The sequence below is a fragment of the Microtus pennsylvanicus genome, chromosome 14, assembly GCF_037038515.1.
Source record: "Microtus pennsylvanicus isolate mMicPen1 chromosome 14, mMicPen1.hap1, whole genome shotgun sequence".
Lineage (NCBI taxonomy): Eukaryota > Metazoa > Chordata > Mammalia > Rodentia > Cricetidae > Microtus > Microtus pennsylvanicus.
In genome coordinates, this window is record NC_134592.1 from 10,105,358 (window position 1) to 10,382,023 (window position 276,666).

Genomic DNA, 276,666 nt, shown 5'->3' on the forward strand with positions numbered 1-276,666 from the left:
CGCACGCGGGGCGCCCCTCCTCTCGCTGAGGGGACTGCGCGCGCCGACGCCCCTCGGTCGGCAGCCGCTGAGGGGATGGGCGCGCGCGGCAGCGAAGCTCCACACAAAAGGCGCGGGGATACACGGTCCGCGCCTCTGGGAAGGCGGAGCGCAAGGGGGCGGGTCAGAGGCGTGGCCCAAGTCCAGAGGGGCGGGGTGAAGCCTTGTGGAAAGGGTAGTTGGGCAATCGGGTCTGGGGGCGGGGCAGGGGGCGGGGCCGGGACCCAAAGGCATAACTGCAATTTAGAGGAACAGGTTAACTTACTGAGTTCCAGGGCAGTCAGGGCTACATGGTGAGACCCTGTGTCCAAGAGGTGCCAACTTCAGCAGGAAAGCTTTGGGGTCTTGGGTGTAGGAGGAGGGGTAGTAGACGTGGTCTAGGACTCAGAGGGGCAGGGCTAAACTGCAAGGTGAGGATGTCTAGAGACAGGACTTGGCGATCCGGGCCTGACCAAGGAAGGGACAGAGCGGTGGGCGCAGTCGGATGGCCCCGCCGGAACAAGGAGAGACTATAGGAAGGAGTTAGTAGGGAGAAACTGGGTGGAGCTCCGCCGGAACACTGGAGGGTCATGGGCCTGGGAGCGGAGGTCGGGGTAGACCTGAAGCAAGGCGGGCCCGCAGGGACGGAGCTAGAGGGAAGGGTAGGTGGAGAAGTGTGGGACCAAGGGTGTGATTTGGGAAGCGAGGCTGAGCGGGGAGGGTGCCGAGTGGCACCTGGCGACCTATTGTACAGGCTTTCCAGGGCATTCACAGAGCACGATGAACTGGAAAACAGCAATCTAGTGGATTCCTTAACCTGCTGTACTCTTAGCAGTGCCTGAGGTTATAGCCCTCCTAACCTCATTTTTTTCGGTCTTCCTGGGGTACAGATTGGTCTGTTTGTTACAGAAGAGCCTTGTCACATCCTAAGAATGACGGATGTTCGAGCCTCAGGTCACTCAAAAGCAGCCCAGGTGTGTCCAGGGGTGCTTAGCCCTGGTTGGTGCATCCTTTGATTCCAGCCTGGCTTATTGGTGCCCTTCCTGTATTTGGTTACTGATCTCCAGATCGGGTGTCTTCCCTGCTGGCCCTGGGGTCCTGGGATCTAACAAGTTGTTGCCATGCTGTGACTTGGCAAGAAACATCAACTGGCGGGTTTGCTGCGAAGATACTCTCTGCCTTTCCACCCCACAAGGCACGTGTCATAAAATCACTGACACTGTGAAGAAACTATTTTCAAAGTTGAGGACTGGTGGCCTCCAGAAAGAAATCTTGAAGTCACGTGTTTCAAAAACGTTAACTTTTTGTAACATTTTGTATCAAAAGAGTGGAAAACACAAATTCGTCTACTTCCAAGGGATAAAGCCTTATTCCCTAGGTGAAAGCTTTGCTAAACAGACATTGGTTTCAAATGGCTGGCTGTTAGGGGAAGGAGAAGGACAGGTAGGGGCGATGAGAATTGTGGGAAAGAGCCTTTCAGAGTCTGTTTCCTACTGTAGTTGGTACCTCAACTGATCCTCCGCAGCCTGTAAGGTGGCTTTAGGATTCCCACCTATTGGATGAGGAACTGGAGGTGTTTGAGCTGCCATGGTATTAAATGTGGGGCATCTGCACTGCAGGCATCCTAGAGTTGCTTTAGACAAAGATCAGCATCCTGCCCAGGGAAGCAGGACACAGCAGAGGATGGGAGTGGCCCCTGTCTGTCCTCCCCCAGCCCTTCCTGCAGCTCATGGAGCCGGCTGATGAGAAAACAGATTGAGGAGACCTCCTTGGGACCTGAACTGCTAATTTAGTGACTTCGCTGAGTGACATGGGGGACGATCATTTTCCTTTTCCCAGAACACAGCTCTTTCCTGTGGAAGTAGTTGTACTTGCTGAGATTGGGCATGGAAGACCAACAAAGAAAGCATGCTTGTGTTCTGGTTCCGGCAAGAAGTGAAAATGACCTTTGATCCATGTTGCCCTCACAACTTGAGGCTAGCCTGGGGTTTCTGTTTTAACTCTTCCCCTCTTGAGTTCCTCCACTCCTCTGGTGACTCCTTAACATCCTGTTGCAAGCTTGAAGGGGGTGATTTCTACACCAGGGCTTTGCTGCCCGCCCTTCTTGGGAAAATACCAAGACAGGGAATACTTGAGGGGAAGCTAGACTGGGGCAGTGGGAGGGAACCTAGGGTGGCTGTCCTGCAGGAGCTGTGGGTCTTGAGGAGAAACAGAAACACATGGCGGTTGCAGTCCTGCCTGGAGTTGAGCGTTCCCACCATTCAAGAAGATAAGACCAACTACATTCCCGGAGCAGCCTGGCCAGAAGTTCTGGAGGAGCGGCACCATGGTGTTTCAGTGTGTCTTCCAAAGAGTATGTTTTGGGAACTTAGTGTCCAATGCAAGAGCATAGGATCTCAGAGGGAGTCACTGGAGCATAGGGCTCTGACCTTGTCAGTAGATTAGTGCTTAGTTTCCAAGGACTGAAGGCTGCAAGTGCAATTTCTTACTCATGTGCAGAAACTGAATGGCTTTACCCACTGAGCCATCTTGCCATCCCAAGTCAGGAAGACACCGAAGGAGAGCAATCTGAGTATAATAAATAATTCTTATGACAAAATAAGACATAATTTCAAAATTACAAGAAGTTAATAAGAAGTAGTAAAAAAAAACAGCAGAGACGCTTATCTAGGATAAAAAAAGCACACTTTTCTGTTGTCAGCTCAAAAACAAAGCTGTCATCTCAAAGGGAATGAGAAGGTTATTCTAGAGCCAAATATGAGTGAGCGTGGCCCAGGAACACAGATTCAGCTTACCCCAAACACCATGCTCCAACACGGGAACAGTTTCAAGAAGCTTTCAGAGGTGCAAAACAGGGCTAGAGAGATGGCTCTGTGGTTAAAACCACTGGTTGCTCTTCCAGAGGACCTGGGTTCAATTCCCAGCATTCATGTGGCAGCTCACAACTTTTTGTAACTCCAGTTCTAGGGGATCCAACACCCTAGCACAGACAAACATACAGGCAAAATACCAATGCACATAAAGTAAAAACAAATATTTAGAGCTGCAGAACAAAAGAAAATCATAAATGAAGGAATTTTTCAAACACAGCAGTGGGAACGTCAGGTAGGCGGATTACATACAGCATCTATGCTCAGATGCTGACTAATGGCACTCTCAGCCTTGGGATTATTGGAAGCTAGTGGACCGGAAGTGGGCAGGGCCTCAAGGTCCATCCCCAGTGACCCACTTCCTCCTGTGAGCAAGACCTCCTGCAGATTCCACAATCTTCCAATTTGGGACCAAGTGTTCAAACACATGCGCTATGACACACACAACACGGCTGGTACCTTTATTTGCACTTCCAGCCCACAGAGCTGTGGGGAAATAGGCAGCTGTTGTTTAATCACACACCCGTGGGATTTTGTTGTGGCAGCCCTAGCAAATGAGGTTTCTTTGGAGAGATGAGAAAAGCCATCTAAAATTAGTAGTGACGGTGGCACACTCTAGAATATGCTAAGCCCACTGAGTGCACACTTTCACAAGGTGAGCTTGGGAGGATGCAAATTCCAGCTTGCTAAAGTTGCAGACAAACAAAACCCAGGATTTGCCGGGTTTGGCAGAAGACAGGTACAGAAGATATACGTTTTCTTTAGAAGGGATGACCTTTGTTTTCTCTGCTCCACTAAATGGAGTCTTAGGCAGGCCTGTAGTCTTCGCTCCTCAGAGATCCCCGAGCTTCTAGCTCTAAGTCACAGTTTAAAACGCTGAAGGCCGGTCTGATTCTGTCTTCCACATTGTACATTAGTGTCTGTGGCAGACATGGCAAACAAATAATACACAGGCCTAGGCACTTCAAAACGGAGCACATCATGACTTCATGGTTGTGCAGATGTCTGAAGCAAGTGGGGTAGGTTGAGTCTTCTGGAGACTTGGAGAAACTCTGCCCCTCACCTGTCCACATCTTAGAAGCTGCCCATACACCTTGACTCAAGTAGCATATGGACCTTACTCCTGTAGTCACTTCCTCTGACCTCTTTGTTATCATCTTCCCACTGTTAGGGACCCTGTGAGTACACTGAACCAGGGATTATACGTGTCACCCCCAAACTGAAGACTGCTGCAGTTTGGATGGAGTTCATATATGCATTAGAGGCTTAAGCCTTGGTGTGGCTCATGTTGTGGGGCAGGGGAAGCTGTGAGAGATAAGGCCTCCTGGGAGGTCATTAGGTCACTGGAGATGCTACCCTTAGAAAGGATTAAAGAATTCTCCCAATATCCTAGCTAATTCTTGAAAGGCAGTTACAATAAAAGAACAAACCAGTCCCTTCTCAACCTCTGGGACCCTGGGCTCTCACTCTAGAGTCCTCAACAGAGCAGGTTTCCAGCAGTTTGGACTACCAACTTCAACACTGTTATTCTTAAAAAACGATTCCCTGGCAGGCTGTCGGAGCCCGCCATGAGAAATGCAGCTACAGCTTCCCACTAGTGGGAGGGCATGCGCCGCGCGGGCGCGCGGCTGGAGGCAGCAGGTAACAGACACATAAACACAGGAAATAGCCATAAGTATTTATTAAGGAAGAGGGAGAGAGAGAGAGAAGAGATAAAAGGAGATAAAAGAGATAAAAGGAGAGAGAGACAGAGAAAAACGCGTGAGCATGTAAAGGAAGCAGAAAAGGAAGGGCCCAAGATGGTGGCTGGCAGGTCAGAGGTAATGGGAGTGGATGTGGCTTGTCCCTTAAAGCAACAGGAAAGCACAACAAACACTGCTAAGTAAACCTCTTTATGCATTCCTCAGCCTCAGGCATTGTGTAATGACATAGAAAATAAGCCAATACAGAGACCCTCCAACTAGCAACTGCAATCCCCTTTGCTATGTAACCTGTAGCACAGGTTCTAAGGCCAGACATCTTGGGGTGGGCAAAAGGCACTTCTATATATGAGAAATGTGATGTCTTCCCCTGTTGTGCAATATTTAACTATGTAAAGATGTGTTACATTTGTTTATACTGCGGAATATTAGTTTAACGGTGTAAAGGTATGTTACATTTGTTTATGTTACATTTAAAAGGCCCCGAGGTAAAACGTGGATAAAGAGAAAAAGATTAAAATAAGAGCGAAGAGAAGACCAAGCACTCATAACTAATAAGTCTCTGTGTGGTCCAAAGGAAAAGGTCTGCTACGTTTGGTGCACCATATTGTCTCGGGGATTTTTACCTTCCTTCCTTCCTTCCTTCCTTCCTTCCTTCCTTCCTTCCTTCTTTCCTTCCTTCCTTCCTTCCTTCCGTGTGTTTATTCTATGTCTGGCTAGGTGGCTGCTGCCTGGCTTCTGACCCTGGGCATGTCCCTCTTATTCTCCCTCATTATCTTCTCCTCTCTCTTTTCTTGAGTCTAGATTTCCCCTTCTATTTATTCTCTCTGCCTGGCAGTCCCACCTGTTCCTCTCCTGCCTAGCCATTGGCTATTCAGCTTTTTATTATACCAGTCAGGTACCTTAGGCAAGCAAGGTGAAACAAATGCAACACATCTTTACATAACTAAACAAATGCAGCATAAACAAATGTAACACACCTTTCACAGTTAAAACAATATTCCACAGCATAAACCAATGTAACACATCTTTACATAGTTCAATATTTCACAACACTCCCCAGAAGTTGGAGTTTCTTATTATCCTTGAAGTTCAGAAATGTCAGGAGAGGGCTGGACAGATGACTTATCACTTAAGAATACTTGTTCTTGCAGAAGACCTAAGTTCATTTCCCAGCACCCACTTGGTGACTCACAAATACCCACCCATGACTCCAGTTTCAGGAGATCCAGTGCTCTCTTCAAACTCCACAGGTACATATGTCATATGCATACACACATAGAGGTGAAACACTCATACAAATGAAGTAAATCTTTTAAAAATCTCATGAATGTAATAAAGCTATAAATAACAACAAAATAGGATTAAAATTAGCTAATAACTAAATATATTCTTGAATAATTTTCACCTTAAGAAAAAAGTTGTTAAAAAGGAAGAAGTTGTTACAAATGAATAACAACAACAACAAAAAAACTTGTGAAAATGGGAAAACGTCATAGCAACAATTGTAGATGATGGCAAACTAAATCAAATGCATATAAATAATAAGGTATTCAACTTAACATCCAGTGTAATAGACGGAAAATGATAAAGTGTATGGTAATGGAATAATGTTAAAAACTGGAAATAATTAATTTGATAACTGAAAAATTAACATCTACTTCTGGAAGTGAGAGAATAAAAACCCTAAAAAGTTCAAGAAAGTAAAGAAAAATTAAATGCAGAAGAGGTTTTGAATCCTCTGGAGCTGGCAGGTTCTAGAACAGAATCTGGGTCCTCTCCAAGAGCAGCAAGTGCTTTTAACTGCTGAATTATCTCTTGAGCTCAACATGGAATAGTTTATTAAAAATCAGATAGCAAGGAAAGGACCCCTGGCTGGTGAAGCACAGGGAAACCAGCTTCTAGGGTCCTCCTTAGAGAAAGGAGATGACAGACACCCGAGGATTTCCTGGATTTTAGGACATTCACACAGAGAAAAGTGACCATCACCGGATCTGGGAGTCTGGGTTTCCTGTCACAGTTCAAGACAGTCTCACAGTGGTGAAGAGCAGAGAGAAGAGACTTATCAATACGGCTGCTTTGGAAGAGCAGATTAACGGGTTCAGGGCCTCCCAAGTCTGTCTTCTGACTTCCTGACACGTGCTTTATTTTAACACAGAGAGAACCGGGGTGGGAAGGGCAAGACATACGGGTAACTAAACAATCTTTTCAGAGTATCTATTTTTAGGTCTCTGCCTCAGTTCTGGCTTGGCTGGGCGGTCAGCTGCAGTCCTTATTGCTGGTTCTTAGAAGGCAATAGTTTCTACACCAGGGCAGCCTCTCCTCAGCTCATTGGTGATGTGCTTTGCATGAAGCTCGGCTGTTTGGGGTCAAAGGTCACTGCAGGTATGGCCTTGTGGGGCCTGCGTGGAGTCTGGGAGGAGACACCATACAAAGCAGACAGTAAGCTATATCCTGTGCTCTGATCTCTGTGGCTTCATACTTGAAAGGACAAGGTAGATTTGGAATTACTGCTTTCTTCTCGAGTCCTGCTCGAGTGAATAGCATGCCTACCTGAAGAGGTCAGCAGGTCATCCAGAGTACGGGAGACAGAATGCAGAATGCAGGCACAGAGTCCGGGCTTTCCTTCTGCGGTTATTTACCTTTGGGCCCAAGTGAGGAGTCAGCACTGTTTTAGCAAATGCAGCTTCTAAGTGGCTTTGGAGGAAGGATCCCAAAGAGTCAACCTGAGCTGAACTTTAAGACGGGTCATGAGGCTCTCTCTGGTTATCTGTTATCTGTTTCCTGCAGGAGTAGATTTAAGACAGTAGACCCTAGAAGAGCAGCTGGAGGCAGTCAGAGACCGGAGAGGATGGGGTACTAGCAGGACAAGTACAAGGGAGGTTTGTCCCTATGGGTTTTGGCCAAAGTTTTCTGGGTCGCTTTGCCCTTCTGGATGCTTCAGCTAGAGTAGCAGTGACCACACACATTCATGGTAGATTCTCCTGTAGGATTCTGTCTGAAGAAAGACTTTGCACTTGTGAAGGTTCCTCAGAGAACCAGGATATGGAGAGATATGGATTTGGGGGGACTGGAACCTATGATCATGGAGACTGAGAAGGCCAGGATCAGCCAGGCGGTGGTGGCACACACCTTTAATCCCAGCACTTGGGAGGCAGAGGCAGGCGTATCTCTGTGAGTTCGAGACCAACCTGGTCTGGTCTACAAGAGCTAGTTCCAGGACAGGCTCCAAAAAAAAAAAAAAAAAAAGAAGAAGAAGAAGAAGGAGGAGGAGGAGGAGGAGGAGGAGGAGGAGGAGGAGGAGGAGGAGGAGGAGGAGGAGGAGGAGGAGGAGGAGGAGGAGGAGGAGGAGGAGGAGGAGGAGGAGGAGGAGGAGGAGGAGGAGGAGGAGGAGGAGGAGGAGGAGGAGGAGGAGGAGGCCAGGATCTAATGCAAAGAAAACAGGCAAAATCCTGACCCAAATGGCAAGTTCAATCTCAAAGACCTGAGAGGGAGTGAAGATAGGGGGCGCTGCTGAGGCACAGCAGATTTGCCATCTCTCCACTGGGTTCAGGGGCTCAGCTACTGGAGGAGGCCTTATTGGGGAGGAGGGTCACTTTATTTATTGGAAATAGCCTCCTTGAAGCATCCCAAAATGGTGCGCCTCCAGCCCTCTGAGGTCCCTAAGAAGTAAAACAGACAGACTCAGGAAGCTGTGTCTTTGAGGAACATTTGAAAGTGTGATGACCCTGACTCCCACACCCACTCTGCTCTGACTTCTCCTAACATTCTCCTGCAGTTCTTTGGTTTTGATTCCTAATTTCTGAGAAATTTAAAGACGTTCACCGAAGTTGGGCATGGTGGTGCACACTTTTAATCCCAGCATTCAGGGGCAGAAGCAGACAGATCTCTGAATTCAAGGCCAGCCTGGTCTGCACAGTGAGATCCAGGACAGTGATAGCTAAGTATTGAGACCTTGACTCAAACAAACAAGCAAACAACAGAAAAGAGATGTCTGCTGCTGTTAGAAATGAGTCCAGGGTCTCAAGAAAATGTGACCACACAAGTAAGTATTTTGGAGAGGGTAAAGTTTTACTTACTTTGATCTCAGAAAAAAACAAAACAAAACATTGACAGCTGGCATTTTTACTAATTTTTCTCCTTCCTTCCTTCCTTCCTTCCTTCCTTCCTTCCTTCCTTCCTTCCTTCTTTTTCTTCCTTTATATTTTCTGTTTGTTTATTTTCCAAGACAGGGTTTCTCAGTAGCTAAGGAGCCAGTTCTGAAACTCACTCTGTAGGCCAGGCTGGCCTCGAACTCACAAAGATCCGCTGCCTCTGCCTTCTGAGTGCTGGGATTAAAGGTGTGCACCACCATCACTTGCAAATAAGACGGAGCTTCCTTTGTTATATTTAGCCCTTTGATAGAAAAGACAGCATGGGCCATTCACACTTCCCATAATACTTAGCTCCTCTCCCCAAACCACAGCTTAGTTTGGGACATAACTTACTTTTTCCGAATGGCCTAGAAATAGGTGAGGGCTCGGGGCCCAGTGGGGCCAGGGCTGGCGAGGCTGACAGACAGCTTCCTCACCCTCGCTGGCGCTGTGCTGGAGCATGAGGAGGTTTATAGCCTTTAGGTAAAAAATAGCTCTGGACACCTTCCACCAGGAAGACACTTTAAAGGGAATAAAGGAGTCATTTGCTAAAAGAGAAGAAGCCTACCACATTGCCACTGCAATTTTGGATTTTTTTTTTTCAAATTGTGTCAGAAGACATCAAGGCATTCTTGTCCTTTAACTGGGTGACTCCATCCCTGGGCATTTGTCCCCAAGAAACAAATGCTCATGATTTTTTTAGCTCAGCCCAAGGGACAAAGCTCTGACTACAGTCTTCTTGTTAGGAAGAGGGGTGCCAAGCAAGCTCCAATGCCCATTTGTGTGTTCACTGAGGCTCACCAAGCATGACGGTACTGTGCTACCAACTGTGCTAGGTGATGGCTCAGGCAGAGTGGGTGTGATGTTGACCTTACAGACAGGGTCTGGAAACCAGTCAGAGGGGTGAGGGGAATGCATTGGCAAGAGGAGAGACATAGGAGGAACCAGAAGCTAGAGCTGGCACCGAAGGCACACGTCCCTCAGAATGTGACTGTGGAGCTGGGTTATGAAAATGATGACTGGTTAGGAGTGACAAGAATGATGGGTATCTGAAGGCCTTGTGGTGACAGAGAGCATGCTGTGGTGGGAAGCGTGGTGCTGGAGAGTGACCCAGAGCTCCTGAGCAAACCGGGGCATGGTGGTGTGAGGGACTGTGAGCTGGTCAGGCTGAGAGGTAAGAAAGCTTCCTTAGCCTACCTGGAATAGCAAGGCCACGGTGGCACCAGCAGTGATAACTGCAGTCACAAGCCAGGGCGGGCATGGCACCTGGTGGAGACATATGCCATGGCTTCCTGTGAGGTGGAATCAGCTTGCCTTAGGAAGGTAGAGCCGTGAGGTTGATCTTGGAAACGTGAGTCAGGGGAGTTACAATTTTTCTTCTTTCCTGTGTGACTTTCAGAAAGGTTTTCTTGGAGGAAAGAGACAATTGTGATCACCAGTCACTTCTTCAGGTTGTTGGGGTCTAGGAGCACAGCCCCCTGTAGCGCCTGAAGTGAGTGACTGCTTGCAAGTCACTGTGATTGGCAGTTAGTGGGACAAAAAGAGGGCTGAGAGGCATGCTTTCATTCCAGATCAAGGGTAGGGAGGAAGGGCTCCAGGGCTAAGGGAGTAGATTAATTCAGTTTGGGACTTGGCGGATTGTGCCACCAGAGGGGTGAGCCCATGGGCACATCCTCAGGGTGCTAACTATTTGGGTTTGAAGAGACGAAGGCAGGTTCAGCTGAAGATGAGGATGTTGGCCTTGCCAAGGCTGAAGAAGTGCCTGGGGTTTTGGGAGCTGAGGTGATAGCCCAGGTGGGACAGCAAGAAGAGGACAGCAGAGCCCTGCAGGGGAAAATGCATTCCTCATAGTAGGGAAACTTTGCGCCTGGTGAAAGACGGTGAAAACTGCGAACGGTACTCAGTATGTGAGGCCGCTGAGTGAGTTACAGATTGTTTAATACGATGCACTCGTTCCGCTTACACACTGCACATCCAACCTGCTCAGGATTAAACGGCCTCTACTTTGGACTTCCGATGTAAGTAACGCTTACACATAACCTCAAATATACCATGATCCATGATCGCTATTTATCTTTGTTACCAATCCATGTCCCTGACTCAGAAAATTGTTTATGTGTGTGCATGCATGCCTGTGTGCATTTGTCATGAGCGGGTCTAAGGCCATGAGAGCATCAAGGAACTGAAAGCAATGCAAACACCCCACAATGTTGGAAACAACGTGTAGATAGAGTGTGTTAACATCTACTTGTGGCTTTGTGTGGCATTCTGAGTCAACAAGGCCATAAAAACAATTTTTCTCTTCTTTGAGACTACAGCAGAAGGCTGGGACAAAAGTTGCTCGTTTCTTTTCATTACACATTTGCTGTGCTGCTCAACATAGAGAGACAATGCCACTGGTCAATGTTAGGTTGGGAGCCCAGGCCCCAGTCCCTCGCATCTATCCCAGCTCCCAGGCCTGGTCTGGACTTCAAATCCCAGCAGGCCAGGTCCTGACCCCTCCCTGGGGGTGGGTCAGGACCACTCCCCAGGGTACTTAAGTGATCCCCCAAAAGAAGAACACGTGGTCTCCCTTTCTTCCTCCTGGGGGTCGCTGTGGCTTCCCAGTTTTCCCCTCGGGGCCACCCGAGAGCGCAGATCTCCCATTAAACCTGGATATTTTTTAATTTGGCTTGATTAAGAATTTTTTGCGTCGTCAGAGAGCTCGCTTAGGAAATATTCCTAACAGTCAGGACTTCTACTTCTATTTTTTATAATAGATTCTTCTTAGACGACTCTCTTAGAGTAGACTTCCTTTAGATTAGAATACAGAAGGTCAAAATTCTTCTGAATAAATTTATGTGGCATTGCCATATGCCATCACCATCACCACCATCAACATTGCCATTATCACCATCAGTGCCGTCATCATCATCATCATAGTTCTCATTACTGTCATCAGCACCACCACTCTCATCATTGTTATCACTAAGATCACCATCACCATTATCATCGGTCCTCATTGTTGTCATCATCACCATCACTACCATCATCTTATCATCACCACCATTATTATCATCAGCATCACTACCACAGCCATTAGCATCACCACCATCATCACCATCATCATTGCACCCACTGTCATCATCACTGTCAACAGCATCCTTATCACCAGGTCCATTATGTCATCACCATTACTACTGCCATCATCGCCATCACTACCATCATTTTATCATCACCACCATTATTATCATCAGCATCACTACCATAGCCATTAGCATCATCACCACCATCATCGCCATCATCATTGCACCCACTGTCATCATCACTGTCAACAGCATCCTTATCACCAGGTCCATTATGTCATCACCATTACTACTGCCATCATCGCCATCACTACTGTCATTGTCACCACCATCATCATAATCATCGTGTGAGAGTATCGCTCATCATACTATGTACACGAGTCGAGTCATTTATAACATTTATAACAAGCTATAATGGGGAAATACATATAAAATTATATAGCTTGAAACAAGCAAAAATTTCAACCAGCGAAATAGATCTAAAAATTGACTGATAGAAAATATAGGAAGAACATACACTAAAAGCAATTGTGCTATTTTGGGGTAGCAGGAGCAGCTGAGTCTCTTTTTGAGTTTGCTATAATAAGAGTGTACAATTTTATCATTTAAAGACACAGTACTTTTATAAAGAAAAGCAAACAGGGCAGTTGGTACTGCCTGAGAAGGTCTCATTGACCTTGGGTAAATTTACTTCTAATCTGTAGGAGAGGGGGCTGCAGATGCAGCACAGTGGGGGAGTGCTTGCTTAGGTTGGGGTAAATCTACTTCTAATCTGTAGGAGAGGGGGCGGCAGATGCAGCACAGTGGGGAGTGCTTGCTTAGCATTGCTATACCCTGAGTTGGAGTCCCAGATTCTCAGTATTGAAAAACAAAGAAAGAACAAATAAATAAGAAAAATAAAGCAAAACAAAAACCCTGTTGCTAGCAAAAGGGATCTGGAGGAAGCTGTCTCCCCAGGGACAGTGCTCTTGGCTCTCCAGGGCTGACTGCATAGGTAAGTACAGACTGGAGGGTTGGAATGCCCCGGGGTCTGAGGTGTCCCACAGACGACTGCAAGGCTTAGGCTTTCTTTCTGCCACTGCCCTGACAAGGTCACGCAGGTGCTAGGCTCACCTGCCTGTTCTGTCTCTGTTACCATCTCCAATCACAGTTCCCATTGCCTCCTAGCCTGAGGGTGTCCCTAACTCAGAGGAAGAAAGGCAGCAGGGAGAGAGAAAGGAAAAAAGACGGGTGGGCAGACAGACACAGCACTCACTCTGGGCTTATGGTGTAAGCTAATACAGTCTTCTGAGCGCCTTTCAAACTAGGAGTCTCCGGCATCAGTTGTCTATAGAATACTTTGGGGATACTCCTCAAGACTATCCGCCCCTCAGTTTCAGTGTAGCCATGCCAAAAGAGGTCAGGGCATCTCTAGGGTGGTAAAGCGTGTGCTGGCTGCTTGGCTAGCCTGAGTCCCACATCTTTCTATCTGACTATCCTGAGTATGCAGGGAATTCTCCCTTACCCCCCTTCAGCTTTCTGTTGATGCCTAAGTCTTGGATCTTCCCCTGCCTGGGAAGGAAGGTAAACAGGAGAGGACTCGCCAGGATGAGAGAAAACCGGTTTCTGAGGATGCTTTCATTGCCCAATGCCATGTACAAACCAGCAATGACTGGAGGTGAGGATAGAGTAACCTTCAGAGCCCAAATGTCACAAGATATGTCTGGTTTCTCCCTTGACTTGCTGCAAATGCAGACAAGGAGTAGACATGTTATTTCTAAGGCTGCCATTTCTGTGTACACTGGAGTAAGACAGACCACAGGGAAACAGAGGACCACTGTGGGAGTGACGGGGGCCCATGAGGAGTTGGGCAGCATGCTGGGCCAAGCTCACTCTCCTTTCCGGCAGCCATGATATGAGGGCCTTCTGGTAAACTCATTTGTCCAAAAATATCACAGAGCATGTGACATCACCTTCCCATGGCAGGGAGACATTCAACTTCCTAGTTCAGGTTTGGGAAGTGGGGAGTGATTGGTCTGCTATGTTATAAGCAGAAATATCACCGAATTCTTTCTAGGGTCTTCTATGTTTCCTGCCCCTCCCACTTATTGCCATAGTAACTCACCAACAAGAAGAGAGGATTGAGTCCTCTGTGGGCCCATATTTTGTAGCGAGCTGTGTGGAATCACAACTGATGGAGATGTATAATCAACTCCTATGGCTAAAGTCTGACCTATGCTATGATCACGCAATGATTATCAGCTGCCTGCATATGCGTGAACCTATGGGCAGTGCCCACCTGGCAGTTCGGGGTTGGCAGTCCATGCCTACTTAAGGGCTGGGAGAGGGTTTGCCCGGGGAGAGAAAGAGAAAGAGGAGATAGATTGCTGTGAATAAAGTCCTAAAAACTCCTGCAAGAAGAGCTCCGGGTGTTGCGTTTTTCCTTGCTGGTCGAGGGTGGACGCGACAATATTTCATATAAAGTAATTTACAGAAGGCTCACTGACCACTAGGTGGATGCAATCCTGCCAAACAAGTAAGACAGCCACCTAACAAAGGCCAGGATGTATGGCTCCTTTCTCCTATGTTAAAAATGTAGATCGCCCAGGGAGAGGTGCTTGCCAAAGCTGGTGACTAAGGTGCAGGTGTTTCCCTAGCCCCGCATCTCCCCCTCCCCCCAGAGAGAATATTAATGAGCTTCCACCTAGGTTTACCTGGGGGATAAAAGGTGTTTTGTATGATAAACACAGGTAGATCTTTAGGAGAGACGAAGCCTGAGATGTCCTTTCGTGATGACTGTGTGAACTGTGTCTGGTTATTTCTCGCACCTCCGTACTGGTCCAGTTAGGGAAAATATTTTTCTATGTTGGGGCCCACGGGCCCTGACAGTCTTCCCTTGTCCAGGAACCTGCTCCATTGCTGAAGAAGAAGTTGATGGGAACTCTCAGGAGAGCAGGAAAGCCTCACCTGCCTGTCCATTCCCAGCCAGAGCTGAAGGTGAGAATGGAATGATGGGCCCCCCGCTTCCCTTTCTCGTCTCTTTTAGGTTAGTCCTGTCTGAATGTATTTGTTACTTGTCTCGCTGCCACCAGTTAAGGAAGGGAGGGTTTATTATGACCCACTGTTCAAGGGCTCAGTTCACTATGGGCCGGAAGTCGTGGCAGGCAAGAACATGAGATGGCTCATCACACTATCTGTCGTCAGGGAGCAGAGAAGGCCACCTGCTCAGCTCCCTTGCTAAGCTCGGGATTCCCAGTCCGTGGAAAAGTCTACTCGTGGTTAAAATGAATCTTCTTACTTCAGTTAACCTAATCTAGATAATCCCTAATAAATATGACCAGAGATTTGCAATGTGGTATTCCCCTCTGTAGGGGAATCATTATCATTGGTGAAGAAGCTGCTTTGGTCTATGGCAGGGCAGAGTATAGCTAGGCAGGAAATCCAAACAGAGATACAGAGAGAAAGAAGGCAGTCGGAGAGATGCCAGCAGCCGCTGAAGGAGTCAGATGCCAGAGCATTGCTGGTAAGCCACAGAGCACATGGTGATATACAGATTAATAGAAACGGGATAATTTAAGTTGTAAGAGCTCATTAATAACAAGCCTGAGCTGATAGGCCAGTTTGCAATTAATATTAAGACTCAGAGTGGTTATCTGGGAACTGACAGACAGGAGAGAAACCTCCAGTTACAGATTTGTTTCCATGGTGATTCCAAATCCCATTAACTTGATAATCAACATTAACCATCACAATAATTAAATGTGTCCCATATGAGCACTCACCCGAATGGTATGTGCAGAGTACTGGTCCAATCATCGCTGTTGAGAGAGAAAATGTCCAGTTTTCTAGTCACATGGGTCCAGACCTAGGCTAGGTGGCTGGCACTCATTCTACACGCTGCAGACTGCACACAGAATGCAGTACTTTCTACCCTTCTCTTAGCATGGTCTCCGGTGGGGGCTGATGATAAGGCGCACATAGAACTGGAGGACATGGATTGGGAGGGTGGAGGCATCTTCCCTGATCTCTGCTCCACCAGCCGTGGAGAAACCCTGAGAAAGCATTTCTGATCTCTAACCGCCTGCTGCTTCATTTTCAGAAAAGACAGCCAGTTTACTCTTCTGGGGGTTGCTGTGCTGTTGAAACTGAATAGACATGTCTGGATGTGGTAAGGAAGTGGAACAGAGGGTACCTCTTTCTGCTGCTGGTCCATCCTGGGAGATGGGCTGGCAATACCCGTGTCCATCCAGAACACATATAATCCCATTGCACAGATGCATGCAGAATACACCTAAGGCTTGTCACAGCAGCGCTGGTGATGTAAGCAGGTGTTGAACCTTGAGTCAAGAGCTAATAGATAATGTACTTCAAAGACTCCATAGGTCAAGGTACAGGTTACAAAGGGCTCCCCTAGCCTCTTAGGCTCCCTCATGCACATTACGAACATACAAGGTCAGGAATTAGAAATTTTAAAAAGATAGGCTAGAGAGATGGCTCAGTGGACAAAGGTGCTTCCTGTCAAGCCCAACGAGCCAAGTTCGAGCCCCAGAACCCACAGGAATAAAGAGAACTGACAGGACTTTAATCCCAGCACTCGGGAGGCAGAGGCAGGCAGATCTCTGTGAGTTTGAGGCCAGCCTGGTCTACAAAGTGAGTTCCAGGTCATCCAACACTGCTAGACAGAGAAATCTTGTCTTGAAAAACCAAAGACAGACAGACAGAGAGAGAGAGAGAGAGAGAGAGAGAGAGAGAGAGAGAGAGAACTGACAAACTGGCCAGCTGTCCTTTGATATCCACATGTACACTATGGTACACACACCTGCCCTCATTCCCACTAAATAGATAACTATAATAAAAATTGTTTTTAAAATATTTTAAAAGAATTTGGAAGAGGATTTCTCAGAGTGTGTGTGTGGGATGCTCTGGTGATTACACCATCTTCCTTTTATAGGGAAGGTCAGGGGTCATTTCTGTCTTCTTCCAAGTCACATGGGGAACGTGGTATGTGTTCCCTGGATTTGTGGACCGTGACAAAAATTCCAAAGCCAAAAGAGACACACTCTCAGCCATGTGCCCAGATGAACCTAGTGTTGGCCGTGAGGCACAAACGTGTCCTTGGAATAGAAGTGACCCTCCTTAGAGCAAGAGAGCCAGAGAGCGGTGCCTAGGTTCCCGCCAACAGCACCCTCTTCAGCCTCAGAAGGGGGACCCTCAAGGGAGGAAGCCACTCCTTAAACATGAAGTCTTTTCCTGGTTCCAGAAGACTGGAGAAATGTCAGGCTCTTTCAGGAACCCTTGAAAGCTCTTCCGAGCCCTCCGCTTGTGCACACACTCCTCACAGCAGAGACCAAGCACACTGGAATGAGAGAGTGCTGTCCTCCACGGTGCTGAGGGAAAAGACGGACTGTGTTCTTCTGTCTTGCCACTAGGTGGCGGAATGCATCTGACAGAGGAGCTGTCCAGGAAGTGCTAACTAAATTTAATTCCGAGTTCAAAGTGAAGCTAAATACCGCTACAGTGTTCAACTTACGGATGCTAAGACACCTACTTGCTTTTTAAGCCTAGAAAACAAATTTGTTTTAATATCTGCGTTACAGAGAATCTTAATTACATCCTTCTCTCCAGTTTCCTGAATACGAGGAGAGACAAGTCAGCTCCTTGTCTCCAGGATGGAGTGAGCAGTGGTAAGCTGTTATTGTGTACTATATGAATAATGAACAAATACTACCTGTAAATCTAACACTGGGCCATTTAAATACAATACCACCGCGATAGTGCTATTTGATACTATTCACAAATAATTACTATATACTATGTACTTAATAATGTTGTGATGGTTGGCTTAAAATATATAAAAACTTATCATTGTCTTCATAACTAATAAAATATAGAATAATACTTTGTAAGTACACATCTTAAGTATGAGCACATGTATATACATCTTTCTTCTTGACTTATAAGCTGTTATATGTGTTTATGTGTGACATGTCACCCACAGGCTTTGAATGCATGGTCCCGGTTGACGTGCTATTGTGGGAGGTTCTGGAAACTCGAGGAGGTGCAGCATCAATAGAGGCAGTAGCTGCTGAGGGTAGGTCCTTAGATGGCTGGTATCTCTGGTCCCTTCCTTCTTGCTGTTTCCTATTATCAGACAACGAAGTTGCTTCTCCAATCTGTTCCCCTCACCATGACGTTGTCCCCAAATGCTTGGGTTCAAGTGACAGTGGCCTGCAGCCCCTGACACCATAATCTAAGCCAAGTCCTCCCTCCCTGAAGTGGTTTCTGCCAGGCCACGGTAATACCAAAGGAGCCAATATGCAACTTGTCGTGGGTCTGTTTCCCTTCCTTGATACCTAATTAGTCCTTTAACTATCAACTCAAAGTGACCATTTTGCCAGTATGTTTTAGAGTTGTCCCATCTAATGAAGGTTTCCATACTGTCCACAGAGCAGAACTCCATCTGCAAGGGACCTAGTGAGCCCTCTGTGTGGGAACACAGTGCAGTGTGGGTCATATCTAACTTTAAATACTTTAATTGATACACTTTCAGAAACATAGGTCAATAAGAAATCCACGTTTAAGATTTTATTTCATTATAGAATATATCTGATAAGGGTTCATACAAACAGCTTCATCTTGAGTCACGTTGTTTCCTGGTGCCCCGCCCTTTCACAGCAGGCTAGAGACGGCAAAGGAAATGCCTCCAAAGTTTTCCTTCATCGGTGTGGTAGAGTTCGGGTAACTCAATTCGCTTGTTTGCTTAAGTGAGTTAAAAATCTCAGCATTTGTCCTTAGCTCTTTGTGATTCTTCTGTTTAGAAATCTGAGGTGCAGTCCCCAATGTAAACAATGAATTCAATCTGTCACACAGTGGGTAAGGCTTTCTTGATGCATTTAGACCACCTATGTCCTATTCGGCAGAGCACAATCTTAGTCCATATGATGCGCGCTGTCCATGCACGAGAGTCGGGAAAGGGGGATGCCCTTAGCACCGGGAGCCCCTGAGCTGCTGCACTCCCCAGGCCGCTGCCACACTGAAGACAGTCCTTCTCAGACTTGATCTACTTGGTCGTTGGGTACAAGCGGACAATGTCCAAAGCACGCACAGTGAGGCCCAGCCTTGGGCATTTTATCGTGAGTTACTAAACCCTATACAAGGACAATACTGTATCATGCCATTAATATACAGGGCGGTGGCTAAATGTCTCACCATTAATCAGGGCACACAAACAGAGATGGGTGGCGGGGGTGAAGTTTGTGGAGGTGCTGAGAAACTGGCTGTGCCCCGGGAAGGACAGTCTGTCCAGAGTGTGGAAGCACCGATACAGCCCACTGGAGCCCAAGGGTTCTGTAGTGGAAACCGTTTATTCAGAGAGTACACATTCCCTTTCTTGCCAGCCTCCCAAAGGGAGGGGTTAGTGAGATCTTAGTTACATGACCAAGGAAAGTCTGGTATTTGCATTCCTGATTCAGTTATGTGATTTATCCTTTTAGGAGCAATTAATCAATGACCGCAGTTCGGTACTTCATTATAAATATCCGACCTAGCAAGGTGAAGCAGTGAAGACAATATACAATATTTTAAAAGGCATTCTGTGACCATTCTGAAGAGTTCATAGAAAAGTGACTATAAGGACACACCAGTCCCTTCCGTTGATGCCACTGCCATGTAAACCTTGGGAACTTTCTTTACCCAACATGCATTCTGTCCCGTCTTATATAACAAAAGCGGACACGAAACCGCTTATCTGGTGTGACACTCGCTGGCTCCCCAACTAAGGTAACCGGTAGAGGGACAATTTTCCTGAGGTTTGTAAGAGTTTGTAGACAAAACAGAAATCACAGTGACCAAGCGGAACGTGAGTCTGTCTCCTCGGGTGCCATCTGCTCCCAGAGCTCCCCTGGGGACTAAATGACCCGCCACTGCATGATGCTCGTGTCTTTCCCACCCGTGGAGATAAGGTGGCTGTCTTCACAGAGGAAGTCGACGTTGGTGACATGGCTGCTGTGTCCACCGTAGATGTGGCTTGGAGCCTGGAAAAATATGGCAAGGAGGAAAGCTTAGATGGAGGTAACGGGCATCAGGAATGCTTGCATTTGAGATCAGTCCATAACTCCCTTACTCCCCCGATTTAAGCTGCTCTTGTCTGTGCACCTGCTTCATGTGCAGGACTCAAGAATGGTGTAGAACTAATCCTCCAGGACAGAGGCAAACACATGATACACTTGAAATCAAGTAAGTCAATACCAGAGGATGCACCAGGTATAAGCCAACCCTAGGGTGGGACTAGGCAGTTGCTGGGGTGAGGGATAGGGTCTTCTGGCTGAAGGATGTTCAGATTCACCAAGGCCCAGGAAAGCAATCTAGGCACAGGCATGGTCAGTTCAGCAGGGATGGAGTGGTGTGTGTGTGTGTGTGTGTGTGTGTGTGTGTGTATGTATGTGTGTGTATGTGTGTGTGGTATGTTGGGGTTCCATATAGCTGCAGAAGTAGACATACCAGATAGAGAGAGTTTTGTGACCACATCTGGGTTGAGGTTGCTCCGAGGGCAGAGGGGAACCCCAGATGTGCTCAGGCAGCAGATTAGTTGGGTCATGCTGGCAGCCCTGACCCACAGTTCATTTCCAACAGGTCAGAGCACAGTGCCAGCCCTGAGGAAGAGTGTGAGTGGCTAAGGCCTTACCCTGAACTGTGAGCAAGGGTAGGAGAAGAGGTGCACTTTGCCAAAGTCATCGCCTGTGCACAGGAGCTTTTTCTCGTGGGCCCGGCAGATGGCGTTGATGTCTGTTCCGTCAGAGCCCTCTGGCCACACTCCTGAAACAGAGCACAGACATCACTGGAGACCCCAGACCCACAGCACACAGGACCTGGTCACCAGCACATCACAAAAAGAAAACCACCTTCAGCCTGGGCTCTAGAATCCAGGGCGAGGAGGATGCTCATTTCCAGCTCCTGCTTCTCTCTGCTTCCTGGTCCAGTCTAGCCTGGGCCAGCCTTGAGAAGCTCTGCATCCTTCCCTACAGCTTTGCTGAGCTACCTGCCTCCGTTGGGGCCCGTCTGGGCGCAATGGCAGAGTACCAACTGCCCTGGTTATGAAGAGGCGGTTTTCCATTGTAGGTTCTTGAGATTGCAGGGGTACCTGGATGGTAGGGGCACTGTTTCCAGGGAGAGACTTTTGGTTGAAAACTTTACATGTGAGGGCGCTGAGTACCAGCTTCCCAGCAAGCAGCCCTGGTGTAAACCTAGAGGGCTTGACACTCAACATCAGGAAACAGAGTAGCCGCACTGAAGGGACTTACGAAGTCTTATCAGTCTGCTGGCTTCCAGCTTCTCAGATTGTAGCGACTCATGTTAGGCTAAGATGAGCTTTGAAGGAAGTGAAAATTTTATGCTAAGGATCAAAGAATATAATAATCCTAACAAGTGGCAAATGAATCAAGTGTTACATGGTTCATATAGGTACAACATCCATGTAATCACTGTAGGAGGACCAGCCTGTGCTTTTGGGTCAATTCCTCCCTCAGCCTTCTCACATGGCCTGAGCCTGGGAGATGAGAGAGTGTGTATCATGGCCCAAAGCAGTGATAGAGAAGATGGACAAGACTGAAGGTGGTGAGGCTGGAACGATGGCTCAGTGGTTCAGGGCCTGGGTTCGATTCCCAGCACCTACATGTCCGCTAACGACTATCAGTAACTCTAGTTCCAAGGGGATCTGACGCCCTCTTCTGGCTTCCACTGGCACCGCACACACATGGTGCATAGTCATGCACGCAGACAAAACATTCATACCCATAAGCAATTAAAAATATATAAATTCTTAAAGAAAGATTTGAGGTGGTGTGATCTCATACGTTAGAACACATTTTCCATGTTCAAAGTCAATGACATCTGTGGACCCCTACCAAAGACATGGAATCCCAAGGTGCAGGTGTAGGTGGCCCACTCGATGTCCCTTGTGGTTTCCACACTCACAACTTGCTTACAGGCAGATGGGACCCCTGGAAGAAGTAAACAGCCTTGTGATTTTTCAGCCAAGGGCCCCCGCCCTCCCTGGGGCCAGGCAGGGTCCTCGGAGCCACGCCCCATCTGGGAAGAACCTCCTCCCAGCCCTGGGAGCAGTGGTGCACAGCTGTCAGTTTGCCAGGGAAGGAGCGCAAATCTGGGCTTTAGGAGAGGCTGCCTTTCAGGGTTCAGTGTCTTTCTCTGAGACACCCTCTTTTGCTCCCCACCACCAGCATGGCTTTTCCCATCTGTGGCCAGTCTCTGGTCCCCAGCCACCACATGGCAGTGTCCTCATGGCAGGCCTGAACCCTGCCTTGCTTCTAGACTGTTCAGCCCTCTTCCAGCATGTACACACACACACCACACACAGACACACACAGATACACAACACACACAGACACACAACACACACAGACACACACACACAACACACAGACACACAACACACACGCGCACATATACACATGCATGCACATGCTCATGCGCATCTCTTAGCCTCTTCAGCTCTGAGGCAGGGGTGGAAGTTCATGGAGACCAGTCTCAGCAGGTGCCAAGGCCTCCAGGCTCATCTGTCTGGGTAGGTTCTAGACTCAGGCCCATACTACAAGCAACTGCCTTCTTGTGCACCTGTGTGAGGCAGGACCCGTGGAGGAAGGGCTCCCTCCTGGAACTGGCTGCCTCTCTTCTCTGCCTTTCCCAGGCTCCTTACCAAGCAGGCAACAGGCTCAGGGGAGTAACTTCTTCCCTACCCCTGGCTGTAGGCCCCTCACCTGCATTTGAACCCTGATTTCTTTATTCATAAAAGGGGCCAAGAACTTTCAAAGTGCCAGAAATCACTGTGGATCATGAGAACGTGTGGGCAAACAGCAGTGTGCATTTGAAGGAACGTTCTACGGGTGGAGACCTGAACACTGTCATATCCCACGGCCCCCTCCATTTTGCTGAGAGCAAAGGCTGCTGTTGGCATCCTTCCTCCTCCCAGGTACTGACTAAGCACAGGGACCAGCCTAAGAAAGGAAAAGGGCCCCGGGGCTTTTATCCACCCAAGTGGGAGGGACTTCGTGGTCTCTGCCTGCTTGGGAGGGTACTTTCACCAAGGCCAGCCACACTGTGACATTCACCCACCTCCAGGACCTCCACATGGGGCTCACTTCTTCCCCAGGGTGGGGAACAAGATCCCTCCCAATCAACCCAATCCAATGTCAGGCCCCACCTCACAGAAGACACTGAGGGATGGAGAGGGCCTCGTCCCACACAGGCCTGTGGGAGTCTCAGAGCGAGTGTCCTGAGTCATCCAAACCCAGACAACCCTGCTGCCCGCTACTCACAGTAAAGGATTTCGTAGTCCCCAGAATTGGACACCAGGAACTGTGAGTTCACGGACCAGTCGAGGTGGGTGATGAAGCTGGAATGGCCCTGGGGAGAACACTGGGTAAGTCCCTCGTGCCTTTCAGAATGGGGAAGACACCACGCCACCGTCATGAAATGACCACGTAAGCACCCCCAGGAAACGGAAAAACGTACAGAGCACTTGCCGACTCTTGTGTATCTCCTCCCGTTGTCGCCAACTCCGTAAATGTAGATGCAGTTGTCGTGAGAGCCTATTGCTAAGAAATTCCCATCTGCAGAAACAGGATAGATTATGAATGTGAAGTCACTGTGTTAAAGTCACTGTGTTATTCATCACAAGAGAAAAGGGCACTTGCCACCATAGAGCTGAACCGAGCAGCCCAATTAACGAACTATCAAAGGGAGATACATTGCTTTTCTTTCTTTTTTTAAAAAAAAGATTTATTTATTTATTATGTATACAACATCCTCCCTCCATGTATGTCCACACACCAGAGGAGGGCACCAGATCTCATTACAGATGGTTGTGAGCCACCATGTAGTTGCTGGGAAGAGGAGCCAGTGCTCTTAACCACTGAGCCATCTCTCCAGCCCAACACATTGCTTTTCAATGCATCCTATAAACCTTTCAAAGTTCTTGTTTGAAAAATACCCATAGAATTAGTATATAAGTATAAGTATAGAGTCTGCTGGGTGGTGGTGGTGCACGCCTTTAATCCCAGCACTCGGGAGGCAGAGACAGGCGGATCTCTGTGAGTTCGAGGCCAGCCTGGTCTACAAGAGCTAGTTCCAGGACAGGCTCCAAAAGCTAGAGAGAAACCCTGTCTCGAACCCCTCCCCCCAAAAAAGTATAGAGTCGAGTAAAAGTTTATAAAATCCTTTTTTCAAATTTTTAAAGTAAAATTTGAAATCTTTATTTTTATTTTATGTGTATGTGTATTTTGTCCACATGAATGTAGTAGGTATGTGCCCCATGTACATGCAGTACCTGAGGAGGCCAGAAGGGAGCGTCAGAACCCTTGGAACTGGAGTTACAGGTAGTTATAAATTGCCATGTGGGTGCTGGGAACTGAACTCAGATCCTTTTTTTTTTTTTTTTTTTTGGATTTTTCGAGACAGGGTTTCTCTGTAGCTTTTTGGTTCCTGCCCTGGAACTAGCTCTTGTAGACCAGGCTGGCCTCGAACTCACAGAGATCCGCCTGCCTCTGCCTCCCGAGTGCTGGGATTAAAGGCGTGCGCCACCACCGCCCGGCTGAACTCAGATCCTTTGCAAGAGCAGCTAGTCCTCTTAAACACTGAGTTCTCTCTGGCCCCTGAAATATAATCCTATAAATTGTATATAACCCTTCCCTGGCTGTCCCCTTCCCCACCTTTGCAGGGTGGAGACCCAGTTTTTCAGCCCTGGTTGTCTGAGACTGGGCCTCTGCAGCCACAGCCTTCCTCATAGGGCCTGGGCCCTAGAAGGAGTCCTTGTATCCTCCCGAGGCTCCACCTCAGTGGGTTCACTGCCTATGTCAAGGAAGTCTAGGATGCTGGGCTGCAGGGCTGGTGCCAAGCAAGGAGCTTTCGGTAAGGGTGGCAGAGTCCTCCCTGTAGCTGGCCAACAAACAGCCAAAGTTGATGATGGGGGAGACCCTAAGACCCACCAGGAAGAAACAGGATCTAAAGACTAGTCCAGAAATGCCAGCGTGTCCTGAGCAGGGCCAGCAGGAAAGACAAGGGAACGACAGCAGAGTAGTGACCTCAAGTGGTTGAGAGGGCGCTGAGGAAGGAGTGAGGGATGATGGGTTCCTCCAGCCAGCCAGCCTGCAGGCAAGTCCTGCTCCTACTGATCATCCATCCCTGCCCACAGAGCATGCTGTCTTAGTTGGGGTTTCTGTCGCTGTGAAGAGACACCATGACCACAGCAACTCTTACAAAGGAAAACATTTAATGGGGTGGCTTATAGTTTCAGAGGTTCAGCCCATTATCATCCTGGTGGGACATGGTGCTGGCCCTGAGAGTCCTACATCTTGATTGGCAGGCAACAGGAAGTGAACTGCCTCATAAGAACTTCAAAGCCCATCCCCACAGGGAAATACTTCCTCCAATAAGGCCACACCTACTCCAACAGGCCACGCCTCCTACTAGTGCCACTCCCTTTGGGAGCCATTTTCTTACACACGTGTAGGCTGCCCTGAAGTCCTCAGTCAGGCTCACTAGGAAGTCCCTGGCACCACTGGCACACACCATCGCTTTGCCCGGAAGGTCAGTTCTCTCCCCATAGAAGGATAACACAGGGTGGCATGGACTGCGACCACCAGAAAATGGTATTTTAGGACGCTCTAGCAAAATGTGGAGGAGGGCAAGATTGAAGCAGCCTAAGCAGTCAGGAAGCCCAAAGGAGGGGGCAAGCATATTTGCTGGAGAGGGGGAAAGAAAGCATACTACAGAGGCTGGGATCCTCGACAGAGTGCCCACACTGCTGGCTCCAAATAGGGCCAGGGAACTTCAGAAGATCCAGTGTCCCTGTCCTGACACCCATCTGGTCATGACCACAGCGCTCTACGCTGACAACCACAGTAACAACCACTTTCTGAGCGGTGGCTGTGGGCCAGTGCTGTCTAAACTCTTCCCACAGGAACCCGAATAAACATTAGGAGGCAGGGGTTGCCAATCCCATATTAAAACCATAGTGGCCCAGGGTGTATGTACGTGCACGTGTGTGTGTGTGTGCATGCATACATGTGTGTGTGCACGTGCCACACTGCATGAGTAGAGATCAGAAGACAATTCATAGGGAGTTAGTTGTGGCCCAGGGTGTATGTGTGTGTGTGTGCACATGTGTGTGTATGTACACGTGTATGTGTGTGTGTGCACATGCCACACTGCATGAGTAGAGATCAGAAGACAACTCATAGGGAGTTAGTTGTGACCCAGGGTGTATTGTGTGTGTGTATGTGTGTGTATGTGTGTGTGCACATGTGTGTGTGCGTACACATGTGTGTATGTGTGTGTGCGCACACGCCACACTGCATAAGTAGAGATCAGAAGACAATTCATAGGGAGTTAGTTTGCTCCCTAGGGATCCAACTCAGATGGCCAGGCTTAGCAATAAGCACCTTCACCTGTCATGTGTTTCATGGCTGCCTGGGTTCAAATGTCAGTTCTGGTAGCTGAGGCCACTGTGGTGGTTTGAATTAAGAATGGCTCCCATAGCCGGGTGGTGGTGGCACACACTTTTAATCCCCACACTCAGGAGGCAGAAGCAGGTGGATCTCTATGAGTTTGAGGCCAGCCTGGTCTACAGAGTGAGTTCCAGGACAGTCAGGGCTACACAGAGAAACACTGTCTCAAACAAACAAACAAACAAACAAAGAATGGCTCACATCAACTCAGATTTCAAGGCTCAGTGACTAGGGTTTGACACTATTTGAAAGGATTAGGATTAGGAAGTCTGGTCTTCTTGGAGAAAGTGTGTCACTGTGGATAGTTTGAGATTTCAAAAAGCTCATGCTAGACCTAGCCAGTCAGTCTCAGTCTTTCTCTTACCTATAAATCAGGATGTGGCTCTCAGTATTGCTCCAGTGCTGCCTGCTTGCCATGCTCCCTACCGTAATGGCAATGGACTAAACCCTGGCACTGTAAGCCAGCCAATTAAATTCTTTCTCATCTAAGCAGTGCGTTGGTCATGGCGTCTCTTCACAGCAATAGCACTGACTAGGACAGCCACTCCCCAAAGCCTTTGTCCACTGCCCAGGTGCTGCTCCTGGGCTTCTCTGCGGCCTTCTAGACATTAGTGCCATCTTTTCTCTCCCACAATCCTCTGTCAGAGAACACATGGTCACCTGCTTTTAGAGCTTCTCAGTAGTGTGCTGCCTGATTTGTCAAAACCATCGGGTTGACAGGGAGCACTGACTCCAGATGGCTGGCTGGCCCAGGGCACTCACATGCAGCGGGCAGTTTGTGATGGGAGGAGGGAAGGCAGTATTACCCAGAGGAAAGCTCCAGGGACTGCCATTGGGATAATAGAGAAGAAATGGAAACACAGGCTTGCTCACATGAGCAACTTTTGAGGAAGACGGGTTGCAGGATGATACTCTCTTGTACTGACCAATCGCTGAATAGGATAGTTAGGTAGGAAAACCGAGAGTGATAGAAAAAGGAAGGGCAGAGTCAGGAGTCGCCAGCCAGATGCAGAGGGAGCAGGAGATGAATGTGCCGTGCTAATAAAGGTACTGTCACGTGGCAGAGTGTAAATTAGTGATGTAGGAGGGTCATCTGTCTATGTGTTACTTTCATTGGTTAATAAAGAAACTGCCTTGGTCTTTTGATAGGACAGCAGCTTAGATAGGCAGAGTAGACAGAACAGAATTCTGGGAGAAAGAAAGCAGAGTCAGGCAGACGCCATGCTTCTCCTACCCAAGACAGACAGTGGTTAGACTCATGCCGGTAAGCCATAGTCAAGTGGCAATACACATTAATAGAAATGGGTTAATCAAGATGTGAGAGTTAGCCAGTAAGAGGCTAGAGCTAAGGGGCCAGGCAGTGTTTACATGAATACAATTTGTGTACTGTTATTTCAGGTGTAAAACTAGCCATGCGGGAGCAGGGTGGGATGAAAAACAGACCTGCTCTCCTCATCACTACAAATAAGGAATATGGGTTAATTTAAAACGTAAGAGTTAGCTAGTAATAAGTCTGAGCTATTGGTTGAGCATATATAAGTAATATTAAGTCTGTGTTGTTTATTTGGGAAACTGCTACCAGGACAAGAAAACTCTTCCTACACTCCATGTTTGTTTGTTTGTTTTTCAAGACAAGGTCTCACTGTATAGCCCTGGATGTTCTGGAACTCTCTTTGTAGATCAGACTGGCCTTGAACTCACAGAGAACGTCCTGTCTCTACCTCCCATGTGTTGGGGTATTAAAGATGTGCACCACCATGCCCAACTCATTTTTTCTTACATTCTCCATAAATAGAAAAGCATTTGACAAATCTCAACACTTCTTATGCAGAGAGCAATCAGGACAGAAGAGAATGCTCTCCCTACAAATGGTATCTCTGTCCCTAAAGATGAAAGACTGAGAGAAAAACAAGAGACCACCCTGGCTACTCTGGTCAATATTTTACTGGAGGAACCAGCTATGCAGTGAAGGAGAAGTAAAGCATCTAGATCCAAAGAGAAGGCAAACTTATTCACAGATGATATCACACTGTATAAGAAAAATCCTGAAGAATTATACACACACACACATACATAAATCAAACATACATACATAGACCACACATGTGCATACACACACATTCCACACACAAACACAACACATACACACACACTATCCATACACACATACACATATATACAAACCACACACATGTACATAGACACACATACATATATGACACACAAACTACACACACCACACATATATACACAAACCATGCACACAAATACATACAAGCCACACATGTATATATAGAAAGCACACATACATACGTATACATATGATACCCCACCTCTTTAAAACTCATTAGAGAGTTTAGTAAAGGGAACCTATATAAAAGAGCCATATGCAAAATTCAATTTTATTTCAATATACTAGTAACCATCTGAAAATAAAATTCAGAAAAATTTCATCCACAATCATAATATCTAGAAGAATAAATACCAGACAGGTCTGGGAAATTGACCATCTGGACTCATGCTTGCATGGCCCATGCTTTATGGACCGAGCCATCTCCCCAGCCCCCATGAACCTCTGAACTACACATCTGTACTGGGTAAATGGCACGCATCTTGGAAGGACGTGAAGGCAAGAGAGTGATCACTTCAAAACCTGCTGATAGGGTGGAGGGGGGTCTCACCCTGACACACTGTTTAATTCTGTTTAAGATTTTCTGTAACATAAGCCAGGAGGTGGTGGCACACACCTTTAATCCCAGCACTTGGGAGGCAGAGGCAGGAGGATTTCTGTGAGTTCAAGGTCAGCCTGGTCTACAAAGTGAGTTCCAGGACAAATAAGGCTACACAGAAAAACCCTGTCTCAAAAAATTAAAGGTGGGTGGGAAGAGAGTGAGGGGAGAGGGGAAGAGATAGAGAGAGATTTTTTTCATACAAAATTAAAACACAGTTGCCCCGTGACCCGAGGGAGGGCAGCGAACGCTACAAACACAGCTATGTTACGCATGCTTAAGCTGAGTCCCCCTTGGAGGAGTTGTCCTCTTGTCCCGTGTGCAGAGCGGCACTCTTTGTGGAAAGTGAGAGTTGTATCTGACCTGGTGAATAACGCATCACGGACAGCTGCTCGTTTCCGTCGGTGTGGACGGTGACCAAGTCCTTTGTTTCCGTGTCGAACACAAACCACCTGTGGTAAACGTGAGACACACAGTGAGGCATCCGTAAAAACACAAGGCTGTCCCAAACGCACTCAGCTCTTACTCGAGGAAATTCCCTCCCTCCATGCCAGCCTTCCCTTGGGAAAGGAGCAACACCCTGACAACCACCAGAAACCCTTCAGAACTTAGCACAGAAGCCTCTCTCGAGATCTTGTTTGCTCTGCCTTGGGCAGGAAGTCCAGCAAAAGCTGGCACCAGGGCCTGTGGTCAGAGGTGCAGCAGAGAGTCACGAGCATGAGGTGGCTGCCCCAGAGCTCCAGCCCAGGATGAGGATGAGGAGGAGGACCCCAGAGTGTGGGTAGAGAGTTGAGGGGTACAACAGTTCGACCCCCGATGCTCCCCACTATGCCAGGATTAATTAGTGCTTCTCCTAAGGCCAGGGAGCAAGGTGCGTTAAGCATCAGAGTGATGGAGTTCCCAGGCCCTTGGCTGTGGTCTGGCTGCTGTGGTTTCAGACCTGGATGACAGATGCAGAGATCCTGCCGTCCTGTCTATGTTCGGGATCTAACTATCTGGGTACCCAGGGGGCCTTCAGGAAACCTGTACGTTGCTTTTAGCTGAGTATTTGGTCCTGGGACCAAAGATGTGGGAGGAGGAGACAGAGTGTAGGATTAGGTCGCAGGTGTCATCTATTTCATCCTAGGATACTTCAATTCTGAATGTTGTCACCTCCCTGTCAGTAGGTAAGTGATGGCGATGTCTGCCGGGTGGCCAGCCAGTCAGAGGGAAGGGTCTACTGAATTAAAACTCTGATGTCTCAAAGAGGGTCCCTGTGTGTGTGTGTGGGGGGGGGGGGTATACACATGTAGTACCAGGAATGGCCAGCAGAGGGTGCCAGACTCCCCCTGGAGATGGAGTTACAGATGGCCGTGAGCTGCCTGATGTGGGTTTTAACTGTTGAACCATCTCTCCAGTCCCTTCCCTGCAAGCATTCTGCAGAAGGACTCTTAAGACACCTTTGCTATGACGTGTGAGTAGTTTTCTTTATAAACCCACAGGTATAAAAACAAAATCAGAGTAGTATGCTTTTAGGAAAGGATGATGGGCGGGAACATCTAAGACTATACAGCTGGGGCTATAACAGACTCAGCCTTCCTCATGCAGGGTTTTACTCTCGATGATTTTATTGTCCTTTTCAACCCCAGGCTTGAAAACATTGAATGGAAAATTTCGGAAAAAGAATCGTAAGTTTTACATTGTATCTGTTCTGAGGACACTATTTGCTTCATTTCTTCTCTGTGAGGAACCGAATCATTTTATTCCATCATTGGGGGAGGGTGAGTTCATCACAACTAGACCCTTTGAGACAAAACCATGTGCACAGAACCTCTACAGTCTCAACAGACCCATCTGATTATTGGTCACTGTCATTCACCGCTCACGTGAGCCACATTACGCCGTGAAGTATTATCACGGGAGTGGATGAGAGGAAAGAGCTAGGTTATACGAGGTTCTGTAACAACATCTTTAGACATCCAGCAGGGGTCTTGGACCACATCCCTGAGGGCAGACTGCTCTACTGAGTCAAACAAAACGGAAACACAGCCAAACCCTGCCAAACAATAATACCAGCCACTGCCATCACCGGCTAGCCAGCTCAGCAGATGTCCCTGTGTACACGGTTCTTTCAGTCACCGGTGTTGGTGGCTTTACCATAACGTACAGATCAAAAAGACAGTCAGAGAGTTTATACAAGTGGCCCATAGATGCACTGCTGCTTATGGGGAAGCCAGGGAGTGAGCACAGATCTACTGCCTAGAGTGTCAGAGGAGCTGGGAGAGGAAGCTGAGTTGGACGCGAGGCCCAGGATCTGGGCACTTTCTACAGAGTTGAAAGCTTCTCTAGCTGGGAAAGCAGGCTTCGCTCCTCAGTTTTCTTGCCCATTTCTGCCACAGGCTCTGGATCAGTGGTTCTCAAGCTTCCTAATGCTGTGATCCTTTAGTACAGTTCCTCAGGTTGTGGCGATCCCAACCATAAAATTATTCTGTTGCTACTTTATAAGTGCAATATTGCTGCTGTTATGAGTAATAATGTAAATATCTGTATCTTCCAAAGAGTTCAGGGGTCGCGACCCCCAAGTTGAGAACCACTACTCTCGGGCAGGCTCCCAGGAGCTCTCCAGAGTTAGAGGCAGATGGAGTAGGGTGAGGGGTGGAGCTGGGGAAGAAACACGCAAACAGACCCATGGCTTTCCTCAAGGTTTCAAATGGGAAGGGCTCGGTTTCACTTTTTGAGTCTTGACTTAATTCTCAGTAAATGACCGGAACAGAAAAGATGCTGCCAAAGCTGGCCTGCACCTGCCAGGCCTCTGGGGAGGCTGAGACTTCTAGCTGCTCTCCCGGACTCTGACAGCACAGGCTGTGCGAGGGGTGGGGTGGGGTGGGGTGGGGGCGGGGCTTACCTCCCAGTCAGTGTCCCGACCGCAACCACAGACCCTGAAGGATGAAAACCAGAAGACTGAGCTGGATCCTAAAATATTTTAAAGGAAGTGTAAATAGACAGCCAGACACAGCAGGTCAGCACAAAACCCACCCGTGCAGTTCGCTTCCCGGGCTACCCTGCTCTGTAAAGCCTCCTTGCTCCCCAGAGGAAATGCGCTGGGATTTAGACTGCAACCGCAGTGCAGGCCTGTCCTGGCCGAATCTCTCTGTGGTCTTATAGTCTGTCCTATCCACAGGAGTCTCAAAAGGCAGACAGATAAATGCTCTTCTTCTGGGCCATAGCTGGTGTGTCTCACTGACCCCCCGGGCTCAGTGGAAAGTTGGTCAAATAGTGGGTGCCATCTGTCTGGGAACACCACCACCACCACCACCAGGGCAGGAGTGGACATCGGAGGCACAGAGGTGCTACCAGATCAACTGAAACCACAGAGCAGACAGACTCGATACCAGTCACACCATCTTCAGCTGATTCCAAAAGCAGCCATCCTCATTAAACTGGTGCTGCTGACACTGCAAACAGAACTCGGGGTCCCTTGACCTGCTCCCCGACAAGCTGTTTCTATAAAACAGCTCTCCTGAACCACACAACTCTTTTCATAAGGAGGTGGAGAGGCTAAGGGTTCTTTATCCATCGGGGATGGTGGGCAGAGGGTCGAGGACACTGCAGGGCTGTGGGTTCCAGCCCTGCTCCAAAAGTTATGTTAGGCCAGAGCAATTAGTTAACTGCCTGGTGAGGGCAGAGTGGTGGGGTGTCAGGGTTTTCAGTTGGTGGCCACGCTCACGGGACTGCAGGAGGGCTGCCCTCCCTCGATGCAGTGGGAATGCTTACCCTTCAGACCCTCAACCCTGGGGCTCAGCTGGGGCAGTGAGCAGCACCCTGTGACAGTCCAGACCCAGGCCCAGGCCCTTGCAAATACCAGCAGCTTTGCAGGAATAAATGCACAATCCCGGGCACTGCAAGAAGGCCGGTTCCTTATATGGGTGTGTGAGTTACCAGGAGACAAGTAACCAATGGAGTGTTTCACTACAGTGTTTCACTACAGTGTGATAGAACACAGGCTGGGTTTAGGAGTCAGTCAGAGCTGGGCAACTTGCCACTTATTATTATTGTTGTTGTTGTTGTAAGTGTTTTGTCTGCATGTATATAAGTGCACCCTGATGCCCCCAGAGGCCAGATCAAGGCGTTAAATCCCCTGGCACTGGAGTTCCAGATGGTTGTGAGTGGGCCTGTGGGGGCTGGGAACTGAACACAGTCCTCTGCAGAACAGGATGCACACTTAAACACGGAGCCATCCCCCACTTACTAACTTAGTGACCTTGACAAGCAACTCAGCCTCTCTGTTCCCCACTTTCCTGGTGAACAGTCAGAGCAAAACTAAAATTCTTCAACCGGCAGAAGAGCTGTAAGAAGGAAGGATGATACGACACATTCACAGCCTGACGAGCCAGCAGCACAGGCATGCCAGTCTGGTCTCCGCTGGGGAAGGGACGGGAGACTCTGATAGGAAATCTGTGTTTCCCCTGCAAAGTTCAATACAAGTGCTTTATCTCGGCCACCAAACTCCACAGAGGGGTAAGTGACACCGTGTCCTCAGTGTAGCTCACAGCTCTGTTAGATATGTCATCACAGAACACGGGCTCTTCGCCAGGCTTCCTCAGCACCTGGGTCAGCTAAAGCCCCTCTCAGGAATTCTGATCACCTGCTTGGAAACTCTAACTTGCTGTTGAGGAAGCTCAATGGTGAAGCAGAACGATATGAGTGAGAACACTGGAGGCATCCTTAAAAAGAAGGTGATTATTAAAAGGTAAAACATTGCTCTTAAACAACTCCTTATCACTGTTAATTTCATGCACAAATCCATCCCAGGTAAGTTTTATAAGGAAACCAGGAAGGGAGCGTGCACGTTTACCTCTATGATTTTGTCCCAGACAGGCCGGTGACCCACAGCATCCCAGAGAGTGGCATGCTTGTCATGTCCACAGGTCAAGAACTGAGGTTTGGAGGCATGGATGGCCAGCCCCCAGAGTTCATCAGTGTGACCCTACAAAAGAGCCAAGACACAGGGACTCTGAGATCCCACGGACACAGAGGAGCCAACATCAGGTCTGAAAGATGGTCTCATCAGCTTCTTCCTCCCCAGCTTAATCATGACAAAATGTAGCTCTGAAGTAGGTCATCCCACTGGGAAACTCCGGGGCCAGCCGCCCTTCCCATGCTCACAGACATCTGCATTAATGGCAGGGTGTAAGAGTTTGGCATTTGCCAAGCTGACAATACCTGAGTGATGGGTGTGAAGTCCCCTGACAAAGTGCCTTGCAGGACAAAGTTTCTAGTTGTGCCTATCAAGATGACATTGCCCTTGCCCTCAGCCACTGTCCGTATGGGGCCAAACTGCTCAGGAATCTGTATGGTAAAAAGTAACATGGAAACAAAGATTTAAGATTTCATACAATTGACTTTTTTTTTTCCCTTGAGAGGTTTCACTGTGTAGTTCAGGCTGGCCTTGAATTTATTATGCAACCCAGACTGGCCTCAAACTCAAGGTGATCTTCCTGATTCAGTCTCTCCCAAGAGCCAGGATTATAGACGTGCACCAGCATTTATCTCAGGCATTAAAAATATTTGTAATGCTGGGCAGTCGTAGCGCACACCTTTAATCCCAGCACTCAGGAGGCAGAGGCAGGCAGGTCTCTGTGAGTCTGAGGTCAGCCTGGTCTCTGTAGAGTTCCAGGACAGGCTCCAAAAAGCTACAGAGAAACCCTGTCTCTAAAAGCAAAAAGACAAACAAACAAACAAAAAAAATATTTGTGATGCCCAGTAGTAGTGGCGACACATGCCTTTAATCCCAGCACTCAGGGAATCAGAGGCAAGAGGATCTCTGAGTTCGAATCCAGCCTAGTCTACAGAGTGAGTTCCAGGACAGCCAAAACTCCATAGAGAAAGTCTGTCTCAAAAACAAACAAACAAAAATTGTGTTGCATGTTAACTTTTAATGACAGTTTTATATATATGTGCCCAGAAGAGAAACTCAGTTGTATAGATATCACAGCTAGCTGTTGAGCAAGTGATCAAAACTCTAAACCTGTGTGTTTGTGTGTGTGTGTGAGAGAGAGAGAATATGCACACATACGTGTGTGTGTGTGTGTGTGTGTGTGTCAGAGAGAGAGAGAGAGAGAGAGAGCACATGTGTGTTTGCCTATTAGTGGTGTCGGAGGTGGACCTGGGACTTCTTGTATTTAGGCAAGTACTTTACTTTTTAAACTATAAACATTTTAACTATCTTAAATGAATCAGCAAAGATACAGTCTTAGCAGGGCATCAGGGCACCAAGACCTTTAATACAACCCTGGGGAGGCAGAGGCAAACAGATCTCTGCGGGTTTGAAACCAGCTTGGTCTAGATAGTGAGTTCTAGGCCAGCCAGGGCTACATAGAAAGACTCTGTTTCAAAAACAGAGTAGGCGAGAGGGGATATGATTGGCTAATCTATTCTTTACTAGTTAGGCCTCCTGCTTCAGAAGCTGATAAAACTAGAGACTTGTAAGAGTTCCAAAAACCTCCTTTAACTTCAAAATGGCCCTAGAGGAGTGTCATTGTGCATGCTGGTAAGTATACAGGGGGACAGGGAGACATTCGGGATGCACCTGCTAAGAACAGTTCACTCTGCTAAAGTGAAGGGTGTTCTCTCACTATAGTAAGAATGCGGGGGTAGCTGGGCCCAGGGGCTGTCATGAGGCACCCAGGCCTGGTGTTGTGAGGAGCAGACTGCCCAGCACACAGTCTCTACCTGTGGGCTGTATCTGCAGAGGCCTAAGGCAATGGCTGAGCTGGTGGAGTGGAGTGTGCCTGGACTCCTGGCGCATGAGAGGCTGAGAAGGGACAGCTAGGGGTCAGAGGCTAGCCTGGCCTACAGAGTGAGATTCTATGTCAAAGAAGCTTGGGAGACAGCTCAGCTGGTTCTCAGGGACCAGAGTTTGTTTCTGTAGCCCAGGTAAAAGCCAGCTGTGATAGCAAGGAATCCCAGCACTGAGAAGATAGAAGTAGATAAATCCCAGATGAGTGGGCAAGCGCCACAGCTCGGTGAGATGCTGTCTCAAAGAATAAAGTGGATGGCTCTTGAGGAATGGCACCAAAAGTTGACACCTAGCCTCCCCATTCTCACACACACACACACACACACACACACACACACACACACACTTCAAATCTAAAGCTTTTTTTTTTTTAAGAAAAGTTATAAAGAAGAGAAGGGATGACATTCTGTGAAGTGGAAGAGCTGCCTGGTGAGAGATGTCTTCTGAGATGTCGGAATTGGTTCCAGTACCTTCTTTACAGTTTAAAATAAGAACGCCCAGAATGTCCATGACTAGCAATGCACGGCACATCCCCTCAAATGCTGATCAAATCTTACTACAAACAACTCATGCTTTTATTTTTGGTGCGGGTGCTATCGGATTGAACTCAGCATGTGTGATGTCTTGTCCTGGTGCCTCAGCTTTACTGTCCTCTGAGATGGGACAGCATGAGTGTGAGCAAGAACTTCATGACAGAAGATGGTGGTAACTTAACTACACTGAGGCACAGTGACGATCGAAGGGAAAGAAAGCAGGAACAGAAAAACCAATGTCAAGGAAAGCGACCCCCAATGAAGAACCTGAAACAAAGAATTTGAAGGAAAGACCTAGAAAGGCAGTGTCTAACTCAGACACATAGTGACGTCTGTGCAGAACTGGTCTTCACAAACTGGGTTGCTGAAGATTTTTTAGGCATATCTAAACTCCTTTGTCCAGAAGACTTGGAGTCTAGAACATGCTGGTGACTGTCAAGCATGGTTCTTTAATGGTGAACACTGACAGAGTAACACTGAGGATGGAACCACACCCAACCGTTCAGTAAGACAGACAAGCACAGAGCTTCTCAGAATAATGTGGTGACCCTGTTCCCACAGGTCTCAGTCTGATCCCAGGACTCAGAGTTCTGTAAAACTTTAGGGCACTGCTCAACTAAGGAACAGGAATTAAACTAGATGACTTACCCAGGTCTTCTTGTAATGGTATGTCTTGTCCCTCCCCCTGATCTTCAGCATCCAGCCTGAGTCCCTTCCTTCTTTCTTTCTCTCTCTCTCTCTCTCTCTCTCTCTCTCTCTCTCTCTCTCTCTCTCTCAGCTTCTGTCTCTCCCTTCTCCCCACTTCTCCCCTTCCCCCTCTGTCTCTGACTCTGTCTCTCTCTGCCTTTCTCTCTGCTCTTCTCCCCTTCCCTTCCATAACCCACTAAATAAATAACCAACCTCACTCTGCTCACTCTGCATGGTGTGCCTATCTGTCTCTGTCTCTCATCATCTATGCAACTTCCTGCCTGGGACCTGGTTGTCTTCGTGGCCTGCCTTGATCTTGGGACTCGCTGCCTGCTGCCCACTGCCCGCCGCAGCTCGGGGACCTGCGGTGTGGTCTCATGGCCCGCTGCCCACTGCCTCCACTTGAGGACCTGCAGCATTTTACTTAAACCATTACACTTTTAAATTTCCTTGCAGTGATAAGTTGGGCAAGCCTGTCCAAAGATGTGTTCTTAGATCTTAGCAAATCTCCAAATGAATTAGTTGTTGTGGGAAATGCTCTTGTACACTGTAAAGATTTGTCACTTGTATTGGTTTAATGAAATGCTGACTTGCCAACAGTCAGGCAGGAAGTTTAGGCAGGGCAACCAGACTAAGAGAATTCTGGGAAGAGAATAGGTACAGATGCAGTCATCAGCCAGATGCAGAGGAAGCAAGATAAGAATGCTGTACTGAGGAAAGGTACCAAGCCACATGGCTAAACACAGACAAGAATTATATGTTATTTTAAGTTGTAAGAGCTAGTTAATAATAAGCCTGAGCTAATAGACCAAACAGTTTATAATTAAAATAAGCCTTTGTGTGTTTCAATGGGACTAAATAGCTGTAGGACCAGGCAGGACAGAAACTTCTACAAACAGCCACCAAACATTTGGCAAGAATTTCCACATAAAGCCTGAGAAAGCTTTAAGAAAAAAGGATTCTAGACAGACAAGAACAGAGTTAAGCTGTAACCATCTTTTCTCTGGTAGGCTCTGTTTGCTGGCAGCAAGCAGAGGTATGGCTCCTTTAAGAAGGACCTCCTGACTCAGCAATAGCAGCAAAAACCTTGCAGCTCCTTTAACAGCCTCTGCCACCAAACACTTAAATGCTGTTTCTGTGCAGCCAGCATCAGGCTTCTTGGTAATAGCATGAACCTAGAAACTCTACAGAGTTGTGGCAAAAAATATGGCTACTGCCAGTACCCCTGCCATGAAGCTAGATTCTCTAAAAGCTAAGGAATGAGGTAGAGCCAGCCACCAAAGCCACAGCTTTAACCCTAGCCATATTGCTTAGCAGATTAAAGACTCATGTGATCAGAAAAAGAAAGAGATACAGTAAAGACAGATTCAGATTTTTAAAAAACCTCTAAATAGTTTAATGTTTTTAAAAATATATGTAGGCTTAGAAGAGAAAAGAAAAAGGATAAAGTCCTTTTAAAAACAATAGAGTAGTTGGGTGTGGTGGTGCACACCTTTAATCCCAGCATGGGAGGCAAAGGCATTATAACATAATGAGTAACTTGCCAGTTGACAACACACAGTCTCGCCTCATTTGTTATTTACAAAATGCTTTCTCACATAATAATATACCTATTCACATATTCTTTCTTTCCTTTCATTCAAAGATTTGCTTAGTTTATTATATATATGAATGTTTGTCTGCCTGTATGCATGTGTACCACATGTGTGTAGCGCCCATGGAAGCCAAAAGAGGATGCCAGATTCTCTCGATTCTCTCAGACTAGAGCTACCGATGGTTGTGAGTGGCCACGCAGGTATTGAGAATTTAACCTGGGTCCTCTGCAAGAGTAGTAAGTGCTCTTAACCTCTGAGCCATCTGTCCAGTCCTCTTCATTTCTCCACCTCCTTTTTGTTTTGTTTTGTTGTTGTATGTTTTGAGGCAGGGTCTTTCTACATAGTCCTGGCTGTCCTGGAACTCTCTATGTAGATCATCAGGTTGGCCTCAAACTCACAGAAGTTTGCCTCTGCATTTGGAGTGTTGAGTCTTACTGAGATATACTGTGAGAGACCACAGTTTTGACTCTGTTCCATCTTGACAAAAGGTCAGAGAGTTCAAACCCTTTCTTGTTTCACAAGAACAAATAACAGGATGTTTGGACAAAGGTGTGGCCACTGGGCGCTTTGCTCCTCAAAGGCCAGATGTGCTGTTTGACTTAGGGTGTGGTTACGAGGTTATTTTTGAGATGTAAGGAAGTAATTAAGCTTGCTTGTTCCTTGTATCATGGTAAGGAAGTCTTTTGCTCCCCCCTTTTGCTAGGGGTATATAGGGTCTATGAGAAATAAATATGGGCTGTTACAGTGTTCACTGGAAGCCCTCCCGACTCTATCTTCTGTCTCTTGTCTATTTCTTTCCTCCATCCTCACTCCCCTTTTCAGGTACGTGTGAACAGGTCGGGCAGTCCTGACAATATACATGGCAAATAAAAACTATACATCTTTAAAGTATTCCATGATGTTTTGACATATATATCCAAACTCAGAAGGCTGAAACAAGAATATCCCTGAGTTTGAGGCTAGCCTATGCTACACATGAGCTTAAGGTTATCCTATCCTAGACTATGTAGCAAGACTCTGTATATATATATATATATATATATATATATAAAAACCCACCAAGGTCAAGTCCTTCATGAGCATCTGGAGATACCAGCTGGGAAACAGACATAAGCTAGAACCCTGAATGCAGATCTCCAACACCCATATAAAAAGCCAGGCACAGCTGTGCACACCTATGGCTCCAGCACTGGGTACAGGTGGAGGCAGGAGGATGGCTGGGGCTTGCTGGCTGCCAACCTGGCTCCATTGAGAGAGCCTGTCTCAAGGGCTTAAGGCGGAGAGTTATAGAGCACACACCTGACACTGGTTGGCTTCAGCAATTATGTGCATGGGCGTGCATTCACATATGCACACATATCATATTATATATATATATATATATATATATATATATATATATATATAATATATACACATCACACACACTCTTTCACATAAAAATATATAAATAGAAGTATACTATCAAATAATCATATATATATATATATATATATATATACACACACACACATCACACACACTCTTTCACATAAAAATATATAAATAGAGGTATACTATCAAATAATCACAGAAAGGGAATGTGGTGACAGTTTGTCTGTGCTGTAGCAAATGAAGCTTGCCTGAAGATAAGAGTGCTGAGCTAGCCACGCTACTTAGTCACAAAGGCCAGGGCCAGGCGGTGGTGGCACACACCTCTAATCTCAGCACTCAGGGAGACAGAGGCAGATGGACAAGTTCAAGGCCACCCTGGGCTACACAAGATTGAATCAGTATAAAAGAGAAACGGAGCCAAGCGGTGGATCACACATTTAATCCCAGCACTAGGCAGGTGGAGATGAGAAGTGATATGGTTGGATGGAGAAAGGAATATAAGGCAGGAGGAAACAGGAGCTCAGGATTCAGTCTGAGGTTTTGTAGAGACAGAATACCCTATTCCGTCTGAGGAGTTTGTAGCAGTAAGAACTCGTGGTGGCTGCTCTGCTTCTCTGACCTTTCAGCTTTCACCCCCTAATATCTGACTCCAGGTTTTTATTATTAAGACCAATTAGAATTCACGCTCCAAGGGAAGGGACTGTTAATGAAAGCCTTTCTCTACCAAGTAACCATGAACCACAACTTCTGACTACCCCAAACAGTGCCACAGACATGGCGAGTGTGACTCAGAAGCTGGAGAAATCGACAAGCCTTCGCATGCTAGGAATGGAGTGCTGCCCTTCACACTGATACCAATTTTGCAGCCCGCCTGCTCCTAACCTGAACTAGAGGGAGAAACCTCAGCGGGGCTGAGGATGCCAGGGGTCTCGCTTTGGCTCCCATGGGAAGACAGTCTGCTTTCTGGTTCTTAGGTGGTGAAATGAACTGCAAAGGACCGGAAATGTGGGAAAGTGTGCGGGCCCTCAGCTGAGAGCCATGGACAAATCAGGTGCCAATGTACCTGGTTCACAGTGATGCTATATGCAAGCAGCATATGGGGACTGGAAAAAAGAGAAAGGGTCCCTTGGAAAATGAAGATTGTTTCTATTAAAACAATGTTCAAAACAGGAAGCATTGAGTAGCCAGAAGTTTTATGTGTACATAAACTGCCTCTATAATTTTCCTAAGATTGTCCCCCCACCCATAAAATTGATCTAATTTATTTTTTCAAAGCACTGAGTTGAAGATTCCAAACCATAAGCAGATGCATCAGGTGAACAGGTCCAGGGTCCACACTGGGGTTTACCTCCGTCTTGTGAAGTTTTTGATAGTTTCCATTCCAGGAAATGAGCTTCCGGTCTTTCCCTCCTCCTGACACCAGCGTGCCATCTCTCAACATACAAAGTGCAAAAATGCCACCCTCATGGGCCCCTTGAACTGCATAGCTTATCCGATTTGTACCTAAACACACCAGGAAAAGCACCATTAATGGGGAGCGTATCAAAAGGCTAGCCTCTGGCCATTGCTAGTTCATTTCAGTTTGTTTTAAAGGTCTTATGATAGGTTATGGCGTTATGTTAATACATTTCTAGCAACGACTCAGAGTTTTGACCTTCTCGGAGTCCAGCATGCGTGAACCGGATCGCCTGTAACTGAGGAAAGCACGTGTGGCCGGGAACATGGCCTCTGCATGTGTTCTCTCGTTTCTCCCTAGTGGGCTGTTTCCTTCACGCCCACTTATAGAATGGGGTTACGGCTTACCCTGCAGGGCTGTTCTAAGGGTCAAAAGAGCACTGTCTACAGTAGATACCAAAAAAAAATCACCTTGCCATTTTGAAATTATATTGGGAGGCATATCTTCCCCTTCATTTCCAGGCCCAACTCTGAGAACCTGGAGGAAGTGGGGGTGTCTTCCTGAATCTAGAAAACACTTGTGAATTCTCAAGTGTTTAGCTGGCACCTCTTCTCCCTTCTCTAACTGTAAGTGACGCTCTCCTTTCTCTAACTGCAGGGATTCAGATCTGACCTGTGCACAAGTGTCTCGCTTATATTGGTGTCTACAGCACTCCAGCAACGTCTGTCAGGTGCTCTGTGGATCAGAAAAGTTACCCACGTAGGTCACAGCTCTATAGCTGTTAATAACGTCTGGGTTATATTTGCTGTTAGCTCTCTCAGCAACGTGATTAACTCCACATAGTATCCTGACCTTAAAAAGTCTTTTACAACAGTATATGCAAAGCCAACAACTCTTAGTGTTCCCCAGTTTTCTTCCATCCTAACTTTATAGTTTCACTAAAACCACACACACGAACACACCTATGTAACTTGGAACTTAGTGGTCATCCTGTATGTCACAACAACAGCTCCTTTCTATGAACATCACCTCCAATGCCTTAGTTACAGCATCACTGAACCATCCAATGGCTTTAGGAGAACTGCTTGTTACCTTTTCCCCACACCAAGATGTTGCCACTTGAATCTCCAGTAATGGTGTCCCCATTTTCGGAAAATGTCACGCAAAGGACAAACTTTGGCTTCTCTTGTTTCTGTGGAATGTAGCAAGCATGCACAGACATATCATTTACTGAAGACATCCTTTTATTTGTGCTAATAAAGCTAGGACCCCATCAAGCCCATCTGGATGGTGCCAGCCAGATTATTGCTCTAAGAGAAAGGAGTTTCTGGCAACCCTAAATGTCTGTGGAATCCTAAAGCTGCAGACAGTTCAAGCACGGTGGCAGTAAGGGGGGCATGAGGGATGGGGGACAGAGCACAGACAGTCCCCAACACCATTAGCAAAGCCAGGGTGCTGGTCCCTGGGAACAGGTGTTTGTCTCAGGCTCACTGGAGCTAGCTGCCCCATCTGGAGGTCCTGACTTCTCTTCCCATTTTATAACCAGGGAGCTTCTCAAGACACAGAGGATTTCCCAGAAGACTGGGGAACACCAAGGGAGCATAGCTTTCTCTACACTCATATCTGTCACTAAAACAAACACTAAGGTACTTTCTCGATGCTCCCTTTAACACCCACCCAGTCCCTCTCACGTGTCATGCAGGAAAATTGAGAGAAAAAGTACAGTTTACCTCAAACAACCCTTGCTTCTTGTTAAGGGAGTTTCCTTCTAGGGTCCAAAAGTACAGATGTGACTTCCCACAGGTGACTATGATGTTGGTGTCTGTGGGGTGGAAATCCGCAGCAAAGACGGCTTCATTCGAACACTTTAAGAAAAAAGAACACAGAGAATCAAACACCACCAGCCTCGAGCAGGGTACTGGGCCTCTCAAGCCCCACTGACTTCACTTCGCATGGTTATTCTGGCTGGTGCCTCTTTCCCCCTTTGTCTTCTGCCCTATGGCTGGGAGCCCCAGGGAGTGCTGGGAAGGCTGAGCAGGGGTATGTCCCCTTGGGTGGTGACATACAGATGTACCACCCCTTCCCTCTCCTCAGTGACTGGGACCCAGGACTCCACACAGCCTATGGCTGCCTTATCCTGGCTCACTATGGCTGCCGTGATTCCCCAGGAGTTCCTCAGTTTGGGGTCTCCTGAGGTGGCTCTCCGACAGCCACATCAGCCCCTCTCAACCCTACTCCTACTTCCAGGACAGGCGTCCCAGTCCACAGTGTCTGGCCCTGACTGTTGCTTCTATGTAAAATTGTTCAGTTCTATGGGCATGATCCAGTGCCCCTGGCTGCTCCTAACCTGGCACACAGGACAAACACCACACATCCCTGCTGCAACAGTGGATGACAGGGAAGGTCAGGTCTGGACACACATCTGGTTAGAATACAGGTCTGCACCCCAGACATAAGGCAGGGAGCTCGGTAGCTAACGGTGTCTGAGAGCAACTTCCCATAAGGTACTGAGGCAGCCTGAGCAAGCCTACCGCTGTCCAATGAGGGCTGAATGATGTTTTCTCTAGGGTTAGGTTAGCTGAGGCACAGATGCCAAGAGGAGAAACGAGAAGTCTGTTCTGTAAAAATAGGAGTCGAGGGGTGCTCTTGACAGAAGAAAAACTTGAGAGCTCAGAAAGGTCAACTCAACATTCTGGGCAGTTGATTAGAGTCCTGACTTTCGGGGTGCTGGCACCCTTCTTTCCTGTAGCCCTAGAGCCTGGCAGGGACTGAGCACACCCCAGTCCTCATCCACCTCACAGGGGCAGCCCGGCACACACTGGGCACTCAAGCTTGTTGAATGAACGAAAGTGAGCAAACAGTGGCTGAATGAATTGAAATTAGGGTTCTCACTAGGAAATAAGTATGAAAAAAAAATCTATAGACCCTGGAAGGCAGGACATGCCCTGGTGGATCTGCAGCGGGGCCTCATGAGAGAAGAGAGACAGAAGCAAAGAGAGCTGAAGGAAAGGACTGTCCCTGAGAGTGGGCGGGGCCGTCATGGAGCCTGCTGGCTGTGCAGGCAGTGCCCTGCGGGAAGTGGCTTAGCTGCAATGAATGGCTTAGTGAGACCTTTACATCCGCCAGTCTCTCTTCTTTCTGCCAGTCCCACACCGATAGCACGTGGTCATTGGAGTCGTCCACGGCACAGAGATGACTTCCTCCGTTCTGCCAGAAAAAGTATACACAGGGAGACGGCACGTGAGAATTAAGTGGGACGAACATGATTTCTAAAAATCAACTCTTTTGTTTTTTGCTTTTTGTTTTTCAAGACAGGGTTTCTCTGTGTAGCTTTGGAGCCTGTTCTGGAACTCACTCTGTAGACCAGGCTGGCTTCAAATTCAACAGAGATCTGCCTGTCTCTGCCTCCCCAGTGCTGGGATTAAAGGCGTGTGCCACCACCACCCAGCTATTAATTTTACTTTTAATAGAGTTCGTTGCTGAGGTGGGTAATGGGATCGGAAGGTAAAAGCTAACTGCACAAACACGAGGAGCCAAGTTTGATCCCCAGTACCCAAAGCTGGGTTGTGATGGCATGTGCACTTGTAATGGCAACATTGGGGGAGGCAGAGGCAGGTGGATCCTTAGAGCTTGCTGCTAGCCACCCTGGCTGAACCAGAGAGCCCCCCGGTCTCCGTGAGAGACGCTGCCTCAAAAACAAGGTGGGCAGCAAGTGAGGAACACCAGGTGAGGCTGACTTCTGGCCCCTGCATGCACACGTCTGCACGCTTGCCCCCACCATGTACAGCTGCACACACATCACCCCCAACACACAGAAAGGGTCCACTATATCCCCGATGAAGACGGCATACTCACTGTCTCTGAGGCCTGCTTTCCTGGCTAGACACATGGCTGCTGTAGGATAAAATGCAGGGCAAAACACGAGGGGGCTAAACAAACAGGAGTGTTTGATGTGTGTGGACGATGGATGTGATTGCAAGCCTCCAAACTGAAGTACATCAAGTACGGGTCTGCTGGACCAGCATGCCTCAAGAAAGGCGAGAAGCCATGCGGATAAAGACGCTTGCTTAGAAACACGCCCTGTATACTTTTATACTTACAGATTTTGAGAACGCGATGCAGGTGACAGCCCGGTCAAAGAAGCCTATGCCAATGACATGCAGAGTGTTCAGTGTCACAGAATCCCAGATGCGTACGTGTGGTGGCAGTTGCTGTTGGAAACGAGACAGTCATCGTTTGTGATTATCAGTTAATTTCTCTATCTTGGAACCCTAAAATTATTTTGGCAGTGACTTCAACTTTGTCAAACAAAAAGTCTTTTTCTACATTTGAGGAGTGCACCTGGGAACTGAAGTATTCCCCCTGGCTGAAGGAGGCGCTGGGTTGTGTGGGCAGCTGAGGCGTCAGGAGAAGGCTACCAAGCTTTAAACTTCGACTAAGCCAGCCTCTGGCAACCGTACCAGAGTAACTGACGCCCCCTTTGTATATTTGCATTTCTCTAAATTTTAGAAATGACATTTCACCAAAGATAGCATCATAGTGCAACCAGCAGATTCGTCATCATGAAAGGGTACGGGAATCGTGCTTAACGCCTAGGCAGGTTTTAGGTGAGCCCTGTTCTAGTTCAGCCTTGTCTCCAGGTAGTTGGGCACCATGTACCATTGTGTGATTTATCTGGGTTTCCCTGCAGGTCGAAAATCAGCTCAGATAACTGTAACTTTCTCTCTGGTTCTACAGTCCAGATTCAACTCCGATGACAGAAATGGAAATAAACTTCCGTGCCACTAGAGGGCAGAATAAAGAGCTTGTTTCTTTTCTTTTTCTTTTTTATAACGTGAAGGACTGCTCCATTTTTGTGAGTTGACATAAAAGTCTGGCTTCTGTTACTTCGCTCTTCACGAGTGTAGGATGCTGATGAAAACCAGCCAGAAATGGATGGCTAAAACTCGCTATTATGAAAACATCTCAGATGAGGTTACGTTCATGGTTTCTGGTCGAATGTATGTTGATAAAGCTGAAGCTTCCCATTGTGATTGATTTTAGGCAATATGTCACACCAGGACAAGGTGTACAAACAGGGGCTGAAGAAGCTGCAAGAGTTTTGAATAAAACATGACAAACCCACATGGAAGCCAGCTTGGAAGTGTCTGAGCTGCCTGGCCCCACTCACTCCCTCAACTCCTTCTAGCAGCTTCTATAATGAGCACAAGGCACCAACTCTGCCTGCGGAGGAAATGATCGGTGGGCGCTGGCTCACAGCCAAGAGCTTCCCATAACACATGGTTACTTACATATGGGATTTTAACTCTGCTTATTGGATTAATTCTTTTCACGCTTATCACGTATGCAGATAAGAATTTAAAGAACTGATTCTTTGGCAAGACAATGCTGTTTTTAACATGTTGTTGGTATTGTTTGTTCTCTCTCTCTCTTTCTCTTTTTTTTTCTCTCTCTCTGTTTGATTTTTTTGAGACAGGGTTTCTTTGGGTTAACTGCCCTGGCTGTCCTGGAACTTGCTCTGTAGACCAGGCTGGCCTCAAACTCACAAAGATCTGCCTGCCTCTGCCTCCCAAGTGCTGGGATTAAAGGTATATGCCACCATAACCAGTGATAATGCTATTTAAAAATCTGTTGAAATTAAGGTGAGCTCAGGGGTAAGGGGCTTAAGGTCACGATGACACATTCAATTTGCATAAGGAGGACCCAGAAGTTCCCAGATGCTGTAACTACATGTAACCAGATAGATTCATCAGCAAAAATGTTTCTGGGAGGTTGTTGCTGGGTCCTCACACAAACCAGGAAGACAATGAAAAAAACCTCACCTTTCCATCCTTAGACGTGCCTGCAACTTGTCCTGTTGCTATGGTGACCCTGTCGGGATGGACTGCTAGGCTAAAACAAAGATATTTATCAGACACCTCCACCACAAAGTTGAGTTTTACTTCTCTTTCATTAACTACAATCTTCCAAAAGTTTAAACACAAGAACCCATACTGCCCCCCTTCCTACAGACTTACCAGAATTCCCCAAACAGTCCAACAACCTTAGACAGGAGGGGCTGTTTTATTATTTATCAGAATCCTCTTATTTCCTCTCGGGAACTTCCAAACTTAAGGAAAGGCAGCCTTTGTCGGGAAAATACCACTTCAGTCTCAGAACAACTGCCTTAGGCCACACCCTTTCTTACAACGCATTTCTGAGTGTGTTCATTTCTATCAATAAGGTATTTGATCACTAGCCAGGGATCCAGAATGAGCACAGATCCATCTACCCATCCAATTGCTCCAAGGTCTTCCCTAAGCTATAAAATGAACTATAGGCATATCAGACTGAGCCTAATGTACACAACAAAGTACACTTTCCTTTATCTAAAACTAAAGACCCAATTTGAAGCCCTTTACATTTGATATGCTAGGAAAGCTTCCTGGAGATTTTTTTCCCCTCTGATATCTGGTCAGGCGGAAGTGCAGTGAGGACAGAGAGCAGCAGGAATCTGGCAGCAGAGCCAGGGAGCCCAACGTGGAGAACAGAAAGAATAGCTACACACACTTTGCCCAGTCTGGTCTCAGAGCCCCCACCCCCTTTCGGCTAAGGCTAGCTCACCTCTGCTCTGACAGCCTGTTTGTGAGGACTCACCACTTGACGTCATCGTTGTGGCCCGCGTAGTGCCTCTGCAGCTGCTCCTCCACGTTGTAAAGCACCACCACCGATGCGATGAAGTACACTGTCTCCCCCGTCGGGAGCAAGTACAGGTTATTGCGACAGTCTCGCCCCCGGTACCCATAGCTTAGTGGAAGTCAAGGTGAAAGCAGCTTGCCTTTAAGAGCTGGTAAGCCAGCGCTTTATCCCACAGGCATATAAATGCTGCATAATGATTCCTGCCAGTTTCGCCAACTTAAACAAGATCGGACGGGAAATGTGCAGAGCGTGGGAGTGCACGCTTTCAATTCTAATTGGATCTCTGTGAGTTCCAGGCCAGCTGGGGCTGCAGAGTGAGACCCTGTCTCAAACAGAACAAAACGAAATACACTCTGTACCTAGTAGACCTTCATACCTATGTGCCTGAACTTAAGTTGACAGTGGTCAGTAATAATATGAACACATCATCTTGCAGTGCTGGGGACTGAACCCAGGCCCTTTCCTGTGCTAGGTAAATGCTCTACTAATACACTTGAGACATGTGACCACTGTGTAGCCCAGGCTGGCTTCAACTCTGATCTTCTTGCCTCAGCTTCCCTGGCTCTGGGATTACTGATATATCTTGTCTTGCTACATGGCACGCCTGGTGAAAACACGTAGTTTTTACAGCATGAAGATTTGTTTGATTTTTAGAAGCTATAAATCTTAGTCTGCTTATACTGTCTGTAATCTAGGAGCTAAATCTTTTCATTAAAAATGACTTTAAGCCGGGCGGTGGTGGCACACGCCTTTAATCCCAGCACTCAGGAGGCAGAGGCAGGTGGATCTCTGTGAGTTGGAGACCAGCCTGGTCTACAAGAGCTTGTTCTGGGACAGGCTCCAAAAGCTACAGAGAAATCTTGTCTCAAAAATAAAAAAACCAAATAAAACAAAACAAAAAACAAAAACAAAACCCAAACAAACAAACAAACAAGGAAAGATTCTTTGAGTAGCGTTTTCTGGATTAAATTTAATAAACTGATTTACTTAAAGAAGAGGCAGATCTCACACATGACATGCGCCAAAACAGATTGCCAAGCAACATCTAATCCTTTGAGTTCCATGAATGTGATTCCATAATCTCAACTACTAAGTTCTTGTCAATGAAGGCTGGGCAGCATCAACTGACATCAAGAATCTGTCTTCAGAGTGTGACATTAGTCAGTCAGCAGATAATCATCATGTATTTGAGTGTAAGGCCTTTGCAGGGGGCGAGCGGCTGCTGCAGCCTTCCCCCAGTGAAAATGAGTCGACCACACTGAGTGGTAGAAACAGATCAGCAGCTCTTGTGGGCAGTGGTAACACATGCCCACAACCCCAGCATTCAGGAGAGTGAGGCAGAAGGATTGCTGTGAGTTAAAGGCTAGGCTCCTTAGTAAGACACTGTCTCAAAAATCAAGAGCAACAAATGGTCTCATCATGATCACTAGAGTCCTAAATTTTACCTAATTTTGATTATTTTCACAAAGCTCGTTTCTCTGTGTCTATCTAACTAACTGTTCTTTTAGACTGACAGGCAGGCCATGAACATGCGGTATCCCCTGGCCCCCAAACCATTCATCTATACAATGATCATTTCCATACTGTCTTTTCAGGAAGACAGTGGGTGAGCATTTGAACAGGAACCACGATTGTGAGAACTTGCTCAGGAATTGCTTCTCCTACGTGGCCACATTTAAAAACTTGATTTTTTTTTAACTGTAAAATATTTAACTTTTATGAATCTTCTACCACTAGACTTCCCGAAGTCACCCACGACAATCTGGTCAGCAAATAAAGGATACACCCATTCCAGCTTCAGCCGCTTCGTTGGCAGCTCGGCTTTTGCTTCCAAACTGTAAGAATCCACTTGGTCTTTGGGCATGTACATGGTGACGGGGCGGCCTCGGAGAAACATTTTTACATATCCCTCTTCTACAAAAACAATGAAGTGTCAGTGACATATCTCGGCCCCTGAAAGCAAATGCCACACACTGGCTAGTCTGTCAATGCACAAGGGACAATTTCCCTTTTGCACCTTAAAAGGTTTTTTTTTTTTTTTAAAAATGCATTTACTTATTTAACGTGTTGGGGGTGGGGTGGGGTCACATGGCACATGTGAACAACTCTGGAAGTCTGTTTTCTCCTTCCATTGTCTCCTTCCATCGCAGAAGACCCAGGGAATCAAACTCCGGTGGTCAGGCTGTGGTAAGCAGCTTTATGTGCTGAGCCCTCTCACTGGTCCCAGAGTCCCCATCCACCACCACCCCCAGCATCCCCCCCCCATGCCAAGTCCTTTTCAGTTACTGTCCATAGGACATAAAAGTGAACACACAGGGGCTGGAGTAATGGCTCACTGGTTAAGAGCACCTACTACTCTTCCAGAGGACCCAAGTTAGGTCCCAGTATCCGCATGGGATGACTGACAACACTTGGAGGGATCTATTTTCTGCCCTCTTCTGGCCTCCTTGGGTACTTGCATACATATGTCCATACCCCAACACAGAGACACATACACATGTAAATAAAAATTAAATTAAAGGTCTAACACAAAATTAAGTGTCCTGAAACAAAAGTTTGTGTCATTGTTATTTCTAAGCTTCTCTTTCAAGTTCACACCATAGATAAGGATTTATAATAGATATGAACTAGATTCTCACAATTATTTCTTGAGACATCTTGACGCAGATATGTTTCTATCATCCGAAAAAAATGTACAGCCCAGAATCACAACTAACTCAAGAAACCCACTTAGTCTGTCATGGAGTCCAATGTATATACAATCTCAGCATCAAACTTTAAGAACTATCCTTTGGTCAGGCACTGGTGGCACATGCCTTTAATGGAGGCAGAGGCAGGTGGATCTCTGTGAGTTCGAGACCAGCCTGATCTACAGAGTGAATTCCAGGACAGGGTCCAAAGCTACAGAGAAACCCTGTCTCAAAAATCCAAAAAAAATATCCTTTGATATTTAAATTGATTTGTTATAGTAGAGTGTAAAATAAAATAGACTTCTATGTGTCTTTTACACTGTACAGTTTTCAAATTGCCAAGAATGCTGAGTTAGCAGAATGCTCAGTGCATGCAAGGGTTCAATAAAAAAGAAAATGCTAAATTTAAAAAAGTTATTTGAAACAGAGTTTCTCTGTGTATCCCTGTGTAGACCAGGCTGGCTTCGAACTCACCAAGATCCACCTGCCTCTGCCTTTCGAGTGCTGAGGTTAACTAAAGGTGTCTGCCACCACTACCCAGCTAAATAAAAAAATCTTAAAAGCAAAGTTTTAAAATAAAAAAATTGCTTAAAGAGAAACTAGAAATGGAAAATAAAAAGGGAAGACCAAACGAAGAGGGAGGGAGGAAGAGGGACAGAGAGGGAGGGAGGGAGGAAGAGGGACAGAGAGGGAGGGGGGGGATCAAGATGGGGAGAGTTCTCTAGAATGACATCTCTATTAAAATAACTGTTTTATATTGGAAAATTTATTATTTTTATGTATTAGTATATCCACCATGTTTATTCCTGCTGTCTGTGGAGGCCAGAAGAGAGCACCAGGTACCGTAGGACTGTAGATGTGAGCCACCATGTGGATGCTGGAACCTGAACCTGGGTCCTCTGCAAGAGGAGCAACTGTTCTTAACTGCTCAACCATCTCCCTAGGCCCCTAAAATAACCTCTGGTATTCTAATAAGTAGAAGGTCCATGGTAAAAAATAACAGAACAAACAGAATCAAACCCACGTTGGGTACTCTAACTAAAGTTTCAAGGCTCTGATGCGAGCAGAGAGAACATCTGGGCTCCTGCTGAGTTCAGAGTCAGACCCTCCGTTCTGATGCTCCTGCAGACTGGAGAACTCAGAACCAATGGAACTAAAATAGGCAGGGGTGAACAGCGATACCCGCACAAACCCCACAAAAAATCACCCTGGAGAGGACACTGATGAGGAGAAGTTGAGAGGCAATCACAGTACTTCAATGGCTAAGGACTTTCAAACAAGGCTGCATGCAACACCGTTTGTTCCCAAGGGCATGCGCTGCAGATCCCAATGCATGTGCCACTTCGTTTTGGGTTTAATGAAGCTTGACTTTCAGGTAAGAACCATGAATGCGCTCATCCCCGCAGCACACACTGTCCCAGCCACTGCTCCAGGGATGGTTGGGATGTTTCTTACATGGGGACCCATCCTCCCTCCAGCCACTGCTCCAGGGATGTTGGGATGTTTCTTACATGGGGACCCATCCTCCCTGGCTGCATCTGCAGCAGTGCTCCCTCGAGTCACCTTGCAGCCCGTTGCCAATCGCAGCCAGCCCAGACTGCCCTTCATCTGATGCTTCGCCCATGATGGTCACTGCCTACTCACGTACTGGCTCTCTTTATCTGACCGCATCTTCTACATCCACCCCATGAGGATTCTGCTCTCAGGCCAGCAGTGTCTCTCGGTACCCACCTTGTCTTCCCGCTGAGCCTTGGCTACAACTCTTCCCTTCTCTTCTGATCCTCTTCCCTATCTAACCTCTCACCCAAGGTGTTGCTCTTCCATTGGTGACCACAAATGGAGACTTAAAAAGCAACCACCAGCCCCACCTTAGAGAGCAGGGAAGCAGGGATGCCGGAGTTGAAAGTGAAATGGGAAGAGATTCCGCTAACTCTCTGTCAGATGTGCATCAGCCCAGCCGGGTGGAGGGCTAAGGCCCATATGACGTCATTTCCAAAAGATGGAGAGCCAGTTGTGGGCGCAGACAGTGCACAGTCTACTGGGCAGTCTGTTGAAATCACGTGGTGGTTAGGTTCCAGTGAAGAACGCCCGTGACTGAGGTTTCCTTACCTGACCAGAAAAAAATCACTTCCTAGGCCAAAACAATGTTTAGCTGTGTGCTGCTGTGTACTAGAAACTCAGAGGGCCTACGTCTACAGTCAACACCGACATGGGAAAGCAATGCTGTTTTCAGACATGTTAGGAGCACAACACGCAATCACCAAACCCAGAGGTGCTAGTGGGGGGAGAGGTCAGCAGTGCAGAGCTTCATGCCAAACAGTGGACACTCAAGGGGCTGCCTTCTAGCTCCCTCAGGATCCTTCCAGACCGCCTATGGTCAGCCAATGATGAATGGCAGTCCAAACCACAGCCACGTGTCGAAGCCCATCCCAGTGAATGTCCAGAGGTGCGCTGAACTTAAGACAAATTACAGAAACGTCATGCGAGGAGGGCTCTGCCTGTATGAAAACAGCCTCTGGACTGGGGCAGCAGCCTCGTGCAGAGAGCTGTGGGCCAGGAAGCTCTGCCTACCTTTGCAGTGTGTCACCCGGCGCTTCCCTTGGGGTTTCGGAGACTGAAGGGCTAGACAAAGAGATGGCTGGTACCGCAAGTGTGGTTGGCCTGTCTGGGGTGGGGTGCTCACTGGCCAGCTGCTGGCTGGTGCTACCCTGCCCCCCAGAGGACAATGGAACAAGGGGACATTTCATGTATCCTGACATGTATGTTCAGTTGCACGCCTGTGGGTTTATGGTGATTACATTTTCAGGGATTAATCTTTATTTTGTATGGAAAGGGGAAACCGGAAAAAATAAAATCAATTACACACTCATAATTTTCGCATGTTTAACTATATCTTAAAATACAGTTAATACACTAAAAAAGAGAATGTAGCATCCACTTTCTTATAAAGTGTGATTTAGAGAGATTGATGGACAGCTATCTACGAAGTACTGGTTTGTAACTAAGGAAATTGGAGGCAGAAAGGGAGCAGGTATTTTGAACAGCTTTATGAGGGAGAGCCTTTCCCTTGAGGAGAGGCCGGAGGAGCAGGGCAGAGAGACGGGAATCTTTACTATAGGAGTTCTCACTCTAACCCTTACTGGCCTGTGTGGGTCTGACAAGGGGCGGGGAGGGGTCTAGTCTCAATGCCTGTTTCCTGGCAACCCTGCTGTTGGCTGAGCTGCCAATGGCTGTCGTGTTGCACTCACAAACACAGCGCTGTTTCCTGAGGTACCTGAGGCCTGGCTCTGAGGCCACCACTTCCTATTTGCCATTCAGCCGAGGTCTAAGTTTCAGCCCTCCCCCTACTCAAGAAAGAAATCAGAACTTACCTGGGCTGAATGTGGGCTCCTTGGGTTTGCTGTGAAAATAAACAAAAAAAATGAGTGGAGGTCCAAGGACACATCATGTTTTTCCTTGGTAATTCTCCACCTCACAGATGGAGGCGGGGTCTCCCACTGGACCCAGAACTCTGTGGCTGGCCAGCTTGCTCCTGAGGATCTCCGCCTCCCCCTCCCTCATACCCACTCTTTATTGGGCCGTTGGGGATTCAAACTCCAGTCCTCATCCCTGCACTGCCAGTGTTCTACCTGCTGAGCCACCTCCCCAGCCTCCAAACACTTTTTTGTAGAGCACCTGGGTGTTCCCTCTCACCACTCCCCAGCCACACGCTACAGCCATTTTCCACACGCATGGTGTGGAAATTATGTACGAATTAGGAAAACAAGGCCAAATCTACCGCAGAAGAAACATATATATATAAAAATGTTCAAAATTAAGTGAATGAGATAGCAACCCTGTTTTTCACCAAAGCTGTGCTCAAGGAGAGCAGATACAGGCTAGGGGACAGTTGGCTACTCAAGGTGAGAGTGGCCCTGATGAATGTGTAAGGTTTAAAACTTCCTGCTCTCCCTCTCTCAGACGCAAGGAACTTGTTTAAAATGAGCAGGAATGTCTATTTCCTGCCAAAGAGATATCCACACATTCATGCTTATGGCTGCACTATTCGCAACAGAAGGGATGGGACCAGCTGCCTGTCCATCCACAGAGGGATGGAACTAGCTAGATGTCTACCAACAAAGGGGATAGAACCACCTGTATGTCACTCACAGAGCAATGGAACCAGCTGTCTGTCCATCCACAGAGGGATGGAACTAGCCAGATGTCCACCAACAGAAGGGATGAAACCAGCTGTCTGTCCACCCACAGAAGTAATTGAACCAGCTGTCTGTCCATCCACAGAAGCGATGGAACCAGTCAGATGTCAACCCACAGAATAAAATGTGGTGTAGGCATGCAATGGAGTTTTATGCAGCTGCAAAGAGAAATGAAATTTACAGGAGATGGATGGATCTGGAATATTATATTAACTGAGATAACACAGACTCAGAAGGACAAACATCACAGAATGGTGTAGTAACCTAGTTGGGTTACTATTGCCGTGATGAAACACCATGATGAAAGCAACTTGGGGAGGAAAGGGCTTATTTCAGCTCACACTTCCAGGTAACAATCCATGAATGAGGAAAGTCAGGACAGGAACTCAATCGGGGCAGGAACCTGAAGGCAGGAGCTGGTCCAGAGGCCATGGAGAGGTACTGCTTACTGGCTTGCTCCTCATAGCTTGCGCAGCCTGCTTTCTTATAGAACTCAGGACCACCAGCCCAGGGGTGATCCCACCTACAATGCACTGGTCCCTCTGCCATCAGTCAGTAACTAAGAAAATGCCCTATGGGCTTGCCCACAGCCCGATCTTATAGAGGCGTTTTCTTAATTGAGGTGCCCTCCTCTCTGATAACTTGAGCTTGTGTCAAGTTGACTCAGAACTAGCCAGCATGCATGCAGGTCCTTTTATCAGAGTCCTGCTTCCATCGTCTGCCTGCATGTGTGCATGCAGTGGGGAGTGGGTGTAGGCTCCGACATTTCATATGAGACCCCAGAGGGAAAGAGGAGTGGGGAAGGGATAGGAGGGGAGGGAGGGCAATAAAGCATATGCAACTTGAAAGTGGAAAGAAGGCTGTGGGAAGTCAGGGATACGTGGGGGACCAAGAAAAGGGGAGGACAAAAGGGAGAAAAACTAATAAAACACATTTTAGGTAGGCTGGAGAGATGGCGCAGCAGTCAAGAGCACTATCTGTTCTATCAGAGGACCCGGGTTCAGTTCCCAGCACCCACATGGCAGGTCAAGCAAACCATTTGTAACCCCAGCTCCGCGGGATCCAACAGCCCTTTCTCAATGGAGGTTCCTCTTCCCAAATGACTCCAGCTTGTGTCAAGTGGACACAAAACTAACTAGCACATCACCTTGCATGGCGGGCATTCTAATGGAGCCATTTCTCCTACAATCCTAAGGTTACATTTTGTCTCCTTAGTTCCTATTTGAAATACAATGAAAAATACTTTAACTAGAAGTCACCCTTTAGACCACACTGTATCAATGGTATTACCCATCACCACCCTTGATTTCCAGGTCACTGCACGCATGTGTGGTGTGGGTGGTAAGGCTACTGCTTGCACGGTGGCTCACACCTGGCTCAGACTTAAGCACCAGAATTTACTGTTGGAGAAGCTTTCTAGACTCTGAACTGTGGTCATCAAAATCAGGGCTGTAGAAGCCCTGTTTGGCCTTTCCATCTAAATACCTGGGTTTCCCTTGGGGCTCTATGGCCCTAGGCAAGCCACACTCCTTGACTAAGTAGCCCTGGCCTGTCTCCAGCCTGTAGCTGCTGTCCTGTGTGCTTGCCTGGTGCACTCCAGCATGCAGCACTGGCTCCAACCTTCCTCCTGGACATCAGCTTGCAAATGGCACACAGCTGCTGCTTGTGTCTATACTTGTGGCCACTTCCTGTTGAGGCCTTCTTGGATGTCCAGCCAACACCGCAGTAAGTCTAGTATACCACCTCAGCTCTGTATCAGACTTAGGATAGCTGTCTTCCTGTGGCCCACCTGGCTTGTCCCCACTATCAGGGCAAGAGACTGGTGATCTGTCCAGAGTTCTGATTCCATGTCACTTATGTATTAGCCTCACAGGCAGAGTGAGGACAGGAGAGGGGAGGCTAAGAAAAAGGCAGCAAGGCGAATCACCCGAGGTTATAGAAACAGGATCAAGACAGCCAGATAGGAGATCAAAAGACAAGGAAAGAACTCTTTTCCTCATGATGCTGATCACACAGGTAAAAAGAGGCAGAAGCCTTGGATACTGGTATCAGGGATCCTGGGCAGTTTCCAGAAACAGGAAAATGCAGTTACGGGAGCTGGAGAGGGGACTCTGGCAACAAAGTACCTGCTGCAAAGTATGAGGACCTGGGTTCGGATCCCCAGCGCCCACACATAGAGGCTGGTGCTGGTGGGGGAGGGGCCCAAGGGGATAGAGACAGAAGGATCTCCAGGATGCACTGGCTAGCCAGCACAGCCAGTCAGTGAACTCCAGGTTCAGTGAGAGAGTCATCGCAATAAAGGTGGAGAGTGATTGAGCATTACCCTCTGGCTTACTCATATGTACATATAGGTGAACGCAAAGGCACGCACATGTGCACACGAAGCACACACGCACATACACACACACACACCATGCACATGCACACACGTATACATAGCTATAGACAAGAGGAATCTGAACCCTGAAGGGTGCTCAGGTCTCTAGGACTCTGAGAAGAGGGAAGAACTTCTAGGAGCAGTTGATACAAGGTGGGTACCAAAGGTCATGGAAGAGGCACCAAGGGGTACTGGAGGGTTTTGTTCCTTTAAATCAAAGCTGTGCAGCACACTGGGGAAACACAGCCAGCCTCCCTTCAGTAAGCTTTGCTCCTTCATCCACAAGACGAACAGAACCACCTCTGAGTGAGATAGGACAGAGTGCCCACACACTGGTGCTAATTACTTCTCGGTCAGTTTCACCCACGAGAACCCACATTTTCTCTATCTCTGGGGCCCTCTGCTGATGCTCACAACAACTAAAGAAAGCTAGCACCAATTATCTTATACCTTGAAAGAGGTAAATGGCCCCAGGGCTTGAAGAGTGCCATGATTCTTTAAGGGACCAAAACACAAAACAACGCTAAGGCTAAAGCACGGTGTCAATAATCAACCTCTAGATGGCGCTCTTTACCAGTTTCTTAAACGGTTCTAGGTTTTTATGTAATTTCACTCATTCAAGGAATGCATACTGGGCAGTTTTTTTTTTTATTCCCTGCACTTTGCAAAGTGCTGCAGGATCAGAGACCGAGAAAGGACAATTTCTCTGCCCTCCTAGAGCTCAAGGGAGGTCATGGGTGGGACTGGAGGGGGGCACAGAGGAGGGTAGCAAACCCTCAACCACAGACACAGGCTCTCTGCAAAACACTACCTTAGATGGTGCCTAAAGAAGGGCTGAGCCCTGCAGGGTGAGTTGAAGTCCGTCCAAACATAGCCCCTCCACCCTCCACAGCACCAGAGGGGAGACCACAGCACAAGGAGGTACTGGGAGGAGTCTCAGAGTGACTCAGGAGGTAAGCTCCTTCTCACGCTTTAAGATGGTTTGAGCACCATTTTATCTGCTCTGGGCTGTGAGGATGAATCTCTTCATGTAGCCCATTCCATTCCCCATCCTGCCTTGCGTCAGGCCAAACACATAGCAGGACCAATTGAAGCAGAGCTGTGGGACTGTATGGTAAGGTGATAGGCATTGTCCAAGTTCCTGATCCCTCTCTTTTCAGGCTGGCAGTAAAAGGCACAGATTCCAAAATGTCTGTGTGATGGTTAGTATTGTCAACAGGACACGACCCAGCGACACCTGGGAAGAGCGTCTCTCTGAGGAGTTATCTGAGTTGGATTAGCTTGTGAGAAATTGTCTGGATTGGGTTACCTGGGGTGGGGGAGGGCCCACCCTATCCTGAATATAAGGAGCACCATTTGTGGAGAGGGGCTTGTTTTCTGCTCCTCCGTTTAAAAGTTAACGTGTGTGGGTGTTTTGTTAGCATGCATGCTTGTACACCACATGCACGTCTGGTGCACACAGAAGCCAGCAAAGCATGTTGGATCCCCGGAACTGGAGGTACACATGGCTGTGACCTCCCCTCGCCTCACAACACGGGTTCTGGGAACTGAACCCAAGTACCCCCCACACACACATCCTCTGCTTTTGACTATGGAAGTGATGGGTTTCGCTTCCTCAAGCTTCCACACTGACTTGTCCAAAGTGACAGACCCTGACCTGGAACCGTGAGCTGAAAGTTGCTTTTCATCACAGTGACAGACACCAACGGTCCACAAGAAGAGCGGCATCTTTCCTGGGGGGAGGCGGGGTGTGAACAAACACGCGCAAACATGGACCCTGATACCCTGGGATAGAGCAGCAATAATCACAGTTGTGCATGGCAACGGCAGGCCACCCCGGTGTGGGGAAGCTGGGGGCAGGACCTCATTCAATCCTCATGATATCTCATGATAGAGATAGACACTATTTATGCTGAAGAATTCACCTTCCCTTTCAAAGTCAAGTCACTTAGACTCATAGAAGAAAAAGTGGCAGGGCTGGGATGGAAAATTGGGTGTGAGCGTCAGGCTCCATCACTCTAGCCTTCTCTCATCTCACTAGACAGATAAGCACAGTTGTTCAACAGATGCTTGTGCCTTGGCACTGTTCGAGACGGTGAACTAGTCTGACTGGTTGAGAAAAACCTCGTTGGGGTTGAACGTGGTGGCCCATTTCTGAAATATTAGCACTTGGAAGGCTAAGGCAGGATTGCGCACACCAGACCAGTGCCGTAGCCAGTTCTAGGCTAAGCTGAAACATACTGACAAAATCCTGTCTTTTGTTTTTAAAGTCCCCAACATTCACTATACATAAACAGTTACCTGGGTGTTCAGATTATTCAAAACAGTATTTCATTGTGTGTGTGATAAAGAAAATCCTGTTACTACCTAACTGTGTAAAGTGCTCTGTGTACTTGACTGGATGTGTGGGGACCCACCTCTAAAATGAGTCCATCTGCTAACACAGGACTGTGCTTATACAGCGAAACAAAGAGGAGCCAGTGATGTCAAAATTAACCACACCACCTGCAGGGTGCCCTAGAAAGAAGATCTGGTTGGGAATGAGGAAAGTGCCCCTTGAGTCCTGAATCACTGCTGACACCATGGGAGACTTTCAAGTCCTCTCCTGGGATTTTCAGAAACAGGTAACTTGTGTAATAAACTAACTTTAAAAGAAAGGAAAAAATAACCTGCTGGACAACAAAAGAGGCATGGCAGAAAAGTGTGATGTCAGGGCCCAGGAGAGGATGAGGAGCCAGACGAAGGACCTGGAACCCAGAGCTCAGCACCAAGGTCACCACTAGGATGGCAACACAGAAGCTAAACAACTGAGCCGTTAGCAACTGGAGGAAGCGGCCAGAGGACAAAGTCATGGCCTGTAGAGCCCTAAGGGAGGAAAGGCCAGAGAGCCCAGCACAGCTGACCTCACCACCTGTAGAGCCCTAGGAAGGAGGAAAGGCCAGAGAGCCCAGCACAGCTGACCTCGCCACCTGTAAAGCAGCGGGGCCGCCTGCCATGGTTTGGGCTGTACAGCAGAAAGGCGTGGCACCTGGTGGGATACTTGTTTTCCTCCACGAATTTGTTGAATCCAAAGACAGGCAGTGCATACGTATGTGACAACCGAGTTTCCAACGGATGGCTAGACAGTTCTTACTCCACAAAAGCAGCCCATAGCAGCAAGTTGTAGAGACGCAGTGTCTTAATTATGAAGTTGACACATCTTGACCAGTGGCTTTCTCAGTTCCAGCAGCATCTAATGTACATGGTGCCTACAAACTTATAAATAAGCTGTCATTTCTCTCGTATAAAAATTTTTAAGTTAAAAAAATTCCTCAGTGGATTAGTGTACTGGCTACATCACGTTCTTCTTTCAGAATGTTATTGCCAACTCCCTATTTAAATTTAATAAGTACTTCGTGGTGACAAGACTCATTATGTAATTATTAATATTCATTTGCCATGAATATTACATAAAGTAAAATATTACATTGCCCTACATTGCTTTTGTCTCGAACGGAAGAGTCGTCAGTGCAGAGATTAAATGCTGTTCAAATCCTGAGGCGGGGTAGAAGCAAGTATTCTTGCATGTTAAACAGTCTAAGATGGAAGGCCAGACTGGCACCTCCACTGACGACTGCTAAAGAAAATGAGATATGGGAGCAGAAACATGGGAGGCCTAATAAAGAACATAGCTCTAAAGAAAAGAAAAGCACACCTGCCTTAGGAGAAGTTACTGCGTTCAGGGAATGCTCAGGACGTGCCAAACACTTTCTGCTCAAGAGCGACGAGTTGCGCAATGCATACAGAATAGCCCTATAGTTACTCTCACTGATGTTGAGGAATACACACATTGGTGTGGCATTCTCACACCAATGACAGCTTTGCACGTGGGGTGTGACACATAGTATTGTGGCTACTAATGTGTGAGGTCTCAGTCCACAGATCTGGGTGACATGGGTGCCCTTCTACCTATGTGCCAAAGAATGCCCTCAGAGGAAGTGGAAGGGCCTCCAGCCAGAGCCAACCTTCTGCAGCCAGTGCACGACAGGTGCTTGGCTGGCCGCTGGGAGGATCATGAGGTGGGCCATCCATCCACAGAATCACAGTTAGATTGCGCCAAAATCTGAGCTGTGTGCAGGGGCCTGGACCATTCATACAGGTGTAATAATTAAACCTGCCAACCCAAAGAAAAGGCGGGTCACTTCAGAAATCATCAATCACTTTCTCCTTACGCTTGAGGAGGAGCTGGCTGAGAAGTTCGAGAAGCCTCACGTGTTGTCTTCCTGGGCCCTGCTGCCCAGCACAGATGACCCTGTACTGAGTGAGCACCAAGCACTGATGTTGTCTTCCTAGTTAGCACAGAGTGACAAGATGAGGCCCCAAAGTCTCAAAACCACAGAGGAAAAGCCAGGGCTCTCTCAAGTGAAGGTGCCCAGATCTTTCCACGTACTTTCCATTCAGACTCTCATGGCCTACAGGAACTGAACAGGCAGATCCTTTCAGATGGGAGGCGGCCACCTAAGGCAACTCACTGGAACTCAGCCCCAGCTTTCCTCTGGTACTAGCCTAGAATCCCAGGGTTCCTTAGTAAGCCCCGGGGCCTGGGGTGCAATGCTGGAGCTGGCCAGGAGGGGGCTGCTCATGTGGGGAGAGCAATGAGGAGCTGGGCCAGGCAGTGCCCACATTGCTAGCTTGACCGGATCACTGCCATGGCCCCAAGTGTCCTCTCTGGCAGCACGATGGCCTGGGTGGTCTCTCGGCTCCAATGAGATGGAGGGTTTGGCTTCAAGAGGACACTTTCAGTGGCCAGGATTATTTTTAGAAAATGATTTGCAAACATTCCCATTCTCTCATTTCCAAATCAAAATTCCTTCCCGGAGCATTTCTCAAAAATCCCTTTGTAAATATCTTTTATGGAAATATTTACCCAGGACATTAACCAATGCCATGGGATTTAAAGGATAAAACAGGTCTAGAGCTTACACAATGCGGATTCTTTCTGGAAATTCCTAATCAAAATCGGATGTTCGGACGACCTGCCAAAATCTAGACATTTCAAATCAGCATCAAACTCAGCCTGAATTCCATTCACAGCAGACTCTGGCCACCACACTCTGTGGCCACCTGGCCTCACTGCTAAGGTCTCCCACTCACCCCCCTCCATTAGCATGAGATTAGCATAACCCTTCCCTAAGAAGCACTAATACTGAGGAGATGAGTCCATGGTTTCTGAAGTTGTCAGTGGACCGTGAACACAACTTACCACACAATATATAGAGGTGTCAATATTTTTTAAAATTGTTTTATTTTATGTGTATGGGTGTTTGGCCTGCATGTATGTCTGTGCACCACGTGTGTGCAGTATGCAGGTAGAGGGTATCAGAGATCCTGGAACTGGAGTTACATTCAGGCTGCTGTATGGGTGCTATAGGGGTGCTGAGAATCGAACCCAGGCCCTCTGGAAGAACAGCCAGACAGCTCTTCCTCCTCCTCCCATTCCTTCTACAAAGATCCTTTTCAGAGCTAGAACTGAGGAGTTCAAGCATCCCTTACAAGACTGAATTCCCACATAGTTTCAAACTTGGAAGCTTTACAGTCTGTGGTTTGGAACCAACTGTGTTCTGACTAAGCTGTCTCCCTACATGAACATCTAAAAAGAAGCAAGCTTAACCTCTAAAACTGAGCCTCCTTCCCAGACTTCACAGAGCAGAAGTAAAATCAGAGCGCGGTAGGAGCAAGGTCCACACAAGGCGGACAGGCACAGGAGCCTCACTGACACAACACATTCTTAAAACAGGCTGTTAATGCGCCAAAAAGTAGCTTTCGTGAGTAAACGTTACTGTGTGAGTCACGAGTATCTCTCATAATCCACGGCAAACAAAAGTCATAGAAACTTTAAAGTCAGGAGTAAGTGCAGGACAGGATACCAGAATGGAAAACGGTTCATAATTTTGGCGTTAGCTCACTATCAAAAACAGCCCCCGAGTGAGTATAAAAACACAGATTTAAACCCGTCTATCCCGGAAAGCACTGCTGACGAGCTTTAAACACTCCAGCAAAATTAATTTCAAGATTAATTTAGGAGGCTGTATTGGTGATGGGAGGTACCGCACCTGGCAATTCAGATCCTCTTCCTGAGCTAATTTCTCAGACATGGCTTTATTAGTATCAGTAACCCAGACAGTGGGGGCTAGAAGTCTGAGTTACAGGTTTTCAGGCTGTGACCTGTGATTGCCAGCTGTCGTCATCCCTGTCCCCCATGTCCCCCCACCCCCCACCATTAATGCATTCTCAGAAAGCCTGGAGCTCAGACAGGGCCTCGGGTAATAACATGTCAGAAGGTATTGCCAGCAGGGCCACTTACCTCTCGTTGTTCTTCTTACCACTGGAGGAACTGCTGGTAGAGCCCGTGCGGTTGCGGCTTCCTTTGGAGTCCCCGGAGCTCTCCCTCCGGCCACCTGGGGACACTCGTTCAGAAGAGCTGGTCCTATTGATGCTGCAAGAAGGACAGGCAGGTGAGAATGAGGCCTCCAGAGGTGACTGGCCTTCGCTGCTGAGCATATGAAGGTACAATGGGTACACACTCGGGCTCTCTATCATACCGCCATGTAGACATTTAGAAGACAGAGGGTCCAAAAGCCTTACAAAGGAGATCAAAAGGCTCCCACAATGTCACCTGGAATTTCTACCCCTGCTCACTGCCTTTGCAACTGAGGCAAGTGACTCAGCTCAGAGTCACAGAGGAGACTGACCCCCTATATACTGTGGGAGGGCTTTGAAGCCAGGGACCTGCCCTTGGAGGGTGCTTCAGTCTAGACCAGTGGCACTTAACCAAGGGTGACATTATCCCCCAGGAGACATCTGGTAATGTCTGGAGACATTTTCGGTCACCACTCGGGAAGGAGCTGATACTGATGTGGTTGGTAGAGGCCAGAGAGACTGCAGATCACCCTATAGTGCATGGGGCATCCCTCAGCAGAGGGTTACTAGGGCAGCAACAGACCTGGCTCAGGAGAGTTCATGCCAAAAGCACAGCAGGGACAAATGCAGACAGGGTGCCACAGGTCACGGCAGAGGCATCTACCACAGGTGAACTAACTGCCTTTACTGAGAGTCTGAGAGCACACGCGCAGCCGGCTTCAGGCACACAAAGAGCCGGACTGGAATGCGGGAGCCTGGGAAAGCGCCAACAGGGGCTGGGATGTGTCAAAATTACCCACACAGAAGAACCTGGTCTAGGGTAGCCTTCTGCTTGTGCCTTTTCCAGAGATGCCGTCCCCAGGGGCATACAAAGGGAACACTCACCACTAAGAAACTATACATTTATTTGAAAACAGTTCTTTGGTATACCTGTGATTTCCCACTACTGAAATGAGAGCCAATTTGCATGCTAATGATGTGATTGTTTTATTTTAACATAAAGATTTGAATCTTAGCTGTAGATCTGATGCTACAGGGCGTTGAGCATCTTCAATGTCTATCAGAACTCATTGATATTCTGGTTGAGTAACTGTGTATGCCAAGAACTCTACTTCACGTAAATTTGTAGTACAAAGTGGCAGAAGTATAGTTTAGGACCATATCAGAACTTGTCGGAAATTCCATGCTAAAACAAAATCTATTCAGTGATTTACAAAATTCAAGGCCGTAACTCAAACAGCAATTCAAAGATTATTTTATTTTTGTTTTTATTATGCATATGCACAGGGTGTGGGTATGGGTGTGGATGTGCACACCCACGCACATAATGATCACTGGAGGCCAGAAGAGGGCATTGGATCCCATGGTGCTGAAGGTCAGGTAGCTGAAAGTTACCCAGTGTGGGTTCCGGGGACCAAATTCTGCAAGAGCAGCATGTATTCTTAACCACTGATCCATCTCTGCAGTCTCAAACATCAATTTAAAAAATTCACACATTCTAACACCATAGAATTCAAAGAATATTATTAGAGACTTCTATGCAGAGGAAGGACAGTAAGAAAATACTGACTAGGCCATTGTGTACCTACAGGAGCAGGAGACTTTGTATATATAGTAAAAACACCACAGTTCATTATAGCACGATTGATAATAACCCAGAGACAGAAACTGGGATTCAATATGAAGATCAGAAAAGCAAAATATTCAGTCACTGGCTCTTACCTTTACCTCAGTCGGAAATGGTGATCCTGCCTCCAGGAATCTCAGAATGAGACTGTGTGTGAGAGCTGTCTCCTCCCGTCTTATATTCCTCTCCAATGCTGGGATTACAGGTGTGCACCACTGGGATTAAAGGCGTGCACCACTATTGCCCAGTTTCTATGACTACTGGTCACCACTGCCTGGCCTGTAAGGCTGGTCAGTGTGGCTGTTTTACTCTCAGAACTTGGAGCAAGCCTTATTTATAAAAATGCAAATGAAATATCACTACAATTTATAGCACACAGTAGCCTGGAACATGGGCCTAGGTGCTTCAAGCAAAGTTCCCTGGCATTGCAGGCATGATGGCGCACACAGCGCAAAGTGCACTGTGTTCAGAACCAAGGCTGCAGTGAAGTCACACAGTGCCACACCCGTGGGTGATGTCACAAATCTCTGCTTCATTATGCTTTTAATTTTGAGTTACTCTTTGGCTGCTGGTTGTTCAGAAATCTTTTACGCTTGCCTTTTTACTCATAAAACTTTCATGATCCCTTCATTCAGTCACTGACACTCATACATGCTTGTCACACGCAGTTGAAAGTATAGTCTAGGAGAAAGCCATCAATGTATAGGAATTCTAGGTGTGTGTGGTAGTGCACACCTTTAAACCTAACACTTGGGAGGCAGAGGCAGGCGGATATCTGAGTTCGAGGCCACCCTGGTCTATAAATCAAGTTCCAGAACAACCAGGGCTGTTACACAGAGAAACCCTGTCTCAACACACACACACACACACACACACACACACACACACACACACACCCCATATATATCTCAAATAGACACAACAAGGAGCCTAGGGACAGTGAAGACTGAGTGTCCCCCCAAAGCATCCAATAATTTCACTCATTGAAACCCCGACTGTGTACCACTGTTGGAGATGTGGTCCTTGGGGAGGTAATTAGGTCAAGAGAATGGAACGAGTCCTGATGAATATGGTTAGTGCCTTCATAAACGGGGCCCCTGAGAGCCTTTCTCCTCTCTGAGACACAGTGAGAAGCAGGCTGCAAGCCAGAAGAGGACCTCACAGAACCTGGTGAGTGACAGACTCCTACTTCCAAACCATGAGCAACCAACCACTTCCTCTTCTGTGGCTTGTCAGTCAACAGACTTGCGGTATTGTGGTAAAGCAGCCAAAACTCCCTAGGTGAGCCCATGGCCAGGACAGGCTTCTCTGGGAGCCCCTTACCTCCCTTGAAGGCCAGTCTTGAGATCTTTCCACACCAGCCAGTGTAGCATCCTTTGCAGAGCCTCACACAGGCCAAAATGGATGAAATAATGAAGCTTTATCCTCTGCTCCTGCTACAGGCAGAGTCGGACTGTTCCGTGCTCAAGAGGAGCCAGTTTGGCTGGACATATGGAGCTTGGTGGTTACACGCACGAGCGTGCAACTCACGTCATGGTTGGGACAGGACTATTCATCTGGTGGCTCTCGAAGGGTGTCTCTGTGCCACAGATGTAGGGGAGGCAGCAAGAGCAGAGGGAAGAAAATGAGAAAAGCTCCCCACCCTCAGGAAAGTGCCTTTTTAGGAGCAGGTTGAAAAGCTGCCATAGATCAGGAAGCAGAGACAGGGCAGAGGACCTGGTAGCATCGCACAGAGAAGTATGTGTGGGATGGAGTAAGTTTATCTCAGGAGCTGTGAAGAACATGCCCCATGGGGGGAAGACAAGCCATCAAATCTCATAAAGTAGTGGGCAGGAGCAGAGGGATCTAAGACAGCAGGACCCCGCCAGGGCCCAGTTCCGGGATGAAACCACCCCTGTGTGCGTCTAGCACAGGCAGTCCCTGCTGGGCTCCTGTCACTCATCCATCTTCCTTTCTTGCCATTCTTTTCCTCCCTCAGTCCAGCCTTCAGCCCTCTTCCGCGACAGTAACCTTGTGTTATGTGCCAGCTTTTGAAAAGTCACCCTGTTCTCAGAGTGAGCAAATGTACTCCAAGTGATGGTGACCATGATCATTTTTACACACGGTCTTTCTGGTGACTGCAGGGGCTTTGAATCTGAGTCACCAAGCATCTGACAAAAGGCTCTGTACGGGCGTGCCTAAAGGTCAGCACATGGTTTGTTCTTTTTTTTATGTTTTGTTTTAGAATGCTCATTTTGGGGACAAGAAAATGACATGTCTTAGGACAGCTCGATTTTTCTGAAACCTAAAATTACAGTCTGGAGATCAGAGAAACTGTTATGCCCAGGGTTCACCATCCTCCCTGGATGAAAACCTGTGGGAGCCGTTGAGAGGGCCCTAAGAGACGGCAGCAGCAGAAAGAGACCCAGAGCATTGCCTCTACATTGTCCCTGTGGGAGTTCGTGTTAAGTTCATGGCAATTTATTGCCCTTATGGCATAGTGAAGCCCATCTATTATCCAGCTATGGCAAACACAAACCAAACTCGAGCCGGCGCCTGGAAGAGGTGACTATGGATGTTGATGAAGGGAAGAGCAGCTGATGGGAACTGGATACCTCCAGTTTTACAGAGATTATTTCACTTAAATCTCACACATTAGCTGCAAGAATATCATCACCCTCGGTTTACAGATGACGAAAATAAATTCAGGGATATCCAGTGACTTGTCTGAGCTCTGGAGAGTGGTTGGGTTAGTGGCTGCAGCCCATGCTCTCTCTACTGGTCACCTAACCAGGACCTTCCTGCGGGAAGCCTCCTTAGTCACCCAGTAGCGATGTCAAAGGGGTTATATTCCCACAGGGCTTTGAGAAACACCAGTTCTGCATATCTGATAAGTTTCTACAATTCCAATATATAACAAAGTGATATAATTACACAGCCTAAGCCTTGCCACATGGGAGGCCCTGGATAAAGCCAGTAAGCCATCATGGTAGAGTGGGGGGAACGAGGATTACACAGCAGATCTAAGCTCCATCGCCTTGGCATTGATCTGTTCAGAGCTCTGTCTACACATAAGCATGCCAGTGTGGAAAAGCATTTTGTTTTTTGGATGTATTTATTTTTATTTTATGTGTATAAACGCTTGCTTGTGTGTATGTATGTTATTGCAAGAATGCCTGGTGATCAAGGAGACCAGAAGAGGGCATCAGGGTTCCCGGAACCAGAGTTCTGGACAGTTGTAGGCTGCTGTGGGTGCTGGTAACAGAACCTGGACCCCTACAAGAGCAGCCAGTGACCTTAACTGCTGAGCCGGCTCTCCAGCCCCAGCGGAAACTGTAATAAGCTTCAGGAAACTGAAGGCCGCAAGCATCAGAACAGACAGACACCATGTTCCACTCACACAGTGCAGCCCAATTCATCACAGCTCTTGTAGGGTATTTGTCATGTGCACATTTGCATCAAAATGTTAAACTTTAAGAAGCAAAGTTACTATTGTCCTATATGCAGGGGGAAAAAAGAAATAAGACATTTCCTTTTGAAAACCAAGAGCCCTTATGGATTAAAGAGGATTTAGGAGGACTCAAAACAAAAGCTTGAAGTCATTGCAGCAACAAGGGCAGCCAGAGAGAGCGGGGCTGTGACTCGCTGCAGGAAGCTCCCTTTAATCACCAGCAGGGAATATCAAAGACCTTACAGTCCCTCTGGACAGCAACTGAAAACAATGCTCTTTATCTGGGACATGGCAGGGGTACCAGCTTGCAAGAGGCCTCACAATAACACAGCTCATCTCTTGGTGATTGCGGGAGGCTGAGTGTTTTCCGTGCATAAACACCAGCATCTCTTCCCATCTGCTTCTCTGTCCCCACCCCCGACCCCAAACTTCTAAGTCTGAAGAGACAGTAGCTTTTTTATTTCATTATATATGCGTTGAAGAATTCTTGCCAGTTTGAGTCTCAGATCTGATAAAAAAAAATTTCTGCAGAGGAGATCGTGACATTCCTCCTTGTGATGAGATAATAGCTCTCATCCCAGAAAGCTAGAATTGTCTTTCTGTCATCAGAGGATTTGAACTCAAGAAATGTGTTTTTCCAAAATTTCACAAAAAGGCCCTGAATACTTACAATGAGGGGGAATCTGTATCAGAGCTCTAAGACCAGGGTTTCTGCCAGTGAATTAAAAACTGTGACCCCACTCAACAAACAGTAGGCACTGACCGTATCTTCCATGCTATGCTGAGTGCTGCAGGGACCAGGGCCGTAGGGGTTTTATGCCCTACATATTATGACATATCTAGTTCCGATAGACTGAGATGACACACTTGTTCTTTCCTATCATTATGATAAATATGGATTAAACTGTGTCTTTCAAAAATTCCTTCCTTATTTTGTGTGTGTGCACGTGCTGTGTGGTACATGTTGGTGTAAGGACAGGTGTGTGCACCTGTCCATGTGTATGTGGGAGCCCAAGGAGTGTGACACGTGTCTTCCTCTACTGCTCTCTGCCCTTCCCCTTGGCACAGGGTCTCTTACTGAACTTGAAACTGAGCTGGCAGGTTAGTGAATCCCCAGAACCTTCCCATCTCAGCCTCCAACAGCGTTGGGGTTTCACGCATGCACAAGTACCCCAGATTTCTTTGTGGGGGTGCTGAGGACCTTTACTTAGACCCTCAGGCTAGCGCAGCAAGCACTCTTACCCACTATGCCATCAACCCAGTCCCTAAAACCTTTGTGACAGAACACGAGTACTTTCCCAGAAACATCACCTTAGAAAGTCTTAGAGAAGAAAAACATTGACCGAAATGCATGGTTCCCCTTTCACAGAAAAATGACTACCTGAGATAGGGGAATGGCATAGTTTCTGATAACCAGCAGAGGCCAATTGGTTCTCCCTTCCTTAACACCATAACCACCCCTTCTCCATCTTATTACCAACAACAGATGCAAAACCTATATTCCATGAACAACGCCTTGTATTGGATCCGAGTGCAAAGACATATGTGAAAATAGCAGGGTCTCACCCTTTATTCCAGTTAGACCTGGAACTTTCTTTCTTTTTTTTTTTTTAGTTGTAACACTGCTTGACTCAGGCTTCTTATTAATTAACTCTTACGTCCTAAATTAACCCATTTCTATTATTCCGTATTTTACCATGAGGCTCGTGGTTTACTGGTGAGGTTCGGGCATCATAGACCTGGAACTCTTATAGACTGCCCCCAACTATACACGCCACTGGTTTGGTGCTGGCGGCAAGCCGCCTGTCTCAGGCTCCCAAGCACTGAGACGATAGAGATGAGTGGCCCTGCCCACTCTAGAAATGACTTTTCTAAAAAAATCAACTGAAGTGGGATTTTGTTTTTTGGCTCTTTGCATGGCGTGTGTTTCTGGCACTGACTTCTGCTGGGTCACACATCCTGTTTTTCCAGAGGGCCATGGGCTGTTTGGAAGCAACAGCTACTTCACTCTTTCGGTCTCAGACTGGCACAGAGCACTTTTAAAATGATGCCTGTACCGGATTTGTTCCTCTGATCTCTGTTCACACTCACACCCCAATTGTTCTCTGTTAACTCCCTACTCCCCAAGCCCCCAAGACAATGAGCAGTTGTCTCCTTCTTGTGCACGGGGAAACTGATGGCCTCAGTAGTCTACAGAGTAAGGTGTGACCTACAGTATCTTCCGTGGATTTTCTGCCCCTTTTCCCTCTGACAAAATAGAAAGAAAACCTCTTCCCAAGGATTCCCAAACAAGGGAGCCCAGTCCCAGACTAAGTTTTAATTGGCAACACAATGCACGACCGACCGCTGGGGCTGGACTGCTTCCAAAGGGGATTCTGTTCTCGAGCACCCGGCTAACAATCCCAGAGCCTTCTGCTGAAAACAAACACACACCATGCATGCCCCCCAGATGTCCCAGCTTGGTTCATTTGGAGTCGCGATTACAACATTCTTCATGATTGTAAATGTGTTTGTGGAGCCCGGCCTCCACCCTGCTTTAACCTCCACGTTCAAAAAGGCTGGCTGGCTTCTTTCTGCTGTCAGAACCTTTCCTAATGAGAGCCACTTCACCACATCACAGCTAGAGGCGGCTGTTCCTGCCTCCAGCTTCCCCAATGCATGGGATGCATACCCCCCCCCCGGAAGCCCATGGCAGCCAGGAGAACCACAGTCCTCCTCATTCTCAGCGCTAAGTCTAGCAAACCACACATATCTAGTCTGAAGCTCCACGCTGAGACCAGCAGAGCAGGTGAATTGCATGGATCACTTTGTAGTTTGAAAAGGAAGTCTAGCTGGGGGCGTAGCTCACTGGTAGTGATTGCCTAGCATGCACTCGATCCTAGGTTTGATTCCCAGTGCCACAAAAAGTGTCAATACTTCAAATGGGAGGGGGGAGGAGAAGATTGGAAAGAAAGAAAAGGAAAGTCTACAGAGCTAGAGAGGGCATGTTTAAGCACACATACTCACATACACTTGCACCTTACCCTTGTGTGCATACACACAGCATTGTAGCTATGAGTCATGCTTTTTCCCCACCTTTTCTCCCTCTTCCGATAATACTGCTGACAGCCCTCACTACCCCAGAGCCCAGAGCCCTTCGTACTGGGCTGAAATGAGGTAAAGACCGAGCTACCACCTCACTTCACACCTTGGCAAACCAAAAAAAAAAAAAAAAAAACCAACAACAAAAAACAAAACAAAACAAAACAGAGGGCTGACAGATGAAAGAACCCAATAAAGATCAGCACAAGAGACATGGACATAAAACAGGAAAGCAATGGGAAGGAAAAGTAGCATTCCCAGGAGCTGGTTTTATAAAAAGATCAGCAGAATCCTAATACTTTCAGTGAAACTAAAAGAGGCACAGAGAGAGGAGTTTAAATACTTAACGAGTGAACTGAAAGAATTGACCATTGCAACTGACGTCACCCAGGAATATAAAGAATTCTAAGAGACTGCTATGAATAACTGCACGTTGGCAAATTGGATAGCCCAAAGGAAGTGAATACAGTCCTAGTAGATAACCTACTAAGAATGTATCATAAAGAAATTAAAATATGAACAAGCCCCTAATTAACAAGGAGTCTGAGCAGCAATAAAAACACCTCCCAAAGAAAGAAAGTCCCAAACCAATTGGCTTCACTGGAGAGTTCTATCAAACATGGAAAGAAAAATTAGCATCAACCCTCCTCTTCAGAACTGAAGGGGGCAGAATAGTTCTGACTTCCTTCTATGTGACAAGTACCACTTTGATACCAAAACCAGACAGAGACACTGCAAGAAGGCCAATATCCTTGATGAAAATCTATTAAAAAGATCCGCGTCCTCTTCCGGGGACGGTGCTTAGAGGCACTCAGGATGGTCCAGCGTTTGACATACCGTCGTAGGCTCTCCTACAACACAGCCTCCAACAAAACTAGGCTGTCTCGAACCCCTGGCAACAGGATTGTTTACCTTTACACCAAGAAGGTTGGAAAAGCACCTAAATCAGCATGCGGTGTGTGCCCAGGCCGACTCCGAGGGGTTCGTGCTGTGAGACCGAAAGTCCTCATGAGATTGTCTAAGACAAAGAAGCATGTCAGCCGGGCCTATGGTGGCTCCATGTGTGCCAAGTGTGTCCGTGACAGGATCAAGCGGGCTTTCCTTATTGAGGAGCAGAAAATTGTTGTGAAAGTGTTGAAGGCACAAGCGCAGAGTCAGAAAGCGAAATAAACGTGTGGCTTTTTTAATAAAGGTCAAGGCTTGGTCTGTGAAAAAAAAAAAAAGATCCGCATTTAATCCCAGAACTTGGGAGGCAGAGGCAGGCAGATCTCTGAGTTTGAAGACAGCCTGGTCTACAGAGCGAGTTCCAGGACAGCCAGGGCTACACAGAGAAAACCTTCTCTAGAAAAAAAAAATGGGGGAGAAAAGATTGAACAGAACCAAATGGGATTTATAATTTGAATGAAAAGGTATCTCCACAGATCAGAATCAAACAATGTAATAATTGCAGTAACAGATGAAGAGCAAACATCACACAATCATCTCAGTTGGTGCAGAAAAAGCCTTTGAAGGCCAGTGAGGTGGCTTAGTAGGTAAAGACATTTGCCATTCAAGCCTGAAATTTAAGTTTGACCAAGGTTGGGACCCATGTGGTAGGAGAAAACCAACTCCTAGAAGTTGTCCGCTAACCCCACATGCATGTTGTGGCATGTACACACGCCAGTAAAACAATAATAAATAAAATATAATAAAAGTTTTTAAAAAGAAAGAAGTGCTCAAAAACCCTTTCATGATAAAGACACTCAAAAGAACTAGGAACAGAAACTGACTACTTCCCACACAGTAGAAGTCATACAGGAAACCACAGCTAATGTACACAAGGATGGAAGGCTGAAAAGACTCTCTCCAAGACAGAAGAGCAGCAAGGCTCACAGGCGCCGCTAGCATTTAGCATAGTACTAGGAATGCGTGCCATAGCAGTTAGACAAGAAAAGTGAACCATCCACAGTGGAAAGGAAAAGCACACCTCTGTAGACAACACATGCTAATATGCAAATGAAACACAAACTTTTTAAAAACCACACACACACAAAAACTACGTAGGGAGAGAGAAGCCCTGGGTTGGATGTGTATTGTTTGTCCTGGCCATGGCCAGGTTAGGAACCTCACTGTCTCAGCCCAGTGACAGGGACAGAACAGATTCTAACAGGGTGCATGGAAAATGTCCACAGTAGCTCTCTCCTCCAGATTTTTACAGACTGTCCCTACCAAGATTAGCTAAGCGTGACTCCCTGTTCAGCTGTACATCATAACTTCACCTCCTTGATTTTCTGCATGTAACAACCCACTTCTTTGTTCAGTTGTATCTGTGTAATAATCTTTTCTCCTTGATGAGTTGTCTATAATAACACCCTAAGCTTCCACATTGCTGAGGCGTCTTTATCCAAGAGCCTAGACCAGTTGATTCCAGATCTTCTGTGTATGTATATATGTGTGTATGTATGTATGTCTTCTGTGTATGTATGTGTGTGTGTATGTCTTCTGTGTATGTATGCATGGATGTGTGTATGTATGTCTGAAGGCGTAAGTCACAAACAACCCCACAGCAGTTTGGAATTATGATTAATAAGGTGGTATTTATTTAAAGGGGGAAAAACTTACAGATCACCATCCTAGACAACAGCCCTCTATGCAATCAGGAAGGAGTCTAGTCTCTGGAAGCAGAGCAGGAAGTAAGAGAGAGCAAGGAGGGAAGATGCCGCTTTTTTAAAGAGAGAGACCACACCCCAATGGGCTGGTATCTCAGCGGCTATTGGCTGGAGGAGCGGAAGGACCTCCTGCAACATATGTCTTCTGTGTATGGATGTCTGTCCCTTATTCATTCCCTCATGACCCCAGTCCAGTTCATCCCTGGAGCTATGCAGGATGTGGCAAAACAAACAATCTTAGCAAAATTTCAAGATTTAAAAAAAATCAACACACAAAAGTCAGTTGTATTTCCATATGATCTGAAAAGAAATAAAGAAAAGTTTCTACTTATTACAACATTAAAAATAACAAAATAAGCTACTTAGGACAAGTTTTCTCAGAAGGTAAGCAACAGGTGCACTATGAAACCATACAGATGTTTGTAGATCAAGAGACTCAGAGGTCAGATTACCCACAGCAATCTCTGGATTCAGTGCAATCCTTAGTAAAACTGCAAAGGCAATTGTGCTAGTTAGCTTTTGTCAACTTGACACACATCAGACAGGCCAGTGGGCATGCCTATATATGGGGCATTTTCTTGATTGATGATTGATGTGGGAGGGCCCAACCCATCATGGGCGGTGCCTCCCTTGTGCAGGTGGTCCTGGGATGTATAAGAAAGCAGACTGAGCAAGAACAGCACTCCTCTATGGCCTCTGCCTCAGTTCCTGCCTCCAGGTTCCTGCCTTAAACCTCTGCCCTGGCTTCCTTTGATGATGCCCTGTGACTGGAAGCCAAACGAACCTTTTCTCTCCCAAGCTGCTTCCTGCTGCTCATTACTGCAACAGAGAAGCGAACTAGGACCATGCGATTTGCAGAAATCGATAACGCAACCTAACACTCACTCGAAATCTCAAATCCCAATCCCATCACCAAATCTCTCAGACAAAAACAAAAGGTAGGGGTGAGGGAGGAAATAAAGATGAAGGTCTCACATTTCCTGATTTTAAAACCACAATGATGAAGACATCAAACACTAGCAACAAAGATAGTTTTAGAGACCAGTGGTTCAGAATAGTGAGTCCAGAAATAAACCCTTGCACAAATGGACAAAAGATTGCTAATAAAGGCAGTACGACTCCCCAGTAGACAAAGGAGAGTCTCTCTAACAAATGAATGCTGGGAAACTGGAAATACACACATAAGGAGAATGAGGGCGGAGCTTTGCCTTATAGGATGTCTAAAAATTAACACAGAAGTGACTAATGACCTACAATTAACACCTAAAACCTAAGTATCCCTAAAAGACAATACAGGGGAGAAGACTTAAAGTGTGGGATTCAGTCATGGTTTCTTGAGCTGACACCAAAATCAAATATATTCTGCTCATTGGACCATAATCTGCATGTCCTGAACACCTCTTGATGTCAAAGCAAAGGATCAGCAGAATGGAAGAGCAATCTAGGGCACCGGCAGAACACACCTGCAAGTCACACACCTAAGTGGTGACTATTCAATATGTGAGGGAGTTCTACAGCTCCATGACAATGCCATAATGCAATTCAAATACAGGGAGGAGCTGAGGCAAGAGAATCACAAGTATCAGGGTAACCTGGGCTGTATAGCAAGATATGATCTCAAGAAGCACAAATACGACATGATAAGCACATATGTAAAGGTGCTGGATAGACTTCTTTGAAGGAGATGTTTAAATGGTCTACAATCATATGAGGAAATGATCTAAGGTGCAAGGGCCAGCAAGATGGCTCAGCGGGTAGAGGTATCTGCCTCCAAGCCTGACGGCTAGAGTTCCATTCTGGGGACCTACATGGTGGAATAGAGAATCGGCTTCTCCAAGTTTCCCTGTGACCTACACTAACAGGCCATGCTCAGGCACACTCACACAAATAATATAAATATAATAATAAATAAAATATAAAATAAAAATATAATTAAAAAATTGCAAGATCAACTGTAGTTACCCACACATTTAATCCCAGCACTAAGAAGGTAGAGCCAGGAAAATCTCAGTGTCAGTTCGAGGTCAGCCTGGTCTACATAGTGAGCTATGGGCCAGCCAGGGCTGCATAGATAGGGGAGTGGGTAAAAATATAATTCAAAACTACATTGAGAGGGACTGGAGAGATGGCTCAGAGGGTAAGGGCACTAGCTGCTCTTCCAGAGGTCCCGAGTTCGATTCCCAGCAACCACATGGTGGCTCACAACCATTTGTAATGAGACCTGGTGCCTTCCTTGCCAGCAGTACATTGTATGCTTAATAAATAAACCTTAAAAAAAAACTACATTGAGAGATCACTCAACACCCATTGAAATGACAACATCCAAAAGAAAAGAAAGCCAGGTTTCTTGTTTTACATGGTTCATGCCTATAATCTCATCTAGGAGGCCAGAGCAGGAGGGTCATCAGTTCAGAGCTAGCCTTGGCTACAGATGGAGACACTATCCCAAACATAACCAAAACAAATAAGCAAAAAGAAGAGAAACTAACAAATGCTGACAGTTGGGAAAATTCCAACCCTGGTGCACTATTGGCAGGAATGTCAAATGATGTAGTTCTTATGAAAAATTGTCTGAAGATTGCCCAAAAGTTTAACTCAGAATTCCTACATGGTCCATCAATCCTGCTGTGGACACACTTTCCAAAGGACCAAATGCCATGACACAGGGACAGCTGTGCCCAGATGTGCTGACGGCAGCACTGTTATAATGGCGGAAACGTGGAAGCAATTCCCTATCCCTCACCGAATGGCAGACAACAGAGTTGATGGAATATCGCTCAGCCTTGAAAACAAAATTTGTGATACACTACAGCAGACATGACCCTGAGGACACTACATTAAGCAAAAGAAACTAGTCACTAAAGGGCAAATATGTAGCTCCACTCATATAAGTGTGGAAAGTAGCCCAAAGTGGGCCAGCAAGATGCTCTGTGGGTAAAGACACTTACCACCAAGATGCTCTGTAGGTAAAGACACCTACCACCAAGATGCTCTGTGGGTAAAGGCACCTACCACCAAGACGCTCTGTGGGTAAAGGCACCTACCACCAAGATGCTCTGTGGGTAAAGGCACCTACCACCAAGACGCTCTGTGGGTAAAGGCACCTACCACCAAGATGATGACCGGAGTGCTATCCCCAGGGTAGACATGGTAGGTGAAAAATAGTCCTACAAGCTGTCATCTGACCTTTATTTGAACACTGTGGCATGTGTGTGATAGTATATACGTGCGTGCACACACACATACACAACATGTACACACATACACACAATCACACACACACAAACACACACACATATATATACACACACAAACACACACACACTGCACACACAAACGTACACAGACACACACAAACACACACATATACACACACAAACACACATGCACACACATACACACAAACACACAGACACATACACACAAGCACACACATACACACAAACACATAGACACATACACACATGCACACACAAACATACACAGACACACATTCTTCTTATTATTATTATTGTAGTTAAAACCATAGAATCAAGGGAAAGGAGCAGTGACAGGGGCCGTGGGGACAGAGAGCAGGGCTATTGTTTAATGGGTGAAGAGATTACATTTTGTGAGTTGGAAGGCTCCGATCATCTGCTGGACAACAATATACAAATATTCGTACCCGGATGAACTACACCCTCAAATGGGTAAGAGGGCAAATTTCATGTTAGGTGTTTTTTTTTATTACAGTTTTTTAAAAAAGACATAAAGCCCTGAAACTCACAGGAAAAAAGTCAATTTTGTTGGTCTTAACATCTAGCGAGCCAGAGTGCTTCCTGCCACTGTCAGATTCCAAACGTCATTTTGTATTGGTTCTGAAAACAGATGAGCCAGGCAAGAGTCAAAAGATATGAACTGTGGCTAAGTGTAGCACTTCAGAGTTTTAAAAGGCACTGCAAAACCGATTCTCTTGAAAATCATTTTTTAAAAAAATGAACGCATGAAACTCTCCAGGAAGAAATGCAAGGAGAGCCTGCTTGGTGATGGGCAGAGCTTTCTGTCCAATTCTATGCAGATTTCAAAGATGACGTCATAACTTTAACACAGCCGCAGCTGTGCATCCCTTCTAGGCCGGACAGAACTGATGGGAAACTGGCTGTACCTCATCACCTTTGGCCTCCTTACAGCTTCTCCTCCCATCTGAATGACTCACTCATTCCTCAGCTCACTGACCCAAACCTCAGCACACTCCCCAGCTACCACCCAGGAAACATCTGTCAGCACCAGGGACAGCAGGAAGTTGTCCTCTTGGTTCTTACTTTCTCTGAAGTCTCTATCAACACTCTGTGACAGACAGCCAGATGACAACATTGGCCCTAATAAAAGCAGAGCCCCCCAAAAGTTGAGCACTGTCCATGGGCCCCACCGGCACCCTCTTCTTCCATAGATCTCTCAGTGATCGTGATGGTCACTTTTAATTGACAACCTGACATAACAAAATCAAAATAAAGAAGAGTGTGTGCATGCCAGGGAGAGGGGTGCCTGAGCTGTGCTGGTCTGCAGGTGTGCCTGGGCCGTGCTGGTCTACAGGTGTGCCTGAGCCACCTGGTCTGCAGGTGTGCCTGGGCCATGCTGGTCTGCAGGTGTGCCTGAGCCACCTGGCCTGCAGGTGTGCCTGGGCCATGCTTGCCTGCAGGTGTGCCTGGGCTGTGCTGGTCTGCAGGTGTGCCTGGGCCATGCTGGCCTGCAGGTGTGCCTGGGCCGTGCTGGTCTGCAGGTGTGCCTGAGCCACCTGGTCTGCAGGTGTGCCTGGGCCATGCTGGCCTGCAGATGTGCCTGGGCTGTGCTGGTCTGCAGGTGTGCCTAAGCTGTGCGGGTCTGCAGGTGTGCCTAAGCTGTGCTGGTCTGCAGGTGTACCTGGGCCATGCTGGTCTGCAGGTGTGTCTGGGCCGTGCTGGTCTGCAGGTGTGCCTGGGCTGTGCTGTAGGTGTGCCCATGGGAGATTATCTGAACCGTGTTTACTGAGATTAGAAGACCCTGCTTAAATGTGAGCAGTACCATTTCATGGGCTGGGCCCTGGCAGGCACGCATGCACTCATTCCCTCTCTGCTCCTGACTGTGGGTGTGACTAGCTGATTTATGTCCAGCCTTGACTTTCCAAAAGTGATGGGCCGTAACCAGAAACTGTGAGCTAAAATCAACCCTTATCCTCAGTTGCTCTCGCTGGGGCATTTTATCACAGCAACAGGAAACCAAGCTGGGATAGAGATAAAATGTTAGTGTGTCTCGCTGAGTCTCCTCTGCGTCTCACCTGATGGGTGGGGGACAGTAAGCAGTGTCCCACGGAGCAGTTACTGTGGTCAGAATAAAGTAGACACAGGTCCACAGGGGCACCCACCATATAATGGCAAGCTTCTTGAGTGTGGTGAGTGGAACAAAGGCACCCAGCCTCTGCTGAGACGAAGCATCATCTCATGAAGGAATGAATGCCCTGGGCCCAGATGGTATGGCTGCAGTTCATGGCCATCTTCTTGGGCGGGACCTCAAGAGCAAACTAGAGGAAATGGCAAGTGAGGCTGGTGGCCAGATTCCATTCTAAGTCACAGAGGCAGCAGATGTCGCCCACCGGAGTCCTCTAAGCTCCTCAGTATCCATACCCAGATTCTCAGTGTCCCTGAGGACACTAGCATTTCAGCGAACTCCATAGGTTCTGCTGTACTCTGTGTGTATGTAGGTACATATGTGCTTATATGTGTGTGCACATTCCTGTGAAGCCATGAGGTTGAAGTCAGGAGTCTCCCTTGATTGCTCTCCACTTTATTTATTGAGGCAGGGTCTCTCAGTTGGACCCAGAGCTCACTGGTGGGTTCTGGGGATCTGAACTCTGGTCCTCATTCTTGCTGTCTGCATGGAAAATGTTTTAGCCTGGGCATCATTTCCCAAGCCCTCTAATACATCCTTATGACAAGCCTGTGAGGGAGAGTTTCACAGGAATTCTTCCAAGCTAGCTATACTATAAAATGAATGAGTGTTTAATTTTCTTTGTTTTAAAGATTTATTTATTTATGTATGAGTGCTCCATCTGCATGTATACCTTTATATCAGAAGAGGGCATCAGATCCCACTGTAGATGGTTGTGAGCCACCATGCGGCTGTTAGAAATCAAACTCAGGACCTCTGGAATGCTCCTCTGAGCTATCTATCTCTCCAGTCCCACATTTAATTTTCTGCAGTCTAAGAATTAATGCTGATTATAAGATGCAGCATTGAAATGTAACAGTCAGAAAGTCACCAAAGTTGAAAGTGAACTCTGATCTATCTGAAGGTAACACGGACTTCCAGAATCTTAGCATTAGGTATAATTTAAAGATTTGAGTTTACCCAAATCTTACCAATAAAAGTTAAAAGTTGCTATGGTAATCTGAATTTTTGCTATGTTGCATGTAAGGATGTGGGTTGGAGCTCCAGTTGTCCAGTTATTTTTATAAAAAAAAACATAAGTAAAAATACAAACATCTTGCTACTGTTTCGGCTGAGATTTCACAGGCAATACCTTAACTCTAAAGCAGAGGAACACCGAGTTACTACATCACAGCCTCAACTCAGATGAGACCACAAGCATCTTATGACAAAGAGGTGCTCCTTCTAAACCCCAAGGAACTGCTTTGAGAAGCCAAGGGGGTCCTTCATGTAGCTTACCTTTTGGTTACCGGCACAACCATTTCTTTCCTGGACCCCGAGGGGGATGGGAGAGAAGCACTGGGTTTCTTTGGTAACACGGTGCCATTGTTGACGGTGGTTCTTAATGGCAGGGTCTGCCCCAGTGGTCTTGCTGCAAGAGAAACATAGAATAAAGTCAGAACTTTCCCCACAGCAGCAGTAACACTTCACAGAATCCAAACAGCACCACAGAACCCGAGATGCAAAGAATCATAGTTGCACAGAACCCAAGCTGTACAAAACCAGACTTGCACAGAACCCAAGCAGCACAGAACCCGAGCTACACAGAACCCGAGCTATACAGACAGAATCAGAGCTGTACAGAACCTACGCTGCACAGAACCCGAGCTATACAGAATCAGAGCTGCACAGAACCCGAGCTATACAGACAGAATCAGAGCTGTACAGAACCCGAGCTATACAGAATCAGAGCTGTACAGAACCTACGCTGCACAGAACCCGAGCTATACAGAATCAGAGCTGCACAGAACCAGAGCTGCACAGAATCAGAGCTGCACAGAACCCGAGCCATACAGACAGAATCAGAGCTGTACAGAACCTACGCTGCACAGAACCTGAGCTATACAGAATCAGAGCTGCACAGAACCCGAGCTATACAGAATCAGAGCTGCACAGAACCCGAGCTATACAGAATCAGAGCTGCACAGAACCCGAGCTATACAGAATCAGAACTGCACAGAACCAGAGCTGCACAGAACCTGAGCTACGCAGACCTGAGATGTAAAGAACTACAACTGCATAGAACCTGAGCTGTACAGAATACAAGTTGCACAGAACCTGAGCTGCATGGAACCTGATCTGTACAGAACCAGAGCTGCACAGAACCTGAGCTGTACAGAACCAGAGTTGTACAGAACCAGAGTTGTACAGAATCAGAGCTGCACAGAACCAGAGCTACACAGAACCTGAGCTACATAGACTTGAGATGCAAAGAACTGCAATTGCACAGAACCTGAGCTGTACAGAACCCGAGCTGCGTGGAGCCCAAGCTGCACAGAAGATGACTCCAATTCTAAAAGCTAACAGCAGTGGCACGAGTACCAAGGCAAGTCAGTGGACATTTTCAGCAATGGCGATTTAACAGTGATCCCAAACAGCATCCTCTCACCCTACACAGACAAACTCACAAGCAACCGGAAGCACAAAACCAAATATCTATAGAAGCAAGGTTTGAAGGACTAAGTGATCTCCTCCTGCTGCTCTTCTGCCTGCTGCTCCTCCCACTCCTCCTCCTTCTGCTCCTCCTCCTGCTGCTCCTCCTTCTGTTCCTTCTCCTCCTCTTCCTAACCTTTTTTTCTCCTTGTCCTGCTCCCCTCCACTTCCTAGTCTCCCTGCCTCCCAAGCACTTAGATTACAGATGTGCACCACTGTGTCCAGCTGAGATGGGGATCAAACCCAGGGATTCCTGTACACTACATAAGAACTCAACAACCAAGCTATATCCCTAACCTAGTGATGTTGCAGCTGCTGTTTAAGAAACAATACTGTTGCCAGGCGGTGGTGGCGCACACCTTTAATCCCAGCACTTGGGAGGCAGAGGCAGGCGGATCTCTGAGTTCGAGGCCAACCTGGTCTACAAGAGCTAGTTTCAGGACAGGCTCCAAAGCTACAGAGAAACCCTGTCTCGAAAAACAAAAACAAAACAACAACACAAAAACTCTGACAAAGGCAACAGAGAGGAGGAAAGGGTTTATTTGGTTCGCAGTTCCGGGCTACAGTCCATCACTCAGAGAAAGTCACGGCAGGACTCGAGGAGCTAGTCACGGCACATCCACAGTGAAGGGCAGTGAGGGAAGAATAGATCCACACTGGTGTCTGCACCCTCTCTCCGCTTTACCCTCTCATACTGTTCAGGATCCCCTGCCCAGAAGATGGTGATTCCCACATGAACTAGGTCTTCCTTCAATAATTAAAAATTAAGACATGGCCATAGGCCAAACTGACCTAGGCAAGGCCTCAACTGAGACACTCTTCTCAGGTAATTCTAAGTTATGCTAAGCTGACAGTTAAAACTAACCATCCCAGGGGCTGGGGAGGTGGCTCAGAAAATAAGAACACTTGTTGTTCCCCACATACACATGGTAGCGCACAACCATCCATAACTCCAGCTCCAGGGGATTTATACCTTCCTCTGATCTCCTTGGACACCAGGCATACATGTGGTACTTATACACACACAAAGACAAAAACTTACACAAAAAGTTTTAAAAAATAATTAAACTAAACAATACAAGTATCAAAAGCCTGACCCATGGGGAAATTGACAAAGTGGACCTCATTAAGAACTTTACAAGTTTGCCAAAGAAATTTAAAGAGGATAGAAACACAAATGAAAGGTTGGAAGAAAATATTTTTAAATTGCATGTCTGATAAAGGACTTGTACAGAGTATAATAAGAACTCTGAAAATTCAACATTAAAAAAAAACCAAAAAGGCCCAATTTTAAAAAAATAGACAAAAGATCAGAAAAGACACTACACTAACTGCCTTCAGGTGCCAAATGAACATATGCAAAGACAGTTAACATTAGGGAACGCGTTCGGGAATACAAATTAAAACAATAATGAAATAGCGGTATACATCTATGGGAGTGGCTGAATTCCCAAAACCAAAACAAAACAACAGTTGCTGGCTAGGCCAGGAGCCACAGAACCCACATTCATTGATGAGGGAAGTGAAAAATGGCACAGCTACTTTGGAATACAGTTTGGCAGTTTCTTATAAAGCTAAATATAACCTTACCATATGATCTAGTAATTATTCTGATACCAAGTATTTACCTAATTGTCTGAAAACTTCTGTCTCCACAGACCTGCATGTAAATGTTTATAGCAGCCTTAATCACAATTGTCAAAAGCAAGAAGGAACCAAGATGGCCTTTCATAGGTAAACAGATAAACAAGCTGGTCCGTTCAACAGCAGATTGTGCCTCAGTGATGAAAAGAAATTAAATGCCACACCCACGGGTCTGAAGTCTGAGCGTTGTGACTGTTAGTGTCAACTGTGAACCTGACGGGACCTAGACTCACTGGTTCTGGGCATGCTGGGAGGGTCATCTTGGTTATGTTCATTAAAGGGGAAGACCTGACCACTGTGGATGGCACCAACTGTGTAACACCAGAGAAACTGGGCTCGGTAGTGGCCTGTATCCACCGCTCTCTGCTTCCTGATTGTGGGTACAATGTTACCTAAGCTGCTTCAAGTGTGAGCACCTGGAGGGTGTCCTGTTCCAGTGTCCTAAAACTGGAAGAAGGGGAGGGGTCTGAGAATTTATCACCCCGCCCCCTCATCTCAGACAATGTTCTACAGCTCTGGGGACCATACCAAGAACAGCTGGCTGTGGCACTGTCAACCGTGAGTGTCCTCTTATCTTTAACCGTTCTGTCACACCCTTCTCTGGGATTCCCGTCAAGTGTGCGATGCTGTTCTTGGCTGTCAACCTGACATCTAGAATTAACTACAACCCAAGCAGTGGGGTACACCTGTGAGGAATTTTTTTAAACTAAATCATTTGAAGTGAAAAGACCCTCTAATTTTGTTGTTCTTGCCTTGATTTTATTTCAAGACAAGATTTTTCTGTGTATCCCTGGCTGTCCTGGAATTCACTCTGTAGGACAGATTGGACTCGAACCCAGAGATCCACTGGCCTCTGCCTCCAGAGTGCTGGGATTAGAGGTATGTGCCGCCACACCTGGTTGAGGGAACACCCACTTTTAATCTGGATGATTTGAGGTGGTAACACGTACCTCTAATTCAGGGCACACCTTCTGCTGGCAGCCTATATAAGGACGTTGAAGAAGAAAGCTTGTTCTCTTTGTCTGCTTGCTCTCACTGGCAAGTCCACTCTTTCACTGGCATTGGAGCCTACTTCTTCTAGGATTCCAGAATATATTGAGCCATCCAGCCTTGTGGAGCAACCAACTCCTGAATTCTTTAGACTTTCCGTTGGTAAACAGCCATTTTGGACTACCTGGACCACAGTGTGTAGGCCACTTTAATCAATTCCCCATAAATATATTCATTCCATCAGTTCCATTCCATTACAGAACCCCGACTAATACAAGGCACCAGCAGATTTTTTTAAAAGGCAGTATTTGGTTGACATTATGGCTTCGGGTGAGCTTCTCACTTCCTTAGAGTCATGGAGGAGGGGTCGACTAGACACACAAACCCACGTTCTATCAGTATGCTTTAACAGAATGGACTCTACACCCAGGCCCCGAGTTCAGGCTAATGCTGTGCCCCTTGGGGTAATAGAGACACACTGTCACCACTCGAGCCCTCCCTGAAGGGCTGAGGGAGGGAGCAGTTACCAGAGCCTGGGAAAAAAAAGCAGAGGCCCCTGAGGACACAGCCACGCCAGGGTACAGGGACAGTGCTAGGCTCCCTTGGCGGTCCTTGGGGAATCAGACAAAGGCATGAATATTCTGATCTTTTACTTTCCTTTCCCATCTCCCAATCCTAGAAGGGAGGTGAAGGCAGAGGGAGCTTGTGAGGTAACTCCAGCAGAGGCTGGCGGGGAAGGAAGGACCCAGAAGATCAGAGCCAGCTGTCATCACGCTGAGTGCCGCGTGCTGCCGCTGAGTGCCGCGTGCTGCCGTGTGCTGCCGGCTGCCCACTGAGTAGCCTTCTCCATCAACAGCTGGCTTCTGAGAGGTTACACCTGCCACCAGGCCCACACATGGAGGGAACCTGATACAGATGGCTTCCGTATCCACGGATTCAAAGCTTGCAGGGTTAGGAACAGGAAGTGAAAGTCCCTAGCGCAGGGCACAGCACACAGGAGATGAGGTGGCTGACATCCTGGCTTCATTTCTAATGATGTGATAAAGCACCCCAACAAAAAGCAATTTATAAAGAAGGGAATTATTTTAGCTCACAGTTCCGGGCTATCGTTCAACCGTAGCAGGGGCATCGAGGCAGGAACTTGAAGCAGCTGGTCACTCCACAGGCACAGTCAAGGACAGGGAGAGGGGAACGTGTGTACGTGTGTGTGTGTGTGTGTGTGTGTGTGTGTGTAGATAGAGACAGAGACAGAGATGCTAGTGCTCCTTCTCTCCTCTCCTATAGTCCAGGACCCCACATCACAGCTCTGTGAGATTCAGCCCCCAGAGCTTCAGACACCTAGTAGCTTCACCCCCAAACTGACATAGTGTAGGGGCCACTGCACCCCTCACCATACATGTCTCCCTATTTCCCGACTTCCTCTTGCTTCTCACTGTGACTTCCCAGCTTTCAAACTGACGATGCATTTCCACTAGAGAAAGCCATGCACACTGGGGCGTCAGAAACCATGAAAACGTCATTTCTTGCAGGCTTTGTAAATGATCAAAGACCATTCATCATCAAGTAAAATAAAAGCCCTAGGCAAACCCTGTCTATTATTTCCCCTGCTCTTCAAAAATCAGGAATGTTAGAAACCCAAAGCTTCATTTAAGGCTGTTGGGACACAGTCGCCATCTGGTCTATTTGTGGGCAGATGAGTAGGCCATGGAATAGCTAAAATGACCGAGTTTCTGGTCTGAAATACCCCAACCGCTTTGCAACTTAGGAGCAAAGCTCATTGGAAAGGATTATTCAGAATACAGAGCTGAGGGCAGCACGTGCCTCTGAGGTGGATCTGGCCCTTCAGCACCACGAAAGACAAAAAACAGGCCCTTGCCAAGGGGTGGGAATGCAGCCGAGGACTGGAGAAGACATGGCTTGAGAGAGACCAAGAAGATCCAGTGTTAAACAGTGCGCGCCCAACTCCAGTGGCAATCCAAGCCTGAAGTCAACAAGGAGAGAGAGAGACAGACAGAGAGAGAGAGAGAGACAGAGACAGAGAGAGACAGAGAGACAGAGAGAGACAGAGAGACAGAGAGAGACAGAGAGACAGACAGAGAGAAAACCTTGTTTTTTGACACAAGATCTCTCACTGCTCCAAGGCTTGCCCAGTAGGCTAGGCCAGCCAGTGACCCAGGGACCCATCTCCTGCTGCTTCCCTATAAACTCAGGTCACCTCATCCGGTGGGGACCACCCTCTGGTCTTCATGTGTGTATGGCAAGCACTTTATTGACTGAGCTACCTCCATGGTTTAAGAAAGGCTTTTTTTGTTTGTTGGCTTGTTTTCGTTTTGTTTTGTTTTCTGAGACAGTTGTCTCTTTATGTAGTCCTGCCTGTCCTGGAATTTACAGAGATCCCCCCGCCTCTGCTTCTTGGATGCTGAGAGTAGAGATGAGGATCACCACACCCAGCCAAGAGAGGCACGTTTAAAGGGACGTTAACACACTACAACCTCAGTGTGTTTTACCAGAGGAAACTCAACAGCCTGCAAGGGGCAGCCACACAGAAAATCAACTCTGGCGAAAGGTGAGCCACTGTGGTCAGATGTAAACATTAGGACACTGGTACACATGCCTGTGGCAGAGTATTCCTTTACACTCTGGGAGGATGTGTCACTGTGTTTGGTTTAATAAAAGGCTGAATGGCCATTAGCTAGGCAGGAAGAGGTTAGGCAGCACTTCTGGGGACAAAGAGGTCTTGGGGAAGAAGAAAGGTGGAGTCATCAGCCAGACGCAGAGGGAGCAAGACACGCAGGAGAGGTAAAAGCCATGAATCCCATGAAACACAAAGGTGAACAGAAGTGGGTTAATTTAAGAGGAAGAGCCAGTGGGACAAGCCTAAGTGAAGGCCCAGCTTTCATAATTAATAACTCCCTGTGTCATTTTCTGTGAGCTGGTGGCCCAAAGACAAACCCATCCACACATACATGTGCTGAGGGGTTTTATGACATCTTTTGATTCTGAAATTTGGAGGCACGGTCACTACAAAGTGCGATTTAACATAAGCGCTGCTTTTGTATGCCATATCCTGGGAGGGACATAAAAGAATGGCTTGAATTGAGCAGAAGCCCACTGATACAGACCTCTGTTACAGGTTGTGTTTCCATAGGTAGCAGAGGAGTCTCAAAAGCTGCCAAAGGCACACCCTGAAAGAAGCTGAGCAGACAGGCCAGCTACATGCCTTCTGGACTCAGTTTTCTAAAGGGGTCTCTCACATCTCCACCCAGACTGGCCAAGGGGCCGCCATGTACACATGAGTGGTTTACTGTACTTCAGAGTAAGCTGAGGACGCACGAGGAGATGAGACAGACCCCTCTAGGTTTCTGGATGGAATCCCCAGCAGGGACTGAAGCACTCTCGGTCAGCTTCCTCTATCCAGACAACCCTAACTGTTCTCAGACCATCAGAATGGTCCAGTCCTTGACTCACAGAGTATTTAAGGATCATCTACAAATGTGAACCTCAGCATCACGCTGGACAAATCGCCAACAACATACCGACAAACACTGTCACACTTTGTGAGATTAGTTCAGTGGAGCAGGGCTAAGGACATTTTGATTTGGGATCAGTTTTGGAGAAAAGCACCTGTGCACGAGTGAGGATCTTTAATGCTGCTGTGGATGCCATAACACGCCCACTCCGCTGTGGATGTTGCACCATGCCCACCTCTCTGTAGATGTGGCGCCATGCCCACTCACACCCACCCTGCTGTGGATCCTGTACCACACCTACCCTGCTGTGGATGCTAGACCACGCCCATTCCACTGTGGATCCTGCACTACGCTCACCCCGCTGTGGATGCCACACTGTGCCCACCCTGCTGTGGATCCTGCACCACGCCCACCCTGCTGTGGATGCCGCACCACGCCCACCCTGCTGTGGATGCTGCACCACGCCCACCCTGCTGTGGATGCCGCACCACGCCCACCCTGCTGTGGATGCCGCACCACGCCCACCCTGCTGTGGATCCTGTACCACGCCCACCCTGCTGTAAATGAAGCACCACGCCCACCCTGCTGTGGATGCTGCACCACGCCCACCCTGCTGTGGATGCTGCACCACGCCCACCCTGCTGTGGATGCCGCACCACGTCCACCTCACTATGAAAGCTGTATGCGCCCACCCTGCTGTGGATGCCGCACTGTGCCCACCTTTGGTAGGTCCTTTTCTGTTAAGCACAGCTTGTTGCTCCTCTGTGATGTTCAGCCTCCGAACCACGTCAGCCAGCGCTGACTTGAGCAACTGGATGTCATCCTCCTGCATCTGGACTCGTTGCTCCAGAGAGGCGATTCGGTCTGATACCTCCATGCTGCTGGCAGCGGATGCGCTGTCATCTAGACCAGAGAGAAGTGTCGGGTGAGTGAGATATGCCCCACGACAATCTGTACACACACCAGAACGCTGTTTGAGTGTGATACAATCTACCGATCTGAGATACAGGCTTGTTGGCAGAATCACAAGAGACGGTTTACTTTACAGAATTTCCAATCTTCGTTCCACTACTGGCATCTCGCTCTTCATGTGCTAGCCACGTTTAATTGAGGTCTAAAGCACATTCTATTTTTCTACATGCAAGCCAGTGTGTTTGCTCGCTCAATGGTATCAGAGAACCTCGGGAACCTGAGTAACATCAGACTGTTTACTGCAAGTTCTCAACAGTGCGGAATCCCCTCTGCTTACTTAGCCTTTCTCTGCAGTGCTGGATGACAGGCAGTCTGTGGACGGAGGATCACACTGCTCATTGGTCTGCTAAGCCTGTAGTCACTCTGCCTCTTGAAACCAACAGAGGTCTATCTGAATCCTTGCATCCCGAAGATCTCCCACCACACCATGGCCACACAGTCCTAGCTGTGCTGATGGAGAAGCACCCAGACCAAGGTGAGGATGTCAGCATCCATAGGACAGCTCCGTGAGATTCAGACACAGCCCTCAGGGATTCAGGTGCACAGCACCACTCCCGAATTAGCACCAATCTGGGAAATGTGCTTCTACTCTTTGAAGGACAATGCATCGAGCGGTCAAATCTGTCTGGTAAGCAAGCAGTCAAATCTGTCTGGTAAACAAGCCTTTATGTAACAACCATGGTCATCAGAGTCACAGAGTCACAACTCCTGGCCACTCCACAGGGCTCCGCAAGACCTTCCTCACTCTCCCACCTCGGTTTTTAGAATCGTCCTCCTCATTGGTCCAAATTTGTACAGTATATATCCACACTCAGAGTAGGACAGAAGTGGCTTGTTGATGATGGCCTAAAAATTCATGATTGAAAACAACACCACTGTACCCTCAGCAGGTGGGTGGATGGGCAGACGGACAGATGGACAGGTGAGACTTGAACAAAAATGCCCAAATCAGACTTTCAGTCATATTACCAAATTTCTACAGGAAAAGGCACAATTGAGTATTTTACCAGAAAAGCACCTCAACATCTGCCTTTGAACACAAGTAAAAACCAAGTGTCCCATCTTGTAAGGAGGGTCTCTGCTTCTGTCCCTTGTTGAGGTTTCCCCTGTGAGACAACTCTTGGGCTTTTTGGATCCTGCTCCGCTGGGAAGGTTTGCTTGCTTCCATTTCTGTGGATGAAGACTCTCAAGAGCACGGCCGGGGAGACGGCTTGGCAGGCGGCACTTGAGTCTGATGGCTTCCCCCAATACACCTGGGGAAGCAGATTAGACGGGGGACAACAGAGCCTGCTCTGACCCTCACAGACCGTTGCCGACAGTTGAACACGTCACCGAATGTCACAGCTCAAGAAGGAGCGTTTTCTCCCACTTCTGTCAAGGAAGACTGTGTTGGACTAGGAATGAGGCACACAATAAACCGACATAAGTTATCTGTTTTAAAGTAATTTTAGATCCGGTACATCCAGCGCAATTTATCCAGGGAAGTCATTAAAATGGAGTCTGTAACAAGAAGCTGAAGAGGTGGCTCAGCAGTTAGGAGCACCGGCTGCTCTTACAGAGGACCTGAGTTCAGTTCCCAGCACCCACGTGGTGGTTCACAACCACCTGTAACTCCAGTTTCAGGGGATCTGACGCCCTCTTCTGGCTGCTGTAGGCACTGCTACACAACGATGCACACATATCATGTAGACACTCATACATAAAATAAACCTTTTTAAAAAGGTTTTTAAACATTTATATCTTAGTGACTTCAAAATTTTCACATCGGTAAATCATTTTTCTTATAGCGTTAGAGGGAGCATTGTAAAAAAACAAGCTTTCTCTACACTTTCATTCCTTGGTTTGGGGTTTCTCTGCATTGGTGAGAGGGTCTTACATAGCCTAGGCTGGCCTTGAACTTGCTATGCATCCAAGTATGACTTTAAACTGATCCTCTTGATTCCACCTCCCAAGTGCTTGGATTACAGATGTGGTCATCACATACGGTTTATGCAATGCTGGGAACCAAACTCAGGGCTTTGTGAGTGCTGGATGAACACTCTACCGACTGAATTAACTCCAAGCCCGCCTCAGGTTCTTAAGACTTCCATTTGAGACTGGAACTCACTGGATGGGTCACCTGCTTACTTGGGTGGTCTGGGCTCTGTTTACCCAGCACGAGGCTGTCACTGGGCCCCTGAGGAGGTGGGGCCTTGGGGAAACAGGAGGATTGGGATAAAGGAAGGTTGGACAGGGGAGCACGGAACCACAATTCTTAGTTAAGGGACCCACTTTAGGGTTGGCAAGAGACCTGACCCTAGAGGGGCTCCCAGGTGCCCAAGCCGAGGTCCCCAGTTAGTTCCTTGGGCAGCTGAGGATAGGGAATCTGAAATGACCCTATCCTAGAGCAATACTGACGAATATCTTGCATATCATCATAGAACCTTCATCTGGTGATGGATGGAGATAGAGACAGAGACCCACACTGGAGCACTGGACTGAGCTCCCAAGGTCCCAATGAGGAGCAGAAGGAGGGAGAACATGAGCAAAGAAGTCGGGACCACGAGGGGTACACCCACCCACTGAGACAGTGGAGCTGATCTATTGGGAGCTCACCAAGGCCAGCTGGACTGTGACTGAAAAAGCATGGGATAAAACTGGACTCTCTGAACATGGAGAGCAATGAGGGCTGATGAGATGCAAAGGACAATGGCACGGGGTTTTGATCCTACGCAATGTGCTGGCTTTGTGGGAGCCTAGCCAGTTTGGATGTTCACCTTCCTAGATATGGACGGAGGGGGGAGGACCTAGGACTTACCACAGGGCAGAAAACCTTGACTGTTCTTTGGACTGGAGAGGGAGGGGGAAAGGAGTGGGGGGAGGGGGAGAAGGGTAGGTGGAGGGGGAGAAGGGTGGGAGGAGGGGGAGGGAAATGGGAGTTTGGGAGGAGGTGGAAACTTGTTTTTTTTTTCTCCTTTTCTCAATAAAAAAAAGAAAGAAAGGAAAAAAAAAAGAAGCCGAAGACATTGGCTAGACAATTATAACTGATAATAAAAAAAAAAAACAGAAGGAAGATGCCAAGTGTGTCAGACTGGTGATGAAGACCCTGGGCATCAGTCAGCAAGAACAGTGACCGCTGAGAGGTGGTGAATCAAAGGGTAAGTCTACAGCTATTTCAACATGTGCCTGCAGCTTCCAGAACAGGGTGCATGGGGGGACACAGGAGGAACCTGTGGTGGCTCTATGTCAGGGAGGTAGAACTAGAGATGGCAGGAGGCACACAGGAGAGGAGGATGCTGCCAGGGGGTACTCCAGACACCTGCGGAGGATGCTCCTTTGTGTTCAGGAGTTGTGCAAGGGTCACGAAGGAATCTTCCTCAAAACAGACACAGTACAGTCTCCAGAGCTCATGGACGATTGTTCCTACCATTTATGTGTCGATGGTGTCACTAGACTGAACAAAAAAAAGGACCCACTCACGATGGCCCAGGAGCAACAGTGCTCCTATTCAGGAGCGACAGGGGACTGAGGGACATGTTAGCCCTCTTGAGGAGCTCTGATTCCCGGGAATGAGTGCCAGCCTCCCTGAGGTGTGCTTACACCACACCACCCACCTTGCCTGTGCACACAGTCACACCTTAAATGGAGAGCTGGCCGGCCAACAGAGCGTGGTCAACTGCCTCTACTATTCAGCTCCACGCCGAGGCCCCCTTCTGGTCATAAGAATTCACTTTGTTTAATGTAAACTTGAGCAGTAAACCAGGTCTGTATGGCTGTCAGCCTAAAACAGCCCCGTGTAAGTAGCGGGTACCAGTGATACCCTGTCAATTCGTAGCAAGAATCCCGCTAGTGACTGTAAATCTGGGGGCCTTATCCCTGCAGCTACTGTCTTTGTTTCTGTAGAACAGGAGCTTGTCACAATGTCCACTGTTTATCCCACCAGAAAATAGGTACCATGGCTGTTTCTTCCCCACACTTTACCCCAAACCTAGAGTGGGTTCAGCACTCCCTGGCACATGACACACCTGTGTAATGGGATTAAACGGCACAACACACCCCCAGTACTCATGGAGCCCACGATCTGTGGACACACATACACTAGGGCATCTGTTTCTACAAAGAACACAACAGTCAGGTTGGGGCTGTGGCGTGTCTTGGTCAAATTCTGTCCGCATAAAGGGTCAGGTTTCCAGAAGAATGTACATTGCCTCCGGTCTCTTGGAAGATCTAACCCAGAGCGCAAACTGTCCATCCTCCAGCCCTCCTGCCGCACAATGCTCCGCAGAAGGATCCCCCTCCAAGCCCCAAGTAGAGTTATAGCTGTCATGTGACCAGAGCAAGACTGACACTGTCCGTGCAGGAGGTGGCTGCCTCTGGGGCAGGAACTGGCATAAGCATAGGAAGACCAGCTTATCTACTGGCACCAAAGTCTCTTAAAGGTGGTTTTATGCGGAGGGGAAAAAAATCAAGTTATCATAAAACGAAACTAGTTGTGTATTGTGAACCAGTCTCCCCAGACCTACGCCTGCACCCAAGGGTGTACCAGGGTTAGGAGAGGAGTCTCAACTAGACAGAAAAGGGACCTTGATCTGTTTCCAGGAGGCAAGGCTCTATAGAAGCTCCTGTCACTTGTCACCACCCTGACACCAGTGACGATCCAGAAAACACAGATGGATTGGATGGGTGACAGCCAGCATGTCTGGTGAGGCAGAGTGGGCCAAAGAAAGGGATGCTGGGAAAGAAGAGGGCTAGAGATGCTTCAGCAGCCCTAAGCAGGGCCCAAAGACATGAAGACAAAAATAAAAAAGCCACAAGGGAAAACACTCATCTCGTACACACACGCTCGCTCATGCAGGAGAAAGTGGCGGTCTGTTTTGGGGAGCTACCCCAGTTGGCTCCTCAGCGCTCTTTACCATTAACCTGAGCAGCAGAGTTAGGGCTGCTCAATGACCTTTTCTGAGGAACGTTCCTGACAGTAAGGGGGAAAACAAGAGACATTTCCAAACAGACAAGCATGCATGCCACACTAACTGGCTCTGGATGTCCTACCCAAAAGGAATTCAACAAGATAAGTCAGAAAATGAGACAGACAGAGATTCAGGAATGGAGGCATGTCAAGAAATAATTGTAAGGCATGTTAATTCTATCTTTCTCTCTCTCTGTCTCTCTCCGTTTTGTTTAATCCCAGCACTCAGGAAGCAGAGGCAGGCTGGTCTCTGTGAGTTCCAACCAGCTTGGTCTACTTAGTGAGCTCCAGGACAGACAGCCAGAACTTAAAAGTGAAAAAGAGAAACAATTAACTTGCCTTACATATATGATTATTGTTGTTCAGGTAACTGAATGTCAAGTGTCCATTCATCACTTACCAGGGAACACATGCATGCGTGCATGCTCGTGCACACGCATGGATGGGAGTCTACGTTCTCATACATAGTTTCTGCGGTTAATATTCAAACCACCATTTGGACAGAGTCGAGATGGAGCTTAAAGAAGAAAAAAGCAAGAACGGTCCTGGAAGGAGGCAGATCTGGGAAGACAGAGGAAGCGTGCTGCCCACGTAGAGCCTGGAGTCCCTCCTCACAATCAGTCCCTACAGACTCTGATGCTACGGATGCCTGCTCACAAACGAGCAGCCAGAATTTTCATCTCTGTATGCAAGGTCGTCTGTCTGCTCGTCACTCAGTATTCTACTGCAGACAATGTGGCAGCTTCAAGGCTGCGCGTGGACCTGCCTTCTGGCCTCCTGCCCCCACTGGGGGAGCAGTCCAGCCATCTAACCACAGGCCCTCTTACTGTGAACAGCTTGTTGTTAGCCACAGAAGCGTTACAAAGTCCATGTATTAACATATGGGAACGACTTGCAGATACCAGCCTTGAGGATTTTCAGGTCTGCCCCTATTCCACTTTGTCATTTCTGGTAGAATCCTTACAGTGTGGAATCCCTACAGGTGGACAAGTTGGAAGGCCTAGTGCACACGGTGAAAGCTCTGGGAGTCAGAAGGTCTGAGTGCTGCCTCCCTGAATGAGTCACACAATGTTGGGTTCACAGCTAGTCTGGGCTAAAGGATGATGAGCCTCTTCTATGGGACTGCTCAGTGACAAACTCTTAAAGCTCCGACTAAGAGTTGGGGGGACGGCTCAGTGGGTAAAGTGCCTGCCCTACAGGTAGAAAGTATTGAGTTCAATCCCAGCACCCACATAAAACCCAAGGCAGTAGCGTATGGCTGTAATCCCACTGCTGGAGAGGTAGAGGCAGGAGGATCCTCAGGGTTTACTGGAAGAAAAGAAAAGAGGAGAGGAGAGGAGGGGAGGAAAGGAGAGGGGAGGGGAGGGGAGGGGAGGGGAGGGGAGGAGAGGAGAGGAGAGGAGAGGAGAGGAGAGGAGAGGAGAGGAGAGGAGAGGAGAGAAGAGAAGAGAAGAGAAAGTGTATTCTCTTCCTAGCTAATGCAGAAGAGAATAACACCAGTCTCTGGCATCTCTCCACATACATGTACATATGTACACATACATGCATGCATGCTCACACACAGAGTAAAATCAGCAGGAATGTGGGAAATACTGTCGCAACAACCAGATCACTTAGGCCCAGCCCTGCCTTTAACCTTCCAATGGAACCATGTGTCAGCACCTGAAGCAGGTGGCCCCTGGCTGGAAAGCAGGAAGACTTGTCCACAGAGGCTGAGACATGCCTCGGCTGTGCTGTGTCTTCAGCACACGGCTGCCTCCTTTCACACTGTCCAACTCCTGCGATCCATCCACTCCAGCTCACTGCACACCAATGGCTTAGATACAGCGCTTGGAATAATCCTTCACGGGAGGTCGACCAAAGCAAAAACACAGTTTCCATTCTGAACTGCCCCAGATCCTTTCCTAAGGTAAGGGTGTGTGAGTTGTGGTTGGGAAGAAGTTTCCTCAGAGAAAGAACATCAGACTGGGAGGGAACTGCAAATTTGGCATGAGTTTTGCCCATATGGACAGGTGCGCAGGCGTGGCACCAGCGAAGGCTCGGCAACCAACTAGACAGTAAAACTGAGGCGGACAGTCCAGATTCTGTCTCAGCTGTGACAGTCCTCGTCCTGCAAGCTGCCACACGGCAGAGCAGAGCACGTGATTCTGGCTCCTCTCCATGCTGTAGTGGAGTGAGCGTTTCTTGGGGCATGCTGGCACTAATTACAAGCAAGAGCCACATGCCACAAAGCTCATCCTGAGGAATCACAAAGGCAGAACATACTGACAAAACAAAGTACTATGTTAACCCTCTCTCCATCAAAAAAAAAAAAAACATTTAGAGACAGGCTGTTACGGTTTGAGTCTGAAGCATTCCCCATACACTTAAGGGTGTCAATGCTTGGTCTCCAGCCAGTAGCATAGAACTATCTGGGTGTGCGGGGAGTCTTTTGGTAAGGCTTAGCTGATAGAAGTGGATCACTGGGGGCAGGCACCCAGCAGAGAGTCCCAACACCCAAACCTGCTTCAGTCCTACAGTGGGAATGAAGACCTGCGGTTCTTCTCTTCCGGTCTTACTGGGGCCTCTTGTGAAAGATGACAGTGCATGTACCGTTTTTCCTCCTATCCTGACCCCGACCATCCAATATCACAGAAATCATAAGTCATAAAAACACTCGTGTAATCATTAGTATAGAAAAGAAAGGTAAGATTTCTGAGAGCCATGAAGCCAAAGAGAGATGCTTTCCTCTCAACAGAAAATCGTTCTGCTGGGAAAATAATGAAAAGTCGCCGCCAGCATTTTACCCACCTGTACAGACCTAAAGACCGAGTTAACAGGACAAAACATACGCCACACAGCTGTGTCACCTCGGAGTGTCAGGCTTACCGCACACATCCGAACCATCTCCAAAGGCTTCCTGGAGAGTTTTAGAGTTTCTCTGCTCTCCTCTGTGTGTAGGAGGGGCTCGGAAGGCCTGGCTCTCAGGGTCCTTTCCTCCTAAGCCTGTCGACCTGCCGGCACATCCCTTGTGACCACAGCTGACAGGTTCACATCCTCCCACTGCACAACCTCCAGCTTAACCTCATCCACTATCCATGCTGGGGTCTCCTGCATATGCTCCCCTGCTTCAGAGCTCAGACTGCAGTAGACAACTATGTGTGTGTGTGTGTGTGTGTGTGTGTGTGTGTGTGTGTGTGTGTAACTATGAGATGTGGTGTTAAACAAATCACCTTGCTTCTACTTTTCCTCCCACCTGTGTCACTTACAGTAATGTAAAACCCGGGAACACCCTGGGCCAATTCCCAATTTCTTATGATTAACATCACATCAATCACCAAGTCCTGTTGATTCTAATGCCAACATCATAGACCAGCCAGAGCTTTGTCTGTCTCTTGCATCTTCCCAGCCTCCTCCTGGGTTTGCTCCTTGTCATTTGCTGTTTGGGCTCCTCCAGCAGCCTCAACTGCTTTACCTCACAGCAGCCCCATGCCCCTCCCTTTCCATTCCTTCTTATCATGCCAGCAAGATCTTCCTGAAACAAAAGTCAGTCCGCTTGTGCTCTGCTTTCGAAAGTCTGACGACATGGAGAGGCTGTGTGGAGACTGTGGACCAGAAATCACAAGAATCATCTCTGTAATTTCTGATGTGGGTGTTTCCCATCTGAAGGGAAGCACTTGGCACATGCTCCCTGGCTTCCGGCCAAGCTTTAAGTTTGGTGCCCTACCCCAGCTTCAGCATCTACTGAACTGCAGGCAGTTCCCCAGATGCTGCACACTCTCCGCTGCTTCCTGGTCTCTCAGTCTACACACACAGACACACACATGCACACAAACAGACATGCACACATGTGTGCGTGCATACACATACACCCCTTTCTTTACCTGACCTAATTCTGCTATTTTTCCAAGCTCAGCTCAGGTCATTTCCTTCTGAAAGTACCTCTTGTCATCACCAGCAGAAGAGCAAGCTGGGCTGCGGAGCTGGCGGACCCTCGCCACTAACTGCACAGAACCCCCTGTATTTATCATTCATCCAGGGCACCTAGCAGTCAAGGACTGCATTGTTCATGCTTCATGTCCTAAGCACCAGGCTCATCCCGTGCAAAGCCATCCATCCCCAGGAGTGTGCCACATGAGTTATCATCTTTTGAGACCCCCCCCTCAAGAAGTACAGAAGGTCAAGAACATTTTCCTAATGACTCCAAGCTGTCATTTCCTGCATCACCATGCTGACATCTGATCTGATGGTGGAAACGCCGGTAGGCAGCACAAGACGGTGGTGCCAAGTGCTTAGAGTCTTCATTGCCGCCTACTCACAGTCAAAATGGAAGTTCATCCAGGATGACTCAAAGTTGCACAGGATGCCGACGTTATTCAAGTTCAACCCTCAAGCACAGGTCTTGTTATAAAGCACGTCAAGTCCAAGGGTGGCAGAGCCGCGCACTGCGCAGCTCAGCTGTGAGCCTTCTCTCGGGCAATCTGATTTCCCCTCAGAAGGACGCCGGTGGACCAGCTGCAAGTATTCACACCAGAGAGTTCTCAGAATGAGTGAGGGGCCAGTGAGGTGGCTAAGTGGGTAGATCTGCCTGCCGCCAAGCCTAGCAACCTGAGCTCCTTGGCTTGCTCACACTCACTCACTCACACAATATAAACATAACAAAGCAGGAGCAGACAGTGTTCGACATCAGTAACACAGCCTTCTGGCGGAAGAAGCCAGAACTTGGCAAACTTGTAGCAGCAGTTTGCTGCCTAAGGACTCTCTTGATTACACGGTGGTGATGCCGACCCTCAGAACACACTGATGCTGAACCAGACAGCACATCACAAGTGAATTCTCTACAGACTACTCAGTGACTGCATGCTTCTCAAGTGGCCTAAGGTGTCACCACAAGATCATATACAGAGAAAGGGTCATTTGAATGTAGGACACAAGACTGAGAACCTGGCACATAGCCAAGCTGAAGGATGAGAGTTGGAACTTGATGGGGGAGTGTAATATATCAATCTGTTGATTTCATTGGTTAAGCAATAAAGAAACTGCTAGGCCCATTTGATAGACCCACCCTTAGGTGGGCTGGGAGAAAGAAGCTGAGTCAGAGAGTCGCCATGATTCTCCCAATCCAGACAGACGCAGGTTAAGATCATTTCTGGTAAGCCAGCTCGTGGGCTACAGCAGATTATTAGAAATGGGCTAGTCCAGGTGCGAGAGCTAGCCTAGAAGAGGCTAGATAGAAATGGGCCAAGTGGTGTTTAAAAGAATACAGTTTCCGTGTAATTATTTCGGGTAAAGCTAGCCGTGGGGGCGGCCGGGTGCCGGGGACGCAGCCCCGCCGCTCCTATTTCTACAGGAACTGTCCGCAGACATGGCTCCATCAAAACCAGCTACCAGGCATGTAACCAGACACTGAGAAGGTGGAAGCAGAAGAATCGTAAGTGAAGGCAGGCCTGGGTTACAGTAAATTTGAGGCCGGGCTGTGTTGTAGAATAGGATATTTGTGCAGGTATGTAAAGATGTGTTGCAGAAGAATTGTTTAACTATATACAGATGTTTTGCTGTTTCACCTTGCCTGCCTAAGACACCTGATTGATCTAATAAAAAGCTGCATGGCCAATAGCTAGGCAGAGAAGAGATGGGAGGGGCAGAGAGAAAGGGGGCCCAACCTGCCAAGGGGTCGACCATCCAGACAAGGAGGAAGCAGGAAAGCAGGATGGACAGAATTTAGATGAGGTAATCAAGCCTCGGGGCAACACGTAGATTAATAGAAAGGGGTTCATTTAAGTTTTTAAAAAAAGCTAGCTAGAGCCGGTTGTGGTGGTGCACACCGGTAGGATTTGCTGAAGGAGGCAAAGTCAGGAGGCCAGCCTGGACTACACATTTTTTTAAAAATATGTATTTATTTATTTATTTATTTATTTATTTATTATGTATACAACATTTTGTCTGTGTGTATGCCTGCAGGCCAGAAGAGGGCACCAGACCCCATTACAGATGGTTGTGAGCCACCATGTGGTTGCTGGGAATTGAACTCAGGACCTTTGGAAGAGTAGGCAGTGCTCTTAACCTCTGAGCCATCTCTCCAGCCCCTACACATTTTTTTTTAAAAAAAAAAAAGCTAGCTAGAAACAAGCCTGAGCTAAAACTGAGCATTCATAATTAATAATAAGTCTCTATGTCATGATTTGGGAGCTGGCGGTTCAAGAAGCCTGCTACAAGGCTGGACTGCATAACACAACCTCATCTCAAAAAAACCAGATATACAACACACACGCGTACACACATGTACTCTCAGAAACAAAAACCAGAAACGCAGCTCGGTTGGCAGCATGATTGCCCAGCATGCACTAAGCTCCAGGTGTGATCCCCAGCATCACATAAAACAGGGTGGTGCATGCTTGCAATCCCAGCACACAAGACGAAGTAAGTACAAGGGGAGACTCAGAAGATCAAGGCCAGCCTTAGCCAATCTTATATAATGGTTCAAGGTCAACCTGGGCTCCACAAGATCCTGCCTTAATAGAGTACGGCAGATGGCTCAGCAGTTAAGAGCATTTCCTGACCTTGTGAAAGAGGTCCTGAGCTTGCTTCCCAGCACCCACAGCAGGTGGCTCACAACTTCTTGTGACTCCATCTCCAAGGGACCTGACACCTTCTCCTCTGACCTCTATGGGCACGAGCACACACGTGCATATTCCCAGGTAGACAGACAGACAGATACACACACACACACACACACACACACACACACACACACACACACACACACAATAGACGGTTAAAAAATCTACAGACCCCTTCCTGCTCTTAGACATTGACTGTGGTACCTGGTCACAAATATTCCAGTTGTGCCCACCATTTCCAGCTTTCCAACCTATGCTTTCCTCATTTGAACACAGCACACAGCTTTCAAACCTGGGCCACATGGACAGGTACTCTGGATCAGGAGAAATCCTGTGAGCCAGGAATGGGAAGAATTTCCCTCTGGTTCTCAGGCCCCCAGGTCACCTGATGGAGCAGGGGGCCCCTCTAAGTCTTTGCACCTTTACCTCGGCATCAGAAATGCCCACCTGCCTACCTGCAGACATTGGTACTGGAGTCAGAAGCCAGCAAGGCATCCGCCCTTGGGTGTTCCCTGGAGTAAGAGGGAAAGGTTAGCGCGAGGACAGGGAGAATGGCATTTTCACTTTCATGCTAAGAACATCAGAAGCCTTCCCACTGAAGCACTGCTTTGTGAAGCCTGGCATTAAGGCTGTCAGGCATCTCTCTCCACGGGACCACCCCTCCCTCTGCACAAAACACAAAACCCTCATCTCCACCACTCAACGCCAGGCTCCCCAAAGTGATGATCTTTTAAATCATAAGGAAGAAAGAAAAACTGTCAGACACCCTAAAAATCTCATTAGCATTTAAAACTCAACAAAGTAACCTGGAAATTGTCCTTTGCCGGTCCCTGGTGACTTACTTGACTAATCCCCAAGACTGCCAGGCAGTCAAAAGCATCCTTTCTGACTATAGGGAGTATTACAAAAAGATGACTGCAATTTGGCCATCTAAAAGAAACATCTACTCATCCTCCTTTTAACAAAGATAAATGAAAAAAGAAAGCATTGTTAATAGAAGAAAATGGATCAGCCTGTGCTAATCATGTCATGAGCGGGCACGTCACTTCTGTGTTACAAGGTACTCGGTTCTCTCAAATGAAGACATGGAGGGTAGTTGGGCTCGCTGAAGCCGAAGTGGTTGGGCAATGCTGAGCTGTGAGGTGTAGGCACTACAAGAAAGTGCTAGAGCAAACCCATTTGGACCACCCTGGTTCCATCATTCCCCAGCTGCCTGACTTGGCCCGTTACACAGACACATGCTGGCCCTTCTGCACTAGGGGTACAGTCCATATTGGGGATAGGATCGGTGCACCACCTGGTGTATTTGGGACAGGATACTCTGTCTTGAGGTACTGGGGCTCAATAGCTTCTGACACAATAGGAAGCCAGCCTCTGCAGGATCTACAAATGCATAGCTTTGGCTCATACCTGAGTAAATCCAGTGTGGATGTTCTAGTTTTATGGCCCGACAGTTTAAAGTTGCTGTATAGTGAGACTGGATCTACTGTGCCTCCTTTCGGAGTGAACTCTGACGCTCTCTCCTCTCGTTTCATTGACTTTTTTTTTTCTGGTTTTCACCGTATAGACTAGGCTGATCCTGAGCTTGAGTGCTGGGATCCCAAGTGCTGGGATTATAGAAATGCAATCACACCCCCTATCCTTTTCAGCTTTCCCTGTTGGAGAAAAAAACCAGCATCAACTCTCAGAAGGTACAAAGCCACAGAACATCTGAAGGCAAATGCATGGTTCTCCGACACCCACCAGGTCCTACACAGGCTTCTGACATGTACAGGAAACCATGGCCTCAGGCTTCTGAGAAGGGTCTCCCTACAAATTGACTCGGGTACTAGTAACCTCGTGGTCAGTGAACTGGAATCTTGACATGGTGGTACATGTTCTGGTGACACATGACTATTATCTAGCATTTGAGAGGCTGAGGCGGGACCATGGTTCTGAGGCTAGCCTGAACCATACAGTGTGACCTTATCAAAACAAATAAATCCACAAATGTATTTGCTTCTATTTTATGTGTATGAGTATTTTGCCTGCATGTATATATGTATACCACGTGCATGCCTATTTCCCTTGGAGATCAGCAGAGGGCAGATTCCCTGGGACTGGAGTTACAATTGTGAGCCTCCATATGGGTGCTGGGAATTGAACCTGGATCCTCTGCAACAGTAGCGAGTGCTCTTATCCTCTAAGCCAGCTGGTTAGACCCTAAGTAAACTTTTAACATTTACTTTGTCTCAATTCAGGTCTGAATTCCATTGTAGTTGAAGGAACGACCAGTAAGTCATTAATGACATGTCTCCATGGTTTTTAATAGGTAAAGATAGTTGCCTTTGTCAGTTTTTTAAAAAAAACTTTTTCTGCAACTATAATTTTCATGTGTTTGCTGTGCAAATGGACAGGCCAGTTCATCTGAAATTTTGCCTTGAAGACTGTGATTTGAAAGCGGAGACATATTTGTTTTTGTACATTAAACCAAAAAGCCAGTCCTCCTTCTGAATGGGGCTGGTCTTTGTCATGCCCTCATTGAGAAACACAAAATCCTCAGGGCTGGGATTGCAAAGCACACAAAACTGGTTCAGCCTTACCCATAGTCCTTTTGCTCAGATGACAGGATTGATCTTCAAGAAGAGGAGGCTAAGAAGAGCCTGGGTCAAACGAGTACTCCTTTCGAGGGTAACACCCAATGTGTTCAGCCCCAATGAGAATGGAGCCCACAGGGTATAGGAGGTTTTGTGTTTGTTTTTGGTGGGGTGGGGGGTGATCTGCAACCCACTGGTCCACTTTCCCTCGTTAACAACGCCCCAGATAAAATGTGCACTCAGACACATTTTGTCTGCAAAAACCATACAAGAACGATCTGTTTTATAAAGCACAGACTTTATTAACAAGAGTGGGCAGCTCATGCTGGGCACTAGGAACTCAAGATATTCTGAGCCTCTGTCGGAAGGTTTATATTATCCCTTAACCCTTGCTGCCTTGGGTCACCCTTTAGCGAGGGCTGTCCTCCAAATGCCTCTCCTAAATCTTGGCACTGTGAGTCTCTTTGCAAGGAGGGACCCTAGGAACCAAACTGCAGAGACGACTGGGGGGGGGCAGAGTAGGACAAAGGCGTGCTGGGAAGTCATTGTGCATCTCTGAGGGGTCACAGCAAGGTTTACAGCTGGGGGAGAAAGGACGGGAACCTCAGTGCTGCGTGCCTTGTCCAGGGGCCAGATGGTCTGTAAGCCAGAACAATCCTCGTCACAATGCATTGGAAAGGAACACTGTCAAGACGGGATTCCAGGAATCGCCAGCTGCTCTTTCAGATTTCGGTCTGGACACACGCCCCGGCTTGCCTTCTTCAATCTGTACCCACCTATTTGGGTGTCAGGCACCTACATACTCTAGGTGGTAACTGACACAGCAAGAAGATGTCCCAGCTGCCCAGGCACCCAACAGAACTAGCAGGCCTAAACTACCAACATCGCATGCCATCCACCCCTCAGTCGAATCAAGGCAATGAACAGTTCGGTTTACTCTCACAGTGAGGACGCACATTTGGGACAAGGTGACTTGAGGTGACAAGGCGAGTGAATGCATCAGAGACTGTATTCCCGGGGGTGTCAGATCAGAGAGGACAGGAACAAGCAGTCATGTGGCCCCAGAGAAGCCCCCGTCCAAAACTGTATCTGTGATGTAATCCACTAAGGCTGTGCTGCTGAGGGACAGGACAGTCACCTGTGTAAGCTCATCTGACTGCATATGCGATGAGCCCCGTGAGAGAGCAGGGGCGGGATTCAGAGGCCCTTGGACAGGCATATCCGGATATAGGGATGGAGAAAGAAAAAATGTCTGGGTATGACGGCGTGTGTCTTTAATCCCAGCATTCAGGAGGCAGAGGCAGGTGGATCTCTGTGAGTTTGAGGCCAGCCAGGTCTACATAGTGAGACCGTGTCTCAAAAACAAACTAACAAACTTGCCATGCAATCCAATGAAGCATTTTTAAATCGGTAAATAATCATTGTCAATTAAATTTTCAAATAATGACAGGGTAAAATGTGATGTTTTGATATACACATATAATGTTGAATGATTAGATCTAATTAACACACTCAAACACTCATCACTTTGGGAGTCGAGAACAAAGACGTGTTACTCTATTAAAACATGCTAGTATTAACTGTGTATTAACCGCTATGTAGATTATGACCACCAGACCAAGGTTTGTAGCTCACAAAACAGTCATTAAGGTTACTTCCCTGAAGACTTTTAAGAAATAGGAACCCCAACATATAGCACAGGAAACTGAGGCAGGTACTATAGGTGGGGCTGATACAGCGAGTTAGGTGGTTTGTCCCGGGCAGGCATGTGACAAAGAGCCATCGCTTTGGGGTTGATGTGCAGCGAACAGTGTTTATTTCCCCAGGCCTTTGAAGGCTGCAACATGGAGATGCATGTGGACTGGGAGACCCAAGCCCCCGGTTCATTGTCTATGGAAAACACCAACACCCGTCCCTCTGCAGGAATTCGGTGAGGGGGAGCTGAGCCACGCCCACAGAGCTCTGAACTGTGGCTCCCAAGCACATGGGAAGAGTCAGAGTCCTCAGGCCACCCACCAGGCTTTGTTTACAGTGGACACACAGATTCCTGCTGAACAAAGCAAGAAAGAAGGAAGGGGCAGGCGAAGGCAGAATCCAGCGAAGTCAGTGGGACCTTCCTGAACCCTGCTTTCTCAGAATGACTGTCCTAGAGCAGGGTTTCTTAAACTCCACCCACTCCAGAACCCTTGTCACCTGAAATATTTTATATGACTGTAGACAGACAGAACTATAAAACAGGAAAGAAAGTAAACATTTACTGATAATAAACCATAAAGAAAATGTTTGTTTTTTGAGACTAGGTCTCACTATGTAGCCTTGACTGGCCGGAAATGTGCTTCGAAGACCTGGCTGGCCTCAAACCAACAGAGATCCCCCTGCCTCTGCCTCCTGGTTGCTGAGGAAAAAAATTATTTTAAAACAATTCTTAAACCAGGCAGTGGTGTGGCATGTTTTTAATGCCAACACTCAGGAGGCAGAGGCAGGCGAATCTCTGTGAGTTTGAGGCCAGCCTGGTCTACAAGAGCTCGTTTCAGGACAGCTAGCGCTACACAGAGAAACTCTGTCTCAAAAAAAAAAATCTTTGGTATACATATAATTTTACCATTTATTTAAACAGAAGTAAACTTGTTTTCTAATGAGACAGATACTTATTTATTTTTACATAAAGAATAAACTCTTAACCTAAAAATCTGCTACTTCTGGACATAAACTAACTTTTCAACATTCTTTTAGAATTGACTGATATTTTGATTTTATAATTGTCATTGCTGAGGGAGCCACTTCACATAAATATATCATACAAAATAGCAGAAGTATGTTTAGGGCCATTTCAGAAGTTGTTTGGCATGTTATCCTAGTCCTAAGCCAAAATTCATTGAACAATTCTTTTTAATAAAATTCAAGTCAGCAACTCAAGCAGCACTTAAAAATCCACCATGCAAGCACTGAGTAACACAAGGCGAATTTGCCCTTTCGCTGGAGAAAGATGTCAGGAGGAAGATGGAAGCCTTTGTTTCCTGTGAGCAAACCAGTGCAGTTCTGCAAGTGCAGGAAGCTCCGCATGCATCCTACAAACAGACTCTGATGGGAGCTGAGCGTCTCGGGCAGGGTTGGTCGTGAGGACGCACACAGTGCAGAGCTCTCCTGACCTGTGGGCGTAACCAAGGCTTTCCATGAAGCTGTATTATACACACTGGCGGGCGTGGCCAGAAACACCTTGGCCGCAATTGCTTTTTAATTATTCTTGGTTATACAATGCCACATGGGTTGTAGCCTGTAATTTAAATAGCGGGGTTCTAGAGGATGCTATGTGATGGGTGATTGGTCCATGCCCTCGTGGTTCCCCAGGGGCACGAGTCACCTAAGTGTCAGGTTTTAATAAAAATGTCGCTCAAGTATCGAGCCAGTGTCCACAGGTGAGGAAAGCGGAGAACCTGTCTCGATCACCAGAGCATACTGGTCCCTACACTGAATACTCTTCCCTAAGCCACTGGGCCCTAAAATGCTCTGAATTCTGATTTAGATGTTCAGATGCAAGTAGAGAACATGGAGCCGATACAGCAAAAAGGCCCAGGGTAGCACCCACAGTCACCGTCAAAGCTAGCTGTGCAGAAGGGCCTGGGTGTTACTTGGTGGTGACATACTTGTTTGTATGCACAGGACTCTGGCCTCCTTCTCCAGCACCACAGACAGAGCAAAACTGAACCAAACCCACACCATATGGACAAGCAGAACTAGGAAACTAAGAGGGAATCACTAGAAATCAGATAAACCACGTGTTTCATCTTCCGAGTCTGAAATTGCAGGTAAGCAGTGGTCAGGCTGACTCTGGAGATGTTGGCTGGAACTCAAGACATCTGAGGTGAACCGTGGGTTGGGAAGGGCCCAGCAAGCAGGTGGCTCCAATAAGGTAGCAGCATGCTGAGCGGGGCTCCACCCAAGTGCTGGCCCTGTCTTCTGTGTGGGCTGCTGAAGCCCGCCACGGCTTCATCTCCCGGAAGCACTGCACCCAGTGGTCAGATGGAGAGGAACTAAAGACAGAGGAATGCAAGCCCCTCTCCCCAGGATGCTGTCTGAAGATAAAGTGGAGTTTGACAAGAATCCACAGTAAGCATAAGATAAGGACATTGTTTTAAAGAGTTGCTGTGGGCTAGTCGGGAGGCAGAGGCAATAAGATCACAAGTTCAAGGCCAGCCCTGACATCATGGTGAGGCTCTGACCTGGAATAAAAACTACAGAAGAATGGGCCCCATGGTGTAATGGTTAGCACACTGGACTTTGAATCCAGCGATCCGAGTTCAAATCTCGATGGGACCTCATGTGAATTTGAGATGGCTCAGAGGTTAAGAGCACTGACTACTCTTCCAGAGGTCGTGAGTTCAATTCTCAGCAAAAACTACAGAAGAACGCTGGGGGTGCAGCTCCGTGGCAGAGTGCTGACCCAGCACCCCGGCCCTGGCTTCAAGAAAAAGGAAAACACAGCGAGATCCTATAAATAACTTAAGTTTTATCCAGAATTTTGAATGTTGGTGACCTTAAAACAAGGCATTATTATTTTAAGGTTTTTTTTAAATCCAGGGTCTAAAGGAAGTCCCTCCAAATTGTCAGAATAAAAGATGTAATTTCCTATAACATATTTCTTCTCCTGCCTTCCCTCCCTCCTTCTCTCTGACAGTGCCTTGCTGGGTACTCACACTGGCCTCAAATCCCTGATCCTTCTGCATCAGCCTGTGCTGAAAATTCAGTGCCCACCAGGCTCATTTGTTGCTGTCGTTGTTTTCTGTCCCGCCCCCCCAATACATAAGTAGATGGACAGAGCACTGCAGGCACAACACAGAGACCAAGGCAGCGTGGGACTGTTCAAGAGCCCTGGGTCCTCATCGGGAGACTTGTTATCAGCAAGTGGCCATTTGGCTAAGTGACTGGAAACACATCAGCATGGGCTTCTGTACAAGAAATGTGATGAAATAGGATTCCACTAACCTTAGATTTGGTTATAAAAAGTGAGTGACAAACCGATTTGGCGTGCCTTTTAGCTTCAGCCACTTGGGACGCTGAGGTGGGAGGAGCATCTGAATTCTGGAATTCAAGGCTAATGTGGACAACAAGAGAACCCATCGTGAAACCACCAGTGTGTGTGTGTGTGTGTGTGTGTGTGTGTGTGTGTGTGTGTGTACTACAGTGTAGACTGCTTTGCATTGCAGTTACATGGGATTGTATCTAAACAAACTAGTTAAAAATAAGCATGGCATCATTATTCAATAATGTCCTCGAGGAGGCCCTCCCCTGGCAAAGCACACAGCACTCTGGATACACGCTCTCACTAAATCCCTCCAAAGATGGAACAGATTACTGTCTGCTACACACAGCTTAGCCTGCACTTAGAGGTCATGCTGAGCAAACACAGACAAACAACATAATAGATGCTACTTCCCACCTGGTGTGTATTCACACATGCATGATCTGTAAGTGTGGGCTGTCCACACCAAGTCTGCTCCACAGTAATCAGGACGACTACTTGGTCATTGTGAAAATGCGTGCTAGGGCCTCATGTGATGAAGACAGTCTGTTCAGGATCCAGCGTTCCCTCTGCCTCTCACAATAGAGAGATAGCACAGCCATTTGAATAAGTTTAATACTGTTTTTCACTCAACAAGTATCCAGGGGAGCTGTACCACAGGCAAGGCTCGTGCGCAGTAATGGGGACAGTCACATGAAGAGGAGGCATGGAGCATTTCTCTACGGAGATTCATCGCAAACCATGGGCTCTCCCCACTAACCACAGGACAGAGCGGAGCCAGCACTCTTCAGGGTATGTGAATGCCCGCTGGGAAACACGGGACGACCAGAAACCTGTGAGATCAGAGAAAGGTTCACCTACGAGGGAGGTCGAAACGGAGTTCTAAGGAATAGGCATCCATTTCAGAATAGAAACAGGAGAGTCACAGGGGTAAGGTATGACCACAGAGCCACGGCATTCTCGACACACACACTCAGGAGATCCGATAAAGGCTCTGAGTCCCACACTCACTGGATACCCACCATAGGTACTGGGAACACAGACAAGTCAACCCAGTTGACAACGTCCAGGAGACACCTAGTTGTAACAGCCGAGACAGGACAAAGGCCACACTTGTTAACTGTTAGCATTCCCATCCTCGAAAACAAAGCTCCGTCCTTTGAGTGTGCTCCACAGTCCTTGTCCCTGTCCTCAGCACAGGGAGACCGACTGTGTGGGCCGCATTGGTAGGCCTCCCTTTACCCAAGTTACAGCCAGCAGGTAGAAAGAGGAGAAAAATGAAGCCAGGAAGCTAACTTCTCGGCTTCCCGTGTGAGGTCACATGCGTCAGCTTGCCATGCCTCCATCCACACAGTTCTATCTGCAGCAGGTCTGACAGGTCCAGGGGCCGTCTGCACCAGGTGTGGACACTGTTCTAACTCTGGCTGCACACACCCTCCCTCGGCCTTGGTAAGTGTCTTTATCAAGAGTCCCTTAAGTGGCCCAGCTTGAGGTTCCGTTCTTCATACCTCGACTCTGCAGAATCTCCTCACTGAATACCCGGAACCACCCGGCCTTGTTCTAGCCAAAAAATGTGTGGTCAGGAAAGATAAGCAGTTCTCCGGGCTCACAGGAATCTCAGCAGTGTAGGACAAAGCCTGGATGGAACCTGCCCCACCTATCTCCATAGACCATGCTCCCAGCCTCTGCAAAAGCCATCTGTGGTCAGTCACAGAGAAGGTTCTAGACAGAACACATGTCATCTTCTGTGCTAATTCCCAAGGATTATTCATTTGGGGCACGTGCCTTTTATGCCTGCTTATCTCTTTAAATTGCCCTGGAAACTGGAAGCACCAATCAGGCGTCCGTGTCAGAAAATTGTGCCAACGTGCAAAAGCAATCTTTTTAAAAAAAAAAAAAAAAGAAAGAAAGAGAAAACTCAGAGATATTCCAAGATTGCAGCCCAGATCCTCCCTAGTCCCGGCTCATACATTTGCTGTTTCCTTTCTTAGTGTCTGAGCTAGCATAGAGAGAATGCATGCTACTGGATACTGGATCAGAAAGCAGATGTTAGGGGATTTCTTTAGCAGACATGCATCCCTCGTCAGCTTTCTGCACTGCTAAAATCCCTGTCTGTCCCCCAGTCCCAACTCCCAGCCCAGCTCAGACCTCTGTCACTCCCCTTAGTTAGGCAAATAGCCTTTGTTACTGCTTAGATGGCTGGATAAAACAGGCAGGTCTCGGAGCCAGCATCCCAATGTCCCATGTCATCCCTGAGTGTGGCCTCAGCCTGGCCTGAGTTGGGAGATGAAGCTCATTTACCTCTGAGAATCCAGAGGTGAAACTGCAGTCTTGCATAGGCCGAGCAGAGGTGCATGCGTATGAGCATGCGTGTGAGCTAGCGCATATGAGTTAGCACACACAAGATGTGTCATGTGACAACCAGAATGCATGGGTGTTTGTCCTACTCCACACCAGATGTTGAGTCTTTAGCTAGACACTTGGTTTGGAATCCCATGGCTTCGGGAGAATGGTGTTTTTTGAAGGGCTCCTGGAGGAAATGAACCATTTACAAAAAGACAATGGTACATCATTGCACTCACCCAAGGATCCCAAGTGTCCAAAGTCTCAGGGACCAAATAGAATGGCCACCCTGGGGAGATGGATGGGGCAGGGGAGAGAGGGGCCTTATTCAGTGGAGACAGAGTTGTAGCTTGGGACGATAAGCAGAGCTCTCGTAGACAGATAGGGCCTGAATGACCTCGTGTCCTGAGCCAAGTACACAAACATGTTAAGATGGATGGTTCTAGGGCTTTGCCGCAGTGACAGTTTTCTCTGGCTGAGAAAAGCTGGAAGGTAGATAGAACAAGGTGAGAAGAGAAGCTGAAAGCTGGGAGAGAGGTAAGAGAGATGGAAGCTTCAATACAGAGGCGACAGCAGTGACCCACGAGAGATGGCCCACCTTGGCTTTCTCCTGCTTTGGTGGCCCTGGGGACAAGCACTGTAAGCCATAGCCTGTCCCTTCTTTTTTGTTTCTTTGGTACAGGTACAGAAGCCATGGCCTTGAGCATGGCAGGTGAGTTCTGACCCAGCTACAAGCCAAGCCGAGAGTTCTAAAGCTTTCTGAGCACACTAAAGCTCCCACCTAACTTTTCCACTCTGAAAAGACGCCACACTGTGGCTGACCCAACGGGCTGTCCTCCGGCAGGTGGGCACCAAGGCAGCTGTGCTGAATCACATCTGGCCTCAGGAGGGTTTCCCACGGTGTGCAGTGGGTTCTGAAGCATGAGGAGAGAGCAGTGTGAGGATGGGCTGGGCCAGGGTTGCAGTAAGAAAGAATGTGTGTAAGACAGCCGTGCATGTTCAGAAATTCCCAGAAGGACAAGTGGCTGGGCCCAGAGCTTCTGGAAGGAAAGGCTGCCACTAGCCAGTGGGGCAGAAGGAAGAACAGACACTGAGTTCTGCTGAGCCTGGGTGCCGTCCTAAGGCTCAAGCTGTAAGACTTTTCAGAATTCAGAGATAAGCAGGGTTTCTATTTTTAAAAGTGTTAATCAAATGTAATTTAAAAACAAACAACAACAACAACAAATATGTGGTCTCAGTTGTCTTCATTTGTTTTTCTGTCACCAAAACACACCACCACAAATTGGTGGGGGTATAAAGAAAAGAGGTTATTTTGATTCACAATCTGGAGGTGCAAGACTGAGGGGTTCCACATAGTGACAGCCTCTTGCTGGCAGAATCCCAAGGCAACTTAGGGCATGATGTGATGAGACACAGGATGATGTGTGAGTGTGTGTGTGTGTGTAAATGTGTGTGTGGATGCATATGTGCATGCATGGGTATAAGTGTGTGCATGTATGTGTGTATGTGTATGCATGTATGTAAGTATATGTGTGTAAGTGTGTGCATGCACATATATATAAATGTATGCGTGTACAGGTGCATGTGGAAGGGGTGTGTGCATGTATGTAAGTGTATGTGTGTATTGTGGGGGGTGCATGTATGTGTATGCATTTATGTAAGTGTATGTGTGCGTGTTTGTATGTAAGTGTATGTGTATACATGTATGTAAGTGTGTATGCATATGGGGGTGTGCATGTATGTAAGTATATATGTATTACACACGTGTATGTGTGCATTATGTAAGTGTGTATTCATGTAAGTGTGTGTGTGCATATGTGTGCATGTCTGTGTTTGTTTCTGTGTGTGTCCCTCCCTCCTCATTTTAGGACTCCATCGTAGGACTCCACGCTAACAACCTCAGCTAATTCTAATTACCTCTCAAAGGCCCCACCTCTAAACAGCGCCATTGCATCACCTTCCCACCCTCTGAATGCCTCGTGATGGAGAATGAATTTCAGCGCATAAAGCCTTGGGAACAGGCATGCCCAACAATATCCATACTCAGGCCTGCTGTACCAAGGTCTGCTGCAGCACACCAGGCGACAGGCAAGCAGGGCTGGCCGGGTAATGTGGTTGTCAACTATTTCACAGCGGAAGCCATCTCCATCAGACATGACCCAGTGTTCAGTAAGACCCAGACACTGGAGCCTCACCTTGAGCAAGCTTCTTAATAAGTTGCCCCCATCTCCGCGTCAATCAAAACGGACATAGCTAGAGCACACACTCCAGAGATGTGAGTTCCAGCCAAGAGAATATTTGCCGAGTGTGCAGATAAACACCTGATGCTCGGGGGCACACATGGGGGTGTGCATGTATGTAAGTATATATGTATTATACATGTGTATGTGTGCATTATGTAAGTGTGCATTCATGTGTGTGTGTGTGTGCATATGTGTGCATGTCTGTGTTTGTTTCTATGTGGGGCTCCAGAACAGTGGGGCTGCTCGCTCCTGCCCTGCTAGATCTGCACAGACACACACACACACACACACACACACACACACACACACACACACACAAGACAATGTGGTCCTTACCTTCAAAATGCCCAACCTCTGCTTGGAAAACAGTCACTCTATGGTGTTAGATATGATTAAGCACACAGTGTGATCGGAACACATTCTTACACCACCAAATTCTGTCAGCTAGGCAGAGCACGCTCAAGACAGGAGAGAAACAGCACAGTAAGCAGATCTTAACGTCTGGGAGCGGTGAGCGAGCACCCACTGTTCCTCTCTGTGGCACTGACCTGGTAAAGCCCTGCCAACCTCCATGGTTGTGTCTCTATTAGACCGCTGCCCTCCCTAGGGAGTGGCTGCCACGTTTTAGGCAGGGTGTGGTATGCTTTCCAAGAGACTCCACAGCTTGCAGAACATCACTAAGTGCGGCTGCTGAGCCTTTTCCAACAGCCGGGGCTAAAATGTCCTGTAAGTGCACGAGAGTCCACTGAATCACCTCCTAAAGAGTGTAAATCTCTCGATAGGTCATTTCTTTGGGGGGTGATGTTTAAGTCAAATTCTTTTTACCGCTAAAAAGTCTGGCTTTGCCAGGAGCCACTTCCTTACGTCAGTTGCTTTGTCGGAAAATAATGGCTAAGACCGCTCACCACCATATGCTTTGGCGCTGACCTAAGTGACAGCAGCCAGCTAGTGCTGTCCCGCAGGAGAGTGCTGGAGAGCTCTCACCCTACCTTCACGATGCTGGGTTGGTCTTCTGAATGCCCATGTCTACTGGCTCTCCAAGGAGGGGGGACTGCCTGAGTACACACGCTCCCGTGTCTTCAGGGAGGCCCTAAGGGACAAGATGCCCCATTCAGACCTTTTGGCCTGGTCTGCTCAGCACCTCACAGACCAACACTGACCCATGATCTGCTCATCCACCTGCCTCTGCCTTAGAGGAGTCAGCCCAGGTGCTGTCCCGCCTCCCTCTGACCCTAAGTGCAGATGATGTCACCCACTCTAGCCTCTGGGACCCCACCCGTCCTGCATAAATTACCACAGCCTCCCCTTGGATTTAGCCTCAGGCTCCCCATCCACTTTTGCTTGCTTTTCCAGCCTGCCTCTCCACTGTTCCAACAGTGACCTTTCAGAACTGAAAATCCAACCAGGGAAGGTGACTGCCTCTAAAGCCCAGGCTGAGGCAGGAGGATCACATGGAAGCTGAAGTTCAAGGCCAATATGGACAAAATAGAGAATCTCTATTTCAAAAACAAAGAAGAAGAAAGGAAAGAAGCCAGAAAAGAAAAAGAACAATTGGAAGTCTGTTCAGGTCATCCCTGACTCAACACTCTCCTGTCTTCTTCAGCACAGAGGCCCCACTCCACTCTGTGCCCTGAGCTACCTGCAGTCTGCCCAGGTCTGGATGCCTCCCACTACCCCCACCCCCATTACCCCAGCAGCCTGCAGTGAGTGGGATGGGAAGACAGGCCAAGCTGACACTCTGACACCTACAGCACCTCCCATGTCCTTAGACTTCTCCGCACAGGCCGCTGGTCACTAAATAACTGAAAACAGTGTTGACATTTTACTCCTGATAAGCACAGTAGGGCTTCCTAAAGGCCAGGGCAGGAGGGCCCAGCGGGTCACTGGAGCCTGGGAACAGTGTGACAATGGGCACAGTGGGGTCCTACATTCTTGTGGCACACAAAGGAAATGGACGGAGGGGACTGAGGCTTGAGGCAGGAGCAGTGGTTAGGGCAGACCCTGCAAACCAACCATACCCTGGGAAACAGGCAAGAGCTGAGCTAAAGCAGAAGGGTAGAGAGGGCAGACGCTTCAGAAGACTCCACGGAGCCAACGGAGATGTGAGGCTGGGAACAAAGAGCCTTCTGTGTGGAGGGAGACCATGCATTTAACATTAGTGTGTGTGTTCTGTGCATACTAGTCTGTGTCTGTGCATATGTGCATGTGTGTGTTGTACATATGTCTCTGGGTGTATTATGTGTGTTCATGTCCACGCCAGTGCATGTGTGTATGTGTGCACAAACCCATGTCTGTGCATGTGTGTGTTATGCATGTACATGTCTGTGCATGTGTGTGCATTATATGTGTACATGTCCACATCTGTGCATGTGTATGTTATGTGTGTACATGCCTGTGCATGCATAGAAAGGGACAGAGATCAGGTGTCTTCCTCAGCTGCTCTCCACCTTCTTTTTGAGAAAGAGCCTCTCACTAAGCATGGAGATCGCTGATTAGACTGGTGGTATCAAGGACGCTCTGTCTCTGATGCCCAGTGCTGGGATTACAGAAGCACACTGTCAACCATGCCTTTTCACATAGGTCCTGGTGATCCAAATTCAGGTCCTCATGCTTGCATGACCATCACGTTACCCACCAAGCCATCTCCCAGCTCTGTATTTAGCATGCACATTGCCCCAAGCATGTTGCAGGTGTACACTGGAAATCAGCTCAGTTTGTCAAGTAACCTTTGAACCTTCTCCCACACAACAGCCCTGAATAGCATTAAGCTGCCAAAGCCAAAGGGCCGAAGCTGGGAATCCTTGACTGTGCCCAAGAGGCCGTACCTCCTGCAAAGGGTGCAAGGAGCGGAGCACACCATCGGCCCCGGACCACACTCCAACAAAATCACCACCTTTAAGGGCCTGTGGACCCCAGCTGGTTCTCTCTCCCTCTGACCACAAAGCCCCCGTAGGGAACTTCCTTCGAGAAGACTCCAGGTTCTGGTCTTGGTTCTCCTGGCCTCCAGCCATACATCATAGGTCAGACTGCTCTCATCAGTAAGAGTCATTATTCAAGGCCAATGGTTGAAATGTTTTCCAAAAAAGCTAGCAGGATAAAGAAAGGTCATAAAAAGTTCAGGATACACTGTGAGCACGTGGTTTTCCACACCGACAGTGTTTTTACAGACAGGTACAGTTCTGAAGAAACAAAACTGGAAGCGTGTCTACCTGGTTTTCTTCTCTGCATGTGGGGGGGGAGAGGGACAGGGGTCGCTGAGACAGGAGCTCACAGCTTAGGCTGACCTGAGCTCAGACAGACCTAAGCTCCTGGTTGCCCCGCCTACGACATGCTGGGATTACAAGGTAGTCTGCCACCTCGCCCCCCTCCGATCTGATTCTTAAATGGGTAATAAATACTATGCTTTTAAAGAAAAACAAAAATCTCTCTCAAAGAATCACTTCTTTAGAGGAAATATGCTGTCTGCTGACCAAACCGAAGACTCTGCCCAGTTTACATAGAGAGTCCTGCTCGTAGCGGATAATAAATGAGTCTGTGAGTTGTCAGGAGCTACGGGAGGGTTCCTGACACGAATAATTACATAGCACGGAGCGTGGATAACAGACTTTTATTCTTTTTTATTACGATCTTTCTGGAAGCATTCAGACTGCCTCCCCAATATTAGAACCTGTCTCCCCTCTCCTGGCTGAGCCCAGACTGCAAAAAGGGTGACTAACTTTTCTTTAAAGAAAATTTTCTCAGCCCGGCAGTGGTGGCGCACGCCTTAAAACCCAGCACTGGAGGCAGAGGCAGGAGGATCTCTGTGAGTTTGAGGCCAGCTTGGTCTACAGAGTAAGTTCCAGGACAGGCAGAGCAGTTAACACAGAGAAACCCTGTCTCAAACAAACAAACATTCTAATTACAAAATGGAGCAGATGTGGGTTCTAGGAGAGAATGCCTTTCTTTGGTGTGTGCAAGGTTTTCAGGTGTTGTTTCCCATATTGTCAGCAATGCAAGTTTTTAGGCAACTAGCTTCAGGGCATGAACAGACTGTAACAGCAGAAACAAAGGCATTATTTCTCTTCTCTCATTCACACTGCAGCCAACTCTTTCTTCCACATTTAAAGGAATGTGTGAAAGGGACTCACATCATCTCGGGTACAAATAATAACCAATCAGTGATCACTTTTCAAACACAATTTGGGGGATTTTTTTCCCACCCAAACCCTTGGGCTTGTTTATGTCATAAAGGCTTGTGGTTTACTTGTAAAATAGATTCCTTGCTGGGTGGAGGGCCTGCACAGCAATTAGGAGTCTTCCTGGAGGCAGGGCACTCACTCTGCACGTTCCCAGAGGCTTTTCCTTTTGCTGCGCCATCACAGATACAGCCTACCCACCTATGCCGGAGCTCTGCAGCAGCATGAGAAAATGAGAAGCCAGGAAGGCTTGGAGACGCCGCTTCGTGTCCAGCTGGTTCCCTTAGGAGTTCCCATATCTTTTAAGTCCGTATTAGTCATTTTGAAAATTTGACCACAAGACAGTCACCAGTATCAAAGATCAGAAGTGACTAAGATTATCATTCAAGAGCTGCCAAAAAGGCTCAGCTGGAAAAGGTCCTTGTCGCTAAGCCTGTGACCTGAGCCCAGTTCCCGGAACCCACACAGCGGAAGGAGAGATTCACTCCGGCAAGTTGTCCTCTGCTTTCAGTTCACATGCAGTGGCAGAAGCACAAAACACACATGCACATGAAAACATGCACACACATGTAAATAGAAATGTATTTTAAATTTTTCAAATATTATTATTAAATCGCTGTTAATTTTTTTTGGGGGGTGGGCTCTTTTGGGACTGAGTGTCTCTGTGTAGCCCTGGCTGTTTTAGAACTCACTATGTAAACCAGACTCAAACTCACAGAGATTTGCCTGCCTTTCCCTCCGGAGTGCTTGAATAAAAAGGCATGTGCCACCACTGCCAGGCTCACTGTTAATTCTTAAAGCAGAAATACACGGAAATTAAATTTCTGTCTGGATGCAGTGGTGTGCTTCTTTAATCCCAGCACTCAGGAGGAAGAGGCGAGCAGATCTCTGAGTTCAAGGCCAGCCTGGTCTATGCAATGAGTTCCAGAACAGCAAGAGCCACGTGGTGAGACATATAAAACAAACAAATAACAAAACAATTCTACATTTCAGAGTGAGAGAAAACTATTCTCAGTAGTGGGAAAGATCATCCTCCAGTGATTCTGAAATCTGAGCAGGCAGGTCAAGGAAGCCTGACTGGCCGTGGTCAGGTAAGAAGAGAAGGCACTGGCCACCTTGGGAAGGTAGGAGGCATACTCTGTCCACACAAGTTCCAGGGAATCTGGCAACGTCTTTCTCAACACCTGCTTCAAAGGAAAGAAGGAAAGTGAAGGCTGTGGGTCAAGGTCATGCCCTTTAAAACCTCCACTGTGCATCCACTCTGAACTGCCAGTGATTGCTGGCATCACACATAGCACAACACAGGTTATATTGGCTTGTAATCTGATAGAACGCTACCTATAGAAAGAAATTCCTCAAAAAAAATATTAACAGTAAGGAAATAAAGGCAAGAACTTTGCCACAATCATGTGAAACACAAGATCTTTAGGTAAAATTAGAGGCAATTATGTAACATGACAAGAGAAGGCGTCAGTATCATCTCAGACTGGACTGTTAAGGTGATGTGTCTGGCTCCATTTAAAAATCACGCCAGGGGACCGGCAAGATGGCTCAGCACCTGCTGCCAATGACCCAGTTTTCATTCCCAGGACCCACATGGTAGAAAAAGAGAACTGATCCCAAAACATGGCTTCTGACTTTCATATGGGTACCAAGGTGTCCCCAACCATCCCACACAAATAATACAAACATAATTTTTAAAAATCAGCATTTCAGGGCTGGCTGCAATGACCCGGGCTGGCCCCTGTCATCACACCACTTGAGATGTGGGCTCGGGGGTTCAGGGTTCTATTCAGACTGGACTACACCAGGAGATGCTGTTCTCCAAACCACGCATACACACACATACACACACACACACACATACACACTCACATACACACACATTCATATACACACTCTCACACATACACACACACGTACACACTCACATACACACATACGCACATTCATGTACATACACACACACATACAAGACAAAAAACAGAAGCAACGTATCTTGAGATTCACATTCACCTGTAACAAGTTAAAAAAGGAACACAGACAAAAAGAAGCAGGTGTAGGTGACACAAACCAGGAAAATTAAGGGTCTAGAACCGCGGGAAATGAGCAGTCTTTCTGTCTGTCTGCCTTTCATTTGTTTTGGTGTTTGCTTGCTTGTTTGTTTGTTTGTTTGTTTGTTTCAGGAAAGATCTCTCTATCCTGTCCTGGAACTCACTCTGTAGACTAGACTGGCCTCAGACTCACAGAGATTCTCCTGCCTCTGCCTCCTGAGTGCTGGGATTAAAAGCATGTGCCACCACTGCCCTCCAAATTTTTTTGTTAATGTTTAGCCAAAAGAAGAGTCTAAAAGAACCTTTCATGGGCTTCAAAGTCAGGATGACTCACTAAATCTGATTGTTTTAAACAGGAGATTAAATTTGATTGTTATGGACCCAGGGAGCAAACTGGGGGCCCAATTTTGGCGACATAAAGGACTTGATGGTCTGAGCTATCCAAAGGAGGAAAGGGTCCCCAAGGGAGTGGTGAGCAGCAAGCAGCCACGACCTGCTCCAGTACCATGGGGGCAGAGGCAGGAAAGAGGGCTCCCTATTTCAGTAACATCTGTCCCATTCACCTTTGAGTTTCTGGGTCGACCTGATGTTGGAGAATCAGCTCAAAGGCCTAAGAAAACAATCAAGGAAATGAGATTGCCTGCCGAGCACGGTGGTGCTGACTCACTGGTGAGTTGACAGACAGGAATATCTAAGGACCTACAGGCACAAAGCAGGGCCATTCTATTTCCTTCCCTCTTCGTTCTCTTTTGGGTCTTACTTGTTTTATCCGCGAATGTAAGAAAAGGAGCTTGATAGTTAGATATCAAGAAATTCAAATAGGCTTATCAAAATATTAAACCCAGCGTCACCACATGAGCCAGAAATTCCATTCCTTAGTATCTGCCCCTCAAAAGTAAGAACATATGTCCACACAGAAGTGTGTGTTGGTATAGCATTATTTTAACAGAAACAAGGTAGTCTTAATGAAGCCATTATTGTACATAATTAGTATATGGCAATTAAAAATATCTTTGGATGGCTGGAGAGATGGCTTAGCAGTTAAGAGCCTGAATTTTCAGAGGGTCTAGGTTCAATCCCCAGCACTCATATCAGACAGCTCGGAAACGTCTGCAAAAATCCATCTGTAAGGCTTCCATAGGCACCTGCAGTCATGGGCACATACCCTCAACAGAAAGGCACGTATGCATAATTAAAACACAATCTTTTTAAAAATGTATTTTTAAAAAACTATCCAGAATCCACAGAAACAGGAAGTAGGTGGTCAGGGGCTAGGGACATGGGGTACTATGGGTACTTTTGGTGTAATGAAAATGTTTGCTTCCCAGCACCACAAAAATGAACACAGAAAATAAAATAAGGTTTGTTAGGTGGCTCAGTAGTCAAAAGTGCTTGTCTTCAACACAGATGACCTGAGTTTCATACCTGGTACCCACATAGTGGAAGGAAAGAACATACTCCCTCAATTTGTACTCTGGCCTGCACAAGTGCACGCGTGCGCACATGAGCGAGCACGCACACACACACACACACACGATACATAAATCAATGTGATGAAAATTAAAAATAAATAAAACAATAAAAACCTTTTCAAAAATGATAACTATGGTTCACTTTTCAAAACACCGCTACCATTACAGCATGAAAAAGAAGCTTGTGGGACCAGGCAGATGGCTCAGTGGGTAAAGCATGCAAGCATGAGGACCCGAGTTGGAATCCCCAGCACCTACCATAAAAGTCACCTAGGTACAATGACACACATCTGTAACCCCAGAGCCTGGGAGGCAGGGTGATGTCACCACCCAGCCAGTTGAGCCAAAACAGCAAGCCCCAGATTCGGTAAGAAAGACCCTATCTCAAAAGTGATAGAGACAGAGACACAAGCCTCTGCCCTTCATACACATATGTACAGATGCATACATATGGGCACGCACACACAAACACACACTTCAGAACTTCCTGTTTTTCAGCCATTAGAAACCAAGTAGAGGGGAGAACAGGAACAAAGTTGAGAGGGGAGATTAGGAATCTCATTGCTAAGGGGAGTTTCTCTCACTGGTGTGTCATCTTCTGCCTGTGTCTTGTCACATGGCCATCCAGTTGGTAAGCGTGTGTTGCCTCTTCATCGGCTGATACAGTACAGCCACAGAATGTTTGAGTCCCTGTCATTCTAGAAAGCACGAAGCGAGCTGGACGTAGGAAAATGTGTGAGCTCACGTATTATCCTGCTGGGATCGGGCCAAAGGCAAGCGGACTCTCTTCCCAGTGCCGCTGATGAAATACTCAAATGCTTCCTTTAGTTCTTCTTGAGGTGGCTTCTCTGTCACACGCTGCTTCAACTGCATCATCGCAGTAATTAACCGAATGGCATTCATTTATATTTTCAGTTAATGGAAACTTACTGAATAATTTCACACCAACACATCTGTTGCTTAAGACATCCCTGGATAACAGCCGTTTCTGTCCCCCAAAGTCTCTTTGGATCTAAACTTTGGTCATTAAGGTAACCCAAAGAAGAATTAGCCACTGAGGAGTCAACTCTTTAAGGGAAGCAGATCGACAACTGTGTGTGCTGTTCAAAGTGCCAGGATTGTTTGATTTCAAAGCTATTTCCTTCAGGTTGTCTCCGCTCCAGCATCTAAGACCTGGGTTCACCTTCCAGCATCCTCACTACCAGCCAAACAGCAAACCAGCATCCCTGAGCTGGCAGCAAACAGAAAGCAAGAGACCAAAACACTCACAAGTAAACCAGATTCACAACGGCAGAACTAAATAACCTGGGTCCCCTACCCCAAAGCACTGCCCCAGTAAAATCCCAGCCCCCATTTTCATATTCAAGATCACACCATCCATCACAGGCCCATATGTGGGACCTGGAAAGGCTTTGTGCCTGGGTGTCACTTCTTTGGAGCCTCATGCCTTCCACAGCCAACATAAGAATTCTACCAGAACCCATGCTAAAGGTTACACCTACCTTGGACAGCAAAAGTAGCTGTTCAGACATGATGGATTATCAGACAATTAAGGAAATTATTCAAAGAGCTAATTGAAGAATCTATTCAACCTACCCGGGAGCAAAAACATTCCCATGAGTCTATACGCTAAAGTACTCCAGTGGCCAGTGGAATACCAAATGCAGTCTATCTGCCCCATGTGAGAATTATCAACTGAAAAAAATCTAAGTATATGCAGTCCTTTTTTAAAAAGAAAACCAGTATATTGACTGAGTCAACACATTAGCTCCTCTTCCCCACTCAGAGACAGCTCCGGTTCGCAAACAGGTGTCACTAACAAGAAATGCCCCCTGGATGATAATCACAACTGCAGTTGTTAAAGAGTCTAGAATTTAAAATTTATTCTGACCACGCTTGACCAAATCCTTTAAAAACCCATATTTCCCCCTTTAACTTCCCCCTTTAACAAACTTTTGGAAAAGCAATAGCTCCCAACATGCAAAAAAAAAATGTGTGGTAAACTTTTGTGCATGAATTATCGCACACCATGTTCTGATAAAATATGCAGAGTGCGGTGAAAATCTTTGCCAACCACGCTGGAGAGACTACGAAATCTTTACAGCATGTTTGATTCTATATGTTTTAAGATGCCATATTGGTAGCGATGTATGTTTCCTTTCTGTAAAACTGCCACACACATACTCTCATACACACGAGAAAAATATCTATGACTCCATAAACAAAATAAAAATAAATAGGTATAGCACTTTAAAGTCAGGTCCACCCCGGTTCTACATCATATTAAACCGTGATGATTCCATCCAAGTGGCCCCAGAAGGATTCTAGAGGTCCATCTGCAGCCAGCCCTGCGTGCATCCCTAAAAGGGTTTTGTTCCGGCAGTGATTTGTTTGCTGAGTTCTGCATCCAGCACTGTCCAAACAGATGTGAGTTTGGAAGCGAAAGAGCAACACGTCCCCCAATGTCGAGGTTACCCGGGCCTCCCGGCTCCCGGGCTCCCGCGCGCGCTTTCTGTAGCTGCATCCGCTGGGGCTCCGCGAGCCACAGATCCGCCCGCACCGGGAGCCCCGGGGGTGGGCATCGGGGAGCCCGCAGCCGAGGAGAGGCGCGGCCCGCGGCCCCAGCACAATGCGCCGGCGGGAACCCGGGCTACTTGGCGCGGCCTCGCCCGCGGCCCGGCCTGGCCCTCACCGCTCGGTCCCCGTGCCCTCGTCAGCCCGCCCGCGCTCACCGTTGCAGAACTGCAGCAGCGAGGACGTGTCGTACAGGCTGCTATAGCTGGAGAAGCCGTCCTCCATGCTGAGGCCGGGCCGCGCCCGCTCCGGCCGCGCTCACCCACACACTGCGCCCTGCCGAGCCGCCGCGGCGCTGGCGCTGGGGCCGGCCCTGCTGTGGCTGCCGCCGGTCACCATGGCAACCCGGGCCCGCCGCCGCAGAGAACGAGCACCCGGCGCCCGCGCTGCCCGCGAGGGGGCGGCCTCGGTGGCGTGGCCGGGAGGAGACGTGGCGGGCGGGGCGCAGAGCTGGGCGCGCCTGGGTCCCGCCTGGGTCCCGCCTGGGTCCCGCCTGGGTCCCCGCCCTGGTCCCTCCCTGGTCCTTGCTCCTAGGATCCTCAGCCAGAAGACTCCTAGGAGGTGCGGGGACAAAAGGCGAGAAGACGAGAAAGTGAGGGACGCTTGCAGTCCGTCCCGGGACATCGGGGACCCACTTGCCCACTCTCTGTCCCCCACGCGCTGTCCCTGCGCCCCAGGCAGCTGCCGCACCAAACATGGGCAACCATGGTGACGCTTGCCACTGCAGAGCGCCTCCCTCCGGGCCACGTCCTGCAAGGGGCGTCTCTGTCTGCGTGTTCTCTAGCTCAGGGCTTGTAACTCTATGAGAATCCTTGGCCACAGTGGACCAAAGATGCAGAAAGAGGCCACCCGGTCTTCCTTTTCCAGTGATCAGTCCGTGTGATGCTGTCACTTTACAGACTAACTTGTTACATATCCAGAAATCTGGGCTTACCATTAGGAAGAGACCAGGATGTCATCAAAAGAAAATTGTAAGAAAAACCACAGATCCAAGAGTCAGTAAAATACCCAGCCTATACACAGGTTAGTGATCTGAACTTTACTACCCATGGCCAGAAATAAAGATGTTACCACGTGACAAGTGAGGCAGCAGGAGAGAATGCAAGGTTTGACCCAAGGGTGAGCTCTGTCTACTAGAGGCAAAATTCTGAAATTTAAGGTATTAACTTCCATGCCTTGGGTCCAATAATCACCTAATAATATGGAATAGAAAGTTATCAGCAAACTTTACAGGCCTCCCTGGGGCTTTGAAGTCTGTCTTTCTGGAAGTACCCCCACATACACACCTCATTAGATGGCAAGGCTAAGGATGGGATCTGTCACTCTGGTACCCAAAGATGTAGGCAGAAGAGAGAGGGCCACAACTGTTCCCTGTCCTCGCTAAGGAGATTTAGAAAATAAGGTTATTTAGTGGGAAATACGTGGTGGGTGGAGACAGACGGGCCCCAGATGCTGCTGATTCAACTGTAAAGGTGGGTGAAGGAGGACCATGGGGTCAGTGGTACAAAAATGAAGATCAGGGCCTACCGTCAGCCCAGGAGGTTTGGCCTGGCATGAATGAGGGACTCGTGTTGCAGACTTGTGAGGAATGAGATTGAGCTAAGAGAAAAGGTCCAGATAAGCCTAGAGGGGAAGAATGAGCCAGACTCTGGAGATGGAGGGACAGAAGGAAGTCTTCAGGCAGATGTGTGGGTTGGTGGGTTGGAAGGCTGAGGCTGAGTGTGACCTGGACAGCCAGAGTCAGTCTTGCTGTAAAACAGCCCAGTGTGTCTGCGGTGCTGAGGGCCCAGTTGGTCAGCAGGAGGAAGGATGGAGGATGGGCTGTAGAGAAACTACTGTGGAACACACAGGACCGGAAGGATGAAGGAGGTCAAGTGAGGACAGCAAAACTCCATCAGGAATCTGGCAGCTGTAGTGACAGAACCGGGAGACACTGGCAAAATGATGGTGACCGAACCACAATTGGAGAGGTACGGGGGCAGAGCTGTGGCTGGGCAGAGAGAAGGGAATGCTGAAAGAGCAGCCAGGAAACTGGCAGCTCAGAGGAGGAAGTGACCTCAGGAAGCTGACAGCACAGAGCTTCCTGGAGGTGGGCACTGTCCTCTGTTCTCTGTAGGGCACCTCTAGGACTCCTGGGCTGGGGAAACCCATGTGCTGAGGTCTCCAGGTGACCTGCGGCATTGTGGAGAGGCGATGTGGATGGAAGGTGGATTCCTAGACACCACAGGTAAAGACTGTGGACGTGCAAGTTCCAAACTTTGGTGGGAAAGGAAACGAGACCGAATATGTTGGCAAATAGATCCTGTCAAGAGTCCTCATTGCCCTGGCCAGCCGGGTGGGTCCCCTGCATCCGTAAGCGGCAGGTAGCATTGGCAAGGCGTTTCAGAATGTAATGAGATGTAATACCAGTGTACACTTGCTCTTAGGTCTCCTCCTCACTTCCCATGCTCCCCTCCACTCTGCTTTGCTGTAACACTTTAAGACAATGGATAGCTGGTATAAAGAGCTGAGATGCGGGCTGGGAGGATGGCTCAGTGGATAAGGCACTTGTTACACAAGGGGGAGGACTTGAGTTGGAATACTCAGAGGGCAGATAAAACTAGCCGTGGTAGCTCCTGCTGGTAAGGCCAGCATCTCTACAGTAAGATGGAGACACACCCAGGGAATATGTGGAAGTTCATGGGTCAGCTGACCTAGCATGGATGGTGGCAGACAACAGAAAAGAAACCATCTCCAACAAGGCGCAAACAGGAACTGACACCCAAGGTTGTCCTCTCACCCCTACACTATAACACAGCATGCCTGAACATACACATATGCACATATCAACACAGACAGTGCATGCCTGAACACACATACAAATAAATACATATATCAAAACAGCCGGTGCATGCCTGACCAACACACATATGCACATATGAACACAGCCAGTGCATGCCTAAACATACACACAAATATTCATATCAACACAGCCAGTGCATGGCTAAACACACATACAAATGCACATATCAACATAGCCAGTGTATGCCTGAACACACACATACAAATGCACATATCATACACTCACACACGAGAACAAACTGAGATGTGTTTAAACATGAAAAGAAAATGATAATTACAGGCAAATTATGAAAGGTGATTCTTTTTAGCTATAGTTATGTTCCTGGTTTGGGGTGCTTTGTGACTATTTGGTTGATACAACCAAAGTCTAAGGACGGAGGGGGGAGATTTGGAGTAAGAAAGGAGAAACACGCCCTGTTCCGCTGCAAAACAGAGCAGATTTTCTTACAGGATATTATTTCCACTGGAGTGAAATTACAAATGAGAGTCCATTCAGAACTCGGCTAGTTGCTTTTGAGGCAGTAAAGAACATCATTACACTCTTAACCTTGGGGATTAAACAGCCATGGTTTTCCCACAATTGTAAAATCTGGGTCAAGAGAAAAAAAGGAAAATTTAGAATAATTAGAAAAATATGCATTTTAAGTCAATTAAGTATAATCTAGATAGCATTTTTAAAAGATCTAAAGCATTCAAGAAAAATCTCTAAAGTCTTAATTGATGATGTGTGATTTTTTTGTGCCCAAACATTTTAACAGACTATTATTCCACGTCACTTTGAGATAATTTGTGACCTGAGCCCAGAAAATGTTGTCATCGTAATTAATGAGGTAGATCCTCTAGGACAATGTAACCACAGTGTTCAGTGGGATTAATAGCAGCATTTGTGCAATGTGTGAATAAAGAGAGAGAGAGAGAGAAAGGAAAATGGGTGTTTTGTAGCCTTTATTCATAGAGAAACAATAAGAAAAAAATCGCCCAGAAATGTGAGGCTTTGCATCCCTATTGTTTCATTCGACACTCTCCAGAAATATCTGCCCAGTGCCAGGCACCACACTTAGGGCTGGGAATGAATGAAGCACAGAGAACACAGTGCTGTCCCAACCACCTATGGCCATAATACCAAGTCACCTGCTCACGAAAGGAAGGAAGAAAGGAAGGGAGGGAGGGAGGGAAGGAGGGAAGGAGGAGAAAGGAAGGAAGGAAGGAAGGAAGGAGAAAAAAAGGAAGAAAAGAATGAGAAAGGAAGAAAAGGAAGGAAGGATAAGAGAAAGAAAGAAAGAGTGCAAGGAGGGAGGGAAGAAGGAAGAAAAGGAGAAAAAAGAAGGAAGGAAGGACAGGAGAAAGAAGAGAAAGAAAGAGAGAGAAAGAGGAGGGGGGAGGGAAAAGGAAGGAAGGAAGAGAGAGAAGAAAGAAGAAAGGACAGGAGAAAGAAGAGAGAAAGAAAGAAAGAAAGAAAGAAAGAAAGAAGAAGAAAGAAAGGAGAGAAAGAAAAGAGAGAAAGAAAGAAAGAAAGAAAGAAAGAGGGAGGGAGGGAGGGAAGGGAGGGAGGGAGGGAGGGAGGGAGGGAGGGAGGGAGGGAGGGAGGGAGGGAGGAAGGGAGGGTGAGGAAGAGAGAGAAACAGAAATTTCACTTCTGAGAATATATTTAAAAGAATTAGAAGCAGGGATGTGGTGAGTGTTTTGCACATCCATGTGCATGCCCTCATTAGGTACATCAGCCAGAAGGTGTGTATAAGTAGGCACTGCTGATGGACTAGATAAAAATGTGGGGTAGCCATGGGATGGAATATGATTTCAACTTTAAAAGAGAAGAACTCTGGCACCTGCTACCACATAGATTATGCTGAGTGACTAAGCCAGTCCCAAGGGTAAGTACTGTAGCCTTCTACTGGTATGACCTTCCTAGAGTCAGCGGGAGAAAAATGGTTGAAAAATGCTCTGGGAGGTAAGATTTAAGCAGTTGTTGCTTACTGGGGCTACGTTTCAGTCTGGGACGATGAAAATGTTCTAGAGGCCTGGAGACATAATATGACAGTTAAGAGTGGTTGCTGGACAAGCGTGAGGACCCAAGTTCAGATCCCAGCAATAAGTAACAAGTCCCATGCATGCCTGAAACCCCAGCAGCAAGGAAGGCAGAGACAAGAGGATTGCTGGGCCAAGGTGGCTACCAATCTAGTTGTGAGTTTCAGGCTTACAAAGAAATCCTGCCTCAAGGGGACGAAGCCCAGTGATAACCAATTTCCTCCTCTGGCCTCCTTGCAATCACACATATGCACACACACACACATACACACACACACACACAGAGAGAGAGAGAGAGAGAGAGAGAGAGAGAGAGAGAGAGAGAGAGAGAACATATACAATCCCCTCTCAAAAATGAATGAATCGAGGAAGGAAGAAGGGAAAGAGGGGGAAGGAGGGAGGGAGGGAAGGAAGGAAAGAAGGCAGGAAGAAAGGAAGGAAGGAAGGAAGGAGATATTTGAATATGAAGACAGAGTACAGCATCTACCATCCAAAGGGAACTTCTCCCACAGCCCTCAGAGGAAGAGCCCTGTCCCCACCTTGACCTTGGCCTTCTAATCTATAGAATCGCAAGATGATAGAGATAGAGATGTTAAAATCACCGAGTGTGTAGCATTTAGTTATGGGCATCCTATCCAGCAAATACAGTCATCAGAGAATCTCAGAGCCAATGATTGGTTAGGATGCAGACTCCAGCTTCCACTCCTGATATTAAAATATGAAATATAAATCAGCTATGATGGGGTACAGCTAATATCCCAGCACTGTGGAGGCTGAGACAGGACAAGCACACATTTGAAGCCAGTCTGGGCCACATAGTGAAATCCTGTCTCAAAAATGGTATACAATGTTCAGGGGATACACTGTAAGTAAATATATATTATGCCCACACATAATAAATGTTCTATAAAGTGAGAAGCAGAGAGATTCTTAGCATCAATAAGCAACATTAAGTTGAGGCTTCCTGACTGTCTGACAATTGTAATTGTCCATTTTACAGCATCCCTGACACACGGACACACAACACAGCCCCTCTCAAAGCTGAAGAGTTCCAGTGATTAAATATATTAATTTACTTTTTTTACATCCTTGCCAAAACATCCTTCATCGATCCTTTTGGTCTAGTTCATTCAGTCTTCCTGCATCATGCCTGGAGCATCCATCTGTTCAGAGATATCACAATAATACGCTGGGCAATGATCTTCCCTGTCTGCTCCGTTACTGCGTTAGTGGGAGACTAACTGAACCAACAAGAGTTAACCCATGACATTTCATTCCGTGCGGACATCTCGGCATAGACCTTATGTTCCTGCTACCGAGGCTGATGTTGGCCTCCAGCACACCCCGCCACACCGTGCCAGCTGCAAGCTTTCGGTCATGCCATCCACTTGAGCACTTCAGACCTTGCCGGCGATCCCTCCCTGTCCTTAGTCCCCATCTCTTATTGCTTTTCCATCAGCAACAAGACCGCCCCATCGGCCAGACCTTGGTGGGGAGCCGAATTCACATTCAAACCCATCCCCCGCAATCGCCTATGTATCCCTGATGACAGTGGCTTTCGGCTTGTGGGAACCAAGCGTGTGCCCATCTCTTGGAGTTTGTGCTTCTAGGGCTTCATCAGGACACGATGTTGAAGAAAACAGGCCATCTGTAGAAACTGATGCGTGAAGGAATGAATGACTCCTCTAGGTAAAAGACAGTTTCCTATCACACACATTAGACTTTCAAACGCCAGAAGGGAGGCTGCATCTCTCTAGGATACCTTTCTCCAGTTGCACGCCTAGATATAGCATGGCCATGGTTTCTAGACTCCTCATCTGCATAGAGGCCCATCCCTAGCACATGATAATCTCACAGGACCCTAGCAGGATGGCCCTGCCTTTAGGAACCAGGATACTATGATCGTACTGCATGAATGAGATTCATGTTAATTTTTATTTAGTATCATTTATATTACTTATTATTATTATTATTTGAGTAGCCAGGGTTTGAAAACTGGCTCACAGTAAGCCAAGGTCAATCATAATCCTATCATTCTTTCAGATGAACTGACGTCAGATTTCCTCCATCTTGTGCTGAGCTAATTGGTTTTGTTTTTATCTACAGACAGGATTTATCTTTATTCCCGATAATGTCATTTTATTGGTTTCCATCCATCATTTTAGCCAACTAAAATCTCAACTCTGAAATCTGGCATCTAGCCCACCAGCTCTGTGACTGCAGTGACTCCCGAGAGAGAGAAATCTCCAATGTCTCTGTCATCCTTGTCACCCTTGAGCACATTAGCAGAGCAGGTGGGGGAGGGGAGAGCTCTGGGCAGAGTACTGGGCAGAACCCTCAGGCACCTCTGCTGATCTACTTATCAATACTCTGATAGGTTTGTCCAAAGAAAGATGAAGTCACCCTAACAGTTCCCTCAGTCAGGGTAGTCGTCCTCACATGGGATGTCAAGAAAAGTCTCTCTGGCCTTGCCAGGCTAGTCTGGTAAGACCATGAATGGGCGGGTCTGGCTCTTAATGGCAGCCTTTCCTGCCAAGCATTTCCACGCTAGCTCTTCAAAGAGCTGTTGAGAGCTTTTCTCAGAACCAATATTAATATGAAACGTATCGTTTGTATTTTCCAGAACACCACTTTTCCTCCTTTTTTGGGAAAGGACGACCTTTTCTCCCCTTCCATCTTTCTGTAATTCCATCTGGCAAAATTAAACACGGATTGTCAAAATCCAGAGACAGTGCTTGTGGTAAGTGAGCGACCCACCATGGCTCTCTCCTCTCATGGGCTCTCATGGAGGGTGTTTCTTCTGTCCCTTCTCTTTAGGATTTTCATCCCTAGAAGAGAAAAAAGAAACCCAGACTGTACGTACTGGCTTTGGGGGAGCCTAGGCAGTTTGGATGCTCACCTTACTAGACCTGGATGGAGGTAGGTGGTCCTTGGACTTCCCACACGTCAGGGAATCCTGATTGCTCTTCGAGCTGATGAGGGAGGGGGACTTGGTGGGGGGAGGGGGAGGGAAATGGGAGGCGGTGGCGGGGAGGAGGCAGAAATCTTTAATAAATAAATGAATTAATTAAAAAAAAAGAAAAAAAAGAGTCCTGGGTCTTTATTCCCCGGCAGCTCGTCTCTTGAAGGTGACTTCTGCATTCCTATAAATCTCAGGGTCGGGGTCAGGGGTCTGTGAGGCACCAACCAGAACACGGAGTCTTTCCTGCCACCATCTTAATCTCACAGCCCTATTACAAAAGTGCTGACCTGTCATATTTCCACAGATAATGTTGCTTGCTGTCTATTTATTTGAAGTTCTTGATGATTTGCATCCATCGCATGAACTCGCGTGGTCTGAAATATCTGAAGTCAAGTGGAAAATTAAAAGCAATTTGTGGCTGATTTTCTCTTTTTTTAAGATTTATTTTTATTTTCAAGTATGTATATGTGTAGATGTCTGTATGTGGGCTTGTGCCCATGAGTGTAGCTGCCCGCACAAGACAAAAGAGGGTGTTGAGGACCCTGAAGCTGGAGTTACAGGTAGACGTGGGTGCTGGGAAATGAACTGGGGTTCTCTGCAAGGGCAGTATTCACTTTTAACTGATGAGCCATCTCTCCAGGCTTGTAGTTGGTCTTCTATTTTTTTTTAAAAATGTCCATCACTGTGAGAAGCCCCAGAGCTGTAACATCTAAATTTCCCACATACAATAATACAGGCCCCACAGGGCACTATACATGAATTTCAGCTCACAGCGTCTCAACAAGACGATTTCATCTTGGGGACATTCATTTGTCTGCTCCATCATGTTGCCTGCGGGCTCCACAGCAGCTCTTGGCAGGCTACAGGCTGACCACTGAGACAATCAGCTAATATTAGAGCCATGCTCATCACAGGGGGCCTGGGATCGCCAGGGTCCTGCCTATGTCCTGGCAAATGTCCAGCTGTCTCCCTTTGACTTGCTAAAGTATTCTAGTGGGGGTAATAAAGTGTATGGCCATTCCAGCTGATGTGGGAAGGCTTAGAATGTACACATACTGTGCACTGGAAGACATTACTGATATTCATATGTGCATACTTAAAATGCCATCTGAAGCTGCCTCTAAGGGAAGTTACTAGAAGTCTGGAAGTTTATCAAGAATGTAAAGAAAACCTACTTATGGAGTAGTTTGGGACTTCCCACCAAGGTCCCACAGGGCCTGCTCATCTTGAGGGGAGCTGTCCAGAGTGAGGACGCAAAGGGATCCACAGAGTCCAAACCAGGGAAGACGCACAGAATCCTCAGGAGGACCAGATGGGGTAAGAAGCAGCGTGTCAACAGGATGCTACCAGGCAGCCAGGATGGTCAGAAGGCAGCACACAGGCATGGCAAGGTAGGTGGGCACTGCTTCACCCGCACATCTGCTTGCTTCACGAATGCCAGGAGCTCACGGGGAGGACATGGAAAATGAAGGGGGTCACTGCTGCCTGGACTTCAGACTTGAGAGCTATACTGTGTGTGTACTTATGGACAGAGGTCAAAGATCAACCTTAGTATCATTCTTCGAGTACCACCTACCTTGTTTTTTTTTTTTTTGCTGTTGTTGTTTTGTTTTTGTTTTTTTTTTGAGACAGGGTTTCTAACTGACCTGAAATAGCCAGGCTGGCTGACCAGAGGGCTTCTGGGTTCAGTGCCAGGCTTACAAATTTGGCACCACACCCGACTCTTTTTCTGTGGGTGCTGGGAATCAACTTCAGGTCCTCATGCTCGTATAGCGAGCACATTGCCGACTGAATCATCTCCCTTGCCCTCCATAGGAGCCTTTGAATCTTCCTTCCCCGGCTTCCATTTGTGTTTGCTCAGTCTGCGGATTCCTTCACAGACTTGGCCTCCAGAGGTCTACAGAGCCGTCCTCTGAGCATGAGGACAGGAGAGGAGAATCAATTCTCCACTGAAAGGCGGCTCTCTTGAGTAAGAAGTACTTTAGGGTAACAGCTTCTGGGCCTTTGCATTGAGGCACCGAACTCTAGAGTCTGTGATATTCTCAGTTTCGATTGGCTGGACCAACAGATGTGACGACAGTGAGCTCACTCGCAGCATGTGACTCCACACCAGTGAATTTCACAGGCTTTAGCTCTTCCTCCACGTAGAGCAGGCATAACTGTTCTCTCCTTCCTTGTGTAAAGGTGTTAACAGTATACAGCGTGTACACTATCTGTACACGCTGTATGTACAGATACTTCTGCTTATGTGCAGAAGACACTCACAGGACCCCCCTGCCAACACCGAAGCCCACGCATGCTCGAGAATCCCGAATAGAAAGCCAGAGGGTTTCCCAGAACCCGTGCACATCCACCTGGTTTGAGCCCAGCACACCAGGCAAGTGCCGTACCCCTGCTTCCCACCCCAGCCCTGTGCTTATGCCACATCCAGGTGATGCTCTATCGCCTCTGCCAAGGTCAGCCCTACATAAATAGCTGTGGCACTGTACTATTTAGAGGTCCCAATATGACAAAAAGACATCCATCTTTTTTATGTACTTTTTTTCCCAATAGGTGGTTGACTGAACCTGCAGGCACAGGAACCCACAGACATAGGTGCCCTACTTATGTATGGGACTACTTATGTCACCTGCTAAGACTTTATTTTGGATAGTAGGACATTTTATTGTGCCATTTTTAAAGCAGCAGGGAAAAAATTATTCTCAAAAGAGAGGCATAGTTTGGAAAGACCATCTGCTTCCGTTGGAAGAGCATACATACAAACTATAGCATGGAGGCATGCTATGGGAATGTTCTTTCTCCCAAGTGCTGGTCTTTGTGTCATAACTATTCACATTCTCCTGTGTCCTGAGTGAGCCTGCAAGGCATTTTATTCGTAAATCTTATTGCCATCCCAGTACCTATTTCATAGGTGATAAAAAGAGACCGAGGAGTTACATAAATGCATGCATACATAGAGCTCCCTGTCTCTAATATTATATTTAATTATCCTAAGAATATAGCCCAGAGGTAAGAATACAGCTTCCACACTGGAAGCTAGCTTGTCACAGTTCAGCTCCAACCTAGTCCCTCCTCAGTCAGGTGAAGAGGGGTCTGAGCTCGTAAGTTCACAGCGGTGGGGCTAGGCCAACCTTGCTGGAGACCTGGAACTTATACCTCTTGTGTGTCGCCAACCTGCCTGAAAACGGGCCATGTGCTGTTCTCTGTACCTGCTCTCGCGCCCTATCTCACAGCTGAACTTATGGCCCCCCTGCCTCTGCCCCTTAGTTTCTCATCTCTCAAGTCTCATCTCAAATGCTACTTACCCCCAAAACGCCCTCTATCCGCCCCTCCATGCATACCCCGCCTCCTCTGAAGTCCCCAACACCCATGTACTGTACATGATGGTCCCTGGGACCTTGCTTTAGGCTCTGTGCTTCCTAAGAACAGTGACTAGACCCCTCTGGATGCTCAGGAGTTAGAGATTGGCCTGAGTTGGATCACACCATCATGCCTAGTGTGCGCCTGATGAAGACGGCCACTCTGCCCTCACCTCTAGGGTAGTGTGCCCGCCTGCTGAAGCTGCATTCCTGGTTAGAGAATGGTTCTCAGTGGATCACAAGATAAAAGGAGAGCATGGGGGTTTTATGCTGTGTGTGTGTGTATGTGTGTGTGAGTGAGTGAGTGTGTGTGTTCTTTTAACCAGAAAAGACTCTTTATGATCACTGGACTGGTTTCCATTTTAAGCTAATTAGTAAACTGCATTTTGGCTCTGTAACTGGCTAGCTTAAATTTAGCTCATCTTTTCCCTTAAAGTCAAGCTGTCGGTGGGGTTTGTAAGATTTGCAATTAAAATCGCAACTCATTTCCAAGAGGATGCAAGCTTCCCCTCCCTCTTCTTTCCTATCTTTAGTTTTGGCCCTACAGAGGAGGGTCCCTGAGTGGACAAAGAAGATCACCCCTGACTAGCAAAACATTCATGAGCCGGGTCAACGCCACCCTTGTTTTCCTTCCATACAAGCAGGACCCGTGCTCACAGCTGCATAGTGTCCCCCGGGTGTGTAGCTGAGCCCCTATCCTCTACAGCATCCCAGTGGGGTCATTAAAGGTGTGCAGCAACTCCCCCCCCCCCAGGCTAGCAGTGGAGGGCTAGCTGAGGTCCCTGAGGTACCAGCCATGCATATACTTTAGTTGCTATACACAGCAGGGTAGGCTCTGAGGAGTCTCAGGAGAGAAGCCGACTACAAGCAAGAAAGGTATACATGGGGGAAGCGAGGCAATGTCCAACTACAGAATATTACACAGTCATCATGGCCAACCAGGACACTATAGCTGAGGCTGGGTCCCACTGGGTTCCAAGAGTGCCTTGGAGAGGCGTCTGGACAGGTATGAAGGCTACAGTCACCCAGCCTCCTGCCTCTGTGACAAGAGTCATTCTGAGAACTAGAGAAGGTCCCCTGCCCCCAGACTCTCACCCTCGGGTCCCCAATCCACAGCCTCTGCACTTGGCTGAGACATTCTGCTCTTCCTTCTACTCCAGCTCCCCTGGAGCTATGCCAGGACCTCTTTCCATGACCAAATTTTCCTGCCTTCTCCAAGCGTGGTTCAGAGGCTCCCACCACAGCCCACCAACCCAGCACCCCAGCCCCATGCAAGTCAGACGAAAGATGCGAGTGACCGGTAGATGCTCACCCAGCCTCCTCGGAGCAGAAGAAAGACATCAAGCCTGGTCCTCCCTGTGTGAGCCACCCGGCTGTCCCGCCTCCAAGGGGAGCCTGGAGGCAAGGCAGACGGTGAGCAGACTGTATGCATCTCATGTCCCTCCTGGCCGGCAGTAACCATCCATTACGCAGGCTCTAACGGGACCCGCATACCCCCCAGAATGCTCCAGGATCAGGGTAGGGGCTGTGGTGGGGGTGGGGGAAAGCAATCACCTCAGTTAGCCGCCTCCTCTTCCCATCCAGGCTCCTGCTCTCTGCCACAAGACCCTGTGTGTCTGGGAGGTGGTAAGTAGGGCAGATGGGCTGCCTCAGGGGGCAGGCTGCACTTAGTGAAATGAGCTCTGAGGCCTGGGAATTCGGCTGAGCAGAGGGCTGGAGTAAGACCTGTATCTCAGCAGTCAGAGCATCACCCTGGGGAAAGCTGGAACCCCTTTGTTCTCCCAGCAGCTCAGTCCTGAACAATGTCCTCCCTCCCTGGATCTGATACAGGGACTCTGGAAGCTTCTGGGTCCTTCTAACCTAGCCCCCTAGGGTGCTAGCCCGGTGGAAGCTCCTGGTACCTGTCCATGGACACGTGGGTCTATCAGGAAAGGAAACATGTTTTATGTAGGGGCTTTGCCCTTCCTCTGGGGTTGTTCATCTGGCATTTGAAATGACAAAATAAACTTCCTTGGGCCAGGAAGACGGCTCAGCAGGTAAAGGAGCTTGCGGCTAAGCCTGACAAACCTGAGTTTGAGGCCCTGAGCCCACGTGGCAGGAGAAAACTTGCTTCCACGGGTTGTCCTCTGACTCTTTCTACATGTGCACTACGGCAGATGTGTGCAAGTGTGTGTGCCCACACACATTCACTAAATAAATACAACAAAACTTTAAAAAAGTAACCTTCCTTTTAGGAAACCATGGCCATAGGTAGCAGGCATCATTATTGTATATCCATATTTAAATAGCAAAATAAGAAGCTGGAAGTCTTTTTTGTCCCTGCCCTGAGTGTGTGTGTGTGCGTGTGTGTGTGTGTGTGTGTGTGTGAGAGAGAGAGAGAGAGAGAGAGAGAGAGAGAGAGAGAGAGAGAGAGAGAGAGAGGTGGGGAGGGGAGGGGCGTGTCAGGATATTACAAAAGACTTTTCATTGCTGTCTCAATTGAGGAATGAACCCTGAGTGACTTTAGGCTCTGGTTACTGTAGGCCCCAGAGGAAGGTGTTGGGAGGGAGGGTGTGTAATACAGTTGGCCACCCTCTTTATGGGACAGCATGTGACCATTCTGCACCCAGTATGCTCAGAATGCAAAGCCCTCCAGGCCATGGGTGGGGAGGGGAGAAACTGCATTTTATTCCACTCAGTGAGTGCCTCGTTAGGAGCACCTGCCCCTTGTCTGTCAAGCTGCAGAGCACCATGGGTCACACACGGGTTGTGACCCACTAATGGCCCATAAAATCAATTTAGCAGAGACTAAGGGGACCAGCTACCACATGACATATGTGAAACCAGGAAACGTATCAGAATGCACTTAGGGGGGCAGGGACCTTTGTGCCTCCTCTGCCATCCACAGGTACCCTAAGAGCACACAGACTTGGGACCAAATGATAAGAGAGCACCCCACAGCCCTGAGGTTAACAACTGTTGGGGCTCAGCACACCAAAAGAACACCGTGCAACGGCCTTCTGAATACTTCCACCCACGTACTATGCTGCTCCTGGGCCTGCACAGACACTGCTCTCCGCAGCTATCAGCGGCTAATGCAGAGACCCTTAACTGGCCAAAGTGCTGAGAATACGTGACTGTTGAGGGTTCCATCCTAAATGGGACATCTGTATCAACACCCCCCACCCAAGGCTCAGTGAACACCGCCAACTAAAGAGGGACTAGCTGGAGAACAGGGGTAGGGGGTGAAGCGCTGGCTTCTGAAGGCGGCATGGCCATTGCACTCATGAGTTCCCAGACCTGCATGAATTGGGGCCTGTCGACATTCCATCATGGGTGGGGGAGGGCATCCTGAGGCTCCAGCCCACGAGGAGGAACTGTGGGCAGTTAATGTCTGCTATGGGGGAATGGGCATCCCTTTCTTCAGTGACGTAGCCATACATACGTCACCGGTGAGTCAATAAACAACCACTATCTTCTGTGTTAGGTCTCAGACCTGGGACAAGTTTCTAGCCTCAGGCTAACTGCAACAGCCATGACAATTGTCCAGAAGACAGCATTCCTTCCCATTCTCCAGCTGTTCCCTCTTCAGTGATGTTCACTGAACCTTCGGGGTGTTGATAACTGAGGTGCCTAAGCTCAGGTTCTCCAGCATCCCTCGGTCCCTACCTGTTACAGGGATGACCGGTGTCTTAATTAGGGTTCACAATTGCTGTAAAGAGACACCATGACCACGGCAACTCTTACAAAGAAAACATTTAATTGAGGAGACTTGCTTACAGTTCCGAGGTTCAGTCCATCACAATGGGGAGCATGGCTGCATGCAGGCAGGTATGGTGCTGGAGAAAGAGCCAAGTGTCCTACATCTTGCAGGCAACAGGAAGTTGACTGCCAGAGTGAAGCCTGAGAAAAAGCCCTCAAAGCCAGCCTCCCCAGTGACACACTTCCAACAGAAGGTGTAGCCCAGATTAAAGGTGTGCCCTCCAGTCTCGAGGTCTGGATTAAAGGTGTGTCATCCAGCCTCCTTCAACAAGGCCGCACCTCCTAATAGTATACTCAATAGTATACTCCCTATGAGTTATGCAGGCCAAATACATTCAAACTACCGCAGCTGACACACCCTGCCCGCTACCCTGAACTCTTCAGCCATGGGCTGGACTGTCCTTTCCCCAGTGCTCTTCTCTGTAGAACCCAGGCATTTGGCTATATCTTCTGGTCCATGTTTGGCCCTTTGGCCTCTTGGCCATTGTTCCCCTCCCTGTCTCTTCACCTGGCCCAGTTCAGTTTGCTTGTCACGTCCACTCTGGATCTCCCAGATGTCGCTACAGGAGAGCCTGTTCTCTCTCTTATATCTATAATAAAAGCTTCAAACCCTAGGAGCAGTCATAGCCTCCTTTTATGTCTTTCTGTCATTCACCACCGAGTCCTAAAATAAAACATAACAACATAAAAGTAGGAGGAGGAATTGATAGAAAGAAGGGGTTCAGTGGGAGCAGGAGGAGGTGAAAGGGAGTACCAGGACTGTGAGAATCATCAACGTGTGCTGTGTGTGCATATGTGTGTGTGTCTGTCAAAAAATTAATTTCAAGAAATTTTCAAGAAGCATGTGGTGGCACATGTCTTTAATCCCAGTAGTTAGGAGTCAGAGGCAAGTAGATCTCCAAGTTCAAGGCTAGCCAGGGCTCTACACAGAAACTCCATCAGAGAGAGAGAGAGAGAGAGAGAGAGAGAGAGAGAGAGAGAGAGAGAGGAAAATAAGTAAAAGGAAGAAAGAAATTTTCAAGGATTAACCTCATGCATCAAATCTCTCATTTTTGAGGCCTTAAGGCAAACACGTTTGTAGCACAATGTAATTAAAATTCTAAGACATGAGCTGCTGTCCGTCCATCCAACCGAGTCAGGAGAAGGAGGCTTAGAGAGTGGGAGGTGATCCACAGACAGCTGGGCCACAGAAGCCGAGCCCCAGGTCTTGTGTGAGTCCCCCCAGATCCTCTGCCGATCCTCAAGTCACACACACTCTGACACATACTAAAATCCAAACCGAGGTGAGAATCCCGCCCACCACAGGCAACAGATTCTGAGGTTTATGTCTAACCAAGTCAGCTAACGAAAGCATCAACGTTTGGGGCTGGAGAGAAGGCTCAGCAGCCAAGAGCAGTTTCTGCTCTCCCAGAGGACCTGGGCTCAGGATAGCCTGTCACTCTGGTGCCAGGGGCTCCAACACCTTCTCCTGGCCTCTGCAGCTACCCACACACATTTTCTGTCTCTCAATCCATCTCTAGTTCTCGGTCCCTCTCTCTCTTCCTCCCACTTCCCCTTCTTTGCGCCTCTTTCTGCAGAAAGATGGACCTCAATTTTAAGGTGGAACCCAGACAGCACATGTTAATCCTAAAATGAACCAGATACTGGAGATATTTGACAAACATTTTAAAGCAACACTTCTAACAAATGTTCTCAGTAAGATAAAGAAAACATGATCCGATCAATATAAAGATAACACGTCTCAGTCAAGAAGTCTAAAATATAAAAGTGAACTGATCGCAGGCATTGTTCACAATAACCCAAAGGTAGAAAAAAATCCAAATGCCTACCATCTGGTGAACGGGTAAACAAGTGTATTATATGCACACATATAAATGCAATACTAATAGAAGCCACAACACGGATGAAGTTGAGATATTACGTTAAATAAGAGACTGCAGACACAAAACACTTCATAGTTTATGATTCCCTTTTGGGAAACTGCATAGTTTGAATGTGAAATGTTCTTCATTCTTCATGAGTGTGAACACTCAGTCCCTAGAGCTCCTTTGAGAGAGTGTGGAACCTTCTGGACATGGGGCTTAGCTAGCAGATGCAAGGCCATGAGGGTGGGCCTTGAGGGTTAGAAGGCTTAGGTTTCCTGATCCTCTGAGATGTAGTAGTCCTTAGGACCGTGAGTTGAACCCCAGCCACCATGCCTTCTCCATGATGACAAACTGAGAATACACAGGCCTGTGAAGAACAAGCAAATCCCCCCCCCAAAAAAGAACAGGCAAATCTATAAATCTATAGATATGAAATAATGAAATAGACCGTGGTTACCAGGAGGAGAAAGTGATTGATCAGGAGAGTGGTTTTCTGTTTGGGGTGAATGAAAGGTTTTGGAGTTAAGTATTGACAATTGTTGTGTAACTCTGGAAACACTGAGAGCCACTGGTTTGAAGTCCTACACAGAATCTAATGAGCATGGTACAACTGGACGGTGTCGGAAATCAAAGGAGCCACTGGACGGACTCTGTGTCTGTGGAAACGACAGAAAAAAACCAGCAGATTGGAAGAGAGATGAGTTTAAAAGGTACCCAAAGAAGGGAGGGGAAGGAGAGGAAGGAGGAGGGGAAGGGGAATGAGGGCAGGAAGGGAGAGGGAAACAGAAAGTCTAGGTGCTGTTGGAACTGGACAGATAGAGCTAACTGTGTGAAGATGGAGAGGCGGGAAGGTCTGAGAACAATAGAGGAGGCAGTGGGGCCTTGTGGGAAATGTGCAGGGGGTGGAGCGGATCAAGGAGCTAAGCCCCTGAACACTTCTACACAGAGGGAGAAGTGGGCAAGGCGGCATAAATCCTGTGCTGCCCCACCCCATCCTGTTCCCTAGCTGGCTTCCCTGGGAGATTCAGCCTCTGAGGGAATTTTCTTTACATTTAAATTAGAGGACTTTAAAATTTAAAATTGCTTAGACTTGACTCTGACTCCCCAGAACGCATGCAAAAACCACGAGAAATCAGGTGTAGTGGCTTGTGCTTGCAATCTCGCTGCTGGGGAAGGCAGAGCCAGGTGGATCCCTGAGACTTGCTAGCTGACCAGTCTAGCCAACTTGCTGAGTTCCAGACCAATGGGATGCCTCGTCTCAAAACAAAACAAACAAAAATGTGGACAATGACTTAGGAATGACACCCAAGATTGTCATGTGAGAACAAACATGCAGATATATTTGAATAAGTAAATAAATAAATTCAGTGTTCCGGTTTAATGCTCTGGGCAAACCTGCGTACCAAAGCTGGTTGTAGCTGAGGTTAGCCCAAATTCTTCCCTACAATTTTGAAGTCTCTTCTTCTAGGGCATCTCGATCAAATCCACAATCCTGCATCAACCCTACCCAGACTCTACCTCTCTGCCAGACTCTTCCAGCCTGTGAGCTCTCCCCCACTACACAGAAGGGTTCTTACTGCCGCTCAGTCCAGTCTGGAAACCGCATGTCCATGTGAAGGTTTCCTTTAGCACAAGGCTCTGTGATGATCAAACTTCCTCACCACTAAGACAAGCCTCGGCCAATGTTAGAATGGACCTCACACTCAATGCACACCTACAGTGTGGGGGTAACTGGCACTATCCTTACTCAGTACAAAGCCAGTGGGAATCCAAAGGTGGACCTTTAAATCAGGATGACTCAACCCCTGTCCAGATGCAGTCCAGATGGCTATCCCCTACCCGAGCCTGGTACAGAATGGACTCAGCAAGCATTTCTTGGACCCAAATTCAAACCCAGGTATTTCTTTAGCTTCTGTCTGTAGTCATGTGTGTGGCCAAGTAGAAACCTCAGAATAAACATAAAGCGTCGTTTGTGTCACAAGGATGTCATCGGTGTGTGTGTGTGTGTGCGTGTGTGCGTGTGTGCGTGTGTGTGTGTGTGCGTGTGCGTGTGCGTGTGTGTGTGTGCGTGTGTGTGCGCGCGCGTGTGTGTGTGTGCGTGTGTGTGTGCGTGTGTGTGTGCGTGTGTGTGTGTGTGCGTGTGTGTGCACGCGCGTGTGTGTGTGTGCGTGTGTGTGCGTGTGTGTGTGTGTGTGTGTGTGCGTGTGTGTGAATGAGCAGAGGGAGGCCACAAGGAAGACAGAAAACAGCAGTAAAGCAAGACCAAGCCCCCTTTGCCGTCACTTTGACAAAAAACAAGGGATTTTGTGTCATTCTGAGACGGATTTTGTAACTTGCAGACATCCTGCATTTTCTCAGCTAGCTGATTCCCATTCTCCATCCGGTTTACAGAGAAAGAAGCTGAGCTTAGAGGGGATGTGTCCCCCAACAACAGCGACAAGAAAGCGCTGGAACCCAGCCTGGCTCCCACCCATGAGTCCGGCCTCGCTGCCCCTCTCAGCGGAAGCGAGATCCACCACAGAACCTCTCCTCCTTGCAATCTATCTTCAAAGCCCACTTTCCACAGAAGTCCAAGCTTGGCTGTGGACATATGAAGTAAACCCTGAAGTTTCTCCCCAGGCCTTCTTCTCACACGGTCACCATGGCGATGGGAAAATATTATGCAGTGGAGGAATTATGGGAATATGAATCAGCAGAAGCAGGGAGAGAGACCTCTGGAAAGCGGGGACTCCCAGTGGACACGCTGCCTTTTCAAAGTAAACCCCTGCGATGATGGATTGCCCTCCGCTTCCTGGAGGAGCCAGTGCCAGCCTCGTTGCATTAGTGGCTGACCCGCTTGCTCCGTGCAAACACTTCTTACAAGAAAAGCAATGGCCATTTATTAGCGTGATTGCTGCTTGGCAACACAGAGTTATGGAAATCTGCTGGCTTCATTAAATTTTAAACATTGCTCCTTGCCAAGTGAAACAAAGTATTGATGTTGAGCCGGGTAGACATTTAATGTTGTCCAGCAGAATTTCAATGGTGAAGACTTGAAGCCTGATTTGGGGGTTGAGTGTTGGGGTTGTTGGGATGGAACGCTGAGCCTAAGCTGTGGTTGGCAAACCCTCCCCCCAAAACTTCTAGCTGATCTAAGTGTGATTTGTTTTTAAAGTTATCTATTGAGTTCCTCAAAATAATAAAAAAAATAAAGTTCTAGTATGAACCAGCAAGTCCACTTTTGGATATACATCAAAGAACCTGAAGCAGGAATGCAAACAGAGCTTTCCCACTCGTGTTCATGGGAACTCAATCCACAGTAGCCAAAACAGAAACAGCCCAAGTATCTACCAAAGGATAGACATCCATCCGGCCTGGTACACTGGGAACACTCCTGAGCCTCAGAAGATCATGGCGACCCTTGCCACAAGACGAATGAGCCCTGAGGATGCTACACTGAGCGCGAGGACAGAGGCAGACAAACTCTCAAGGACAGAAAGTAGAGAGCAGTAATTACTAGAGGCTGGGTTGGGGCGGGGAGAAGAAGAGTGGTTTAATGGGGACAGAGTTGTGGGAGGCAGTGGTGAGAATTATTCTACAGCAGTCAGAACTCTCCTAAGTGCACAGTGCTGATTTTTACTGTGCACTTATAAATGGCTAAGATGTCGGTTCTGCTACCACTGTGCACTTTGTCTTGGGGTTAAGATGTTCCTTCCGCTATGTATTTTACCACATGAAGAAACTGCTAGTCAGAGCTGAGGATGTAGCTCGGTTTGGAGAGTGCTTGCCCACCCTGCAAAAGGCCCTGGGTTCGATTCCCAGCACCACTAAACTGGAGTGGTGGTGCTTATCTGTAATCTTTTTTTTTTTTTTTTTTGGTTTTTCGAGACAGGGTTTCTCTGTGGCTTTGGAGCCTATCCTGGAACTAGCTCTGTAGACCAGGCTGGTCTCGAACTCACAGAGATCCACCTGCCTCTGCCTCCCAAGTGCTGGGATTAAAGGCGTGCGCCACCATCGCCCGGCTGCTTATCTGTAATCTTAGCTCTCAAACAGGAGGACCAGAAAGTAAGGTCATCCTTGCAAATTTGGCTACATAAACAAAGAGAAATAGATAATACCATTATTCTGATATCTTTATGCATCTCTATGCATTGGCTTGGACCTCTTCTAGCCAGACCACACGTCTTTCAAGCAAACATCAGGCACATTTTATAAAAGCACTTGATGGTTTTGGGGTAGCATTTCATCGGGAAGTCATCAACACCGCTCTAAAACTTTATCAGTTTTGATGGGCATGGTGATACAGGCCTTAAACCCAGCACTCTGAAGGCTGAGGCTGGAGGATCTCTATGCGTTTAACATCAGCCAGAGCTACATAGTAAGTCCTTGTCTTAAAACAACAACAATAACAACAACAAAAACAAAAACAGAATTGCAGCTTGCAGCTTAAAACTATGCTAAGGACAACCCAGTGGCAGAGGCTAGAAACCGGCCCCAAACCTAAAACACCCATCCTGAGATTGGGGCCACACAGAACCATCTTGAACCGACTGCAAAATCAAGACTAGCAGTCATAGAGTGTGAGTAATTACTCCTTTTTTTTGGTTGGTCAAAGGATAGGTGATCCAGCTTCTGCCTCAGGAAAGAATGTAGTTTCACACACATCTCAATTAAAGCCTGAATGGACACAGACACGGGACACTGGATTTGTCACCTTCTCTGCTACGCCAGCCTTATTTCTCCAAGGCATATTCCCACCCCACCCCAGTCCCTCTCTTACTCTTTCCCATGACCTCCATCTTATTCTTTGGGAATGGGCTGTAGAGGAGACATCCCTAGTCTTGGGCCCAAGGTGAGTCTCCATTCTCCAAGCACAATACCTTGGCCACAGAGAGCACAGCCTGTGTTTTCTGTGACTAATGTGGCCAGTCATACCTGCTCCTTCCTGATACCCTGACCATCTCCCTCACTGCCCTCAGCATGCCCCCTCTAGGAAGCCTACCCTGAGCCTGAACAGCCTTCATCTGTCCACAAGTCCCCATGCATCACAAGACAGAGATGTCATATCACATGGTGCCTTGATGCTCAAAAGGCTGCTCCTTGGAGCAGGCAGCCCTGGGAGCTGATCAGCAGGGCCAGCAAGTGAGCATCTCTCCAGGATATTCAGAACTGCTGAAGTCTGCAAGGCACGTTAGACTTTAAACACATCCTGGAAGTCACTTCGCCTCTAACTGCCTTCCTGTGGGACAGATTTTCTTTGGACTCTGCTCTGAGCTGCTGGACCAACTCACTGTACTGCAAGAGAGACTAGAGTACTGGAACTATGTCCCGATCTCTCTCTCTTAGCTCTTTGTCGACATAGCAGGGTGAGCCCTATCATGCCCAGCCTCCCTCTTGATCTATGCTCTCTTATTTTCCTCACTCCTGAGAACAGGGCTCTGGGGTCCCACATTATATACACACCACCTTCATGTTCACACTCATGCTCTAGGACCTGGGCTCTGGGGTCCCACCTTGTGTTCACACCACCTGCCTGTTCACAATCATGCTCCAGGACCTGGGCTCTGGGGTCCCACCTTGTGTTCACACCACCTTCATGTTCACACTCAGGCTCTAGGACCTGGGCTCTGGGGTCCCACCTTGTGTTCACACCACCTTCATGTTCACACTCATGCTCTAGGACCTGGGCTCTGGGGTCCCACCTTGTGTTCACACCACCTGCCTGTTCACAATCATGCTCCAGGACCTGGGCTCTGGGGTCCCACCTTGTGTTCACACCACCTTCATGTTCACACTCAGGCTCTAGGACCTGGGCTCTGGGGTCCCACCTTGTGTTCACACCACCTTCATGTTCACACTCATGCTCTAGGACCTGGGCTCTGGGGTCCCACCTTGTGTTCACACCACCTTCATGTTCACACTCATGCTCCAGGAGCTGGGCTCTGGGGTCCCACCTTGTGTTCACACCACCTGCCTGTTCACACTCATGCTCTAGGACCTGGGCTCTGGGGTCCCACCTTGTGTTCACACCACCTTCATGTTCACACTCATGCTCTAGGACCTGGGCTCTGGGGTCCCACCTTGTGTTCACACCACCTTCATGTTCACACTCATGCTCTAGGACCTGGGCTCTGGGGTCCCACCTTGTGTTCACACCACCATCATGTTCACACTCATGCTCTAGGAACTGGGCTCGGGTGTCCCACCTTGTGTTCACACCACATTCATGTTCACACTCATGCTCTAGGACCTGGGCTCTGGGGTCCCACCTTGTGTTCACACCACCTTCATGTTCACACTCATGCTCTAGGACCTGGGCTCGGGGGTCACACCTTATGTTCACACCACCTTCATGTTCACACTCATGCTCTAGGACCTGGGCTCGGGGGTCACACCTTATGTTCACACCACCTTCATGTTCACACTCATGCTCTAGGACCTGGGCTCTGGGATCCCAACCTTATGCTCACACCACCTGCCTGTTCACACTCATGCTCCAGAAGCTAGGCTCTGGGGTCCCACCTTGTGTTCACACCACCTTCATGTTCACACTCAGGCTCTAGGACCTGGGCTCTGGGGTCACACCTTATGTTCACACTATCTTCACATTCACACTTGGACTTTAGGGCTGAGCACGGGACCGGTGTGCACAGTCATTTGTGTTTGATTTCACCATGAACATTTATCAGCTCTTTTTAAAAAATAAGTATTTGTGCTTCCCCCACAAGAGAGCAGTTCTTCTAACCCGGAACTGCTCCATCAGGTCTTTTGATGTAGAACTGATACTCTAGATCCCAGGTAATTCTGTTCTTCAGCCTCTTCCCTCCATAAGACTTGTTCTTCCAGCCTTGGAGAACTCTCCTATTCTCAGGTGGCATGAGAAGGGGTCCCACACAGTCTGTGGGTGGCAGAGAAGGCATCCCTCAAAACATTCATTCATTCTGAGCCTCAGAACCAGACAGCCCAGTGGCTCTCTTGCAGCCAGGCAGTGTGGGTCAAAAGGCAACACAGATGCACTGAAATCAGACAGAAAAGGACCTGGAGGATAGAGCTCCAGCTCTGGCACCCCACCCAGAGATGTAACAGCTTGCAGCCCTGGCCAGGAGGTTTGGGCTTTACCTCTGGGTGTATCTCACCTCTCCCAGAACCAGAGGCTCAGATGCACCCACCTTTCTGGTAGGCAGAGTGGACAGCCACATCATGGCCTGGACCAGGAATGGCCTGAAGGTATCACACCCAAAATCTGGCCTAAGATCCAGAAAAGCAGCCATGTTACTCATTACCATAGAGTGGGAAAGGGGACCAGGCGAGTACAGTTGGCCCCTGGTTGTAATTGACAGTGGAAAATCTTCTGAGTCAGTACCTGATGTTCTAGCACAAGGGGTTTGGACTTGGGCTCTGTCTGGGGAAAGTGGTCCATCCAAGCCTAGATGGCGAGCAGAGGAAGGAAACCTGATGGAGGCAGAGTCTCAGAGCTAAAATCCTGTGGGCAAGTCACCTGGCCTCTCTGAGCTAGAGGCGGGTGCCTGTCTGCAAACACCAGGGCCACTGCGAGGAGAAAAGAAACCTGGAGACAGTGCCACTGTCAGGAAGTGAGGGTGAGACAGAAGGTGTGCAGGGAGGGACTCCAAGCTTCCTCAGTGCTCATGAGCGACACACAGGAAGGACTGGGGAGAGGAAGAACGCCGCACAGCAAAGCAGCAGCCATCAGGACTGGCCATCTTCCCTGCCCTTCTCCTTTCCGGGGCTCCTTGCCCCACTACAGGCCTCCCCCTCCTTCTCCTCTAAGATTCTCTTCTGTCATAGAGCAAGCAAGAAACCATGGTGGCCCTGACATCCAAACGCTGCCTCAAAGCATCCTCCATACCATCTGGAGCCCCCAGTCCAACAGCTGAGCGCCCTCTCCTTGCATGCCAAAGGGGGTGTGGCGGTGCCATGAGACAGATTCCTCTCCTGCCCTGACAGACCACCCATCTCCACGCAGGCCTGTTTTTACAGCAGTGCTGAGAGAGAAAAGGAGGCTGAGGGGCACACTGTCTGTGGTAAAGTCACTCAGGACAGCCTCAGAGCTGAGCCACGGAACGTGGTTAGCAAAAGTATGACGTGGTCTGGCATCTTCTAAGCACTTCTGGAAGTTTCCTCAGTTGCTCCTGCAGACTGCTTTGAGGGACTCTATCGTGCATGCTGCTGGGGTCTGTCCTGTCACCAGGCCTCCCTCCCTCCCGGTGCAGTGTCCCAGTACGTGAAGCAACTGGATCTCTCTTTTCTTGCTCGTTTCCAGCTATAAATCATCTTGAACATGCTACTGTGACCACGGTTGCCTGAGGAAACGTGTGTGTGTGTGTGTGTGTGTGTCTGTCTGTCTGTCTGTCTGTCTGTCTGTCAACGGCACATTCTCCTAGATGGATCTCTTTACCCATGCCACACATCCCTCTATGTACATTTATAAACACACATTGTACCCAGGGATGTGGTTCGGCCTTGGTTCCAGCTCTAGTTTTGATATGAACTGAGTGCGTGCCCAGATGGTCATGTCACCAGTGTGGTGGGATAGAGTCTGCTGGGAGGCCACTGAGGACTCTTCTCTAAGAATGGATTAATATGGCTCTCAGGAGAAGCAGTCATTAAAAAAAAAAGGCTTGCCAGGAGTGGCGGTGCACGCCTTTAGACCCAGCACTTGGGAGGCAGAGGCAGGCGGAAGTCTATGAGTTTGAAGCCAGCCTGGTCTACACAGAGAGTTCAAGGATAGCCAGGACCACACAGTGAGTCTCAAGAATATAAAACAAGCAAACTAAAAAACAGCCTGTTTCTGCTGACATTTGTGCCCCTTATTGTTATTATAAGCAAACAAACTGACCTAGAAATGATTCAAGCAAGTCCATCTATACACTTAAGAGATCTTCCACAGAGTGAGGGAGGGAGGGAGGGAGGAAGGGAGGGAGGGAGGGAGGGAGGGAGGGAGGGACCAAAGTATAAGCCTGGTCTCTCCCAAGATCTTTGGCTTCCTATGTCTGTCTGTCTGTCTGTCTGTCTGTCTGTCTGTCTGTCTCTCTCTCTCTCTCTCTCTCTCATACACACACACACACACACACACACACACACCTGCAATTATGATGCCCTTTGCCATGTCTTAGAAAGTCACTGTTACAACAGACTCCAGGTCTTCTGTTACAGTAACAGAACGGACAGAGAGCCTTCAAACACAGCATCCGTCTCCCGGAATGACATTAGCAGTGGACAGTTCAACTACAACGAGCGTGAGCTCCATGGCTCCAAGTCTTTACCAACATATGCTGCTGTCTTCTACATAAAATCTACAGAGAGCAAAACTAAGGTGATGTCAGAAGCCTAGCCATGCTCACCTTGGGGTGGGACTGGTAGAAAATGAGGGGCTTCAGGCGCCATGGTACCCTTTCTTTATCCTTTCTTCTCTGTGTGAACTCTAGATGTTTACAAATACTTGTATTTCTTTTGAGGGTCTCACACGTGCATACAAAGTATTTTCATCATATTTGCCCCCGACTCCTCTTAGGTCTCCCTCCCGTCACATCTCCCTCCCAACTTCACAGACTGTTTTCTTCTTTTCTGTAACCCACTGGATCCAGTCTGTGCTACCCGTATGCACATAGTGTGGGACCATCCACTCAGGCCTTGGCCGCCTACCACGGGCCACACCCATCAACCGCACAGCTTCTCAGCTAGGGGTGTGGTCTCTCAAGCCCTTCTATGGTAGACTGCTGCTGGCTGGCAGTTCTGTGTAGACTCCCTGACAAGGTGAGCTCACTTTGGGAAAATCCGTGAAGCCAACACACAGGCCATCTGAACGCTCTGGACGCTATAATTTCTTAAAGTTTATGAGATAAATAAATTTAGAAACAACCCAGCTGGCTATGGCTATTATTGTCACCATGAGACAGAGGAAGACGCTGACAGTCAAGGTCACTGTCTGGTTCAGGGCTCACTTTTGGAGCTGATTTATATAAAGTTCTGTCTATCCCTCACGATCAGAATTTGTCATTTCTCCCTCCACGTCTTCTCTGATTGTCGCTGGCATTCCTGTCATGTCATCTCCACAGGCTGATCTGGTGCTGGACTTTGTGACCATCAGATGTCATGAGTTTTTCCCCAGTTCTATCTGACATATTCTTTTCTGTACCCATCCCTTCCCACCACTTCCTTACCCAAGTTAGCTGTATTGGCCCATGAATGTGGTCAATACGCCTCCTTTTAAATCCCCAAACTCACTCCGGGCAGCTTGGCTCTACTGGGAAGAGGGTAGCCGTTCCCGTGACCTCTGCCAGCCTGTGTTTGACCTCTGCCAGCCTGTGTTTGACCTCTGCCAGCCTGTGTTTGACCTCTGCCAGCCTGTGTTTGACACCTATTACCCTACTTCATCCACCTACTTCCCTCTGTCACTCCGAACTATGTTTGTCAAACCCCAGCTGTATGACAATAGCAATCAATGACCTACTGTGGGGCTGCCCTGTGTGAATGGGTTTAGGGGTTGGGGGAGCCACACTGATGTAGAGCTAAAAGGATCGAGGTGTTCAACCTTCGACCCTGCTGCTGCGAGACTCTGCCCAAGCGACTCAGCTTCTCAAAACCCATTTCTTCTCCTGTAGGGTGAGAGCGTAATGGCAGCCCTCGGTGTTCATTGAGCATGAGTGAGTTAGTGTTTGCTAAGGCTCTTTTAATGGGTGTCTGGTGGGAAGAAAGCACCCCAAAGTCTTGCTGGTGTCGATGGCCTACTAGGACTTATGGCTTCTCATTTTCTCTTTCCCTGCCTGCCTTAGTCTGCTGGAGTCAGGGTTTGCTGTTATGTGGTAGCAGAGGGCAAACCTACACAGGAAGATGTTAAGCTAGACGGCAGTGTTCAAGGTACAAAGTGCCCCAGCTTTATCCTTACTGACTGAGCACGGGCATGGGCCTAGATCCTAGTAGCCCGGCCATGCAATAGGGTTAGTAAAGCACCCTCCATGGGTTGTCTGGTCCCAGAGAGGAGCTCATTTCCCCCAAGACTAACACTGGTGACTCTCACATGTGTTTGGGGATGAAGATGGGCCCCAGATTGTCTCCAAGGTCCATCAGAGAGAAGAGGATTATTATATGCTATAGAAGATCAGGTGGAGGAGGGACCAGGCCAGAGTGGTCCTTGGTTACCAAGGAGACACAAAACTAAAGTAAGCAGGAGATGGGAAGTCACATCCTCTGGACAGAGACTTTCAAACAGCCTGTTTAGTAAGACGGACATGACAGAAGGGGACAGGTGCACGTTGAAAGCTGCTTTGTTTGACTTCAGGGTCCACAATCCTTCCGAACATAAGCAGCAGCAACTAAGCTGCACAAGGCTGTGACAGGGATGGAAGGAAGTGGGAGGAGCCCTTTGATGGGCAGATCCCAAGGGCAGGGCCTGTAGCTACTTTCGTTTTCCTTTTCTCTACTTAACTAATTGTCTGGAGAGATCTGGCTGATTGCCCACAATTGGAAGCCCTGCCCCCAGTAGAATGGTTTGAGCATAGCCCACAGCTCTTCAAGCATTTACTGTAGACAGTAGACAGTGTCTGAAGGCAGCTTCCTCAGGTTCTGCTGCAGAGGAGGAAGGCCAAGGCCCAGATTGCTGAGCAAGACAGTCCTCCCTTCTCCGAGTGCAGCCCGGTTTGTGTGTACTGTGTCAGGTCCCTCTCCAGGTTCCTGGGAGGGTGGAACAAAAGGGGGTGTGAGTCCCTGTCCCTGTGACTATGCCCAGCAGAAACTTTATATCATCCGGGAGACACATGAAGAACTGAGACCTGCCACCCAGAGCTGCCCCCCCCCATAGACCCATCCCATAGAGTCAGTGAAATCCGCAACAATGAACAGGCAGAGGAAGAAGGCCCAGCCGAGGAGGGCCACGCCCCCACCATGCATGCCACACAGCCAATACTGCCTGATAGTGTACCATCTGCGCACTTTGCTTTGGCACCTCTGGCTGGCAGGGAGAGAGGACACAGGAAGAGAGAGGTCCAAACACTGGCCCCTCTCTCTACCACAGACACCTGCATTGTGGCAATCAGATCCCTTCCCTCTGGTTCTGCTAGAATCTGGGTTCCACCTTGACGGCAGGCCTGGTTCCAAGGCGCCTGGCCGTCTACATGTTAGACGCTCTAGTTTGAATAACGTATAAACCACACATTTGGGTGGGAATTGTGACCTGTGGGGGCCTCTGTAAGATCAAGCGATTTCAGCTTCTAGGAGGCCTATACCTAAACGAGTACAGGCCTGTTCTGACCCCTAATAGCCACTGGCATCCATGGCTGTCAGTGAAGCCACAGTCAAGGAAAACCCAATGGCTTCACAAACCAGAGTCTGGGGCTTACTTAACACGCCCCTCAGGTCCATTGTGACGGGAGGGAGGGGTGCGTGTGTGCCTGTGAGTAAGCCTTCTGTCGCCTGGGGCTAAAAATCAGTCAGCCCTGCCTAGCCTCTCCTAGAGAAGACATGGAATGCATAATTGATGGCCCAGCTATGCATATTCATGAGCTCATTGCCTTCCAAGGCCAGTTGCCTCTGTGATGGCTCCTTGCTTATGAACCTCTGAGACTGTGTCCGGCCTCGGAGAGGCCTCTAGTTCTCAGCATCACTACTGGGCTCTGAAACTAACTTGGAAGAAAATTCTCCAGACTGTGCCTACCTGTGGCAAAAAGTGGGAGAGCCCTGGATCCTAATCCCCGTGGCGATGGGTGGAATTCCATGTTCCTCACAGTGACAGAGCCTAGAATGAAGCCCTGTTCAGTCTCAGATACCAAGGCGTCCAGACTGAGACCTTGGTCTTTCAATCCAGCCAGATGCCTGTGGTCTTGTCAACTCTGTACTTGCCACACGCCTTTGGACTGGAGTGAGTTTGGGCTGGAGAGTTACAAGCGCTGGCTGCTCTTCCAGAGGAGCCGGGTTCAATTCCCAGCACCCACACGGCAGCTCACAACTGCCTGTAAGGTAGCTCAAAGTGATTTGACACCCTCATATCGACATAAATGCAGGCAAAACACCGATGCACAGAAAATAAAATTAAGCAAACCATTAAAGAAAGAGAGAGACTCTGCATCTTGGTTGAAGTCAGTTTAAAAAGTGGGGTTTCCTTTCTTAATGGCCTAGAAAGTAATATGAGTCTCCTAGTCAGTAGGATCCCCCCCCAGGTTCTGACTCTCCTAGCCTCTGAAGAAATATAGCAATGCCACCACTTGCCATACACCTCCCGTGTGCCAGGCAGCGTGCCTGATGCTCTGAACGGTGGAGCGTGAATAAGGTCTGCACAGCAGCTGAGCACAGGCTGGTGCACAGTCAGAGCTTCCTTCCTTTGAATACTCTCCACCTTATTTATTGAGACAGGGTCTTTCACTGCAGCTGGAGCACATGATTGATCAGGCTGGCTGACCTACGAGCTCCAGAAATCACCCTGCATCCACTTGCCCTCTCCCCCGTACCCAACTCAGGGGGAGGGAATATAACTGAGGTTATATGAGCATGTCATGTTTTTACATGAATGCTATGGATCCAAACATGGGTCCTCCCTTGGGTTTGACCACAAGCACCTTACTGACGGAGTATCTCCCCGCCCCCAAGCTTCCTTCCTTCTGGCTCCTAGGAGGACGAGAACTATCCTGTCCTTTCTTCTTTCTTTGGTAGACAAACATTCAAAAAACCCTTATATCCACAATTTACTGAGGCAGCTTTGTGGCTTTGGAAGCGTCAGTGCAGCTGAATTTGAAAGAATTTGGGAGTGAAAGAAACCTACAAGTTTTCCCAAACTAGTCACAACCCAATTAAAACGTCACACATGAAACCCAAGACAATGATTCACAGAAGGCTCCATCTGGTGAGTCTCACTATAAGCATTTCACATGTGATTCAACCCTGATTTTTTTTTCTCATTAAATGCTAAGCCACACACTTTCCATCACAGTAAAAGGACATTTTAAAAGCCTTGTTGCCTATGAGCGTGTGTGAGAACGCTCAGAGTGCATGCACGAGAGTGTGTATTCACGGACATCTGTCTTGTGAGCACATCCATCTGTGAGGATTTGGGGGCGTTTGCATGGGTCCGGTTATGTTGACCTGTGCCGTACCTCGAGCCCTAGCTGGTTTGATGGTTCAGAATCAAAGTTGTGAAATACCTTAGCATTCCTCCACATGCTCATTTCATACAGGGTCCTGTGAATCCTGCAGCTAGCCTGGGGTGTACGAGTGTGTGCCTGCACACTCGTGTGGGCACAAGAATACACACACCGAATGCAGCTGATCAATGTTTGCATGTGTTCTTGGGGGTGCAAACTCAAGCAGGGCTCTGAGAAAGTGACCTTTGAAGGGAATAACATCTCCATGAAAGGTCCAAAGGGGGACAGGGAGAGGGCTCAGTTTATAAAAATGCTTGCTGACAAGCCTGACGATCTGATTCAATACCATGATTTGTTAAGTGGAAAGAGAGAATCAATTCCCTCCAGTTGTTCATTGACCCCCACTCATGCACCAGGGCATGGCACCTCCACACATGTATATATACACACACACACACTCTACACACACCACACTCATGTATACACACATACACAATCCACACACACCACACACATACATACACACACACACTCCACACACACCACACACATAATACACACATACATACACACTCACACTCCACACACACCACACACATACATACACACACACACTACACACACACCACACACATAATACACACACACATCCACCCACATACATACACACACACACACTCCACACACACCACACACATACATACACACACCACACACATACACACACACATACACACACACCACACACATATATACACACACTCCACACACACCACACACATACATACACACACACTCCACACACACCACACACATACACACACACACACTCTACACACACCACACACATACATACACACACACACTCCACACACACCACACACATACACACACACCACACACATACATACACACACACACACTCCACACACACCACACACATACACACACACCACACACATACATACACACACACACACTCCACACACACCACACACATACACACACACACACTCCACACACACCACACACATATATACACACACACATCCACACACATACATACACACACACACACTCCACACACACCACACACATACACACACACACACATACACACACACACTCCACACACACCACACACATACACACACACCACACACATACATACACACACACTCCACACACACCACACACATACATACACACACACACACTCCACACACACCACACACATACATACACACACACTCCACACACACCACACACATACACACACACACACACATCCACACACACCACACACATATATACACACACTCCACACACACCACACACATACACACACACCACACACATACACACACACTCCACACACACCACACACATACATACACACACACTCCACACACACCACACACATACACACACACACACTCCACACACACCACACACATACACACACACACACACACAATAACTAAAACTTAAAATTAACTTTTAGAAATAAGGTGTCCCATGGCACTTGAGAAAGAAGATCTCTGACATAAGGGACTGCACATTCCACCATTCCAGAAAGGGACCTTTTTGTTGTGACTGTTTCAGTACACGATCTCACCACGTTGCCCATGCTAGCCTTGAACTCTTCCTAGCTCACCCTCTTAGTAGCTGGGACTAAGATAGCATCACACCCAGCTTCAGTGTGACATTTGGACAAGCTCCCTGGCCCAGCTGTGTCTAACGTTTGGGTTTTAGGTTTGGGCTGGGAAGGGCGATGAAGTAGGCACTCTTTAGAAACGCGCTTAGGATTTCACACAAATTAAAACTGCACGACCAGGCACATTGTAATCTTACATTCCAATTCCCAGGGGACACAAGCCCACCAGGAATCCGATTGCAATGATGAGCTGCTAGCCCTGGGGGAAGTCTGACCACAGGCCTCCCTCAGCCTCAGCCAGTGACTCACAGTGCGGCTGGCTGGTCAACCCTCTGTCTCCCACAACCCTGTATGAAGGCCAGGCCAGGACTGCCAGGCTGTGGCTTCTTCTTTAAGAGTGGTCATGCTGCCTGACTCTTCCACACCTGGACCCCTCAGATGTGATTAGCGCGGGGTGGTACCCTAAGGCCCTGTTGCTACTGGGGATGACATTCCTGGCAGCATAGGCAAGGACCTTGGGTACACAAATCTAGAACCCCACACATGCTGACAGGCTCCTTGGTACCCTGAGGGGTCCCCAGCACAACTCACTCCCTGCTTCTTTTGTTCCTAGAAACCACCCCAGAGTCAAGACGATCCTTGCAGAGCCCACTGACTAGGTGGCAAGCAGCCGAGTAGCAGATGCCACCTGCCAGAGGGTGATGGCGCAGGTAAGGGGCACTCTCAGAATCCTGGTTTCCTCATCACTACAGTATCCCTGCTCTAAGCACGGTCCAGCACTGAGCACTCGCCCAGGTTCCACTTGGTCTCTGTGGGCGATCACAGGCACACTCACCCCTTGGGAATCTAGCAGTGGAATGACCAGATAACACCCATCACCATGCACCTATGGGGCACCTGGCACTGTGCCAGCTCGGAGCCCACCACCAACTACAGCGAAGTGAGGATGTTGTGGGTGAGAAGATGAGGCCCAAAGACACACACCGTGGGGTCTGAGACCAAACTGTGGCCTTCAAGTAACTCAGCCTAGAGACGCTTTGCCCAGCCCTCAACTACTATAGACCTCAGACTCTCAGGCAGCCCGAGGCCCCCTCTCTCTGCTTGAAACACAGAAGGGTGGCTGGGATTCCAGTGCCAGCCTTTCTATATTATTTATGCCTCCCTTCAGCTGCCAGCAGGGACCTGGCCCAGAGGTCTGGCTTTGCCAGGAAAGATAAGGCGCCAACACCTGACTTGGCTTGTGTACTCCCTCTTGTTCCCGAAAGGACGATGACAAAGGCCTGTTGTTCCTGGCCCTGTGCAGGAAGCCCTACCTCCTCCTCTTCGGGAAAGGGAGATCAACCATTAGTGGGATTGCAGCAGGTTAGGTTTACAGTTTTCCTCCCTGTCCCCTCCTGTGATGCAGTGAGGGCCTAGAAGCAGGGCGCTTGCTGGCCTAGAGTCTCTCCTATATACCGGGCTTCCTACCCATGGTCTGGAGAAGCCTATCCAGTGGAGTTAGTATTACATATCCCGAGTGCCAGGAGGGGAAACTGAGGCTGGTGAGGCTGAGGGAATGCTCAGACTCCATAACTGGCCGATGGATCAGCCAGTGCTGCCGTTGCTGGGATGCCAAGCTGAGTCATGTGTCCTCAAAACATGAGGAAAGAGTGAGCTCATGCCCACCCACGCTCTGTCCCGAATAGTCGAGTCAAACAGAAGTCCACAGCAGAGAGTAAAACTTCAAGGCCACCAAAGGGAGTCCCAGTCATTCTGTGGCCATTGCCTGGCCCTTCTTCCTCCTAAAGCACAGGAAGCCCAGCAGGCCACATCCACAAGTCTGACAGAGCCCGCAGGGCCCACAAGGACTCTGGTCCAGAATCGCACATGCCGCTGTGAAATGGCAGAAGGCAGGCTTGAGGGATGGGGTCCCTGCCAAGCTGGTGACACTGCTGCCTGCCATGGAGCTACAGTGATGTCACATCTCCAGGGGTGGCAGGCAGGAATGCCTGGACACCAACAAACACAGCCCTGTCCTCCCCTATGATTTCCCACCCCTAGTCACGAAGCATTTCAGAGACCATCAATTGCAGTTCTCCTCCCGTTGACAAATCAGGCCACTCCGGTGTAGCAGGGGCAGTGAAGGAGGGCCACAGGCACTGGCCTAGTAGGGATACTTAATGGACATCTCTATGGCCTGCCCCTAGCCCCCACAGCCTGTAACTGAACCATGACCTAACCCCACTGCCAATTACACCCTTCCAGCCTCAGTTTCCTTGTAGAAAAACATCATTCTCAGCTGGCAGGGGTGTGTACCAGCAAAGGGCCTTTCTGCATAAGCACTTCCTAAAGGCCTTGGAAGAACCGCAATGATCAAGGAGGACAGGAGATACCAATTCTGAACCTACTGTGTGCCAGTGCTGGGAAGACCAGAGACTCAGACCCTGCCTTCAGGCCCTATCATCTAGTAGTGGACACCAAACAGGGACCACATGCAGTGACAGATATCACTACACAAAGGAGTCCCCTCCCCATCAGGAAAGGAGAAAGCAGAGGGAAGAAGGGCTAGCCTGGAGCAACCTGGAACTTCAACAAGAGGGGCCTGCACTGGTAACAGCCAGGCAGTGTGACCTGCCTGTCGGTCTCAGTGGCTTGAAGAGTGAGTGCTCGTGTCCTTACTACTGCTGTGGGAAAACTACCCTGACAGCTCCATGGACTAAGGTAGATGCAGGGCTATGCCTGGCTCTTCATTTGCTACAGGCCAGCATCCCAGCCCTGGGTGGTCCCCTCGCAGTTAAAATCATCTCCCTATCTCAACTAATGTAATCAAGATAGTCCTTCAGACATACTTAGAGGCCCATGTCCCAGATGATTCTGGATTCTGTAAGATGACAATCAATACTAGCCATGGCAGAGGGTGAAGGTCAGGGCCTGGATCCGAGGCTCCAGAAGTCCTCCAAGAGTTAGACCATGGAAGGAATATTCCAGCTCAGGCTCTCGTGCTTAGCCCAGTGGAAATCCCCCTTGAAGACTCTACTCACAGAAGTGTCTGGAGCTGGGCTGAGATGGGAATGCCTCTGGAAGCATTGGGGGGAGGGTGTGTGTCTGTATATGTGATGTGCAGATGTGCGTGTGGTGTATGTATCTGTATGTGGTATATGTATGTATGTGGTGTATGTATGTGTGTATCTGTGTGTGTGTATGATTGTATGTGTCCTTATGTGTGTGTGTATGTGTGGTGTGCATATATGTGTGTGGTGTATGTATATGTATGTGGTATATGTATGTATGTGGTGTATGTATGTGTGTATCTGTGTGTGTGTATGATTGTATGTGTCCTTATGTGTGTGTGTGTATGTGTGGTGTGCATATATGTGTGTGGTGTATGTATATGTATGTGGTATATGTATGTATATGGTATATGTATATGTGTATCTGTGTGTGTGTATGATTGTATGTGTCCGTGTGTGTGTGTGTCTGTATGCAAATCCTGTGCCCACTCATGAACTTCCCTGCTTACTTCTCATGTTTATTCTAAGACAGGCTAAAAGGGAAACTGAGGCTTAGGTACAATCACCTGGCCACAGAGTTGGGAGGCAAACCCGGGACTGTCTTTGCTCTCTGTGTCCCTGACTTTCAGCTTCCTGGCCTATGATCTCCTTATTTACATTTAACGCTTTTAAAATGCTGTTTGAAATATGTATTTTCAAGTTTTCTAACTTTTACCTTATTGTTTTGAGGGGGTGTCACAGTGTGTGCCTGTGGAAGACAGAGGATGTTTTCAGTTAGTCTGCTCCTTCCACAGCGACTTCTAAGGATCAAACTCAAGCCGTTAGGCTTAGGTGGCAAGCCCCTTGCCCATTTTCCCATCTCAGAAGCCCTAAGATGCACATTTTTTGTGTACGTGTATGTGTGTGTGCGTTCCTGTGTATGCAGCCAGAGGCTGACATTAGCTGTTTCCTCTGCTGTTCTCCATCACTCACTGAACCTGGAGCTAGGCTGGTGGGCAGCAGGCTCCAATTATCTTCCTGTGTCTGCCTTCGCAGAGCCGGGATAACAGTTCGTGGCTCCACACCCAGTTTTTTACACAGGTTCTGGGACCCAAACTCAGGTTTTCAAGCCTGCACAGCAAGCCCTTTGCTGAGTTGTCTCCCGGGTCCTTCAAATACCTAGCTGTTATTTTAAGGGTGATAGGCTCTATACTTCCTGAAAACAGGCCTATGTGTCCTCTTCCACAGCCCCTGCTTTCTCAGGGCTGTAAATCAGCTCTAAAGAGGACCTGGGGGCAGGGAGAACAGAGACAATGGCATTTGGCTAGCCGCAGTTCACAGGCCAACCAGGGTTCAGGTTCTAGAGGCCATGGGGCAGCAGAATCCCACCCTTGAGGTCACACTGCCTGCTGGGGGGCTCTCTCTCTCTCTCTCTCAGCACTTCTGAGCCTGTCTTGTGCACTAAGGGGTCCCAGATGCTTCCTTCAAGGGCCTGACCCTGCAGGAAGGATAGAAGCATAGAAAGGAACTGAAGACTGTCAACTTCAGCTTCAGCCCTCTGCATACACACTCACATACACACCCACACACATGAACACACACGTACGTGTGTGTGTGCGTGCAAATAAGCTGTTTCTAAACCCAGACACAGCCCTATGTGTCCAGAGACGTGCCTGAAAAACTGTGCTGTGACGCAGGAGTTCGCAGGCCGTAAGGTACACTCAGGGTGAGGGTGCCGTCCCAGCATCTCCTGAGAGCCTGTCTCACCAGCTCACACGTACAACACGGAAGCTCCCCAGCTCTGTCTGTGAGCACATGTGCTACTCTAGTTTCTTGTGTGAACCGTCCCTTAGACGTGGCACTAGAGACAGAATGGCTGCAGGGGAGAATTTACTCATTCGCTGAGAGGGGCACAGTCCATGACAGAGGGGAATGGAGATGGGAATGGCTCATGGCGGGCAGCAAGAGCCTGGGGTGGCTTGCTCATGTTTGGTAGATCACGAAGCACAGTTGGGACTGAACCTTAACCCTCAAGGTGACCTCTAACAACCCATTTCTTCTGGCTAGGTCCCACTCCCATAGGCCCCATAACGTCCCAAAGTGGTGCCACCACTGGGGACCGAGTGCTCAGATGCACCAGCCTACAGGGACACTTCACATCTCTGCATCAGCAGGCTCGTCTCACAGATGAGGAGACAGGTGTCAAGAGAAGTCATAGATCATATGGTGCCAGGTGGCAGAACTCAAGTGCCAATGCCAGTTTGGTTCCTCTGTCCTGCCCTCCTTCCCTATTCTCCACCTGTGGCCCCTTTGGCCCAGAATATATTACTAGGACAGAGATCGAGTCTGGCACTCAGCCTGCCGCGTGAGCTACGAACACCTGGCTCAGAGCCAGGAGTTCTACAGGGTATCACCTTCCTTTCAACTGAATAGATTCGGTGAACCCTCCAGGCCCCTCTGAGACTCTCCCCTCCTCCCAGCCTGGTTCTGTTCCCAGGAACCTCCTAATAAGCTCGCTGTTCCCAGGTGGGTTGGTTTCCACTGTGACAGGCTGATTAGGTCCCTCACCTCCGCCCGGCTCAGGTTACAGCTACACAATCAATCTAACCATCGGCACCTCTGCCAGGCTGTGGGCACCCAACACGGAACACAGCTGCACAGCCTCACAGGGGAATGCCCCTGCCTCCAGAGCCCTCCAGTGACCAGCACGACTGTAAAAGTCGCTGCCACAAGTCCTCGGGAGTCCAAACTATTTATAAGACAGACACACCAATTCCCCTTGTCAGACACTTGGTGCCAGCCAGTCCTGTCTGCATTCCACCAGGGAGTGTCTGTCTTGGCCTGCCCATCCACAGCCTGGCAGCACTTCAAAGCTTTGGGGAAGATCACCCAGGGCTGCGCAGTCCGTCAGCACCTTCTCTGGTGGCCTTTCTAGTGGGGTTTTGGACACCCACACACACCTCCATGTGCCTGGCCTCCTCTTTGTCCCTCTCTACTACCAGCTTTTTGCTGAAGCTCCAAGCAGCAATGGCCACTGGCAGGCATATGGGATCAGGACTGCATTGCTTAAACTTGAGAAGCAGACACTGTCATTGTTCCCTTACACAGGTTGGTAAACTGAGGCTTGAGGCCACAAAGCCAAGAAACGCCGGGCAGTGAGTATTTGAGAAAATGCATAGCAGTGGCCAGAGAAGCCAAAGCCATAGAGAGTTGATCATGATCATTATGCAGTTCCCTGTGGAAGTGTGAAACGTGGGGTCAGGGCAGACACGCCAGCCGGCAGTGCTAGTAGAACACAAAATATGCACCCACAAGTCACGGTCTGGAGGGTCCAGGCGTGGCAGCCAGGCCGTCAGCTAATCGGTCCCCACGGCAGGACTCTCAAAGAGATAAAACGAGGTTCTGAGTCTGGCTGCAACAGCAAACTGCATCTTCCCCTAAGTGACAGAGATCTCAGCTGTACAGCATCCAACAGCACACACATGAGCTATCCAGAGAAGCAGGAAGCAGACTCTAAGCAGCCAGAGGCTGAGCGGAGGGAGAGGCGTGGGTGCTGTAGGGTATGGGATGCCGTCACGTGACCACAAATGCAGAATGGGCAAAATAGAAAGAACCCACGTGTCCTGAAAGGTCTCAAGCTTCCTATGCAGCAAGGATGACCTTGAATTTCTGAGCGTTACCCCTACCTTCTGATGCTCAGATAACAGGCACGCACCATGTGGTAAGCACCATCTCACCTGGTTTTATGTGGTACTGGGGACAGAGACCAGGGTTTTATGCATGCTAGTCCCTCTACCAACTAAACCACACCCCCAGCCATAAATGGTCAAATCTTAGCATATGGGTGATATTTCAAGAAAACAGTTACCCAAAATAATGAGAGGCGGGACAATGGAGGCAGGATTAGAACTCAGGACTTAACCCCACAGTTGTATGTGCCCCTAGCCTCGCCTTGACTGTCCACTCCATGTCCCTATGTCCCCTGAAAAGGCAAGCCTGGAGTCATAGGCAGGAGCTGTCCAGAAGCCATGGGGCTAGCCCTCTGCCCTCTGCCCTGTTATCCTGAGTGTGACTAAGGCCACCAGATACATTTGCTGAAAACCTGGCTACCATCTTTCCTCCTGCCAGGCCTGGCCCAAGTGGAGTCCAGTCTTGCAGGGAGTGGGGACACACACAACCCCATGGCCGTTATACCCATTATCCCTGGTGGCACCTATCTTCGTCCCCTCATCACTACTGAGACCACTTTCCCAATACACTCAGCAAGTTTTGGGAAGGACAGAACAAAGGACGAAAAGCCCACAGGGAGAGTGGTCTGGGGTTTTGTGGCAAAGGGTCCACTTCCCCAAGCCTCGCTGTCCCCGCGGGGAGGCCCTGCGGCCTCATGCCCACTCTCTGCCTGACTGCTGTCTACCAGAGGGCAGGAGAGAGACTCGGCACCTGTGAGGATGTCGGGTGCTGATCTGGGCCCTCCTTCCCTAAGGCCCTGCAGTAAGGGACAACCCAGGCCTGTCCACAAGCTCCCCATGTCAACCCTGGCCCAGTGCAAACCCGAGATTGACACACGAGTGATCAACAGACACAAATGGGGTACTCTTGGGTCCCTGAAGTGTCCTGGCCTGTGAGCCATGGCCTTTCCCCGCTATATACAAAGCACAGACCACTCCCAGAAGGAAGCCTGTCCTCCCTCGGATTCCACTGCCTGGGAGTCACAGCTGGCATTCCTCAGACTCCCTACCTCCCTCTCCTGCACCACTACACCCTGGAGACAGACTGGGGCTGGGACAGCTCAATGTCTTCTAGAAATGTCTCTATATTTCCAGAAGAGTTGGAATTTAGGACCAGTGGAGGAACAGAGGGGCTAGAACTCAGGACCTTCCCTGACAACAATCCCCAAGCCCTAAGTTTTTGGTTAGTTTGCTTGGTCTTGTTTCTTCTTCCTGTAAATGTTAGCATCTGTCTGTTTAATTGTGCTTATCCCAGGTGTCTGAGCTTGTGCGTAAGTGTCACCTGATAGGGTTGTGACAATCTGAGTGAGCAAGCATGGATGGGAAGGAGCGTCTCGAGGTAGGGCACACACACATACATGACAGGAACCTGGTTCTGCTTATGCTTCTCTCTGTAAGGGATTGTGAGCCCTCGTGAGGGAGGAGGGCACAGGCAACATCATAGCAGCCCTGGGCAGGATGGAGGGTCCCAATGCCACAGGTGCTGTTGCTCAGCCTATTCTGGTCATGGGGCAGAGCCAGGAGCCTGCTGCAGTCCCCAACTGCTCCAGAAGATGGCTGGTGCTTTGGGGGTGCCTCCCTGGCCCTGGCTCAGGCAAAGGGAAGAGAGATGCATTTGTCTTTATGTTGTGCACCTGGTTAGGGTTTTGTGGTGAACACTGGAGGCAATGGACTCACCCAAGTCCCCGGCTTTTGAGACAGAACTGACTCCAGGCAAGGTCTCCTGCTTCAAACCCAGGTCTCTCCAGGAAGCCCTGTTTTCCAAGGCCACAGGGAGCAGGTGGTTCATCGTGTATGCTTGGTAAGTACTGTAGCATCAGACAGAGCACTCCCCTCAGAGCGGAGAGCCTGGAAGGGTATTTGTGGCTGGACCAATACTTGACATTTTGCTACTGGAAACGATGAGGTGAGATTCCTAGAAGATGTGGTTACAATGCAAGACCACAGAAGCACTCTGTCCCCAGAGCAGAGCCCAGCTACACGTCCAGCCCTATTCCTAGTGACATCATATATCCTTAGGGAAGGGCTCATGAACATCGTGTAGGTTGAAAACTCGTGTGTGGTGTGTGTATATGTATTTGTGTGTGTGTTACATATATATATATATATATATATATATATATATCTCAGATGCACACACATGCAAAGGCCAGAGACAGGGTCTCTCACCAAACCATAAATTCACCATTTCTGCTAGGCTGGTCAGCCAATCAGCTGCCAGGATCCTCTTGTCCCTACCCCCGTTGTTGGGGTGATAGGCACACAAAGTCACGCCTGGCTTTTTACATGGGTGCTGGAGATTCACACTCAAGTCCTCACACTTGTAGAGTAAGTGGTCATATACACTGTGCCATCTCCCCAGCCCACAGACTGCACGGGAAAGATCTTCTCTTGTTATAAGAACCAAGATGTATTGTACTCTGACCTCTGGTAGAAGGCAAATTTTTAATTGAATTCATTGGCTATGCACATGTACTACCAGAACAGTGTTAGGCTGGATGGTTGATTGGTTAGTTAGTTAGTTAGTTAGTTAGTTAGTTAGTTAGTTAGTTAGTTGAAATAGGGTTTCACTCTGTAGCACAGGCTGGCCTCAAACCCCTCCTATTTCTGGCCCAGTCTCCCATGCTGGGATTGCAGGCCTGTGATTATACCAGCTCATAAAGCTGTTCACTGTGACCGAGTCTTCTGTGGATTGTATGCCACCGTGCCCATCAGAGCCACCAAACAGACTATCCCTAGAGCTATCACAGACCTCCCCACTGTTTTTCTACAATCATTTTCTTCTGAGCTCCCTGGGACAGCACCACTTGGTCTGTTCTGGGCTTTGCCAGTCACACTCCTCTTGCACCAAACAGAAGAGACTTTGGAGCTGGAGAGACAGCTCAGTCAGCACAGTTTGATGAGCAAGGATGAAGACCTGGTCTTAGATACAGAGAACTCACTTGAACCCCTAGCAGGGCAGTGCACGCCTGCATTCTCCTTGGTGGGAAGGCAGAGGGAAGAATCCCTGGGGCCAAAATGCCAGCCAGTCTAGCCAAATCAGTGAGCTCCAGGTTCAGTAAGAAATGTTGTCTCAGGGCTGGAGAGATGGCTCAGTGGTTAAGAGCGTTGCCTGCTCTTCCAAAGGTCCTGAGTTCAATTCCCAGCAACCACATGGTGGCTCACAACCATCTGAAATGAGATCTGGTGCCCTCTTCTGGCCTTCAGGCATACAGGCAGAAAGAATATTGTATACATAATAAGTAAATAAATATTAAAAAAAAAAAGAAATGTTGTCTCAAACACATAAGATAGAGAGTAACTGAGAAAAAAACAGTGGGACCTCTGGCCCTCCATATGGCACAAGCATACAGATGTGCACATTGCGTGTGTGCGTACACACACACACACACACACACGAGATTCTTGACCATCAGCAGCCAATGTTTCCCTTAGGTGGAACTGGAACCAAAACTTTCAGAAATTGATGTTTGTTTTTCTTTCCTTTCTCTTTTGTTAGTAACACAAATTTATTGTCTCACAATTCTGAGAACTAGACGTCTGAGACTGACTATGCTATTCTCGCCTTAGCTAATACATTGCTCCTGTTGCCCTTGCTTCTCTACCTGTCTCTGTTCCCATTTCCTCTTTTCAACTAAAATGAACAGAGAAATTATATTTTGTGTGGTTTATCGCATGCACAGGATGTTTTGAAGTCTGCATGCATTGCCTGGATCTAGCAATGAGCAAAAAGACCCCATCACATGGTTACCCAATCCTGAGAGCCTGTTTCATCTACTCTCTATTTTTCATGAGTGAGGCATGACACCCTTAACAACCGTGCTGTGCCACAGATCGCGAATGTACTTCCTGAGTCTCACTAAGATTCTGTTCCCTTGTCCAAGCTCCTCCCTGCCCTGCTCCCTGCCCAGGCTCAGGTAAGAAGCACGCTACACATCTATGGGTCAGTTCCTTTAGATTCCACAAGAGAGTGAGGTCATGCAGTGATTTGTCTTCTGATACCAGACTCGTCATTATGTTAAGTGACACAATCCCATTCTGTGCTGTCATAGGCGGCTGGCTGGGTTTTCATTCATATGGCTGATTAGCATTCCATTGTAATATCCCACATTACTTTATCCATTCATCCACCAATGGATTTTTTCAATAGTATCTCAAAGTCACAGATAACAAAAGCACAAATAGACAAATGGGATTATATTCCATGAACAAGGTGCTGCACAGCAAGGGAAACAACCCGCAGGGCTAAGAGACCACCTCCCGGAGGGTAGACAAAACTCTGTAAAGGACAACCTGACCTCTGGGCCCTTCCTGTTGCACCTGTGGATCCAGCCAACTGGGAAACAGTGCTCAAAAGCCGAATATCATGCTGTAGCTGACAGGGGCTGTGTAATTAGGCCCAGGCTTCCTCTACTGGACACATACAGATGACCTTGTCATTTCTCCCTTACCCGCACAGTGTGGCAAGCTCTCCATAGCCTCTGCACAGTGGTAGGAAGCATAAGTCGTCTAGAGATGATGCAAAGACTTCAGAGAATGTGTAAGGTGTACGGAAACACTGCCACATTTTATTCAACAACTTGAGAATCCTTAGGGTATGTTATCTTCGGGGGACATGGAAGAGTCCCCAAAGGAGAACTGTATACATCTAACAAAGGGTTAATATGCAGGACACATAAGAAATTCAGGGAGCTGGAAAGATGGCTCAGGGGCTAAGAGCATGCATAGCTCTTGCAGAGGATGCACATCAGGGGACCCACAACCACCTGAAACTCCAACTCCAAGAGACCTGACACCCTTTTCTGGCCATCTTAGGCACCCACATGTACATGCAAATGCACTCAGACACACACAGAGGGGGAGAGGAGAGGGAACGAGGGAAGGAGGATGAGAGAGACAGAGATGGATCTCAAAAAGTAAGAAAAGAAATCCAAACTGAATGTGGTAGCTCATGCCTATAATCCTTGCACTGAGGAGGCTGAGGCAAGAGAAATGCTGTGGTTTCTGAGGCTAGCCTGGGCTACATAGTGAATTATAAACCAGCCTGGGTTACAGCATATAAACCCTGTCTCATAAAAAAATTAATTAATTAATTAACTTTTTAAGGAAAGCCCCATTAAGTGTAGTGGTACATTCCTTTAATCCTGGCACTGGGTGGCGGGGGGGCGGGGAGCAGAGGCAGGAAAATCTGTGTAAGTTTAAGGCTAGCCTTGTCTACAGAGTGAGTTCCAGGCCAAGCCAGGGCTACATAGTAAGACCCTGTCTCAGAAACCTAAAAATCAAAATAACTTAAAATGGAAAGGAACAAAGAAAGTAAAAAACTCAAATAACTTGATAGTTAAGAACCAAACAACCCAATTACAAAACCTGATCGACGTTTCTCAAAAGGAGCTGTTCAGATGCCATGAGGTATATGCAGACACACTCAGCACTGGTAATCACCAGAGAAAAGCAAACTGAAATCATAGTAAGACATCACCTTGCACCTGTTAGAATAGCTGGAATCAAAAAGATGAGGGGCGGAGACATGGCTTCACTAGAGAAGTGAACTTTGCCACACAGGCCCAAAAACCTGAGTCCAATCTCGAGAACCATGTAAAGGTGAATGGAGAGAATTCTGACCTCACACATGTGCTCAAGTGCACACATCCACACATGTATCATCTACACACATCTGCACACATGATCTGCACACCCTGCACACACACATCATCTGCACACCCCGCACACACACATCATCTGCACACCCCACACACACATCATCTGCACACCCCACACACACATCATCTGCACACCCTGCACACACACATCATCTGCACACCCTGCACACACACATGATCTGCACACCCCGCACACACATCATCTGCACACACATACACACATCATCTGCACACCCCACACACACATCATCTGCACACCCCGCACACACATCATCTGCACACCCCACACACACATCATCTGCACACATATACACACATCATCTGCACACCCCACACACACACATCATCTGCACACATATACACACATCATCTGCACACCCCACACACACATCATCTGCACACATATACACACATCATCTGCACACCCCACACACACATCATCTGCACACCCCGCACACACATCATCTGCACACCCCGCACACACATCATCTGCACACCCCACACACACATCATCTGCACACATATACACACATCATCTGCACACCCCACACACACATCATCTGCACACATATACACACATCATCTGCACACATATACACACATCATCTGCACACATATACACACATCATCTGCACACATATACACACATCATCTGCACACCCCACACACACACATCATCTGCACACATATACACACATCATCTGCACACCCCACACACACATCATCTGCACACATATACACACATCATCTGCACACCCCCCCCACACACATCATCTGCACACATATACACACATCATCTGCACACCCCACACACACATCATCTGCACACCCTGCACACACACATGATCTACACACATATACACACATGATCTGCACACCCTGCACACACACATCATCGGCACACCCTGCACACACACATGATCTACACACATATACATACATGATATGCACACCCTGCACACACACATCATCTGCACACCCTGCACACACACATGATCTACACACATATACACACATGATCTGCATACCCTGCACACACACACAGGCACACACACAGACACACACACACACACAGACACTACAAAACATTTAAAAGTTGAAAGGCAGCTGAGAAGAAAAAGCGCTCATCCAAGTCTGGTGGGAATGTAAGCCAGTCTGGCCACTATGGAAATCAGCATAGAGCTTCCTCAAAAAATTAAAAATAGACCCACCATCTGATCCAGATCTCACTCCTGGGGAAACGGAATCAGTGTCTAGGGACATCTGCACTCCAAGCAGTGCGTCAAGCCAGCCAAGAGATGAAGCAGCCTGAGTGGCCATGAACAGACGAAGGGATATTTCTGTGCTTTTAAGTGTAAATTAACATCTGTGGGAGAACAAGATGGCTTGAAAATTCTCGCCCCTTGCTTTGTGTAATTTGCATGTTGTAAGTCACATGACCTACATCATGAATGTCTGCTGACCATAGTTTACACCATGCGCTCTGAGACTTCCATAATTAAGGTGGATTACTGTAACATTACAAAAAACCCTGTAGTGGGGAGAGTCAATAATATTACTATGATTCACTCAAACAACACTTACCCGCCCTGAAGGGGCCTGGGGACGGGGGTAATCTGGGCCTGTATGAAGGGACCTTTCTGGTAAGGGACCTGTTCTACCCGGACCTGACTGGAATAGACCTTGCGTGAGTGAGAAACCTTCACCACTGTGAAGCACAGCAATCTGTGTTTTCCACAGCAACCCAAGCGCATCCTGACTTTCAGTACAGTCAATGAAAACATGAGGTCTTTCTAATGGGCGCCAACCTTGGCATAAAAGTGCGGAGTGCAAGGACCACTGATGAGCTAGTCCTGCCTCAGCAAACAGTTCCTGCACTTTATTTTGACTGTATGCTATCAAGAAGAAAAGAGTCTGTGATCCCAAATGATAATAACTTTTTTCTCTTCTTTTCTTTTTTTTCTGAGACATGGCTTCTCAGAGAGATCCGCCTACTTCTGCTTCCTGAGTGCTGGGATAAAAGGTGTGTGCCACCACTGCCTTATTTTTTATTTTTTTAAATTTATTTATTTATTAAAGATTTCTGTCTCTTCCCCGCCACCGCCTCCCATTTCCCTCCCCCTCCCCCAATCAACTCCCCCTCTCTCATCAGCCCGAAGAGCAGTCAGGGTTCCCTGCCCTGTGGGGAGTCCAAGGACATCCCACCTCCTTCCAGGTCTAGTAAGGTGAACATCCAAACAGCCTAGGCTCCCACAAAGCCAGTACGTGCAGTGCAACCACTTTGGAAAGCAGTGTGGCGGTTTCTCAATGATAAATGGCCAGGAGATGGTGGCACACACCTTTTATCCCAGCACTCAGAAGGCAGAGGCAGGTGGATCTCTGTGAGTTAGAGCTTGGTTTACAGAGCAAGTTCCAGGACAGTGGCAACTATACAGAGAAACCCTGTTTTGAAAACCAAGAAAAAGGTAAAAGAGGCTGGCGAAATAGCTCAGGATGTGAAAGTACTTGCTGACAAACTGATCAACTGAATTTGATCTCTAGAACCCACACAGTAGAAGAGAATTGATTCCTTTTCCACATTGTCTCCTGACTACTACTATTAAATGTGCAACTATGCGCATATGTGCTCATATGCCCATGCACACACAAAACAAAAATACAGGGTCCAGTAAGATGTCTCAGTGGGCAAAGGTGTTTCCGTCAAGCCTGGTGAACTTAGTGTAATCTCTGGGACCCACATCCACAAGCTGTCCCCTGATCACCATTTGTATGTATGGCATACACCCAAGCTCACACACACACACATATACATACAAAATAAATAAATAGATAGATTAAAACAAAACCTCTTGCTGTGTTGATGATGTTCAATTCAAGTTGGTGAGAAATTCCCACACTGAACTCCTAACAGCTTCCTACAGGCTTGCCCTGTGTCTCTTCTCACCAACAGGAAGTCCTCACATGTGCTGGAGACACTGGAGCACGGCTCCAGCAATGGAAACTCATTCATCAGCTGCCCCGAGTTAAGATCATGTATGAAGGCTGTGCTGAGCCCGCATGAGAGCCCCACTGATGTCCAAAGACGGGACTCATGCACAGGCATGTGTGGCTAGCCTGGGGGACTCCGGGCCAGTAAGTGTCAAACGCGATAATGGATAACCTCCTTGCATGCAGGAAGAGAGGTGGTCTATGCCTGGACGCAGGACAATGAGGGCTCCAGCTGTACTCAGACACCGAATCCTGTAAGTAGCACAGAATATGGTCAGGCCAACTATACATCTTTCAGTAATGTTGCCCAATGAGACAACAGAGTGTACCTTCCAATGCATAGGGTCCCTGAAGTCACGAATCTCAGGGAAGTGCTGTGGAATAACTGTCTTGTATACTGTAAAGATCTGATGGAGGAAGGTCATTGGTTAATTAATAAAGAAACTGCTTAGCCCTGATAGGTTAGAACATAGGTGGGTGGAGTAAACAGAACAGAATGCTGGGAAGAAGAGAAAGTGAGCTCAGATGCCATGCTTCTCTCTCCCGGGCAGATGCGATGAAGCTCCGACCCAGGATGGACATAGGCTAGAATCTTCCCAGTAAGTGCACCTTGGGGTGCTACACACATTAATAGAAATGGGTAATCAAGATGTAAGAATTAGCCAGTAAGAAGCTAGAGCTAATGGGCCATGCAGTGTTTAAATGAATACAATTTGTGTGTTGTTATTTCAGGGCATAAGCTAGCCAGGCGGCCAGGAGCCGGGCTGTGGGAAGAGGCCCGCAGCTCCCTCTACAAAGATCTGTCACTCAAATTGGTTTAATAAAATGCTGATTGGCCAGTAGTCAGGCAGGAAGTATAGGCGAGGTGACCATGCTAAGAATGATGGGAAGGAGAAGAGTGGAGTCAGGAGTCACCAGTCAGATGCAGAGGGAGCAGGAGATGAATGTGCCATGCTAATAAATGTACCACCATGTGGCAGAGCATAAATAAGAAATATGGGCTAATTTAAATGTAAGAGTTAGCTAGTGATAAGCCTGAGCTATCAACCAAGCATTTACACTTAATATTAAGCTTCAGCATGTTTATTTAGGAGCTGCTGGAGTGACATAAACTTCTATTTACAGAGAAGGTCCTAACGAGTCAGACCCTCTTCCCATGTCTGATGATAGACTGGTTTTGAACAGGAAGAGGGGTGGCAAGAGCACTCAGCACAATGCTAAGGATGATGGGAACTGTCAGAGAGAGCAGCCGGAGAGTAGCTCACAGTGCCAATCCTGGCTGACTCATCTGATCTTTCTCTCTTGGGCTCACTTTTCCCCATTCACAGCGTGAGGACTGTGAGCTGGAAGTATAGTAAGAACCATAAGGGACAGTAAATGGGAGTGACCACACAGGGCTTCTACCTACCTGCACCTGCTCTGCCCCACACCCAGCCTTTCCTGTGATGCAGCTCAGTGATACTCAGGTTAATCCCTTCACGCCAGCTTCATCTGCGTTCTTGCCACATATGTAGGGACATTTGAAAGAAGGCCAACCACTGCTCTTCCAGACTCCACGCGTATAGGGAACTGAAAGGCGACCTCTCACGGAATCTCCACAACACCCCAAGGTCACAGTGTCCCCTCCCCCTCCCAGATGAGACTAAGATGTCCTGCTGGGTCCTCCCTGGTCTCTTGACCTCCACTATCTTTCTCCAGTGCCTCCGTCCATAGAACCTTAACAACCCAGGCCCCTCCTTGGCTCCAGAGTTTTCACTGATTCCCTACCTATAGAATGAAGCCCGAATGTAGTTATATTACTAGAAAGGGAGACATCAGACAGTCCTCAACTCCAGAAGGCAAGCAGCCTGGAGCAGAGCCTCAGGGCCCAGAGACCCCTCCAAGAACAGTGTTCCAGAGAGGTATGAGGTTTGGATTCTTTTTGTTTTGTTTTGTTTTGTTTTTGAGACAGGGTTTTTCTGTGTAACAATTCTGGCTGTCCTGGAACTAGCTCTGTAGACCATGCTGGCCTCGAACTCACAGAGATCCTCCTGCCTCTGCCTCCACATGCCTTTAATCCCCACGGTTTGAATCTTGAATGTCCCTTAGAGGCCCATATGCTGAAGACCTGGCCTCTGGTCTGTAGCACTATCAGCAGATGGTGGAAATCCTAGGAAGTGGGGCCCAGCGGGAGGCAGTTCAGTCACTTAAGCATGCTCTGGGAGATGCTACCAGGACCCTGTCCCCTCCTCTTTCTCCCTCAGCTTCCTGGCTACTGGAGGTGAGCCACTCTGCCACCATGTGTCCCACCATAATGCCCTGCCTGCCACAGGCCCGAGCCACAGTGCTAAGTGATTACATATAATCCTACAGTGAAGGCAGATTGGCCCTTTCCTCCTTGTGATGTAAGAGTCTTGGGCACTCTGTCACTGTCACAGAAGCAGATGGATAGTGTTGGGTTCATCTCCTCCTGAGATGCTCACAAGGCTCTGAGGCAGGCTGTCAATCAGCCAGTCAGCAGGCAGGGAGGACAGAACCCAGGCTGCTTTGCTGTCACCGAGTCTTTTGGATCCTGAGATCATGTCACTCCTCTTGCTGTCCTGGGGCCAGCATGCTGGTGTGCCTTGAGATATCCAAGGCAGAGAGCGTGGCTCAGACCGTCAGAGGAACCCAGGCTACCTCAGTCCTTTTCTGGAACCAATGGCCTGAGATCACCGTGTTCCACAGTCACTCCTGGGTCCTCTCTGCCCCTTTCACAGGTTTGCCTGCCCCAAACCAGGGCAGGGACAGCTGTCAGGCCTGTCCTCGAAGGTCTGCACAGCTGTGGTCTGGGACAGCATGGATGGGGGATTCAGTGCCTCCTAGGAGACACTGAAGCCGGAGCCAGTGTTAGCTAGGATAAGAAGAGGAGGTGGGGCTGCCTTGGTGCCTGCTGAGGAACCAGCATGAGGCCCTGGGAGAAAGGAGTTGGGTCTCCTATATGCCTAGACAAACCAAGTGAGCCTTGGATGCCCCCACCCCCGCCCCAGGGTCTTGGGAAGATGTCTCTGAATTGAGGCAGAGAGCCAAGTACTTCAAGAAATAAGTATCTGGGGAGCCCGTGAGGATGTCAGGGGCCCTCTTAGCTGGATCTCTTGACAAAGGAGTGTGAAGCGGGATGATGTTAATAGAAGAACAACCCTCCCTCCATGACAGGATCAAGAACAAGTATTTCTAGCTGGGCAGTGGCACAGGCCTCTAATCCCAGCACTTCTGAGACCGAGAGGTGGGTCTCTGTTCAAGACCATCCTGGTCTACAAAGCAAGTCCCAGGACAGCCAGACAGAGAAACCCTGTCACAGACAAACAAAAGAGCAGCCATTTCTCAAGGTAAGAATGAACTGATTGCAGTGGACTTGGCAGAAGTTACATAGGAGGAAGCAAAAGTTCACTCAGCAATCAGACACATACTCAGTTATATACTCAGTTATACCCCACCCCACCTCCCTATACTGTCTCTTCCCCTTCTCCGTAGACTCAGTCATGCCCCAAGCATATACTCACCCCCCCCCCCCGCATACTCAGTTATGGTTACACACACACACACACACACACACACACACACACACCATGCTCTCTAGTAGGACAAATGTTCACTCTTCAGGTAAATGACTTGCCCAAGGCCACAGAGCCAGTGAGTAGTAGGGCGGGGATTTGAACCCTGCGCTGGTCTGACTGCATTCACGGATGTCTGATAACACAGTAGGCTGTTCTTAATGCTCAGAGTTGACCAGACCTGTCATTTCCCTTCCTAAACACAGAACCGACAGCCCAGGGCCAGGCTACTCCTTCCTACTGAAAGGGACTGGATGTTGTAAGGCCCACACAGGAATGCTGGGATGTGTGAAATCGTCCCTTCAGGACCAGTCTGTCCAGAAGGAGCTAATACAGACCCAGTGAGGGAGGCAGCAAGTCCTCATTTTACCAATGACGAAACTAAGGCTTTGCCAGGCCAAGTGATGCATCCAAGTCACCCCTGTACCCCGTAAGTAGAGTCTAGTCTAAAATGCAGGCATGGAAAAGGCCATGCCTTTGGTGGGCCGGGCAGTTCCTGCTATAAATACAATGCTGACTCCTAGGTAACCTTAGCCTCCCCCAGGCTTGCCCGCCCAGGCAGAAGGCCATAAATCGCAAAGTCTGCACCGCCTGCTGTGCTCCCCTCTCCACGGAATTTTCCGGATGCCCTAACAAGGTACCACATTTTTTAAAACAGGCTCCAGATAATTGGAGGCAGTGTTGAGCTACCTAGCTATCTCTGAAAAAAAGGGGGGTGTTGCTGAAGCCAGGGCGAGATTCCTGGAATAAGGAAGGACCTTACCTGGGTACTGAGCAAAGAAAACGGGGAGGGAGGAGCTTGGTTTAGGTCTCTGCTAGACCCTCTAGCAGTGGGGTGACCTTGGGTGTGCCGTCTGCCCCTGGATTTCTGTTTTCTTCGCTCTACGGTGGAGCTGATGTCCCTCACCTCCAGACAGTAAACAGCATGTCCAAAATGGCCAGGACTAGGAAGGTGTCCTGGTCCCTTCAGCTTATTTCCTGACTATCCAGCCCCCACACAGCCAACATGATAACGGTGTTTTGCGTTCCTTTATTCCTACCGCAGCATGAAGAAGAGAGAGCCCCTTCATTGGCCCCTTTGAGTAGATGAGCAAACCAGGGAGCAGTGCCGGAGGACTAGAGCGTTGATACTACTGTCACCGTCCCTGAAACTGGTCAGGGACAACAGGGAGATCCCACTGCAGCTTCCCGGGTCTGTTGCTGGAGGCAGGAGTCGCAGAGAAACCTGAATGTCAGACAGTATTCAAGGCGATCCTTTCCTACACAGAGCCTCCTATGCCGCACCCACCGGCCAGTTTGGTTTGCTGTTGTCTGGGGGAAAGGTGTCTCTTGTGTTTTTTTATTGTTTTGTTTTTTTTAAACAGGGTCTCTCTATGAAGCTGAGGATGGCCTCAAACTTTAAATCCTCCTGCCTCAGCCTCCCTAGGAGGACATGTTTATATTCTTAGACAAGGCACTGTGTCAAACCTATGTAGGGAGGACAAACACCGTCGTGTTGTGTTTTACAGGAGAATTACACTTAGAACGTGCCCAGGGCCTCTGCTGAGCCAGGGCAAAGTGAACCAGCACCGACCCCAGCTCCAGGCCCCCAACCCAATGCCCCTCTCCTAGTCAAGGACAAGACAGAGAGGACACGCTGGCCCCCAGGCCCAACACGCATGTCCACTCAGTGCCACGCCATTGCCCTGCCAGGCTAAATATTGTCTTTGCCTTCCTGAAATACTCTACCTACGGGTGGCTTTACAAACTGCTAAAACGAGGGCTGTGTCCCGGGTGCAGGGAGAGCTATTCCGGGTTTGTGTCAGGTGTGGGGCCTGGCCAGCCAGAGACTGCTGCTGGCTGCTCCCCAGGCACCGGGGGCCTCCACGGCCGTAGCAGCAACGCTTGGCAGCCAGCTCTGCTGGCGCCCAATGGAAGCAGGCGAGGTCAAGCCACTTTTGTCAGCGTCTCTCTCCCAACACATATGCATACACAGAGCCAGGCCCAGACTGTCCATCAGATATCACAGTGCCTTCTGGGACAGCCTGGCATGCCTGTGAATGCCCAAGAATCACCAAGGTGAGGTTTTAGGATAAAGTCTCTATGGGCCAGAACCGAGCACCAAGGACGCAACCGTGGGGAGATGCCCAGCCTGTGTGTGCCTCTGAGCACCTGCCCTCAGTGCCCTTTTACCCTGTCTCAAAGGAGTTGCTGTACTACTCATGGCACACCGGGCATCAGCAGCTACTTTTGTACATTACCGTCATTTTCACACACTGTGAGTCAGGTACCTAACCACATTCCCATTGACACCTACGGACACTGAAGCTCAGAGAAATCAAACCACTTGATCGACGTCACACAACCTAGAGATCAGAGCCTGGGCCACTTCCTCCAGAGCCCCACAGTAAACACTGGTGATTCTGTTCTCCACACCCACCTTTCTCCAGCCTAGTTCAAGGAAAATATCACAGTTTGCCCACTATTTGAGGCAATCCCCACCGCATATCAGGGCATGTGAGGAAGACCCAGAATCTAACTGCATCTCCTCTTGCCTGTATCCCTAGCCACCTCCAGCCCAGAGGGTTTGGAGGTCTCAGCAAGCTGGTCTCAAGCTGGTGCAGGGACCCCGGACATCCCAGTGGGCTCAGGATCCCAGGAAACCTCCCAGAACCTATGTAATCACTCCAGATTAATGTGACATGCCTTCCCTTGCAGATGGTGTCAGAGGCCATGCACCCTGTACCCACTTTGAAGCCCGGTCCCCTAGCTTGAGCCCCTCACCCTGTGGCCAGCGCTGCCCCTTTTCCAGGCTGACGGTCTGAGAATCTGTTAGTGGCGCAGCTTCCTGCTAAAGCCTACTAGGAAATCAGGGGGTGCGGCCAGGACTGAAACTCAAACTGCCTACGCTGGGCTGCAGCTCCCGGGTGTCAAGCTAGGAGGAAAGGGTCCCCACCTCACTGGTGCCTGCAGCCCGTGGGGGGCCGGGTGCCCTTGGTGACTGGAGACCTTGCCTTTGCAACCGGAGCTATGGCCGGTAAATATAGCTCTGCCACTCACCAGCTGAGGGGCCCTCGCCGTCCGACATGGTGGGGAAGATGGGCAGCCAGCTGGCCACCAGCCTGCAGAGACACTCAGAGCCCTCAACAGCCGTCACCCACCCAGTCTGGCTCGGGACTGCTCCGTGTCCAGCACCTAGGCAGTGTCCTGCCTCAGCCAGCCTGGCCACCCCCCCATGTTGGGCTGGGCAGATAAGAGCGTGCTCCCGGTGCCAGGAACCTGTGCGATTGGTGGATAATTCTAGGCACTGCCCTCCCCTGCCTGGGGCCTCTCCTCAGCAGCCCCGGAATGTTGCTTGAGAAGCCATTGCACCCCTGGATGCTGGATCAGTCCCCAGAACCCCAGCTCTGGAGATTGTGGAATGCCTATTCCCTCCCTCCTGGTAGTTGGTCCCACCTACTAAGTCAGGACCATTTATGGGCATTTAGTGTAGAGGATAACAGGAGATGCTGCCGGAGAGTGCACGCTGGTACCAGCAGAGCATGGCCACACTTGTCATTTCATCCTGCTCCCCAGACAGCCACATCAGGTCCATGTCACAGACAGGGTTAAGTGACCCTGAAGGGAAATCAGCCCTCTAGGGGTGTAACCGGGATCTGGAGCCAGGCTGTCTGTCTCCAAGGCATAGGAAGCCTTGCTTTTGTTTAGCCAAGAGCACCTACAACTCTGAACACGCACAGGGTGCTTTCTGCTCCACACGTGGGGAGCTGCGTGAAGACGGGAAGTGGGGTGACTTCTGTGCTCACACGGGAAACACAGTTGAGAGAACACACTGCTACAAGCACTTTGTATGTGTTTGCTGTATGTACTAAGAGTCAACTCAGTTCTCTCCTGGTTCCCAAAAGGTAGTGGGAAGTTCTGGTGTCGGGCTAGGGCTCCCAGAGGCATCACCCTGGGGCCTGGGGTTATTCCAGGTGTGAGACACACAGGAAGGGAAAAGGGGCTAAGGGCGGATCTGGGAATAAACTCAGAGAGACCCGGAACACTTTCACTCTCTCTGTGGAAGAGTTGTCTGGCTAAGACATCCATTCCAGGAATGTGAGCTAGCAAGGGCAGTCGCCAGCAGGAGAATGGCAGGGGTCTCCAGCACAGGCTGAAAATGATGGTACTGTCCAGGCAGGAAACACATTTTCTTGTGGAGGGATGCATTCAAGGCAGGAGAAGCCAGATGAACTTCCTGGAGGAGGAGCCAGATACTGGTGCTAAAGGACCAAAGCACCTCTGACAAACAGTTCCAGGGCCTCCTGGCAACTCTTGTATGGGTGCTGAGGCCTTTCCTAACTCAAAGACCAGAGGATTGGGGTTACTCCGTTTCAAAGGAAGTCCTTCCCAGGAAAAGCGAGGAAGGAGAGCCACAGGGTCACAGCTGATGCTCACCCCAGCACTGCCCCACTGGTTCGCGGAGACTAGCAAGAGAATTCAGACCTGGTCTCCAGGTATGGTCCATACTGTTCCCTGCACCAGGCATTTCCGATTTTTCCCTTCTGTCCTCCTATTCTTGTTTAACAGCCCACAGGCAGCTCAGGGGCTCTTGCCCAGAGCCTCCACTGCCCCTGAATACCACTGTGACTTAGCCTCTCTGTGGTCAGTCCCCAGTCTTCACCGTGTCCATTCCTCGGCCTCTCTGTGGTCAGTCCCCAGTCTTCACCGTGTCCATTCCTCGGCCTCTCTGTGGTCAGTCCCCAGTCTTCACCGTGTCCATTCCTCGGCCTCTCTGTGGTCAGTCCCCAGTCTTCACCGTGTCCATTCCTCGGCCTCTCTGTGGTCAGTCCCCAGTCTTCACCGTGTCCATTCCTCGGCCTCTCTGTGGTCAGTCCCCAGTCTTCACTATGTCCATTTCTCGGCCTCTCTGTGGTCAGTCCCCAGTCTTCACCGTGTCCATTCCTCGGCCTCTCTGTGGTCAGTCCCCAGTCTTCACCGTGTCCATTCCTCGGCCTCTCTGTGGTCAGTTCCCAGTCTTCACCGTGTCCATTTCTCGGCCTCTCTGTGGTCAGTCCCCAGTCTTCACTATGTCCATTCCTCGGCCTCTCTGTGGTCAGTCCCCAGTCTTCACCGTGTCCATTTCTCGGCCTCTCTGTGGTCAGTCCCCAGTCTTCACTGTGTCCATTCCTCGGCCTCTCTGTGGTCAGTCCCCAGTCTTCACTGTGTCCATTCCTCGGCCTCTCTGTGGTCAGTCCCCAGTCTTCACCGTGTCCATTCCTCGGCCTCTCTGTGGTCAGTCCCCAGTCTTCACTATGTCCATTCCTCGGCCTCTCTGTGGTCAGTCCCCAGTCTTCACCATGTCTATTTCTCGGCCTCTCTGTGGTCAGTCCCCAGTCTTCACCGTGTCCATTCCTCGGCCTCTCTATGGTCAGTCCCCAGTCTTCACCGTGTCCATTCCTCGGCCTCTCTGTGGTCAGTCCCCAGTCTTCACCGTGTCCATTCCTCGGCCTCTCTGTGGTCAGTCCCCAGTCTTCACCGTGTCCATTCCTCGGCCTCTCTGTGGTCAGTTCCCAGTCTTCACCGTGTCCATTTCTCGGCCTCTCTGTGGTCAGTCCCCAGTCTTCACCGCGTCCATTCCTCGGCCTCTCTGTGGTCAGTTCCCAGTCTTCACTGTGTCCATTCCTCGGCTATCCCTTGTTGCTTTGGTGGGTAATGAGCTCATTGCTGTTGGAAGTACATAAGCAAAGCTGCACAGCCTGGTTAGACACAAAGGAAGTTCAAGTATCAGGTGGGGTTGGAGTATATGGAGTTGGAGACCCTCGAGGGTGACTAGCTCCCACGCTGGCCTGGGACTTCTCCAGTTTTAACGCTGAATGTCCTGCCTGTCTCCCGAGAATGTCCTCAGCCCCAGAAAACCAGAACTGATGGCCACACTGGGTCTCTCCCACTAAGGCCTTAATTTTAAGTGATAAAAGAGAAAGCAAACCCAGACCCCCTGGGACTGCCTCCAGAACCCTGGAGTCTCCATCTCCTCCATCCTGCACGTCTCTCCTTCCTCCTTGACCCTGGTGCCAGGTCAAAACTACCTAGTGCTTGCTGAATAGGGTGGGCACTGGGAGAAGTCGGAGTAGGACCCTAGGACAGCACCTCACCTCCCAGCGGGAGGAACACTGCCTTTGGGGTGTGGTGGTTTGAATGAGAATGCCTCCCCCTGCATAGGCTTATATATTTGAATACGTGGACCCCGGTTGGTGGCACTGTTTGGGAAGAATTAGTAGACATGCCTTATTAGAGGAGATGTGTCACTGGTTTGAAGGTTTCCAAAGCCCATGTCATTACCAGCGTCTCTCTCTGTCTCGCCTTGTGATGGTGGGTTAAGATGTGAGCTCAGTCACCGTTCCTGTGCTCTGCCTGACTGTGGCCATGCTCCCTCCCTTAGTGGTCATGGACTCTAAGCCTCTGCAACCATGAGACCCAAAATAGATGCTTTCTTTTATAAGTCGCCTTGATCATGGTGTTTGATCACAACCACAGAAAAGAAATGAAGACAGAGGGTAAGGGCAGTGGGAATCAATGGTCCCAGGAAAAGGAGTAGCCGTTAGAAGGGTGTTGGCATGATGCTGGAGAGATACCTGCTCAGAACCTGTGGCCTTGGGCTATGGTGCCCCTCTCTGTTTTCCTTCCACACTAGGAAGCTAGGGGGCAGTAGAGTCCCAAGAGTCCCTGGATGCCCAGCCTCAGGTCTCACCTCCTGCAGTAACTGTTCTGGGATCCTGGGACAGGTTCATTTCACAGGGCACACTTCAGGGCAGAACAGTCCAGTGACTCACTGCGAGGCCCAGGAGACCGCCACAGCTGCAAGGCCCAGAAGACCGCCACAGCTGCAAGGCCCAGGAGACAGCCACAGCTGCAAAGCCCAGGAGACCGCTACAGCTGCGAGGCCCAGGAGACCACCATAGCTGCGAGGCCCAGGAGACCGCCACAGCTGCAAGGCCCAGGAGACCGCCACAGCTGCAAGGCCCAGGCTGCGAGGCCCAGGAGATCGCCACAGCTGCAAGGCTCAGGAGACCGCCACGGCTGCAAAGCCCAGGAGATTGCCACAACTGCAGTCAGTGTGGCATGCCCTAGTGTGAGGCAAATGGTGGGACTTAGGGTGGAGAAGCCACAGAAATGCTCACTTTTGGCCCTGGAAGGCAGCCTGCAGGGCCAGGGCTGGAAGGAGTCTGGCGGCACACAGACCAGGACAGTCTCCAGCTCTACGAGGGCCTTGGGATGACTGGACAAGCCTGGGCCCAACCTTCATATCCTCCCTGGAGGGGGCGGCCCAAATGCCACAAGGAGCTTCTGCCTCCTTCCCTGGAGCCATCCCACCCAGAGAGACAGCCCAGTGTCGGCTCCTGTGTACAGGCCACTTCCCTTTCCTGTCCTTGGCCCCAAGTCCCTTCCTGTTCTCTTTATTGTAGGAACATGTGTTAGGAGAAAACAAACAACAACTTGATTCTCTTGTCCTTGAGATCATAACAGCAGCGAATGAGCCCACTGCATGGATGAGAATTTGTGGGCATGTGTATATGCATGTATATATGCATGTGTTTGGTAGTGGGCATGTGGAGTGTATATGTGACAATGTGGACATGTGCTCCCATGTGAGCGTGTACATATGTACATACATGTGCCTTCCATGCATACATGTGTACGTGTCTGTGAGGCAAGCATGTGCACACGGGCTATCAGGCTTCGGTCAGCTTATGCTGAAGATGGTTTATCTCCAGCTCACCAGCAACCCGGAACCAATTCCAACAACTACTGGTGAGGTCAGAGCACAATGGCCACTACCAAGGCCCTAACCAGGCCTGTGTGCAGTCGCCCAAGGACCCTAGCTGCTGCACGTGGAGGTGGCCATCCAGGAAATGACCAGAGGTAGGGATGTGCAGAAGGGCCTAGCATATGAAAGAGCTCACGGCACCCCAAGAATGGCGAGAGGCCAGCAGGTGGGATGGGAGATGTTGGCAAGAGTTGGGCCTTTAAAAGAGTTGGGGAAGGGAGGGTCACTGCTCACTGGACACCACTGACGCCCAGCCCCGAGCCTGCCATGGGTGACATGGTCACAGAGGAAGCCCACTTCCTACCTCTCTCCCTCTGCTGCACTCACTTTCTCCAGGTCATCTGACCTGGCCTTGAGTGGCCAGCATTCCCTCTTTGCAGGAGGCATGCTTCTCTCTTAACCCTGGGTGGGAGAGCATACAGCCTCCCCTGGACGTCAGTGGGCAGATCTACACTCAACAGAACTGTGCTTCCTGCCAGGTAACCTTGGGGAGGAGGCCTGACCTCTGAATGTGGGCTGAGCATGGACAGAAGGCTGCTTGGCCAAGGTTTAGCCTGGGAGGTGCGTCTCACATGTTCCACCAACTCAGAGTAGAACAGACACTTCCTCCAGCTATGGTAAAGTCAGACACACCGAGCTGCACACAGCCTGAGACACATACACATGAACACACACATACACATACATGGAGACTCACATACATCTTATATACAAAGAGGAAACTATTGGAATATACAGAGACAGTGAGAAACCCAAGCAGACACAAATGTGTACTCATGGGGCTTATACACACATAGGTTCACATACATAGGATTTACATATATGAGATTCATACACAACTATAGGAAGCATATGCATATGGAAAATACACAAGCATCCATGTGTGTGCACACACACATATACATACCTGTGTGCTCCAGCACAGTTTTGGAAATTAACTGCATACACCCAGCAAGCACCCTTGGCCCATCCCAGGCACTTACGTAAAACACTCCATGAGCAGCCTCTAGACCAGGAGAGAGGCCAGAAAGGACAGTTCAGCTGCTGGAGTATCCCTGGGTGGGAGGAGGAGCAGACTATGGGTTCCTCAGGTCAAAGCCCTGCATCTGGCTTAGGGCTCTAAGGCTCATGGGAAGGCTTCCCACCCTTGGGCCTGCAACAGGGGCAAGGCTGGTGGACACTGAGGCCCCCACACTGCCTTGGGCCTGTGACAGGGAAAACCCCTTTAAGCTATGTCCATAGGACTGGGGCCTCACTCACATTCCAGGAAGGCTGAATCCAAACCGTGCCATTGTAAGTAGTGCTCAACAGGCCACGAAGGCCACCTCTACTGATGCCCTTCCCGGGGTCCTTCACACAGAGACAGGCCCTTGCCTGGTACAAGGGCCAGCAGAGGACTGATCACAAACTCTGCTCTTGAGCTAAAACCCAGCCAACGTCTGAGGAAAGAGTGAGAAGCAGAAATGGGTCCTTTGACTCCCACCCATCCCCATCCAAGATAAACTAAGGACCTAGCTAGCCACCTGGATGGACAAGATACTCCTGCTACAGTTGCCCCCCCACTCTTAGACCGGCCAAGCCCCCTTTTGAGGGAGCTAGGAACTGAACCCAGCAAAGTAGTTACTTCCCCATGAGCCAGCACCCAGTGGAATCCCCACTCTCTCAGAGGATCCGAATGCACACCTTACCCCTGGCAGTGAGAATTCCCAGCATGCCTCCTGCTGGGGTAGCCACTGCTTGGGAACCGGAGCAACCCACTGTTAAAGGGTCTCAAGGTGGAGGGGAAGGCAGAGTATAATCTGTCTGCCTGAGTGTGAATACTGGACACTTCTTGTCAGGGGAGAATATAGATTCAGAACTCATGTCCCTCCATATTCTTGTGCCCAAGTTCACAAGGGAGGGACCTTTCAGAAAAAGTCACCATTGCCTAGAGGCGGGCAAGGAGGCAGCAACACTCCAGAGCCCCTGAGGATGGCATCTCAAGCCACACAGAGTCTGGACTCAGGCCCCTCCCATTTGTGATTTCTGACCCAGGATCCCATCTGTGGCCCATGAGTTCCAGCTGGCTCTTGACCTAAGGTTTTCCCCTTTCCAGCACCCCATAGTCCAAGTCCATCTCTTGGAAAGGTATTGAAAATGGAGGGCCAGGTTGTTGGCCAGCAGGACAGCAGCCTGGTGCCTCCCAACCCAAGCCCTGAGCAGACTGTGGAAGGTACAGAGCAGCACCCTGTCATAGTGGGCGAGCAGGCCATGCCAGAGCTGCTCCAGGGTGGCCCCGTGTGGCTTCTCTGGGAACTGCAAGTCTTTCCGAAGCCTGCCCTTCCCTATGGGGAGCAAGCAATAAAGTTGTGTAAGTGCCAACGGGCCAGGGATTCTCCATTCTCCCGCTCCGTGTCTTGCTCCACCCCATGTGAGAACTCGCCTAACTGCTCCACCAGCCCAGAGGTGTGAGTCCTGATGTCTGTCCTTCCTTTTGGATGAGGAAACTGGAGTCCAAGCTCCAAAACCAGTGACTGGTGGGGTCAGGATTTGACCTCTTGTGGTCTGAGGCCCTGCCCCTCACAGAGAGCCCACTGTGTGGCAGGGAGTGGCTCAGGAGGTCTGGGCAGAGCATCAACCCTACAGGGGGTGGCAGGGGGCCGTCCTGTCCTCTATCTCTCCATCCACAGAGATCTAACTCAGGCCTGCAGTGTGTGCCAGGAGAGTGTGTCCTGACTCCACATGACTGTGACCCTGACTTTTCCATTTCCTGTCTCCTGGGAGGATTTGAGGCAATAAAGATGTGAAGACTCTGATTCAGCAATTACCAGTCCATAGCCAGAAGATACTAACACAGGCGATTTGACGCTTCTGGAAAGATCTGATCCTCCAGATGGGGCCAGGTTGTGCCCCTACAGAGACCTGTGACCCTCTCAGGTAGGTGATGAGGGAGGTGCTTTCCTGTGGGGTCATGGCTGGCATGCATGGGGCAGGCAGTTGGCAAACTTCAGAGGTGCCCTGGGCAGGGTGGAGAAGTCGTGGTAGGACTGTGGAGAGAGAGGGTACCCTGTGACATGCCTAGGGACAAGGCTGGTGGGGACAGTGAGAAGTCAGGGATGGTTTTGCCTGTGAACACAGGCCAGGCCTGGCTCTTCTCAGTGAGCAATGATTCTGGTCAGGGTGTGGGAAAGAGAGAGGCAGGAGAGGATTACAACAGGAGCCTGACCTGCAGTTCCAGAGGTGTCCCCAGTCCCCTGCTGAGACCAAAGCTCTCTAATCCCTCAGAAGCTGAGGCCAAAGTCCTCCTGCAGGACAACCTGGGCTGGGGCAGGGACAGTCCAGGAACCCAGGCACACACTCCTATTTCCAGTGCACCCCAAGTCCCAGATGTACAGAGCAAATCACTGTCTTCCTTAGCCTTGGCCTCTTCTGTCCCTTGAAAACCTTCTGAGGGGCACCCTTAAGACTGCCAAGGACCACAGGAGGTCACATACAAAAAAGACCCTCACTGGCCTATACCTCCCCAGGGCACTTGATGGGTGAAGGCAGTTTGCTCCCAGTGGAGGAGGGGGAGCTCGGACCATTCCCCCTGGGCTGGCCTAGAGCACATGACCTTCCAGGCAGCCTATAATAGGAAGGGCTTCCTCTACTTTGAGATCTGACATGCTCCCCAACATCAGGGTTGCCCAGAGCCTCCTCTGGCTAGGTCAGTAGGTACAGCACTGTGCCCACAGGTGTCAGCAGGTGTGAGGCAGGTATGGATGTCAACCCCAACCACAAGCACCAGTCCCGTACACACCCCCTCAATCAAGTTCTCAATGCCAGGACCCCTCCTGTAATCCCAGAGTCACTCAGCACCCTGCTGCACAGACTCTACCCATAGGGAGCTGGTTCCTGCTACAGCAGGGCCCTTCTGGGAACAGGCAGGCTTCTTGCACAGTGGTATTGCCTGGGCCCTTCTGGGAAAAGGCAGGCTTCTTGCACAGTGGTATTGCCTGGGCCCTTCTGGGAAAAGGCAGGCTTCTTGCACAGTGGTATTGCCTGGGCCTCTCTAGGGCCGTAAGCAGATAGCTTCCAGAGCTGTGACCGCCCCCAAGGAGCAACCTCATCACCCCATCCTGCATCCAGAAGAAAGGAGAGCACTGTGGCCTGGGCGGCCATTCATTCATGCAGTCAACACACATTTATTGGGCATCAACTCGGTTCCAGACCCTAGTTAGCAACAGGGGTCTCAGAGGCAAAGTGCACACAGACCCTGCCCCGTGGCACTCACAGCCTGGCAGGGCAGCTGGTCACATGAGCAGACATTCACAATACAGTGTGGTCAGTGTGTTAGAGGTAGCACAAGTGACCGAGGGAGCACAGAGGAGGGACCCTGGCCCGGCCGTGGGTAGCAAGGAGGGCTTCCTGGGGGATGTGTCACTTGAAGATTTTAGGGAGTGAGCAAGAGTTAGGGTGTCTCTTTTGAGGATATGGCCAGTGCAGAAGTTCAGAGGTTCAGGAGAGACGATGGTGGGTGGTGGCAGTGGCTGGGAGTCAGGCGAGCCCACCAGAAAGGCTGAAGAGCCAGCAGATGACAGGAAGCACTGGGGGTGTGAAGCAGGCGAGGGTACAGGGCCCACCAGGAGCCATCATGGAAGGCGGCAGAAGAAGGGTCAGGGGTGCCAGTGAGTGGCCATGGGCAGCAATGGGGACCAATGAGGCCCTGGCCCGAGGAGTCTGAGCCTACCTGGGGCTCAGCAGGGTGGGGGTGGGGGTGCAGGCTGCCAGCCCCGTGGCCTCAGGGTGCACAGCACTGGGTCCAGTGGCTTGAGGGTAGCCTGCTCTTGCAGCCCAAAGCGTTGCCCAGGCACCAGCCGGAACTCAAGCCTCTGAAGCAGCTTGGCCATGACGACCTTCACCTCCATCTGTGTGGGGGGGGGGGGGTAGGGCATGGAAAGGAGGGAAGGAGAAGGAGGGAAGGAGGAGGGAGGTGGTAGTAAGAAGGTGAGATATAGGGAAGCAGAGGAGACACCACGGGGAAGGAGGACAGAGGGGGAGAAAGAGGTAGGGGAGAAACAGAAGCATAGGCTCTCCTTCCCTTCTCCTGTCAGGCAGGCTCAGCTCCACCCCCAGCCCCCACAGCATGGTTCCCATCCTGCAGTTTTTTCTTGGAGGCCCCAGGCCCTCCACCTCCTACCTGAGCAAACTGCTGCCCGATGCAGGAGCGGTGACCGAGGGAGAAGGGGAAGTAGGTGAATCGTGGCCTGCAGGGGAGAGGCCCTTCAGGGTCAGTACAAGAAGCAGGGTGTCCACACGACTGTCCCCTCCTACCACTAGGCTGGGGCCAGGAGCAGAGCCATCCTCAGGAAACTGCTGAGCTCTGCCCCGGGCATGACAGTTAGTGTTAATCAACTTGGCAGAACTAGAGGTTGGGAGGAAGCCTGCCCAGTAAAGGATTATCTTGATTGCATTAGTGGGAAGCCCCGCCCGCTGTCTGCGGCACCATTCTTTGGGTAGGGCATCCTGGAAAGACGGAGAGAGTAGGCAAGCTCCGACACAAACATGCCCTATCCTCTCTGCCTCTGTGCTGGCTGTGCCACATGCTAGCCGCCTCAAATCTTTCCCCCTTAAGTCAATTTTGTCAGAGTATTTATCACGGCAACAGAAAAGAAACTTGAGACAGCAAGTGGCCCAATGTCTCTGAGCTGTGATGTCCCCGACAACCCCCTCCCGGGATTCTGGAGGAATGGATTCTGTGGGTGCAGGTGGCTCAGTCCAGAAGCCTTCTCCCACAGACCTCATCATGGCAGCTCACAGAGGGACTTACTTGGGGGCTCCAGGGCTGAAGCGGTCAGGGTTGAAGGTCAGTGGGTCTTCAAAGTAGGTGTCCATCCTCCCCATGACATAGGTGCTGAACTGCCGGGCAAAGGGGCTGGTGTCTCTGGTTCCCAGGGTGTTCCCCTTGCACCTCCCATCCCACTGAAGCACCCCCCTCGGTTGATGTGGCACACAGCCCCTTTCTACCTATTTAGATAGGTGTGACATTCCACTGTCCCCCTGGAAAACCTCAAAGAGGAAGAGAGGGGACACTGTGATATAACCATTACCATCAGGGTGTGCTGAACCACCCCATGCCTGGCACAGCCCTGTGGCAGCCACAGTGACCCCTGTGGTACAGATAACAGGCTCAGAGGCTTACCTGAAGACACCCAACAACTAAGTGGCCACACACTGAGGCCTGGTGCTGGGAGGCACCTTCCTCCTGACCCCTGGAGGCTGACCCCTCCTTCACCTCAGGCTCACTTCAGCCTTCAGAACAAAAGCTGGGGAAGCTGCAGCCCCACCACCTTCACCTGAACTCACGGTGCCTCCTGGGAGAGCTGGTTCACCCCACACCCTGGGTCTTCAAGAGCTATGTGTCTAGCCCCAGAAAAGCAAGGTGTCCCCTAACTGGGCTATGGGCACGGGCCATGCTGGGCCTGCCCACCTCACTTCCCCGTAGAACAGCAGCCTGGAGCTGAGCTGTGAAAGGGAGTGGCAGCATGAGGCAAGGGAGAGGAGCCGGGGATCACGATGAGCCAGGGGTATTTTCTGGGCATTATCCCACACAGGAATGGATTGACTTCGCACCTGACACCCAATACTAGGCAGGCAAAGATGATCAGGCTCACAGGAACCTGAGGCTAAGGCAGGGGTCTCCAGGAAGCTGGGGTGGGGCCTCCTCTCTATGTCAAAGCCTTGCATGCAGCCTCATCCGGCTTTGCTGCTCATTCCACACCTGCTCACTAACGGCTCTTCTGAGCCCATAGCTATCTCTCTTAGCCCTGGCGGGGACAGCCTCGTGAGCACTGAGTGGGCACACCCACTCAGGATCTACCCACATCCACAGGCAGACAGAGGCAATGGCAAGTGCTAAGCTGAGTACAGCGATCATTCCTGGGGTGGACAAGGAGCATGCAGAGATGGGTGAGGGGTTGGGGGTCAAGGGGCATGCAGAGATGGGTGAGGGGGTTGGGGGTCAAGGGGCATGCAGAGATGGGTGAGGGGGTTGGGGGTCAAGGGGCATGCAGAGATGGGTGAGGGGGTTGGGGGTCAAGGGGCATGCAGAGATGGGTGAGGGGTTGGGGGTCAAGGGGCATGCAGAGATGGGTGAAGGGTTGGGGGGCACTGCACACAATGAGCCCAGTGAGCGAGTGAAGTACACACAACAGAACTGCACACAGTTCAGTCGGATGCTACAGGCCGAGGGCAGGAGGAGCCACAGGGAGGAGAAGAGCTAAGAAAATGGGGGTCCTCAAAAACTGGGGAGATTGTCCAGAGGTTAAAGCACTTGCTATGTAAGCATGAGGGCCAGAGTTCGGAGCCCAAGACCATCTTAAAATGCCAAGTGAGCATGGCTGCCCAGTTGCAGCTCCAGCCTCAGAAGGCAGAGGCAAAATCTCCAGAGCAAGCTGGCCAGAGAGACTACCCACATCTGCAAGCTTTGGGTTTGGCTGAGAGACCCTGACTCAATGAGTAAGGTGGAAAGGGACTGAGGACGACGGTTCTTGACGTCAACCTCCAGCTTCCACATTCATGAGCATCCACATGTGTGCATACATCTCACATCCATGCGTGCGCACATGCACATGCATACACACACACACACACACACACTGAGTCACGGATGACCCCAATAGCATTCCAGATTTCTCTCCTGCCAGCTCTGGGGCCCCAGGAAAGTGGCTAAGCCTCGCTGCATGTGGAGCACTTCCTTTCTAGACCTGTCTGCTGGACACGTGAAGGGGGAAGAGGACCTGGCAGGGTCATAGGGACACTAAGGCAAATACAGGGCAGCCAGGAAAGTGGGTGTCATAACAGTAACAGACCCATGGCTATCCTGAACTCAGAGAGAGTCCCACATTGGCCACCCTGGGAACCCACGCACCAGGAGAGGAGTGTTCCCGGGGACTCTGACCCCATCGATCAGGGTCTCCTCCTCCAGCAGGCGAAAGGTGCCCCATGCTGGTGGGTACAGCCTCAGAGACTCTTTGAGGACCTACGGAGGACATGCAAGAAAAGAATGCAGGAGCCCAGGAGATCCCAAGGGCCAGGAGCAGTGTACTCTGTCCCCATCCCATTCCCACTGAACACACACCCCTCCCAGGACGGCCCAGATTCCTAGAATATTACCCTTGCCGTCACTCTTGTGATCAAAGGACAAACTGAGGCCCAAAGGAGAAGGACACAGGGACAGTACTGTGGCCAGAAGGCAGGGCCCCTCCCCTCCTAGAGAATAAATGCCTAGGGCAGGGAGCCCTGGACTTGGCTGAACTGGAGGGGCCTGCTGAGCCAGCTCAAAGGGAAAAAGCTTTGGAACCAGCCTTGCCTGGAGGTCCAATTTCAGTCCTGGTTGCTAAAGGGCCACTTTCCACAACTGGCTGAATACTTGGGGGTGGGAGGACCTCTCCATCCTGCTGCTGAATCCAACAGAGCTTGGGCTCCTAGGAGGACCCTGCTGACATTAGGCCAACTCCCCACATCTACCCAGAGGCAGCTTGCCCACATTGCACACCTGGGACAGGTACTGCAATCTTCCCAGATCCTCATAGTCCAGGTGCCTCTTGGAACCAACAACTTCATCCACCTCGGCTTGCAGCCTGCCAGGTAAGACAGAGAAATTCGCCTCTGGGAGAGAAACCTCTGGCCTTTAAAGCAGAACTTTAAAGCAACCGGTGGAAAGGAGATTAAAGAGCAGGGCATGGGCTCCCAGCAGCACACACTGCCTGCCCCTTGGGAAAGGCAGCTACATCCAGCCCTGGGTCCTTAAACGATCCACTGCTGTTGTTGCTCAGAAGCAGCCTTGGGAAGGAACATACCCCACACAGCCCTTTACAGAGGATGCCCCTCCGTGGACTGACAGCAGCTGCAGCCAGAGACAACGGCAAGAACGGCCCAGGGAGGCTGCAGCCTTAGATGGATCTGAGCCACTTCACACCCATCAAGACGGCAGTGAAAATAAATACATAAAATTTCAAGACCTGAAAATAACAAATAACGTGGAGCCGAGGACGAGCTGGGAAGTGGGTGTAGCATGGGCGAGGACAAAAGCTGTGCAGCTACCATGGAAAGCAGGGTGATAGCTCCCCACAAAATTAAAATCAGAATTACCTGTGGTAATTCTACCTCGGGGCATAAACCCACAAGCTCTGGAGGAGGTAACTGAAGAAACAGCTGCATGCCCATGGTCACTGCAGCCAGTGGGCAGCAGACAAGACAGAAGCTGCCCGGATGTCACCCTGCCCAGAGAAGCCAAGCTCCCTCCACCCCATGATGGAGCCAGAGCTAGACTTCCAAAAACAAGGAAGGCAATTTTAACCTGGGCTCCAACACGCATGCGCCTTGAGGACTCCATGCTGAGTTAACATAATGCAGGCACAGACAGACACACACTGTCTGATGCTCCTTTTGCCGGACACCTAGATGGGTCAGCACCCTGAAGGCTGGGAAAGAGCGGTTGCTTAACAGGGGCAGAGATTTGAGGTGGGGACAGAAAAAGGCCCTGGAATCAGGTGGTGGCCAGGGTTGCACCACAGTGTCAGTGCACTTGGTGTCCTTGGACATTGAGTTTAAAAATAGTTCAAATGTGACACATTTTCCCAGTATCTGGGATGGAACCTGGGCATTGCGTATGCTAGGCAAGGGCTCTGCCACTAGCAACCCCCAGTCTGCCTCAAAGTGCAGATTTCTATCTACACACACATGTGTTAATGCATATATATTTGTTTAAAATCCAATAAGTGATCTTTTTAGTATTTTGTATTGGTGTTTTGCCTGAATGTTTGTCTTGCATGCAATGCCTGTGGATGCTAGGAGAGGGTCCTGGGTCCCTGGAACTTGAGTTACAAATGGTTCTAAGTCACCATGTGGGTGCTGAAAATCAAACCTGGTTCCTCTGAAAGAGCAGCCAGAGCTCTTAACCACTAAGCCATCTCTCCAGCCCCCAATAAGCTATATTACACCATCACGCCATTTGTCACTTCTACCCTTTGTGCTAGGATCACCAATGCTTATAACAGGTTTGTTCCCCTCCCCAGGAGTTCCTACAGCACCTTGCATGGCCATGGGCTCTGAGCTTGGCTCTGTCTGCTCTCTGACACTCTTGAAGCCAGCTAAGATCTGACCAGCTCAGGCACTACATCCCACCCTTCCCCCACTATCCTCCCTGGTCATGCCACCTTTAGGGCTGCTGCTCAGCCACAGCTGAGATGCTCTGTGCACGATGGGAGGAATGGGCCCACAGTTCCTGTTAGCCTAAAGCTCTTGATCTCTTGGCAAACAAAGACTCAGAACCAACAGTCCCTGGAGGAAATATTGCTGAGCTAGAGCAGTGGGGGAATCGATTGGGGTGGAGGGGCAGGGTGGATCCTAGATGGCTTTTCTGGACGAGTGTGGGCATGTTCTCCAGGAGAAAGCAGAAAGTAAGACCTGTAGGACAGGAAACAAATATGAAGGTCCTGGGGGAAAGGGAAGCAAAGCCCACTGGAGGGTTCCAGCCATGGCATGTGGGGACAGGGAGCCCTTGAAAAAACATCAGAAGAGCCCTTTACCACTTCCGAGGGCAGCTTCATACCTTGCCACGATCTCTGGCTGGCGAGACAGCTCCATCACCGTGAATGCCAGGTGGTTGGCAGAAGTCTCATGACCTAAGGAGGAAGGAGAGTCACTGCTCTAGGTGAAGCTATAGGGGTTTCCCACTCCCTGCCCTGTGAGCCCAGGTTCTTGGGAGCAGCCCTCCTCCCACAGCTGTGATATAAAAGAGACGGTCAATCTGTCTGTCTTTGCATTCCCTCTGCTAGCCAGTGGGTGGGTAAGCCTGCCCCATGCCTCCACTTAGATCCTCTAAAATCCACTCCTTCCATTCTCTGCAGCTGTCCCCATTTCACAGAGAAGAGAGCTAAAGGGATGTGCGTGGAGACGCACACCTTTAATTCCAGCACTTAGGAGGCAGACGCAAGAGGATCTTTCTGAGTTTGAGGCCAGCTTGGCCTACACAGTGTCTCAAACAAAACTGAAGCTAAGAAGAAATTGAAGTTGGAAGTGTTTGAGCCCAGGTCCCTGCCCTGACCAGGCCTCTGTGTGCCTACCCAAAGCTTTCTGCAACCCCAGAGGCCCCTTCAGTCACAGGGGCTGACAGGAGACCTCCCCTACCAAAGGCCAGGGGTCCTTTCAGGAGAGCTGAGGTCAGGAAGGATGTCATCAAGTCGACAGGGTCAAAACCCTCTAAGGGTGGCCAGTGGGAGGAGGAGCACTGAGTCACATGAATGCACTTGCGAGGGGCAAATAGCTCAGCAAGTAGCCACCAGTGATGAGCCAAGCCATCTCACAGTCAGCTGGCACAGGGAGGTGAGGCCACCTGCTCCTAGGGTCTCAGCCAGGACAGCCCTGGGCTGCCTGAGCTGTGAGAAGCAGAGCGCCCCCTCCTGGGCCCCCTGGCTCCACACAGGCCAAGGCTCAGGATGGGCTGTAAGAACAGGTGGAAGTGTGGGTAGCACCAGCCATCCCAGCTTGCAGAGGGGAAAATGAAGTTCAGGCTCTCCAGGAGTTCCACACTGGCCCTGGCCTTTGGTTGGGGAGGTCTCCTGTCAGTCCCTATGATACCACGCTTTTGACCTCACGTGGGCATGGTGCCCTACAGTCCAGCTCTGACATAGCCTCTACATGGGCTTCTGCCCCCCTTGTCACATCCCATTCAAGTGGCAGAACATGTCTGTCTACTTCGGCCATGGGACCATGACTTGTCCCTCTTCTGTTCACCTGTGCCCTCCCAGCACCCAGCATTTGTTTATCTTGTCCCATCTGTGGGGGTCCCTGCTGCACAGGACCATGGAAGTGTCCACACCACAGTCTCACTACTGTGGAGCTGGGAATCCTCATGGTGGGGGAGACAGCCCTCACCAAATCAACTTGGATAATATGGCCTCACACATCAGGAGGAGCTGGCAGACAAGAGGATGCTTTCCACTTGGGCAATTGCTGAAAGCTTCTGGGAGGAGGAGGTACCTGCCAGATTGCAGGTGGGGGGAGTAAGAAGGGGCTTTCTAGATCAGCAATAACCCAATAAGAAGATGAACAAATGATGGTCTTGGCACACATCTGAATAAACCTGAAATGAGGGAATCCTAAATTTATAGCCAAGCTCTCCTGAGCCAAAGCAGTCAGCTTCTCAAACAGCCCAGTCAACAGCTAGGTCACCAGGACAGCAAGCAGACAGGCTCCTCCCCTGTGACCAGCAGGGAGCTAGGCTCACAACCCCTGAACTCGGTCAGGTTTAAGGTACTCGGAGCAAAGCTTGGGTCATCCACACCACAAGTTACGCACCCGCAATGAAGAAGGTAACAAAGTTGTCCAGCAGGACCTGGTCGTCCTGGGCTCCCTCTTCAGCTGAAAGGCAAGGACACGCTCAGACCCACGGCAGCCCTGGCTCCAACTCAGGGAGCACCATTTTCTCTGAAGCCAGAGGCAGGGGTGAGGAGCGTGGATGGTGGGACCAGAGCACTCCCAGCCCACCCAGCCCAGCTCCTTGGTGCCCCTGCCCGCACCTTTGAGAATCTGTGTGAGGATGTCGGCAGGCACGTCCTCACCCCTCTTCAGGGCCTCGCGGCGGCGCTGCACCCAATCCTTCCCCACCTGGCGCAGCAGACGGATGCTCTCTCGGATCTCCCGCAGCTGCTTTCTCTTCCCGGGCATGAACTGAAGGAAAGCCCTAGCTCAAGACGGCCCTTAAGGTCCGCAGTTCCCTCCCCAGCTCCCACCCAGAAATCCATACAGCAATGTGCCAGGGAGAACGTGAGAAAATTCTAGAAAAGACCAAGCAGCCGGGCAGACCAGAACAAGATGACAGGCTGTGTCCAAGCATGAGCTTCCCCCTCCTTCACCAAATCCCTAGAAATGATGGGAGGAGAGGCCCTTCCACCTCCATGCAGCGCTGGGAAGAAAGGGCCCTGAAGGAGGGAGACAGTGAGGGCTGTACTGGGAAGGAGAAGTCAGGGCCGGGCCAGAGGGAAGTGAAGAAGAATCAATGGCTGAAAAGATGGGGTGGCGTTTGGGGCTGCAAGCTCAGAGACTGAAGGCCCCCAGGAACAGATTGGCTCAGGAATCACCTTTCCCCTTTCTTCCTCTTCATGTCTGGAATAAGGAAGTGATAGCTGGAGCTACAACAGCCATCTTATGACAATGGAGTGAGGTGCTGAGGACAGTGGAACACAAAGACAGAAGAGTCCGGGAACATCTGACATGGTGAAGTCATCATAGCACCCCAGAATGCCTGCTTTGGGGATCGTTTAACACAAGACAAAAATTAACTCCTGACTTACATTAAGCTGCTTTGATTTTGTCCTTCCACTTTTAGGTAAAGCATGCAAATCTGGATTCAGAAGTCATTTTGGACACACTGGCACCCAAAACACGTTCTGAAAAAGCCACTGAGGGAGGTGCATCGGCACACCCAGAGGCACGACTACCACATGGTCACCACGGAAGAGCAGGCAGTACCTTCGCCAGGGTGTTACGGGACGCACTGATACCCTCCAGCATAACCTTCACTGCCTGGGACAGGGGTTTCTGGGCACCCAGGAGCATGCTGGTCTCCATCCCAAAAGCTGCCTGTGAGGAGAGAAAGCTGAAGTCAAACCTGGAGACGCAGGGAACGGCGCATCCACACAGAGACTGGCACACGCACCTGGAAACCTGGGCCTTGGCTGGACCACCCACACCTGACAGAGACCCAGGAAAAGTCCCACCCCACGGGAAGTCCTGAGGCGTTAGTGGACAGTTTCCGCCCCACCCCCACCCAATGCTCTTTCTCCCTGAGCTGCAGCCTTCCTCGGGGGTGCACACGCGTGCACACACACACACACACACTGCACTGTTCACAACTCCGTGGCTGCCCTCAGACATGCTTTGAGCTATCTGATTACCAAGTCTACTGTGACTGGCCCAGCCATACCCCACAGGGGTGCAGAGGATAAAAAAGACAGGAGGACCAGCTGAAGTCAGTCCCAATACTCTGGGGGTGTCTTTCTGGAGATGAAGTCAGAACCCCAATCTCACACTAGGTCATTTTGAACAACCAAGGAGACAAAACATGAAAACTATGTGGAGCACAGAAGAGGAACAGCTGAGCTACAGAACGAAGAGAGGAGGGACCCCCTGTGCCCCAGCCTCGCCCCCTGCTGGCCAGCACCACCCATTACCTTGGCCAGGATATCGATGGTGGCACAGGTCAGCATGTCCTGCATGGACACCGGAGTCTGCCCGTCGGCCTTGGCTTCTAGGATTTCCACCAGCTGCTCCGCCTTCTCGTTGAACGTCTCCATCAGACTAACCAAGGAGCTGGGAAAGCAGTACAGGAGTCCCCTGGCTGGCCACCCTGTCCCCTGCACTCTGGCCCTCCAGCCTCCCAAACTAACCCCAGAATGAGACTGGAGTTAGAGCAGCTGAGCCCAGCCCTGAGTGGACACCGTGCCCTTGCCCTCATCTGAACGGTTTCATAGGTCCTCTGCCAATGTGGTACCCCCACTCTTGACTCCAAAGGGACATGACAGTGCTGAACTTCTGGGGTCCTCTATGGTCCTAAACAAGTGGTCCTGACTCCCTTCCTGCCCCTCTGTTTGCACTGTCTGTTCCCCTACAGGCCTGTGCCAGGATACCATTTGAAGTCTTTGGTTTTCCCATTTCACTCCTGTCCCTGAGCAGGCACAGGACCTAAGTCTATATGGAAATGAGACCCCAGAATGCCATCTGCAACTCAGCTCCCAAAGGCACTGCATTCTCTGCCCTGGCACATGCTCCAGGCACAGCCTCTAGAAAGGTTTATGGAAGGTAAAACCCCAAACTCAAAAACAGCAACCACGGGAGGCAGGAAGGGAGTGGCTGATTTTCCATTACATGCTTTTTACCAAGAGAAATGATGGTTACAATTTAAAGCGTTTAATAGTAAGCTGAGAGAAGGGTAATTTTGCCCTATCCTTTTAAGGTTTCTATATTTTTATTTTATGTGTATGGGTGTTTTGCCTGCATGTATATAAGTGTGCCACACACATGCCAGGTGCTGGTACTTGAGTGTACACATGCATACACGCACAGGGACACACATGAGGAGGTCAGGGATAACCAGGTCCTCTGCAAGAGCATCAAGTGTTCTTAACCACTGAGCCACCGCTCCAGCCCCCTTTGTCCTATATTCTTAATCTGGAAATTTACCTGGAAATTTGGAATTATTTCTAAATAGGAAACTTTTTAAACATTAGCAAGGAAGTATGAAAGAGAAACAAAAAGAACATTTTCTTGATTGGGAAAGAAACTTCTCTGGGGCCTCACCTGCTTGCTGTGACTCTCCCCTGACTGCGGCCAGCTAAGCATCTTTTTATTTATTTATTTATTATGTATACAATATTCTGTCTGTGTGTATGCCTGCAGGCCGGAAGAGGGCACCAGACCCCCTTTACAGATGGTTGTGAGCCACCATGTGGTTGCTGGGAATTGAACTCAGGACCTTTGGAAGAGCAGGCAATGCTCTTAACCTCTGAGCCATCTCTCCAGCCCCCCAGCTAAGCATCTTATGCCCAGCCTTCCTCAGAAGCATCTCTTGGTACCCTTCCTCTGACTCCCCCCTGCAGCCAGCTAAGCATCTTATCCTAGCCAGACTTCCTTGGAAGCACCTCTTGGCACCCTTCCTCGCCAGTCTCAAAATCTTGGAAGCAACTGTTGCTCTTAGGGGAGGTAAAAACTCCAACCAGTAGGGAAGGGAGGGGCAGACTCTGTCCCCCTAATGACATCTGTCTGCAACAGCACCCTCCTGCAAAGAACAACACTCCAACCCGCTATTACACACAAGTCCCTCCACCGTCCTCCCTCCTGTCAGCTCCTGGACAACTGACCGGCTTCCAGAGGGTCCTCAGGATAGTCTCTCTCAGGCACCGATACATGCACCTAATGCTTTGATTTCTCTTCATCTGCTCACACGGTCTGTGGGGATGTATTGAATGACCGTTCTCTTTCTTTTTAGCCATCAGCTTGGTGAACTAGGTGGGCAGTGTGTGGCTGGCCAACGCTGACGCTCTGGCCATCACTGTAAGCAGAACCAGCTGCTGCAGTGCAGCCCCAGCGCTGTGGTCTTTTGTTCTCAGCACCTATTTATTGACTGTGTGTATATGCACGTGCACAGCATACATATGCGTGGGTACACATAGAGAGGCAGGAGGGTAACCTGGGGAAATTGGTTCTCTCCTTCCACCAAGTGGCTCCCAGGAATCAGACTCAAGTTGCCAGGCTTGGCAAGCAAGACTCACTGAGCCATCTTGCTAGCCCCAACACTCTTCATCTTTCTGGGAGAGAAACAAAACAAAACAAAAAAAGCCCTACACCAAGGTTTTCTAGTAAAAGTAAAATCCAGGAAGCAGGGAGTGCAAGCGTGAGCTCACAGTTTTGTTTAAAGTGTGCGGTGACATTCTGTGGGGATGACGGCTGGAGACTGAGCCATTGCCGCTCCTATATTTCCTTCATTGGTGAGTGAGGACTTACCCAGCCTCTCGGTGGTCCATAGTCTCTTCCCTACAGCCTAATAAGGTAGGTGTTAAAAGAAATAGTTCTCTTAAGATGGCATCTTAACATCTGGTGAGAGCTCCCCAAAATGCAAATGAGCATCTTGCCACCGAACGGCCACCTTAGAGCGCCAAGATGGTGTACTTGGTGCTGTGTGTGTCTCAGAACAGTGGCCTTTTTGTTCACGGGTATGGGGTGAATGCACAGTGTATGTGCACAGGCACATGGGTGTGTGGGTGTGCCCATGCACATCTGTGTGAGTGCGTGTGGAGTCCTGAGGCTGGCATGGGGTGTCTTCCCTACTGTTCTGCACCTTCTGTGTGGATGCAGGGTCTCTTACTAAATCCAGAGTTCACTGTTTGAGCTAGTCTAGCTAGCTAACTTGCTCTGTGAATTTTCTGCCTCCATCTCCCAGGGACTGAGATTACAGGTGAGCCTCCACCCCTACCCAGATTGGGGGGCCTATTACCTGCTAATCTATTCCCCAGCCCCCAGAGATGTCTTTCAGTGCCTTGGGAAGCACGGAATGAAATTCAGTAGTAGTCAGAAATGGGTCTTTGATGCAGGAGTCAAGAAGACTGTCCTGCAGCTTTCCTTTTTTAGCATTTATTGTGGAAGAAGCAACTTGCAGGAATTGGTTCTCTCCTTCTAAAAAAAAAAACGTGTCTAGGAATTGAACTTAAGCTTGGCGGCAAGCGTCTCCACTGTCTGAGCCAGCCCATTGGCCCAATCCTAATGTCATGACCCTGTGGTTAGAGCCGTCTGGTTTGGAATTGATGTTCCCCTCGTAACTGGGGCAGGGACCACGTACTCAGCTGGCTTGTGCAGCTGGCTCTCAGTCTCCATTGTTACTCCTTTTCATCCTCACTTTGGCAGCTTGCCAGTAAGGTCCAGACTTGGCCAATTCCTCCGATCTCTCATGGGCATTCTTGAAGAGTTTGTGGGGTACCTTGTGCTGCGTGGGCACACAAGTTACGGACAGGGATTTCTCCTATTTCTTGGACTCATGATCTCATGAGAGTAATCGGTGAGACAGACAGTACTGCCTGGGTGTGGCAGGAGCCATGGTAAGGGTATGAGCTCAGCCCTGGGGAGGGATACCTCAGCTGGGTATCAAACAGGCAACAGGAATTCCCTAGGGGAAGTACACTGAGACCGTGTAAACAATAACACAATAGCTCCAAGGTGGTGGGAGTAAGAAGCTAGCAAAGGTGGGGCAGATTAGAGTGAGGGGCTGACTTCCATCTTTCAGTTAACAAGTGACTCACTAAGGCCACCAGGCAGTGGGCTGGGACAGGTCTGAGTTTTATTGACATCTGTCCCACGCAGTGAGGAGGATGCATTGAAGGAAGGAGATGGGAGTCAGGGAGGTCACAGGAGAGGCTACATGCACACAGACCCCACAGATTATTCATACTCTAGAATTTAGAGGGACCTTACAGCCAGAAACCTTAATGGGCCCCTCAGCTTATACCTAAACAAAGTTAGGTGTATCTATGGGGCAGACCAGCAGCATGTACCCTGGGTGTGACTGTTACTCTGTGGCTACAAGAAGACAGACTCGAGTCTCATCCTGAGATAACCAAGGAAGCCCAGGCATCAGGATACTGTGCACAGTGACACTCAGGAGGCAGAGGCAGGCAGATCATTTGTGAGTTTGAGGCCATCCTGGTCTACACAGTGAGTCCCAGGACAGCCAGAAATACATAGCGAGACCCTATCTTAAAAAAACAAAACAAAGCAAAACCAAAAAAACAAAACAAGAAAAGGAAATCACCTAAACCTATACACACATCATAGAATTAATAACAAATACAGATGTATGCATATATCTGTATAGGCAAGTATCTATAGAAAACAATTAATGTATAAATATATATATGAATGCACTTTTCTTGTTTGAGACTGGGTCTTGACATGCAGTCCAGGCTAACCTCGAATTTGCAGTCTCAGTCTCCTGGGTGCTGGAGTTACAGGCAGGCACTACCATGCCCAGCCTAATAAACATGTATATACACGTATACACAAAGACATATAACGAAACTATAAATCAAATCATGGCTCTAACAACAAGTCAATATGAGTAAAAAGTATTTTTTTATAAATTTAAAAGAATTTTTTCCTAAATTTGAAATTATATCAAAGTAAAACTTTACCTCTCTCAGAATGTTGGACACACACTCGGCACGCTACGGCATGACTACCCATGGTATTATGCCCAAGGGAAACAAAGGCACATGCCCACACAAAGCCTGTGTTGATGTGTCCTGGTGGCATTGCTCATGAAAGCTCCATAGTGGAGACAACCCAATGCCTGCTAGCTGAATAAACAACATGCTGCAGCTATGTGGTGGAGCACTATTCAGCAGTCAAAGGAACTACATATTAGGACAAGTTATCAACCTCATTCTCAGTGAGAGGAAACAGACATGAAGGAGCACACACTGGGATGACATATATGTGATATGTCGAGAATCCAGACAGTTAGTGGTGATAAGAATTGCGGAGGGATGGTGGCACTAGAAACTGTTGAATGATACATTTCAGTACATGGAATGTGATGTACAACTCAATAAAAGAGCTATTTTCAAAAATATCATCAAGAATTTTATTAAAAGTTGAATAAAATAAGAAACCCAGAGTCTGGGTGGGTTTGTTTTGGCTAGCAGAGACTCCACCCTTGTCCCCACCTCTGGCCGTTGGGGTCATGCAGCCCTTGTTCCCCAGCTAGCCATATAGGTGCCTGTCTCAGCTATCCCTTCGCACCTCTGGTGTCCCCAAACATCTCTTCAGCTGGGTGAAGCTCCTAAATGAGGTCTCCCCACCAAAGAGCCCTCTCCAGCCAGCACTACCCCTAGCCAAGCAGGGCCCCTCCCAGCATGCTCACCTGCGGCTGAAGGCCAAGTCCATGACTCTTCTCTGCTTGTACCAGCGCCCATAGTCACATTCAGACACCAAGCCCTGGCCAAACAGTCTGCAAGAGACAGGAATTGGGTGCCAGAAGGAAGGTGGGCACGGGGTCACCTGTGAGGTGATGGCTCCTCACACTGTGGGTGGAGCCAGTTCACGGTGTCAGTGTGGGTGAGGGAGTCCATTTAGCACAATGAAAAGGAAGTGTGATGTGTGTTTCAAAACATCATGGACATCCTACAAACCTGCCATTTTTACAGATCAATCTAAATAAAGAAATGAGCAAGGTGACCCTGTGTCCCAGCATCAATAAACTCCCATGCTACTGTCTGTCCCCAGAGGGGAAAAGGCATTAATGCCAATGACAAGAGCGGGGTGGCCATGCACAGGGTAGTCATCGTGCATGTAGCTCCCGGTGGAGCCCTCCTTCCTAGGGTCCTTACCTCTCCCCAAACACAGTCTGAATCGCCCGGTACATCTTGGAGTCCTTGTTGTACTTGGTGGACATCAGGAACTTCTAAATATCCCCCCAAAACAACACAGTCCATGAGAGGCTGCCCTCAACAGCATGCTGACACCAGCTCTGCCCCGGCCCCAAAGGGAACACAACAAATACATGGCCTAGTAGACTGTCACACACCCAGGAGCCTGTCTTTAAGAGAGCAGTTGTAGAGGGATATAGAGAGGGGTCCAGAGATGCTGGGACTTGTGCTGTGACCACAGCTGGAGTGGGCATGGGACCTTATACCATGCCTTCCAAAGAAATGTGAAAGAGGCCCACAGTGGTGAAGCCTTTGACACACAGGAGAGACCCTCAGAATACATGCTCTGTCATCAGCCCCAAGCCAGCCTCAGAGGAAGAAGGACTTTCTGGGGGAAGGGAAAACTTGCCTCTCAAGAGCTATGTGGCATCAATATTGATGTTACCCAACAGCCTCATGGGCAGTGGGGCCCAGTGAAAATGGCTTGGGCTGGGCTCAGCATCCTGCTCCATATTTGCTAATGCCACCACCCTGGATGAGTTGGTCCTGTCTGAGGATGATGGTGAAAGGTGCCTGCCTGGTCCAGGTTGTAGTGGGGAGTAAGTTAGCTCTGTAGCAAAAGAGCTGAAAACGGTGCCTGGTACACAGCAAGCACTCAATGAATGCCAAGGACACGCCAACATCCTGCAGTTCACTTCCTACTCCACCGACCCTCAGATACACAGCTGTTTTATGTTCATCTTATGCACAGATGGAAAAACAGAGATTGGAAACTAGCACACAGGACTTGGGATGCCGCTGAGTTAGAGTGCTTGCCCGGTGAGCACAAAGCCTGGGATCCGCAGTGCCCAGGAAATGGTGGTGGACACCTGTAATGCCAGCACATGAGGTGGAGGCAGGACAGTCAGCAGTTCAAGATCATCCTTGGCCTCATAGTGAGTTTGAAACCAGCTTGTGCTATGTTAGACTCTGTCAAAAAACCAAAACAACAAAAGCTGAAGAAAGGTAATGTTTGGGTGGGTACAGGTGAACCAGGCAATCTGCAGCCAGGTGAACGGAGAGAACTCTGGGTTCTAAGGTACACCCCAGCTGTGATGTGTGAAGTGGGGCGGGCAGTGGAGTCCACAGGGCCCAGTCAGAGACTAAGTTTCCAGGGCTACTAGCTTCTGTGGACTCTGCCCCGGGGTCTCACACCAAGCTTTCAGTTAACAGGAATCCCCAGAGGTGGCTGACTTTGTACCATGAGAGACGTCAGAGTCTCTCATCCAACCCAGAGACCTCAGTCCCACCCCACACACTTCAGTTTATAATTCAAGCTCTGTCATCACCCACCTGGCCAAGACCATGCCAGCAAATGTCACCTTCCTACTCTTCTCAAAGGTCCCCCACATCTGTGTGCCCTCCTCCACTAAACTAGAGTCCCCACCATGGAGATGTCACCCCCAGGATCTCCCACAGCCTGCTGTCCCACAGGCTGAGGATCCATGACTGACTCTTGAGCTGAGTTTTGGGGGTGGGAGACATACACAGGGAAACCCCCACACCTTACCTCTTCCTCTGGTCACCTCTACTAATGTCACAGGTGAGGCAGTAACAGCTAGGGACTTACTGCTGCAAATAACCAGAAAAGTTGGCAAAAGGAAATGTAGAAAGTGCATATTTTCAGATGCTCGGACAAGCAATGCGGGATTGTGGAGCAGAAGGACAGAAAAGTAAGGCAAGGACGGGCACGGTGACCGAGGGCCATCCTAGCTCTCCACCCAGCCAATTCCAGGACGAAGGCACTAAAGGAGCCCCAGATACAGCCCAGCAGCCTGCTAAGTGGAACAGTCAGAGGTTAGGCTCCAGGCAGGCCACAGGAGGCTGGCAGTTTGAGGCCAGCACTCTGAAGCGGAGCTGTGTGTGGAAGGAGCTCCTGAGGGCTGCATGCTGCTTCGTGAACGCGCATGTGCGCACACACGGTGACACTGTGAAACCCGAGCTGACAGAATGCATGGGCGGCCATCGGCTTTGAGGGTTTCGGGGCTCACACACACAACAGGTGGCTGAGGTTGCCTGGCCAGAGCACACCAACCTCAGACACAAGCTTCAGCAGAGGACAGAGTGGCTCTTCCCTCACAGAGGGGCTGCCTCAGCCCGGAGTCAGGTCTGTTCTAGCCTCACTACAGACCCTCAGTCAAGGCTGGAACGGACCAGACTCGTCTGCAAGGATGGAGTTTAGCATCCTGTAACAAAGCGAAACAACGACTAAAAAAGAATTTTTTTTGAGACAGGGTCTCACTCTGTAGCTCAGCTGACCTGGTGCTCACAATGTAGGCCAGGCTGGCCTTGAACTCATACAGATCTCCTGCCTCTGCCTCCAGAGTGCTGGGATTAGAGGAGCGCACCACCACACCAGAGAAATTTGTATTTTTAAGTGATTTTATCTTTGTTCTTGATGCCATGGTTGTCCAATCTGTCCCCTGATGTGTACAAAAAGTTCTAGTTTTGGGCTTGGGTTGAGCTCAGTGGTGGCATCCTTGTAGGACCCAGGCCTTGCCCAGGCCTTGGGCTTTATTACCAGCATTACCAGAGCGATACAAAATGAAACCCACTAATACTGCGCTGGAAAGATGGCTCAGAGGTTAAGAGCACTTACTGTTCTCACCAACGACCTGAGTTCAATTCCCAGCACCTGAGTCAGGTAGCTCACAACTACCTTTAACTCCAGCTCCAGAGGATACAAGCCCTTTTCTGGATTCTATAGGCATCTGCACTCACATGTACAGACCCATACAGAGATGCACAAATACACACGTAGTTAAAAACAAATCTTAAACACACACACACACACTGAATTGTACTTTGTCTCTCTCAGGGTCACCACAGCCACCCTGCATGCGGAGAGCCACACTCACAAGTCCACTATGGGAACAGCACCATCTACTGAGGCATTGCTGTGTGCCAGACATGGATTAGAGGGCTCGCACATATCAATCCAGTCCAGTTCTTAAGCCATCTTGTGAGAGACTGTTGTACAGGTGAAGAAGCAAACTGGGGCCCAGAAAAATGAGGCCGCTTGCCCCAGGTCATATCTGAGTTCTCTTGTGTAGGAGGTGGGTGCCTGCAACTGCCCTTGCACCAATATGGCCATGGCCATCTCTGGGGAGATTAAACTTATCGTGTGGTTGGAGTACACAGAGAAGCCTGTAATAATACATCAGTGCTTGGAGAGGACTCACACAAGGTTGGCTAGAAGGGCAATATTGGTTCCTAGAGCCCAGTGTCACCCGCAAACCAGGGAGAGGGAAGGACAGCACAAGAGAGCCATGTCCTACCTTGACTGATTCAGGACTCGTGACGATGACTGAGGTTTTGTGGAAGACATTGACTCTCACAACAGGACCATACTTCTTTGCCCTGGGAACCAAAGTGAATGTCAACTCCCCAGGCCTGAATACCATCAGCCCTGGCTCAGCCAGTCCCCACTGTCAGGAGGAGCAGAAACATCGCATTCCAAGAGACACTCAACCCTAGGTGCAAGAGCTTCTTCTGGGGCCCAGGAGGCTTGGTGCGATGCATGTGTCTCTTCTCTGTTGTTAACTCATTGCTAAGTCAAGACTCCTTTAACCTCACTTTTCACACCATGAAAAGAGAGTTGAAATACCCTCCTCTGCCCACAAAAGCTTGTGCCAGGAATTAAGCAATATCGTGTGATTAAGAAGTGCTTTGAAAGATAGACAATAACCCCTCAAACAATAATTCACCAGAGGCTTAGAGAGTCTAACAGCTGTTCTAAGGTTCTTCAGTTGTTCAACAAAAGTCTTGACTTCACATTTCCTCATCTGCCTCTGTGTTCAGGGATGCTGCCGAGGCAGGTGTGCCCTGGGGAAGGTCAGGGGCTGGGAGAGCCCAGCTGGGAAAAACTGACCTGGCGTACGAACTGGGAGTGAGTCGGGGCATGGTAGGTAACCTGAGAATTTCTGTGGTGGGTTAGACAAAGTGGGGTTCCCACTGAGAGATGCAGGGTAAGAACAAGAGACAAGTTGGAACTCACCAATCCAAAAACACATCTTGGAGCACACGGCCACAAGCTTCGTCCTTTTTCCAAAAATAGGGGAGATGTCCAAGAAGGAAGCTAGAAGAAAGGGAGACATCAGGCCTGGTGGTGGCCACTCTCAAAGAGTACCCTTCACCCTCAGGACCAGGTGAGTTGGTCTTGGGAACTGAGGCTGGGGGAGGCATGGTGCTGGCTTGAGGGCACCAGGCCAAGGTGCCCAGTGGTGCAAAGCCTGGTGCAGTGGGTACCAAAGGCTTTCTTAGAGAGCAGTCTTACTTCTATCCCCTTTGTGAGAGATCCAAGGCTGGCATTGGGGAAGGACTCAGTGGGCTTTGACACTTATGGGATATTCACTGCGTACCAGGCCCCACACTAAGCCTTACCCATGGTCCTGAACATCACCTGGCCAGGTTACACACCACCATAACTATTATCGCCATTGTTTACAGGTGGGGTAGAAACAGCCGTGGGAAGGCCATTTGCCTGAAGTTTACAGCAGGTACCAGGATGAACCCATGGCTTCCCATCAGGGGACGATATATGTCGTCTTCAGTGTGAGGAACAGATCCTAAGCACAGCTGCTTGTCACCTTGATGCACACACGGTGTGATTTATTGCTCTTTGCCACTGCAGCCTCTTGGATGAGTTGCAGTGACATTACAGTTGGAGAAGTCTAGGTCATAGAACCCAGGAAGAGACCAAAAGAAAGTAAATCTATCATGCCAGAGAGTGCTCACTTGGCAGCACATATACTAAAATAGGATGCCAGAGACTCGGCGACACAGAAAAGAAACCAGGCTGGGGATGTGACTTGGTTGGTAGGGTGCTTGCCTAGCACGCATGGGTTCCACAGAATTCAGGAATCACATTAACTAGGGGAGGTGGTGCATATCTGCAGCTCCAGGACTCGGGGTGGGGTGGAGAGGCGAGAGATTCCAGATGGGGTGGTAGATAAATAGAGCAGCAGAGCCACAGAGACAGGTGGGGTGACATTTAATACAGAGAAGGTACATCCCCTTTACAGGGTCACTAAGAGAGAACCCAGCTGCTAAAGAGATTTCCATGTGCGCATGAGGACCTGAGTTTTGATACCAAGCAGCAAGGTTAAAAAATTAAAAAAAAAAAAAAAGGCGAGGCATGGTGGGCAACACCCTGCAGTCTCCATGCTGAAGAGGGCGAGATGGAGCTCACTGGCTACTAGTGTAGCCAAACTGGCAAGATCTAGGCTAGTGAGAGACCTTGCCTCAAGAAATAAGGTATAAGCCAGGCAGTGGTGGTGCACACCTTTAATCCCAGCACTCAAGAGGCAGAGGAAGGCGGATCTCTGTGAGTTCGAGGCCAGCCTGGTCTACAGAGAGAGTCCCATGACAGCCAGGGCTACACAGAGAAACTTTGTCTTTAAAGAAGGAAAGAAAAAGAAAAGGGAAAGGTATAAAGTGGCTGAAGAAGACTTCTGACATCCCTGGCCTCTACATGCACACACCTGCATACACTACACACAAATGACGCACATGTATGCACACACACACACACACACACATCAAGGTGGCTTGTGAGTTGAGACACAGAAGCTGTGAGAGATTTGGTCACATGGATATAGGAGAGAAGACCACTCCAGGCAATGGGAACAGCAGGTACAATGGCCCTGAGGTAAGTACACGCTTGGACAGCAAGGAGATGCACACACTAAAGCAGAATGCTGGAAATGGCATCACCAAGGTGGGAGGGCAGACACTGGCGGACATTGTGGACTTTGACCCTGGTGGAGTGTGGGTCACTGGTGGGTTTCAAGCAAAGCAGATAGAGGGTCTGATGTGGTCGTAAATGAATCCTTTATAGCCACACTGGAAGTGAGGGCAGGTCAAGGCCCAGACAAAATCAGAGGCACTAGCAGCCAGAGGGCTTGAAAGGTAAAGAGCAGCATATCGGGGCAACACCTGAGAGAGATAAAGATAGAGCCCAGGTATAGAGGTGCAGGTCAGTGAGAGGACCTGAGTGAGACAGAGACCTTCGACCTGGACAACTAGTTAATGAGGGAATCCACCATTTCCTCAGGTGCTGAGCCATGCCTATGGGCTGAGAGCCATCATAGCTACTCTACAATTGTGCCAGGGCCTTCTCAGGGCCTGTCTATAAGAGGAGCAGGACCCATCAGTGACCCTGCTTCCTCAGACAACGGGACATCTGTGGGACATGTACTGAACACAAGCACCAAGAGTTGCAAGGAAAGTTGTGCCTCAGTTTCCCAGAGGTTCCTCACTTTTTTGGCTTAGCTGCTTTCTCTATGAGCATCCTCCATAGAGAGGACCTGACCCATGAGCTACTTTCTTTTCCTTTCTTGTCCCAGAAACAACAACTTGAGACAGGCAGATGAAGTCAGAAGCATGGCTGTGGACCTGCTAGTCTGTGCCAGTCAACGGCCCAAGAAAGAAGGGCTTACAGCAACAGATTCAACCTGTGGGCCACAGCCCCACAGGGGTTGCAAATCAGATTGTTTACATTATGATTCATAACCATAGCAAAGTTACAGTTACAAAGTAGCACATAACTTTATGGTTGGGGGGTCGCCACAACATGAGGAACTGTGTTTAAGGTCACAGCATTAGGAGGGTTGAGAACCACTACCGTAGAGGAAAGGGACTCAGAGCTAACATCTGGAGTTCAGAGGAGACTCCATGCTAAACTCCGGGTGGAGGGTTCACAGGAAGTTGATGTTCCAGCCAGTACCCAGATGAAGCCACAGGGATGCGTGGAGACAGAAAACAAGTGACCGAGACTGAGCAGGTGCCACCAGGTAGGAAGAAGCAGAGTGAAGTGAGCTGAGAAAGTACCCCACTCTGCAGGGGCAGGGGCAGGGTTAGGGTTGGGCTCCTGGAGCTGGCTTTGGCTTCCAGGACTGAGGGAAGGCAACATGGGTAGAGAGGCAGGGGCCCAAACTAGATAGGAGTGAGTTCAAGAGTCAGTGCTAGAGAGCCGGGGGCCCACAGGCAGGGTCTGCTAGAGAGTGTGCTTTAGGGGGCACAAACTGGGGGCGACAAGAGGGTGGAGAGACAGGTTTTCTCGTGGCAGAGATCGGTGCAGCACATTATATAAAGATGGGGGAGATACAGAAGAAAGCCGGTGGTGTAGGCAGTAGGGGGTGCTGCTGGAAGGGCCGCTGAACGGGGGAGAGGGGAACAGGCTGGCCTTGGTCAAGGCATCAGTGGTCACTCGCAAGAGCAGCTGGAAGCTGCCCGTTGGCCATGGGGCAGGGGTGGGCAACAGAGGTCAGGACAGGAATTTCCACCCAGTTACTCTATTTGCCGGAGGAAGTAGGAGGCAAGAATAAAAACTGAGCATGCGATTGGAGGGGGCGGCATCAGGGCTGAGGGAAGGCAGGAAAGCAAGAAAGTTGCCTGGAGAGGTGAATGTACTAGGGCAGGAAGTGTAGGGCAACTGAGGTCACTGCCAAGTCAGGGGCCTTGGAGAAAGGTGAACCTTCGACATCACATACTATGGAGCTGCATTTCCAGAACCATCTATTCATCACTCCTAAAACTATGCATACTTGGGGATGGTGTTCTCAAGTCACCTCTGTGAGTCTGGGTCCTCTTTCTCCTCCTGGGCCTGCCTGACCCCAAAATCCACACCTAGGTCAACTGCAGCCTGGGAAGGCCAGGCAAAAGAGGGAATCTGAAGGCTGTTGTTCCTTCTGGCTCCAGCAGGGGGCGCAAGGGAGAAAACAAGCAGGAAGACCTGGCTCTTAAAACAAGCAAGTTAAGATTGTCTAGGTGAACACTGTCCACACAGACAGAAGCTACTTGTCTTAGCCCTGGTGACAGATTGCATAGGGCATGCAGGGCAGGAAGGACAGTCAGCGCAGGCAGGCAGGCAGGAAGGGCAGGGAAGGCAGGGAAGGCAGGGCAGACAGACAGGCAGGGAAGGCAGGGAAGGCAGGGCAGGCAGACAGGCAGGGAAGGCAGGCAGGGTGGGCAGGCAGGCAGGGCAGAAAGGAAGGCAGGCAGAGCAGGCAGGGCAGGCAGGGTAGGGCAACACTTCCCAGCAAAATGTTTTCCCCATAAGAGTGACTGATCAGGTGAGTATCCAAAGGTTCTATGGATTTGGGCAGAAAAAGAGCAGTACCCAACTGGAGGGTCTACTGTGAGGCCACCAAAGGGATATCACTACAGTGGCTAGGAGCAAGCTATCTACCACAAATGTGTGAAGGTAAGAGCCATGTTTGTGTACCTAATGCTCAGCTGTAAACTCAAGATCTATTGGACGGTACCACATAACAGGACCAGAAGTGACAGTCTCCCATGACTAAGTCCTGTATGTGCTTTGTAGAATAGTCCTCATCCTAGCCAGCTCATGAGCCAGCAATTCTGAGTGGGAAGAAAAGACTAACAAATTCTCCACCAGACCATCCAGGAAACAATGTCAAGACATCTATCCAAAAATTAATAAAAACTAGGTTAAAGAAGACCTTTCGTCATCAAGTCACACCCACTGAACAGGACCAGGCAAGCAGGGGCTGATGACTACCTCAGAGGCAGAGAAATAAAGATGCAGGAAGTGTTTGTGGAGAGTCGGGATGCTGGGCTTCAGTCTTCAGCAATTACATAGACCAGGACAGTGGGATGCTGTACTTAAAGCAGAGAAGGCACACTGCGGGAGGGCCTCCTGCAGAGTAAGGAGGATGGAGGGCAGGGTGGGGGTGCAGCAGCTGCCTCTTGCACACAAAAAGCTCCTTGCTTGCAAGCTGGCAGAGCTCTGGAACACCAAAGGGCAGACGCTGTAACACAGGTTTCCTATCAACCACGGGAGGAGCAGGCTTTAATTGCCAGAGCCTCTCATTTGTGCTGGAAGACATTCCAGAACTTTCATTTAGTTTTATATTTGACCACCAATCCAGTTTAAATCCAAGATCTTTGAACTTTGCATTGTTCAGTTCACCTACTAAAGAGTCTAATCCGGTTATGGCCAGTCTCCTCACACTGCTCCGCCCTCAACACACCTGCAAGTCCCAGGTAGATTCTGGTGTAAGAGATGGAGAGAAAGACAACATAAACAGAGAGATATAGATTGTTTGGGTTAGGATTTGTGTTTGTTTCTGCAACTTAACACAAGCTAGGGTCATCTGAGAAGAAACCTCAGTTGAGAAAATGCCTCCATCATAGTGGCCTATAGGCAAGTTTGGGGGACATTAGGGATTGATAGGGAAAGGACCCAACCCACTGTGGGTGGTGCCATCCTGGGTTGTAAAGAAATCAGGTTGAGTGAGCCATGGGGAGCAAGGCAGTAGGCAATGTTCCTCCATGGTCTCTGCTTCAGTTCCTGCCTCCAAGTCCTTGCTTCCAGGTCCCTGCTCTCAGGCTCCTGCCTTGATTTCCTCGGGTGATGGACTGTAACCTGCAAGGTGAAGTGAACCTCTTTCTTCCAAAATTGCTTTTGGTCATTTTTTTTTCTTTAATCACAGCAATAGAAGCAAACTAAGACAGACACATATTGCTCCAGAGACGACCCTTGAAATCGTGCTAAGTGAAAGAAGGCAGACAGAAAAGGTTCCAGATTGTATAACTCCATTCCTGTGAAGTGTCTAGTACAGGCCATCCACGGAGACAGATGCAGATCAGTGGTACAGATGCTGGGGCAGGCAGACAGGGCATGCTAGACAACAGATACAGGATTTCTTCTTGGGGGTGAGAGAAATGTTCTAGAATTACTGATGATGGTTATGTAACTCTGAGGCTCAGCTAAACACTTTCAAAGGCTAGATTTTAAAGTATGCACATTGTATCATATTTGGGTTTTTTTATTTTTGGTTTTGTTTTGCTTGTTTGTTTGCTTTAAGAGAGAGGGGCTAGAGTTTATTTCTGCCTTCTCTGGACCACCAGTTCTGAGAGCCCTGAAGCCCCTGAGTTTAGGAGAAGAGACTGTAAGAAAAACAGAAGCTTATTTGCTTCTGAGAGTGGATGTGGATGGCTTGGAAACAGAACAGTCGTGTGTCGCAAAACCTGGAGATTCTGCATCCAGCTCTGAACCATGTGCTGCTGGGAGAGACGTTCGGGACGCCACATGAATGAGACAGACACTTAGCAAGAGATGGCACAGTGACTTACAGATCTATGAGATGACTATAATACATCCAGAGGTCCAACAAAAAGGCCCCTTCCCTAAGGGGTTAGCATTCTAGTCAAGCCATGTTGGCCAGGGGAAGGCCTATTTAGATGGGGTAGAATGCATAAGTATTGATTAAGCAAGGCACAGGGGTCCCAGGGAGACCCCCCCAAGGTCAGAAGGAGGGCACAGGGAGGGCAGAGAGCCAAGGGAAGAGAAAAGTTGTCTCCCTATGTCACCAGCCACAGGGGTTACTCTTGAGTCCAGAGCAGGAATTCAGGCAGCCATGACTGGAGATGGTACCTTCCAGAATGTTCATGTCCAGAGGTCTTTAAAAAAGTGTGTCTAATACCACTGTTTATTTGTTTACTCAACAAATATTTATTGAATAAGTGCAACATGCCAGGCACTGGGGATATACAAGCAAACACAGCATCTCTGCCCTCCTGGGGCTCACATTCTGGGATGGGGACAGTCAACAGGTAGGAGGAAGGGAACTTCAGGGATAATGGCCCTTGTAAGTCACCCAGGGCTGGGCAGACTTCACACAGAGTGACTGGAGACAGCCTGTTTGATGTGAAATCAAGAAGATAGCCTCCACAAGCCCGAGAAAGAGACTAGAAAGATCCAGTGGAGGGATGTAGGGGACAGGCAGGCTGGGGCAAAAGGGACAAGAGGGGACAGGTATTGTGTGGGGCTGTGAACTCAGCAGGGGCCTTGCTAGCTTTGCAGTATGCTTCGTGTGGGATTGGATTTTTGAGTTCTAAAGTGATGGGAAGTCCTTGGGTCACTGCCGTAACACAGTGATTCTATCCTTCAGAAGGCTTTCGCCTGACATGGTGGTGCATGCCTTTAATCCCAGCACTTGGGAGGCAGAGGCAGAGGGATCTCTCTGTGAATTTGAGGCCAGTCTGGTCTACATAGTGAGTTCCAGGGCAGCCAGGGCCATGTAGAGAGATTTTGTCTCAAGAAAGAAAAAAAGAAAAGAAAAGAAGGGTTAGCTTTGAATGGGGGCCACTGGTAAACTGGGTGAGGGCCAGGAATGGAAATTCTGAGTACAAATGAAATGTCCCAGGACAGAGACAAAGACACAGGGAAATGTGACGAAAGTACAGTGCTCTGTACTTGGACAAGTGGCCCTGTCCAAGTCCCAAAGTTAGCAGTACCCACTTTGAAAGCAGGCTGACCTGGGTTTAAATCAAGGCTTACCAACTGTGTGACCTTGGGCAGGTGACTTCGCCTCTGCGCACCTCAGTCTCCAGGTCTGAACGATGGGGTCACAGCAGCGCCTACCTGACTAGACTGTCGCTGCCGTCACATTTGTGCGGCCCAGCCAAGCGCGGTGGGCGCCCAGCAGCTGCTGCGGCTGTGAGTAATTTGTTACTAAGAATAGTTAGCGCCCCTCTCCGGGCCTGCGTCTCCGAGCTGGCCGCGCGTACATGGCGAGACTGGACCCTCGGCCCGGACGCGGGCTCGGACTAGACCCTAGTCTACCCCCCAGATCGAGCACCCCAGCCAGGCCTCCACCCCCACCCCCCGCTCACCTGGGCCGCGGCGGCCCGGGGATGTGCTCATAGCGGCTGCGAGCGCGATGCACGAAGGTGCAGCAGAGGCCGAAGGCGAGCAGGACGGCGCTGCCGAGGAGCAGCAGCCCCGGGCTCATGGCTCCGGGCCCGGCCGGGTCGGCGCCGGGTGCCGAGGGGGCCGGAGGCCGCGACCGACTTGCTGTCAGCGCCGCGCGCCGCCTCGGCCCCAGGCCCCGCACTCGCCAGCACCGCCCCCGCCGCTCGGCTCCGCCCCCGCAGGCTCGACCCCGCCCCAGGCACGAGGACCCGCCAACCACGTCTCCGCCTCCGGCTTCAGCTCGCGGAACCCGCCCCCGAACAGCCACGCCCTCTTCGAGGCCCGGCCCCAGCCGCCACGCCGTTCCCGCCCAGAGCAGGAAGTATTCACCAATCACGACCTCAGACTTCAAGGCCACGCCCCTTACCACCCCCTTAGACTCAGGCTCCGCCCCGAAGTTTGCCCCGCCCAGAACGCGTTGTCCTGGCAACTTCGCTTCCTGGGCGCACGCTGCCCAGGCGGCGGCGCAAATCCAGCCCGCTGGCTCCGCCCCTTTGGCACCTCCAAATGCCTCTCCGCGTGCGTTCCAGGCCTCTTCATTTCTCGCGCAAACCTTCTGGAAACCCTACCCCAGCCATCCAGTCCCCGTCTTACGCTGACTGTTCCCAAACCTCTCCCTGGAACCGCAGCGCAACAAAGTTGGTCATCCCTAAACGTCCTTGCTCTGCGCCTCCACTGCGGGCCAGTGCAAGCCCTGTGCCCACCGTGCGCCTGCGTCTGCCCGGAGGCGGGATGCAGGAGTCCCCAGACCCGGAGAACCCCTGATCCTGACTGTGGGTAATGGTCCATAGAAGTGTACTGGTGTGTGCTCCACCTTTTCATCGATTGTGAGCGCGGAGCGCCCCTCCATCTCACTTCCGAGTTTTAATTCCCGGCTGACGGGGTGGGGTGGGGGTGGAGTGGGGGACTCAATGTAGCCTGCAGTGGATGGGAGGTCCAGATGTGTACTCTCCTAGACAAGATAAAGAGCCTAGGGGCTGGGGAGTGGGGGTTCTGACGACCTCAGAAGCAGCTGGATTTCCGCCTTGGGTAGGTACTGGAGGGATTTGAAGGCTGGAAAACAGGAGAGAGCTGTGTACCCACATTTCCAGGTGTAGCAGGGCCAGACCCCAGGAGAGACATGACAGAGGTGACAGCTTTAGAAGCTGTGCTCAGTACCGAAGATTTCGGGCTGGAGAGGCCACCGCAGCCTGTGCAGGTCCAGAAGCCAAGCGTCCAAACCCGATCTGGGTCGAAGAGCTCTGGGGGACGTGGCTTGCCACTGCGCCCTCGTGTGGTAGCGAGAGGCAGTCGCAGGTGCGCAAATGGGACCTCGGATGGCCCCTGCTTGGGGGCAGAGGAAGGTCAGCCAATCTGGTTTAGCCATTTGGAAAGCTCCTGGATTGTGTGTGTAGGGGAGGGGGGGGATGTGGAGGGAGAGGCGATGTGGAGGAAGAGAATGAGGCTTCGAAGAAGGTGTAGACTCCTTGCATTCTTTCAGGTGAGTTGAAACTAGACAGAAAAAGGTGTGGTGAGGATCAAAAGTTCAAGGCTAGGTAGGCACGGTGACACACTCTTTGATCTCAGCAATGAGAAAGCAGAGCAGGCCAGGGCTACATGGAGTGTCTCAATTAAAAAAAATAAAAAGAAAAGAAAAATAATAGAAACCTAGGCCTTGAGAGTTCAAGGCCAGCCTGGGGAGCTTAAGAGTCCGTGTTAAAACTTTAAAAAGGGTGAGAAATCTCGATAGTGGTAAAGTGCTTGTCTGTAAATATACAATGCAAGGTCCTGGGTTCACGCTCCAATGGGGGGGGGGCAGAGAGTATGCATGGTCACCTTAAGTGGCCGTTTATGTAGCCCCACTCTGAGCTTAGAAGACCTCCCAAGCTGCGTAAAGCTAACTTCGTGTTGCCTTGTCTGTCTGGACACTGAACAGAGACTCCCTGGAAGCAAGGCCAGATTCTGATGGGCTGTGAGCACTCTGAGCAGTGCACACGGGAAAAGCTAAGCACATCAGGCAACACTTGGGACCTCTGGCTCAGCAGAGCTGGCTCACCCCACCATTTCTCCCCCTGTTCCTGGTTAGGGTGTGTCAGTGGTGACCCTGTCCACTCTGCTCCTGTGCCTCCATCCCCATCTGAGGCTCCTAACTCTCGAATTAGTTGGGGGGCTGCTTCACTAAGACTCTAGGTCACACTGCCTGCCACCTGGCCCTTCCGTGGGGTCTACACTAATACCACCCAATAAGGTAGCCACAGGCTAGATGAGATTATCAATTGAAAGAGTCACAGTCCAACTTGGGATAGGCATATTTGTAAAATACATACCAGATTTCAGAAATTTAATAGCCAGAATTTGTGCGTTCGTGTGTGAGTGTGTGTGTGCTCGTGCGCGCGTGTGTGTGTGTGTGTGTATGTATGTGTCAGTGTTTGTGACAGGAAAGGGTGTCAGGTGTCCTCTATCACTTATCCCTATTCCTTGGACACAATTCCTCCATGAAACTGGGATTTACATATTCTCAGCTAGGCTAGAAGCCAGTGTTGTGGAATATTACTTCAAGTATGTAAAGACGTGCTGCATTTGTTTACTTAACATTGTATGATGTGCTGCTTTGCCTGCCTAAGGCACCTGATTGGTCTAATAAAAAAACCAAACAGTCAATAGCTAAGCAGTAGGGGGATAGGTGGAGCTGGCAGGCAGGGAGAGGAGGAATCTAGGAGAGAATCGGGGGAGAGAGAACAAAGGAGAAAGAGGGAAGAGCTCAGGGCCAGCCAGGCAGCAGCCAGGCAGCCAGAGAGTAGAGCATACAGAAAGAAAGAAAGGTAAAAAGCCCCAGGGCAAAACATAGATGAAGAAAAACGGGTTAAATGAAGTTATAAGAGCTGGCAAGAAAGGAGCCTAAGCTAAGGCCGAGCATTCATAACTATTAAAGTCTTAGTGTCATGATTTGGGAGCTGATTGGGGGCCCAAAAGAAAGCCTGCTACAAGCCAGCAATCACCTGCAATCCTGCCTCTGTTCCCCCTTGGAGCTGGGTCCCAGGTATGAACAGGATACCTGGCTTGTCTCTCTTCCCCCTTGGAGCTGGGTCCCAGGTATGAACAGGATACCTGGCTTGTCTCTCTTCCCCCTTAGAGCTGGGTTATAGGTATGAACTGTATGCCTGGCGTGTTGAGTGGTTGCTGGATCTAACCACAGTCCTTGTGCAGTAAGAACTCTTAACTGCTGAGTCAACTTTCCCGTCTGGCTGAAGTTGCTTTTAAGTCACAAATACTTTTTTGTGTGCCCACACATTTGGAGATCAAGGAGACAGGCTTAGCTATCCATTCTCACCTCATCTTATTTTCCGGGACAAGCTTCCTCATTGACCTGGAACTTTATCAAGTAGCCTAGGCTAGCTGGCCATTGAGCTACCAAGGGTTTTGCCAGTCTCCAACTTCCATCTCACCATTGCTGGAATTTCAAGTGTATGCCACCGTGCCAAGTCCTTTAGAAGTTATTCTTGGGGCTGAGAGATGGCTCAGAGGTTAAGAGCGCTGACTGTTCGTCCAGAGGTACTGAGTTCAATTCCCAGCAACCACATGGTGGCTCACAACCATCTATAATGAGATCTGGTGCCCTCTTCTAGCCTACAGGAATACATGCAGACAGATGCTGTATACATAATTAATAAATAAATCTTTTTCTTTAATATTTATTTATTTATTATGTATACAATGTTCTGTCTGTGTGTATGTCTGAATGTTCTGTCTGTGTGTATGTCTGCAGGCCAGAAGAGGGCACCAGACCTCATTACAGATGGTTGTGAGCCACCATGTGGTTGCTGGGAATTGAACTCAGGACCTTTGGAAGAGCAGGCAATGCTCTTAACCGCTGAGCCATCTCTCCAGCCCCATAAATAAATCTTTAAAAAAAGAAGTTATTTTTAAGTCATTAGTATTTAAGTATGTATGAGTGCCCATGTATATTTACATGGGTTCTGGGGGTCAAACGCAGGTTCTCCAGTTTATAAGACACTACCAATAAAGCCATTTCTCCAGCCCTAGTATTTTATATTGGCTACCTGTTAAAATATTTTGGATATGTAGGATTAAATAAAATATTTCGAAATGAAGAGGGGCTGGAGAGACGGCTCGGCAGCTAAGAGCACTGAATGCCCTTCTGGATGATACAGGTTTGATTCCCAGCACCCACATGGTGGCTCATAACCACCCATAACTCCAGCTCCAGGGAACCTGATGCCCTCTTCTGGCCTCAGCAGAAACGAGGCACGAGCATGGTGCACAGACTTACATGCATGCAAAACACCAACACACATAAAATATTTTTGTGGGGTTTTTTGTTTGTTTGCTCTTTGTTTTGAGGGTTTGTGTAGCCCTGGCTGCCCTGGAACTCACTCTGTAGACCATGCAGACTCTGCCTTCTAAGTGCTGGGATTAAAGACATGCACCACAACCGCCCAGTTGATAAAAATTTTTTTAATTAAAGAATAAAAAATATTTTGCTGTTTTAACATGGCCTCTGGAAACTGAATTGCCTCTATGGGTCACATCCTTCCATTGGACGGTGGAACCCAGACAGCAACCCCAGCGCACGGCCCTTACGTCACCGCATTCCCATCACAGAGGAACTCAAGTAACAAAACCTAGGCCTGAGTCAGAGTCAAGATGGGGCCCTGACAAGATGTGGTGTTCCTGCAAACTAGCACTGTAGATGCTCCCTGTCTTAGGGTTTCTATTGCTAAGATAAAACACCATGACCAAAAGCAACTTGGGGAGAAAAGGGTTTATTGAAGCTTACATCTTGTAGTCCTTCATCCAGGGAAGTCAGGGCAAGAATGCAAAGCCTGGAAGCAAGAACTGATGTAGAGGCCACAGAGGAGCGCTGCTTGTTGGCTTGCTCCCCCATGGTTTGCTCCACCTACTTTCTTACACCACCCAGGAACACCCACCCAGTGGTGGCACCGCCCACAGTGGGCTGTGATCCTCCCACACCAATCATCAATCAAGAACATGATCCACAGGCTTTCCCACATGCCAATCCGGTGGACTCATTTTCTCAACAGAGGTTCCCACTTCTCAAATGACTCTAGCTAGTGTTAAGTTGACATAAAAACTAGTCAGAACATGCCTCAGTGGAGTGCTATTTCTCAGCAGGAACCGCAGGAACCGTCAGAGAGATTCAGCAAAGGTGAATCTGGAGCCACTGACTGAGGAAGATCGGGGATGGGGGAGGCACTGAGAAAAGGCAGGGATGGGACAGGCATAGGGGAGACACTGAGGAAGGACAGGATGGGGGAGACACTGAGGAAGGACAGGCATAGGGGAGACACTGAGGAAGGACAGGATGGGGGAGACACTGAGGAAGGACAGGCATAGGAGAGACACTGAGGAAGGACAGGATGGGGGAGACACTGAGGAAGGACAGGATGGGGGAGACACTGAGAAAGGACAGGATGGGGGAGACACTGAGGAAGGACAGGATGGGGGAGACACTGAGGAAGGACAGGATGGGGGAGACACTGAGGAAGGACAGGATGGGGGAAGCACTGAGGAAGGACAGGGTTGTCACCAAATCAGAACTGAGATTTCTTTACAGAAGATTCATGGAACGCATCGGTTACATCTGTAATGCTACCTTAAGTCCAGAAATTTTATTACCTCCATTTTCTCACAAGGCTCAGAGCAGTTAAGTGACTGGCTGTCCTCAGGCCACACAGGACTAGAAGCACCTTCTAGTCTAATGTAAGAGGTGGACACAGAGCCAGGCAATGGCAGCACAAGCCTTTAATCCCAGCACTACGGAAGCAGAAACAGACAGAGCTCTGTGAGTTCGAGGCCAGCCTGGTCTACAGAGCAAGTTCAGGACAGCCAAGGCTAAACAGAGAAACCTGTCTCAAGAAGCCAAAACAACAACAACAAAATAATAAAACAAAGGTGGACAGAGGTGTCTTAGGAGTTGAAGGTTGAAAGAGCTATCTCAGCTAATCCTGACAGACCCAGTATACCTGCACAGCATACTGTCATCCACGCTCAAGCCTCTCCCTCGGATCAATAAGCAGGATAGACTGTACAGAAACTCTGCACCTCGACCTGGAACTGCAGAGCGAAGACACACAGGACACGGGCTCCACGGCTCTCGGGCCTTGTGACTGCACGGCTTTGCTCCAGAAAGTGATGTTTTCTTTTTCTGTCATTTCCTTAACAGTTCAGGAACTTTCTTATTTATTTATTTCAGAGGACAACCAGTGTGGAGAGGGGCAGAGCGGTGGGGGTGAGCCCCAGCTCCCTTTCAGCAGGCCTCTGCTCAGCTGCTGTCAACAGGAGCGGACATCTGAGCCTGCACCCATTCCCCTGCCTGGAACACGGCACGGGCCTGTTCAGACCAGAACCCAGTGCAGGAATGACAGAGTTGGGCCACCAAGCTCTCCAGAGCCCTGGCCACAACTGCCTGACACAGGCCACATCCTGTCCTCCCTGCCTGGTGACTCGTTTGTTTCCCTGGCTCTACCCCTATCTGAAGCTAAGTTACAGCTATCCGCACCTGACACAGAGCCACCGGTGAGGCCTTCTTCCATGAACAAGGAACTCTCTTCCCACAGAGCCCGAGAGAAGCTGCAGGCCCCGCCCTCTTTGCTCTGCCCCCTCATCTTGCATCCCAGTTTCCAGGTGTGTGGCAGGTGACAAGAGGAGGGAGGGAAGGATTGCAAGTAGTTGAATTGTTGACACAGCGTGATGAGTAGTCTTGACAGTCCGAAGGCTTCTTAGCCCATAGATGGCGTGGGGGGTATCTGAGGATCCCCTGGGAGGTGACGAAGACAGTAAGGCGATAAAAGTAGACCCCACCATCTCTAACTGGAGCCCAGAGGTTGAACAGAAGCTTAAAGGTGCTTCTGTCTCATGAATAGGTGACGGTCAGAGTCTTCAGGGATGGAGGGGACCCAGGAGCTTGTCCAGGGTGCCTGCAGAGCGCAGCAAGTGGCCTTCGAAGTCCTCCAGGCCATCTAGTCCACCTTCTGTCATGGACGCTTGATTCCCTTCAGCAGCCTGATTCCTGGTGTATGGCAAAGGCCCCCTAACCCTATAAGATTCTTCGCTCTGGCTTTCAGGCTGCCTGATCTTTTTTTGCGGTGCCTCTGACTGCTGCGTCACCTGCTCACACTGCCATGTTTCTCCGACCACCCTCCTGTGGGTATGGAGCCTGTCACTCAGCCCTGGCAGGGGAGGCCTAGCCCTTTCCCTCAGTCTAACACTGTAAAGGCAGCCAGCCTCCCCCATCAAGTGCTGTTCCAGAAGAGTAGCTGTCCTCACTCTCAGAAGTGCTGAGAGGTAAGAGATCTTATCCACAAACCACACACACACACCCAAGGGAGACACAGAGGTCATATGCAGATGAACCTCCACCAGGGAAGGTGTGCGCTGCACGGGGTGCCCACAAACCAAAGGGGCATTCCCGGCTCAATCCTCCCAGGGTGGCACAGTCAGGTAGATGAGTCCAGGCTACAGGTCCGGGTCTCGGTGGCTGCACTCGACGCCAGCGTCCTCTTCGTGCTTGCAGTTATGCGTGCCCACGCCAGCATGCACGCACTCCAGCAGGTTGCGCTCACTGCCCGTGCAACGCACGTCGTCCAGCAAGATCGGTAGCGCGCGACCTTCGCCGAACTCCGCGCGCTTGACTGCTCGCACCGCATGCGCAAAGCCCAGCTGGCGACACACCACGGTGGCCGCTTTGGTGTCCCAAGCGTCATCGCACACCGTACCCCAGTGGCCTCCTACGAACACTTCCACGCGCCCTCGGCCGGGGCTCAGGCCGGCGGGCCGTACCAGGCGCACGGAGCCATTCTGGGGCGCGGGGACCGCGGTGCTGGGACGTCCCCGCCGTCGCCCGCCTCCCTTCCGGGCTCCTGGTCGTCGGGTGGGCCGTGCGGGCTTTGTGGGACGTATGGTGGGTGCTGGGGGAGCAGCTGTGGGGCGCTTGCGGCGGGGCGCCTTAGTTGGGGCTCGGGCCGTGGGGCGCGGTGTGCTCTCTGGTGTCCAGATGAACTCTGCGCAAAGGAAAGGCCTGGGGTCAAAGGAAACCTAGCCTAGCTCAGCTATCCACCCGTGCAGCCCAGCCTGTGCCAGAAAACCAATCCTAAGGAAAGATGCCTGGTCTGGCTCCACTCAGACCCTAAGATTAAGGTGCCTTTTGGTGAGCCAACTGGGTTTGACGGATCACCCTGACCTCTAAGGATGCAAGCTCTGTCAGGCACTTCTTCAGTCATTCAGCAAGCCCTGGTTGGCGGGCAGGCGCTGTGTCCAGTCCCAAGCTCTGCCCTCCCAGGAGTTCCCAGGCTAGTGGGAAGTTCCCGAAATTCAGGCGCAGTAAGGGAGATGTCTAGACAGTTTACAGGAGCAAGGGACTTATTGCTTCCTGCCCTCAGTTTTCGATGAGGAAACTAAGGCCAGAAAGATGGAAGCCAGCGATAGCTTCAGAATGAGTCTCAGTACAGTCAGGGCTGCACAGAGAAACCCTGTCTGGAAAAGCCAAAACAAAACAAAAAAGATTGGCAAGGACCCATTGCACTGTGGGTGGTGCCAACCCTGGGCAAGTGGTCCTGAGTTATATAAAAAAGTAGGCTGAGCAAGCCATTAGCAAGCAAGCCAGTAAGCAGTGTTCTCCATGGCCTCTCCATCAGTTCCTGCCTCCAGGTTCCTGCCCTGCACTGTTCCCTCAGTGATAGAGTGTGACCTGAAAGTTGTAAGCGGAAATAAACCCTTTGTTGGTTTTGATCATTGTATTTTATCAAGGCAATAGAAACCCTAACGAAGACAGATGGATTGCTGGATGGATGATAGCTGGGGGAATGAATGGGTCAATGGATGGATACTGACTAGATGGTAATGGCTTCCTGGATGAATGGTGTCTGGATGGATGGCTGAATGGATGGATGGATGATTAGATGTATATGGTTGCTGACTGGCAAAATAGATGAGTAATGGCCAGGTGGATGCTGGGTGGCCGGGTGGGTAGATGGATAGGTAGGTGATGAATGGATAGATGGATTCATAAGCAGTTGGATGATGGGTGGGTAGATGAACTGATGTTTGGATGGATGGGTAGGGAGATGAATTGATGTTTGGATGTATGATGGCTACGTGGATGATGATGAACGGATTTATGATTGAGTGGATGGATAGCAGATTGATGAATTGACAGATGAATGGATGAGTGAATGGTGGATAGGTATATTGATGAATGGGTGGACAAGTAGGTAGGTGGATAGATGGATCAATGAATGGATGGGTGGACAAGTAGGTAGATGGATGATGATAGGTGGATCGATGAATGGATGGGTTCATGGATGACTATTTGGGAGTGAATGAATGGCTGATGTGCTGACGGATTGAAGGTGGATGAATGGGTGAGCTGATGGACAGACAAATGGATTTACTTCTTCTCTTGTTATGTAAAAAAAAATCTTACTATCCCAAGCCACTGTTCCCAATGGAACAGTCCCCTCTACCCTTTTACAAGATTCTATCCCAGGCAGTCATTCACAGCCTTGAATAGCCTTCAGAACACAGGGTTTACTCATGGCTCCCTCTGTCCTGAACCAAGAGGGTTAAAAGTGCTCCACCCCCTTACAGATAAGACATCCTCTCTGTGTGCTCCTCCCAAGAACTCTGAGCATCCCTTGCTTGATACAGTATCCTCTTCTTGCCACATCCTGCCTGAGGCTGCAGCCTCCTACGGTTGCCTTCACTGCCTGGGACCTGGTTGAAAGATCTGTCAAGCGAGATGCATTGTGCTTGCAGGTCCATGGACACTGGCTGGGGGTCTAATAGGTGTCAGACACGATGCTAGGTACAGGGGCTGTGGAAGCATTCTTGGTCCTTCTGGGGCCCCGCCTGACCTGAGGGGTAGCAGGAGCTCCTTCTCCCACTAGAGAACACTTACTTTCCTTGGGCACAAAGGGGATGAGACGACTCTTCACCTTCACCTGAGCAGGGTGTATCTTACACTTCCCTGGAGGTGCCCGTCTGCCAAACACACACAGAAGATCAGGACTGGGAGTCAGCCTTGAGCATCCTGCACCCTCACGCTGTATCCTCCCACCCCATCACCTTCCCTTGCAGCGAGGCAAAGAGGGTAGGGGCCAGACAGGTATGATCAGAGCCGTAACTAGTGTCCAGGCACTGAATACCTCTTACCAGGGGCCCTGCAGCACCCTGCCCCTCTGAAGCCCCCCACTCCACATTTCCCACCGTGATCCTTTGATGCCCCATTCCTGCCCACCCCTTCTACCGCAGGCCTTTGATAAATCTCTCTCTCTCTGCCTCTAGTTTCTGGGTTTCTGATGGCACATGGGACTGTATGGAGAAATATGGAGCTAGTTAAGGCAAGCTAAAAGACTTAGTGCTCAAAAGGGAAGAGTCGTGGGAAGCTGACTTCAGCAGGCCCAGCACAGCCCTGGGGACTGCAGTTCAGAGAAAAGAATCAGAAAAGTTGCCGGGGTGTGAACAGCCTCCTTCCCCATCCTGCAGAAACACAAAGACCAGAATTCCATCTTAATTAGTTTTTGGCTGTTGATCTGTGATTCTTTGAATGGGTCCGACCCTGTTCCCAGACTGCCCCACGTGGGCCCAGGACTTCAATGGGGGTTCCGACAGCCTGGGATTGAAATAGCCACATGATGAGGTAGCCTCCTGATAGACTTGGCAGAGGAGGGGACATGTGCTTCTGCGAGCCACACAGACTTCTCAAAGCTGGAGGTGTAGCCATCTCTACTCTGACCTCCCATTGGGTAAGCAGAGGAGGGTGTTGTCTCTTAAGGAAATTAATTTTTTAATTAAATCTTTGTACGTTATGCTGCAAAACACCACAGTGGCTCTGTTTGGGCAGTGATCTGTCCCCAGGACCTTCCTCCCTATCTTCCTTTTCCACATGTCTGCTACCAGGCCCCTGAGGTATGGCTGCCAGAACACAATTTCTTCCTAAAGACATAAATAAAAGGGAGGACTTCTACCCACTTCTGCCTGCCTCTAACCCCAAAACCTTGAGGAAAAAAAGTCAAAGTCCTGCTGGCTCCTCTCTTCATATGCAGGGACAATGAATCAAGAGGGAGGGTGTTGAAAAATCAAAGACCAGGAGCAGCTAGGGTGACATCTGGCAGGAATTAGGTGTTTAGTATAAGTGACAGGTCCTTGGAGAATCATTCTTTTTTTTTATTTGTTTTTCTTTATGTGTGTGAGTGTTTTGCCTACATATATGTCTGTGCGCCACATGAGTGCAAGGCCAGCAGAGGGCTCTGATTCCTGAAACTGGTTCCAGATAGCTGTAAGCTGTCATGTGGATGCTGGGAACCTAACCTAGGTCCTCTGGAAGAGCAGCCAGTGTTCTTAGTCGCTGAGCCGGCTCTCTAGCCCCAGTGTTTGTTTGTTTATTTGTTTCTTTCTTTCTTTCTTTTTTTTAATGAAAATAACATCAGCTTCCAAGAACTGTGAAAGATGATGCTGGCTCAGTGACTCAGCAGACCATGGCTAGCATCCCTTTGAGAGTGATGATGGTACCATGTGATGATCCTCAGGGACAAGCAAATGAGATGAGTGCGAGGCTGACTGTGGTCCAGGTATGAAGTCACCAAGATGAAAGCGGATGGGAACTTGTGAAAAACAAGATGGAGGTGTATAACGGGAGAAAGTACGCTTATGGCTTTGTGAAAAGAAGTTACATCATGACCCAGGTGGTGGTGGTGCCTGCCTTTAATCCCAGCACTCGGGAGGCAGAAAAAGGCAGATCTCTGTGAGTTCAAGGCCAGCCTGGTCAACTGAGCGAGTTACAGGATGGCCAGGGCTACACAGAGAAACGCTGTCTTGAAAGAAGAAGAGGGGAGGAGGAGAGGGATAAGGGGGAAGAGAAATGGGAGGAGAAGGATAACGGGGAAGGGAAGGGGGAGGGGAGGGAAAGAGAGGGAGGAGGAAAGGATGAGGGGAGGAAAGGAGAGAGAGGAGGAAAGGAGAGGGAGGAGGAAAGGAGAGGGAGGAGGAAAGGATGAGGGGAGGAAAGGAGAGAGAGGAGGAAAGGATGAGGGAGGAGGAAAGGAGAGGGAGGAGGAAAGGATGAGGGGAGGAAAGGAGAGAGAGGAGGAAAGGATGAGGGGAGGAAGAGGTGGAGGAAGAGAAGTAGTTATGTCATTAACTGATCAATTTGTACTTCTGTAAGACATGAAACAACACACACTGTGTGTGAGGAGCAAGGAGTCTGAGAAGCTCCCATTTTGGCCTGGAAACAATAAGAGTGATGAAAACATGTTGACTAAATGAGATGTGGGGTCCTGAGACCAAGAAGGAACATATACTGGGCATGAGAGCATCTGAGAGTTAGAGGCCTGAGGACTCAAAGCCAGCCTAGACCACACAAGACCTTGTCTTAAAAATAAATAAATAAATAAATAAATAAATAAATAAATAAAACAAAAAAATAGGTGTGGGGGGACTAAAGCAGTCTTCATAAAACCTGAGAGCCCCTGGTAGAGTGGTGCGTACCTGTGATCCCAGCCCTGAGGAGCTGAGGCAGGAGGATTGAAAATCTCAGTCCAGCCTAGGCAACATGACAAGATCCTATCTCAAAACAGCAAAGCAGGCACCAGGGAAATGCCTAAGTGGATAAGTGCTATCATGCAAGCCAATAATGTAAGTTCAGAGCTGCAGCACCCATGCAGCGTTGGCTGCAATCCCACATCCGTCATCCCAGCCATCCAACCATGAGATAGGAGACAGCTAGGAGAATGGTCCAGAAAGGCTTGGGCCATCTAACCTGGAGACTAAGACCTGAGAGGTGTCCTCTCTGTGGCATGCCGTGTGCTTGCCTGCACCCACATACATCACACACACGCACATATGCATACGTGCGTGTGTGCACACACATACACACACATGGAAGGGGAGTTAAAAATTAATAATAAATTTAGTCAGGTGTGGTAGTACACCTCTTTAATTCCAGCACTCAGGAGACCTAGGTAGGTGGGTCTGTGTGTTCAAGGCCAGTCTGGCATACATAGAGTTATAGGACATCTAGAGCTACATAATAGAGAGAACCTGCATCCAAAAAAGAAAGCTAATCCAGGGGCCTGGGGAGAGACTCAGTGGAAGCACTTATGGCACAAGAGTGAGGACTGGAGTTGGGAACCCAGCACTCCTGTAAATACGAGGTGGGCATAGCAACCTGTTTGTAATCCAAAGAGCACACAGGGAATCCCTGAAGCCAGCTGGCTAGCCAGACTAGCAAATTATGAGCTCTGGGTTCAGGAGAAAGACGCTGCCTCGATAAATAAAGTGGAGAGGAAAAGAGGGAGACACCCAACCTTGCTGACCCCTGGTTTCCATATGCACACCCACACACGTGCATCCACATACATGCAAACACATACACCTATACCTATACAACACACACACACACACACACACACACACACACACTGACAATTACCTGGCCAAGAAAATGCTCCTCCAGAAGCCATACGTTTAGAGACTTATGAAAATACAAAAGACCTCCCCAAACATTAGGCTGCCCCAATGGCCCCCTTGCCGTTGCACACTTTCAACCCTGTGAGAATGTGCGTTATACAATGACCTTTCTGGCCACTCTCCCTCTGGATTAGTGTTCTCCTCGGCAATGGCACCACTCACTCCTGGAAGTGCCTCGTGCTGTTCTGTAGTCAACATTGTCTTCTATGCAGACAGCAACACAAAAATAAACTGGAGAGGGGCTGGAGAGATGGCTCAGCAGTAGTTAACAGCACTGATTGCTCTTCCAGAGGACCTGGGTTCAATTCCCAGCACCCACACGGCAGCTCACAACTGTCAGGAACTCCAGTTCCAGGGATCCAACATCCTCACATAGACATACATGAAGGGAAAATGTCAATGAACATAAAAGTAAATAAATCATAATAAAAAATTTTAAAATGAACTAGAGACATAACTCAAGACCTTGTGTATTCTAGACAAGCCCTCTACATTCCTAGTCTGTCCAACCCCTTCTCTTTCTCTCTCTCTCTCTCTCTCTCTCTCTCTCTCTCTCTCTCTCTCTCTCTCATCTGATCTCACTAAATTACCTAGGCTAGTTTTTAACTCTCAGAAGCTGACCTCAAACTGGCAGCTTCTTCCTTCCCCAGCCTCCTAAATAGCTGGGGTTACAAGTATATACCCCTATGCTGGCTGAAAACCACTTTTTTATGTTCGGTATGTATGTGTTTTAGGATTTCTTTACACCTAGTGTGTCTCAAAGTTTAGGGTCATTGGCTACTCTGAAGGAGAAGCAAAGAATCTATAGGCTAGGAAGGAGGTTCCAGGAAGATCATCATCCAATCATTCATTAAACACACCCTAGTATCTGCTCTGCAGCATTCCCAGGACCCGAGGGGTGTGACGAGATGAGGAGACACAGCCTTCATCCTAGAGACTCTGGACAGGTGAGATGCCACGGCCAAGTGACGACAACAGAGAGAGGACCAGGTAGGACGGGAGAGCAAGTGCATCAGGGAAGGCATCTGGAGGCTACAGGGTGATACCCACGGGGCGCGCTGCCAATTAGGGTGGGTTAGGGGCCCCAGCTTCATTCTACAATGGAAAGCCGAGAGGGCTTAGTTGTACACAGAAGGAGCTGGGGTAGGCCTTGAACCAAGGAGGGGACGTCACAGCAAAAGCTGAAGCAGGGAGATTGAGGTGGGGATGTGGGAGTAGGAGGAAGAAGGGGAACTTACTGTCTGCAGTAAATCTATTGTCTCTTCCTAGCCTGTAGTTCAGGGACTCACCTGGAGGGGTCTATCACTTTGTAGATGACCCCGCGTGCGGCTGTGGCACTGGGCACGCCCGTGGACATGAAGTACAGCTCCCCTTAGATGGGAAACAAGGCAATGAGAAAAGTGTCTGCAACCCAATGGAGACAATTCTGTCCCACACAGCCTCCCCTCGGGCTCAAAGGCTGACCTCCCATCCCGACTACCAGCCCTGAGGGGGTGTTGGGGCCACCTATCACCTCAGCATACCTTTGTTGTCTGTTGGCACAGTACCCACGTGTCTCATCCTGCTTAGGCCCATAGATGGAGGCTCCCACCTCCATCCAGCATTACCCTGCTCCCGGCTTCGATGGGGTTCAGCCAGGCCTATTCTGATGGCTATGATCATCTGGAAGCTGGGTCCCTATGTCCTATGTATGCACAAGGACAATGTTGAAGCTGCCAGTGCTGCCTAGGGTGGCCCTGTCCTCTTGGTCTCTGTGCTGTGAATGCCTCTGGGGCAGCAGAGGTCCTTGTAACATCATTTGATGTGTCCAAAGCACACCTAGAGAGCCTGGGAGCCGGAAGAGGCTGTTTTGATCCAGCTGGCAGCACTGATATTTTACAGGATCCAGGGCTGGCCTTGGGCTGGCCAGCTCACTGCACCTCCTCCTGGTTTGGTCACTCAAATGACTGAGGAAGGGCTCTTGAGAACTGCACCTTCCTTCAGACACTGAATTGGGATGCTGCTTCTAAATCATATTAGCCCCCTACTGACCAAAAGAAAAGCTTCCAAGGGCTTGGTGAGCTTAGGAACCTCCGTGGGGCTGGGGGGTGGGGGGAGGTTGCGGCTGCTCTTTGGGAAACTTACATTCTAATGGGGGTGGGGAGTGTCAGTTCAACAAAGGTTTCCCAGACTAGGCCCTGGGGGCTTTGGGCACTGGGCCCTGCAGGGGATACCCCTCCAAAGGCTGTGGTGAGTGTGAGCGTTGCCTGGAAACTTCAACAAGCCTGCACCAGGGCCTTCTGGGGGCCCCTGGCCTTTTGTCTGGGAACAATCCCAGGGCCAAGGACAAAGGCAGGAGACTGGAGTGGGATCCAGCCTCTGCGGTCCCTTCTTCTCTCCCTTCCCCCTCGTCCCCTGCTGGGGATGTGAGCTCCAGGAACAGGCTAGGAGGCTGTGCCTGCATGCTCTAAAATGTCAGCTTGGTTCCCTCAGTAGCTCAGACACATCTGCCATCAGAAACCCACCTCTTCTCTCACCTGCCTAAAACTCCATACTGCAGGTCTGCCCCGACCCTGCTAACGCTGGGGACTTGTGCCCATTACATCTCTAGCTCTCCCATCTACACCGCCGTGGGGGTGGAGGACAGTTGCTCCCAGATAAGAAAAGGGAAGCTCGGGACAGAGGGTCTAGGGCTGATACAAGAATGCTGCGCGAGGGAAAAGACCAAGCCCCAGAACACGCCCTTCCCCAGGATGAAAGTCATTTCGTGCTTGAGCTTCTTTAACGGCAGAAGCCAGAAAGATGACCAGGGCTGGTGGCTGGTGACAGTGCCAAGCATGGGCAAAGGATGGCGGGGTCTCGGAATGCTCACCGGCCTCATCCTCTGCAAAGGAGATGATATGTGGATAGTAGTTGTTGATGAGGCCTGGGAAATCACATGTCTGCCCCCGGCCCATGCAGACCTCACTGTACTTCCACTGCCCGGTCTCTGGGTTCTCGCGGAGGGACATCAGTCGCCTGCAAAGAAAGGTAAACTATGAGGTCATGGTTAGTGTGCTGCACAAGGGAATCCATCTATCCACTCGTCCACCCATTCATCCACCTGTCCATCCATTCATCCTTCCATCCATCCGTCTTTGCATTCCTAAGAATGACCCGGATTTTCTCCCTGAGGAAAAGACCTGTTTGGCCCACTTCTAAGCAGAAACATACAAACTGGAACTCCTTTTACCAGTTAGGAAGAGTGTAGGCCACTTACCCACTCATGAAATCGCCAAAAATGTAGAGGCCGTTGAGGTTGGGGTACTCGCAGCCCCGGTACACATAGCCCCCAGTGACTGATTTGCCCAGCTTGTGAGGGTAGGCGAAAATCGGCAGCACATCATCTGAAGGGCGGGTGAGAAAGTGGGTTCATCCTGAGGCCTAGTGCTTCACAGACAGTCCTGAGCCACGCACGGAGATGGCGTGGTCTGAGCGAGAAAAGCTCTCAAAGGGGCATAACCGTATTTTTAGGGGTTCAGCAGGAGGTGCGTGGTGAGGAGGAACCTAAAATATTGCTAGAAGGGAGCCCCAAAGTACAGGGAGGTAGTGAGTGGGAAAAGCCAGTCCTGTGATAGAGGCAGGGGACAAAGCTATGTGGAGGTGGGGGAGGTGGGGAGATGGGTTCCAGGGAGGGAGTGAGGCAGGAGGATCCCCGTGGGGTGGGATCTGGATTGGAGTTTCCCTGGGAAATGGGGCAGATCTCCATCTACGGGCCCAGGGAGGAGTGGAGATGGCGGATAGGTCTGGGGTTCTGGAGGAATGCTGATCCCAGTCGGGAAGTCCCCAGGGTGATGGGATGGGACAGACTGGATCCATGTTGAGGGTCTGCGCAGGGGAAAGCTGTGGGCAGATCTAACGGGGGTGGGGGGTGGGGAGAGGACCAGAGGGATCCTATTTGAAGGTCCCCAGGGAGGCGGTCACCGAGGGAGGCGTTGGCGCACAACTTGCGATCGTAGCACTCGAAGCCCTCGCGAGCACGCCAGCCATAGTTGCGGCCTCTCTCCACCAGGTCCACCTCCTCGTACTTGTTCTGGCCCACGTCCCCACAGAACAGGCGCCCACGGCCAGTGCCAGACATCGGGTCTCCGCGGTCGAAGGAGCAGCGCCACATGTTGCGCACTCCCAGGGCGTAGACCTCGGGCCGCGCTCCGGGGTCGTCCACGAACGGGTTGTCGGGAGGGATACGGTAGAGCGGGCCACGCTCGTTGCGGTCCACGTCGATGCGCAGCACCTTGCCCAGCAGCGCCGACCTGCGGCCGGGGCGGAGAACGCCGGCTGGTTACACTGGGTCCGCGCAGGGGGCAGGGACGGTGAGTCCAGCCCTGCTCAGCCATCTGCACCAGCCCTCTGCACACCCTCCTGCGTGTCTGTCCCGCACTGGCGGAGCAGCTCTAACTGCTGGAAGCTCTAACTCGCCACCTATCGCTGCACTGCCTCCTCACAACTGACCTTTCAAATCAGAGCTGTCCTTAATAGAGGAAACCCGTGCTAGGATAAGCCACCAACCAACCTGGTTCTAGAAACCCAAGCTCTTCACCACAACCGTCTATGGAATGCCGCTACTCTAAGCTATAATATTGTGGGTGCTTCTTTTCACGTAGTTATGCTATAAAGTGAAGATTGTACTAGAAAAAATATCTCATATTTACGTTTTTCTCATAGTCAGTCAGGTGCTCCCACATAGCAGGAGTCCACAAAGTGCGGATATATCAAATAGTACCAAGTATAGTTGAGGGAGAGGGAACACGTGCTCTAACCTCCTGGCGGCTCTGGCTCTGGCGGGGAGGGGGAAAGTAGCTGATGGCTTCATTGATCACATGAGCAAAGTGATTCACAATGGGAAACATCTAGATGGTTCTCAACTTGTGGGGTCGTGACCCTTTTGGGGTAGAATATCATATATTTACATTATGATTCGAAACAGGAGCAAAGTTCCAATTGCGGAGTGGTAATGAAATAATTTAATTTTGTGGTTGGGGAAGTCATCACAGCATGAAGAACTGTATAGAAGAGTCACGCCATTAAGTAAGTTGAGAACCATTGACCTAGAAGATACCTGGAGTTAGCAGGATGGGTGCAAAGCTTTTCAGGGTGGTTCCTGCTGTGCCTACTCAGGGCATCCTTCGCCCTCTGTTAGCACATGGGTGCTGACTCCTCCCTCCAGCCTGCCCAGAAAGGCAGAGTTGATGCAGCTCACTTAGGTAACACATTTGTGGACCTGTCACTGAGACATGGCATCAGAACCCAGTGTTCCCCCCACAGGTGTCCTGTCATGGTGATAAACAGGCCAGTGGCAATGGTTCATCCCTGTAACCAGGCACTCCAGGCCCCCGCCTTCACACCCCACATCCAGCTCCAGGATCTACCGACAAAAACTCCTAGAAGCAAAATGATGCTTTTTTTTTTCGAGACAGGGTCTCGGGCTGAAGAGATGGTTCAGTGGTTAAGAGCATTGCCTGCTCTTCCAAAGATCCTGAGTTCAATTCCTGGCAACCACATGGTGGCTTACAACCATCTGTAATGAGGTCTGGTGCCCTCTTCTGGCCTGCAGACATACACACAGACAGAATATTGTATCCATAATGAATAAATAAATAAATATTAAAAAAATAAATAAATAAAAGAGAGACAGGGTCTCTCTGTGTTGCTTTGGAGCCTGTCCTGGAATTAGCTCTTGTAAACCAGGCTGGCCTTGAACTCACAGAGATCCGCCTGCCTCTGCCTCCCGAGTGCTGGGATTAAAAGCGTGTACCACCACTGTCCAGCCAAAACGATGCTTCTAACTTCAGCTCAATTATCCAAGAACCCTCATCTTGTTCTTCAGCTTCAGCTCCAAACACACGGCCAACATGAAAAAGTGGGATATTTCTCACTGTCAAACAGGGATGCACAAGCCACAAACTGGAATCCATACGCCCTCACGACTGTTACTTTCTGAGCCAAGAGAGACTGTGCATTTGGGATAGGAGAAGCTGGCTTCGTGGTTGGAGACTGGTTCTTCAGTCTGGAGTCCCTGCACATCCCCGCGTGCACGCACAATTCTCCATGTGTGTTTATGTGCATGCATACACCCGTGAGAGGAGGGGGCCAGGCCATTTGCTCAAAACAGGAAATAGGGAAATTAAGATGAGATTGCACTCAGCAAAACAAACAAACAAAAAACAAATTAAAAAGGAAGAAAAGAGATTGCACTCAGTTTCTGGGTCTCTTATGGGAGTAAGAGACCGACCCTAGCTGCCCCTTTGTCATGGGAGTACCTGCCTGACCCCAGTAAGGCCCAGCAGGCCAGAGCTCACCTTGGAGAAAGTCCCATCTTCCCAAAGGCTCACTGCTGTCACTTCTCTGGTATCTGTGACAATAGGCACTGTTCCTGATCCTTGACAACCACTGGCACCTCCTTTCCTCATGACAGTCTCCCACGGAGCTTGTCATTGTCCTCGCTAATCAATGGGGGTAAGTGACTTAGCTGGGGTCCCAGCTAACTGGGGCTACCACCCTACTCTGTGGTAGTGGCAGCAGCTCTCCCTCCAGAAACACAAGAAGTTCTGTGTGCAAACCGGAGCCTCAGCCGAGCAGAAGCAGGGCATACTTGTTTTGCGCATTTCCAAACTTCCCAAAGGGGTCTCCGGCCATCCCGCCATCTCCAGTAAAGATGTAGAGGTAGCCGTCATCCCCAAAAAGCAGCTGGCCCCCATTGTGATTGGAGGCTGGTTCTTCAATCTCCAGGATTATCCTAAAGAAAGATAAGCACCTGCTCAATAAAAACATCTTCCAAATGGTAACCCCAGACAAGAGTAAAACCTTCTCTCAGATGCCATTCCGCAGTGGGAAAGGCTTTCTCTCTCTTGTAACATGTTGTTTTTCACAACCTACAGGTAGGTTGAGTAGGGATCATTCACGTCACTGTGTCACGGAAGGACCTGGACGCTCGAAGAGGCCAAGTGGTACCCACTCAAGGGCACACGGGCCATCAGCATCAGAGCTGCAGCCAGGACTCTGAACCAGTGTTTTCCAACTGCTTCCCACCCCTGGTACCCAACGGAAGCTTGTCATTTTCTCCATTTCCCACTGGTGAATCAGAGCACAGTTGACATGTTCCATTGGCTGTTAGTGACGAGCTGTTCAGGACAGTGGGATGGACCCTTTATCCACACCCCCTGGGACCTCTTTACTGCCACTGGAAGAAACTTTCCCTGTACCCAGTCAGCTGGCTTCCCATCAGGACTTGCCATGGATCTGGGAAAGCAGGAGGAAAGGAGACACTGCTATTCTGTCTTGAGAAGCAGCAGGTATAATGACATGAGAATGACCACTGTGGACATCTCAGCCAGTGGCAGAACTCAGCCACACAAACTCCTCCACTTGGTTCCTCCGCCCCAGCAGCTACCACATACCGCAGTTGGTGATCTTAGGTCACTGGCCCTCTCCCACCCTTTTGCAGCCCTCTCTTTGTCAAGTGGTTAACCCCTGTACTAATCCCCCCCCAAAAAAATGGGTCCCAGAATGATCAGGTTCAAGAGGACCAGCCACTGCACTGACCTCATTGTTAGTTATGAAAGCAGAACAGGAAAAAAACAAAAACAAGACACAGAGTCAAAGCCTTTAGACCCCCGTCTTGAGTACTTCCTTCATCATCAACACCGGAGTGTTTCCATGGTGAGGTTGATGCATATGACCCTTACACAGCCCCAAGCTCAGGGTCATCAAAGCAGAGGACAACGCAGTCTGTGGGTCACCCATGTGCCATGTGTGTGCAGGTATGCTCAGAGGCCAGAAGAGAGCCCAGATCTGCTGGTACTGGAGTTACTTGTTGTTATAAGCTGCTCGGTATGGGTGCTGGAAACTGAATTCGAGTCCCCCAGAAAAGGAGCAAATGCTCTAACTATAGAGCTCCCTCTTCCGTTTCAGGATGTTTGTTTTTAGGAAGGATTTCCCTATATATCCCTGGATTCCCTGGAAGCCCTAGAACTCACTGTGTAGACCAAGCTGGCCTTGAACTCACAGGAATCCACCTGCTTTGGACTCCATAGTGCTGGGACTAAAGGCTTATACCACCACACCTGATTTTTTTAAGGCAGGGTCTCAGGTAGCTTAGGCTAGCCTGGAACATGCTATATAGACATAGATGACTTTGAACTCTGGATCCCCCGATCTGATTGCCTTCACTTCCTAACTGAAGCAATTACAGGACATGTATCCGCCACTCTTGATTTCCAACTTCAGTTTTTATCACAAGTCACTTTTAATGTCACTGTTGGAGAAACATGTATTTCATCCTCCATCTCCCCTCTGTCTGATCCCTGGGACAAACTTTCTCCCACTGTGAAGTGGTCTCCCAGGCTTGAAAATTCTGTTTTCCTTCCCCACCCTCCAGCTGCCAGATATCTCAAAAGTCAAAATTAATTGCAACAAGATAAGAGGTCTATCAACCCACAAAGCTACTGTTTTGAGGGTGTTTCTCTTTTTTGTATGTCTCATGTCAACATTTCACAGTTTAATCAAATACAAGGTGTCCTTTTTTTCGCCTTTTCACCAACACACCTGAGCCTGGTCTTGTTCTTACTTGCTCTTTACTTAGGGGTAGGGACAGGCAGCATCATTTAACTACATTTCCCATGCTCCTTTGCTAGCTGAACAATCTCAGCCCATAGAAAGCATTAGGGGAGTCAGGTGTTGAGTTGGTGTTTGTGTTTCTGGCAGTATCTATACAATAGCTGCCCGTCCCCCTTGATTCCAGTCTGATTGAGTCCCAACCAGACCTGCCCCACAGTTCTGGGGCCTCACTTCTCCCTGGGTCCCTCCATCCATAGGAGGCGGCAACTCCCTCCAGTGGCCCAGACTCAGTGCCTCCTTTCCCAGGCTGTCCTTCCAACACTAGCGACCAAGACTCTAATTTTCAGTATCCACTTCTGCCTGAGAGAGTCTCTGGAGCAGGGTGATCAAGCCAGGTCAACGCCTCCCTGAAATAGTTGGGCATAAACAACAGATAGTAGGTTCTCAGGCACTGGGGGGCCTAGAGGTAGGAGCAGATTAAATGGGGTAAAAGCTGGGCAGGGTCACCACGGCCTGCAACCCCAGTACTCGGGAGGTAGAGACAGAGAATCAAGAGTTTAAGACCAGTCTTTGACACATGGGAGGTTCCAGGTCAGCCTGGGCTATGCGAGACCCTGAAGGGGGGGGGGGCAGACAGACAGACAGACAGAGACAGAGAGACATAGTCTGGGCAGGAAAAAGAGCCCCAGCTGCCGGAAGACAGAGAATGGGGAAAATGCTGGCCGTAGGGAGAGCAGTCCAGCAGGCCCAGTAATGGGATGTACTTTTTGGGCCAGACCAGGACTCCAGCTTGGATACTTCCAAGCTGTGTGACCTAACAGGTCACTTCCCCTCTGAGTTGTGACCTCATCCAGTTTTATGAGTCAGATGAAGCGACTATCTCTAGAGCCTGCAGCACAAGAGGAGAGAAGCATCTGGCCCAGGAGGCCAGAGGCAGGGGTCAGGGCATGACCCCACACCAGGTCTGTTTTGCAAACTCATTCTTCCCCAGGCCCCAGAGCATGTGATTCAGGCCCCCATGGGGGTGTTAAATAGTCACAGTATTTAAAACAGACTTGCTCGTGCAGCCACAACTGTGTGTGTGTCACGCAGCCTCCCACGTGACCACCCAGCCCTCCCTCAGCTGGGGCTCCCAGGAAGCCACCTCTCTGAGCCATGATCCACGGTGTTCTCATCATCCTCTGAGACTTTGAACTCGCTGATACGGATCCACTCTCGGAAGCCGACCGCCACAGAATAGTAGACATAGAGCTTGCTGGGACGTGGGAAGCGGGGGTGGAAGGCAAGGCCCAGGAAGCCACGCTCATCCCCTTCCCAGGGGGACGTGAGTACTGCTTGGCTCACATTCAGGAAGGGCTTCTCCAGGCGAGAGCGGTCAGGCAGGTAGGTCCACACCAGCCCCACCTGCTCGGCCACGAAGAAGCGGTGGCTGCCATCCCCAGCATGTACCATGGCAACGGGGTTTCGAAGCCCATTGGCCACCTCCTCCAGACACAGCTGCAGGCAGCCCTTGGCATCAGCCACTACACGGCCCAGGTTTGAGTTCAGGTTCTCGTTGACCAGCAGGCTTGGGAAACAGTAATCAGTGTCATCTAGGGACAGGTAGCGGCATAACTTGGCCCTGTTGCTCTCCAGGGCCCAGAGCTCACGGTCAGGGGAAAGGTGTCGAAAAAGGCCTCGGCAGGTCTGCCACATGTCCAGGCAATAATCCTCACAGAGGCCAGGCACTGTCCGCAGTGGGGTGGCCGGATCCTCGGCGTCATAGAGGTGGGCTGCATAGGGCGAGCATTCCTGTAGGGACAGGAGGGCTCAGAGATGCTAGGAGGAGTGTCCACACCTGCACAATCTACTCCTTGCTTTTGTGTCACCGTTCAAGGGTCACCTCCTAAGATCTGACCTTCCCCTCCACTCCTCCTTACCATTACTTCCTGGCCTCTGACTACTCAGGAAAACAAAGCACAGACACACAAAAAATAACTTTACCATGAGCCTTCATTATAGCAAAATATGGCATTCTGTTTGTGTATTGTCTGCCTTCTTTAGAATATGCACTCTATCAGAGCAAAAAAATGTTTTCTTTGCCAGGCTGTGTGGTACACGCCTTTAATCCCAGCACTCAGGAGGCAACAGCAGGCAGATCTCTGTGAGTTCGAGGCCAGCTTGGTCTACAAGAGCTAGTTCCAGGACAGGCTCAAAAGCTACAGAGAAACCCTGTCTCGAAAAACCATCTTCACTGCTATATCCCAGACCCTCACATAAACCCAGGGCACAGTGGGCCACAGCATATGGTGAGGGGACGGTGAAAACTAGTCTACCTTACCAGCCTTCTGGCCACCTCAGTGTAACTGTCGAAACACTCCTACTAGTCATTCAATGTTTATGAGTACTTCACAGGGGGGAAACTGAGGCTCAGGGCTCCCAGTGTCATTCAGTAATATGCTCGGTTAGTAGCATGTAGAGGCATCTGAGTTTAGTTTCAGGTCTACCCTACTCTCTGCATAACCAGACAGCCAGCACCAGCATGTGCACGGTACCTGCGTGAGTATGGGACCCACGCCCCTGTCTTCCAGGATATTCCAGGCCATCTATCCCGCCCTCAGCTCCTGTCAGTAGGACCCTGGAGCTGTCCTCCCAAGTCTGTGAGATTAATGGATCTCCTTGGGTACCGCCTGACCAGAAAGGCTCTCAGGGTCCTTTCCCCAGCTCTGCTTTGGGTAGACCTCATCGCTTTTTCTGCCATACAGTTTCCCCATTTGAGAGAGGCTGTGAACCTCATTCAGAACACCGTGGACACTATATGGGAGGAGAGTTACTGCCTCAAGAAGCAAGTCTATGAGTATGGATAGGTAACATGTCCGCCTTCCACCCCACCCAACACAGTCTTGCCTTGTGACTGGTCCTTTTGGAGTCAGTCACATGACTGCTTCCCAGACCATCTCCCTGCTGGGCTCACAGCAAAACACTCCAGAACCCAGGCTCCTTTTCTCTGGTGTAACAGACCCTTGTTGATATTCCCCCCAACCCCAGTGCTGACTCAGTTCCCCAGAGTTTTAGAGATGCAATTCCTAAATAGAGAAGATGACCACAATATACACTGTCTGCTCGTACAGGAAACTAGGCTGGGGTTGAAGCAGAAATCTCAGTAGAAAGCAAGAGAACAGCAAACTTCAGAGCTGTGTTCCTAACTCCAGGCCAGGGTTCCTACTGTAATAGCTTCAGTCGTTCCATGGGCTGTCTGTCCCCAGGTCCCTCTATGGCTGTGCACTAAGTCCCATCTGACAAGTTAAGGGCCCTGTGTGTTCTTGACATTTCTGCTCACTGCCCCCATCTAAAGTGTCATCTTTCACACGCTCCACCCTGGATTCCGTATGACAGGCCGGATAGCCAAACCCCAGACTCTGTACAGAACACACGGAGGGCACAGGGGCTCTGGGGACCTGGTGAGGCCTTTGGCCCACACAGTAACCACTGAGTCTAGCAGCGTCTTACATATAGTTTCTGTATTCTTTCTCACACACAGTATGACTGTGGGGCTCAGACCAGAGCTACCCAGAATTAGTAAAGGACAAAAGGGGCAGGAATTGCTGCTGGCAGAGAGGGTGGGCAGTCACTGGACCTTGTGTCCAGGGGTAAGCAGTGAAACATCCACAGGAACAAGGCGCCTGTCATCTGAATGCCCCAAGGTTGCCCCAGATCAGTTACTGACACTCATGACTCATGGCCTCAAGTCATGCCCCCCCCCCCACCCGGAGCAACCACACTCCGCCAGGAAGACTGAGTCTTGCACACAATGTTCTCTCTTCGGGATGTTCCTTCCACCCTCACTTCCACATCTGGCAGAGTCCTATTCATGATGCAAGGCCCAACCCACAAGTTTCCTCCTTCCTCCTTTTCCCAGGGTAGGCTCCTGGCCCTTGGACGCTCATGACACTCTGTCTCTGACTCACACATAGATTTTTCACCTGGTAATCTGTCATCTCCAGAAGCAACTTTCCTCCCCTGCCATCACCTCTGCTTCGCCAGAGGTGGCCTGCCTGCTCGGCCTGGCCATGACTCAGTTATCTCGTTGCCTGCCTGTCCACCCCACAGACTGTGGGGCCCTTGGGGGCAGGCATCCCAAGATCCAGCACACAATTTGACTTCAGGGCTGGAGACAGTGTTATGAGGTGACTACAGGAAGGGCTTTGGAGTCAGAGTTTATGCTGCATGTGTTTGGTAAACTCCTTACTTTTCTATGCCTATGTCACCCTCTTTAAGGTTGGAGAGAACTCCAGCGCATAGAGTTGTTGTGAGCAATGAACCGAGACGTCATGTGCCTGTTCAGTAAATGTTCAAATAAGATGAACCCCAAGGGAGTAACTCAATGATCACTCTTCCAGGCTGTCCCAGATTTCCAACGGCCTTTGGCTACTTGCCCCGGAACCTTGGGAAAATCCCTTGCTTGTGTGTCTGTCTGTCTGTCTCCCGAAATGAATGGAGAGGCTTTGGAGACTAAGTCTGTGCCTTGCCAACTGCCTCTGGGCCCAGAACACAGAACCAACTCCTCACTTGCCCTTGAGACATGTCTGTTGAGAGCCAGAGTCTGCTAAGCCCTGCTACAGATCACAATTCAGTAACTCTGCTGATGAACTCCTGCGTTCAGCTACTGAGAAGTGAACCACGTGTGAGCCACACACCAGCCACAGTAAGGTTGCCATCTGCAACCAAAGCCTGACATGCTTTCCCAGAGGAAGGCAAAGCCTCAAGAAGGGGCCTCCTGCCTCCGCCAGACAGCGGTGAGCTCTAAATGGTCCCTGATGGAAACCTATAGGTAAGGCTCCTTGAGACTGGTGGCAGTGACCGTGGTGCTCCCACACTCTCCCAGGGAGACCATGCCACAGCCTTGGCAGACCGCCTGATGCAAGCTCAGTCCAGACATGAGGTCACTCCCTGGAGGTATGAGCAGACGCTCTACCACAGGCTGCTCAGGCCAGGCCATTTTGGGCAGGTTCCCGAGGAAAAAGAGGTGTCTTCTGCCAGCAAACACCCTCAAGATTGGTTCCTTCCTCCTCCTGGTCCTGTCCAGCCCAGCACATGGTAAATACCCTCTAAGTAAAGGTGACCTGGGTGCTGCAGGGAGACCAGTGGGCCTGTTCGGGTGGCCCTCCAGGCTGGGGAGAGAGGTGGGTGGTTCACCACACACTCTGGCTCTCTTGGGGTGCACCAAGTGAAGGCTTGGGAGCTACAACAGGAACAGAACACTAGAGTACTATGCTGTCCCCTACACTCTTCACCTTTTGTCACCCAGGTGCCCTCTCACAGGGCCATGTCACCCCTGAACAACTGCCCACCTTTTCTGAAGCAGCCACTGATTCTCACCCTCTCCCTGGACTGGCAAGAAAACAATAGAGGAATTACCTATTAATTTAATCCCAATTAAACCGCTCTACCTGAGTCATTTAATCTTCATGGCATGGGGTCGGGGGCAGAAATCTGTCCCTGTTTTAAAGATAATGTAACTGAGAGACTACCACGAGCCTCTCAAGTTCACAATCAGGAGAGGCAGTGATAGCAAACCCATCAGGCCTCTTTATCTCACTCCTCTAGCCTGCCCCCTGCTGGCTGGGACTGGAAGTTTGTACTGCTTGGTAGGGTCCCTTCCACTGATGAATCCCTTCACTTCACGGTCCTAGGGGTTAGGGGACAGCCTTGGGGTTTCCCTGCCAGGCTGGCATTCCTGCGATCAGATCAGTCACGCAGAGGAGACCCAGGGGGCTGTGGTCAGAAACTCTACATTAACAAAAGGAAAATGGCAGTTCAGTGTGCATCGAAGTAAGAGCTCCACCATTAGAGGGGAGATGAGATGGGTAACGGAGGTCTAGGGAGGGAAGCCCGACCAATAGTAGAACGGAAAGGTGGATGTTTTAAGCATGTACAGCCCTGCAGGCCTTGGTTCACCCTGGCCCTGAGAAATGGACTCACAGACTGCTCCACTGGGTATTACTGAGGATGGGTCCTTACTGAGATCAGCAGTACGAAGACTGTCCACACAGTCACGCCCCATATTTTGGTCACATCCTCTTCCCATCCATCCTGCCTTCCTCGGTCTAGCAAAGACTTCACCCTGGTACCTGACAGAGGCAGGGCTCTCTGAGATGGGACCCCGGATGCAGATTCCAGGACGTCCCAAAGAATGGGACTCTCTACTCTCTAAGAGGAACTGAAGTTCCTAAAAGACCCAACATCTTTGCAAAGCAAATGAATGACAAGAGCTGCCTTGAGATGCCTGGTGCCAGCCAAGTCATTCCCTCTTGGACAACCAAACTCCAAAGTCCGGTACCTACTTCTAACCTCCGCCTCAGTGGGGTTGTCATCGCCTCAAAATCCAGGACCCACTCCTGGAATCTCGCCCTTATGGGGATGCCATCGCCCCTCCGGCCCTCTCCCCCGCCCCTCCCGGCGATCAGGGCCCCGCGTGCCCTGCCACCGTGAGCCCGCTCACCTGGCACAGCAGATCCAGCGCGTAGCCGGCACACGTCGCCCACATCCCAGCGTCCAGGCGAGCCTCCAGGGCCCGGAAGCGCCGGGCCAGCGCCGCGTCCTGCTCCGCAGTGCAGCAGCCGAAAGCGGAGTACTGCGCGCAGAAGCTCAGGGGCTGTGGCGGCCGGAAGGGCGGCCTGAAGTCCAGGCACTGCGGGTGTGCGGCGGCCAGCAGAGCACGCAGAGCCAGCAGCGCCCCGGGCCCGATCCCGGCCACAGCCCATCGCCCCGCCATCCGCACCGCTGTCTGCTGAGAGAGAAGCAGAAGGCCAGCCAGCCCCGCCGGGGCGCCCCCGAGAGCCGCGAGCCGCGCCCCCCAAGCGCCCGCCTCCTGCCTCGCCTGCACCCTCCTGGACTTCTCGAGGGGAAGTTGTTGGACTCGCCTCGCAGGCCTCGAATACGGGGACCCCTCTCGCTGGGGGTCACCCCTGCTTGGGAGCACTCTGCAGGACTGGAGAAGCGGGGCACAGCCTGGTTCCCGTTCTGCGGGCAGCCCCCTCCTCTTAGCCCAAAGTCTTTCCAACAAGAGCAGTGACCTGGCGTCTGGGAAAAAGTCCCAATTGCCCAGTTTCACAGTTCCACCTCTGAGTCTCAGCTTCTTCTCTTGGGGCGCTACTTACCCACCAAGGAACAAGAACCCCAAAGCCCAAGGCAGAGACTAGTCCCACCTCTCTGAGCCAGACAGGAATTTTAGCAGAGCATTTCAAAATGGAGGTGTGGTGCAAAAGACAGGTAGTGTTGCCCGGGACCTCACAAGAAGTGAAGGCTGAGCCTGGGATGGGAGGGAAAAGGCGGCAACCCCACACAGTCCATCCTTGGCTCTGCCCATGGTTCTCCCCTGGCCATGGAACTCTCCACCCGCAGCCCCGAAACCCATGGGCCTTTGTCTTTTCCACATAGGAAGCGGGCTCCACCCGCAGCTCTCGCCTCAGCTTCACCCCAAGAGCGCACACGTGCACTGCCTCATGGGCCCGGAATTCCATAACACCAAAACCCCTGGCACTTGCCCACAAGGACTCCAGCCCTGGCTTCTCCCTGGAGTACCCATCCTGTTAGTTCTGTCGCGCACATTCACATGTCACATGGTCTTCACCACCAAGCTCAGATACCCATTCTCTGCTGTTTCAATCTGTCTGCCCGAGTTGGTTAGTGCGGTTAGTGTCGCTTGGATTCCACAGACCTGTGGTCGGAGTCTGGAAGGGAGTTGGGGTGGCAGCGATGAGGCAAAGCCTTCATATAAGACCAAACATCTCTGAGTATTTAAGAGTGAGCACATTTAACTCACAACTGATGACAAAGAGGTTGAGAAGCCACGGGGGGGGGGGGGGGGGCAGTGAGACAGTGGCATTTCCGACAGCATCAGTGGTCCACAACGTCCCTGATGGCAGGAGGTGGCTAGACAAGAAATTATGACCAACAGCTGCAGCTGGCCCCTCGAGGGTGAGGGGGGGAGACAGCAGGGGAAGAGCACCCCACTTCTCCCTCCTCCTGCTCCAGTCGGTATTTTTTAGAAGCTGAACTGAACATGAATGGCTGAATAGGAGTCTGGAAAATATGGTCTTGGTGGATGGGTGGCAGCACAAAGTGGCAACTGCAGAGCCCCTGGAAAATGAAGGCACAGGCAGGGAAGGACGTGGGCACAGTTCCAGGCTGGTGGTCAGAAGAGGGTGATGATAATACAGCATTTGGGAAAATTCCTGGAGGCTGGATGTGGATGAAGATGAGCAAGAAGCTAGGGGTGGCACAATCTTGGGGTCATGTTCTTGCAAGTTTACCTCTAGGAACCCATCCAGGGTCTCAGGGAAGGGCCAGGAAAGTCCCCTTGTGGTTCTGGCAAGAAGAGGGAAGAGGGCTGTCAGGATGCTAAAGCAGGCTGTCTCTCCAGGAGAAAGAGCTCTAAGACTCAGCACAGGGAGAGAGGGCAGCCCTTAACATTGGTGGCTCCATAAAAGGTCTGTCAACTCAGACACAGTGTGAGGGCCACAGCCCAGAGACATAGTGTTAGAGACATCCCTTCTCCCCCATCAGCAGGCCCCAGGGTAGGCAGTGGGTGACAGCTGCCTACGCTGCAGGACACATCTGTCTGAGGAGCAGCGTGTAGGAACCTCAGGCAACAGGAGCAACTGTGCAGACACTGTGGGTGCCTCAGGCCTCTTGCACCCCATTAGATGCTAAATCCTAGCTAGGCTCATATTATGTCCTCACTCCAAAGCTCTATGTCCCTCAGTTTGCATTGTCCAGGACATCACATCTGCTTTCCCAAACAAAACAGAACAAACAAACTAGCAAAACAAATAAACCAAGGCATGATGCAAGGTTTGAAGAAAATTCTGACTGAAAAGGCCAAACTTCCATGACACATATGCTCGTGCTGTGGGACAGGGAATTCGGGAAAATGATGATTCAGACGTTGAGACTCCATTGTAAACAGGGAACTGTGGGGGAAGAGATGGGTGATGTAAACACAGACGAAGCTGTCAGATAGGAGTGGAAGGCCAACTGGGGGAGGCCCTGGCTTCCATCCCCAGCAAAACATGCTTTGCAAAAGCAAATTAAAGGGGCTGTAGAGACAGCGTAGTGAGTAGGTGCTTCCCTTGAGAGGATGAAGCTCTGAGTTCAACCCCAAAATCTGGGGGGAAAACCCAGGCATGATAGCATACATCTATAATTCCAGTACTGGAAAGAGAGAGTCTGGTGGGTCTGTGGGTTCTCTAACCAGCTAGCCTAGCCTACTTGGTGAGTTCCAGGCCAATGAAATAAACAAAAAAACAAAACAAGATTAAAGATCTAACAGAGGACCGGTGAGACAGCTCGTTAAGGAAAGATAAACCCCATCTAGCCTGAATTCAATCCCCGAGACCCACATAAGGAGAACTGACTCCCACAAGTTGTCCTCTGGGAACCTCCCCTCATTTCACACACACACACACACATACACATGCACGCACACGCACGCACGCACTCACACACATGCACAACATGCACATACTATGGCATAAAAGTAAGTAAATGCAACCAGGCGGTGGTGGCGCACGCCTTTAATCCCAGCACTCCGGAGGCAGAGGCAGGCGGATCTCTGTGAGTTCAATGCCAGCCTGGTCTACAGAGCAAGTTCCAGGACAGGCTTCTAAGCAACAGATAAACCCTGTCTCGAACACCCCCCCCCAAAAAGTAAGTAAATGTAATTAAAAAATTAAAGATATAATAGAAACAAAAAGCATTGTAGCCAGGTGGTGGCGCACACCTTTAATCCCAGCACTTGGGTGGCAGAGGCAGGCGGATCTCTGTGAGTTCGAGGCCAACCTGGTACAGCGCGAGCTCTAGGACAACCACAACTGTTATATAGAGAAACCTTCTCTCTGAAGGAAAACCAAAACAAACAAACAAACAAGCAACACACACACAAAAAGCATTGTAACAGAAATAAAAATGTGCCGGGTGATCTCACTTTACGCTCAAGTCTGTGTGTGTGTTCTGCTTGCATGTATGCCTGTGCACCACATGCATGCCTAGTGCCTAGGAGGCCAGGAAAGGTGGGACTGGAGTCACAAAGAGTTGCAAGCCACCATGGGAGCGCTGGGAAGCAACCTTGCTCCTCTGGAGGAACAACAAGTACTCTTGACCTCTGAGCCTCTCTCCAGTCCTCAGGAACGCCGAAGATTCAACGCTGCTGCTGAGGAAACATCTGTGTGCTGCACTGATCCGCAAAGAGGGATAAAAGTCGGAACAAACAAGCGGGGGACAGCGAAGGACATTTCAAAAGCTCTCATACATGACGAATCGGGAACCGGAAAGAGAACAGAGTGAGAAAGGGGAAGAAACGTCTGAGGTAAAAATGGCCGTCTTCTAAAACATAGAACAGACACCAAAAGATAGATGCAGGCGTCTAAGAAGCCTACGATTTCGTAAATAACAAAGAATCTACAGAATCATATTGCATTCAAACTGCAGAAAACCCAGAACAAAGAGATGTCTTCAGGAAGTCAGCGATGTGGGTGGGGTGGGGGCTGAACTGTAGAGTGACAGGAAGAAGCACAGTGAACTATCACCTCCTAAGAAGCCTGGGGGTCGGGGAGACATTTGGGGGTACACAGAGCTCAAAGAAAGAAATCCGCCCACCTAGAAGCCTGTGTCCATCTACCCATCTACCAAACCTGAAGACCTGTGTTCAATCCCTGAGACCCACATGTTAGAAGATGTGAACCAATTCCTGCAAGTTGCCCTCTGACCTCCACATGTGCACCACTGATTGAATAAATGTACAAAAAAAATTAAGCTTTTCCTAGAGAAGCTAAATAAGAAGGTGAATCCAAAGACAAACACATAGGCATCCTCATGAATATTAACCTTCATCAGGCGATGAAAGGAGACAGAGACAGAGACCCACATTGGAGCACCGGACAGAAATCTCAAGGTCCAAATCAGGAGCAGAAGGAGACGGAGCACGAGCAAGGAACTCAGGACCGCGAGGGGTGCACCCACACACTGAGACAATGGGGATGTTCTATCGGGAACTCACCAAGGCCAGCTGGCCTGGGTCTGAAAAAGCATGGGATAAATCCGGACTAGCTGAACATAGCGGACAATGAGGAATACTGAGAATTCAAGAACAATCGCAGTGGGTTTTTGATCCTACTGCATTTACTGCCTTTGTGGGAGCCTAGGCAGTTTGGATGCTCACCTTACTAGACCTGGATAGAGGTGGGCGGTCCTTGGGCTTCCCACAGGTCAGGGAACCCTGATTGCTCTTCGAGCAGATGAGGGAGGGTGACTTGATCGGGAGAGGGGGAGGGAAATGGGAGGTGGTTGCCGGGAGGAGGCAGAAATCCTTAATAAATAAATAAATTAAAAAAATAAATTTAAAAAAATTAAGCTTTTAATTTAAAAAAGCCTTTTGCCGGGCGGTGGTGGCGCACGCCTTTAATCCCAGCACTCGGGAGGCAGAGGCAGGCGGATCTCTGTGAGTTCAAGACCAGCCTGGTCTACAAGAGCTGGTTCCAGGACAGGCTCCAAAACCACAGAGAAACCCTGTCTCGAAAAAACCAAAAAAAATAAAAAAAAAAAAAAGCCTTTTAACTGATAGTGGATAAGAAACTGGCCCTGATTAAAATAATTTTATTAAAAAATGTTAAAAATGCATGTGTGTGTGACCAAGGGTGTCTGCACTTGGATACCCTTAGAGCCCAGAAGAGGGGATCATATCCACTGGAGCTCGAGTTTGTGAGGTTGTGAGCTATCCAACATGGTTGTTAGGAACTGAACTCCAGCCCTCCAGCCCCTGCAAGAGCAGCAAGCACCCTTAATCCCTGCGCCATCTCTTCAGCCAACTTGTTTTATCTTTTGAGTGGAGACTTGGGTAGAGGTGAGGCCAAGCCACTGTTGTCCTACTCCAAGCCAGCCCCATAGATTTGGGGCTCCAGGACACCATGGGGGTCCAGGAAGACTTCTGACATATCCAGGGGCCCAGTGGGCACTGTCAGCTGCCTCAGCTAGGACAGGTGGGCCAGTAAATCTGTACCCAAATGCCTGTCTGGCTAGAATTCTCAGTGTGGGCAGCATCCACAGACCAGCCACTAATTACAGGCTGGAGGGCTCTTCCCCCAGGAATGGGAGCTACTGGGCCACCAGCCACCCCATCTGGGGAGAAGACAATGGTCCATTCATTTGTCAATCCATCCTCGGGTCAGGCCTCCTCTGGCCACTTTGAGCCAGGGGTTGCAGGCCTTGCACGAGGTCAGCCCTGGGACTTCGGGGTGAGCTGGCAGCTACTCCATTACTCTGGACCCGTAGGATGTGGATCAAGGCAGGCAAGGAGCCAGACAGGAGCCAACAGCTTTTATAAACATTTCACATGTGTGGAAAATTACTAAGAACAGAGGAAGGAACGCCTAAGAACACACTCCAGACTTTGCCAATGGCCGTATTTAGTCATATTCCCTTCAGATGCCTGAATTAAAAATAAATAAATAAACAAACACCACTTGATGATCAGCGTACCACATTGTGAAATGTGATGTATTTTAGCATTTAAGAACTCTGTGGGGTTGGAGAGATGGCTCTGTGGTTAAGAACACTACTTCCGCAGAGGGCCTCGGTTTGGTTGCTAGCATCCACATGGGGCAGCTCACAACCGTAGTGATATTTTGTTTGTGTTTTAACAAATAAAGCTTGCCTGAAGAACAGAGAAGCAGTGTACCCAGCCACTAGAGAGACCTTTTACCTCTGCCGAATCCTCAGACCAAAAGGGCGATCCTGTCCTCAGACTGCCTCCTCTGACTGCATCCTCAGACTGCTGCCTCAGACTGCGCTGAGTTCTCTCTTCTGCCTTACATTCCTCTCTCAACCCAGCCATATCCTTTCCTGTCTCCACCTCCCTAGTCCTGGGATTAAAGGTGTGTGCCACCACTGCCTGACCTCTAGTGGCATAGCTCTGCACTCTGATCTTCAGGGAAGCTTTGTTAAAAAACACACAAAATATCACTACACACACCTGCCTATAACTCCAGTTCCAGGAGATCCAACACCCTCTTCTGACCTCTCTGGTCACCAGGCACCCGTGGTGTACAGACATACACACCATCACATACTCATATACATAAAAATAAATAATAAACTAGGTATGGTGGCAGACAGTTTTAATTCCATCACTTAGAAGGCTGAGGCCACTGTATTTTTATAAATTCAAGACCAGCCTGATCTACATAGTAAGACACTGTCACAAAACAACAAAAGCAATCTTTAGAGAAAAAGCAATTTTAGGGCCTGATGTGGTGGCGCACGCCTTTAATCCCAGCAATAGGGAGGGAGAAGCAGGAGGAGTTCTGAGGTCCAGGTCAGCCTGAACTATAGAGCAAACTCCAGGACAGCCAGGACTACAGAGAAACCCTGTCTCAAAGGTATATTTGGGTATATATATATGTGTGTGTGTCTATGCATGTATATATATGTGTGTGTGTTTATGTGTATACATGGAAAAAATTATATATATATAATACATTTTCATACAATATATGAAAATATATTTGTTAGCTGGGCAGTGGTGGTGCACGCCTTTAATCCCGGCACTCGGGAGGCAGAGGCAGGCAGATCTCTGTGAGTTCGAGGCCAGCCTGGTCTACAAGAGCTAGCTCCAGGACAGGCTCCAAAGCTACAGAGAAACCCTGTCTCAAAGATCAGAGTGCAGAGCTAAGCCACTAGAGGCCAGGGAGTGGTAGCACACACCTGTTAGGCCAAGGCCACCCTGGGCTACACAACATTAAATCTGTCTAAAAGAGAAACAGAGCTTGCACAAAGTTGATCCCAGCACTAGGGAGGTAGACAGGAGTGATATGGCTGGGCCGAGAGAGGAATAAAAAGCAGAAGGAGACAGGAACTCGGTGCAGTCTGAAGTTTAGTGGAGACAGTTGCAGACTAAGGATCACCCCTTAGGTCTGAGCATTGGTAGAAGTAAAAGGTCTCTTTAGTGGCTGGCTGCACTGCTTCTCTGATCTTCAGCATTAATTCCTATGTCTGACTCTGGGTTTTTATTAGTAAGACCAACTAGAATTCATGCTATAGTGGCTTGCTCTTCCAGAAGACCTGAGTTCAATTCCCAGCAACCACATGGTGGCTCACAATCATTGCTAGTGGGATCTGATGCCCTCTTTTGGCATAAAGGTATACCTGCAGCTAGAACACACACACAAAATAATGAATTTTTAAAACAAAGCACAAAGTTTGAATCCTGCTTCTACAGTTGTGTGGTTGTACCTGCTTACTTTCTCTGAGCCTGGGTTTACTGCTATGCTACATGACAATAAAAAAATAAAGATTGCTCAAGGATAGCCTAGCTTAGAGAGCATGCTCAAAAACACAGAATTTGTCACCAAACCCCTAGCTACCCCCATGCCTGTCCATTAGCATTGTGACCACGTGTTCTGTCCCTGAGAAGATCCTTGGGCATATGGCCATGCAAGATGCCTCGAGAACACAGACATCCCCTGCCTCTTCTTCTCATGATGCTCTCCAGAGATGGCTCCTCCAGCCAGCAGTGTTTGGGATCCTTGGCACCACTGAGGACAACACAGTGGTTCTCCCTGCCACCTAGATCTTTGCTGGGCTACAGGGTCACTGCTGTAGGAATCCAGCCCCCCAGCCCCCTCCCCTGCAGCCCCGCGTGCTTAACAATCTACTGCTCAAGCATCAAAACCTCCAATTTTAATTTAAAACTTGGGGAAAGAAAAACAAAACAAAGCAGAAGGCAGAGATGGATGTTTGGAGCCTTGCTACCTGGCTGTGTCACCTTGAGCAGGACTCACACTCCTGCCCACAGCACCTGTCCCTGGGTCCCCCGGTTGGGGTCACACAGACCAGGAAACCATTCTCTCCCCTCAGCTGCCTCACCACGTCGTGTGCCAACCAGCAGAAGCCCTGACTCTCCAGAGTCCTCGCTGGTACTCTGTACCCCACACGAAGCCATGTCCTTCTCCCTCACTGTTGCTTCCCTTTCCCCATCACATCACAGAGACAACAGTGATAAGTCACAGTGGGATCCGGAAATGGAGGAGCCATACTGGGGATGTGGCTCAGTTGGTAGAGTGTTTGCCTAGCATTCATGAGCCCCGGATTTGTCCCCGGCACTGTATAAACTGGGCGTAGTGGTGAGCATTTTATCTTAGCTCTCAGGCTGCAGAAGCAGGAGGATGAGGGACTCAAGGTCATTCTTGTCTGCGTCGCAAGTTTGAGGCCAACCTGAATCACTTAAAACCTGTCTAAAAAACTTTGTTTTAAGTGGAGGGCTCAAATTTTGAAAGTAGGGCCAGTAGCCTGCCAGCAAAGGCCACAGTGGAGTTGGTGGCAGTGGACGGCTCCAGTCCAGGTACCTGTCTCCTAGAATGGACCTCTGACCCACACCCTAACACCAGAGCACAGTAGCACTATACTCCACTCCCAGTCTTGTCAAAGGCTGCTCTGCAGGAAGGCACGTACACATACAGAGCTGCTTACCTCAGAGACAAACAGCGAGCCAGGACCCAGCCCTTCCTGTCTCTAGAGGCCAACTGCACCGTGTCCAACAGGAGCGTGTTCCATCCTAGAGTCCCCTTCTAGTTTGCAGGGTCTGGGCCATTTCTATGAGTTTCTATTTTCCCCTCTGAGACAGGTAGTCCTGGAATTCACTATGTAGACCAGGCTGGCCTTGAACTCACAGAGAGCCTTCTGCTTCTGCCTCCCAAGTCCTGGGACCTCTAAGCCAGGCTCCTATGAGTTTCTTGTAGTAGAGAAAAATGAATGGGGGTAGGGGAGATCAGGGACAATGGGGGAGGAGGGATAGTCTGACTCTCTTTTTTATTTTTATTTGTGTGTGTGTATGTGTGTGTGTGTGTGTGTGTGTGTGTGTGTGTGTGTGTGCAGTGCCCACTGAAGCTACAAGATGATATCACATTCCCCTGGAGCTGGAGTCCCAAGTTGTTCTAAGCTGCTGGACATGGGTGCTGGGAACTAAATTCCGGTCTTACCAGTTCTTAACAGCTGAACCCCCTATCCGGATGAGTGGACTCTTCTGCCAGTCATCACAGAGCACATCAGATGCTCTCAGAGCCTAGGTCCATCCTCTGTGGCCTGGGTAGGGAAACTGAGGCCCAGGGAAAAAGATCCCCAGCCTACTGGGAACATAACTCTGCCCCATAGCTGGTTTTCCCTTGACTTGACCTACCAGGCTGTCTGGATCCCAGCTTCTCCCATCCCCAGCTCCACCTCTCACACCCTTTGTCCTGCCCCTCACACCTGCTGAATTCCTTCTTTGTTCCCATCTCCCTCCGGCGGCCAGGCCTTACCCTCCAGAGCCCCTGGGACCAATCAGGCTGTAATTCAGCCTGCCAATGCATGCCTGTGTGGATCCTTGATTTTGGGGATGCAGCCAGGCTCAACCAGGAGCACACAGCAGCCTTGCTCTGGCTGCTTCCAAGGGATGAGCTGACTCCGGGGTTTTGGTTCCCTCTGGCTGTTTGTCCAGTCTATAGACAGGGAGCTGCAGAGTTGGAAATCACAGGGTCTAGGAGGCTTGAGTCCAGGGACCAGGACAGAAGAGTAGCTCCCTCTGAGCTGGGAGCTGGGGAGCTGGTGTTCAAGGGACATGTGCAGAGTGACCTCAGTTCCTGAATAGCTGCATAATTTAAACTTAACTCTGTTTAACTAACAGGCTGACTCCAAGAAATCTATCCCTCAGCCTCAGCCTCCAATTGAGAGTCTGACCCCTCACTGTCTGCTCCAGTATTTTCCCATCTATAGAATATGGCATCTCAGTGTTTTTCACCAGAGCTGGGGTTGCAAAAGTGTCCCGTGGTCAGGTAATGTCTTACTGTTTCTATTGCTATGAAGAGACCACGACAACTCTTTTTTTTAAATATTTATTTATTACGTATACAATATTCTGTCTGCATGTATGCCTGCAGGCCAGAAGAGGGCACCAGACCTCATTACAGATGGTTGTGAGCCACCATGTGGTTGCTGGGAATTGAACTCAGGACCTTTGGAAGAGCAGGCAATGCTCTTAACTGCTGAGTCATCCCTCCAGCCCCCACCATGGCAACTCTTAATAAGGAAAACATTTAATTAGGGCTGGCTTACAATTTCAGAGGTTTAGTCTATTACTGTTATGTCATGTTGGGGGATATTTGATCATACTGCGAACCCTGAGTTTGCATTAGTGTTAATTAAATAAAATTAACCTTGGGTCAGGAGGCTGAGTTAGCAACTAGTTGACAGAAAGTAATCAGGACATCAGAGGGCATCCAGAAGAGATAGAGAGATGGATGCACCAGAAGGAGTGGGGAGGGATTTGGAGTGGCGTGGCTTTTTGGTTTGTTTGGTAGAGTGGAAAGATACTCTCTTTGGGAGAAGCCAGCAAGTTGAGAAGGTTAACTAGGTGCTATTCAACCTCTCTGAGCTAGCAGGTTTTCACCCCAGCCTTTGAGTTTCGAGCTTTATTTATAAATAGGTATAGAGATTTAGTTAAAGCTACCTTAACGGCAGCAACAGAACCACTGCCTGCAGAAATGGACTTCCCACCAGGCTGTGGACTGAGCAGCTGGGCCGCTGCCGGAGAAGCAGGCCGGTAACTGTGGAGTCGTGATTCCTGGCTGAGATAGCAGTAGACTAAGGTGCAGCCACCATGCTGAGGCTAAAACAATGGCAGGAAGCATGGCAGCATGCAGGCAGACATGACGCCAGGGAAGGAGCTAGAGTTCTACTTCTGGATCAGCAGGCAGCAGGAAGAGAGAGCCATGCTGGGCCTTCTTTGAACCTCAAAGCACACCTCCAGTGACACACTTCCTCCAACAAGGCCATACTTCCAACAATGCCACTCCCCGTGACTCTGTGGGAGTCATTTCCATTCAAACCACTGAAGGTAGTATTGAAAACACCTCATACGAAGTCCTCCTAGACATTTAAGACATAATCTAGCTCACTAAGAGCCTTGAAAGGGACTGGAAAGATGGCTCAGCAGTTAAGAGCAATTGACCTCTCTTCCAGAAGACTTAGTTCAATTCCCAGCACCCATATAGAAGCTTACAACTAACTGTCTGTAACTCCTGTTCCAGGGACTCTGACAGCCTCGTGCAGACAGATGTGCAGGCAAACCACCAAAGTATATAAAATAAAAATGAATTATTAAAAAAAAAAGTCCTGAGACTGCAGCGACTTGTTTATGTATTTGCTTCAGTGAGACTTACTTCTCCGGGTGCAGGGGGTAACACTCTCCTGGCTTCAGTCTCAATCAGAGCCCTGCAACTAGGAACAGCACTGCCACCCTGGGAGGGGTGGAGAGGGGAACAATTTCCCACCCACTGGTGCCTCCATCCTGCAGGGGCTTGTGTGCACAGGTGCATGCAAAAGCTCTGGCTGCTGAGAAGTCCTGGAGAAGACTCAGATCTCCTGGGGCCTCTGGCTGGAGCTTTGCCAGACATGCCTGAGGGGAAGGCCAGCCACACCTCCTCTTCTCACACTCCTCTCCCGGAGAAGGCCGTGCCAGCTTCGCGTGTGTCCTTTGGCATCTCTGGGCTTTCTGGCAATCCTGGGCTCCAGGCTTGCATGAGGCCCTGCCTTGACTCCACAGCCTGTGTTCCTCTCACACGCCAGGGTTGTCTAATCCTCTTCTGAATGGTGAGCTTGCAGGAAATGCCAGCCAGGAGCTCAGAGCGCCGGATTCAAAGCCACAACTCTGAGAAACACACACCTGGGAGTCGGGCCTAAGTTCTGGCTGCCATTCTGCTGATAGGAACACCAAAGCAGCTATTCTGTTCTGCAGCGAAGATGGCCCTGTAGAGAGGGCAGGCTCAGGGGAACAGCTCCCCATCTAATCTCCCCAGGTGTGGTCCCAGCTGCCTGTAATACTTGGCTTAGGAGCCTGATAACACCCCACATGCCATCTGTATCTTTTTCTGGGTTTCAGGGGGCACCTGACTGAGTTTAGCCTTTCCTCTCTTCTGCAGGTGCCCACTGTGAGGCCAATGCTTTCACTGGCTGTGTGGTGTGGCCCTGGGGTCACCAAGGTAAGGTTTTCTGCATCACAGATTCCCGTGGTGTTCTCACAGGATCTCTTTTCAGTAGCCTTCCTCCAGCGGGGAATGGGGCACCTGTCACAAGCCTCCCGGAGGAACCTAGTCTGGATGTTGCCGTGTCTCAGCAGAGGCTGCTGGAGGAGTGATCTCTCCTTCTGAGGCCTCTGGCCTTGTATCTTCTATGTATTCCTATCATTCTAGGAGGAAATCAGTCCCTCATGTAAACACAGCAGGCGAGTTCTCCAACCGCTTAGCCAGACTTGCCCAGGCAGGTTCAAATCCCAGTCCAGAGTGGAGCCAAGGCCCCCAGTGGAGACTTTTCCCACCTCGTCTTCTCCACTCATACATAAATAGAAAGGTGTGTGTGTGTGGTGTGTGTGTGTGTGTGTGTGTGTGTGGTGTGTGTGTGTGGTGTGTGTGTGGTGTGTTCATGGTGTGGGTTTGAAAGCCCCACATCAAGGCTGGAGAAATACAAACCACACCACCAACTCAGGGTCTCTCTCAAAGGATTGCAGTAAATTTACCAACATGCTACAATGCCAGCGTGAAGAGAAACACTCAAGTTCAAGTCCTGGAGTAAGTCTGGCATAGTGGTTGTAACGCATTTAATCCCAGCACTTGGCATGTAGAGGCAGGCAGATCTCTGTAAGTTCAAGGCCAGCCTGGTCTACATACTGGGTTCCAGGACAGTCAGTAAAGTACTTGCTGGGTTAAGTCCCTCCGCACCACATAAAAAGTGTGTGCACTATAGTCCCAGTGCTGGGGAGACAGTGCTGGGGATCCCTGAGCCCACCTAACCTAACTAGCCTAACCAGTGAGTTCTAGGTTCAGGGGGTGACTGTCTTGGAAAACAGGGTTGGGGGTTGGAGAGATGGCTCAGCAGTTAAGAATGCATAGTGTTCTTTCAAGGACCTGAGTTCAGTTCCCAGCATTTATATCAGGTAGCTGACAACCGACTGTAGCTTCCAGCTCCAAGAGATCCGATGCCCTCTTTTGACCTCCACACTCAAGTGTACAGACCCACACACAGAAGCACATACATACCATTTGGGGGGGTATTTATTTATTTATTTATTTGAGACAGGGTTTCTCTGTGTAGCTTTGGAGTCTGTTGTGGAACTCACTCTGTAGACCAGGTTGGACTCGAACTCACAGAGATCAGCCTGCTTCTGCCTCCTGAGTGCTGGGATTAAAAGTCTGTGCACCACTATCACCTGGCATACAGTTTTTTAAAAAATTATACTTATTGGGGGGTGGGAATGAGGTGAGTGGTTCAGGAGGATGTCTGAGGATGATCTCTGGCAACCCACACATGCAAACACACATGAACACATGCAAAGCCACATACTAACACACCCATGCAAAGTCACACAAACACACACACACACACAGAGTGTATAACTGAATCCAGGAAAAGTGGGTCCTTCTGACCCTGTCAGTCACTGCACAGGTGCCCAGCCTCCCTCATGCGAACCCCTGAAGGATGACATGAGTCTGGCCTTACATAGTGAGTTCCAGAACAGTCGGGGCTATGTAGAGAGACTCTGTCTCGGTACCTCCCTTTTAAAAATCCCTATCCATATGATTTTTGTGTTCCGATCTTTCTCATTTCACAGAACAATAGATGCTAAGTGGCCTGACCGTATGGAATAGTCCCTTCTAGAGCCTGCTTGTGTAAAGGAAGGACCCTCTATCAGTAGAGGCCAGAAGTGAGCAGACTATGACAACTGGCTGCAGAAACTCCTCTGGCCACTAGGGGGCCCTTTGGTGTCACCTGATCTCACTTGTAGTCAAACTAAAGTCCGAGGTGACCAGAACAGAGAAGAGAAAGAGGATGCCCACGCTGGGCTCTGCATTTCAGAAGCGCCTGCTTCCTGGTGCCACCCTTCACAGTGTCGGGCAGCTATGGGCACTCTGACTTCAGGGAGACCAGAGCTCAGAAGAGAGGGAAGTTAAGGGGGACCCATCAGATGTTGCAGCCTCAGAGCTGACAGAGGCTAGGAGGTGATGGGAGGGGGAGTTCAGAAGTTTGGAGCCAAGATGTCAGGAACACCTGCATCCCACTCAGTTCTCCTGAAGACAGAAAGAGTTGAACATCATAGTCTTTGGAGCTGTTCTCGTGCAGTAGAGAAAACTGTTTCCACACAAATCCATAGTCAGCCTCCCTGTCCCATCCCATCCTGTGCCATGTTTTCAATACCTGGGGACCACACACTCTGCCTGGAGACCTGGGCTCTGCATGCTTAGGCAACTCCCCTTGCATGACTGAGCTAGCCTGGCATCTCCTGAGCCTCAGTTCACCCAGCCGTCTTACCTCTGCCTACAGAATTAGGGGCACCCTGTCCTCCTGAGGGTCTCCCGGTCTCTTCCCAAAGCCCAGCTTTACCTCAGAGGCTCTGCCCGTCCACTTCTGTCAACTCAGCCCTAACTGCACTCACCCCAGCCGCTGCTTGGCCTGTGGGGAGGGGAAGGCTCTGGAAAGCAGGCCTGAACTGGGCATTGTTTGTACCTGTGACAAAAGGAGGGACCAAGGGTAGGCATTTCTGATCAGGAAGCTCTGGTGGTGTGTCACCTTGGCATGGGAATTGCAGAAGGGGAACCTTTGGCTACTGCTGAGTACCCAGAATCGTGACCACAGCAGGATGATGACTTTCACCCCTCTCTGTCCCTGATTCTGGAATCAGACCAGGCTCCTGTACTGCTGGGAGTTTGAGGGGTGAGCCCTGGGCTGTCACAGTCACTAATTACCTGGTTCTGCAGCTGGGACTTTGACCTCCAGGCCCACAGAAGGAGCAGGACAGTGTCCTAGAAGCCTTAAGAGATTTCCATCTCTTCTCTGTAGTAGGAGCTAGCAGGACAGTGTCCCAGAGGCCTGGGATAGGCCTTGAGGTGTCTCTGTGTCTTCTCTGTCATAGAAGCTAGCAGGAGAGACCAGAAGATCAAGTGAGAATTCCTGAAGGAACAGATAAGAGGGAGCCTATGTGTCAGGCTCTGCTATGGCCTCTGGGCCTGGGAGCTAGGAAGCCTGTATCCTCATAGCAACCAGGCCTCTGGTTTTATCAGCCACAAATGTTAGAGGGGCCTTAGGACTGAGTAGTCACAGCAGCCACACATTTTACATCCTTGAGGCCAATCATCCCCATGGGCCAAGTCAGCTGCCAAATTGGTCTATAGTCATTTCTCTATAACCCATTTTTGCTCCCTGCACCAGGAAGGACAGAAGGTTCCATTGGTTGTCCCTGGAAGGATAACAGACAGGGCTGAGCCCTCACTTGGGCCAGGCACAGGTTCAACTCATGAGTTCTATAGTACAACCCCTAGACTGACTGCTGAGGTGGTTTACAATGTATGCTTGCAGGCCAGAAGAGGGCACCAGACCTCATTACAGATGGTTGTGAGCCACCATGTGGTTGCTGGGAATTGAACTCAGGACCTTTGGAAGAGCAGGTAATGCTCTTAACCACTGAGCCATCTCTCCAGCCCCCATCACAGACTCTTGCACGACTCTCTGGTTTTTATGAAGGTTCTGGAGGGCCAAACTCAGGTTGTCAGGCTTCCATGGCAAGTGCTTTTACTGAGTCAGCTTCCCAGCCTGAGTCTTCACTCTTAACCAGAAGGAGTTCTGCCTTTGGAATGGAATAAGGGTGAGTAGCCTGGCAAGCACAGAGAGAATTTTTTTTAAATATTTATTTATTTACTTATTATGTATACAATATTCTGTTTGTGTGTATGCCTGCAGGCCAGAAGAGGGCACCAGACCTTATTTCAGATGGTTGTGAGCCACCATGTGGTTGCTGGGAATTGAACTCAGGACCTTTGGAAGAGCAGTCAGTGCTCTTAACCACTGAGCCATCTCTCCAGCCCAGAGAGAATTTTTTGTTGTTGTTTGGTTTTGTTTGGTTTTTGCTTCTTATAAGACAAGGCCTCATTATGTACCTCGGCTGTCCTGGAACTCGCTCTGTAGACCAGGCTGGCTTCAAACTCACAGAGATCCACCTGCCTCTGCCTCCCAAGTGCTGGGGTTAAAGGCGTGCACCACTACATTGGGCTGAGGATTACGTTTTCTGAAACCACTATCTCTAGTTGGACGTTCAGCATCCGTGTTCATGAGCCAACCCTGTGCGCATCACCAGGTATACCTGGAAAGATAGACGAAGGCAGTGGGGGTGAGGCCACACTCCTGGCTAAGGCTCTGGTTAAGCCTCCAGCCTTCAGCTTGCCCCTGGTGCAGGTAGGGACATGAGCTTGCCTACTTCTCGGCCCCGGTGTCACCCAGACATGTTTGACTTGAGCCCTACCCTCAGGAATAATGATAATTACGACTGTTTTAGATAGGATTTCTGTTGCTGTGATGAAATGTCATGACCAAAAAGCAAGTTGGGGAGGAAAGGGTTTACTTGGCTTACACGTCCGCATTGCTGTCCATTACTGAGGGAAGTCAGACAGGAACTCAAACAGGGCGGGAACCTGGAGGCAGGAGCTGATGCAGAGGCCATGGAGGGGAACTGCTTACCTCACTGACTTGCTCCCCTGAGTTACTCAGCCTTCCTTCTGAGTTCTGGGATTCAAGGCGTGCACCACCACCACGGAGCCTGCATTAGGGTTTAGTGAGTCATGGGTGGGGCCATTCCTGGGCTGGGTTCTATAAAGCAGCCTGTTCTACAGAAAGGGTACCAGGACAACTAAGGCTATACAGAGAAACCTTGTCTCAAAAAAAAAAAAAAAAAGGGAAGAAGAAAAGAAAGAAAATGCCTTAGAAAATGCCTCATAGCTGGATCTTAGGGAGGCATTTTCTTGATTGAGGGATCTCTCTTTTCAGATAACTCCAGCTTATGTCAAGTTGACATAAAACTAGCCAGCACGGCGGAGCAGTGGTGGTAGTGGGTCTCTGTGAGTTCGAGGCCAGCCTGGTCTATAGTGCGAGTTCCAGGACAGGCTTCAAAGCTACACAGAGAAACCCCGCCTCAGATAATCAAAAAAAGACTACCTAGCACACTCACACCGACCGTTGTTCTAGGAACTCCAGTGTGAGAGCAGCAATGGTATGGAATGTAGTTGGCCTGGTGGGCAGGATACCAACTCTGCACTAGGCGGCCATGAAATCACGTCTGATAGTTTGTCAACTTGGCAGGTTCTAGACCCGCCTAGGAGATAAGACTCCAGACACACCCAGGAGGTTAGCCCAGGAGGGATTATTTTTATTATGTTAATTAAGGTGAGGGACCCTACCCCAAAAGCCAAGCCAGAAGCAGCCCCGTCCCTTGTGCTTGGGCCCTGGACAGCATAGGCGGAAGTGTGCTGAGTGCCACTGTCCACTGCTCTCTGCTTTATGATTATGGATGCCCTGTGACCAGCTGCTTTAAGGTCCCATGGTGGACTGTACCCTTGAACTGCAAGCCCAAAGACAATGTCCCAGCCACCACGAACTCTGTACTTTATACCAACATCTCCACTCGATAGCCCTATTTCCTCGTCTCTGAAGTGAAATGAGGCAGCAGAGAGGCAGCAGGCAGAGCCTTCACGAACAGATCCTGAAGCAAAATCCAGAACGGGCCCGGAGCTACTGCCCAGGAAGGCAGGTCCGTGACACAATGTGCTTCTCAAGTGACCCCACCCAGCATCCCCAAGCAACTTGCGATTACAGGTTCCCGAAGCCACACCTTGCTTGCCCGTCCCAGGCAGACAAGTGTTTTCATTTCCCCTGATGACAGTGAAGGCCAGCAGCAGACCCATTTCCTCCTTGAGACACACTGCAATTTCCATCAGGTTTGGATGCTAATTACTTCTCTAGACAACTCCCCATCAAGATGGAATCCAATAGACACCCACTTTAGAGTTCGGGTGACTGAACAGGTATATGCTTTTGGCTTGAGAGAAGGGCACAGGTCAGAGATTCATTGAGAAATTCTGGATCTAGCCTCTGAATGGGTGAACAGAGGGTCCGAGATGGAGAAGGACAAGAGACTCTGGAACCTGCAGAGACGCCTCCCACCTCTGTCTGCCTTCTCCCTTCAGATCTCAGGCTGGGAAAACAAAGAAGAGGGAGCTAGTTCCTACTGCTGCCAAGGACAAGGGCACCACTCAGAGGGCAGGGTGACAGAGGCTGTAAGTGCCTAAGTGTGGCTGAAGGAAAGAAGAGACTGATTTGTCATTTGGGAATGAGGTTTGACCAAGGTGCTGGCTCACAGTTTCCCATTACCACCTAGGGGTAGATGCCAGAAGGAAGAAGCCTGAAGTGGTTGCTAAGTCACACAGGAGCTGTCAAGCTGAGTCCCTGTGTCCTCAAGACTCTTGTGTCATGTCAAGTCAGATTCCAGGGAGCGGTAAGCCACAGAGGAGTGGCTGGGTGCCTGGGCCGATTGAGTGTGGAGAGTCAGCTCTGGTTCAGGTCTTGACTCTGCCCAGCACTCAGCAACCTCGGCCATGCCTTTCTACTCTCTCCTGGGGACCGGGAGCTTCCATCCCGTCAGGCTGCCTGGTAGACCCGAAGACTGTGTGAGAGGTTGAGTTCCTTCTTATTCCACTCAAGAAGAAAGCAAAACGCTTCTTTCTCTAGACAAAATATTTACGTTTTAGTTTTCCAAACTATTTACAGCTTTGGCCGGGCATGGTAACATATGCCTGTAATCTTAGCGGTTGGGAAATGGAGGCAGAGCAAGGTCATTGGTGGCTGGCTATACAGAGAGTTTGAGGTCATCCTGGGCTACATGAGACCCTCTTGTTTTGTTTCTCCAGGGGTGAGGGCAGGTTCCGAGACAGGATTTCTCTTTGTATCAGCCTCGGCTGTTCTGGAACTCACTCTGTAGACCAGGCTGGCCTTGAACACACAGAGATCTACCTACCTCTGCCTCCTGAGCACTGGGGTTAAAGGCATGCGCCAACATACCTGGCTTTCTTTTGTTTTTTGTTTGTTTGTTTGTTTTTTTAAATATTTATTTTATTTATTTATTATGTATACAATATTCTGTCTGTGTGTATGCCTGCAGGCCGGAAGAGGGCACCAGACCTCTTTACAGATGGTTGTGAGCCACCATGTGGTTGCCGGGAATTGAACTCAGGACCTTTGGAAGAGCAGGCAATGCTCTTAACCACTGAGCCATCTCTCCAGCCCCCTTTCTTTTGTTTTTAAGTGAGAGGGTTGGTGCTATAGCTCAGGGGTGGTACACCCGGGGTTCAGTCCCCAGAACTTGTTAAAATACATATTTTACATCTTAATGGAGACCCTTGTGTCTAGTAGGACCACAGATTTTAGAATTTTGGGGAGCAGAAAGGTGTCGTGGCTTGCACTCAGAAGGCAGAGGCAAGAGGCTCTCTTTAAGTTCTAGGCCAGCCTGGTCTAAAGAGTGAGTCCCAGGACTATATAGTGAGGCCCTGTCTTCTATAGTAAATAGAATTCTGAGGAGTATGTTGAGCCAGACTGAGACAATCTCTCTGTAGGCAAACCTTAGGACAACAGCCCCAGGGAGGAGGCATCAGCTGCTGGTTGCAGGCCTGTGGTTCCTACCCTCCTCCCCCTCAGCTCGGTTTATTTGCTTTCTTCCCAAAAGTCACCCAAATTCTCCTAGACTGAGCTCATTTCAGAATCTCAAGTCTGAAAGGCAATGACTCCCTTGGCCTCCTACCACGAGGGATTGTGGCTCTCTCTGAGCCTGCCTTAAAGGGTAATGGATGGTCAAAGAAATGCAGAATGAGGCTGTCTCTGGCAGCTCACATCCATATTAAATCACACCATCATTAAAATGATAAAGGCCAGGGCTGGCAGGGCTGTGGGAACTCATGCCAGGCTCACTCCAGTCTTTGTGCCATCCCTAGCTCCCCCTTCAGGCGCTGCATCCTGCACCCCTCAGTAAAGTCTTCCTAACTCTCCAATTTAAATCACGCCCCCTCCAGTCCCCTGTGCCCATAGCATGGGGTTTGTGATCATTTCAAAACTCTGCCTTAGCTCCCAGCCAGACTAGGAATGTGAGGGCAGGGAGCAACTTTGTGGACAATCAGATTCTTTATTTTAGCCAGAGTTTAATAGGCTCTGGGATTGTTAACATTATTATTGTGCTAAGTTCATTTAACACTTGCTTACGAAATCAAATCTTTAGCAAAGACTCTGTAGTCAGTTTGGCAGAGGCCCTGACTCCATATCCAGTCACTATCACTCACAGCCCCCAGAGGGGTCAGGTCGACCAGTCCCTGTCCTTGGGAACAATCTTAAATTGATTTATCCAGAGTCCCCCTTGGCTCCCAGCAGGTTCCTCCTGTAGTTCCCCACCTATGGACGCCCACCCTCCTCCAGCTGTGTGCCATCTCTTTCCCTCACTGTCAGACACCACTGCGGTAGTCCTGCCCCTGAACTTGGCTAGTCCTGCTTTTCATGACTTCCTTTCAATGCTCTAACAAGTGTCACTAGATTGTAGTATGTTTTTGTGGATCTTCATTTTATAAAGAAGAAACTGTGACCTCAGAGAGGTGCAATCTTTTGCTGGAGTCTGATCTGGATCTTGAGCTCTTTAAACAATACAGTGATGCCTCTGCGGGGCTCAGCCCTGGACCAAGATCTGGGAACCCCCAGGACTCTGGGGTAGAGGGTGGGCCAGGCAGATGAGCAAACAAATAGGGCCAGTGTAGTACACTGTTTCCCGTGGTTTGTGAGCCTGACTTAAAAAGGGCACCAGGAAGGACTTTGTAAACCAGTGTCTCAGCATAGAGTCAGTCAGGCGGGGATAGAGGCCAATGCGTGTCCTGCAAGCGAAGGCAGAGAGACGGACAGCAGCCACCCCAGGAAGCAGGCAGTTCTTGCTGCCCTGTAGGCAGGTTAGAAATTGTGGGCATAGAAGAGGTCATGACCCCTGGATAGAGTGACCCAGAGACCATGTTTTTCAGAGCAAGCTAGAGTCGGAGGGACTTTAAGCCCTGCTCAATTCAGTCAAGCACCCTGAGGACAGAGCGGCAGAAGGCCTGCTTATTGGATATGCCAAGGGCAAGGCCCCAAGGATAGACATTCGATTTCTAGGAATAGAAAAGGAGACTGAGAAGAACAACGACATTGAATGGGAGGAATAAGTTTGACCTGGATCCAGATGCCAAGGCTTTCCCTGCCTTTCCAAATTATCTTTAAAAGGTGAATCTCTTGAGACCAAGCTTAGTCTGTGCTCTGAGTCATACAAAGTCTAAGAATGGGGGACAGGGAAATGGTTTAGTGGGTAAAGGCACTTCCTGCTAAGCCTGACCATCCAAGCTCCAGCCTTCAAGCTCAAGCGAGAGAGAAAAGATTCCGGCAAGTTGTTCTCTGCTGAACTCCTGTGACTGATTGTTCCCCTCCCCCATGCTTGTTTGTTTTTGGTTTTTCAAGACAGGATTTCTCTGTGTTAACAGTCCTGGCTGTCCTAGAATTCACTTTGTAGACCAGACTTTGTTGAAATCACAGAGATCCACCTGCCTCTGTCTCCCAAGTGCTGGAATTAAAGGCACGCGCCGCCACCACCACCCAGCAATGGTATGTATTTTAAATTGTTAAAAAGGTAGTTCTTGGGTTGGAGAGATGGCTCAGAGATTAAGAGCACACACTGACTGTTCTATAGGTCCTGAGTTCAATTCCCAACAACCACATGGTGGTTCACAACCATCTGTCATAAGATCTGGTGTCCTCTTCTGGCCTGCAAGGGTACATGCAGACAGAACACTCTTTACATAATTAATAAATTAAAAAAAACAACTTTCTCACAGCCCTTCTTCACGACACACCTGAGATTGCACTTCAAGGCTATCGTCCTGCTGCAGCTAATGAATAAATCTTAAAAAAAATTTAAAAAGATAGTTCTCGCTGGGCCGTGGTGGCGCACACCTTTAATCCCAGCACTCCAGAGACAGAGGCAGGCGGATCTCTGTGTGTTTGAGGCCAGCCTACAAAGTGAGTTCCAGGACAGGCTCCAAAGAAACTGTCTCAAAAAAACCAAAACAACAACAACAACAAATAGTTCTCTGAGAGAATGTCTGTGGCCAGTGGGCCTTGGATGGGTGCCCCAAATCACGTGGGATTGTGGCTGAGACTCCGTGAAGAGGTATTCTGTGTCTTTGAACTAGGGTTATAAGGGCTGCCACGTAGCTCACAGCTGCTGGCATTAGCCCTGCCCACATAAAGCCCTCAGCCCACCAAAGGACGGCTTTCCAGCTGCCCTCAGACCAAAGAGGACCACCTCCAGGTGAAGTCTAGTTTTGGGTGGATCGTGGACGAATCCCCTTCTATGAAAGGGTAGGGAAGGCAGTGGTCTGGGCTTGGGATAGGCGGTAATGGTTGGCAGGACTGAATGAGTGCAGACAGGAGGTGAGGACCTGACAAAGAGCAGGCACTTAAGGTGGTGTAGCCTCAGGAGGTCTGAGAGGGCAAGGGGGAGTTGGCCACCTTCAGCATTCCAGGCAAGCTCTGAGAGTCTGTGTCTCCTTTCCCTCAGCTACGAAGGGGGCATTGATCCACAGAGGAGAGTGAACTCTGTGTCTTCAGGAAGCCCCTCACAGCCAGCCCTTCCTGCCTTTGCCCTTCATCCCCGGGAACTGGAAACTTCCTCTCTGGAAAGGCAGACACTGGCTTTGCCTTTAGAGGATTCAAGTCTCATGAGTGGGGTGCATGCTGGGTCTGGCTCGGTGGGACCTATTGAAACCCCCAAACACTCTGTAGGTGACCTTGGGAGGGTGGCCACCCACCTCAGCCCTGCCCTATGCTCCTCCGCAGGTAAAAGGAACCAATTAGTCTCACATCCAGGCAGCTGTCCAGGGACCAGGAATAGTGAGCACCCTCTTCCTTTGGATCCATGGAGTCCAGAGCCTTCCTTGCTATGTCTTCCCTCAGTGTTCCTTTCGTGGGTAACCCTGTCCACGTAGTAGTCATCCAAAACTGATTTCAGTGATGGAAAGAAGGGTTGCCTCTGGGAGGAGCCTGCATATTCTCTTTCTCCGGCATGCTTCTCAGCCCTGGGATCCAGCTGGGATCCAGGCTTGGGGTGAGGAGTTGGGTGGGAAGAACTCCCTAAGTCTGGGCTTCCCTAACCCTCTGCCTGCCATTCTGGTCCAGCCGGTCAGAGGGGCAGGGGTGGGGGTGGGGAGGCAGTAGTCCTTTGTTGTCTAAAAGGACAGAGGGATTATCTGCCACTGGGCCTTCAGCCTCCTCTCAGCCCTCCCCGCGAAAGCTGCTGACAGTCCTGCCTCCCTGGGGAGCTGCAGGACTGACTGCCTTCCTGCTTTCTGTGACCTCCATGAAGAAAAAAAAATCATCACCGGATGGCTGAGCGATCCAGGCGGGCCCTAGAAAAATGACATTGAGTCACCTGGACGCTCCTCACTTTGACAGCCATAGACGCACTGGGCTGCTAATTAGCTCTTACAGGAAAGGACCCGATCTGTCATCTTCCTCCGGAAGTACCAGGCGGGATTAGCTGCTGCTCCCCGAGGCTGGAGCCTCATCCCAGGACAGGGGACTCTGAGGGGTTCCTGTATTCCTGTGAGGAGCGGGAAGACAGCCGTCCTTCCACGGGGAATCTCACTTGTGGGAATTAGCCCCAGTGGAACAACCCACCCAGGAAGCAGAGCTGCACACGAGCATGTCCCTTCAGGGATTATTTATTAATTCCAGCCTTGAAAATGCCCCTGCTGACCAGCGCTGGGGAGGGGAAGCAGTCAAGACTGGCAAGTTTACCAATCTTGGAGTTCTGACTTATGAGGAGGCGGGGAGGCTACAGTGTGGGAAGTCACGACTTTGTCACCCTGGTATCTGAACTTGCACGTCTCAGCCAAGCCTGCCTTGGCCCTAAACGCACCTATTTCTGACCCAGTGACCCACAAAAAAGACCTAGCCACTCAGCTGCCTGCTCCTGCTTACCCTTACATCTGACAACTCTGGTTAGATCATGGCTTCTAGAATGCATTTAGACCTTGAGTCTTAGCGGCATTTGTCAAATGGACCTAGCATCAAGACTCTCATGCCTGGCTGGGTGAGGCGCTGTCACCAACGACACAGCCCTTGTCTCCCTTTCCCCTGTCCCCAGGCCACCCCAGTCAGCTCTGACAACACCCCGACACTTGGGAGCGGGTGGATGATATTTCAGCACCATCTTCTCTGGCCAGAATCAAGAGGTGTTCCTGGGGTGGGGGTGGGGTCTGTGAGCTGCTGCTGTGTGGTAGAAGGGCCTAGTGGCCAGGGTCCACCTAAAAGCAGCAGCAGGACTAAGCTCCACAGGAAGTACAGGCTGGGTTCCCGCTGGGGCCTTAGGTCTGGGTGGAGTGGGTAAGCAGTGGGGACATCAGATGGGTGGTTATGTGCAGCTGGTGAAGGTAGAGCTGGGGTGGGGGGTGAGGGGGGACCTCAGAGCCACCGCTCCTGCACTTTCTGTGCACACTGGTGCAGAGAGTAGTTGGGGAGGAAGCCGGGGATCCTTCCTGGGAGAGGTCCCTTCTTAGTGAGGCTCAACATCAGCGTGCCCACTACAGGAGCTACATCAGGATGGTGCTTCCCAGAGATGGTGGGCTTTCCAGTTCTTCACCATCTCCACCATCTCAGGCTCCCAGGACAGAATTGTGGGGTTGCCAGCACGCCTCAGCAGATGCAGGAGAGGGGGGCTCCAGTTCTCACTCGTTCTGAGCTGTACTCTCTGCCTGCCCTTGACTGTTTTGAACATGTGAGTGGGGGAGACCTGTCCTAGGTGCCCAAACACCCAGCTGAGCCCTGCTTTCTCTGTGTCCTGCTGCTGAGCACTAAGGACATTTCTAAGGCTGGACTATTATGATCAGTTTCTATGGGGACATGATTGAGCATAGCTTCATCTACCTGGGACTTTTTTTTTTTTTTTTTTTTTTTGGTTTTTCAAGACAGGGTTTCTCTGGTTTTGGAGCCTGTCCTGGAACTAGCTCTTGTAGACCAGGCTGGTCTCGAACTCACAGAGATCCGCCTGCCTCTGCCTCCCAAGTGCTGGGATTAAAGGCGTGCGCCACCATCGCCCGGCTACCTGGGACTTTTGATTGCATATTGAGAATACTTTCTCAGATTTGCATAGCTGTCCAGGTGGGGGAACCCTTCAGCAGGGTGCTTTCTGGGTCTGACTGGGGGTGAAACTCAAGGTTTCCCATTTTCAGAAGTCCCTAGTCCTCATTTGATTCACATCTCAGCCCAGAGCTAGGTTTTGTTATTAAGTTATATGTTTTATGTATGCATATGATTTATATGTACAATATAGGCATAAATTATGTATATACAAGGCTGAGGATGTAGCTTGACATAGCACTTCCCTAACTTGCTTAGCTGGGCGTGTTGGTGCAAGATTGCAATCTAACACTCAGCAGGCTGAGGCAGGGGATTTACAAGATCAGGCTGGGTTACAGTACAAGACTGTCTCAAAACAGTTTTAAAAATGGCAATGGGGGGCTGGAGAAATGGCTCAATGGTTAAGAGCACTGACTGCTCTTCCAGAGGACCTGGGTTCAATTCCCAGCTCCCACATGGCAGCTCACAACTGTCAAAGATCCAGTTGCAGGGGATCTGACACCTTCACACCAATGCACATAAAATAAAGTTAAAAAAATAAAAATAACAAAAATGGCAATGGATACAGCTCAGTGGTAGATCACTTCCTAACATAGAGTCAAATCTTGGGATCCATTCCTAGCGCGCGTGTGTGTGTGTGTGTGTGTGTGTGTAAAATGTGGGAGTCTCTGCAATCCCCAGCACCAGTAGTGTAACCATCCGAGCAAGACACAATCCATCACAGCCCAGTAGCTGGTACGGTCAGACTTTCAGAGTCTGTCATGCGCAGTGTATTCCAGGCATCTCTAAGTACTGTACAGTTTGTTTCCTGGTGTAACACAACCCTGCGTTCATAATGAGGCATAAACTCTTCTCACCTCTTCTTCCATGGAGATGTTCTATAGATAGACGACGTGTGTTCTAAGGGCCTAGGAGAGGATCTGGTGTGGTCTCAGTTATACAGGTAGTGTAGAGGTCAGCTAGGCTACTAGCCACCTCCGGTTCTGCCTGTGGGAGCCTAGGGGAGCCAGGTCTGGTTTGGCTCTACAGATAGCCCAAGGGTCATCTAAACCGTTTAGTCACCTCCATTCCCAGCCCTCTCTTGGAAGAGACAACCCTGTGTTTTAACATTCCTGGTTTCCCTAGTGCTTCTCCGAAAGCATAAGGACCTTTGTATATAACGTAGTATTTTTCCTGCCTTTCCTTTCTACGCATTCCTAGCCCTGTCTCCTCTCACCTCTCCTGCTCCATGCCTCTCCAGAAGGCTTTCTCCAAGTGTCAGTCAGCAGCTGGCCAGGAGATTATGAATAGGAAAGTTATTCATGGCAGCCGTGAAATGGCTGGGGACAATTTTTTTGTTTTGTTTTTCAAGACATGGTTTCTCTGTATAACGGCCTCGGCTGTCCCAGAATTCACTCTGTTGACCAGGCTTGCCTAGAACTCACAGCGATCCCCCTGCCTCTGCCTCCCGAATGCTGGGATTAAAGATGTGTGCCTCCACCGCCTGGCATGGGGACAGTTTCTTATACTGGATTGTCTGCTTGAAGGCGAATGCATTCACTTACTCTTTAACAGTATTTAGGCTTTAAGTCTTGGTACTGCCAACTGCCCGAGCGCTCACTAATCTGAGCTGTCTCCCCTCTTCACCCTGGCCTCTGTTCCAGCCTTCTGGGTTCCTTTGCTGCCCCAGGAAGGTGTTCTCCTTGACCTTGACTTTCAACTCCTAGAGGAGTGTGCCCTCCAAAAGCTTCCTGAAAGAGGTGCTTTTTATTTTTCTGGGACCTTGTATGACTGAAAATGCTTATCTGCTGTCTTCTACTAGGCTGACCCTTTCCAGGAGCCAAATGCATGCAGGAAATCTTTTTCTCACATTTTCAAGGCAACTGACTGATCTGTGGTCACCCAGCTTCCAGTGTCCTTGAGACAATGCCACACTTTATACATTTTAAATCACTTGCAATGTTTCAAGAGTGAAATTAGACAGACTGGCATGGTGGTGGATGCCTTTAGTCCCAGCATTCTGGAGACCAGGCAGGCAGATCTCTGAGTTTGAGGATAGCCTGGTTTACAAAACAAGTTCCAAACAAACCCCTCCTCCTTTCCCTCCAGCCTGGTGTTCTGCTTCTGGACCAGAGCAGTTTATCTGATCCCTGGTTTCCTCAGTGCTTTCCACTGGAGTGTTCCCAACTAGCTGCCCTCCACCCCACCAAGCCAGTTTCTCTGTGTGGCCCTGGCTGTCCTGGAGCTGCTCTGTAGACCAGGTTAGCTTTGAACTCAGAGATCCACCTGCCTCTTCCAGGAGCTGGGATTAAAGATGTGCGCCACCTTACCTGGGCTGACTGCCCTTTTCCTGCCTGTCCAGCACTACTCATCTGCTGCCTCTCTGCGTTCTGTGTCCCCCATGCACCCTCTCCACACCCCCTCAGTGCAGCTAATGTCACAATTTATTGGTTAGACTGGTGTATGTTACTCTATATAACGTGTGTGCCCACCTGAGCTGCGCTGTGCTGGGTCTTTATTCCCTGGGTGATGTCTGACTGTTCAATTTGTCTCTCGTGATCCTCCTGCCTCCACCCCCTTCAGCAAATCCTTCCAGTGTGCACCACCACAACCAGTGGAATTTATCTCTCTACTCATCTCTGTGTTCTCTTCCCTGGCTCCTCTAACTGGAACCTCAGTCATTCCATTCATTCCTCTGCCTTGGTTCCTTCTTTCCAAGCCCTGTCCTCGGGAACCATCTCAGGAGGCATGACCTCCTATTTCTTGGGATTAATTTGTCCACATTTCTGTACACATGCGTGCTAGTAGGAAAACCCCAGAAACCCAGGGGCTTCTAAACACTAAAGTACTCTGAGTACTCTGCCACTGAGCCACACTCTGAATTCCCATATTTATGTATTTCCAGAAATAGTCTTACCCTGTATCCTAGACTGCCCCAGAACTTGCATAGATGACCTTTTGGGGGTTGGAATTATAAGTGTGAGGCATAACACCTGGCCCTAAATTCCTCATTTTAGAGGAAGGTGGCATGGGAGATAACTTTTTGTTTTGTCTGAGACAGGGAACAGGGTCCTGTTTCCCAGGCTGACCTCAAACAATGTAGCCCAGAATGATCTTGAACTTCAGATTCTGCAGTCTCCGCAATACCATCAATACCATGACAGTTTGTGTGGTGCTGGGGACTGAAGCCAGGGACTTTGTGTATGTGTGCCAGGCAAGTGCTCTACTTAACTGAGCCTCGTCTCCAGCTTGGCGCTCGTGTGTGCACATGTGAGAGAGAGCTCAGTGGGTAAAGTTACTTGCTACCAAGCCTGGCCACCGAAATTCAATCCCGTGGACCCACATTGTGGGAGAATCCTCTGATGTCCATGCAGGTATGCATACTCAGTAGATGTAATTGTTAAAAGTGTGCACAAATGTCTTACTCTCCCTCATCCCTCTGATCACATGGGTATGAAAAAGGTTCCTTCAGCTGAGGATCCCATTATCCTGGTGTCCTGTAGATCGTGGAGCTAGCTGGCTGGAGAAGGTGGTCTTCCTTTTTGAGCGCTCTGCACGTATACCTGTGTGCCCCAAGAGGGCGCCAGATCTCATTACAGATGGCTGGGAGCCACCATGTGGGTGCTGGGAATTGGACTCAGGACCTCTGGAAGGGCAGTCTCAACCTCTGAGCCATCTCTCCAGCCCTCATTCTCACTCTTGACCTTTGTATTTTCCCCTCATTTCCCATTCCTCTGCTCCACTTCCAGGATCTCCTCAACCCCGATGCTCTGAAGCTCTGCAATATGCCCAAGATGCTCTTTTCTTTTGTGCTGGCCTCTTTCTTTGGGAGTCTATGTCCACGAGTCCCAGGTAGTGTTATTACTTTTCATGTCACCACACTGGCTATGGAGCAACAAATAAAGGACTGTGAAAAAGATGGCAGCCAACGCTACCAACCCTAGTCCCTCCCTTATTACTAAAGATTTGCATCCTGGGTAGCGTGCATTAGGACCGCTGGAGGCAATGTGAACACCTTTAGGCAAAGTGTTCTAGAGCAGTTGTTTAACAACCCCTCATGTTGTAACCCCAATCACAGAATTTTCATTGCTACTCCATAACTACAGCTCAGCTACCGCTGTGGATCTAACGGAAAGGGGTTTTCTGATGGTCTTAGGTGACCCCTGAGAAAGGTTTTTTTTTTTTTAAATCCAAAGATGTCAAGACCCACAGGTTGAAAATGCTGCTCTAACGCCAGACACTTAGGGCTTGTCCCATACACATGGGTGTGTCTTCTTCCATCTTGGTCTGATGCCAGGGAACAAGCCTGCCTAGAGCATCCCAGTCCTCCAGATTGGAATTATTCCCAGGTTTTCAAGTGACATGGGTCTGGGTAGGGGTTGGGGGCTGCGTTTCATGGACTTTTCAGGGCTGAGACTTTGGGGCTGCTCTGACCTTGCTGCCTTGGGACCTTGATTTGCTGACACGGGTTGTGGGCACCTGGGATGCCAAGATGGAAGGCTTCATCGCATCCTGGTCTGGTGTTGGTCACTGCATCTTTGTCTGGTTGTGTAGGTTTTCAGAGTTTCATGAACACAACTTCCAGTCCAGGCTCTAGAACATTCACTAGTCTGGCCTCTCTCTCTGCCCCACCCCCTTTTCTGGGCAAGCAACACTTGCCTCATGGTCTCCATGAGTCTTCATGTGTGCTTTGAGAGTGTCCCACTCTGTAGGAGGGTGATGGTCAGGGGGTCAGCTTCTTTCTAGCCCAGCCTCACACAGGGCGGGGCGTAAGACCTGGGGTGTCAGAGGAGTTATCGTGATCCACTGTTGCTATTTCAAACAGGAGGGGCCAGGAGGGCTGGGCCTAGAGCCAGCAGAAGTCACATTAACAATTAAGGTCTTTGCTACTTTCATTCCACCCTCACTGCATGAAATATTCAGACACTGGAGGAGCTGGGTCTCCGATCTCTGCTGTGAGTGTGCGCATGTGTGAGGCCGCTAGTTGTAGACCTGGGGCTTGAGGTAGCACCCGAGGCCTGGCATGCAGGACTGGGTGGTAGGAGCAGCTGCCAGCTGTCACAGAGATATACATAGTAGGATTCAAAGGCTGCATTTGGAGCCTAGAACTTAACGCCCAAGCAAACCCTGCTGTGGGACGCTGCCCTCTGAGCCTGACAGCCACTGCCATCATACTTAAGGCTTGACATTGCCTCAGAAGAGGAGGGCTAGGGAGGGTAATTAGAAACCCCACCCCACCTGAGATTCCAGCCACTCCCTCCTGTACCTCCTTCCCATTGCTAACTGTCCAAGTTACTCCTGGCTTGGTTGGTTAGTACTAGAGTACCTACAGAGTTGGTTTACTGAAGGGGCAGGTAATCTATGCAGCTATTCCTGCTGGTTATTATTGCTGCTATGGTTGTTTCTCAGAGCCCCCAGGAAAGTATGGAGCTAACAAACTCACCATCTCCTCCACTCAGCTCCACTGCCTGTGCCTCCTTCCCCTGCTCCACACCCGGGCTCTTCCGTGACTCACCTGGCCCCTGCTTCTGCTGCTTCATCCACTTGATGCGCCTCCCAATCTCGGTCAATCACCCCTCAGCTTTCAGGGTTCAGCTTCCCCAGGAAAGCTTTTCTCCGGGCCCCAGGAAGCTATGAGTGGTATTTTCGCTTTGCTTGTTGGTGGTACTTATATGTATTGGAGCACACGCATGTGTCTGGTAAACCAATGAATGAAAACGACCCTGGACAAAGTGTTTCCTTTCTGGAACTCACTTTCCCCCCTTTAAAACAAGGGCCTCAAACCCAATGGGACATGCACTGGAGTCAATCATTTGCTTAGCAAAGAGCTAGGGCTGTCAGAGCTGGAGTCTGAGCTTAGAGCTGTAGGCCTGGTGAGGAATAAGAGCCCCTTACACTAGCAGTGTGCGTGGGACTGACAGGATCTCATTGTGTAGCCCTGGCTGGCCTTGAAATTGCTCTGTGGCTATACTGGATTCGGAGTGTTCTAGGGGGACACAGCACATTTGTCCTGGAGATCTCCTCTTGCTTCGGGATGCTAGTTCAGTCCTGGGATCCTCTTCTTACCAACCATGTGGAGCAAAGGTGAACAGCAAGTCTCTTTGAAACCACCCAGCAACACCAACGCTAGAGCCTTCCCCAAGCTCTCCAGGGAGGTTCTCAAAGTCCTGGAGGAAGGTTTCCCAGCCAGTAGGGTGTAGATGATCTGAACCACTGCTTGGATAAAGGTTTCATTTTTCTCAGCTGAAACAGTCACCCTGGAGAAACAGAAGACAGAGGAACATAGGAACACCACAAGGAGACAAACGGCTTCCACAAAGCCCAGGACAAATTGAATTGTCTCAGCAATTTCCCTGGTGAGCAGAAGTGTCCCCCTGGGTGTGTGCTCTGCTCATTCCCCCCATTCTCTCCCTGGAGCAACTCCCCAACATAGTCTTTGCTCTGTGGGGAGCCTCCGGGGAGCCTACTATCTTGCTACAGATCTGTAGCTTCCCCAGGCACAAGCTGTTTTAAGTCCCTTCCTTTCTAAAGCCAAACTGTACTGGGCTGGACATGCAGAACACTCAGCTGACTCACCCATACTGAGTGTGCTGCTGGCCTCAGCACCCCTGGGGCTCATCGTTTCATCTCCAAGTGTCGTGTGTGTGTGTGTGTGTGTGTGTGTGTGTGTGTGTGTGCGCGCGCGCGCGCGCGCGCATGTGTGTAAGAGGACTGAATCAAGCCCAACCTGTGTGGGTCCCAACCCTGACACAAGAGCCACAGTCTCTTAAGGTGATCTAAGACAGTCAAGACAGCTCTCCTGCTTCAAGTCACACCTGGGACTGCCCTTTGACTTCAGACCTCATGTTTCATCCTTCTTTTTCTTCTATTGAGACAGAATCTCACTCTGTAGCCCAGACTTGCCTGGAATTCCCAGAGATTCCCCCAGCCTCTGTCTTCAAGTTTTAGGACTGGTGACCTGCACCACCCATGGCTCTCTTTTGTTCTCTCTCTCTCTTTCTCTCTCTCTCTCTCTCTCTCTCTCTCTCTCTCCCTTCCTTCCTTCCTTCTTTCTCTCTCTCTTTTTTCAAATACTATTACATTTATTTATTTGTGTGTGAGGGTTTATGCATGCTATGGCCCACGTATAGGGGTCAGAGGACAACTTGAGGGAGTAGGGTCTTTCCTGCCATCACGTGGGTCCTGGGAGTCAATTCAGGTTGTCAGACTGGGCATCAGGTTCTTTTACCTACTGAGTCATCTCACGGGTCCCTCCTCTCTTTTGAACCTTCGGCTAACAGGCCAACCCCTAAGGCCACTCCACTAGCTGTTCCCTCCACCTGAACAGCCTACGCCCCTAACCTTTGTCCTTATTGCTCAGGCTCACATCCAAGCTCCCACAGCCTAGTCCCTCCCAGAGACTACAGGGACTGATTTCCCTGCATTGCGCTGCAGACAGCCTCACAATATCTTCTCATATTCTACTGCCCCTTCTCCCAAGAACGCTAAGTACCCTCAAAGGGCAGTGGTCTCTGTAGTCTTGCCCGAGTAGAATTCCCCCACGCTGGGGAAGGTGTGAGAGGATACACGCAGTGGTTCAGTAAACGGTTGAGTAACTGTAAAAGGGGACGTCAGCTGCTGCGCGGGCACGCGCTCCAGGACCTGGGTAGCTTACCCCGGTGTGCGTACGCCCGGGGTGGGTTATCTCCTGGCAGGTCCAGGGGAAACGCACCCTTCCCTCGGTCTGCCGACTGCAGAAGCGCCGTAAATGCGCTTTGGGGACCGGACTTACAGGCTGTAGGAAGATCTGAATCCCCTGCAATGATGCGGGGTGGGGGAAGGTTCTCCCGTTGCTGTGCGCCTCTGGACCCCAGCTTTATGGCCGGGGTGGAAGACCTTCCCTCGGCTTTCACAAGGGTTTCCACCTAGCGAACCAAAGACGTTCCTCCAATCCCAGGGATTTAGTGGTTGAGTGTGCGAAGGGGCAGGGCTCTGAGAGCCGCTGCAGGAAATGGGCAGGTCCCCGGTCCCCTTGCCTCAACAGGCCTGGGGAAGAGGGGAGAGATCTGGCCCTGAGAAAAGACAGGCAAGGCTCTACAATCCTTAGCTAGGAGCGGAAAGACAGTCCCGCTGAGAGTTTAGGCAGGAAAACCCAGGTAGAGATTGGGGCGGAGGAGGTCGGTGGCCCTGAAAGGG

At 49.4% G+C, this 276,666-nt stretch overlaps 4 protein-coding genes and 1 non-coding gene across 10 annotated transcripts; 2 read left to right on the forward strand and 3 right to left on the reverse strand.

Annotated features, from left to right (window-relative positions):
• Positions 1-18,324: 18,324 nt before the first annotated feature.
• Positions 18,325-178,129, reverse strand: Eml1 (EMAP like 1). 4 transcript variants are annotated; one of them, XM_075948091.1, is made up of 23 exons: positions 177,930-178,129; positions 89,202-89,384; positions 81,184-81,316; positions 63,661-63,792; positions 54,116-54,144; positions 53,316-53,366; positions 49,839-49,968; positions 48,013-48,162; positions 47,199-47,268; positions 45,477-45,587; positions 44,488-44,583; positions 43,107-43,241; positions 42,469-42,568; positions 41,329-41,483; positions 34,216-34,341; positions 33,848-33,979; positions 31,898-31,965; positions 29,377-29,465; positions 23,292-23,389; positions 23,096-23,183; positions 21,668-21,763; positions 20,449-20,579; positions 18,325-19,798 (listed from the first exon to the last, which is right to left on the reverse strand). In XM_075948091.1, exons 1-23 carry the CDS (start codon positions 177,955-177,957, stop codon positions 19,673-19,675), a joined length of 2,457 nt encoding a protein of 818 aa, XP_075804206.1. In that variant the 5' UTR covers positions 177,958-178,129; the 3' UTR covers positions 18,325-19,672. The 4 variants fall into 4 exon arrangements, with proteins under 4 accessions (XP_075804206.1, XP_075804203.1, XP_075804205.1 ...); XM_075948088.1 differs by lacking the exon at positions 177,930-178,129 and adding an exon at positions 123,613-123,800; XM_075948090.1 differs by lacking the exon at positions 53,316-53,366 and having other exon boundaries at positions 177,930-178,090.
• LOC142835009 (large ribosomal subunit protein eL34) lies at positions 72,641-73,060 on the forward strand. The gene has a single exon (XM_075948095.1). It carries the CDS (start codon positions 72,671-72,673, stop codon positions 73,022-73,024), a length of 354 nt encoding a protein of 117 aa, XP_075804210.1. The 5' UTR covers positions 72,641-72,670; the 3' UTR covers positions 73,025-73,060.
• Trnaq-uug (transfer RNA glutamine (anticodon UUG)) lies at positions 107,819-107,890 on the forward strand. Its single transcript has one exon. It is a non-coding gene; the product is annotated as a tRNA-Gln (tRNA).
• An 8,694-nt stretch (positions 178,130-186,823) lies between the features above and the next one.
• Positions 186,824-214,612, reverse strand: Cyp46a1 (cytochrome P450 family 46 subfamily A member 1). 2 transcript variants are annotated; one of them, XM_075947606.1, is made up of 15 exons: positions 214,296-214,612; positions 206,650-206,730; positions 205,931-206,012; positions 202,575-202,648; positions 202,109-202,195; positions 196,872-197,010; positions 196,171-196,281; positions 195,219-195,369; positions 194,998-195,060; positions 193,250-193,322; positions 191,192-191,276; positions 190,565-190,675; positions 188,465-188,553; positions 187,835-187,901; positions 186,824-187,562 (listed from the first exon to the last, which is right to left on the reverse strand). In XM_075947606.1, exons 1-15 carry the CDS (start codon positions 214,412-214,414, stop codon positions 187,392-187,394), a joined length of 1,503 nt encoding a protein of 500 aa, XP_075803721.1. In that variant the 5' UTR covers positions 214,415-214,612; the 3' UTR covers positions 186,824-187,391. The 2 variants fall into 2 exon arrangements, with proteins under 2 accessions (XP_075803721.1, XP_075803719.1); XM_075947604.1 differs by lacking the exon at positions 190,565-190,675 and having other exon boundaries at positions 187,242-187,562; positions 214,296-214,556.
• Positions 214,613-218,839: 4,227 nt separating this feature from the next.
• On the reverse strand, positions 218,840-243,281 carry Hhipl1 (HHIP like 1). Of its 2 annotated transcripts, XM_075947638.1 has the most exons (9): positions 242,915-243,280; positions 237,578-238,224; positions 234,470-234,613; positions 231,802-232,130; positions 231,098-231,224; positions 230,711-230,856; positions 229,149-229,230; positions 224,291-224,373; positions 218,840-222,395 (listed from the first exon to the last, which is right to left on the reverse strand). In XM_075947638.1, exons 1-9 carry the CDS (start codon positions 243,185-243,187, stop codon positions 221,851-221,853), a joined length of 2,376 nt encoding a protein of 791 aa, XP_075803753.1. In that variant the 5' UTR covers positions 243,188-243,280; the 3' UTR covers positions 218,840-221,850. The 2 variants fall into 2 exon arrangements, with proteins under 2 accessions (XP_075803753.1, XP_075803754.1); XM_075947639.1 differs by lacking the exons at positions 218,840-222,395; positions 224,291-224,373 and adding an exon at positions 228,496-228,954 and having other exon boundaries at positions 242,915-243,281.
• Positions 243,282-276,666: the final 33,385 nt, after the last annotated feature.

Coding starts and splice junctions, on each gene's coding strand:
- LOC142835009 (XM_075948095.1), top strand. CDS start 72,671: ATGGTCCAGCGTTTGACATACCGTCGTAGGCTCTCCTACAACACAGCC.
- Eml1 (XM_075948088.1), bottom strand. CDS start 123,679: ATGGAGGACGGCTTCTCCAGCTATAGCAGCCTGTACGACACGTCCTCG. Junction 54,145..63,660: donor GGTAAGAAGAACAACGAGAG/GTAAGTGGCCCT, acceptor TTATTTTCACAG/CAAACCCAAGGAGCCCACAT. Junction 23,390..29,376: donor CGTGATGCGTTATTCACCAG/GTCAGATACAAC, acceptor CTGTTTCTGCAG/ATGGGAATTTCTTAGCAATA.
- Cyp46a1 (XM_075947606.1), bottom strand. CDS start 214,414: ATGAGCCCGGGGCTGCTGCTCCTCGGCAGCGCCGTCCTGCTCGCCTTC. Junction 206,731..214,295: donor CCCGGGCCGCCGCGGCCCAG/GTGAGCGGGGGG, acceptor CCTTTCTTCTAG/CTTCCTTCTTGGACATCTCC. Junction 188,554..190,564: donor CCGGGAACACTCCTCTCCTG/GTGCGTGGGTTC, acceptor TTTGCCCGGCAG/TTCAGCACCTATGTCATGGG.
- Hhipl1 (XM_075947638.1), bottom strand. CDS start 243,187: ATGGCGGGGCGATGGGCTGTGGCCGGGATCGGGCCCGGGGCGCTGCTG. Junction 231,225..231,801: donor GTGCGCCAACGCCTCCCTCG/GTGACCGCCTCC, acceptor CCCGCCCTTCAG/ATGATGTGCTGCCGATTTTC. Junction 230,857..231,097: donor TTTGGCGATTTCATGAGTGG/GTAAGTGGCCTA, acceptor CTTTCTTTGCAG/GCGACTGATGTCCCTCCGCG.